This window comes from Diabrotica virgifera, chromosome 4 (genome assembly GCF_917563875.1).
Source record: "Diabrotica virgifera virgifera chromosome 4, PGI_DIABVI_V3a".
Lineage (NCBI taxonomy): Eukaryota > Metazoa > Arthropoda > Insecta > Coleoptera > Chrysomelidae > Diabrotica > Diabrotica virgifera.
In genome coordinates this window covers 108,473,210-108,761,567 of record NC_065446.1, presented here as the reverse complement: position 1 = coordinate 108,761,567, position 288,358 = coordinate 108,473,210, and the positions used below count along the sequence as shown (strand labels likewise).

The 288,358-nt window shown below is 33.5% G+C and overlaps 3 protein-coding genes across 6 annotated transcripts; 2 read left to right on the top strand and 1 right to left on the bottom strand.

Moving 5' to 3' along the window:
- Nucleotides 1-47,998: 47,998 nt before the first annotated feature.
- LOC114331847 (START domain-containing protein 10) lies at nucleotides 47,999-98,244 on the bottom strand. The gene is made up of 5 exons (XM_028281524.2): nucleotides 98,131-98,244; nucleotides 77,426-77,618; nucleotides 61,865-61,997; nucleotides 57,913-58,180; nucleotides 47,999-48,847 (listed from the first exon to the last, which is right to left on the bottom strand). Exons 1-5 carry the CDS (start codon nucleotides 98,242-98,244, stop codon nucleotides 48,791-48,793), a joined length of 765 nt encoding a protein of 254 aa, XP_028137325.1. The 3' UTR covers nucleotides 47,999-48,790.
- Nucleotides 98,245-98,262: 18 nt separating this feature from the next.
- Nucleotides 98,263-265,239, top strand: LOC126883097 (phosphopentomutase). Of its 4 annotated transcripts, none has more exons than XM_050648339.1 (9): nucleotides 98,263-98,545; nucleotides 197,517-197,862; nucleotides 200,767-200,935; nucleotides 212,122-212,474; nucleotides 225,711-225,842; nucleotides 243,033-243,241; nucleotides 251,226-251,524; nucleotides 258,225-258,451; nucleotides 265,059-265,239. In XM_050648339.1, exons 2-9 carry the CDS (start codon nucleotides 197,534-197,536, stop codon nucleotides 265,159-265,161), a joined length of 1,821 nt encoding a protein of 606 aa, XP_050504296.1. In that variant the 5' UTR covers nucleotides 98,263-98,545; nucleotides 197,517-197,533; the 3' UTR covers nucleotides 265,162-265,239. The 4 variants fall into 4 exon arrangements, with proteins under 4 accessions (XP_050504296.1, XP_050504295.1, XP_050504294.1 ...); XM_050648338.1 differs by lacking the exon at nucleotides 98,263-98,545 and adding an exon at nucleotides 158,117-158,409; XM_050648337.1 differs by lacking the exon at nucleotides 98,263-98,545 and adding an exon at nucleotides 178,784-179,004.
- Nucleotides 101,846-128,434, top strand: LOC126883634 (centrosomal protein of 290 kDa-like). Its single transcript, XM_050649288.1, has 2 exons — nucleotides 101,846-102,526; nucleotides 128,354-128,434. The coding sequence occupies exons 1-2, from the start codon at nucleotides 101,846-101,848 to the stop codon at nucleotides 128,432-128,434; spliced, it is 762 nt and encodes a 253-aa protein (XP_050505245.1).
- Nucleotides 265,240-288,358: the final 23,119 nt, after the last annotated feature.

Here is a 288,358-nt window from a genome sequence, read left to right as displayed (position 1 = left end):
TTTTCGTTTTTTGATTATAACTGTAAAAGTATTCATTTACGAGGAAAGTTTTACTGACATAAAAGTTGCGTAAATTTCCTACAATATAGAATTGGTAAAAAATTTTAAAAATAGTCACCCTTGTTGCAAACTAGCAATAATTGCGAAAAAACAATACAAAAACAAGTATACGCATTTTACGTTTTTCAACCATTTATGCTATACTTAGGACCTTCATATTTCATCCAGAAAAACTTTATGATACAGTAAAACAATACTGTAAATTCTATTAAGATCGGTTCAATAGATTTTGCAAAATAAATTTTGCAATTCAGCTTTCTCAAAAAAAATTAATTTTTTCAAAATGTTACAGGACTGAAAATAAAGCAGATAGCAAGTTGAAATTTTATTTGCTTATAGAAGTGTACTGTACCTTTCATTTGCAATTTGCAAAATTAAAATCGATTAATTACCACGGTGTCAGGAAATTTTTTAAATAAACATTAATTTTTGGTGCTACGCGCAGGACAGCGGTGTTCTATTCACACAAGTTGATTTCCACCAAAATTTCTTCTAATCTTTATCTAATATATTATTTTCTTACTCTATATTTTGTTGTATTTTAATATTTTAATTTCACAAAAATCAAACTAATTTTATTATTGTTTGTGAAATATTGTTTAAGGTGATACAGTAGCGATCAACAGGTAGCCAAAACGCGTTCCAAGATTGCGGCTGTAATTTTGAATATTTTTTCGAGATATTTGGCACACGTATTCGTAATATAATAAAGAATGGCGGTACAGAGCCCAATTTGAAAAATATATTAATATGTGGAAATTACTCTGTAATTAAATCAAATATTAAAAAAACGAGCCTGTACCGCCATTAAGAAGAACAAAAAAATACACTTTCTTCAAATAAACTTTTTTATCCGATGCCTAGATTTTGTGTCATTTTGGAACTACTAAAATTTTTTATTTCATTAGTAGTTCCAAAATGACACAAAATCTAGGCATCGGATAAAAAAGTTTATTTGAGGAAAGTGTATTTTTTTGTTCTTCTTAATGGCGGTACAGGCTCGTTTTTTTAATATTTGATTTAATTACAGAGTAATTTCCACATATTAATATATTTTTCAAATTGGCCTCTGTACCGCCATTCTTTATTATATTACGAATACGTGTGCCAAATATCTCGAAAAAATATTCAAAATTACAGCCGCAATCTTGGAACGCGTTTTCGCTAGCTGTTGATCGCTACTGTTTTCTCTTAAACAATTGCATATGTTTAAAAATAATAAACTTTTATTCTCTAAGTTAAAATATATAAACAATAAAGTTTTTGCTAATAAAAGTGTTATTTCAAAGGATAGAGTATGTGTTTTTATTTTGCAATAGACAAATTTATTTATTTATACCGAAATGTAATAAAAATTAAAATGTATCAATCATTATCAAAGGTCATTGGAATGCCCAATAAGAGCAAACTATCCGCTGTCCTGCGCGTAGCACCAATAATGAATGTTTATTTAAAAAAATTTCTGACGCCGTAGTAGTTAATCTATTTTATTTTTGCAAAATTGCAAATGAAAGGTACGGTATACTTCTATAAGCAAAAAAAAATTTCAACTTGCTATCTGCTTTATTTTCAGTCCTGTAACATTTTGAAAAAATGAATTTTTTGCGAAAGCTGGATTGCAAAATTTATTTTGCAAAATCTATTGAACCGATCTTAATGAAATTTACAGTATTATTTTAGTGTATCATAAAGTTTTTCTGGGTGAAATATGAAGGTCCTAAGTGTAGCATAAATGGTTGAAAAACGTAAAATGCGAATACTTGTTTTTTTTTTCGCAATTATTGCTATTTTGCAACAAGGGTGATATTTTTTAAATTCTTAACCAATTCTATATTGTAGAAAATTTAATTACGCAACGTTTATGTCATTACAACTTTTCTCGAAAATGAATAGTTTATAAGTTATAATAAAAAAACGAAGAAAAAAATCGAATTTATACTTTGTTTTTTGACATTTTGATTTAAACAATGTTCCGGACCTTTTTGAGAGGGAGGATATCTCAAATATTATTATTTGATTTATTTTCAAGCAATATCTTCAAAAAAATTTGAGTCACCTCTCAACGTCCAAACGTGCTAATATTTTTACAGATGAGCCCTGGTCTAATAATCCATTTGACCCTTAGCTCCGAAATAGTTTATGTAGTTGTAGTGGTTACGACGCTAAATTTGATAGGAAAATCCGAGTTCATTTACCGGCCATCGCAATATTTTTTTTTCAATCTATTTCGAATAAAAAAAATCTAGTGTACATTCGATGGGCACTAGATCATTTGAGAGATAATGCTAGAAAGACGACCATTTATAACGCTTAACGTGGAATCAAAAAACCTTAGATTCAATTTCATACATTTAATTTATAAATAACTTTATATACATATTCCAACTACAAAAGAGCTTATATGAATATTACTTGGCGCGAAAATGTATTTTTCTTCAAACGTCAAATAATGATGGCATTACTTATCTAACTTGATTCTGTCAAAGTTTGATGTCTCCGCCGGCAGCAGTTTTTTTCCCATTTCTTTACGGCGGAGGGAAAAATGTTGTCATGGCAACAATATGAAACATGTCACAAAGCAACAATACAAATGTCATTAACAACAATTAAACATCATTTTTATTTATAGTAATATTAAAAGTACAATTAGTTAATGAGGCATTTTCAAAATTGAAACCGTGCAAAAATGTTCCCGACTCTTGATACGCATTGGTAATTGTTGATGATACTGATGGTCGAGCACAACTTTCAGCAATCATTCCCGATGTTGGCGAATCATGAGGGTTTATCCCACCGACGACTTAATTATTTTAATTTCTAACATCTAGACGACTTTGATAGTTGTCACAGTTAATTTCGAGTAAAAATAGCGTATGAATTGTACTATTTATGGTTGAAAATTGCTACGTTTGAAGAAAAAATAGTATACTTTATTCGGCAAAGAAGCGACTGTCATGCTTCTCCGCCTCATAAAGTAATATACTATTTCATTTTGTTGGAAAATAAAATTCTAGTTTTATTTTAAAATATATTTCCATAATATTTGCTAAATTTGAAGTAAAACGCGCCACAAAAGGGCTTCAAAAGACAAACTGTATCAAAGTTATTCTTTTGTGGCGCGTTTTACTTCAAATCTAGATGGAAACATCTCTTAAAATAGAACTAGAATTTTATTTTCCAACAAAATGAAAATACATTATCGATCCACATAATATTCATATCAGCTCTTTTGTAGCTGGAATATTGTATGCGCCACTCATTTTTACGGCGTTTAGCGGTTTTTTATTCTTGTATATTTATATTATGCTCTTTCAGAGTTGACAGCTTGACAGGACACGTGTAGAATTCTTTTGTAGACCTCATTTCGAAGGCTTCGATATTACTTCTGTCGATTTTTTTTAGAGTCCATGTTTCAGCTGCTTATATAGTAATGGGAAAAATAAGGGCATTGACCAACCAGGGCTTAGTATTTCGTTATTGTTCGGTCTTTTCATATTTTTTCAACAAAATTCAATACTCTTTCAACATAGTTTCTTTAAATCTGTTTTGAAATCGATTTCCGGAGTGGAAATAGAAACGTCAATTTTTTTAGATAATACTTTAACTGCCATTACAATCAACTGTTGCTAATCCCATATAATCACAATATGTAACAAAATTTTCCTTTACTTTTGTTAATCATGACGTAAAACATTATTATGTAGCAAAATCAAATATTAATATTTTAGCTGCGTTCAAATAGTAATTTTTAAATAATTAAGTTATTTAATTTAATAAGCTAAAATTACAAAGTATGTGACGTAATAAATAAACTTGGAGAAATCTGAGAGAATGATACAATGTTTTGTTTTGGACCGTAATAGAATATTTTATAATACAGTGATGAGTGCACTAATGGTCAAACGAAGTACAAGGAAAAATAAAAGAGAAGAGAAAATTATATAAAAAGTGGCAAGAAACCAGATCCGACATAGATCTTCAAAACTATATGGTGTCGAAAAAGGAAGCGAAAGTAGCAGTAGCAAAAGCCAAAGCAGAAGCGTATTCAAACCTATACGGTCAACTTGATACCAGGGAAGGCGAAACGAAGATATATTATTATAAAATAGCCAAACAGAGAGCAAAGAAAGCAAAAGATTTTAATCAGATTAGATGCATCCGAGATGAAAATAATAAAATACTAGTTCACGAAAGGGAGCGTTCAAATATTACGTAACGCGATTTATGTGACCCCCCCCCCCCCCCCACGTAACGCACTCTAATGGGCGTTTAATTAATGTGCCCCCCCCCACCGATTTGCTTTACGTAATACTTAAACGGCCCCGAAGGGATGTCAAAAAAATATGGAGAAAGTACTTTGACATCTTATTAAATGAAGAATTTGACAGACAGCCTGTAGAGTCAACGGAGACAGTAGCAGCAATGGTCACCAAAATAACAAGGAAGTGACTCAAGCGCTTCAAAAAATAAAGAAAGGAAAAGCGGTAGGACCAGATGATATTCCTGGGGAAGTATGGAGAGCATTACTAGAGACAGGAACAAGGTGGCTAGCAGGTCTATTTAATAGAATTATGGAAGTTGGACAAATGCCAGACGAATGGAGAAGCAGTATACTGGTACCTGTTTACCAAAACAAGGGAGATATAGAGCAATGTACAAACTACAGGGCTATAAAACTGCTTAGCCACACCATGAAAATATGAGAAAGAGTAATTGATAGACGGATACGTGAAGAGACCGAAATATCCAAGAATCAATTTGGCTTTATGCAGGGCAGATCAACAACAGATGCAATTTACATTATAAGGCAGTTAATGAAAAAATACAAGAGTAAAGAAACAAATGCTCATATGGTATTCATTGATCTTGAGAAAGCATATGATAGAGTTCCACGAGAGATTCTGTGCTGGGCACTCAATAAGAAAGGAGTCCCTGGTGAATATGTAAAGATTGTGAGGGATATGTATGAGGGAGTAACGACTAGTGTTAGGACAGGTGTAGGAGAGACTAATAAATTTCATGTGAAAGTAGGATTGCACCAAGGCTCTGTGCTTAGTTCGTATTTATTTTCATTAGTTTTGGACCAGATAACAGCGAAACTACAGGGTAACATTCCATGGTGCTTAATGTATGCTGATGATGTCGTGTTAGTAGGAAATAGTGAAAGAGACTTAGAACAAAAACTGGAACAGTGGAGGCAAGCTCTGGAGGAAAAGGTTTAAAACTAAGTAGGACAAAAACAGAATATTTGGAATGTTCATTTAAAGATGGAATTACTACAAATAAAATGGTATCTTTGGATGGGGAACTGATTGTAAAAAGCAATAGTTTTAAGTACCTGGGATCGGTATTACAGAGTAATGGAGAAATAGATGGAGATGCATGCAGTAGAATTAGGGCTGGATGGATGAAGTGTAAAGAAGCGAGTGGTGTGTTGTGTGACAGAAAAATTCCAATGAAGCTGAAGGGAAAATTCTATAAAACAGCCATAAGACCGGCTATGATGTACGGAACTGAATGTTGGGCAGTGAAGAAGAAAGAGGAACAACGAATGCATGTGGCGGAAATGAGAATGCTTAGATGGATGAGTGGAGTGACAAAGAAGGATAAAACTAGAAATGAGTATATTAAGGGAAGTCTAGGTGTGGCACCAATTGATGCCAAAATGAGAGAGCATAGGTTAAGATGGTTTGGTCATGTTCAACGTCGAGACGTTAATCACCCAATACGAAGAATAGCTGAAGTGCAGATTCCTGGAAGGAGTAGGAGAGGAAGACCTAAGAAGACCTGGGGGGAGACGATAAGGCAGGACATGTTGGTAAAGGGGATTGACATTGATATGACCCAAGATAGAATTGTGTGGAGAAATGCAATTAGGGAAGCCGACCCCGCATAGGGATAAGGCAAAGAGAATGATGATGATGGCAGTCAGAAGTACTTTGCTCGCGTGGGATATCAATGCTACTGTAACTGCACTCTGTCGTTGAACCTATATATAGGGTGAAGCAGATAAAGGGCCTATTAGAAATATTTCGAGAACTAAAAGTAAGAGAATCATGAAAATTGGAATGCAAGGGTTTTGAGGTATGAACTATTTAATGAAAATATTTTGGTCTCTTTGCTACTTTCGGTTATACCGGAAGTTGACTGTAATTTCGTTTTTTTTAATAGAATACCCTGTATATTTTTACATTTTTGGATTCTGCTCGACGTCTTCTTTCTTAAAATATGAGGTTTTGTAACATTATACAGGGTAGTTTAAAAGATAATTACGGTTTTTCATAAATTTTGTACCAAACTTCACACCCTGTAGAATTGTACTGATTTGATATCAAAAACTCCATTTATGTTCAAGTGATTTTTAATATAGTCTATTATTATTAAAAATTAATAATATAGCGAAATGTTTAATTTTAGTATACAGGGTTGGTAAAAACTCGGAATGAGTATTATCTGAGTTTTCTTAAATGGAATACCCTGTATTTTAGTATTGTATTGAAATGATATTGTATAGTACTATTTTATTTCTTAAGCATTCCCTATATCTAACTGCTTTAATTTATAAGTTATTCGTAGTTCTTTAAGCCAAACATTAATTGCAACAAAAATTACGTGAAATTTTATTAGGTTTGCCGTGAAAATATTCAGTCATCAGTAAATAATTTTTTGAAAATAAATATATATGTTAATCTATAATCATCCTTAATTTATTAATATTGGATGAGATACCAAAATTCTTACGTTGTTAAGATTGTTGGTGCATAAAATATCAATAAAAACAAACCATATTATAGTTGGCTATGGCTTTGACACTAAACTTGATTAAACATTAGACATATTATTTTGCTTCAGTTGCTTTGTTACCAGGACTAATATAAATTTTTGTAATGGGGAACTGACTGGTAAAGTTTTTGTTCTCGGAGAGTATAACAAAAATGTACTTATGTACTAAAAGCAATAAGAAATTATCATCTGCAACTCCCTGATAGACGACAGCCAAGAAGAGAAACTTTTTAAAGTTTACTAGAATAGTCTCGACGTACTAGACACTTAGATTACAAGAACGTTCATACTAATATGCAGATTCTCAGTGACACTAACATTTAATTCATTTTAATCATTTACAATAGTTTTTGTTCGATCAGATTTCTCGTAATCTAAATGTCCAGTTCGTTGAAACCGCTTTAGTAAATTTTGAAAAGTTTTTTTATTTTGGTTGTCATCTATCATGGGATTGCTGATGATAAATTCTAATTGCTAGTAGCACATTTTTATTTGTTATACTCTCCTAGAAGACAAAAACATATGAATCAGTTCCTCATTAGAAAAATTCATATTAGTAATGGTAGCAAAGCAACTGGAACTTCAAAAAGAGTAGAATGTTTAAGCAAATCAATAATGTTTAAGCATATTTTTAGTGTCAAAGTCATAGCCAACTAGATAGAATATTGTATATTTTTATTAAAATTAAACACACCAACAATCTTAACTACATAGGTATTTTGATATATCAAGCAGTATTAATAAATTAAGGGTGAGTCGAGGTGAATATGTGTTTATTTTCTAAAAGTTATTTATGATTGAATATTTTCACGTCACACCTAATAAAAGTTCACGTAATTTTTGTTGCAATTAATGTTTGCCTTAAAGAACTACGAATAACTTACAAATTAAAGCAGTTAGGTATAGGGAATACTTAAGAAATAAGAAAGTTCTATAAAATATCATTTCACTACAATACAAACATACAGCGTGTTCCATTTAAGAAAACTCAGAAAATACTCATTCCGGATCTCGACCAACCCTGTATACTAAGATTGAACATTTCGCTATATTATTAATTTTTGATAATAATAGACTATATTAGAAATCACTTGAACATAAATGGAGTTTTTGATATCAAATCAGTACAATTCTACAGGGTGTGAAGTTTGCTACAAAATTTATAAAAAACCGTAATTATCTTTTAAACTACCCTGTATAATATTACAAAACCTCATATTTTAAGAAAGAAGACGTCGAACATAATCCAAGAATGTAAAAATATACAGGGTGTCCCATTTAAAAAAACGAAGTTACAATCAACTTCCGGTATAACCGGAAGTAGCAAAGAAACCAAAATATTTTCATTAAATAGTTCATACCTCAAAACCGCTGTATTCCAATTTTTATGATTCTCTTACCTTTAGTTCTCGAGATATTTCTAATAGGCCCTTTATCTGCCTCACCCTGTATACGAATAAACTTGAGTTTACCTGAGTAATTTGGTCACTTTCCGGTATTCCAGATTTCATTGCAAATTGTAAGCATTACTTCAGTCCCTTGTTCTCCCATTTCTAGTTTCTCAGCTGTTATTCGATATTGCCCTTCTGATTTTCTGAATTTTAGCTTTTTTATTGCAGCCTCAATTTCTGATTTCAATATTTGAGGTACTTTTTCATAACCTATTTTCTATTTTTTCAGAAGCTATAAAAAGAAAATAAAAAATATGTCTTTTGTATCGATTTATTTAAGAATTATTTTTTAATAACAATATATTATACTTATTGTAGCATTTAACATTTGTATCATACAGAGACGAGTAAGAAAATCCATAATGATTGTATTAAACAGCAACCAAGATAGGTTAAATGCAGATTATATTAAAATTTGCATTCAAATTTGCATCTAATATCCAATTAATGAATAGTTTTTCTTCAGATTAATAAGGTTTAAAAAATCTTAAAAAATTATTCAGTTTATGTAGAGCGTGTAGACGTAAAAAATGGAAGAGATCAAAATTCCATAACATGATCCATCTGAATTCTGTCAAATAAATCGTAAGCCTACCGATAGATATCATATCAAGTATATTGATAGATTTTTCGAATATTTGTCGAATAATAATAACTGTATCATATAAATCTGTATATGATTCTCCAAATCAAAACACTTATACTAAGCCTAGGAAATACATTCCTGAAAGTCTTAGTATATTGATAATTTGGTTTAGAAACAATATAAGCTCAAACTTTACCATTTAGGTTTTGGCGTGTCACTCAAATATGGCGTGTCTAAATAATGGTAGGGGAGTCCAGGCGGGGATTTTGCAGTTACTCGAACGCGTCAGATCATATGGGGAGAAACCTGGTACCCTGCAGATTGTGCAGATGTACCTCTACCACATATTGGCTTTTAACACAGGAGAGTCGGTTAAGGGGGTCCGAAAAAAAAATCTATCATTATAAAAACTCGAAATTGTCAGATTAAGACAAGGTAAGTTAAGTACATGCGAAAGAGTGTATATTTAAAAATCTGACAATAAATGAGCGAGTCAATAAATTTCACAAAAAAAAACGAATATTTCGAGAAATAACCGTCAGATCGAAAAACTAAAAAATATGGTTTCAATATTTTTCGAATGATACCAAACACTACCCCGACGAAGACGGGTGGGGTGTAAATTTTAAATTTTAAATACGAACCCCGCGATATTTCGCGAAATAAACATCAGACCGAAAAACTGCAAAATACACTGATTAAATATTTTTGAAAAATCTATCGAGTGATTCCAAACACGACCCCCCACGGAGTTGGGGTGGGGGTTACTTTAAAATATTAAATAGGAGCCCCAAATTTTTATTCCAGATTTGGATTCTTTACGTAAAAATAAGCAACTTTTATTCGAGACATTTTTTCGAATTATGGATAGATGGCGCTATAATCGGAAAAGTCTTCGTGAGTGTTGTGCATTATAGCCACAACAAATAACTGGGAATTTCATATCAAAAGCAGCTAGGATGGATCAGGTGACATCTAGGCTATAAACAATTTTAGGAAAAGTAAATTTAATGAGAAATTTTTCTAGGTAAAAATTATATTTAATAACCCTTAAAAGGGGCCACAAATATCACAACAAAACGTTTTCGCTCTCTAAAAAGAGCATCATCAGTGTTACAAGCCTAACATGCTGAACCACCGAAAAATTCAATGGCTAATACCCCTTTCACCTCTCTCAATGTGATAACCTAATTATTACCTAGCAACCCACATACCAGGTCTGCGAGTCATATGTTGCCCTAAGACCTTATCCATAGGAATTATATCCATCCTTTGGATTTCATAATGTATTTAATTATGTAAGACATTTAGTCAACTTTTAAAGGGTTTTGACCTTTTTACTTTTGGGTGGTTCAGCATGTTAGGCTTGTAACACTGATGATGCTCTTTTTAGAGAGGGAAAACATTTTGTTGTGATATTTGGGGCCACTTTAAGGGTTTTTAAATAAATATACTATTTACCAAGAAAAATTTTTCATTAAATTTATTTGTAATTAATGGTATACCTATTGGGACCGTGCAAGTTCGGCAAAGCGACCTCTATTTCTACGCTCTGTACTTTTATTCGCACTTTTAATTATATTGGCCAATTATATTAGTCCTGGTTGCTGGATAATTGTCAAGACCATAGTCCAAAAAAATAATAAGAAGAAAAAAATAAGATGCAGGTTATGTTTAGCAAACGTAAACAATTGTATGTAGTAAATAAAATCCGTTATTAAAATGCAGTATTGCAAGCAAAATACAATTAATTAAATTTACCTTTATATAATAATTGCATATCATATCAATATTGTGGAGCAATATATAATTTTTCTGAGTCAATGACAGAAGGTATGAAATATACGTCAATTTGACAATTTCAATTGACAATATGAATTATTTAAGATAGTTGCAATATTTCTCCGCGACTCGCGCACGGTCGTTTCTCGTTTCCCTACAGGAAAGGACCCCGCACAAACCTTATGGAAAATAGGTCCCAGTGGATTTCGTTCATACTTTGGGAAAATACTCTTTGAAGCATCCTGATAAAAAGTTCTCATGGGCACAACTCAATCGTATGAAGGATTTTCAAGATATAGAGGCCCAAACTCGGAAAATTATAATATTTACGGGGTATTCCAATTCCGTGAGTTACTGGTTATTTGGCAACAAGTAGAAGTTTGGATCAAGGAAAAGTACTAGTAGTCTAGGATTTGTTCCTGGCTATCCAATGGCGACCTTTACTTTGACCTTGACCTTCAACGGACGTCATCTTCTAGAGTTTCGATGGCTTTAGGCATTCAATTAATATAAACAGATTACTCATGGGTTTTTGGGATCGCTAAACACGAATATGCTATCAGAATTGCCCTCCGGATGACGTGGTGGCCAGGGCCTCTGCAAGGGACGTCATCTTCTAGAGTTTCGATGGTTTTCGGCATTTAATTGAGGCAAATGAGTTACTGGAGGGTTTTTTGAGGTCGCTATACACGAATATGCCACCAGAACCGACTCCCGGAGCACCTGATTTCCAAGGTCAATGAAAGGGGCTCATGGAGTTTCGAGGGTCTTTGGTACTACATTAATGCAAACGGATTAGTTATAGGTTTTAGGGGTTGCTGAACACGAATACGTAATCAGCACAGACACAGGAGCACCTGGTGCCTAAGACAGGTTATCTTCTGGAGTTTCGGAGGAATCAAATGGATTACTCTTAGGTTTTTGGGGTTGCCGAACATGCATACATGCATACTACCGAACATGCACTATGGCACGTCATCTTCTGGAGTTTATATAATTTTTTTTTTACTTTCTGCATCAATTTAGTACCTAAAACTCTCGAAACCCCAGAAGATGACGTGCCTTAGGCACCAGGTACCCCGATGTCTGTTTTGATGACGTATTCGTGTTCAGCAACTCCAAAAACCTATGAGTAATCCATTTGCATCAATGTATGTAGTACCAAAGGCCCTCGAAACTCTAGGAGCCCCTTTCATTGGCCTTGGAAACCAGGTGTTCCGGGAGTCGGTTCTGGTGGCATATTCGTGTTTAGCGACCTCAAAAAACCCTCCAGTAATTCATTTGCATCAATTAAACGCCGAAAATCATCGAAACTCTAGAAGGTGACGTCCCTTACAGTGACCCTGGCCACCACGTCATCCGGAGGTAAATTCTGATGGCATATTCGTGTTTTGCCATCCCAAAAACCCATGAGTAATCTGTTTAAATCAATTGAACGCCTAAAACCCTCGAAACTCTAGAAGATGACGTCCGTTGAAGGTCAAGGTCAAAGTAAAGGTCGCCATTGGATAGCCAGGAAAAAATCCTAGACTAATAGTACTTTTCCTTGATCCAAACTTCTACATGTTGCCAAATAACCAGTAACTCATGGAATTGGAATACCCGGTAAATCTTATAATTTTCCGAGTTTGGGCCTCTATATCTTGAAAACCCTTCATACGATTGAGTTGTGCCCATGAGAACTTTTTATCAGGATGCTTCAAAGAGTATTTTCCCAAAGTATGAACGAAATCCACTGGGACCTATTTTCCATAAGGTTTGTGCGGGATCCTTTCTCCTTGTGAAAACTTTAGGAAAATTAGGTTAAAGAAAAAATTCTGATATTCTTGTAGATTAGGTGTATTCGTATTGTTTAAAATAAGTCTCTCCTGGACTCGTCTAAGTGCATTCCTCTATAAAAATTAATATAATCTGCTCATTTTATTTATCACATTCTAAAGCACTTTTCTCGGCTCGCCATAACGGCCTTTTTTTAAACATTTAACGAGCAACAAATATTTCTAACGAACAGCAATCTCAAACAAGTGTAACGAATTTTTTGTGTAGCTTAAAAATATCTGTTACACTCTGTAACAGTGCTTAGTAATAAGTGTGTATTGTGTGCTAATACTGCTAATATATTTAAAAGGCCAGGGGGAAGAACGATGAATGTCTGTCTGCAAGCATTTTCGGTAAAATGAAAAACAAAGTTAGATATTCATCGTTTTTGACCCTTGCATCGAATCTTCCAACGTGTTTTAATGCGATTCTTATCGTTATTTTCCCTTCGCCATTCACAGATTGATAGTACTCTTTCTAAGCTAACAGATTCCTCAAGAATCACAAAATGACCAAAAAATTGACATTAATCGTTTTTCCCTCTGACCCTTCATTTATTGTTTCTACTTCCATATGTCAACTATAACTCAAGTATATTTCAGGAATTTGCGACTGATTTGGATTATCGCTAGACAATCAACAGTCAATCCAGTCAATGGTCCACTCTACTGTACAGCATAAGAAGTATGAGAGTAAATTGCTGTAGTAATGAAAATAGCAAAACTATTTTATAAATTGAATTAAAAAAATCCTTTTATAATATTTTTGTATGAAACTAGCAGTAGACAAGGAGATTCGCTGAGTCGTTCTTCTCCTTCTTCTTGTAATAGGAATATGTCCTGTTTCTTCTGTTACAGTCTCTGCTGCGATACGGAGCTCCAGCTCTCGTACCATCGTTTTTTGGGTCTTCCTATGGGTCGCTTGGTGTTGGGCTTCTGTGGTGTCTTCGCCCAATGCGCCATACGTTCAGGGTCCATCCGATCTACGTGGTCTCTCCACATAAGTCGTCGTACCCTTGTCCATCTCACCACGTCCTGAACGCCTAGCTCTCTTAATGTGTGTTCGTTTCGTATTCTCTCTCTTAGTGTGATATCTCTTATGGATCTTAGGGTTTTCATCTCTGTTGTTCTCATTATTTGTTTGGTCTTTGTTTTCTTGGCCCTTGTCTCAGCTGCGTATGCTAATACGGGTCTACACATGTCTTATAAATGCGGACTTTGCTTTCGGTGCTCATATATTTATTCCGCCAAATTATATCCCTCAGGAAACCAGATATTCTCGCTGCTTTTATTGCCTGCTGTTTTGATTCTTGCCACAGATGCCTGTCGCTAGATATTTCCACACCCAAGTATCTACAATCCATTACCTGTTCGATTACATGGTCGTCCACTACTAATTTACATCTAATTGGGTCCCTGGACATTACCATCGATTGGGTTTTCTCTGTGGATAGTGTCAGGTTATACTTTTCGACGGTTATTTTAAATTTTTGTAGTAGGCGTTGTAAGTCATCTTCGTTTTCGGCTATTAAGATTGCATCATCTGCGAGCAAAGTATTCTCATGGTTCGGTTACCCATTATTACCCAAATTAAATAGGTATGGACTGAGGCTGTCCCCTTGTCTAATGCCGACACTGATTTTGATTTCTTCCGTGAGCCCGTGTGTGGTTTTAATTCGTGTTTTGTTGGATCTAATGAGCTCTTTGATTATGTTTCTATACCTCTGACCTATATTTTTCTTTTCAGGGATAGTGAGCACGTCCTTCAATCGTACTCTGTCGAATGCCTGTTTCAGATCTACAAAGCATGTGAACATGGGCTTGTCGAGTTCTATTCATTTCTCAACTAATTGTCGTATGATGAAAATAGCATCTATTGTAGATCTGTACCGACTTTCTTGTATATTTTTTGAGATAGAATTTTTGTCAATAGTTTTGATGTAGAATTGAGTAGTTTAGTTCCTCGGTAGTTCGTAGGATCTGTCTTTAGGCCTTTCTTGTAGATGGGTATTGTTTTATACTCTCCATTCCTCTTGTACTGTTATGTTGTTTACAAGTTTTTGGAATAATGTTGTTATCTCTTCTATTATTTTTGTACCCACGTATTTAATTAATTCATTTGGTATATTTTCCGGACCTGGTGATTTTCTATTTTTTGATCTTTTGATTGGTGAATGTTTTGTAGGTCATTTCTTTGTACTTCATTATTATCGTTATCGTCTTTGTATAGATTCTCGAAATGAGTTACCCATTCTTCTGGTTTTATTGCGTTAATTTGTAATTCTAGGGTAACCGACTTCTTCCTGTTCCTTAACATGTTCCATACCTTCCTTTGACCTCCCCGTAAATCATGTTCCATGTCATTTGATAATTTTTCCCAATATATTTGTTTTAGATCTTTGATTCTGTTAGTTGTTCGCTGAGTCCATTAATATTTAATCTGATAGTGGATGAAATAAAAAAGAAAGTTAAAAAAGAAGAGGATATAGAATGGAAGAAATATAATATGCTACGCCGACGACGCCATAGTAACAGACGAAAATGGGGATTAGCTACAAAAATAATTACAGAATTCGAAAACACGGCGCTCATATACGACATGGTGATCGCAACAGAGAAAACTAAATCGATAGTGTTATCAGCGGAACCGAGACGATGTAAACTGGTCGTAAATAACAAAATAATAGAACAAGTGATGGAAACCGGAATACTTGGGAATAAAACTGTCAAGCTACGGAAAAGTGGAAGAAGAAGTACAAAATCAAGTGAATATGGCGAACAGAACAGCAAGATATCTCAACAGTACAATCTGGAGAAACAAATACCTCACAACGGAAACTAAAACCAGGATATATAAATCAACCATAAGACCGATAATGACGTACACAGCGGAAACAAGAGCAGATACAGCGAAAACACAAAGACTGCTGGAAACAGCAGAAATGAAAGTCTTACGAAAAATAACAAACCAAACTCTAAAAGACATAGTAAGAAATGAGGAAATACGAGCGGGATGTGGTAGGTATAGAAGAAATAAACACTTAGAAAGAATGACAGAAAATAGAGTGGTATGAATAGCAAGAGACAAATCGCCAAATGGAAGATCATTGAGACGACCGACGAAAAGATCGTCAAACAACGTCAACTGCATATAAAACAATAAAACCCCGTTAACGTTGTAGTTCCTTTTAGCTCTCTTATTTTGAACACAATCAATATGCCTAAAAATGAATATAAAATACATTATTAGTTTAAACCGTATTTTTCGGCAGTGTTTCAAATATGTATTGGGAGAATTTGGTATTAACTTTCTCAGCACAGCAGACCGCTTAAATAAAAGCTTTCATCTCTAGTCCAAAATATTTCCAAATTCGTGAAATATACCATACATATTCTTTTAATATAATTAAGTACAACAAATAATTAATTTTATTTTACAAATCTGTATTGGTTCCATACTGTTAATTGGGCAAATAAACGATTAATCATCATTGTCAATGATCGTGGAAAAAATAATGTATATTCCTCGTGTATAATTGCTCTTATGATGCTCGTATTATGTACTTATAGAACTCGCTCAACGGCTCGTATCGTAACTCTCATACTAGCATCTTAATGGCCATAATTTAACATTTGGTGTATCATATCCTATTAAAGTTATAATATGTTATTTACAATTACTCATTTATTTATTAATTATATAGGATTTCTAGTCATCTACCATGAAATTGGTGTCATTAGAGAAGACACAGATAGTAGAGATTATGCTAACGTGACGAATGCATTTACAAAAATAATATATCATCTATCTTTTAACCTTAAAATTAAATTAATTTTGATTTGATACAATGTGTTCTATATAATTCTATGATATTAATTTTTTAACATATTTTTGATTTTATGACCTTTATTATAAGCTCTTCCTTTCAAACGTTATTAAATTTGACCAAATCAGTAAGACCTTTTTTCTGAAACGCTATAAATACTGCGTGGCATCAGAAAAAAAATGAAAAATAATTTACAAATGACAGATATCTTATTGACTAAAGCGGCGTTTAGACACAGCGATAAATCAAACAACTTATTGAACTTATCAATATCAATCGAGTTGTTGCAACTTATCATTGTGTGTAAACGGTGCATCGCAGCGACTTATCCAAGTTGGAGTTGGGTTGAAGTTGGTATCGGGTTGAATCAACTTATTATCGATCGAGTTGTTTTTATCGTCGTGTCTAAACGGTACAGCGATTTATCATTGGACTTGGGTTGCATCAATCAACAATAATATATTACTTTTATACCCTATTCCACGAACATACGTCTGTTTTGGATTACTTCGACAACGAATATTTTACTGTGCAAAATAAGAAGAACGAAAGTAAATTGCAAATTACATTGTTGTTTATTGGAATAATTATTAGCGCCATTTATTTTCGTACTTCTTATGTTGCACAGTAAAATATTCGTTGTCGAAGTAATCCAAAACAGGCGTATGTTCGTGGAATGGCCTCTATCAACTATAAGAATTATATGTACAGGGTGATTGATTAGTGGGGTTAAGCTCCGTAGATCCGTTATAATAATAGATAGCAATAAAAGTTAATAACAAAAATTGTAGCCAACTGTGAGATTCTTCATTTCAAAATTAATTAGAATGTTACAGGATGTTCGATAACATAGTGGCAGACCAAACTTATGTTTTTTTAAATGGAGCACCCTGTATTTTATTTTATATTAAAAATCTTCTTAACTTCGCCATTATAAAGGATTGTTATGTTATACAGGGTATTTTACAAAGTTATAACCACTTTTATATGACAAATTGTAATAGGTTAACTCATTGTATAAATAAAAATAAGCACAAAAGCAATGGATTATTGATGCCATATTTTTTTATTTATTATCAAAATTTTCATAAATTATTCTTCTTCTTTTTGTATAGACATGACTGTCTGTTTTTTCAATGTGCCTCTAGTAAGTTGTCGTCCCATCGTTTTCGTGGTCTTACCACTAATCGTCTTCCACTGATCTATTAGTCCATGTGGTGAGACCGCTCCCGTCTGAAAAAAATTTCTGATTCGGTTTCTTTGTGGATTCCTATTCAAAAATGTCCACTTTAAACAAATCTGAAGGGTGCCGGGCGGAATTTTTGGGCAGAAATTGTTTAAATAATTTTTTTTAACAAATACAAAATATCATGTTATTTTGCTCTGGAATATATATTTTTAGCTTTTTTGGGCCAATCTAAACAAAAAAGATATCTTGTAATTTTTCTCAGAAATTAATAGTGTTCGAGTTATAGGCGATTTAAAATCTGAAAAATGCGAAAATACGCATTTTCGAGGCTTAAAAACTCGAAAGTCGGCTAAAAAACTCGGCTAAAAAATATTTAAATTAGTATTTTTGAGGTTGCCAGATACTTAGATTGAAGACTCAACATTCAGCTTCAAGATTCTGAAGAGTGATCGCGTCTAACTTTAATTTATACCGTTGTTTTTTAATTGTTAAATATGCGTGTTTATCCGATTTTTTTGCCGGTGCGGCGCGCTCCATTTCAAAAATCTCCTATTTTCCTCCGACAAATATTTTTCCTAGATTCTTTGGGACATTCTAAATAAAATAAGTTTTCTTAAAATTTAATGGTTTTTAAGTTATAAGCGATTTAAAATCCGAAAAATGACAAAAAACGCATTTTCGGATTTTAAATCGCTTATAACTTTAAAACTATTAACTTTTGAGAAAAATGTTAAGAAACTTATTTTATTTAGAATATCCCAAAGAATCTAGAAAAAATATTTTTCGGAGGAAAATAGAAGATTTTTGAAATGGAGCGCTTCACCGGCAAAAGAATCGGATAAACACGCATATTTAACAATTAAAAAACAACGGTATAAATTAAAGTTAGACGCGATCACTCTTCAGAATCTGGAAGCTGAATATTTATTCTTCAATTTAAGTATCTGGCAACCGCAAAAATACTAATTTCAATATGAGTTTTTAAGCCTCGAAAATGCGTATTTTCGCATTATTCAGATTTTAAATCGCCTATAACTCGAAAACTATCAATTTTTGAGAAAATTTACAAGATATCTTTCTTGTTCAGAATGATCGACAAAACTTAGAAATATATGTTCCGGAGCAAAACAACGTGATCTTTTGTATTTGTTTAAAAAAATTGTTTAAACAATTTCTGCCCAAAAATTCCGCCCGGCACCCTTCAGATTTGTTTAAAGGGGACATTTTTGAATAGGAATCCACAAAGAAACCGAATCAGAAATTTTTCCAGACGGGAGCGGTCTCACCACATGGACTATATTGGGAAACCGTCTCTCGCTGTCCTGACTACTCTGTTGTCATTCGGCTTATGTAATCATTCCATTCTATTCTTCTGTTTCTTACCCTGTCTTCTGTCGTATATCTGCTCTTCTAGCTCTGTCCCATAGAGTCTTACTATCGATTTTTCGAAGGGTTTTCATCTTCGCTCTTTCGAGCAAACTTTTTGTCCTCTCTGTGTCGGGTCGTGTTTCTGCCGCGTATGTCATTATTGTTCTGATGACTGTTCTGTAAATTCTGCCTTTCATATCTTTTCCGATATTTTTATTTCTCCATATTGTGTCATTCAGGCAACCTGTGGCTCTGTTTGCTCTATCAACTTGATATTCCACTTTTCTTTCGAGCCTTCCATAGCTAGATAGTGTGATGTCTAGGTATTTAAACTCCATCACTTGTTCTATTATCTGACCTTCCAGCTCCAATTTAAATCTTATTGGATCTGCTGTTAACCATGTTAAAATGCATAACCATGCATTTTGTCTTTTTTGGTGAAATTAACATGTTAAATTTTCTGGCGGTTATGTTAAATTGGTGCAAAATACGTTGTAAATCATCTTCATTTTGAGAGATTAGTATTGCCTCTTATGCATAGAAGATTATTTTGAGTTGTTTGTCTCCCATTTGGTATCCTTTTTTAGTTCTTACTTTTTTTTTGGTATTTCGTCCATGATCAGGTTGAACAATAAATCAGTTAGGTCAATTAGGTCAGTTAGTTCATCTTCCACTTTTACTTTTATTGTGTGGTTCTGGTAGATGTTTTCGATCGTTTTAATGATTCCTAGACTAGAGGTACCTCTCTCGAGTATAACAAATGGATAACGTCCTTTAATTTGACCATGTCAAATGCTTTCTTAAGGCCCACGAAACATAAATATACCGGTTTGTTGTATTCCAACGATTTCTCTTGAACTTACCTCATTATAAATACAGCGTCAGTGCATGACTTCCCGACCTAAAACCTTGTTGTTCTTCTGCTAATGGTATAATTTCAGTCAATTTGTTTGTGATCACTTTGGTTGTTAATTTTAATGTTGCGTTTAATAAGTTAATTCCTCTATAATTCTCCAGGTTCGATTTGTCTCCTTTTTTGAAGGGAGGTATTAGAATGCTTGATCTCCATTCTTGTGGATGCTTGATCTCCATTCTTCTGTTTTGTTCTATTATGTTTTGTATTAGTTTTAATAGTTGTTTAGTTAGATCTTGTTTTCCGTACTTTAGGAGTTTGTTCGTATATCAATATCATAAATTATTGATATTGCTAATTTTCTTTATATTGAATACAGGGTGAGTCAAAACGCAAGTACCTACATTATTTTCTCAGTAATTTTTAATGGAACACCCTGTATTTTATATCACTATAGAAAAGTATCATTAGAGTACTTTAATTTTTATAGAACATTCCCTATGTCTAAATTTATTAGTTTTCGAGATATTTTCATTTTTCAGAGCAAATTATTAATTACGGATCTAAAACTTTCCAAATTTTGAGTAAGCCATGACTGAATTGTCTAAAACTGACAATTTACGATTCAGTACTGATTATCAATCTGGTAATAAATGTAACAATGTAGCAAATAAAGAAAGAAAAATTATTTATTAGTAATAAATTTTACAAAAAGAACACAACCACAACATACTTACACAATTTTTGAAACAATTAAAAACTACTTTTGTGTGTAAGTGTAAGAAACAAGAAAGAAAAATAATTTATTAATTATAAATTTTGCAAAAAAAAAACAAACACGAAACAAACATTCTGTGAAAACAGATAAAAACTACTTTTGTATGTAAATGTACCAATGTAACAAATAAAGAACGAAAAATAATTTGAGTAAAAAATTTTACAAAAAAGACATAAACACAGAACACATTTTTGAAAAAATTTAAATATTTTAAATATTTATGTAATTTGATCAAAATGACCGCATCACACATTTTATGCATGTCTAAAAACGGTCATTGAATGAGTTACTTACACTACGGAGCATTTGTAAATTAACACTTCGAAATAGACTGTTTATTCCATTTTTCATCTCATCTCTTTTTGTTGGAGGCATTTTATAACCTTCATTCTATTCTAAAAGTAACCCCAAAAAATCAGTCCAGTTTATTAAATTCTGGTGATCTGGGTAGCCACGCTACTAGTCCCTTGAAAAATAAAAATATCTTGAAAACTAATAAATTTAGACATCGGAATGTTGTATACAATACGGTAATGGTACTTTTCAATAGCGATATAAAATACAGGGTATCCCATTTAAATTTTACTGAGAAAATAATGTACTTGAGTTGTAACTCACCCTGTATTAGATATAAAGTAAATTAGCAATATCAATCATTTTTAAAAACTTTGACAATAAATAAAAAAATATGGCACCAATAAACCATTGCCGTTGTGCTTATTTTTATTTATACAGTGATGTGTTGGGATACACAGCATCTCAGTAAACATCTTCTTAAGGCAAACTCTTTAATAATTAAATGCCCGTGGTAAAAACAAATATGTTTGTTTTTAATAAATACGATTAACCTAGATTACCACATCGATACATGCTAGTATTTGATACAAGGTCAAGTTGCAATAATAATCAATGTATGTTTGTTAGCAGTCAGCAGTTTTGAATCACCCTCACTTTTGCTTACCAAAACATAAAACAAAACAATCGACCTTTAATCATACTTTCACGGGGAACAGATAAATCAATTAGTAGTTGAGATTCCAGCGAGTAACATCACATTATGCAAATAATATACCACCAGCGACTTACCGTTAAATACTCCACGTATAAATAAATGTATTAACTGTGAGAGTTATTTACTACATCAACCCTTATGGTCGGGGGTAACCAACCCCTAATTATCTAAGGTGGCTCAGAAGCCAGGAGCCACCATATGGCGATCCAAGACCAGGGACGAACACAGGACTGGTAAACTGGAACGAGAAATGGAAAGAAAAACGTCTATGGCTGAGGATCTTGCACCTCGACCACCCTAGAACAGTGTGGTATGCAGAAAAGGATGGAGACATCAGGCCTGACATGGAGCTGAATGGAATGGTATGGAGATGGAACTTCGTGTGGACAATGGACAATGCTATGGAACGTGCAGCGAGGACTTTTTGGTGATACGAACAAAGACGTTTAAAGTGGTGAGTCCATATTAGCTATTCTTATGGTATTTCCACGATATTAGTCCTGATTCGTATAATATAATATATAATATAATCATATAATATAATTCGTATAATATAACCATATAATAACGTAATATAATCGTAATTTAAGATACATAATCTAAGTTTTACCTATTTTTATCTACCTAGTTTATTTTAATTACCTTATTGGTATTATAAGGAATTTTTTTTAACCCTGATATTAGTTATTATAGGACGCAATGATACAATTTTTATATGATTTTTATATATTTACCAACATATATTTTATCTTTATTGACTTTTATCCATTTATTATTTGACCTACTGATTTTTATTACATTTTTATTGGTCTACTGCTTTTTAATGGTGATTTATATTGATTGATATAATGATTTTTATGGCAATTTACTATATCTTTACTATTTTTGACATATTATTTTATATACATATATATTTACTATACCTCGTAAGACTGTCAAATTTATGCGTTCGTTACGGGTACAGGAATAAGTAAAATTATGAATAAATGAGTAGCAACAAAGTTACTTGGGAAGACTTCATCAAAATAGTTGAGGAGATTACGCAAGAAGTAACAAGACAAAGTAGAAGGGTCTTGAAGAAGAAAGTACCTAAATCTAAGGATATACAAGAAGAAGTAACGACACAGCTAATTAAATTATATAACAAATTCACACATTTAACGAAGACAAATTGGGAAGCGCTATCGGACAAACAAAGAGAAGCGTGCAACAAATATTTCGGAAAAATAAGAGACAAAGTTATACGCTCATTTCAAGCTGTAAACTTAAGAACAGTAGTTCCAAGTTCAATACACCAACCAATCGACAAGGAAATAGAGGAAGAACAAAGCGACGAAGAAGTAGAAGAGGAAAAAAGTGACGAGGAGATAGAGGAAAAAATTGACGAGGAAATAAGAGAGCGAAAAAGCGACATAAAACAAGAGATAAAAATATTAAACATGGCTCTGACAATCAATGAATTTTTGAATATTGCAAGCAAGGTATTGCCCAACGAGTTTGATGGAAGCGCAGGGAAATTACAACCATTTTTGGACGCATTAGAGTTACTTGGAAAAATAGCAGAAGGACATGAAGAAACAGCGATAACATTAATAAAAACAAGATTGACTAATAAGGCTAGAAACCTGATAACCACAGAGGATACGATCCCACTTATAGCAGCGGCACTGAAGAAGGAATTAAGAGGCGACAATCCGAAAACGATAATAGACAAGTTAGCAAAGAAAAGGCAAGGAAACAAAGATGCAGCAGTGTACGCATCCGAAGTAGAGGAATTAGCGGAACAGTTGAAGGTAGCATACATAGCGGAAGGAATGCCATTAGAGCTAGCGAAAAAATACACAACGGAAACAGTCGTAGCAACAATGAAACGAAATGTTAATACGGATAGAGCTAAGTTAATACTGGAGGCAGGTAATTTCACAACACCGCAGGAAGTAGTATCTAAATTTTTATCGATTGATACGACAGAGGAGAACACACAGGGAAGAGTGTTCAATTATAGGACGAATTATGAAAAATAGGAGAGGACAACAGCAATACCGAAGAGGATACCATAACAAATACGACAGAGGAAGAAGAAATAACTTCGGACAACGGAACGAAGGAGAAGAAACAGGAAACCAACGGAATTATTCCAACAGAGGATATAGACAATTCAACAACCAAACGTACAGAGGGAACCAGAGAGGAGGACGTAACAGAAACGTAAGGCTACTTGAGTTAGAAGACAGCCAAGAGGAACCAGAAAACCAGCAGTTGGGGTTTTGAATGAACGAAACAAGGAAAGTACACAGTCAGAAGTGGAATATAATATTTAGGAATCCTAGAAAACACAAATACCTTTATCATAGACACAGGAGCTGATAATTCAATACTGAAATGTTCACAAGATTTTATGAAGGAACATGTGAAACCAAACACAAAAGCGAAAATAAAAGGAGTAACTAAAGGAGAATTACAAACAATGGGAGAAGTTGAAACAACGCTAGAAGTAAAAGGATCTCGATTTGAGCATATCTTTCAGTTAGTGGAACCTAGCTTTCCTATTCCAACCGACGGAATCATTGGGGGAGACTTTATTTCAAACTTTCAATGCATACTAGACTACGCTAACCTTAAAATGCACATTAAAGAGGAAAACGATTGTTACATTAGTACAAACATTTTGGATAATATAGATAATGACACGATAGTAATACCGTCTAGATGTGAAATTTACAGAGTCGTAAAAATTTTTCAAACGCTGAAGAACGACAGGATAGTGGAACAACAGGAAATACAACCAGGAATATTCATAGCGAGAGCAATTATTTCAAGTAATAATCCGTACATCAAAATTTTGAACACAACCTACGAAACAGTAAAAGTAGAGACAAACCCAATCAAAACATTAGACATTAAATTATTCAACATATATAGACTGATCAACGACAGCAAGGATAGGAAAAAGGAATTACGGGAATCATTGAAGTTAGACATTCCAGAATACATACGCGATAAGTTAGTATCTTTATGTGAAGATTATTCAGATATATTCGCCCTAAGGCATGACATGCTAACATGTAACAACTTCTACGAGCAGAAACTGAGAGTTAAAGACCAAACTCCGGTATATATTAAAAACTATAGGACACCTCATGCACAAACAGAGGAATTAAACCGGCAAGTACAAAAACTGAGAGACCAAGGAATAATAGAACCGTCTACATCAGAATACAACAGCCCAGTAGTGCTGGTACCGAAAAAGGCTTCTTCTTCTTCTTCCTCTTTATAAGCAATTCTGCTTGTTCATTGGCGGATTGATACCTCTATGGAAGGTTGTCGCTCCATCTTTTGCGCGGTCGGCCGATACTTCTTCTGCCGATTGGTGATTTATCTCGTGCTATTTTGACCACACGTGTCTCCCCCATTCTGGTTATATGGTTGTTCCATTCTTTTTTTCTATTTAGTGTCCATTCGTTTATACACTGTACGTTACATTGTCTTCTAATATCTTCGTTTCTATTTCGATCTCTCAGTGTATTTCCTGTAATTCTTCTCAGTACTCTCATCTCTGCCGTTTCCAGTAGTCTTTGTGTTGTGGCTGTATCGGGTCTTGTTTCTGATGCATATGTCATTATTGGTCTTACACTGGCTTTATAAATTCTTGACTTCATCTCAGTGTTAATATGTCGGTTTCGCCATATAGTGTTATTAAGGCATCCTGCCAATCTATTTGCTTTTTGTACTTGATTTCTCACTTGTTTGTCTAGGTCTCCGTAACTTGACAATGTAATTCTAAGGTATTTTACTTCCATTACTTGTTCAATACTGATACCATCAATTTCTATTTTGCATCTGATTGGTTCTTTACTGATTACTAAAGTTTTAGTTTTTTGAGATGAAATTGTCATATTGAATTCTTTTGCTCTTATGTTAAATCTGTGGACTAATCTTTGCAGACTATCTTCATCTTGGGCTATCAATATTGCGTCGTCTGCGTAGCAGAGTATTTTTACTTCTTTGTTTCCCATTCTATATCCTCTTCCTTTGTTGACGTTTTTGATGATTTCATCCATGATTAAATTGAAAAGCAGAGGACTCAATGAGTCTCCCCGTCTTATTCCGCTGCCTATATCTACAGGTTCTGTAAGTTGTCCATCTATTCTGACTTCCATCTTGTTATTTTGGTAGATGTTCTCAATAGTTTTTATGATATCTAGAGGGATTCCTCTATTATACAGAAGGTGGATTACATCCCTGAGTCTTACTCTGTCAAATGCTTTCTTTAAGTCAATCAGACATAGAAATGCTGGTCTATTATACTCTAGTGATTTCTCAGTAATTTGCTTTATGACGAATATTGCATCTGTACACGATCTTCCAGTACGAAAACCCTGTTGTTCATCTGCTAAACTTATCCTCTGATTCATTACGTCTTGTAAGATTTTAGTTGTAAGTTTTAGGGTAGTATTTAACAAGTTGATACCTCTGTAGTTCTCTGGCTGCTTTTTATCTCCTTTTTTGAATAGTAGGATTAGTTTGCTCGTTCTCCATTCTTCCGGTATTTTACCGTGTTTTATGATTTTGTTAATTAATGTTGTCAATTGTTCTGTCATTGCTGCTCCACAATATTTCAGTAGTTCGTTTGGTATTCCATCCTTACCTGCAGCTTTTCTGTTCTTCAGCTTTTCGAGTGTTTTTCGTACTTCCTGTGCACTTATATTAACATCTTCATCTGTGGTAATTTCTGGTGTTTCCGGTTCTAGCATTATTTGTTCTTCCTCTGCATAAAGCTTTTTTAGATAGTCAATCCATGTATCCTTTTCTATGTGTTTTGGTTCTATTAGTTCCTTTACCTCCATTCTTTGACCTCTTATAAAGCGCCATATTTCCTTTTGGAGACCATAAAAATCATGTTCCATTTCTTTCGAAAAACGTTCCCAGTGATCGTTTTTTATTCTTCTTACTACTGAATGTGTTTCGGTTCTTATGGTCTTATAATTATCGTATGCCTCTTGTGTTTTAGTTGACATGTATTTTAGGTAGGCTTTTTTCTTCTCTTTACATTTTTCCTTCTCTTCTGTACAAAACCATGGAGTTCTTCGTCTTGGAAGCGATTTATTTTTATTAATGTTTCTTTCACCAAGAACTTCCTTGGCTGAGGCTAAGATATTAGATATTTATATGGGAAATAAGCCACAATTAAAATGAAAAAAATAATTTTATTAACGTTTCGACCAAATATAAAGTAAGACCAAATACTTACGATGTCGGGATAGTATCACAGGTTTTTCCTGGTTTTCCCTTGTGATTTACTATGAGGTCTCTAACGCGAGAATTTTACTGTCGTTGCATTTGGTTGTCTTTTTAAAGACATATCACATGCTATAATTTTTTATGACGGATATTCTTGAGTTGGGGTTAATTTCATGTAATCGAATGAACTATCTTTCAGTAAGTCGTCCCAGGAACGCAACTCATATATATTGGCAATATCATTTTAAAGTCTTCTACTTTAAAATGTATAATATATGTCTGAATTGCCAATATAAATGAGTGAGATTAAATAAATTATTAGAAGAATTTTTTTGCTTAGCAACAACACTTTAGTTTATTTTAGTAATATTTTGTATTTTGACAACGGCACCCGATTTGGGCGTCGAAACGTTAATAAAATTATTTTTTTCATTTTAATTGTGGCTTATTTCCCATATAAATAATTAATCATAAAAATGCCACAAGGAAATAGCTTCAGAACAACATTAAGATATTAGACTTAATTTTTGCCCAGCTTTCTTCGACTCCGTCACTTTCTGTGATATACATGTTGCTACTTTTTTCCGTTAGTCTTTTTTGGAATAGGTATCTGGTGGAGTCGTCCTGTAAGCTTTCGACTTTAATCTTGGTGGTGTATTCTGCTGTTTTGGTATCACATAGATGTGTTTTCATTCTGATTTTGCACAATACCAATTTATGATCGCTTCCTATTTTCTGCTGATGACCGAAAAAGGCGATAGATGGAAATAAAGCATGGAGATTATGCATAGATTTTAGACAACTGAACAAGAAAATAGTCACAGACAAATTTCCTTTACCAAGGATAGACTCGATACTAGATCAACTGGGAAGAGCAAAATGGTTTTCAGTTATAGACTTAATGTCAGGTTTTCATCAGATACCATTAGAAAAATCATCGAGAAAATACACATCGTTTAGCACAGAAAATGGAGCATTTCAATTTACCAGATTACCTTTTGGACTAAATGTAAGCCCAAATAGCTTTTCAAGGATGATGTCAATAGCATTTTCGGGATTAACACCAGACAAAGCATTTCTCTACATGGACGATATAGTAGTAATAGGAATATCCGAAAAACATCACCTAGACAACCTGAAAAAGACATTCGAGACATGTCGAAAATTCAATTTGAAACTTAACCTAGGAAAATGTCAATTTTTTAGAAGAGAAGTAACATATTTAGGACATGATCTTTCTCAGGAAGGAGTATCACCAGACAAAGCGAAATATGCAACGATTGAACAATACCCGACACCTAAGACAGCGGAAGAAACAAAAAGATTCGTACGATTTTGTAACTATTATAGACGTTTTGTTCAAAATTTTGCTGAAATATGCAGACCACTCAACAGATTATCAAGAAAAGGAGTAGAATTTTTTTGGTCAGAAGAATGCGAAAAAGCATTCAATAAGCTTAAATCATCTCTGATGAAGCCACCGATCCTATAATATCCGGATTTCAATAAACAATTCATACTAACAACAGACGCATCCAACGAGAGTTGTTCAGCAATTTTAAGTCAGGATTATAACGGAATAGACCTACCAATAGCATACGCATCAAGAAGTTTCAATAAAGGAGAATATAATAAAGCTATAATCGTTAAGGAATTACTAGCGATTCATTGGGGAATTAATCATTTCAAATGTTATTTATATGGAGCACCAACAAGTTTAGTCAAAACGGATCATAAACCACTAACACATTTATTCGCAATGAAAGAACCAACTTCTAAACTTACAAGGATCAGATTAGATTTAGAGGAATACGATTTCGAAATAGAGTATATAACAGGGAAAAATAACTATGCAGATAGTCTTTCAAGAATAACATTACATCAACTAAAGAACCTATACATAGACAATACCCATATATTAGCTATAACACGAGCTCAAGCAAGAGAAAAGAAGAAGGAAGCAAGACAAACGAAGGCAGAAAGTGAACTCACACTACAGCCAGAAGCCCACAAACAGACAGTAAGAAAGGTACTAAATAATTTAGAGGCGCATAGACTACCAATTTTGTCTTTTGGAGCAGAACTAATCTCACCAAGACTGAGCATTAGGGTCAAAAACAAAATAAAGTGCAGCAAGAGCATAGCCACAGGATTCAATCATTTTGATTTAAACCAAATGTTGGCACAGCTTGATAAGCTGGCGGTAGAGAATGCAGTACGTATAGTAAAAATATACGTAAACGATATTATTTTTAAAGTGTGTACAATTGAGGAATTTATTAAACAAGGAAACGAAATATTGAAGAATGTAGAAATATACATATGTGAAGTACCAGAAACAATAGAAGATGACAAAGAAAAACACAGGTTAATAGAAGAATATCATAATCATCCGATGTTTGGAGGACACGTAGGAAATAACAGACTCATAAAGAAGCTAAAAGCAAGATTTAGATTGAAAAATTTGGAAAAAGACGTAAGAAAATACGTTAAACAATGTCATAAATGTCAAATTAACAAACCAAAAAGAACACATGTCGAGGAATTCGTGATATCGGACACTTCTTCCAAACCATGGGACATAGTATACATAGATACGATAGGTCCATTCACTAAAAGTAACGAAGGTAATAGATACTGTATAACAATGTTATGTGAGCTTACGAAATACGCGGTCAGTATACCCGTGTGCAATAAAGAAGCAGAGACAATAGCCCGAGGAATTTTTGATCATTTCATACCAACATACGGACTCATGAAGCAAATAAGAACAGACCAAGGCACAGAATATAAAAAATTAAGTAATGCAGGAACTAACAAAGCTACTAAAAATAGAGCACAACTTCTCAACGGCATACCATCCACAGTCCATTGGAAGTTGCGAAAAACTGCACAGAACATTAAATGAGTACGTAAGAGCATTCATAGACGAAGACAGAGAAAATTGGGATGTGTGTTGCAGGATGTTCACATACTGCTACAATACAACCTCTAACGCGTATCATGGTTACACACCGTTTGAACTGTTATATGGCAGGAAGGTTAACCTACCAGAAGACCTTACACAGGAAATTCAACCATGTTACAATATAGATGCTTACTACAATGAGTTACGCTACAAACTACAAAGCGCACACGAGAGAGCTAGAACCTTCTTACTAAAACACAAAAAAGAGCGACAAGAAAATAACAAGCGCAAAGCAACACCACAACACTTTAAAATAGGAGACCTAGTCCTGGTAAAAAGGGAAGAGAATGGTAAGTTTGATAGTCTTTATGTAGGCCCCTTCACAATAACAGAGGTAAATAATGTTAATTGTAAGATCAGATTGGAAAACAATAAAATCAGGGAAATACATAAGAATAGATTATATGCTTACAATCCGAGAACACAGTGAGTGACAAGTGAAACGGGAACAATGTTGATAACGAACATTTTCACTTTTATTTTTTTTTGTATTTAATTATTATTTATAGGAATAAAAAATGTATATATTGTATTTATTAAAACGCAGTAAGCAGGTGGTGGTACTAATAGAAAAATTTTCTTCCTTTTCCGTAGTCAGAAAATTTTCGGAAGGAAAGGAAGATGTGTTGGGATACACAGCATCTCAGTAAACATCTTCTTAAGGCAAACTCTTTAATAATTAAATGCCCGTGGTAAAAACAAACATGTTTGTTTTTAATAAATACGATTAACCTAGATTACCACATCGATACATGCTAGTATTTGATACAAGGTCAAGTTGCAATAATAATCAATGTATGTTTGTTAGCAGTCAGCAGTTTTGAATCACCCTCACTTTTGCTTACCAAAACATAAAACAAAACAATCGACCTTTAATTATACTTTCACGGGGAACAGATTAGAACAATTAGTAGTTGAGATTCCAGCGAGTAACATCACATTAAGCAAATAATATACCACCAGCTACTTACCGTTAAATACTCCACGTATAAATAAATGTATTAACTGTGAGAGTTATTTACTACATCAACCCTTATGGTCGGGGGTAACCAACCCCTAATTATCTAAGGTGGCTCAGAAGCCAGGAGCCACCATAGTGAGTTGAACTTTACGATTTTCATATAAAATTGGTTATAACTTTGTAAATACCATGTATAACATACCCAACCTTTATATTTTTGTTATGAATAAGGTAAGAGGATCTATTTGTTAGCATGAAAACTCGTTATCTTTTATTGAAGGGTGTAAAGTGTCCACAATACTCCCCTCTTCAACTTGTTGTGGTCAATCACATCGCGATAAATCACATCAACTTATCGCAGCGTCTAAACAGCGTTTCAATCATCAACAAATCACAGCAACTTGTCATCACAACTAGTTGCTGTGACTTATCGCTGTGTCTGAACGACGCTTAAGATTTAACAAAAGGCTAAAATCAGAATAAAAAGCGAAAAATCTGGAAAAATCAATATTGAGAAGGGGAGTAAGACAGGAATGTGTCCTGTCATTTTTGCTGTTCAATGTTTACTCTGAGAAGATATGTATGAAAGCTTTGGAAGACACCTCGGATGGTATAATTATAAACGGGCAATGTATAAATAACCTGCGATACTCTGATGACACGGCCATTCTGGCAGATAATGCTAAAGCACTGCAATACCTAATGGACCGAGTAACGACAGCCTGTAGAGAATTTGCAATGAAACTGAATACAAAGAAGACAAAAACGATGGTCATCAGCAAGCACCAAAACAGAAGGGTGAAGGTCAATGTCGACGGAACAGATCTGGAAAGAGTAACAAGAATAACGTACCTTGGAAGTAAACTTGATGAAACTTGGGACCACTCACTAGAGATAAGGACAGGTCCTGAAAACGCAAGTACAGTGTTTTACAAAATGCAAAAAGTTCTATGCAACCACCAGCTGGGTATCTCATTGAGAACTAGAATACTTAAGTGCAATGCTTTGTCCACTTTGATCTATAATGTTGAAATCTGGACAATGACAGAAGCAACACAAAAATAATCCAAGCATTCGAACTCTGGTGTTACCGTAAAATGCTCAGAATATCGTACATGAGCCATACGACAAATTCGGAAGTAATGTGGAGGATGAATAAAGAAAGAGACCTTATGCTTGTAATAAAAGAACGGAAAACACAATATTTTGGTCACGTCTTAAGAAATGAAAAGTATGCACTGTTCCAACTTAAAATCGAAGGCAAAATCAATAGCAAAAGGGGACCAGGAAGAAGACGCAGCTCTTGGCTTAAAAACCTAGGACAATGGATGAATATGACCTCCATAGAACTATTCAGCGCGGCTGCAAATAAGACTAAATGGGCAAATGTAATGGCTAACGTCCTCGAGGATAAGGCACCGTAAGAAGAAGAACAAGATTTAATAACGGATGAGGAAGGTTGCTTGTGATAGACAAATCAAATCGAAATCAAAAAGCAAAGCAAAACCATATCGGAGAGGACTACAAAAAATCAAACATTGAATGCTACAAGATGAGAAAGAAGATCCATTTAGAACAAAAATCGTAGAAAAATATGCTAGAGCAGGAAAGGAAGTCATAGTACAATTTAAATCAATATGGCTAGAGTTGTTAAAGATACTGCTACTGAAATACGAGTACTTAGAAAAACCTCAAGAAAGAAGTTTGAATATAAAGAGACCTGGTGGTTGTCAGAGAATGTTTCGAAAAAAGATAAAATAAAACCTATATAGACAGAAGCAAGAAAATAAGTCGGAGACAGATCTTCAAAATGATTAAGTCGTCAAAAAGAAAACGAAAGTAGCAGTAGCAAAACTCGAGCAAACGTTGATTGAATACCCGAACGCTTCGGGTATTCAATCAACGCTTATACACATCTATATGATCAACTTGATACCGGGAAAGCGAAATAAAGATATAAAATAGCAAAGAGAGCAAAAGATTTAAATCAGATTAAGTGTATTAGATCTGATAAAGATTTTAGTCAGATCTGAAATATGGTATCAACATAAATGGAGAGAAGGTCAGTCATTTGAGATTCGCAGATGACATCGTCCTTATAGCCGATCGTATGGATGATGCAATAATAATGTTAAACAAATTATATCACGCTTCCTTAGAGGTTGAACTAAAGATTAACATCAACAAGACGCAAATACTGACTAACCTGGTGCTAAATTGTAATATTGTTGTTGATGGAATGGATATTGGGCAGACTGCATCTTATAAGTCTTTGCTACATGAATTTCGGTTGGGAAGAGATAATCAGACCTGCGAGCTCCCATGTATTCACGTCGCTCCCAAGGTAGTGAATAAGATTCGCGTAACTCAGAGAGCTATGGAGCGCCAGATGTTCTGTGTCTCCCTGAGCGACCGAATCCCAAATGAAGAAATATAGGCCAGGGTCATAAGAAAAAAATATACCCTGTTCGTGACACTTCAACAGCCAGGGTACTGAAGTACCCTTTTAGAACCATTCTACATGTGTCAAATGAAAGAGCATAAGCTAAACTTTCAAATTATTTTAAAAATAGTAAATGAAAAAATGCATTTATTATTAAGAAATAATTATGCAAAAGTATCGTAAATTTTTCCTTATAAACTTCTTGAACCATTTTTTTCAAAAAATTTATTTTTTTACCCTCGTTTAGGTGCACAACTACCAAGTAATGTTATTTATATAATAATTGATAAAAAACTGTAATACATATTTATACAGGGTGTCCCGAAAAGAATGGTCATAAATTATACCACACATTCTGGAGTCAAAAATAGTTCGATTGAACCTAACTTACCTTAGTACAAATGTGCTCATAAAAAAAGTTATAGCCCTTTGAAATAACAAAATTAAAATCGATTTTTTTCAATATATCGAAAACTATTAAATATTTTTTATTGAAAATGGACATGTATCATTCTTATGGCTGAATCATCTTTAAAAAAAATTCTAGTGAGATTTGTCCACCCCATAAAAATTTTATAGGGCTTTTGATCCCTTAAACCCCCCCAAACTTTTGTGTACGTTCCAATTAATTTATTATTGTGGTACCATTAGTTAAACACAACGTTTTTAAAACTTTTTTGCCTCTTATTATTTTTTCGATAAGCGAGTTTTTATCGAGATGCGGCTTCTTTTTTAATATATTTACATAAAATTTTTATGGGAGTTTTGTTCCTTTAAACCCCCTAAATGTTTGTGTACGTTCCAATTAAACTATTATTGTGGTACCATTAGTTAAACACAGTGTTTTAAAAACTTTTTTGCCTCTTAGTCTTTTTTGATAAGTCACCTTTTATCGAGATATGGCTTCTTTTTCAAAATATACCTAAAAATGTAAATTATAAATACATTTTCAGATTATTAACAGGTCTCTATAATCGTACTTAACCATATACAAATATGTGGTGGATTCGATAAATATTCAAAATATCTCGATAAACACTGGCTTATCGAAAAAGTCCTAAGAAGCAAAAATGTTTTAAAAACAGTGTGTTTAACTAATGGTGCCACAATAATAATTAAATTGGAACGTACACAAAAGTTTGGGGGAGTTTAAGGCAACAAAACCCCCATAAATTTTTTATGGGGTACACAAATTTTACTTTAATTTTTATTTAAGATGCTGCTGCCTTGAGAATGTCACACGTCTATTTTCAATGAAAAATCTCTAAGAGTTTTCGATATATGAAAAAAAAATTGATTTTCATTTTGTAATTTCAAAGGGCTGTAACTTTTTTTGTGTGCACTATTGTATATAGGTAAGTGAGGTTCAATCAACCTATTTTTGACCCCAGAATCTGTGCTATAATTTATGACCAATCTTTTCGGGACACCCTGTATATAATTTATTATATAAAAAAATATAAATTTTATAAGGACAGGTTGACGATACTTTTGCATAATTATTTATTACTAATAAATGCATTTTTCATTCATTTGTTTTTTAAACCAAGTTAAATATATAGCTCATGCTCTTTCATTTGACACCTGTGGAATGGTTCTAACATCATTTTTTCTGACTTATGTTATTGCAAAAAAATGCTCTCTAGGATAAACAATTTGAATAAAATTTAACCAATTGAATGAATCGCTTTGAAATTTTTACCACATATTAAGCACCAAACAACCCTCATTTGACAAAAATTTCAAAGCTGTACACTTATTTTTGAAATAGTTATTGCGAAATTAATTTTTTTTGCAATTTCGACCTTTTTTCGTATTTATATTAGCAATAAATGAGTGTATCAAACTTTGTAATACGTCATTTTAAAGCTTTTTCCACGCTCTCGAAGACGTTTTTACTAAAAAAGCCATAAGTTACACTATTTTATATTGATTTGAAAAAAAAGAAAAAAATGCCGTTTTTGACACTAAATTGTTTATAAATAAAAATGGTCGCCAGATTCTACGCAGGAAATAGTTACAATTTGTTCTTATAGGTATTACCTGTCGAAAATACGCTTCAGTACCCTGGCTGTTGAAGTGTCATAGAAAAAACCTTATTACCCTGGACTAATACGCCATAGAGTAAAAACAACAGACGCTGTACAAAAAATCGCGTCGCTAAAGTGGAATTGGGCAGGACAGGACACGTCACCAGATTGTCAGACAACCAATGGACAAAAAGTATTGTCGAGTGAAGTCCATGAGAAGAAGCACTACGGAGCAGAAGACGCCCATCAACCAGCTGGACTGACAATCTGAAGCATGTTATCGGTAACTCGGTGCAAGCCAAACAAAGCAGAGACAGATGAAAAAAGATGAGGGTGTCCCAGCAGTGGACGCGTACGGGTTGATGATGAAATGTATCTGTAACGAAAATAATCAAATACTAGTTCCCGAAAAGGATGTCAAAAACAGCTAGAGGGCCATAAATCTACTTAGTCGAAAAAATAATGAGATTTGACAAAAAGTGCAAATCTAAAGGTCAAAATAGACGTATTTTAAATTGAAATTGTGTTTAATAACCAATAAAAATAGTAATTAATATTAAAACGCTAAAATTAAAATAGCTTCAGAAAAAGCTTCTTAAACGTCCAAACAGAATGGAAGAAATGGACGAAACAAATCGAAAATATTGGTGTTTTGTGTTTATCGACATTGTCTATATTTCTTATCTAAATTAAATACTTTTATGAGCACATAAAATAATGTCTAAGGAGCACTGTTTTTTTTTCTCGTGTAGATAGATGATTTTGGCAATCGAAACAGATGACGAAAAGAGGAAAGACTGACATAGTTTTATTTTTACAGGCACTTTGCAGGCTCTTAATAATATATCGCTACGTTGAATATTGTTTGAAATTAATGATAACAACTCGCCCTCAAATTTTTTTCTGTTGCTGTTACTATCATTGCCATTCTCTCTGTATTCACAGGTATCCTCTGAGTTCAGCTGTTGCCTCCATTATTGAGTCTCCTTTTTCATTTACTTCGCTTATCCACATTCCCGCTCAAACCCACTTCTTTCTTTTTAGTTCTTTTTCCTTCACATAAATTATTTCTTTTAACAGAAATATTTGAACAGTTTAAAATAATTTCTAACCTTCTTTCTCGAAAGCATTGCCACTATAGTGTTCTTGACCTTACCGCTTTTGAATGACTGTAATAATTGGGACGATATGATCAAGTCCAGCATGTAACGATACGATGCCTGCAGCCCAGAGTTTGGGAGATCAACAGCAGAGGACCGAACGCGTTTCCATAACGGTGCAACCCCACTACGTGCCACCTCTCCGACGGAACCAGGAGTGATGGCTGTCGAGAGTATATTTAAGATGAGAAAGGAGAATCATAAAATTAGTTTCAATCAATGTACTGAATTGAATTGAAAGGAACTCAGCGGTTGCCATCAGGCGGCCGACCAGCGGCAGTTATGCGATGGAATGAATCGGAACCTGCCGAGGTGAAAGCGCTCTGTAGTGAAGAGGCGTTTCGCCGTAACTGTAAACGCAGTGAGCGGTAGCTGCTATTTCTTACCGGAGTTGGCGGATGGGTAACGTTGTGTCGATGTTTGATTGTGATCACGCTGGATTCAATTGTGATGGGCTACGAGTCTGACTGTGTAATTATGTAGATATATTGATTCCGTGAAGCGTCGTGTATTGTATTATTTTAATATTTTTATGATGTTTTTTATGACAGTAATAAATACAATTTTATTTTTCTTTTGCAGGCGTCCGCCTAGGGAGCTTTCTCCGGAACGGGGCTAAGATAGAATTATATTTTATTTTATTATTTTTCGTCTAAATATCCTTAATATATTTATTTTATTCGAACCTGTGTTTTACTGAGTCTGTTGTCATGAAAGAAGTACCCGTCACAAACGAACGCCCGAGCAAAATGAAAGTTACCAATTTGTAACTTCCCGTAGCAAAAGTAAGGAATTATACAAGTAAACGTCACAAATTGACGACAGGCAAAGACACAGTTTCAGTAACAGGTCCAAAGAGGATTAAGTTTCTTTTTTTTAGATTCCAAAGGAACCGAAAATGAACCAAACCGAGAATGATCCGAACCGAACCAGATTAGGAAAAGACCACACCGCTGTTGAGACCACGCCGTGTAAGAAAATGATGTTTGTCTAAGAAAATATCTTCAACCGTCGAAGATGAAGCCAACAGGAAGAATGTGACCATCTGCTGTAGAACAGCCTTTACACACTGTCCCAATGGATTTGAGGGGATCACGCCCAAGATCTACAGAGGGAAGCATCTTCTTGACAGTCATCCAAGATCAGTTTGCGAAGAGAAAACCGACAAACACTTTTTAAAGAATATGCCTTAAGGGGAAAGGCGCAAATCGTCGCCTGTCAAAATTTTTAATGTGTGTTAAATGTATTATTTTCTTTCGAATCCTAAAAAAACTAATAAGTAGTTTTGAAAAATTTAAACGCAGAATGAAAGATTGCGTTATTACCGAGGGCCGTACGCCCCTTAAAATAAATAAAAGGTCTCTTTTGAATGAAATATTTGCAATTAAACATCACACTAAATTTTCTCTTTTATTTTCACCCATGTAGCTTATTAAAATAAACATTATATAAGTTTTCAGGGACTTTCGGCCCTCAGTAATAATGTAATCTTTCATTATGCGTTTATATTTTTTAAAAATATTAGTTTTCTCAGGATTCGAAAAAAATGGATACATTTAAAACACATTGAACATTTTGACAGGCGACATTTTGCGCCTATACCCTTAAGGGTAAACCATCGCAGATGCAGCCAGCAGGAAGAATGTGAACATCTGCTGTAGAAAAGCCTTGGCACACTGTCCCAATGGATTTAAGGGGACCAGGCCCAAGATCTACAGAGGGTAGCATCTTCTTGACAGCCATCCAGGACCAGTTTACGAAGTAACGAAGAACCGACGAAGACCACACCGTTGATGAGTCCAAGCCGTGTAGCATACACGGCACAAAAGAAATGTATCCTAGGTTTTTGTTTATTTTCCAAAGAGAAGGGGGTGTAACGATATAATGCCTGCAGCCCGGCGTTCGGCAGATCAACAGTAGAGGACCGAACGCGTTTTCATAATGGCGCAACCCCACCACGTGCAAACTCTCCGATGGAACCAAGGAGTGATGGCTACCGAGAGTGTAGTTTAACATGAGAAAGGAGAATCATGAAATCAGTTCCAATCAATGTACTGAATTGAATTGAAAGGAACTCAGTGGCTACCAGCAGGCGGTCGACAAGCGGCAGTTATGCGATGAAATGAATCGGAACCGCAGGAAGCGGTAGCTGCTATTTCCGACCGGAGCTGACGGATTGGTAACGTTGTGTCGATATTTGATTGTGATCACACTGGATTCAATTGTGATGGGCTACGAGTCTGACTGTGTAGTTATGTAGATAAATTGATTCCATGTAGCGTGATTGCTATTGTATATACTGTGTCGTGTATGGTATTACTCTAATGTTGTTATTATGTTTTGGATGATAGTAATAAATACAATTTTATTTTTCTTTTGCAGACGTCCGCCTAAAGGGTGCTTTGTCCGGAACGGGACGAAGATAGAATTATATTTTCTTTTGTTATTTTTAATTGTGAACTGTATAAACTCAAAATATTTATTTTATTCTAACCTGTGTTTTACTGAGTCTGTTGTCATGAAAGAACTACCCCTTACAAGCACTCGACTGGATCATATCGACCCGTGGAAAAAATCTATTTTCAGATACGCTTACTAACTTAAAGTGCTTTCCACAAAAACACGAACCGTTTGATAGTCAGAAATAATTGCAGAGGACGTCATAACTTGTAAACGAACACATACATAAACGAGCAACCTGTGTATTACATACTGTCTTGCCAATCAGATCCTATCTACACTGTTTCTCTTTAATTAATCTAGAAACAGTGGGTGGAATGCATAAAACGTAGTAGATGCTATCGCTTCAGCAAATAGTATCTACTGAGTAGCATTTTCTTTCACAGAAAAGTATGTGCTTTTGTTGAGAAGAACATTCTAAACATTTATCCAAATGCTACGTCTGGTCGACTCTTCTCTATGCAGTTGAGACATGGACCCTTAAAACATCAACCGTAAATAAGTTGGAGGCCTTTGAAATGTGGATCTACATACCATTCGTGGATATCGCATACCTCAAACGAAGAAGTGCTGCATAGAATAGGCAAGGCAAGAGAACTTTTTAACACAGTGAAAGTTAAAAAAACATCATACCTAGGCCACATACTTAGAAACAATAAGTACCAATATGCTCAACTTATAGTGAAAGGAAAGATCGAGGGAAGGAGAGGACTATGAAGAAAAAGACTATCGTGGCTCAGAAACATCTGAAAATGGACAGGGCTAAATTTTGAACGGCTAATAAGAACAGCTGAAGACAGAGAAGAGTTTGCAATTATAGTAGCCAACCTCCATTGAGGAGACGGCACTTTAAAAGAAGAAGAAGAAAGAAAAAAAAAGATTAATACAAGAGCCTTTAGTAATCTTGTATATCCAGCAACTGCGAAGGTCTTCCTTTGTGCAACTAACAAGGAAACGTATTGTTCATATCTTCCGTTCCTCTTCTCTAAAAATAGGATAAAGGAAAGCAGCTATTCCTTGAAAAAACGATATCCTAAACGAGAATATCATAACTAGTTCTGATCCGAACTGACTTAAAAAAACATAACAGTACAATTAACTGAACATAATATTTATAATACTTGACTTCGATTTGTAGTGTAGGAAACAGAGGTTGAACCTCACAAAATGAACACAAGTCCGCTTTTATTTTTTTCTGGTATATAAACGGGTGTTTATTATAACACTAACTTTTTCTTAAAAAATTTCGCCCCGGAACCACCCTTTTCATCCCTTTAACCCTTAAACGCCCAACCTTTTTTAGGTTCCATGTACGCCCAAGGGTGGGTAAAAAATGTCCACCTCGAAAATAGCCAATATATTTATTGAGAGTTGTTCATCTTCACAGCATCTTCTAAAATATTAATATAAACAATTTACAAACCTTACAACAAAATTACAATGTACATCAAAATTAACATACCAGTAATTCAGATTTGTCGATTTTCTCCATATTCTTTCTTTCAGCCTCCTCATTGGCGGATAATTATGTAGATTATGTAATTATATATCGATAATTATATGGATTATCTTCATACCAACGAGAAATTATATAGAAACCTTTAGTAACAAGTTTTGCCAAGGGTGTAGTTTTTATGCCCATCCATATTTAACTCAAGATGCTGCTTTTATTTTCAAAAATATTGGTAGAACCAAATTAACATTCGATAATGGGCTGTCTTTCTAACAATAAATAATTTAAAAAAAAAATTAAACACGTAATAAATATGTTACACGGGAATACGCATTAGGTGGACATTTTTTACCCACCCTTGGGCGTTTAAGGGTTAAAGGGGGTAATTTGTGATTTTTGCAAAACGTAGCCCTTCCTGTTTTATTTAATAGTAAAATGAAGAGGACTATATTACCTACCATTTATTTGCCGACAGCATATTATGTCTATCACCTACCGTTTAGCGGGGGTGGCGCCCCAAAGTTGACAAATTTTTAAAAAAGATGTTTTAAAAAATTTTATTTTTCCCTAATTGTAATGAAAATTAAGAAGAAACCCTGCGGAAATTAATCACAAATAACTGGTTGATTTTTTGATATAGGTTTCATTTAAGGGCAATTACAAATTTTTTAATTACGGGGTGTTACATTTTAAAAAACCCCTTTTTATACCATCTGAACCGCCTATGCTAGAGTAAAAAAAACTTTCAGCGATTATCCATGTACTGGTGTTATTTACAAATTTGTATAATACACCGCCATATTTTCCCCGGAACCAGCCCAAAAAAAAGGGGAATTAATAAAGAAAATAATCAAAAGTTTATTTTGGGCCACCACTGTGGCTTTAGGGTGCAAAGAAAATAAAATATGCATAGGGCATAATGTGTAGCAGACAGTGTGTTCTTTGATTTTGCATAAGTACGTTATCCATAAAATGAATAGGCGACGAAAAAAAAAAACGAAAACTGGAGCCCGCCAAAACATTTCTGAGGTTTACGGCGCCACTGTGCCGTGACGGTTGCTTATATGAAAAAAATGCATAGAATGTATTTGTAGAGAAAATAGTGTTGTTTAATTCTGTATAAGTTTTGTTTTAAAAAAATGCATAGGTAATGAAAAAATCGTAAAAACATGCTCTCCAAGGGATAGGGGTAGTTTCTGCAGTTTATTTTCAAGGATAGGGGTAGTTTCCGCAGGGATGTTGCAATAATCATATATATTTATGAAAAACCCTATTGATGTCCATATGAGCCAAAAAGCAAATTTTTTTTTCAACCCCCCTTTATTTATTTTTTTTTTGCTACAGGGGTTGCATCAAGAAATCGCTTTCGATGTCCATGCATGGGTAATAAGAACGTGCACAAAATGATATATGAAGCATTTTAATAAAGGGCATGTTGTGTAAAGGATTCCAAGAAAATCACTTTCTGTATTCATTCTCCTTTTTTTTTGTGGTGGTTCTGGAAAAAAATGGGGCTGAATTATAAAAATTTGTAAATAACACCAGATAATCGCTGAAAGTTTTTTACTCTAGCATAGGCGGTTCAGATGGTAAAAAAGGGGTTTTTTAAAATGTAACACCCTGTAATTAAAAAATTTGCAATTGCCCTTAAATGAAACCTATAGCAAAAAATCAGCCACTTATTTTTGATTAATTGCCGTACGGTTTATTCATAATTTTCAATACAGTTAGGGAAAAATATTTTTTTTAAACCATATTTTTTTAAAATTTGTCAACTTTGGGGTGCCACCCCCGCTAAACGGAGTGTGACAGACATATGCTGTCGGTAAATAAATAGTAGGAAATATAGTCCTCTTCATTCTACTATTAAGTAAATTTTTTTCAAAACGAGCAGGAAGGCTACGTTTCGCAAAAATCACAAATTACCCCCTTTAAAGGGATGAAAAGCATAATGAGCACCCCTTGATATACCAGAAAAAAAATAAAACCGGACTTATGTCCATTTTGCGAAGTTCAACCTCTGTTTCCTACACTATTGTAGGGAGTAAATTTACGAATCATAAGGTATAAAAAGGTAGGTATGCTTAAAAAGCAAGTGTAGGTTTTTTTATTCATAACAGGAGCAAACGTGTTTCTTAGACATTATTTTGTTTTTATTGTATACCTATTTAACGATTTTCGTACACTAAATAAACTATACTACAGAATCTGTTATTTTTATAATAAATATTTTATCGAAAAAGTGCGGTGTAAATATAAAAAGAATACCTTAGAATCTTGAAGCTAGGTCCATTTTCGTATGGCAGCTTTAATTTGATTATCTGTTAGATAGTAGTTTTAAACTACTTTAGTCATTTGAAAGAGCCCAATACCGTTTGGACACCTTAACGAAAAATTATAGTTAAAGTCTTTTTTGTATCAAATGTCTCATCATGTTAACTCACTTGACTTTTTAGCTACTAAAAAGTAATTTTGAAAATAAAGTTTTTATTGAAAAAGATTATTTTTCTACGGCCGTATAATAACATGCTCATTATTCACTATTTTTGAATAGATAATAACATCCATTAATTTATCCGTGAGTAATAGTTCATTACTCACAGGTTATTCCTCACGGAATGAATTCCTCATGTAATGATGACGGCTAGTGTCGCAAACTTCATCATCGTGAGTAATAGCCATCATTACATGCTTGTTGAATAATATACTATTATAAAACAACATTTGCTACATTACTGTACACATCACCCTTTCCCCTATAAAACCACACCTCAAACGTACCTGTACGTTAAGCAGTTTAGGCGCCATCAGTCTAATGCATTTATGGCAAGCTACTATTATTTCTATAATACCAATCTACCTTTCGCCCACTACACTTACCACTCGCCTACAGGACTGTATGTTAAGCCGTGTATTCGCTGTGAAGCTAAGGTTCTTTTGGCACGTTACCTGAGGTTTGTTCCAACTCGATACAAAATCGTTCTTAAATCGTTACGCGCATGCTCAATAACGAATAATTATGCTCAGTAACACATTTTTCGTTACTGCGCATACTCGTAACCGTTCAAGAACGGTTTTGTATCGAGTTGGAACAAACCTCTGGTCTACTTTACGCACTGTATTCAATAAATCATATCACGTGACACCTCAGCCGTTACGATCGGACTACGTGTCATTTGTACATACCGCCATATTTAATTTTTGCTGAAACCAACCCCCTCCACTCTTCATACTTCCTCTCTACTTCACATTCCATAGAGATCTTATACGTATATCATCAGATGAGCCGTTGTGTCCACACAAAAAATAAATAAAAAGTGACCAGAATGAACCTTAGCCTTGTTTTATGCGATTTTGGATAGGTTATCTTCTTCTGCTTCTTATTGCGCTGGCTTCTTTCGAAGGTTGGCGATTGTAGCTTTGGAAATGGACCGTGATAGTCGTGGCGTCAAATCAATGTTGGCTACTCTGAAAAGGTTTCCAAACAAAGCAAAAATTCACACGTGGTGTTTGTTTTCGTTTTTATAATTGGAGTATATTGCTTGTAGGATGCTTAATTTTTACAAAATGGTAATGTGTTGGGTACCCATGATTGTAATCAATGCTCATAGTATATTTCCCACCATATTTCCAACTAGAACTGGTTAAAAACCTGAAGAAACGCAGTAAATACTATGTATTTTGTAAATCCTTGATTTTGTATAAGGATATTTATAAAATTAAAACCAATATGATTGTGTCTTTAGAAAAAAAGTGCAGATGATTGTTAAAACAAAATAAAATTAAAAATGATTACACAAATCACATGTAATATTATCAAATTGACAGACGTCAAACTTATGCTTTGTTTGGAAACCTTTTTGACGTTTTGACGTCACACTATCACGGTCCATTGCTGCACGAATGATTTCTGCTGATGTGCGGTCAAACCCTCTCCTGGGGTCTTTCAGCCAGGAGTTTGGACATTTTCCTACTGAGATTTTGCACTGTACTTGACCTTCCAATTTGATTTGGAGTAATTAATATATTTCACCTTTCAACATAATACAGAGCCCAATTTCAGAAATACACTTTCTTCAAATAAAATTTTTTTATCCCATGCCTAGATTTTGTGTCATATTGGAAATACTAAAAATCGATTTTCTATAACAAGAAATCGAACATGACTGACTCGGCAACATTTCGCGCCTATGAGTATAAAAATTATTGTTTTTGATAGTATAAATGTCACTGTCAGTGTCGAATTACCAACGCACTGTTGCCTCACTGTTGAAAGTTCGTAGAACTTTCGAAAAACAAAAATATTGATGACGCGCTACTGTTTACTCTTAACTTCTAATGTTGATTGTGCCCTTGCATCTATGTCAGGGGTGGGCAAAAGCCGGCCCGCGGGCCGGATGCGGCCCTTTTGCTTACTTTATCCGGCCCGTTGAGAAATCCCGCAAGCAATTTTTTTAAGAGCATAGACGCAATGCTTTTTAGATGCATTCATTTTTTTCGAATCCTGAGAAAACTAATAAGTATTTTTGAAAAATTTAAACGCGTGTGTTGTTTTTTAATTTCAAATATCTCATCCAAAAGAAACTGTTTGTTTATTCTAAGGGATTTTCAGCCCTCAGTAATAATGTAATCTTTCATTCTGCGTTTAAATTTTTCAAAAATATTTTTTAATTTTCTCAGGATTCGGAATTAAAAAGAAATTAAAAAAAGGAATGCAATTAAAAAGCATTGGTCAGAAATTTTGCGCCTGCGCTCTTCATCTCTTTTTTGCGATTTTGTTGAAATCAACAGTATTAGTGTTCGTAGTGTTCAATAAAATTAATCTCTATCTTCTGCTTTTCTTAAAATTGTCTGTGTGTTTAACCCGGTCCAGGCGCGAATATTTTTCGGCCAGGGTATTTGTCTACCGGGACCCTTTCCTTTCGATTTTACCCTTCATCATCAGCTTACAACAGCATGCAACAACTTACAACAACGTACTTGTCATTTCTAAGTATGTGCCCTTTCTCCTTGCTGTCTTTCTCCTTTTAATGATTTCTCACCATATCGTTCGTAATATCATCGGTCCATGGTATTTTCAAAATTCTCCTAAAAGGCCACAACTCAAAAGCTTCTAGCTTTCTCATTAAGTCAGCATTAACAATCCAATAAACGAGAATAGAATGGGCATACCATTTTTATTATTATCCCGGTTTTTATAGAGTTCTCTGCCTTCCGGTTCCCAGTTTCCAGCTTCGTTCGTCCGTCGTTGCGTTCGCCAGGGTGAAGGTTCCTTTTTGACATTACCTTCTGAATGCCACAGAGCTAGGATTGTTTCGGCCCTCCTGTCTTCTTTCCCTTGGCGTCAATTTTAAAATTTGTTTTGGCAGCCTGTCGTCGTTCATTCTTTCTACATGAACATACCAGATCAGTTGTCTCCTTTGAATTCCGTCGATGATGATTGATTTGATATAACGTTTTACCATTCGATATCAGATTTGCAGATTGAATCTTTGATTACTCAGAAATTTCCTTATCTTCATAAAGGCTGCTCTTGAATTTCTGAATTTCATTTTTTTATCTGGATTCTTGTTGTGGCTTAATATAATGGATCACATTAAAAATTTCGTAATTTTACTGGGAACAAATGGTTCGCATGTACACCCACACCCAACTATGACAATTTATTATTAGTATTATCTGTTATTAACAGTCAAATGCCTTTGTCCGAATTCTTTAAAATGATACTTATATTATTGTTGTCAAAAAAATTTCTTGGGCAGAGAAAAACATCCACCAAAAACATTAGCGTGTGCGCAACGTACATACTGGGTATGGTATATAGGTCTCCGGCCCGGGAGACATTTTGAAAATTTCATTTTGGCCCGCGTTTAAAAGTATTTGCCCACCCCTGATCTATGTCATCGGCAAAGGCGAGTACGATTTTTGCTCTCCGAGTAGCTAGCTGGTTTTATATTTATATAATTTTTTTCCACGACATATTCTGAGGCCAAATAAAACAATAATGGAGACAACGGATCTCCCAGTCCCAGTCCGGAATTTACGCAGAAAGCATTTGATATTTTTCTCCGTATTCTAACTTGTGCAAAGGAGTTACTTACACATTTGTATTATCGCTGTTAATAGTTTCTTGGGCACGCCCCGCTCGACCATTGCCTTCCGTAGTGTTGGACGATTAATTGAATCATAAGCCTGTTGGAAATCTATAAAGATATATATTAGTCCCTCCTCCTCTATCTGTTCTCCTTCGTAAGGGTGTAGTGGCGTCATGTAAGTCGTTTGACTATTTCTATCCAATCCTCTCTCTCCTGTGCGTGTTGTTTTGCTTCGGAGAACGAGTAACCAGTCATGTTCCTTATTTGGTCCGACCATCGTAATGGAGATCTTCCTCTGGATCTTCTGGCCTCTACGTTGCCTTCAACTATCATTCGTTCCATGCCTTCTCTTCTTCTAGTTATATGTCCAAAATATCTCAGTATATTTTGGTCGATAGTTGTGCTGAGTCTAGTTTTTATGTTAAGTTCGGCTAATATTCTCCGGTAGACCCACATTTCAAATGCCATTATACGTTTTGAATCTGCTTTTTTGATGGTCCAAGTCTCCGAAGCGTAGGTGGCGAGAGGAAATATTAACGCTCGAATAAGGCGTAATTTTGTGTTTTTTGTAATGTCAGTATTCTTCCATATTTTGTGAGTTTGGCTGTTGCCGATCTGGCCATTATGATGCACCTACGGATCTCGTCTTCGCATCCTCCACTGTTAGTAATAACGGAGCCTAAGTAATTAAATTGTCTGACCACTTCGTAACCTGCCAAGTCTCTTATCTTCGGATGGTTGTTTCTGATTCTATCGATGATCATTACTTTGGTTTTCTGTATATTTATTTTCAAACCACATTCTGTACTCACCGTTCCTAGCCTATTCATAATTTCTTCCGGTTCTTCTGGTGAAGACGCCAATATAACAGTGTTATCAGCATAACGCAGGTTTTTTATTTTTCTTCCTCCTGTTGCTCCACCTTGCCATTCCTCAAAAACTTGACGCATAATGTGTTCACTATATATATTGAATAGAATGGGGGATATTATACATCCCTGCCGCACTCCAGATTTTAATTTGAAGTTTTTCGAAACCATATTATTAACTCTTACATTAGCGGTGTTCTTTACATAAAGTGCTTGTAATAGATAGGTTAGATGTTCTGGCGTACCCATTTGTCTAAGTATATGCCACATTTTATCCCGTTTTACGTTATCGAAGGCGTCTATATTAGTACTTTCTACCAATTAGCGAAATTGGATTCTGGAAGATAGGCGATTTTTGTCTGTCTCTGGAGCGTATAGTTCTTCAAATTATTTTACCATATGGTATCTACTAAAGATATAATGTGTGTTACTATTGATAGCCTAGAAGTGGCTGACAAAGGCGATATCTACTACATGGTTCTACTTCTTCAAGAGCCATCTCCGCGACGGAGGTCGGCAATCATCATAGCTATTCTGACTTTAGAGACGGCTGTTCCGAAAAGTTCATTTAATATCCATCCATCCATACCATTCTTTCATAGACATTCTACGTCTTCATATGCTTCTTTTTCCTTGGATCTTTCCCTTCATAATCAGTTAGTGCCTTTTTGTTTTTTTCATCCTTCTCAGAAACTCTTTATTTGTGACGTAACTACATGATTAGAATGTCGCAAAGAACACAAAACAATAGACTAGAAGGACTTTTTATAGCAGATTATCAAAACAGAAGGAAAAATAATAACAAAAACATAAAAACTTAAAATATGTAATTTTGCTCACTCCAGACTAATGTTATTCGAAGTTTAGTCGAAAAATATGAAAATTGTATAAATGTTTAAAAAAATGTGCATAACATAAAATTTACTTTATATAATTTAAACTAAATTCGTCTTTTCACAAATTTTAAAATAGGCAAACAGTTTGGTTTATCTGAGTCCCACTGCATTTTCTCCCAACGTTGCTCAGTATACATAGCAGGGAAATATTAAAAACTTATCTATGTCACTGTGTTAGTAATTGGAGACAGTTATTCGTATTGGGCTCCTTCAATAGGCTACAATACTGTTTTAGTTTCCATGAATATACAATTAAAATGTTTGAAAACCCTGTACAAAAGGTCACCAACAATTTGTGCATATTTAAAATTCTACTATACGCAATCGTACTCTGAATACTTTCCAACCACATGGCATCAAGTTCATTCATCTTTCTCCAAGAATCTCTATTCAGTGTCCATTTTTGACACCAAATCAAATACCACAAACGTTTCTAATCTAGCAAAGTGTTAATGGCAGCAAATATCTTCTACAATGCAAACTTTTTCGCCTTATTAATAAAAGTGTACACGGTTTTCAAAACACAAAAAATTAAACTACAAAACGTAATTTTAAAATAAATAAATAATAATTTACAGCTTAAATTCTATATTCAAGATATTCTGGTATATATTATATTATAGAATTTGAAATGCTTATCACAAGAAATTGAATCGAAGTCTTAGAGCTGACTCCGTTCAAAATGCAAAATTCGTTGTCTTGGTACCCTTATTCGGTTTCGTCACATTCTCCTGGATTTTCGGGTAGAAGGTCATGTCCAACACACTAAAAAATAATAATTACTTAAGTGTTAATTCTTAAACATATGAGTTTTTATATCACATAATATGTACTAGAAAGGGAATATATGGAAATAGTATGGAAGCAACAAAAATAAAAGTCCAGATAAGACAAGGTGAAATCAGAATCATTTCAGCATATGTAAAACTAACAGATTCTTTAAACGTCGACCTGGATGCGTTTTTGAACATAGAAGAACCATCCATAGTAATAGTAACCCCTGCTGAGCTGCCCCCCCCCCCCCACTTGCAAAAATTAAAAAACAAATAGCGCTCATTTATGAGATATTTATGAGCTCTCATATTCCGCAAATTAAAAATTTTGAGCTCGTTACACTGAGCAGGAATTTAATATTTTAGTGGGGTGGGGCTGCCCCCCTCCACTTAAAAATAGGGATATTCAATCGATCTTTGCGGCAGAATTACGAGCTATTTATGAGCTCTTCAAATGATATAGTTTAGATTTTTGAACTCACCCCCTTCACCCCCCAACAACCCCTTTAATTGATTTTACTTAAAACAAACATGCTGAAAAAAATTAAAAAATATCGTATCGCGGATATAATTCCTATTGCTTATATATTCTAAGAATAAACTCTTAAATCATGCGCATTTCGATTATTGAGCTACAACCCCTTCGAAAGAAAACCACCACATCTTCCAGGCGTAAGAGAGAGTTGTACTTAAAATGCATTAAATTAATTATTTGGCGACTAAATATCGTTTAATAATTTATGAGCTCCCAAAATACGCGCCATTAGGTCATTAAATTGCAATTTCTTTTGTATAGTGCAGTCACTGAAGGTAAAAATCAACTATTTTACGTTCAATTTCGGTGAACCTTCATCGATTTTCACGAAAATTGGCGAGTGGTTAGAGGATACCCCATGAAAGAAAGGTGACATGGTACCAGCTTGCTCCTTTGCCCTGAGGGTGGATACCACCCCGTCTCGTGGGTGAAAATTATTTTAATTATTTTTTTTTTTAATTTTTTCTAATGGCTTTTGCTTAGTCAATTAGCCAGATTTTAAGAATTATAAAGTTATTAAAATAAATCAATACTTCTTGAGTTAATAAAGATCAAAGATTTTAATTTTTCGTGAAAAAATGCATGCTTTAAAGAGGTTTTTCGTAAATCACTTAAAAATTGTAAGTTTTTATATAAAAGTTATCATTACCAAAATTAAAGCTTTGAAAAACCTTTTATTATTAATTCAAAGAGAGTTATAGGTAATTAAATGTATTTTTTTTCGGCGAGTACCTATTCAAATCTAATTATTCTTATATTATTCAAATCTTATTATTTTACTGCGAGAACAATGTACCTGGAGCCCTTTAACCTATTATCCTAAAAATAAAGTATTTGAAAGATTAAAAATGTAATACAGTTTTATAGCTCTTGAAATTACCTTTCAAGTAGTTGGATGTGCCTGATGTCATAAAGATTCCAAAACAGCTATTCAAAAAAAACTTTGGTTTGATGCTATCAACTTCTTCTGGAACTCATTTGATAGGTACATCTAAATACTTTGACAAGTATTTAGTGTTATAAAATCCATCGTTTTCCCGTTATTTAAGCTTGGATCCTTAGATTTGAATACTCGCAGGAAAACAATATACATACATTCAATTACCTATAACTTACTTTAAATTAACATTAAATGGTTTTTCAAGTAAGAAATTTATTATACTTTTTATTAGCTTCAATTTTAGTGATGAAAACTTTTTTGTAAAAACTTACAGTTTTTGAGTTATTTACGAAAAATCGTTTTAAAGCATGCATTTTTTTCACAAAAATTAAAATATTTGATCTTTAATAACTCAAAAAGTATTGATTTATTTTAATAACATTATCTAACAAATTTTGCTTATAATTTGTCCCTCTATCGATTTGTGGGGTTATTTTTAATAAAGTAATTTTCACCCCCGAGAAGGGGTGGCATCTACCCCAGGCCATTGATTATAAACCCACCCATGGGTGGGTTTATAATCAATGCCCAGGCTAAAACCGCAAGTTGGTACCATGTTACGTTACTTTTGTTTGTTAAGGTATCCTCTATCCACCCACCAAGTTTCGTGAAAATTAATAGAGGTTCACCGAAATCGAAGGTCATAGTTGATTTTTTACCTACAGTGACTGCACTATAGACAGAAAATTGCAATTCAATAACTGAAATACGTGCATTTTGCGAGCTCATAAATTATTAAACGATATGTAGTCGCCAAATAATTAATTTAATTCATTTTAATTAAAATTCTTTCTTAAGCCGGGAAGATCAGGTGGTTTTCTTGCGAAGGGGTTGTAGCGCAATAATCAAATTGCACGTGATTTAAGAGTTTATTCTTAGAATATAAACTATACGAATTAAACTTCTATTAACTTTTTTGTAAAAACTTACAGTTTTTCATTGATTTGCGAAAAACCGCTTTAAAATATGCATTTTTTTCACGAATAATTAAAATCTTTGATCTTTAATAACTGAAAAAGAATTGATTTATTTTAATAACTTTATATAACAAATTCTGCTTAAAATTTGTCCTTCTATCTATTTGTGGAGTGATTTTTAATAAAATAATTTTCACCCCCGAGAAGGGGTGGTATCCACCCTTAGGGTAAAGACGCAAGGTGGCACCATATCACCTCTGTTCCTTGGGGTATCCTCTAACTACTCACCAATTTTCGTGAAAATCGATGAAGGTTCACCGAAATTGAAGGTAATAGTTGATTTTTACCTTCAGTGACTGCACTATACAAAAGAAATTGCAATTTAATCACCTAATGGCGCTTATTTTGGGAGCTCATAAAGTATTAAACGATATTTAGTAGCCAAATAATTAATTTAATGCATTTTAAGTACAATTCTCTCTTAAGCCTGGATGATGGGGTGGTTTTCTTGCGAAAGGGTTGTAGCTCAATAATCGAAATGCGCATGAATAAAGAGTTTATTCTTGGAATATATAAGCTATAGAAGTTATTTCAGCGATACGATATATTTTTATTTTTTTCAGCATGTTTCTCGTAAGTAAAATCAATTAAAGGGTTGTTTGAGGGTGAAAGGGATGAGCTCAAAAATCGAAACTATATCATTTCAAGAGCTCATAAATAGCTCGTAATTCTGCCTCAAAAATCGATTCACTATTCCTATTTTTATGTAGTGAGGGGGGGCTGAGTCGCCCCCCCTAAATTATTAAATTCCTGCTCAGTGTAACGAGCTCAAAATTTTTTATTTGCGGAATGTGAGAGCTCATACATAGCTCATAAATCAGGACTATTTGTTTTTTCATTTTTGCAAGTGGGGGAGGGGGCAGCTCAACACGGGTGTGATAGTAGACCTAAACTGGAACGGTAGAGCTACAAATAGAAATAGAAGAATATTAAAAAAATATTTAGTGCACAACGAAGACACCATGGTAATTCGGCGCATCAAACCAATCCACTTTCCAGGAAATGCTCTACCAACACATTTGGATATAGTAGTGGCTAAAAACCTAGGACTACAAACAGATATCCGAACATTAAACGAAGGATCAGGAGATCACAACTCCATACTCCTAGAGATAGGCACATGGGAAGATGATAACAAAATAACAAGGAAAAGAAAGAAAACAAAGTGGTCCAACTTCAAACGACTAGTGAGCATAGGAATTGAAAGCGGTGCTACAAACACCAATTCACAAGAAATAGAGGAAAAACATCGACAATCCATAAGAAAAAAAGAAATATAGTTAGTGGAGTTAACTCAAATGTGAGTGACAGACTCATATGTACAGATAAAAAAAGGAAGCACAACATCGATGTCATTTAGTATAACATCAGGACTTAGAAAAGGAGACCTCTGATTACCGTTGCTATTCAATTTGGCCTTAGAATATGCAAAAAGTAAAATATCATCTGAGCTGACAGAGGGATTTCCGAGTCGAGAATCAAAACTGTTGTTGGCATTGGCTGATGATCTAGATGCAGTCGCTCATTCTACAAGAGACGCGAGACAGGTGTTTTCTGAACTCGAGTAAGAAACAGGTAGTCTGGGCATTCGAATAAATGAAAAGACGAAATAGATGCTCGTAACCAAAAATTCAAGACCAAGAGTTAGGCAAAACATAACTATTAATGACCACAACTTTGAAGTAAAGAGTTTAAATATTTGGGGCCGATAATCAGAGATGACAATCACAAAGGAAAAGAGGTATCAGCTAGGATAGTTGCGGGGAATAGAGCATTATACTTCCTATCACTATTAGGACATGATCTGTAGGTCATGAAATTAATAAAAGGCCAACGCCGTAGTATAAAACTCAATAGAGTCTACGAATTGGTCTGGAATAAACTGGCGTCTGATCGGCCTATGAAGGAGCAGTACGGCAAGAGATAAGGGCTTGCTGCTTGTTGATACTCCTCCATAGATCCCTACCGAAAAGCTGCTAAAAAGAAAATATAAATTAAGACTGTATACTGGTGAGTTTCAGTTCTTACCCTTGAAACTCTCCAGTTGGTAAGAAAAACAAAAACAGATTACTGAGAAAGATTCACAAAAGGACTAGAGATGGATTTCTACGGACAACAGAAACAAGTATGGCGCTTCATAAGACAACAAAGAAGCGAAATGAAAGAACTAGTTGAAATAGAACACATAAATGAGGATACATGGGTGGCCTTCCTGACAGAAATGTTTAAAAAAGATAACGAAGAATCTTTACCAGATACGCCAAATATAGTAACTGATAAAAATACCGAAATCTCCCAAATAGATGTGAAACAAGGAATAAATAAATTAAAAAATAGAAAGTCCCCAGGGAAAGATCAAATACCAAATGAACTCTTAAAATATGGAGGTGATCACCTTTTACAACAAGTGCAACTTCTTATTCATAAAATAATCACCACGAACAGAATACCAGATGAATGGAGGAGAGCGATCATGCTGATTTTCTTCAAGAAAGGAGATAAAAAAGACCCAAATAATTATCGAGCAATAAATCTTTTAAATACAATACTCAAATTGACAACAAGAATTATAGCGACAAAAATAAACGAACGCATAACTCTGCAAGAGGAACAGCAAGGATTTCGGACAGGAAGATCATACACGGATGCAGTTTTGTAAGAAAAGTCCCTGGAATACAACAAACTAGCCTATGTATGCCTGATAGATTCGAAGAAAGCGCTTGATACAGTGAGAATTTGGGACGCGATACATTTATTATATGAAAAGGGAATATCACTAGATTTAATAAAAACCATTGAGAATATTATCAAGATAACATACATGTAGCTATGGTAAGATGTTAGGAAAAACTATCGCAACCTATCAAGTATGAAACTGGCATTAGACAAGGAGATTCGCTGAGCTCATTAATATTTAATCTGATAATGGATGAAATCATAAAGAAAGTTAAAAAAGAAAGAGGATATAGAATGGGAGAAAAGGAAATAAAGATTCAGGATGTAACCAGAAAGCAGTTTCTTTCAACGAAAAGTCTTGGATTTGAAATATTGTTTATTGTTTTATTTCAATTATTTTAATTGTTTTATTACAGTAAACTTTGCATCTGGGTCTTTTCGTCGTCTTCCTAGTTTTACTAGAGATGTCGCTGTTTTGCGCCTCAAAGGTGGAATTACTGCGTCGCGGTGATCTCCCTTAAAAAGGCAGGATTGTTGATTTTTGTTTCAGAGTTGGTACTGCATAGCTACACTGATGAAGCATAAGATGCAGAAATAGCTATTTGTAGATGGCGGTCCAACTCTGAATCAAATTAAAACAAAACTGCCTTTCCCCCTTGAAATAAAGATAATCTGCTACGCCGACGACGCCATAACAGCCGAAAATGAAGATGACCTACAAAGATTACAGTAAAACCTCCTTTAACCGAAATAATTGGGGGGGGGGGGGAAGTCGTTTCGGATAACAAGAATTTCGGTTAAAAATAACATGGGTTTTTGTATCCTTCTTGTATCAAATTGCATATTATTCTTGGTCAAAGATAGTATTAAAAAATACTATGAGGTGATTTCGTAATGTGTTGTATATTTAATTGCATTCTTTAGTTGTATGAAAGCAAAGTTGACAATGTTGACAAATTAATATCGAATTGTTTCCGCTTTTCGATAAAAATTTACTTTTTATTGACGAAATTATTGACAGTGTCAGCCGTTTCGGTTAAACGATGTTTCGGTTAAAAAGGTTTCGGTTAACGGAGGTTTTACTGTAATTACAGAATTCGAAGATACGGCTCTCATATACAACATGGTGATCTCAACGGAGAAAACTAAATCGATAGAAATATCAGCGGAACCGAGACGATGTAAATTGGTCGTAAATAACAAAATAATGGAACAAGTGATGGAAATGGAATACTTGGGAGTAAAACTGTCAAGCTACGGAAAAGTGGACAAGCTACGGTATAAGTCAACAATAAGACCGGTAATGACGTACACAGATACGGCGAAAACACAAAGAGTGCTGGAAACAGCAGAAATGAAAGTCTTACGAAAATAGCAAATTAAACTCTAAGAGATAGAGTAACAAGTGAGGAAATACGAGCGAGATGTGGAATAGAAGAAATAAACATGTGAACCAAAAGAAGAAAGATAGAATGGAATCAACACATAGAAAGAATGACAGAAAATAGAATAGTACGAATAGCAAGAGACAAATCGCCAAATGGAAGAAGATCATTGGGACGACCGAGGAAAAGATGGTCAGACAATGTCAATTGAGGCTAAAAACTGAAATTAAAACAGGCATTGAGCTTATTTATAAAGTAGGAAGAAGAAGAAGAAGAAGAAGAAGACTGTATACGTCAATTATTAGTCTAGTTGTTACATATGGAAGTGAAACATGGACTCTACATTAGCGAGAAATAAATAAGATGCTTCCCAGAATATTTGGCCCTCAAAAAGATGAAGTGAGAGTAGAGTGGAAATAGACCAGGACGCATCTGTAAAAATATTAGTACATTTGGACGTTGAGAGGTGACTCAAATTTTTTTGCAGAAATTGCTTGAAAATAACTCAATTAATAATATTTGAGTTATCCTCCCTCTCAGAAAGGTCCGGAACATTGTTTAAATAATCAAAATGTCAAAAAATTAAGGAAAAATTCGATTATTTTCTTCGTTTTTTGATTATAACTTTAAGAGTATTCATTTCCGAGAAAAGTTGCATTAACGAAAAAGTTGTGTAATTAAATTTCCAACAATATAGAGTTTTTTGAAGATTTAAAAAATAGTCACCCTTGTTGTAAAATAGCAATAATTGGGAAAAAACTATACGAAAACAAGTATTCGCATTTTACGTTTTTCAACTATTTATGCTAAATTTTCAAATTTCATCCAGAAAAACTATATGATACAGCTAAACAATACTGTAAGTTTCATTAAGATCGGTTCAATAGATTTTGCAAAATAAATTTTGCAATCCAGCTTTCGCAAAAAAAAATTCATTTTTTCAAACTGTTTACAGGACTGAAAATAAAGCAGATAGTAAGGTGAAATTTTTTTTGCTTATAGAAGTGTACTTTACCTTTCATCTGCAATTTGCAAAACTTAAATCGATTAACCACCACGGCGTCAGGAATTTTTTTAAATAAGCATTAATTATTATTGTTGCGCGCAGGACACCGGATAGTTTGTTCTGATTGGGCATTCGAATGACCTTTGACAATTATTGATACATTTTAATTTTTATTACATTTCGATGTAAATAAATAAATTTGTTTATTGCAAAATAAAAACACATACTCTATCCTTTGAAATAACACTTTTTTTAGCAAAAACTTTCTTTGTTCATATATTTTAACTTGAGAATAAAAGTTTATTATTTTTAAACATATGCAATTGTTTAAACAATATTTCACAAACAATAATAAAATTAGTTTGATTTTTGTGGAATTAAAATATTAAAATACAACAAAATATAGAGTAAGAATATAGAGTAAGAATATATATTAGATGAAGATTGGAAGAAATTTTGGTGGAAATCAAAATTATGTGAATCGAACACCGCTGTTCTGCGCGTAGCACCAATAATTAATGTTTATTTAAAAAAATTCCTGACGCCGTGGTACTTAATCGATTTTAATTTTGCAAATTGCAAATGAAAGGTACAGTACACTTTTATAAGCAAAAAAAATTTCAACTTGCTATCTGCTTTATTTTCAGTCCTGTAACATTTTGAAAAAATTAATTGTTTTTGCGAAAGCTGGATTGCAAAATTTATTTTGCAAAATCTACTGAACCGATCTTAATCAAATTTACAGTATTGTTTTACTTTATCATAAAGTTTTTTGGGTGAAATATGAAGGTCATAAGTGTAGCGTAAATGGTTGAAAAACGTAAAATGCGAATACTTGTTTTTGTATGATTTTTTTCGCAATTATTGCTATTTTGCAACAAGGGTGACTATTTCTTCAACTTTTAACCAATTCTATATTGTAGGAAATTTAATTATGCAACGTTTATGTCAGTACATCTTTTCTCGGAAATGAATACTTTTAAAGGAATAATCAAAAAACGAAGAAAAAAATCGAAATTTTCCTTCATACTTTGACATTTTAATTATTTAAACAATGTTCCGGACCTTTTTGAGAGGGAGGATAACTCAAATATTATTATTTGAGTTATTTTCAAGCAATTTCTGCAAAAAAATTTGAGTCACCTCTCAACGTCCATCTCAGAACAGATGGGCCCTGGACTAAAAAGGCGTAATGCTAAATTGGTGACTCTGTATGGTACTGAAAACATCGTCAGACATATAAAAACTAACCGGATAAGATGGGCAGGTCATGTGGTAAGATCAGAGAAAGACAGAGTGTTAAAACAGTATATTTTTTGAGAAACCAGATGACAGAAGGTCAGTAGACCATCTCAGAAAAAGATGGAAGAATGAAAAATGGATGAAAGTCTAGTATTGGAGTACAACAATGGGAAATTGAAGCGCAAGATCATAGAAGATTGAGGGCTATAGTGGATGCGGCGAAGACCCACCCCGAGTTGTAAAGCCAGTCAAGAAGAAGAAGAAGAAAAAATCTAACTGCAGCATCAAATACTTACATCTGAGATATTGATCCTGGGCGAACTCATCGTTTGTTCCGGATATATCCACGGTTTAAAATAGGGATTCTCTTGCGACGATTTCCACATTTCGTACCCTTCAGCGGCTTTCTTCAGTTGCTTTACTACTTTTGGTGCGAACTTTTGAGTGATTTTGTTTACCAACCACGGAGGAAGTTTTCCCCTGGGGTCTGTTTGTGATATATATCCCAGGAAACATCCTTTCGCAGATTCTCTAATGACGAATCCGGTCATGTGGGAAATCGCCCTATAAAATTAACAATGCAATATAGTCTAGTAAAATAAAATTACACTACATGTAAATCAAAATGTAAATTCGTACAGGTTGAAACAAATTTTATATCAAAGTTTAGGTGGGTACAAAAGATATTTTCAAGAAAGTATCCAAATTATACAAGGGGATCATTGTTTAAATAATTAAAAAGGGGTCATTTTTGCAAAAAAAAACTTACTTTTTTAACTGCTGAGGTCATTTAATAACTAATGAAGGTATATAGGATTATTTTCTGCAAAGTTGAAGGGTAAATTTTTCAAATAAGACTTACAAAATTAAATTTGACCCCCTATTTATTTAAATAATTATACATAAATCTTTAAAAACAAATTTGCAATAAATTATTTTTAGCGTTTTAAATAAGCACTATAAAATACCTTATTTTACAGGAGAAGTTGCGCTATGTTATCAGTATTAACAAAAAAAAATTGGTCCAAAAATATTTAATATTTTTTGAGATATTGAATTTGTATATTAAATGTTACTCTATTTTCAATTGCAAAAACGCGGTTGTTTTCAAAGAAGTATTCACCTGTATTAAATCTTATTATTTTTATTTTTTTGTATATTTTCGATCAATGTACCGATAAATTCAAATTTCAATTAAACTTCCCCCTAAAATGGAATTTGAAAATTATTCAAATTTGTTTATAATTTGTTTTTTTAATAACGTCGCGGGGATTAAGCATTTTGAAATACCGTTTCGATAATTGGATTACTGGGAATTTTTCACTAATTAACATATTTTTTTGTCTTTTTTTCTCTTCTTTTTTTTTTCTTGGAGTTATATTACTACGGGCCCTTTTAGGGTTAAGTTTCATTAATAATGTTGAATCTCTAAGATATAGATTCTAGACAGAAAAATATTAAGATTGGTCTAAAACACTTAAATAAAATGTGGCTACTTACTGAGTTACAGGGTGTTTTATTTAAAAATTTAAAAATTATTTTTACCAAGTACTTTCAAACTATTTGACGTATCCTTATCATACTTGGCAGAAAGTGTGGCTACTATATAGTCTACTAAATTGTGATAAACAAAAGTTTCTAGCTACTACCAGAGGCGTACGACGGGATAGTTAATGGTTGACCCTTCCCAAATTCTACGCCACTGAGGGAATTACTATTTTAGTGAAATTTTTCGATTCTCTAATACTTTCTATGTAAATAATATACTCTTTACTGGTAACGATTAAGTCATTAGTTTTCGAGATATTGGACGTTAAAAATGAAACGGCATAGTTATTTTGATTCATTCATTCATTCATTTTAAACTTCCAATATCTCTCAAACTGATGACTTTATCGATACCAATAAAGTTATTTACATACAAAGTATTGGAGAATCGAAAAATTCCGCTAAAATAGTAATTCCCTCAGTGGCGTAGAATTTGGGAAGGGTAAATCATCCCTTATCCCCTGTCGTACGCCTCTGGCACTAGCTAGAAACGTTTATTAATCACAATTTAGTAGGGTGTATAATAGCTACACTTTCTGCCAAGTATGATAAGGATACGTCAAATAGTTTTAAAGTACTTGATAAAAATAATTTTTAAATTTTTAAATAAAACACCCTGTAACTCAGTAAGTAGCCACATTTTATTTAAGAGATTTTAGTTAAATCTTGATATTTTTAGGTCTAGAATCTACAACTCAGAGATTCGACATTCTTAATAAAATTTAACCCTAAAAGGGCCCGAAATGATATAACTCCAAGAAAAAAAAAGAAGAAGAAAAGACGACAAAAAATTTTGTTAATTAGTAAAAAATTCCCAGGAACCCCATTATCGAAACGGCATTTCACAATACTTAATCCCCGCGACGTTATTAAAAAAACAAATTATAAACAAATTTGAATAATTTTCAAATGCCATTTTAGGGGGGAGTTTAATTGAAATTTGAATTTATCAATACATTTATCGAAAACATACATAAAAATAAAAATAATGAGATCTTAAGCAGGTGAATATTTCTTTGGCAACAACCGCGTTTTTGCAATTGAAAATATAGTAACATTTAATAAACAAATTGAATATCTCAAAAAATATTAAATATTTTTGGACCAATTTTTTTTTTGCTTAATACTGGTAACATATCGCAACTTAGTCTATAAAAAAAGATATTTTATAGTGCTTATTTAAAACGCTAAAAATATTTTTTTGCACATTTGTTTTTAAAGATTTATATACAATTATTTAAATAAATAGGGGGTCACATTTAATTTAGTAAGTCTTTTGTGAAAGATTTTCTCTTCAACTTTGCAGAAAAAAATCCCATAGACCATCATCGATAAGTGGATTACCTCAGCAGTTAAAAAAGTATTTTTTTTGCAAAAATGACCCCTTTTTAATTATTTAAACAATGATCCCCTTGTATGATTTGGATACTTTCTTGAAAATATCTTTTGTACCCACCTAAACTTTGATATAAAATTTGTTTTAACCTATACGAATTTACATTTTGACTTTTTTTATTTTATTAGGCTCATAAAGAAATATGAAAACGTAGGAAAAAATTATCGAGTATTAAGTAATTAATAAATTTAAGTAATTTAAGTAAAGTAAATAAACAAAACAGGGCCGGGGTAGCTCATGCGATAGGAAGGCTGACTTCCATGCGGGTAGACCGGGGTTCGAATCCCAGCGCCGCCGGTGAGAACAGTAAAAATGTCTATAGGCCCCAGGTCCACTCAGCCTGAATAAAATGAGTACCTTGGGTAAAACCAGGGGTAATAATAGGCGGTTGAAGCGTAGCACTGGCCCTGTTGCCTACCGTAGGCCCTAGATATAGCAGACTAACCTGCTATAATCGCACAGCTGCGTTAGCGATATAAAACGGCAGAATATTATTAAATGAACAAAACATACTGAGCGTCATAACTTAGTAATATTGTCAACTTATGTAATAAATTTAATTATTAGATATTTTTTAAATTAAACATACCTATTTCATAGTTATTTGCAAAAAATATTATTCTCTTCAAAACAATATACAAAATGTATTTATACAAAAAGTAAATATATAAAGAGTCGTCCTATATCGACCATTTGCATCAATATTGTTGCTCGACTTTTATGTGGTATAATATCCATTAAATTATCAAGAGATTCTTGAGCAATTTCTCCCCATAACCGTGGTAACAGTTCTCTAAGTTGCTGAAGGGTCTGCGGAGGGGGTAGGTGATCTGTAAGCCTTCTTTGTAGCATGTCCCAATGGGATTCAATTACATGCAAATCTCTATCTTTGCAGATCTATGTGGTTGAGCATTATCGTCGAAGAAAAAACTGGTCCCCAATGGCTGCATAAAAATTAAAACAATAATATGCTCAATAATCTTCCGTCTGTACACCTCACCATTCATAGTGTCCTGGCAAAGGTAGAGACCTGTTCTTCCACCGAAACAGATTCCAGTCCAAACAATAATTCCACCACCTCCAAATGGATGAACCATCTGACACGGTCTTTGATTTCTTGTATCCTTGATCTTGTTCATACACGTACTCAATGGCTATCTAAAAATCGGCAATCTCTAGACTCGGCTATGATCAATACTGAATGCCATTCATCTCTCCAATTTAGATGTGCTCTAGCCCAATCTGATCTCTGACGCCGATATCGTAAGCTTAGAAATGAATAAAAAACATATTTTAAATTTTACCTTATATATCCTTTCCTAATTGCATAATCCTTATGGTTGACTGAATGATTTAAAATTAGTTTTTCTGCACCCATATCCAGCCACGACCTTTGAAGGACAAAATCTCTATTTTTTACAGGTGTTGGACACGATACTAAAAAACACCAGTAGTGTATTAAACATTTGTACTATTTTAATTAAAAATCTTTAAAAACCACAACTAACAACCACATTAAATTTAATCATCGGTTAGGCGCGCCACCTTATGTAACATCCTTAGTCACGGTGGGACTACCAGTCTCATAATAATCAGTCGTGTGATGGATGACCGAAGTTATTTTTAACGTTTAAGTTAAAGTTAAGATAACTCTCAGGAATAACGATGCCCATAACTATTTAGGTAAAATTCGGTGTGATGTATCGGTCAGAGTTATGAGATAGTTATTTGATCAACGTTATATTAGAAATAAGGTTTGAGGAAAAAAGGATGAAGTAACAAAGAGAACCTTATGTAGAAATAGTACAAGTTGGAGTGAGCGCGAGAGATAGTTCGGAACATACTACAGGATGGGTAGATGACCGTAAAAGCAAGTAAAAGTAAATACCCATCGTCGGCCACCGTCGATGACCGGACAGTGCCGAACAGCAAACAGCTGTTCGGGTTCGGTGGTGTTTCAGGTGTTTCAAACGGTAGATCGAAACAGGGTTGCCAGATTGGTGTATTTTCCCACAATTTTGGGGTAATTTGAAAGCGTGGAAATTTTTGTAAGCAGAAATTTTAGTGGGATTTTTTGGGGGCGGAAAATTATGGCGGATTTTAAGGGGTCATGGTAAATTAAATTTGCGAATGTACATAGAACTGCGTATATTATACCGGTGATTATTCTCCCATAAAATGTGTGTGTGTGTGTGTGTGTGTTTAGATTTATGACCTTGGTTTGAACCAATTGGCCAGCTCAATTTTTTTTTTTTTTTATTTTCATAGACACAATTTCCTAATTTTAACTGATATACATTATATTTTAATAATCACAAACATATATTACATACATTACATTAAAAATACATACTAATAAAACACTATTACTAAATACTTCTACTAAACCACTAATTGATATTAACTTTTTTTTCTTTTTTTTTTCTTTCGCGCTAAGACCTAAACCCGATTCATCCTCGCGGAGGTTTAGGCCTTCTTTGTGATTTTTTTGTTTTTTTTTTGTTTTATTTTGTTTTTTTTTTGTTTTTTTTTTTTTGTTTTTTTTTTATTTTGTTTTTTTTTATTGTTTTTTAATATTTATTTTTTTTTTTATTATTTTTGATAAATGAAGACCATAGGAACTATTAATTATTTCCAGGGCCCTCGTTGATAAGTAGTATAATTTTGGTGTACTGTTCTCTTCATTTGACTACTAATTTATTAAAATGCGGCAAAAATTTAAATGTGGGGTATTTGAGCTTCAATTTGAGGGAATTTCAGTTTCTAAGTGGGGGATTTATAAAATATCATCTGGCAACTCTGGATAGAAAGCTCAGTAGATACTTAAAATAAAATTTCAACTTATATCTCTCGATTTGATTTTGTATCATTTTTAAAATTGTATTACCCTTCTATTCTTATTTATTAAATTATTAGCTTCTAAATTCACTTGATTTCTGTCTAAAAACAAGTCAAAAGATGAACCTAACCTTACATACCCTTACATAACTACAAAGACATCTCATAACTTGAGGTTTAACGTCGCGTTATAAAATGACAGTTGATATAATATCAGATAACTCAAGAACTGTCAAGAAATAACGCAAGTAGTTAAGTTAAGTATGATACATCACACCAATTCGAGGATTATAACGTAACTACAGGATAACTTTACGTTAACGATAACTTCGGTCATCCATCACACGACTGAATTGATATGTGATCTGTGTTACTTTTTGAATTGTTGTTTAATACATTTGTTGTAATTTAGTTTGTCATAGTCAATAAAATATTATCAATAGTACACGAGAGCTCTAAAATTATCGATTTGTATCCCGAGTAACACTTTAACAGTTTTAATTTAACGACCCGAAGGGGAGTGAAATTATGTCAAAGTGTCACGAGGGCAAAACAAATCGATAATTTTTAAGAGATCGAGAGTAATTCAGTAAGATTATTTCATGAGTAAAACTGTCTTTTTAAATCATTTTAATTAATATTTTATTGATATCTTCACCTAAATAATATTTGCTAAACCTGTTTCTTGATGTTCTCTGTGACATGTTGTATAAAATATTCATTGTCATTAAGGTGATACAGTAGCGATCAACAGGTAGCCAAAACGCGTTCCAAGATTTCGGCTGTAATTTTGAATATTTTTTCGAGATATTTGGCACACGTATTCGTAATATAATAAAGAATGGCGGTACAGAGCCGAATTTGAAAAATATATTAATATGTGGAAATTACTCTGTAATTAAATACAATATTAAAAAAACGAGCCTGTACCGCCATTAAGAAGAACAAAAAAATACACTTTCTTCAAATAAACTTTTTTATCCGATGCCTAGATTTTGTGTCATTTTGGAACTACTAAAATTTTTTATTTCATTAGTAGTTCCAAAATGACACAAAATCTAGGCATCGGATAAAAAAGTTTATTTGAAGAAAGTGTATTTTTTTGTTCTTCTTAATGGCGGTACAGGCTCGTTTTTTTAATATTGTATTTAATTACAGAGTAATTTCCACATATTAATATATTTTTCAAATTGGGCTCTGTAAGGCCATTCTTTATTATATTACGAATACGTGTGCCAAATATCTCGAAAAAATATTCAAAATTACAGCCGCAATCTTGGAACGCGTTTTCGCTATCTGCTGATCGCTACTGTTTCCTCTTAATGTTACCTACTGAATGTTTTTTTGCGTAGTAACGAAGGGCATCTGACGTAATGCTTGACGACGGGAAATTATCAGTAGTAATTGCACAAGAGCTCTGAAATTATTGAATTTTTCCCGAGTGACACTTTGACAGTTTTAATTTCACGAGCCGAAGGCGAGTGAAATTATGTTAAAGTGTCACGAGAGCAAAAATTCTATATTAATTTCAGAGGTCGAGTGCAATTTGTTGCGATTATTTCATGAATAAAACTGTTCAAAACCAAAATTTTATTGTAATTTATTTATGTAAGTACCATTAAACACACAGTTTTTATAAATATTTGACGATTGAAAGTCATCAATTTTATAATTTTTAAAACATCATTAATGTCACTGAATGTATTTTTTCGTAGCAACGAAGGGCATCTGACGGAATATACTTAACGATGGGAGATTATCAAAAATTATCGATTTAATTCAGATTTCTGTAGCTTTCTATTGGTCAGAATCTCCTATGAATGAAATAATCAAAAATAATTATCGGCATTAAGAGGCAACAGTAGCGATCAACAGGTAGCAACAAACGCGGTTCAAGATTGCGGCTGTAATTTTGAATATTTTGTCGAGATATTTGGCACACATATTCGTAATATAATAGAGAATGGCGGTACAGAGCCCAATTTGAGAAATATGTTAGTATGTGGAAATTACTCTATAACTAAATAAAATATTGCAAAAAGGAGCCTGTGCCGATATTAAGAAGAATAAAAAAAATAAACTTTCTTTAGTAAAATTTTTTATCTCTGACAAGACATCGGACATAATATTATAACTAAATAACTGATTAGTCAACATAGAGAAAGTGTCGCTGTCATTTTGACAAACTTGCGTCAGATTTCTGCTCTGTTAAAACATGGCGGTATACGATTCGTATCGAGTGTTCGTAATCCCTATGCAGATAACAGAACAGAAATCTCAAGCAGGTTTGTCAAAATGACAGTGACACTTTCTCTATGTTGACTAATCAGTTATTTGAAGACACAAATGCGTGAAGGGTCTATGTGACAATTTTTTCAAAATATGTTTTTTATGTTAAAAGTACGTTTTTAGAACCTAAAAATCTTTCAAACAAGTCAAACATGTTTTAACATTAATATTTTCTAAGTTACTAGAGCGTAAAGGATCTATGTACACAGTAAATTTTAAAATATAATTGCATAAAGAATCTATGTACACAATATGTTACTTATATCCCTTATCCACTGAGATTTCTATGGATTTGTTGTACATGGATCCTTTATGCCTGAATACACTGATTTTCTCCTTCCGTAATATAGGCTATTGATTATGTTCAAAATAAGAGAGCTAAAAGGAACTACAACGTTAACGGGATTTTATTGTCTCATATGGTCAACGGACATCTATGTTTGAAAAAACCGCGGAGTGCTACCATTTAAATGGGTGCGTTTTTAAGAAAGGGGTGAATTAGTCCCTAGGCTCAGGGTGAATTAGGGTGAGTTCCATTCACTTTTGGTACAAACACTTCTAAAGGAAAATTGTTCCAGGATAAATTTACTATCGAAATATCATATTTTTAAGTCAAAAGTATTTTTTTTTACAAAAATACATTCAAAAGAAAAGCAAGAAAAAAACACAAAAGAAAGTAATTTTGTTTTTAGCCCCATAATTTCTTTCCACATGGATATAGGTATAGGCATTGCTTCAGCAAAAAATAACTTCCATCCTTCCTTTTTAAAATGACGTTTGGTAGAAGACTCCAGGATTTATAGTTTCCAAAATAGAATTTTTCAAAATTTGTCGCTTACAGAATTTTTGAGAAATTTTCCCCATTATTTCGCAAACATTGTTCTGTAACTATTTTCTACGCATTTCTAGGTATATGCAATGGTACATTTAGTAAAAAGAGAAGTCAATTGCCTTTAAAATGGTCCACTGTGAAAGGTCGTACGACTATTTTTAAAGAAGTTATGCTTTTTCAAGCTTTTATACTTTTAATGATTTTTGATATATTTTATGATTATTTTTTTAAATTTCTCATTATGACTTTTTTTCTTGTACATTTAAGTATATACATTTTAGAATAAAAAAGCTTATTTTCTTTACTTTAAAATGTTGTATTGCAATCACCTCTAGCACTATTTTTAAACAAGATATCCGTGGGATATCCAAGGGGATCCGTAATTTGAGAAAAAATTTAAATTTTTTTTATTTTTTCAATTAGAAGAATATAATTGCATATTGTAACATAATTTTTAATTCTAAATAACTTTTCTTCATAACACTTTTCGATATTGTGGAATATAAAGGTACTTTACTCTTGAGCTAAATTCATATTTTTTAACATACCTCGTACACTATTGATAAAATTTTATATCTGATGATTACATCTTAGGTTTTAGACTATGCAGAGCATTTTATAAAGAATAATTTTTTTCATAAAGTTAATAATAAAAAGTTTTCCATATGGTTCCAACTTAGTGGGACCTATTGCATGTGTATATGTCAAACTATGAAAAAGCATATCTTGTTTAAAAATAGACCTAGAATTTTTTACAATACACCATTTTAAAGTAAAGAAAATAAGCTTTCCTTTTTATTGCACAATGTGTATACCTAAGTATACAATAAAAAGTTATAATGAGAAATTTAAAAATAATCGTAAAATATATCAAAAATCATTAAAAGTATAAAATTTTGAAAAACCATATCTTACTTAAAAATAGTCATACAGCCTTATACGATAGACCATTTTAAAGGTAATTGACTTTGCTTCCTACTAAATGTAACATTGCATATACCTAAAGCTGCGTAAAAAAAAGTTAAAGAACAATGTTTGCGAAGTAACAAGGAAAATCGCTCAAAATTGTTGTGAGTGGCGAAATTTGAAAAATCATATTTTGGAAACTGTAAATCATACAGACTTACACCAAACGGCATTTTAAAGAGGAAGGATGGAAGTTTTTTTTCTATGAAGTAATGCCTATACCTATATCCCCGTGAAAAAAAGTTGTAGGGCAAGAAACAAAAATGCTACCTTTCGTGTTTTTTTCTTGCTTTTCTTTTGAATATATTTTTGTAAAAAAAAATATTTTTGACTTTAGAATGTGATATTTCGATAGTAAATTTAACCTGAAACAATTTTTCTGTAGACGTGTTTGTACCAAAGGTGAATAGAACTCACTCTAATTTGCCCTGTGCCTAGGGACTAATTCACCCTTTTCTCAAAAACGCACCCCTTTAAATGGTAGCACTCCGCGGTTTTTTCATATATAGAGTTCCAGTGACTCTATGAAACAATAAAACCCCGTTAACGTTGTAGTTCCTTTCTAAAATACATAATCAATAGCCTAATATATCACTTAGATCCTAAAAGTATGGTTATGTAGTTATTATTTACATCTAGACGGTATACAGTGTTCATGTTTCTCTTGATAATTTTATTGAAAAAATGTCGTGTTCCCCAAGAAGTGATTGATGTAATCAAACAGCACATTTTATCTTTTCCTGCTGACACGTCTCACTATTCTAGAAACAAAAATGCCAACAAAATGTATTTATCTCCCTTACTAAATATGTCAAAAATGCATGAACTATATGAACAATATATCAAAGAAAATGAACTGGATAAAAGGTTTGCAGTAACAAAGAGTTTCTACTGTAACATTTTCGTTACAGAATTTAATCTGTCAGTTGGACAGCCCGAGAGTGACACTTGTTCTACCTGTGATGCAGGTTTGGGAAATGATGAGCATAAAGAAAATTTCCATTTTGCTTTTGACCAACAGAAAGCAGACAGGCAATATGCGCGTGACAATAAAAACATATGTTATATAACCATTGACTTGCAACAGACTATGCCACTACCAAGACTTACAACTTCAAAAGCTTTTTATCTAAGGCAGATGTGGTTCTACAATCTTGGAATTCACAGCATAACAGAGGAAGGTGATAAGGCCTACTTTTTTAATTGGACTGAAAATGTAGCCACAAAGGGTAGCTTAGAAGTAGGTAGTTCTCTGCACACATTTGTGCAACTTTTATCCAGTAGAAACAAGAAAATAGATCATCTTATCATGTGGTCTGATTCTTGTGCTAGTCAAAACAAAAACTTTAATCTGATATGTCTATATCAATACCTTATTTTAAAAAAATATGTTAAGGTTATAGAGCATAAGTTTCCGGAAGTGGGACATTCCTTCCTAGATTCTGATAGAGATTTTGGAATAAAAGAGAAAAAGTTAAGAAAAATTGAGAATTTGTTCAGTCCAGATCAGTATTAACATATATAACATATATAACGTTATTCGGGAATCGAGTAAGAAAGGATCGATTATTATCAACATGGAAAACCACTTTAAAAATATTAAAGAAATTGCAATCAATTTAAATTTATTTAACAGAAAAAAAGATACTAACAAAGAAAAAATAAATATGAGGGATGAGGTAAAATGGATTCGTGTTGAAAAATATGGTGAATATATGTACAAAAAAACACTAGCTCCATTCACACCTTTCCTAAAAGTAGATATCCGTAAGAATGCAAGAGTAGTTACAGAAACAGAATTTAATTTACCAGTAATGGCTAACAAAACAAACATTTTGACCGAAGAAAAAATTAACAATTTAAAACAACAGTTAATTTTTATTGATGAGCCTTATAGACATTTTTACACCAATATTTGTGAAAAGCAGCAAGATGCAGATATAGGCACAACACCAAGTACTAGGCGAAGAACATATTAAGGTTTCGTTTTAGTGAAAGTGTAGTTTTTTTTTTAATTTTATTTACTATCTTTGTACAAATTAAACCAACAATTAGTTATTGTATATGTTATTAATAAACAAGAACAGTATATTGTGTTATTTTTGTTATTACATATATCCTTTATGCATTTAAACAATTTGGTACTTCTGCTCAGGGCCGCCGAGAGGGATGAGCGGGCCCCGGTAAAAAGTGAAGGGCGGGCCCCCGGCAGAAAGTGAAGAGCGAAAAACTTGTTTAATTTTTATAGAAATAAAATTATAAATAATAAATAATAAGAAACGTTTCAAATACATACATATAAATTTTATTATATTTTGATTATACAAAATTTTATTCAATTTATAAGAGTGAAAATATTTATAATACAGGTGCTTTTCGAGTTTTCTGATTTGGCAAAAATCGCATGATTTTACCAAATCATTTTCAATTCACAAAGTTGAAAGGCAGCTAACCGATCCTGTTTCATTCATTACCTCATAGCATTTTTTTTGCGAAAAAGAAAACTAAAGGATCTTTCTGGTTCTGCGACTGTCACCAGTAATGTGCAAAATATTCTTAACACAATAACGATTCAAATTTGAGATGTTTAATTTTATTAAGCAAATCTATTGGAGAAAGTTGAGATTCACCAATATTATCCTTGTATATCGCTCTCAAATGAAAAATTTCATCTCTCATTTCTTCACTGATGTCTTATTTATAAAACTATCGCAATACATATATCAATTTTCTTCTTAATATTGTCGTCATCTTCATCTCGGAATATCCATAAAATGTTAAATAGCGAATGAATTAATTTTATTTTCCGCATTAAATCTTCTGGTTAAATTGATATAACAACATTAAATATTTCCCAGCGAAATAGTGCGTCGGACTCAAAATTATCAGTCGCATTACTACTAGGCCCAGGCAAATCATCAAAAAATCTCACAGGCTTTTTGAGCCGTTTTTCTTTAATTGATGTAAATTCTGGATTTATTTCATAATTGCTGGTAACTAATTTAGATTCTTCAACATAGATTCTTCTGATTTTTTTGTAAATTTTCTAGAAGCAATGATGTATTTTTAATCTCCATATCCATACCATAGTTTTATCTGACTGCACTGTAGTATTTGACTCATGTGGTCTATTGCTGTTAAAATTTTAAACCAAATCAAACGAATTATGGACATAAATTGAAGAGCAAAAAAAAAAACGGAAAAATTACGTCTTTGGTCTGGTCGACGCCGGGCCCCTTACATCGCCGGGCCCCGGTAAAATGTACCGGCTGTACCGCCCTCTCGGCGGCCTTGCTTCTGCTACTTACTCAGTGGATCAAGGATCTAAGTACGTTTAAAATCTAATATCTTTTTCTAATAATAAATGTTTTTTTTTAATTAATGTTACTAAATACATTAGCTTTAGGACTACTTATCCTATAAATTTAGTCAATTTAGCTTTTATAGTAAAAAAGTTCTAGTATAAAAACTTTAACTTTATTTTTCTCAATAACTTGAAAATGTCACATAGACCCTTGATGCACTTGTGTCTTCATTTAGTTATACTATGCTCGATTTCTTGTTAGAGATAAAAAATGTTACTAGGTCAAATATGACACAAAATCTAGGCATGGGATAAAAAAGTTTATTTGAAGAAAGTTTATTTTTTTGTTCTTCTTAATGGTGGTACAGGCTCCTTTTTGCAATATTTTATTTAGTTATAGAGTAATTTCCACATACTAACATATTTCTCAAAATGGGCTCTGTGACGCCATTCGACGCTCTGCCATATATTACGAATATGTGTGCCAAATATCTCGACAAAATTATGAAAATTATAGCCGCAATCTTGGACCGCGTTTGTTGCTACCTGTTGATCGCTACTATTGGCTCCTAATCATTATCACAAGAGAGTGAAAATAAATTGACAATACTGCGACCATTTTTCGAAAACTTGTTGTCTGGCAATAGACACGAGAGCCCGCAGGGCCTATTGCCAGACAACAAGAGCTGCAGGGATACTTTTCACAGTTTGAGAAAAAGTGGAGCATTATTTTCTTATTTATTCTTACTGTCGTGTGATATTCGTAAGGTTATTTTTTATCCCAATAAGGCTTTTCATCGATTGTCATTTGTTTCGAGCTTCTGTCATATGTTGTATAATCTGTGTACAATATTAATATACACGTATTATACGACATATGACAGAAGCTCGAAACAAATGACTGCGAATGAAAAGCCCTATTAATGTGTCACACATTTTTCAATTTGTCAAAGTGAACAGCACAGTTTAGCAAATTATCTTTAGACGAAGATATTAATAAAATAGTTAAAGTTATTTATAAATACAGTTTTATTCATGAAATAATCTTACCGTAAAAAACTCGAGTGCTTAAATTTGCCGATCTTAATAAGTTTATTATGGAGATTTTCTTAAACGTGACAGTTGTCCAAACTAGGAAACTGGTTGCAGTTAAACAGAAACAATCTAGTTAAAAAAATTCCTACTGTAATTTTGTACAGCAGAAAATTACCGATGTAATAATAATCTGATTGGACAGAATTAAACACGTGATGAAAAATCTTACTACACAATTGGAAGTTAAAATCATTTAAGAATAATCTCATGTAATATCACAAGAGAGTGAGAATAAATTGAAAATATTGCGATAGTTTTTCGAAAATTTGTTGTCTGGCAACAGACACGAGAGCCCGCAGGGCTCGAGTGGCTATTGCCCAATGACAATAAATTTGAGTAAAAATGAAGCATTATTTTCTTATTTAATCTTACTGTCGTGTGATATTCGTAAGATTATTTTTTAATACGTACATATATTATGGATATTTTCTTAAATGTGACAGTTGTCAAAACTAGGAAACTGGTTGCCATTAAAAAGAAACAATCTACTTAAAAAAATTCTATCGGTAATTTTCTACAGTAGATAATTCTCAGTATAATTTTAATCTGATTGGACAGAATTAAACACGTGATCAAATATCTTACTATACGATTGGAAGTTAAAATCATCAAAAAATAATCGGGTATAATATCACAAGAGAGTGAGAATAAATTGAAAATAATGCGACAGTTTTTCGAAAATTTGTTGTCTGGCAATAGACACGAGAGCCCGCAGGGCTCGAGTGGCTATTGCCCAATGACAAAAAATTTGAGTAAAAATGAAGCATTATTTTCTTATTTATTCTTACTGTCGTGTGATATTCGTAAGAATATTTTTTAATACGTATATTATGGATATTTTCTTAAATGTGACAGTTGTCAAAACTAGGAAACTGGTTGCCATTAAACAGAAACAATCTATTTAAAAAAATTCTATCGGTAATTTTCTACAGTAGATAATTCTCAGTATAATTTTAATCTGATTGGACAGAATTAAACACGTGATCAAATATCTTACTATACGATTGGAAATTGGAAGTTAAAATCATTAAAAAATAATCGCTGTAATTTTTGTTTCTGAACCTTTCTATTGGTCAGAATCTCTATGAATGAAATAATCAACACCACTCTGATTTAAAAACAAATTTAATCGAATTGATTCATAGTTTTGAATACATCATTAGTAGTAATCATACATTTTTGTAGTAATTTATGTTGTCATAGTAAATAAAATATTAATCAACAAAACTCTGATTTAAAAACGTATTTAGGTAATGGAATTGATTCATAGTTTTGAATACATCATTAATTTATGAACACATTTTTGTATTATTAACCAGGTACCTGACACATTCTTCGACGCAATGCATTAATAGAGAGAAAATTTACAAAGCAATAAAACCAGCTTTTTTGTGTAAAACTCACGTAAAGGGTTCCCAAAAGATCACTTAAAGTGTCCCAAATTTACAGTACCCTATCTATAATAGTTTGTATTTAAACAAAAAAATTGTAAGCAACGGGACTGCCAGTCCCATGCGTGACCAACGAAGGGATAATAACGATTTATTTGGATATTGTATAACATAACATGATGAAAGAAAATCAACAGGAAAGGACCCCGGCACTTTTCTTACATCTCAATTATTTAAAGATAAAAATGGTACGCCTCTGAGATATTTCGAGTACTAGGTACTCAAAAAAACATATTGAATGTTAGCACCTTCAATGTATTTACAATTCTTAAAAAACATGAACTGTATCCGTTTCCGTTTCATATCCAGCGTCAAGCGTCAGCAAGTTCTAACACCTAGAGACTTTTTCCGCGCCTATTTTTTTGCCAATAATTATTCAATTCTTCATCAAGTTACTTAAATTCCTAATTTTTTAACTGGTGTTAAAAGAGAAAAATCTAAGAAGCAGCTCTCATCCTACTCCATGAACAAAAATGTGTAGCAAACCCATGGTTGCCAATACTAAAATAAGTCTTCTTCTTCTTATTTTTCTTTTATATAGGCAGTACTGCCTGTTTTTCATCAACGGTGCCTTTCTATTCTTCCATCTTTTCGTGGGGCGTCCTACATACACTTCTTTTGCCTAACGGTGACTTGTCCCTGTCTATTTTTACTATTATTGATTCAGACATCCTGCTTATAGTCCAGAAAGCCACTGCGCATCCGCTAGGAAAAATATTCCGATTCGGATTTTTTGCACAATCTTACTCAAAAAGGACTCCTTGTAACTTTGCATGTTGCCAGGACAAAAAGGTGGTCAAAAATTTTTTAAACGTTTTTTTTTTGTTTTTTTTTTCTAAAATTATTTTTTTGCATGGAAAAAATGCATTTTTTTGCATGTTTTTTTTTAGGGTTTTTGGATCATTCCAAACAGAATAGGTCTTTAGTGACTTTTCTCTAAAAATGATAGTTTTTGACATATAAGCGATTAAAAATTGAAAAATTGCGAAATCGGCCATTTTTAACCCTCAAAAACTATGTGAAAAACTGAAAATTTGAATGTTGCCAAGGTAGGTAGATATTCTTTAAACATCGATTGATGAAATCCCGAAGAGTTTTTTGCAATACAATATTCAAAACTCCTATTTTTTTTTAATTGCTAATCAAGCGTGCTCGACACTATTTTCCACCGACAGTATGGTGCAAATGAAAGGAATAAATTCGTTATTTCGTAAACCGGCGACTGTAAGGAAAAATCCCGAAACAGGTCGATTTTTATTTTTAAGTTATGATATTGTGGAATATATGGTATACTAGTGACGTCATCCGTCTGGGCGTGATGACGTAATCGATGATTTTTTTAAATGAGAATAGGGATCGTGTGGTAGCTCATTTGAAAGGTTCTTCAATTCTCTATTCAGTAATGTAAACATTTACATAATTATTTATACAGGGTGTCCTTCTACTTCTTTTTTTGTCAAATAATTTAATTTAATAAAATTTTTTTGGACACCCTGTATAAATAATTATGTAAATGTTTATATTACTGAATAGAGAATTGAAGAATCTTTCAAATGAGCTAGCACACGACCCCTATTCTCATTAAAAAAAATCATCGATTACGTCATCACGTCCAGATGGATAACGTCACTAGTATATCATATATGCCACAATATCATAACTTAAAAATAAAAATCGACCTGTTTCGGGATTTTTCCTTAAAGTCGCCGATTTACGAAATAACGAATTTATTCCTTTCATTTGCACCATACTGACGGTGGAAAATAGTGTCGCGCACGCTTGATTAGCAATTAAAAAACAAAGAAGTTTTGAATATTGTATTGCAAAAAACTCTTAGGGATTTCATCAATCGATGTTTAAAGAATATCTACCTACCTTGGCAACATTCAAATTTTCAGTTTTTCACATAGTTTTTGAGGACTAAAAATGGCCGATTTCGCAATTTTTCAATTTTTATTCGCTTATATGTCAAAAACTATCATTTTTAGAGAAAAGTCGCTAAAGATCTTTTCTGTTTGGAATGATCCAAAAAACCTAAAAAAACTTTTTTCCATGCAAAAAAAATAATTTTAGGAAAAAAACAAAAAAAAAAAACGTTTAAAAAATTTTTGACCACCTTTTGGTCCTGGCAACATGCAAATTTGTTAAAAGGAGTCCTTTTTGAGTAAGATTGTGTAAAAAATACGAATTAGAATATTTTCCCTAGCGGATGCGCAGTGGCTTTCTGGACTATTATGTGTTGATTTCACTCTTCTTTTCTGTTCTTTACCCAGGTATTTACATTGTCTACCCTACATGCGTCTGATTTCCTCACTTCTTACCCTTCCCTGTAGTCCTTTTCCAGCAATCCTTCTTAAGATCTTCATTTCGTTGGTCTCTCTATGTCTTTGTGTTTTGCTTGTGTCTGGTCTTGTTTCGGCCGTGTAAGTCATAATTGGCCTAATAACTGATTTATATATTCAGGCCTTTGTTTTCACTCTAAGCCAAGCCGCACACCAAAGAAACATGAAACGAAAAACATGAAACATGAAACGAAAAACATGTTTCATGAAACTAAAACACTGCTAAACAAATCTCAAACTCCGCCTACCAATAAAACGAGTGTGATTCATGCTCATGACACATTTTAATTTTCGGAGAGTCTCATAAATGGCCGGACGTATATTTGTTTAGCAGTGGTTTATTTCCATGAAACGTAATTTACGTTTCATGTTTCTTTGATGTCCTTAGGTATTTGTTTTTCCAAATTGTGTCGTTTAGGCATCCGGCCGTTGTACTGTATTTAACTGTTTGGTCTTTTACCTCTTCTTTGATATTGTTGTCGGCTGATAGATTAATTCCCAGGTATTTGAAAGTCATTACTTGTTGTATAATTTTGATTGACTAACTTCAATTTGCATCTTGTTGGTTCTTTGGCTATTACTAATCTTTTTGTTTTTTGGGCTAATATTTTCATATTCATTTCTTTTGCGTTAATATTGAATTCGTTCAGTAATCTTTGTAGGTCGTTTTATTTTATCAATTAGTATTTTTGCTGTGAGTTTCAATATGGTGCTCAGTAAATTAATCACTCTATAGTTACTGGAATCTGTCCTATCACCTTTCTTGAATAACGCTATCATTTGAGTGGATCTCTATTCTTCTGAAATTCCTCCTGTATTTATTATTTTACTTATTAGGATACTCAATTCATTGTGAAGTCTGCCTCCTCCGTATTTTAAAAGTTCATTAGCTATTCCATCTTTCCCAGGTCTGGTGCTATTCGATTTTTCATCTTTTTTATTTTCAACAACAACAATTGAGTATAACATACTATTATTGGCTATTATTGATATTACCATTAGCTAATATTATTGGCTATTATTGATATTATCAATAATAGCCAATAAGAAAATCTGAGACACATCGTCCGCAATCATACATTACATATTATGAAACACATAATACACAAACATAGGTAATACGCGAATACTCACTTAGATGGCGGTTATACACTCTTTTTAACGGAATTTTTAAATAATCTTTTTTGAAAAGGATTTCCGAAGAAATCGAAACGTCAACTTTTTTATTAAAAATGGAATTGTCAATACAATCAATAGTGGCTTAAAACAATATTTAACTTGGATATTTCACAGGAAACCGCAGTTTAAGTAAGTAAGTTTCAGAACCTATTAAAGAAGATTTTAAATCAATACTACAAGATCAGCCTAGTAATCATCATAAACCTCAACATGAAGAACATGAAACTCTACTTAGCAATAACGAAACAGTGATGATAATGTTGACTACAGATCCAGCGATTTATACGTTGTTATACATTTTGAGATGATTGGACCTAGAAACAAAGTCCATTTTCAGTACAAAGATACTAACATTTAGTGCTTTAAGCCCCTCGTGTTTAAAAAAATTCCGGTATTATTATTTGACTTCACTCTTAAGAATACTTAAGCTTTTGTACTTAGGTATACTAAATCAAATATCTTGAAGGTTAATCCTAGACGTATTTAAAATCTTAGACTGATATGTTATCAACTGGTCTATAAATAAAATGTGAATTTCATATTATACAGTAAATTTCATTGGTACTTACGTGCATAATATCCTACATCATTATTTGGATTTAAATAACCTATTTCTATTGACGCTTGCATGTGCTCGTCCCATTCTTTCCGATATCCGGGGTCATGTAAAACGTCAAATAAAGTATTTGCAGCTACATCTTGGAAGACTGTTTGGACTTTTACCATTTTAAAGTTTGTGTTTGGAGTCGACTTTGTCCATACCTGTAACAATACCAAGCAGTTGGTTCATGCCATTGTAATAAATAATAGTCTCCTGTTTTATATTGCTAACGCGAATTTGGGACTATTAGTGCATTCTTTAAAGGAAAAATATTGCAAAACCTCTAAATTTTAAAGAACCGCTTGGATTGACATGAAATTTGGCAAACACATAGCTAACAAGTCAAAGAAAAAAAGTGATATTGTGCCGATGTGTGCTTTTGCCCTAGGGGTGAGTTTCACCCCACTTTTGGGGGTGAAAAATATATGTTCGAAATAAGTCCGGAAAAGGATAAAATAGCTAATTCTAAGCAACTTTTGTTCTATAAAGTTTTTTCACCAGGTTAATAGTTTTCGAGTTATTTGCGAGTGAATATGTTAATTTTTCTACAAAATAACCACGTTTTCAGACGGTTTTTCGCAAATAACTCAAAAAGTAAGTATCGGGTCGAAAAAAAAATTCTTATCAAAAATATAGCACGTAAAAAAGTGAAAAACATGGTGCATATATTAGGTCACTATACCTAGTAGAAGCAGAGTTATAGCTAATGAGAAATAGGTTCATATTCGTCAAATTCCAAATCGAATATTTTAACGTGCCATAACCAAAAAACGAAGCACTTTTTTAGGGAAAACTCATTTTAACTTTTTTAAAGTGTTTAAAAAATGCTTATTTTTGTTTTTTACAAAAAATTTTTTAGCATCAAAAGTAAACAAGTTACGCTCAAAATAAAGTTGGTCCCTCTTTTTGGTAAGAAATCGTGAAAATCACCCCCTAATTAGCATTTCAAATGAACTTAATTGTTACCACTTCACAAGTTTTTTACTCGCGTATGTATTGGTCATATGATCTGTAAGTTTCATCGGTTCAAAGTCCTTATTTTTGAAAGAGCTGTAGTTAAAATAGCTTGAACGAGTCACTTATCACGAGTGTATGCAAATTTAGAAACACCGAATCTTAACCAATTTTTGTCTTACAGAAAAACAAAATAATACAAAATATTCAGAAAAGTAAAGCCTACTTTTTTTATTGTTTAAGATTTTTGGTATCTCTAACAATTTTTAAGTTATTTTGGAAAAAAGCATTTTTTTCAAAATTAAAATTTTTAAAATTTTACTTTAAAACCAAACTTTTTCAAAAATAAGCACTTTGAATCGATGAAACTTACAGATCATATACATACGACATAACTAAAGTAACTTGTGAAGCGGTAACGATTAATTTCATTTAAGTTGCTAACTGGGGGGTGATCTTCCTGATTTTTTTGCCAAAACAAAAGGGACCAACTTTATTTTGAGCGTAACTTGCTTACATTTGGTACTAGAATTTTTTTTTAAACAGAAAAAAACTTTTTTTAAACACTTTAAAAAAGTTGTAATTTGTTTTCCCCAAGAATGCTTCATTATTTGGATATTTCACATTGAATTATTCTATTTGGAATTTTTCGAATATTAACTATTTTTCATTAGCTATAACTCTGCTTTTGCTAGGCACAGAGACCTAATATCGTCGGCTTACTGCCAAAACCAACCAACTCCATTTTTAAAAGTTTTGAGATACCCACCTTTAAACTTTAATTTGAAATGAAAAATCGTCTGAATTTAAATAATGATTTAATAATTGAAAAGTATGACAAAAATATTTTTCAGTTATTAAATAATTTTTTTAAATTCAGTCGATTTTCAATTTCAAATTAAAGTTTAAAAGGTAGATTTCCCAAAACTTTTAAAATGGAGTTGGTTGGTTTTGGCAGTAAGCCGACGATATATACACCCTTTTTTTCACTTTTTTATAGGCTGTAGTTTTGCTAAGAATATTTTTTTCTACAAAATGCTTACCTACTTTTTGAGTTATTTGCGATAAACCGTCTAAAAACGTGGTTATTTTGTTGAAAAATAAACATATTCACTTGCAAATAACTCGAAAAGTATTGATTTGGTGAAAAAACTGTATAGAACAAAAGTTGCTTAAAATTAGTCAGGTTATCCATTTCGGGAATTATCTTGGACATATATTTTTTCACCCCCGAGATGGGGTGAAACTCACTTCCAGGGCAAAAGCACACATCGGCACCATATCACTTTTTTTATTTGACATGTTAGCTATGCGTATGCCAAATTGCATGTCAATCCAAGCGGTTCTTTAAAATTTACAGCAAAAACCGTGAAAGAATGTACTATATAGCAGAATAGTCTGCTATCTCTAGCTGTCTAGCTAAAGCCTACGGTATAGAACGAAGGTAACAGGGCCAGTCAGACCGCCAGCTTCAACCGCCTATTATTACCCCTGGTTTTACCCAAGGTACTCATTTTATTCGGGCCGAGTCGACCTGGTGCCTATAGACATTTTTAAAAATGTCTAGATGTTCTCGCCGGCGCTGGGATTCAATCCCCGGCCTACTTGCGTGGAAGTCAGACATACTACCGACGGAGCTATCCGCCCCCTGCTGTTATTGTAAGAAGTAAAATAAATAATGCTCATATTAATTGGGTCAATACAACGGAGTATAGAAATACCCAACAGATATTTTTTTTACTTGCAGTATATGTACTAGCAATTTATACCTCTGCTACTATATCTGATGCAATTCCCGATATTGGACGATATTTTTACCAATACTGTACTTTTTGGCCTTAAATTTTACACTAAGTGTATTTATATCCTAAAGCAAAAGCAACAACTGTTGATCAAGCTTCAGTACTCATCTTTATACATAGTTCTCTTTAAATATAGTGACCTGACCTATCGACCCCAAGTTCAATAGAGGCTTATTATCTAGAGCAAAAGAAACATACGTATTTAGTAAAATTCGAGACTATTCAAAAGTTCTTATTGTTATAGTAGGTACATACAATCAGGCAAATCAGAATATTGATAAAAAATAAACAGGATCAGAATAAGACTAAGAAGGCGCAATCGACACATTAACTGTTAGAACCGTGAAATCAAGAATCTATAAGGCCAATTATAAGACCCACAATGATGTACGTACCCATCAGAAACAAAATCTACATCAGAACAGGCAGAAATGAGAACACTGAGAAGAATCACAGATAAACAAGCTGAGAGACAGAATAAGGACTGAAGAGGTTAAAAAAATGTAATTTATAGGGTTTAAATAGAAAAAAAGATTGGAACAACAAATAGCAATGGATAAATCACCAAGTGGTAGAAATATCGACCAGCAGGGGAAGAGGTGGAGTGATAATCTTCCATAAAAGAAACAACCCGCCTATGAACAAGCACAACATCTTATGTAAAGGAAGAAGTGTATAGATAAGTTAATAGTTAGTTATTCATTATTCATATTGCGGTACCTTTATACCTTTATAAAATTATACCCATTCGTGGTAATATTTTTGCCATACTCAACGGGGCGCCATCTACTCGCATTTTTATTGACTAATAAAACCCGGATCGATGTTCCCGGAGTCGGCGTCAATAGATGGCGCCATACTCATTAACTGTCTGGTGTAAATTGAACGATATGAATATAAAAGAAAAACTGTGTATGTACTTCACAACCTTATGAGCTGAATTGAAATTTTTCGATCGCTAAAATCAACGTATACATATAATTTTCCTGTACAAAATGAGGCTAACTGAAAAGATAGAAAATGAACCTACGGGATCATCAGAAGAAATGCACCCTAAATATCCTTATCTACATTAAACAAAAATTGGTGGAATGAAGAATTAGAGTAACTTAGAACTTAGAGATAATTGGAGGATACAAGAAAATAAAGAACTGTATGAACAAATATGTTTTGTACACATGTACAAAAGATACTGCTACCTATCATGAAATACTTATAGGTAACGAAAACAAAAAACGAATAAGTACACGGAAAGAACATGTGATGAGATCGATGGCTTATTAGGAAACTCCAATTCTAGAGAACACTGGAAAACTGTGGGAACTTTAAAAACAAATCGAAACGAAAATATAACGATATGCCCAACTGAACAAGAAACGTGGAGAAACAATTTTAGAGATTTACTAACAGAAATAAAGAAAACAATTATTTACCCATAGGTACATAAATCAAAAGGTGCAAGCCATTTTTGAAATAATTAAGACGTCCCATGGTCCCATACCTACATAAAACTCACTCTGTATAAATGATCTTTATAGGGTCAAATTAGTTGCCATATTAAGTTGAACCTAACAATTAATATCAATATTTGTGAATATAGTGCCCCACTTATAAAATCAATTCGGAATAATAACCTAAATTATTGTATCGTTATACACCAGGTCAAACTTCAGAATGTGAGTCATATAAGTCCACGAAAATTAAGGATATCATCAGATATTCCTCACCACAAAATGTGGATAGATAAGATAACGTACAGACGAAAACAAAAAATAATAAATGTTGAAGACTGCAAAAATAAACCAAAGGTAAAGAAAGAATGAAAAAGAATAGAAAAAGATTTTGGAAGCTCTGCAAAATATAGGTGTTTGTTTCGTCAATAATTATTATCTTCGAGCTGAATTTTTTATTTATGATGGTAGGGGAGCCCAAGCGGGTATTTTTGCAGTTACTCGAGCGAGTCAGATTATCACATGGGAAGAAACCTTGTGCCCTGTAAATGTACCTCTACCATATATTGGCTCTTAATACAGGGGAGTTCGTTAAGGGAGGTCCGAAAAAATCTATTCTTAGAAAAACTCGAAATCGTCAGAATAAGATAAGGTAAGTTAGACAAGGCGAAAACGGTGGGTTCGTTAGGAAAAATATTATATATAGCCCCAATATAACCGTTATTTTTCGAGATACTGACCATGTGTGGTGAATGGCTAATTTTGGTCTCAGATTATGTTTCTGACGGAGCTGAAAACGAAAATAAAATTTATTTGAGATTTTTTTGCGTAATCACATTCGTGAGACACCCCAGAATAAGGTTCAAGAAGTCGCCCACGCGAAAAGTGATCCAAATTTTTTTTAACAATTTTTTTTAACAATTTTTTTTATCAAATTGCAAAAATCAATATTTTTGGCCCAGACAAATTTTTTTTTAGGTTTTTTGGACCATTTTGGACAAAAAAGGTCTGTTATATTTTTTCTCTAAAGTTGATCGTTTTCGAGTTATAAGCAATTTAAAAAACGCGAAAATGGTCATTTTCAAGGCTTAATAACTCGGTTAAAAGTTATTATTATGAAAGTCAGAAAATGACTAAATCAAAGTTTAAAGCCCCCCCTACAAGATCCTGAAGAAATTTTTGTCATTATTTTATTACTAAGCTGTTATTTTTAAGTAGTAATAATGAGCGCCATGCACGTGTTAGGCGGCCGTAAATGCTGAGTGCAAGAGAGATGCCATTCCGGCAGTCCACTTGTGCATCTTATTCGCACTTACATTTACAGCCGCGTCAATACGATCTAACCGCGCATTGTTATTAATTAACAATAACAGCTAAGTAATAAATTAATGGCACAGATTTCTTCAGGATCATGTAGCGTGTTGATTAAGTCACTTTCTGACTTTCATAATAATAACTTTTAACAGAGTTATTAAGCCTTGAAAATGGCCATTTCCGCGTTTTTCTAATTTTAAATTGCTTATAACTCGAAAACGATCAACTTTAGAGAAAAAATATAACAGACCTTTTTTGTCCAGAATGGTCCAAAAAACCTAAAAAAAATTGTCCGGCCAAAAATATTGATTTTTGCAATTTGATTAAAAAAAATTGTTAAAAAAAACTTTGGTACCACTTTTCGCGTGGGCGGCTTCTTGAACCTTATTCTGGGGTGTCTCACGAATGTGATTATGCAAAAAAATCCCATGGGAATATTTTTCCGAACGAACCCTTGGTTTTCGCCTTGTCTAAGTTAAGTACATGAAAAACAGTGTATATTTCAAAAATCTGAACATATTTGAGCGGGGCAGGAAATGGGCAAGTCACAAAATTTCACAAAAAAAGCGAATATTTCCCGAAATGAACGTCAGATCGAAAAACTAAAAAATACGTGTTCAATATTTTTCAAAAATCTATCGAATGATACCTAACACGACCCCCATTTTTTCGAATTAAGGATAGATGGCGCTATAATCGGAAAAAACGGTTGTTGGAAATGGAAAATTAAATTAAAAATGGAGTCCCCCAGTTTATGGAAAACTTAACTTACTTTTTTTTGGTTTTAGGACCTACTCTTCACAACACAATAGGTCCCCATAACGCTCGATTAACTGAAAATTTAGCATAGTTTCCTCCCCTACTATGAGTCATCTTTTCAGATTTGGGAATACATACATAATAACCCGAGGAGGTCAAATCAGGAGAATAAGCCGGATAAAAAAGCAATTTGAGTCATGACTTTTTGCTATTGTCATAACACTCTTATGAGTCGGCGCATAGTCTTGAAGAAACAACATATTCTTCTGCATATGGAGCCGTTTCTTACCGAGTTCATGCTTCAGTTTGTCCAATAATGCACTAAAATATTAGTTAATGATAGTTTTACCTTTTTCAAGATAGTTAATTAAAATTATGCCTTGCACTCCGTAGCACTTTTGCGGACTTCAGTCCACTGTTGTGCGCTCATTCTCTTCTCTGGTATGTAGCAGTGGATTCAGGTTTTATCAGCGGTTACCAGACGAAGCCAAAAATCCGACGGATTGAGCTTTATAAGACAAACACTGCTGAGAAGTGGTCACACGATCATGTTTTTGGTCAATGGTCGTCAGACACGGCACCAGTCGACAGGATACTTTTTTCTTATTCAAAACTTCGCTAACAATATGACTAGTGCGCTCTTTACTAATTCTTGTGGACTTTGCCAATTCACGCACCTTCGTTTTACGATTAGTTAGAACCATCTCGTGGACTTTCTTCACATTATTTTACGATGAAACTGCATCAGTGGGCAGTCCAGTACGTGGCTCATACAATGTGGATATACGCTGTGAGCTCGTACGTAGAGGGGATATTTACAAATTCGCGAGCGCCAGTAGTGGCAAGTCTGTAAACGTTTACCGGAAATTTGACATAAATGTCAAAGTGATTAATTTAAAATTAAAATTAAAAACATTAATTATAAAAAATATTAGTTGGTCAAAGCTGTGGTATATATTTTTACCTTAAATATACTTACGTTTTAAATGCTGAATTTACGTTTTTTTAATGTTCCGTAATATGTAATTATAAATTAATCTGCGCCATCTACACGATAATTGTGAAAGTATGCGAAGTAAGAAATTCATATTTTATCAATAGAACGTCAAAATGATTAGCAAAATCTTAAAAAAATCGATTACAATTTAATTACTTTTTTGCGTTGTAAATATTAAGCGATAACAATTAAATAATAAATTTAAAAATTACCGGTGAAAGTTGAATTAGTAATCCGCCAGGAGCGACACCAGCGAAGCTCAGAGCGTATACGGCCATTACGAAATTTAGTTCAGTCATTTGGCCAAAAAAGAGGGGGTTACCTGGAAAGTTTTCCGGGAGTTTCGCAAATTGGCTATTTAATGGATTTCGGTATGCTCTTTTCGAATTTCGACTTTGCTACCTTGATCTCCGCCGCTCGCGCCGCGATATTGAAAAAATGACGCCTAATAACAGTTTTTTGGGAATGTCTCCTTTCCGACGCATTTTATGAAAAAAACAAAATTTCCTACAACTTATGTATTTATAATTTTTTCTGTAAAATCAATATTATTCGCGTACCAGCGTCACAAAGTATTATTCCTCTAACTCTACGCCACCACGTGTTTTTGGTATATTTTTCTAAAATATTCTACTATTGCGACCTTATTACACTCGAGTCATTTGGAATTGCAGTGAACCATTTTCATTTATTTGCAGCAACTAAGTATATCACGTACGTTCGATCGAAATATAAATCCAATGCCACAATCGTATTCGACGGATACCCTGAAGATGTCGCAAATCGTAGTACCAAATACGCGGAGAGATCCAGACGATCATGAATAGCTGCTTCAGTAGACATACTTTTTGACGAGACAATGATTCCAACTGTGTCACAAGGTAAATTTCTGGGAAATGATGCGAACAAGAACCACCTCATTAGAATAATGAAGACAAAATTTGAAGGGGAAAATTTCATGTTCTCTCAAGCCACGGAAGATGCGGATACGATACGCTAATCATCAATACCGACATAAATGTTTCACCAGCATTCCATACCGTAATAATAGTGGTCGGCGAAGATATAGTTCTTCGGATTCTTTTCACAGCTCTATGTATGCGATCAAATGTGTACTTTCTCGAATCAGGAAAAGGAAAAATTTCCCAAGAAATATATTCTAATGAAAGTATCAAAGATAAAACAGCTGCAGATTATATTTTATTTTTACATGCCTTCAGTGGCTATGATACAACATGTGCACTCTTTGACTAAGGCAAAATGAAATTCATTAATGTACTCCGAAAAAATCCTGATAGCTTCTTCTTCTTCTTTTTGTATAGACATGACTGTCTGTTTTTTCAATGTGCCTCTAGTAAGTTGTCGTTCCATATTTTTTGTGGTCTTCCCACTGATCGTCTTCCTATTGGGGAACCGTCTCTCGCTGTCCTGACTACCCTATTTGTTGTCATTCGGCTTATGTGGTCATTCCATTCTATTCTTCTGTTTCTTACCCAGTTATTAATGTTATACACCTTGCATCTCCGTCGTATATCTGTACTTCTAGCTCTGTCCCATAGACTCTTACCATCGATTTTTCGAAGGGTTTTCATCTGCGCTGTTTCGAGCAATCTTTTTGTCCTCTCTGTGTCGGGTCGTGTTTTTGCCGCGTATGTCATTATTGGTCTGATGACTGTTTTCTAAATTCTGTCTTTCATTTCTTTTCCGATATTTTTATTTCTCCATATTGTGTCATTCAGGCAACCTACGGCTCTGTTTGCTCTATTCACTTGATCCTCCACTTCTGTTTCGAGCCTTCCGTAGCTAGATAGTGTGATGCCTAGGTATTTAAACTCCATCACTTGTTCTATTATCTGACCTTACAGCTCCAATTTACATTTTACTGGATCTGCTGTTATAACCATGCATTTGGTCTTTTGTAAGGAAATTAACATGTTAAATTTTCTGGCGATTATGTTGAATTAGTGCAGCATACGTTGTTAATCATCTTCACTTTGAGAGATTAGTATTGCATCGTCCGCGTAGCAGATTATTTTAAGTTGAGTTTCTCCCATTTGGTATCCTTTTTTAGTTCTTACTTTTTTTATTATTTCGTCCATGATCAGGTTGAACAATAATGGACTCAAGGAAACCCCCTGTCTTATCCCATTGCCGGCTTCAATTGGGTCAGTTAATTCATCTTCCACTTTTACTTTTATTGTGTTGTTCTGGTAGATGTTTTCGATCGTTTTAATTATTCCTAGAGGTACCTCTCTCGAGTATAACAAATGGATAACGTCCTTTAATGTGACCCTGTCAAATTCTTTCTTAAGGTCCACGAAACATAAATATGCCGGTTTGTTGTATTCCAATGATTTCTCTTGAGCTTGCCTCATTATAAATATAACGTCAGTGCATGACCTTCCCGACCTAAAACCTTGTTGTTCTTCTGCTAGTGTTATAATTTGATTCAATTTGTTTGTTATCACTTTGGTTGTTAATTTTAATGTTGTGTTTAATAAGTTAATTCCTCTGTAATTATCCGTGTCCGATTTGTCTTCTTTTTTGAAGAGAGGTATTAGGATGCTTGATCTCCATTCTTGTGGTATTCTGTTTTGTTCTATTCCCTCTTTTATTCTATTCTCTCCTGGAGATTTTCTATTTTTTAATTTTCTTAATGCTTCCTTTATATCTCCCTCCTCGATGTTTATTTCTTCGTTTGTTGTAACTTCAGGTGTTGGTGGTTCATTATCGTCGCCTTTAGCAAATAGAGATCGGATGTAGTCTGCCCATGTTTCCTACTGAATGTGTTTCGCTTTTATTAATTCGTTCATCTCCTTACTTTGCCCTCTGATCATTCTCCATACTTCTTTTTGTGTTCCGTAGAAGTCGTGTTCCATCTGTTTTGAGAAACTCTGCTAGTGCTCCCTTTTTATTTGCCTCACTAAAGTATTCGTTTCGTTTCTGATTCGTTTGTACTGGTTGTATGCCTGTTGTGTTTGTTTCGTTCTGTATTGTAAAAAGGCTTTCTTCTTTTCTTTACATTTTATCTTAACTTCCTCTTTAAACCACGGGATTTTCTTCTTTAATATGTGAGTATTCGTTACTTTTCTCTCTCCAAGTGATTCTGTTGCAACGTTGATAATGTTATCTTTTAGTTTTTGCCAGCTTTCATCGATGTTATCGTTTTCTAATATTGTATTCTCAGCAATCTTCTCTGATATTCTTTTCCTGTGCAAGTATTACGTGTATTCCGTATGTAGTCCTTCTACTTTGATTTTTGTTTGTGTTGGTGCTGCCCTCTTGGGTGTGAAATATTTCATAATAATTCCTATTTTACATACTACTAGGCTATGGTCGCTACCTACATCTGCTGAGTTGAGGCATCTTACGTCGATTATTTTTGATGGATGTATATCTCTGTTGGTTACAACATAATCTATCATAGATCTTTGTCCTCGGGTGTTATTGAATGTATATTTGTGTTGGTCTTTGTGTTTGTTACTCGTGCAGAAGTTTATCATCAGTTCTCCATTTTCGTTTTTAACATTTTCATTGTGTTTTTGCTTAATTCCGGGTATTACTTGGTTACCAATTCGAGCGTTAAAATCCCCCAGTATTATCATCTACCCTCTAACTTGATCTACTACTTGTAATTCGTCATAAAAGATTTCTCTTGTTGTTTGAGGCTTGTTATTTTCTGGGCCGTATATGTTCCGATGATGTTCAGGTCTTCCTTTTCCATTCTAATTTTTGCTGTGACACTATTCCGTTATATATTGACACTATTTGATGTGATTTTGGTATTTTTTATGTATTAAAATCCTGATATGAACGAGGTTATTCAATAATGCGGTTACAGTGAAGTGAAAAGTAAGAAAACATGTCTTTAAACGAATATAGATATTATGTATGCTTTACAAAATCAGCATATTATAAAAGTAAATTTAATATTCCGTCGCTACCACCAACAGAAACAGCACGACAACATTCTTTCCGAACCTGGTTTAGCAGTGGTACTAGAATGAAAAAAAATGTAGAACAATGGAAATAGAAAAAAAAACAAAAATGGACTAATTCCTGTTACGATGTGTAAAAAAGGATGTCAGAAAGCCTGTGGATGCAGAAAAGCTGGATTAAAATGCTCCGTTATATGCATAAATTCTAGTGCTACTTGTAATAATTTGCAATTTCCGTCATATAATTACGATGAAGAGGAAGAATTGGCGACTATTTTTGAAAAAGCTTTCGATGAAATCGAAAACGAAGAGGCGTGTGATGAGTCTGATAGTCACATTGATGTCATGATAGGACGAAGTCGTATCACCTGGTTTATCAGGAATAGCAAAGCGAAGGAGATTGTGCTAAATTTCTAAATAAATGAATAACATCTGGATTAGGCCTATAGAGGATTAGGCCTATAGGGACTTTTTAAAACGTCTATTGAAATGAACTTTACGGTGCGCCAAAACCGATTGATTTGATTAAAAATATTAATAGACCAGTAAGGATCTGTTTTTAGGTGGATGTGAGAGGTGGCATTCAGATTTTTGCTGATAAAGTTAGGTGATAACTTCGTTAATAATAATTGATTTATGCTCCTTCTCAAATATGCCCGGAACATTAATAAAAAAAATTAAATATTTAAAAATTTCAAAAAATTTCGTTTTTTTTTCTACTTTTTTTGCTTATAACTTAAAAACTATTCATTTTAGAACAAAGTCCTATAGGAATAAAACAAAGATAATAAAATTTTCTATCAGATGCGATTGGTTAAAAATGTCTTAATTTATCACCCTTGCTTCAAAATAGCAATAAATATAAAATAAAGGGGCAAAACAAGCCTGTCCTTATTCAATGATTTTCCATCACTTAGGAACCTTCCTAATTCGCTTAGAAAATTTTTGTAATGTGCTAAAACCGTACATAAAATTTCATTAAAATTGACTTACTAGATTTTGCATAATAATTTTGCAATCTAAACTTTTTTAAAAAATTAAAATTTTTTAAAATCTTGCACAACAAAAACTAGAACATCCAAAGATTTGTCAATTTTTTTTTTACATATAAAGAAGTACTCCACCTATCTAATGCACTTTACAGAATTGAAATCGGATTATTTAAGCAGCCTCAGCAATGTTTTAAAGTTATAAACAATTTTTTGGCTTATAAACAAATTAGTGCTGTGGCCAGGAGGGGGTGCTACGGGCTCCTTTATTTAGATGGACTTACCCAAGTTTTTTTATGTATTTTGACCCGTAGAACACGAATTTTTTGGGTAACAGTTGATCCAGATGTCGATACGATTTTTATAAACAAAGAACTTGAGGAATTACATAAAATCGATTTTTCGCAAAATAAAACATTTTTTTGTATTTCTTGGGTAATTCTAAGCAAAAAATGTTCTTACAAGTTTTTTCTTAGGATGCATAGTTTTCGAGATAAACGCGGTGGAACTTTCAAAAAATCGAGAAATTGCAATTTTTGAACACGAATAACGTTTGATTAAAAAATAAAATAGCAATTCTGCTGACAGCACTTGAAAGTTTAAGTCAAATTATATCGGTATTAATTATTTGCATTGCTAAAAATTAATTTTTTTATTATTAAACAAAGCTATTTGTTTATAAGCCAAAAAATTGTTTATAAATTTAAAACATTGCTGGGACCCCTTAAATAATCCGATTTTAATTCTGAAAAGTGTATTTGATAGGTAGAGCACCTCTTTATATGTCAAAAAATTAGCCAACTTCTAAATGGTCTACTTTTTGTTCAGAAAGATTTAAAAAAATTTGAACTTTTTTAAAAACATTTAGATTGCAAAATTATGCAAAATTTATTCATTTATTTATTTATTATTTTGCAAAATTAAGCGAATTACTAAGGTTCTAAGTGCCACCAAAGTGGTTAAAAAATATTGAATAACAACAGACTTATTTTGCCCCCTTATTTTGTACTTATTGCTATATTGCAGAAAAGGTAATACCTTAAGACATTTTTCACCAGTCGTATATCATACAAAATTCAATTATCTTTATTTTATTTCTCTACGAACCGTTTTAAAGTTATAAGCAAAGAAAGCAGAAAAAAATCGATGTTTTTCGAAATTTTTAAATATTTTAATTTTTTTATTATGTTCCGGGCATATTTGAGAAGGAGCATAAGTCAATTATTATTACTGAAGGTGTCAACTAACTTTATCTGCAAAAATCCGAATGCCACCTCTCACATCCAAAAATAGACGTTTTTTTGCAGATCCTTACTGGTCTATAATAATACATAAATTGTAAGAAATTTTTTCTAGTTTAATTTTGTACATAAATGTTTTTTTCGCAAAATTCGTTTGAAAGGAGATTTTCCCAAAAAACTGTTATTAGGCGCCATTTTTTTAATATGGCGGCAAGAGCGGCGGAGATACGAGGTAGCAAAGTTGAAATTCGAAAAGAGCATACCGAAGTTAATAAAATTACCAATTTTCAAAATTCCCGGAAAACTTTCCGGGACTAATTTTTCATTGGACTAATTCACGGAACCAAAACTTAACAGTGTATTCTGAAGGAGCATTAGTCCCATAATATTTATCTAGCTTTTCTTTAGTTTTTTTCGCCTTTTATTTCTCAAATAATAATGTTTAATGCGAGATCGACAATCGTTTTCTCCGTATGCGTCTTTTTCCAAACACGTCAAGTTTATGCAGCTGTCAAAAATAGGTATACTAATGGCCACATCGCGCTCAAATTTGACATGTATGCCTAAAAAAGTTTAGACTTTTTAGAACTAATGTTTTTTTTAGAGATCGCATACTCTAATCGACGATGGAGGTTACTTATCTGACCACCAGATATCATGAAATTTGGTTTTTAATGCTCTTTTTCTTATGGTGCCCTGCACCTATAGTGCGTTTTCGAATTATGTTAAGGCCAGGCGTCTGTCTTTTGCAGCATGCAAAAGCTGGCCAGTGTTATTTATGCCCGTCCAGTTCTTTATATTTGCCTGGTCCCAAGACCAGGATGAGAAAGAGGGGGGGTTAAGCAAGGGACTAACTATTCCTTCTTGTAAAAAAACATAGTTATGAAAACGAAGCACATGCCTCGGATAAGGACGGATCTTTTAGACGACAAAAGCGACGACAAAGGACAATGAATATAGGAACCTGGAACGTACTGAGCCTATATCGGCCTGGAGCCCTAACTCAGGTGGTCAAAGAACTTGAATCCAGAAACATGGACATAACTGCCTTACAAGAGATTAGATGGACTGGAGAAGGCACACTAAAAACTAATAAATCAGTAGTATTTTTCAGCGGAAGCGAACGGGAACATCAATTCGGGACTGGCTTTATAGTCAGGGAAAGTCTTGTGGGATCAGTCTTAACTTTCAAACACGTTAATGAAAGACTCTGTTATATCAGACTCAAAGGACAACTACATAACTATTCCCTAGTTGCTGCCCATGCACCGACAGAGGAAAAGGAAGAGCATGTAAAAGATAGCTTCTATGAGAAACTAGAGGAACTGATAAATAATCTACCCAAACAGGACATGCATATTATCTTAGGAGATTTCAATGCAAAGATTGGGAAGGAAGCAGGGTACAAACCAACAATAGGTAACCATAGTCTTCACGATGTCAGCAACGATAATGGAACAATGTTAATAGACTTTGCAGCGTCCCACAACTTACTAATAAAATCGACAATGTTCGAACACAAGAAAATACACAAACAAACATGGGTCTCCAAAGACGGCGTCACAAGAAATCAGATCGATCATGTTCTAGTAGATGCCAGGAGGGGTAGTAACTGTCTAAACGTAAGAAGCCTAAAAGGAGCTGATGGAGACACGGATCATTTTCTGGTAAAAGCGAAGATAAGGACAAGAATAGCGTCCAAAAAAAACACACAAGAATATACCAACACAACTATGGAATAATGAAGTTCTACGTAATAAGCAGACAGAACAGAAATTTCAAAAGGCTATAAAAATCGCTCTAACACAGACAGACGACTATAACAACACAGACTCAGCTTGGAAAAATATCAAATTAGCTCTGACAAGCGTATCAGATGAAATACTAGGACACAAAAAGAAAACAACAAAAAAATGGTTCGATGATGATTGCCTGAACTCCATAACAGCAAGAAATGTGGCTAGAAGGAACATGCTACAAAACCCCTCGCACAAAAACCATGAAATGTACAGACAAAGAAGAACAGAAACAAGAAAACTGATAAAAAGGAAGAAGAAGGAGTATCAGGAACAAATAATCAGAGATATAGAAGAAAAAAGAAAGAACAAACAAGCGAGACAGTTCTTCCAAGGAGTTTCAGATATCAAGACCGGGTACCAAGCAAGAACAGGAAACTTCCTTCAAAACGACAGCGGGCAGCTTATCACTGATGACAAGGATATCCTAAAAACCTGGAAGGAATACTTCTATCAACTATTGAACGACCAATCTAGCAGAAATACATCAAACATAGAGGTACATACAGCTGAAATAGAAGACCAATACCCGACATACGAAGAAGTAATACAGGCAATTAAAAACCTTAAAAATAATAAGACACCAGGTAGCGATGGTGTACCCGCAGAGTGCTTAAAACATGGAGGAGAAGCGTTGTACAGTTCTATATACAAGCTAATTCAAGACATTTGGCGAGAAGAAACAATGCCAGATGAATGAAAAGAAGTGGTTATTGTACCAATACACAAAAAAAGGAAACAAAAAGCAATGTATTAACTACCGGGGAATAACACTCCCTAAACACCACCTACAAAATCATTGCAAACATCCTGCTAGAAAGAACCAAAACATACACCGAAGAAATCGTTGGAGATTATCAATGCGGATTTAGACCGGGCCGCTCTACTATTGACCAGATGTTCATTATTTCCAGGTGACCAGGTGTTCATAGATTTTAAACAAGCATTTGATAGAGTATGCAGGGCTAGACTGTGGACAGCGATGCAGGAACTTGGCTTTCCAAAAAAACTAGTCAGGTTGATGCGGATGTGTATGGAACGGTTACGATGTAAGGTGAGAGTTGGATAACAATACTCGGAGACATTTGAAATAAACAATGGACTAAAACAGGGAGATGCACTTTCACCACAACTCTTCAACTTAGCTCTGGAGCACATAATCAGAAGTGCAAGAATCGAAAAACCGAATACAGTATTTCATCGAGAAGGACCAAACTTACTACTGGCATTTGCAGACGATATCGATCTAATAGGAAACACACGATTAAGGATGAAGGAGACTTTCGTGAGATTCGAGAAGGAAGCAGAGAAGATGGGGCTCCAAATCAACGAAAACAAGACGAAATATATGTATATGAGCCGCAATAACCAAAGCAGAGACAGAATCGGTCAGAACATCACCATCGATGACTTTAACTTTGAGCGCGTTAGAGAATTCAAGTATATTGGAACAACAATAACTGAAGACAATAACGGATCACAAGAAATAAACAACAGGATTCAGGCCGGAAACAGATGTCTTTTTGCCCTCCAAAACCTTATAAAATCGAAACAACTAACAAGACGTACGAAGATACACGTCTATAAAACAATCATACGACCCGTTGTGATTTATGGAAGCGAAACGTGGACGATAACAAAGGCAAACGAAGAGAGCTATGTGTTTGGGAAAGAAAAATCCTAAGAAAGATCTTTGGTCCTGTGCTGGATGAAGCATCAGGACAATATAGGATAAGAACTAACAAAGAGCTCGAAGAACTTTACCCAGACGCCAACATCATAAAAGAAATAAAGTGTAGAAGACTTCAGTGGGCAGGACACCTCAGAAGACATTCTGACCAAAGAATAGTAAGACTGGTGTGGGAGGAAGTCCCAACTGGAAAGAGACCACGCGGATGCCCTCGACTCCGGTGGCGAGATAATATAGCAGGAGACCTAGGCACTATGGGCGTGGAGAATTGGATGGAGGTTGCTCAAGACAGAAAACAGTGGAGGCATGTTGTCGAGTCGGCTAAAACCCACGAAGGGTTGTAACGCCACGGAGTAAGTAAGTAAGTAAGTACTTTATATTTCGTAGCCACGACATTTGTTTCCTCCTCTCTTGCCCTCAATCTTTCCTTAGATGATTAGTTAAGTGATTGCGTATTTTCCCCTCTCACGATATGGTCTAGGTATCCAATTTTTCGTACCCTGATCAAGTTGAGCAATTCTCTCTCAGTATTTGCTCTTCTTAAAAGTTCCTCACCCTATCTGTCCATGGGATGCGGAACATTCTTCGCAAGGTCCACATTTCGAAGGCCTCCAACTTATTACGAAGGTTTTCAGTGCAAAAATCTATTATTATTCCAATTTCTATTTAAAGCGATAATTATTAGATATATTTATACATAATCAACCACATCAAATTTATCGCTTGTTCTGATAAAGAAAGAGTCATTATTGAAGGGCGTCAAGAAAAGTGTGTATATCGATTTTCCCAACACTAATTGAGTCTATTCGTTATGTATTTAGGTTGAAAATGTTCCACTTTCTTCTTTAATTATATAGTAGGTGATGATATAGGTATAGAGATTGCTCGCACGAAAGATTTTGGAATATAGTGGATCGTGCACTATATAAATTATATAAATTGTGTAGTTTTGGTTGTGTATGATAATACCATTATAAAAGAATCCGCTGTAAAACGAAATCAAGAGTCGTCCTATATTTCACAGAGCGTCATAAATGCCCATAGTAGTTTCACTCTCATTAGGTGTTCGAAATAATGAAATAACAAATTTTATATTATTTGTTATTTCACTATTTCGAATACTTTCTTTCTCATACACGGACTATAATACTGCGCATAGACGCCATCCCCGACCGGCACCCTTAGAATCTGTGCACTGTACCTCCAAGTATTTTAGATATTTTATTTTATTTCAGTTGGCTCGAAGTAAATGTACGGTTGCAGTGAATGTCTGTCATTGTCAATGTCAATATTGTCATATGTATTTGTGAAAACATTTTACATAATGTCCTAAAAAGGTTTGTTAATGTTGTTCTGAAGTTATTTAGAATAGTTAATTAAAAAGGTTTGGTCGGAGGTTACATGGAGGTTTTGGTCGGCCGTCCCAAGGACCCTTTGGTCGGCCGTCCCAAGGACCTTTTGGTCGGCCGTCCCAAGGACCTTTTGGTCGGCCCTCTCAAGGATAGTTTGGTCGGATGTCCTGGGTACGGATGGTTATGTAACATCGAACGTCCTCGGTTCGTCTCAAGGATGTCCCAGGACCTGAAACGTACGTCCTCAGGACATACGAATGTCCTAATGGTTCGTCCCGGGTACGTCTCAGGGATGTACTTGTGCTTGTTTGGGAAATATATATTAAGAACAAAGGACAACAAGCGCGAAAAGAAAAATCCCAGGGAGAGTGGTGTATTCATGTAATGACTGCTGAAAAACTTACATCGGTCAAACTGTTAGAACTTTTAACAAACATTTCAGATAGTACGGGACGTCCCGAGGACGTCTGTTTCAGGTCCCACTTAAGTCCGCATGTACTGGGACCTCAATCGGACGTCCCCAGGAATTACAAATCCAGACGTTCCCAGGAAGTACGATTACGGACCTCCCCAGAACGTCTGTTTCAGATCCCGCTTAAGTCAGAATGTACTGGGACCTTAATCGGACGTCCCCAGGAATTACAAATCCAGACGTACCCAGGAAGTACGATTACGGGCGTTCCTAGAAATTACGAATCCAGACCAGTTCAGGAAAAATATGAGGTTTATCCTCAGAGAATAAAATACACGATTTGTCCCTGATTTTCAACCCATATTAACCTATACCTAGGCGGTACCTAATACCGCAAACAAAATATTCCTCTCCTGAGATGAACATTTCAACAAGTCCAAATTTCCGAGCTACTATAATGAACTGCTCCGAATCGTGGTTTAAAGAGTTACCAACTTTTTTTCTGGTTTTTAGGACTCCGTTTAATGTTATTAATACTTTATTATACCTCTAAGTACCTCTAAGTATTTTAGATATTTTATTTTGTTTCGGTTGGCTCGAAGTAAATGTATGGTTGCAGTGAATGTATGTCATTGTCAATGTCAATATTGTACTGTACTTTCTGAAAACATTTTACATAATGTCCTAAAAAGGTTTGGTCGGAGGTTCCAAGGAGGTTTTGGTCGGCCGTCCCGGGGAGAGTTTGGTAGGATGTCCTGGGTTCAGATGGTTATGTAACATCGGACGTCCACGGTACGTCCCAAGAATGTCCCTGGACTTGAAACGTACGTCCTCGGGACATACGAATGCCCTAAGCGGTTCGTCCCAGGGATGTACTTGCGCTGTTTGGGGTATAGCACAATAAAAAAAGGCTTTCAATAATAGAAAAACAGATTCTAAGTTTCACCTTCTAGATCATAATCATTCTTTTAATGACCAATTTCTAAATCTTCATATTCAAAATAAAGGCCTTAAGAATTATTAGAATCTATAGAGATTAATAAATAAAAAAAGTGTGTGTACTTTGTACGCACGTAAGAAGTTATACTTCCATATCCTACTTTTTTTTATGATTTCAACGAAACAAATATATTTTAAACATTCTTTTTTTCTATATTTATAAGTCAAAAAATATATAAAAAAAAAACCTTTTAAAAAGTCAGTACAACTATAAACTCACTTTTTTCTCTGTTTTCGCCACTTTTAAAACATAACTTAACAACCACAACCATAATAATAAAAATGACAACAACACATTCTTTAACCACATCCGCCATCTTGGATAATTTTTGACATGTCATTGGAATACCCGATCAGAGCAAACGTATAACGTATCTGCGCGTAGCACCAACAATTTTTGATGAATTCGCGCACATTTACATTCACTCCCAATAGTCCTAATCGCGCCTGAAGAAGTATAACTTCATAAATACAGATATAATACTGAATGACCAACGTGAGACAAACTGATCTCCCCTCGACCCCTCCTCAACTTATTATTCAGTTAAAGACTAAGTTGAGAGGTATAATAACAATAAGGCATATTTACATCACTTGAGCGCATAATCACACCAGTTGAGGAAGACACTCTGCCGAAACAACTGCTGTAGTGAAAATAAATTGTACCTAACGAATTTTGTAAAAGTGTAGAAAACAAAAGTTTTCAATGTTTTATTCATAGATAAAATAAACTTTCATCACGTGGCGGTTGAATCCATCACTTATTCAAATTATAGTTCCTTTGCAGGGTAAACAGGTAAATTATAAATAAGGGTTGTCGATAAAGCGCTACCCAGTCTTTGCGTTCAGGTAGTAACGAAATGCAGAAACCAACCGCATGGTCTATAATCCCATGTTTGTGTAATGGGAAAACGGAAAGACCGCAGTCTATCAGACGCGAAATGCTCACATAAAAAATACAAAATAGAACAATACTAACCTTGGTTAGGTCTCCTTTATCGTATTCCAATTTCCATTCGGTGTGTTCGTCGACTAATCTCTTCAACATATCGAAATCACCATCATCCGCAATTTTCACTACACCAGGCTCCATTTAACTGAAAATGTTATCGGCCATTTTAGAAGTTTTAGGTTATAGTTTTCCCTAGAGTTTGAATCACAGAATGTTCATAGTGCGAAGATAAATATTAATATATCGATTTGGGGCATGGTGTTTTTGTAAGTGGAGGTTTCGGGACCGTTAACGCGCTGGTAGAGTCGTCGACATAGTAAATATATTTATAAAAAGGTTCCTACGCCTCGACGTCATTCCAGATTTGGTTTGTAGGTGGGTGTACGAGGAGTTGTTAATATATTTCGGATATTGACAGATTGTCACTGAAGGCGATCTGAAGGTGAGTGTTTTAATAAAACATTATATTTATTATATTATATTTATTTAACACTATATTTACTTTTACCTACATAAAGATTCATAATAGAACGTAGTTTTTGGTATGGTTGTTCTCAAAGGTTATAGGCATAGGCTATTGATTATGTTCAAAGTTCAAAATAGAGAGCTAGAGCTAGAAGGAACTACAACCAGTGGCGTAGCGTAGTGGGGGCGGTTCGCCCGGGCGGCAAAATGCACCAATAAATAATAAAAATGTTTTGTCAATATTTGAACCATTTTATATTTTTATCACAACTACAAATTTGGACCGATAATAGGGAGCACGGAATTGTTCATTACTTATTTTGTGACGAAGTCTTTCGTTGCTGCTACAGGTTCTTCTTCTTGATGTGCCTATCCGTGACGAATGTTGGCGATTATCATGGCAATCTTCACTTTATCTGCAGCAACGCGGAAAAGCTGCATAGACTTTGTGTTGAATCAAGTTCTGAGAATCGTATTTCTCAGTAGGTAGATTTGTATAGGTATTCCGATATAACAACAACCTTCGCCAATCTGTTTAAGGGATAAAAATGATTTGATTACTATGATTACTTTCGTTACTTTTGCATTTGAGTACCGATAATCATATCGAGGTTCGTATTTCTCAGTAGGTAGGTATTTTGTATAGGTATTCCGATATAATAACGACCTTCACGAAGTACGAAGTAATCAGAGTAATCAAAGTAGATACAATAGTCGTTACTCGCTCTGTTACGATTGGTACGAAGTAATCAGAGTAATCAAAGTAGATCAAGGTAGGTATTTTGTATATAGGTATTCCGATATAATAACGACCTTCACGAAGTACGAAGTAATCAAAGTAATCAAAGTAGATATAATAGTCGTTACTCGCTCTGATACGATTGGTACGAAGTAACGAACTAATCAGAGTAATCAAAGTAATCAAAGTAGATACAATAGTCGTTACTAGCTCTGATACGATTGGTACGAAGTAAAGAAGTAATCAGAGTAATCAAAGTAACGATTTGCATCTCTGTATAGTAATCGTTACTTTCGGTATTCGTAAGTAACGAGTACTTTGTAACGAATAGTTACTTTTTAAACATCACTGTACCATATTCGTTAAGATCTGCCTTCTTACAAGTGTATTCTAAAAGGGTCGTGAATAGCTTAGGAGATATGGTGTCTCCTTGTCGTACTCCTCGCTGTATACAGAATTTATTTGTTTATTGTTCAGTCTTACGCTAGCCATTGCATTTTGGTAGATATAAGTAATCATGTTAGTGTAGCGATGGTCTATTCGGCATTCTGTCAATGTTTTTAAAATTTTCTGCTTGAATATCAGTGCCAATGGTTTGTTGTATTCAGAAATTAGCAAGGATCAATACACTGCAAGCGCGCTTCTAACAGATAAACCGTTAAGCGCTCATGTCAAGCGGCGTTAAGCGCTCATGTTAGGTACGGACTCTTAGGAGGTTGTCTCCAATAGACACCTAGTCCAGAAAGCCACTGCGCATCCGCTAGGAAAAATATTCTGATTCGGATTTTTTGCACAATCTTACTCAAAAAGGACTCCTTTTAACAAATTTGCATGTTGCCAGGACCAAAAGTTGGTCAAAAATTTTTGAAACGTTTTTTTTTGTTTTTTTCCTAAAATTATTTTTTTTTGCATGGAAAAAAGTTTTTTTTAGGTTTTTTGGATCATTCCAAACAGAAAAGGTCTTTAGTGACTTTTCTCTAAAAATGATAGTTTTTGACATATAAGCGATTAAAAATTGAAAAATTGCGAAATCGGCCATTTTTAACCCTCAAAAACTATGTGAAAAACTGAAAATTTGAATGTTGCCAAGGTAGGTAGATATTCTTTAAACATCGATTGATGAAATCCCGAAGAGTTTTTTGCAATACAATATTAAAAACTCCTTTGTTTTTTAATTGCTAATCAAGCGTGCTCGACACTATTTTCCACCGACGCGACAGTATGGTGCAAATGAAAGGAATAAATTCCTTATTTCGTAAACCGGCGACTTTAGGGAAAAATCCCGAAACAGGTCGATTTTTATTTTTAATTTATGATATTGTGGCATATATGGTATACTAGTGACGTCATCCGACTGGGCGTGATAACCTAATCGATGATTTTTTTAAATGAGAATAGGGGTCGTGTGGTAGCTCATTTGAAAGGTTCTTTAATTCTCTATTCAGTAATGTAAACATAATGTAACCTAATTATTTATACAGGGTGTCCTTCTACTTCTTTTTTTGTCAAATAATTTAATTTATTAAAAATTTTTTGGACACCCTGTATAAATAATTATTATATAAATGTTTATATTACTGAATAGAGAATTGAAGAACCTTTCAAATGAGCTAGCACACGACCCCTATTCTCCTTTAAAAAAATCATCGATTACGTCATCACGTCCAGATGGATGACGTCACTAGTATATCATATATGCCACAATATCATAACTTACAAATAAAAATCGACCCGTTTCGGGATTTTTCCTTAAAGTCGCCGGTTTACGAAATAACGAATTTATTCCTTTCATTTGCACCATACTGTCGGTGGAAAATAGTGTCGCGCACGCTTGATTAGCAATCAAAAACAAAGGAGTTTTGAATATTTTATTGCAAAAAACTCTTCGGGATTTCATCAATCGATGTTTAAAGAATATCTACCTACCTTGGCAACATTCAAATTTTCAGTTTTCACATAGTTTTTGAGGGTTAAAAATGGCCGATTTCGCAATTTTTCAATTTTTAATCGCTTATATGTCAAAAACTGAGTCCGGTTCTGGCAGCAGATTGAAAGCCACGCTAAGGTTGTGCTCCAAATTAAATCTTCAAAATCAGACGAAAACAGAACAATTAAATTATTTTAGTGATTTGATAGTGAAAATAAGGGTGATAAAGTGTTATCTGAAACTATTTTAAGCAGTATTAAAGTAAGATTGAACCAATATTTAATTATTTTATATACAACATCATTATAAAATGTAAGCCATCAGTATATCCGATAAAAAACCTAGGTCCGCTGAGTTGAACCGCCGAAGTTTTTTTACGCGGTAATACTGATAATAAAACCAGTAACCTACTAATTACTTGGTCAATTACAATAGATATATTTTATTATTTTTCAAATAGACAAAGAAATATATTACAGGATTGGATTTTAATATTTAAGAATAACTATAGGTGATATCGATTTATTGTTATTGTTGTTATATACTGTTATACTAAAATATTATAGCTACAAACAATATTAAGGCTAGTAGAAGTTAACAAATAAAAAATAATGGACTCAGATACATCGGATGAAATCAATAAAAGAGGCAGAGAAGGAGACGATGGAACATTCAACGAAAGTAAAAAAACGGCTAGAACTGCAATTGATAGCCATAACCAAGGAAATAAGCTAGATCAAATAATTAGAATGATGCAAGATCTAACTGAAGAAACAAAAAATCTAGCAGCAGAAGTCAAAGATATAAAAGAAGACCAAAGGGAGTACTGGAAAGAATTAAGAGAACTCAGAGACGAAATAGAAAAGGTCAAACAGGCAAATCAAAAGTCGCAAATCGAGAAGGATGAAATGAAGAAAGAACTGAATGACACGAAGCTACGTCTAGAAAAATTAGAAAAAGAAAGGAAAGCCAACAACGTCGTAATACAAGGTTTGCAAATTGATACAAACGACAGGGACATACTCAGGCAGACCATAGGTAATTTCATGGAAGCAGAAATGAATATTAAGGTTAAAATTGATGAAGTAATAAAATTAGGAGAAAAAACATGTTTAGTTAAGCTACCAAACCATCATGAGAAAGAAACGGTTATGAAAAACAAAGCGAAACTACAACATGCAAAAGACAGGAGAGTGTTCATCAACAACGATATGACCAAAGAAGATTTGCAAGTACAGAAAAAAATAAGACAAGTTGGCCATGAAGAAGCAAATAAGGGTAAAAATGTAAAAGTAAAATTTAATAAGCTAATAATAAATGGGAAAACAATGAAATGGAATAAAAACAGTAACCAGCTAGAGGAAAGTCCAGAAGGGAATCCAAAAAACTAGCACCTGAAAAAAACCCACAAAACACTTCACAAACGATGACGGATATGGCAAAGAAAAAGGCAGTGAATAAAAATACAAGAAATAGACCGAACACAACTGACAAGACCGAAATTGACACAAGAGAAACCATAGCCATTGGAGCATGGAATGTAAGAACCTTATATGAAACCGGCAGATTAGAGCAAGTAGGCCAAGAAATGGATAATTACAAGTTGAAATTTATTGGTTTAAGCGAAACACACTGGAACGGCAGCGGATCAACTCGAGTAGAAGACCAAAAATTAATGATTTATTCTGGGAATACATCTGAAAATGCGAAACACGAAAAGGGTGTAGCAATACTTTTATCTCAAGAAGGAAAAAATGCTTTAATGGAATGGGAACCATCATCTGAGAGAATTATTTGGGCTAGACTCAAAGCAAAGTACTATAACCTAATAGTGATCAACGTTTACGCTCCTACAAATGAAAATAATGATGCAGAAAAGGAAGAGTTTTATGAAAAATTGCAAGCAACGTACAACAATATAAACAAAAAGTATAAAAGAGATATAAAAATGATAATTGGAGATTTCAATGCCAAGATTGGCAATGATAATATAGGATATGAACATGTGATGGAAAAAGAAGGTCTAGAAAGGAAAAATAACAACGGAAATCGATTAATTGAATTCTGTGAACAGAATGAGCTCATTATAGGTGGCAGTATTTTTAAACATAAGCAGATCCACAAAGAAACTTGGAAATTACCGGGTGGTAGATATAAGAACCAAATCGACCATATACTAATTGAATCAAAATGGAGAAGCTGGCTACAAGATGTCAGGGCCTTAAGGGGTGCAGATGTGGATTCGGACCACATGCTTATCAGGGCCCAATTAAAGATGAAACTAGACAGAGAAAATAATCGCAAGACTACCAGAAGAAAAAGATTCAATGTAGAAATCCTAAAGCAAGAAGAAACAAGGAAAATATTCACCGACAGACTTAAAGTAAACCGAAATATACACCACTGTAATGGAGACTCTGTGGAAGAAATATGGAAAAACTTCAAAGAGGTCATGATGAAGACAGCAGACGAAACAATCGGGTTGAAAAAAAGTGAAAATAAAAAATGGATAACTAAAGACACGTTACAGCTTATAGAAGAAATAAAGAAAATCAAGAAAGACATATTGCAAAAAGAAGGAACAAGGGAAGAAGAGATCCTTGAAAGAAAATACAAAGCAAAAAACATAGAAGTGAAAAAGGCATGCAGAAACGATAAAAGGAATTACATAAACGAAATGCTAAAATCAGCAGAGAAAGCAGCACAAGATAATGATCTACGAACACAATACACGATTATACGAAACCTAACAGGCAATCGAGCAAGAAGTGTAAGAGAAATAAAAGATAAAAAAGGAAAATTAATTAAATCTGAGAAAGAAGTAACTCAAAGATGGAGAGAATACTTTGAAGAAATATACGCCAAACATGACCGAACCCAAGAATTGGATGAGCAAATTGAAATACAAGAATTAGAGGTTAACACTGGGGTAATTACAAGAGAGGAAATTGCCAACGCACTTAAATTATTAAAGAATGGCAAATCCGCAGGAACAGATAATTTACCTATCGACCTGATAAAAGCAGACACCGAACAAGCCATAGATATGCTACATAAACTTTTAAATAAAATATGGGCCAACGAAGAACTGCCACAAGAATGGAAAGAGGGACTGATAATAAAAATACCAAAGAAGGGAGATCTGAGTAACTGTAAAAATTGGCGTGCAATAACTCTATTAAGCGCCTCATCCAAGGTGCTAACAAAAATTCTGCTCGAAAGAATGAAAGAAGAATTGGACAAGAAACTGAGAAGCACCAAGCAGGCTTTCGTGCTAAACGCTCTACTATAGATCACATATGCACCTTAAGAATCATCCTAGAACAAGCTAATGAATGGCAGAAAGACATAAATTTAAGTTTTATCGACTTTGAAAAGGCTTTCTACCGAGTCAATAGGGAACAAATGTGGAAAATTTTAAGACAGTATGGTCTACCAACAAAAATTATTAACCTGATCAAACTGTTTTATGATGGGTATAAAGCTAGACTAGAACACGAGGGAGCAATCACAGAAGAAATAGCTATTGAAAGCGGTGTTAAACAAGGTTGTATCTTATCTCCTACTTTGTTCCTTATCTTGGTAGACTGGATTATGAGGAAAGTAACGGATGATCGGACAGGCATTAGATGGAACCTCTTTAATCAGCTTGAAGATCTTGAATTTGCTGACGACGTCTGCCTGTTAACAGAACACAGAACTCACATGCAAACAAAAGTCGATAAGCTAACACAGTACTCTGATATGATTGGTCTCCGGATAAATACATAGAAGACAAAAATCTTAAAAAATGATAACCCGCAGATTAACAAAATAAAAATAAAAGACAAAGAAATTGAAGAAGTAGAGAAAGTCACTTATTTGGGATCAATCATGGAAAGAAAAGGAGGAGGATGCATGAAAGACATACAAGCAAGAATAACGAAGGCACAATTCGCCTTCAATGCGTTAAATAAAATCTGGCAAACAAATGAAATAACAGAGTCAAGAAAAATAAATATATTCAATACATGTGTAAAAAGCATATTACTCTACGGAACAGAAACTTGGAAGCACGACGAAAGCACAACAAAGAGGCTACAGACTTTTGTAAATAGGTCCTTAAGAAAGATCTTAAAAATTTACTGGCCTAATATAATAACAAATGAAGAACTATGGAAACGAACGAAACAAACCAGTATAATAGCAACAATCAGACAGAAGAAATGGAAATGGATCGGCCATACGTTAAAAAAAGATCCTAGTAACATCACAAGACAAGCACTCGAATATCAACCTGAGGGTACAAGGAAGAGGGGACGACCAGATAATACTTGGAAGAAAACAGTAACCAGAGAACACAACAGAATCGGCTTAAGTTGGGGGGAAGTGAAAAACCAAGCAAGAAACGGAGGAGAATGGAAGGAACTGGTACGCAGATTAACCAGAGAATAAACACAAGACGCGCTGAGCTGGCCACCAGCCGTCTTACACTATCGGCCAAGAAACGCAGATGCGCCCAATACTCCACTAGGAGTGATGGTACAAGAGAGAGAGAGAGAGAGAGAGAGAGAGAGAGAGAGAGAGAGAGAGAGAGAGAGAGAGAGAGAGAGAGAGAGAGAGAGAGAGAGAGAGAGAGAGAGAGAGAGAGATATGTCAAAAACTATCATTTTTAGAGAAAAGTCACTAAAGACCTTTTCTGTTTGGAATGATCCAAAAAACCTAAAAAAACTTTTTTCCATGCAAAAAAAAATAATTTTAGGAAAAAACAAAAAAAAACGTTTAAAAAATTTTTGACCACCTTTTCGTCCTGGCAACATGCAAATTTGTTAAAAGGAGTCCTTTTTGAGTAAGATTGCGCAAGAAATCCGAATCAGAATATTTTTCCTAGCGAATGCGCAGTGGCTTTCTGGACTAACCGTAGGCTGCGTACAGCGTGTATTGGAGACCATCGCCTAAGAATAGTGGCACTTTTTGTAGAGGAATTATTATCTGTTATGTGTCTACTAATAAATATTCGATTGGTGTAAATTAAAAATGAATCATCGGCGGTAAATATATTTTTTAACGGTTCAATGCCAGTTTCAGTTTCAGGGCCAATGTGAGACACTAATAAAATAATGAACAACATTAGTATTATAGATTTGAAAAATGATAATTGTGAATTTATTTTTAACAACTAAAATGTTCAATTGGATTTGTTTGATTAATCGTTTTTTCTTGGCATCAAATTTTTAAGTAAAATCGATAGTCATATTTTTTGTTTTGTGTCACAAAAACTCAAAGTATATAGATTAGATCTGTATACGCCTTAGCAAACTTTTTTACACCCGAAATTAAGTCGTTGACGAGAGGAATAGTCTAGGCGCCAGAGGGGTGACCGTGTCCTTTTCAATTCTGATGGACAAACTCAACGGTTTCTTATGGATTTTTGGCTGCTGATTACGAATTTTGAGGGTGGATTTCGATCCGAGTGGTCAAAAAATTATTATAAACAATTTAATTGTTTATAAATTGTTTATAAGGCTCTGGCTCATAAACTAAAAGAGATAAAAAAGAATGTTTTAAATAAAATTTGTTCGTTAATAAAAAACGAAGAAAACAACGTTTCCTAAACTTAAATCCAACAGTTAGAACTCAAGATATTGTAAAATTAGTGCACAATGCAAATTGTAAATTGCAAAATAAGTATTTTTTGAAGCTTTATCGATCGGAACTCAGCTTCTACGCATGCAAATGAGCCTTAGAGGGTCTCATTTGAAAGCTTTATTAATAGGCTTCCAAACAAAGTTTGTTAAATTACTTTATCTTCATTTGTTTTAAAGTTATACCCGTTTGAAGGTATAATTTTCTTAAAAAAATTGTACATTAATTTGTTTATAAGGGTTTCAGGTAAATTAAAGCTGTAAACATTTATACTTTAATTAACAATAATGATAGAAGAACTCAAAAGGAACATTTTGAGCTTTTTAAAATGTTCGAAGTTTATTTTTGGTCAAGATATCGATATTTTAATGGCGCGCTATGAGGCGCAAAATCGGCTCACAGTCAAATATGTAAGTATTTTTCGACGCTTTATCGATCGTAACTCGGCTTCTATGCATGCAAATAAGCCAGTATGTGATATCCGTATAAAAATGGATCGAGTTCTTTTACAGCATCATCATTGCATATAAAACGAGCATTTATGTTGTGGCGGCATATACACAATTGACGTGCCTTGATGATGTTGCAAAATAACTAGATCCACTTTATATGGATATCATATAGATAATTAGACTCTGAAGCCCCAGAAAGTTTTAGTTTTACTGCCTACAAGAACAGACTTAGTACCACCATGTAACTGTAAAAATTGCTTATGCAGATGTAAAAAAGCTGAGATTCTCTGTATATCTCGATGCAGATGCATGAAAGATAATGTTTGTAAAAATACTATTAATAAATAATACTATTTTTTAGTTATATTTCTGAAATATTAGTTTTTAATGTTTTTTTTTTTCTCATTTAGTACAAAAAATACAAGACAAAGTAAATGGAATGAAAGGTGATACGAGGTACAGTATGATGATTTGATTATAAGAATTATATGATAAAATTTTATTAGCATCTTCAAAAATGAAAAATGAAGATAACGTATACAGGGTGAGTCATGAGGAACTGTACATACTCCTACCTCGTATAGAGGCCCCAATGGGGAATAACAAATGACCATTAAAAAGTGTCTGCTCCCATTGTTTAATAATATACAGGGCGAGTTTCGCATTTTGACTGAAATTTGTATTCGTCATAATTTTTGAACGGTCAGATCGATGTGTCTCTTATTTTGGTCAATCGTTCCACTATTGCCACCTAATCAACTGATTTATTCAAACTAGAAAAAATCAGGTCCGGTTTTAAAAAAATTAGTTCGTTTGGGTCTTAGAAAAAATTTCACCCTGTATAAGCTTTTTGAAAACTCTAATATGAATTTTACAAATTAGACAAATTGGCAATTAAAATAACATATTTATTTTTTCCCGCACACAATTGCTAAATTTTTTATAAAAACAATCAAATTTGATTATGAATTAAAAGTTTGGTAAAGTGAACCATAGATTTAACAAAATTAACTTTTATTACCAAAATTAATTTTTTTAACAAATATTTAATGTATATCAAAAATGAATAACCATTTTCAATTTCGTTGCAAAACGAAAATACAGCCGAACCATATTCCAGTCCAATCAGAGAGTGCTGCAAGCACCTCTACCGGTTTCGAAACTTATTAGTCTCTCATCAGGAGGCACATATGCTGCTCTCCCCGATCCAACCAAAACAAACCCCAGCGTACAGTCCCGAATTGCAACGAACGAAATGACATAGATGCCCTAGCGGCAACTGCTAGCAAAAGACTAAGTTTTCACTCTAATGGCACATAACATATCCCACCAGAATGAAAACAATGGGAACCTTCTCTGGTTACACCTACGAGGCTTCTACAATTTGCAAGCCATACGGATGCTGAGACTAAGGAAGATGAGGGAATTCTACAATTTACAATTCACGTCACATCTGCTCAGCGCGGTAAAGTTCCAACGAGACTGGTTCCCTTCATACTCCACACAGAGTAAATGTAAATCAAAAATGAATAACCATTTTCAATTTCGTTGCAAAACGAAAATACAGCCGAACCATATTCCAGTCCAATCAGAGAGTGCTGCAAGCACCTCTACCGGTTTCGAAACTTATTAGTCTCTCATCAGGAGGCACATATGCTGCTCTCCCCGATCCAACCAAAACAAACCCCAGCGTGCAGTCCCGAATTGCAACGAACGAAATGGCATAGATGCCCTAGCGGCAACTGCTAGCAAAAGACTAAGTTTTCACTCTAATGGCACATAACATATCCCACCAGAATGAAAACAATGGGAACCTTCTCTGGTTACACCTCCGAGGCTTCTACAATTTGCAAGCCATACGGATGCTGAGACTAAGGAAGATGAGGGAATTCTACAATTTACAATTCACGTCACATCTGCTCAGCGCGTTAAAGTTCCAACGAGACTGGTTCCCTTCATACTCCACACAGAGTAAATGTAAATCAAAAATGAATAACCATTTTCAATTTCGTTGCAAAACGAAAATACAGCCGAACCATATCCCAGTCCAATCAGAGAGTGCTGCAAGCACCTCTACCGGTTTCGAAACTTATTAGTCTCTCATCAGGAGGCACATATGCTGCTCTCCCTGATCCAACCAAAACAAACCCCAGCGTGCAGTCCCGAATTGCAACGAACGAAATGGCATAGATGCCCTAGCGGCAACTGCTAGCAAAAGACTAAGTTTTCACTCTAATGGCACATAACATATCCCACCAGAATGAAAACAATGGGAACCTTCTCTGGTTACACCTCCGAGGCTTCTACAATTTGCAAGCCATACGGATGCTGAGACTAAGGAAGATGAGGGAATTCTACAATTTACAATTCACGTCACATCTGCTCAGCGCGGTAAAGTTCCAACGAGACTGGTTCCCTTCATACTCCACACAGAGTAAATGTAAATCAAAAATGAATAACCATTTTCAATTTCGTTGCAAAACGAAAATACAGCCGAACCATATTCCAGTCCAATCAGAGAGTGCTGCAAGCACCTCTACCGGTTTCGAAACTTATTAGTCTCTCATCAGGAGGCACATATGCTGCTCTCCCCGATCCAACCAAAACAAACCCCAGCGTGCAGTCCCGAATTGCAACGAACGAAATGGCATAGATGCCCTAGCGGCAACTGCTAGCAAAAGACTAAGTTTTCACTCTAATGGCACATAACATATCCCACCAGAATGAAACCGGTAGAGGTGCTTGCAGCACTCTCTGATTGGACTGGAATATGGTTCGGCTGTATTTTCGTTTTGCAACGAAATTGAAAATGGTTATTCATTTTTGATTTACATTTACTCTGTGTGGAGTATGAAGGGAACCAGTCTCGTTGGAACTTTACCGCGCTGAGCAGATGTGACGTGAATTGTAAATTGTAGAATTCCCTCATCTTCCTTAGTCTCAGCATCCGTATGGCTTGCAAATTGTAGAAGCCTCGGAGGTGTAACCAGAGAAGGTTCCCATTGTTTTCATTCTGGTGGGATATGTTATGTGCCATTAGAGTGAAAACTTAGTCTTTTGCTAGCAGTTGCCGCTAGGGCATCTATGCCATTTCGTTCGTTGCAATTCGGGACTGCACGCTGGGGTTTGTTTTGGTTGGATCAGGGAGAGCAGCATATGTGCCTCCTGATGAGAGACTAATAAGTTTCGAAACCGGTAGAGGTGCTTGCAGCACTCTCTGATTGGACTGGAATATGGTTCGGCTGTATTTTCGTTTTGCAACGAAATTGAAAATGGTTATTCATTTTTGATTTACATTTACTCTGTGTGGAGTATGAAGGGAACCAGTCTCGTTGGAACTTTACCGCGCTGAGCAGATGTGACGTGAATTGTAAATTGTAGAATTCCCTCATCTTCGTTAGTCTCAGCATCCGTATGGCTTGCAAATTGTAGAAGCCTCGGAGGTGTAACCAGAGAAGGTTCCCATTGTTTTCATTCTGGTGGGATATGTTATGTGCCATTAGAGTGAAAACTTAGTCTTTTGCTAGCAGTTGCCGCTAGGGCATCTATGCCATTTCGTTCGTTGCAATTCGGGACTGCACGCTGGGGTTTGTTTTGGTTGGATCGGGGAGAGCAGCATATGTGCCTCCTGATGAGAGACTAATAAGTTTCGAAACCGGTAGAGGTGCTTGCAGCACTCTCTGATTGGACTGGAATATGGTTCGGCTGTATTTTCGTTTTGCAACGAAATTGAAAATGGTTATTCATTTTTGATTTACATTTACTCTGTGTGGAGTATGAAGGGAACCAGTCTCGTTGGAACTTTACCGCGCTGAGCAGATGTGACGTGAATTGTAAATTGTAGAATTCCCTCATCTTCCTTAGTCTCAGCATCCGTATGGCTTGCAAATTGTAGAAGCCTCGTAGGTGTAACCAGAGAAGGTTCCCATTGTTTTCATTCTGGTGGGATATGTTATGTGCCATTAGAGTGAAAACTTAGTCTTTTTATTTAATGTATGTTAGCACCAATCAACTGATTTATTCAAACAAGAAAAAAATCAGGCCCGGATTTAAAAAATAAGTTCGTTTTGGTCTTAGAAAAAATGTCACCCTGTATACGCTTTTTGCAAACTCTAATATGATTTTTACAAATTAGACAAATAGGCAATTAAAATGGCATATTTATTTTTTCCCCACACGGTTACTTAATTTTTTATAAAAAAAAATCAAATTTGACTATGAATAATTAAAAGTTTGGTAAAGTGAACTATAGATTAAAAAAAAATAACTTTTATTACAAAAATGAATATTTTTTTGAACAAATAATTAACTTATGTTATCACCCAATCAACTGATTTATTCAAACTAGAAAAAATCAGGCCCGGATTTAAAAAATTAGTTTGTTTGGGCCTTGGAAAAAATTTCACCTTGTATACGTTTTTTGAAAACTCTAATATGAATTTTACAAATTAGACAAATAAGCAATTAAAATGGCTTATTTATTTTTCCCCACACGATTACTTATTTTTTTTATTAAAAAGTCAAATTTGACTATGCATAAAAAGTTTGGCAAAGTTTTTGCATAGATTTGAAAAAATTTACTTTTTTTACAAAAATTAATTTACAAAAACAACGTTTTTCTTAAAATTAAAAGTTTTACCATTTTTTTTATAACACGTCTAGATCTAAAACTTCCCATAACACTTCTTTTGGACTCTATAGTTTAACATAGACGTGATCAAATTGATAAATTTTAAATTTTTCCACCTAATTTTTGCGATTTACAAGTTTGCAACTTTTAAAAGAAGAAGACTGAAAGTCTACAACAATTTTCATAGTCTTCACAATGGTAAGAGGTATGTGCTGTAAAAATTTCAGAGAAAAAATATTAAAATGGAACAGAGCGAATTAAACCGTGAGTTCATTTTTTTTTTCATTTTTAGGTTAAAATTCCGATCTTGACAAATTTGATTTTTTAATAAAAAATTAAGTAATCGTGTGGGGAAAAAATAAATATGCCATTTTAATTGCCCATTCGTCTTATTTGTAAAATTCATATTAGAGTTTTCAAAAAGCCTATACAGGGTGAAATTTTTTCTAAGACCAAAACGAACTAATTTTTTAAATCCGGACCTGATTTTTCTCTAGTTTGAATAAATCAGTTGATTGGATGGTAACATAAATTACTTATTTGTGCAAAAAAAATTAATTTTTGTAATAAAAGTTATTTTTTTAATCTATGGTTCACTTTACCAAACTTTTAATTCAAAGTGAAATTTGATTTTTTTATTAAAAATTAAGTAATCGTGTGCGGAAAAAAATAAATATGCCATTTTAATTGCTTATTTGTCTAATTTGTACAATTCATATTAGAGTTTTCAAAAAGCGTATACAGGGTGAAATTTTTTCTAAGACACAAACGAACTAACTTTTTTAAAGCCGGACCTGATTTTTTTCTAGTTTGAATAAATTAGTTAATTAGGTGGTAATAGTGTAACGATTGGCCAAAATAAGAGACACATCGATCTGACCGTTCAAAAATTATGACGAATACAAATTTCTGTCAAAATGCGAAACTCGCCCTGTATATTATTAAACAATGGGAGCAGACACTTTTTAATGGTCATTTGTTATTCCCCATAGGAGCCTCTATACGAGGTAGGAGTATGTACAGTTCCTCATGACTCACCCTGTATATACATAGAAATTATAATTTGCATCGAGAAGTTAGCGCGTGAACCTTTACGCGGTAAGCCAATTTCGCGTCTCAGAGCGCGCTATAAAAATATCGATATCTTGGCCAAAAATAAACATACGAACATTTTATTAAGCTCAAAATATTCCGTTTGAGTTCTTCTATCATTATTTTTTTCGTTTTTAAGAAAATTATACCTTTAAACGGGTATAACTTTAAAACAAATGAAGAGAAAGTAATTTAGCAAACTTTGTTTGGAAGCCTATTAATGAAGCCTTCAAATGAGACCTTCTAAGGCTCATCTGCATGCGTAGAAGCTGAGTTCCGATCGATAAAGCTTCAAAAAATACTTATTTTGCAATTTTCATTGTGCACTAATTTTACAATATATTGAGTTCTAATTGTTGGATTTAAGTTTAGTAAACTCTTTTTTCTTTGTTTTTTATTAACGAACAAATTTTATTTGAAACATTCTTTTTTATCTCTTTTAGTTTATGAGCCAGAGCCTTATAAACAATTTATAAACAATTAAATTGTTTATAATAATTTTTTGACCACTCGGATCGAAATCCACCCTCGAAATTCGTAATCAGCAGCCAAAAATCCATAAAAAACCGTTGAGTTTGTCCATCAGAATTGAAAAGGACACGGTGACCTCTATTTGGCGCCTAGACTAAAAAGTTTGTTCTAATTTATTCAGCAACCCTACTACTACCATGGACTAATACAGTCGTCAGAGACGAATCTATGGGGGGCACGGCCCCCTGCCCATGGGTATGGGCGCCCATGGAAAATCATACGAACTAGATGAATTTTTCTAATAATGTTAATTTTAGCACCCCAAAAAAGATGCAAAAAGTTTGCCAGTCCTATCCCCGGGTTACCGGATAAGAATAATTCTGCACGTAATGTGAAAGTTTAGAAATGGTGTCCGAGTTTTATAGAAAGAAGCAATTTAACAGTGTATAGAGTTTACTTGTTTCTGTTTATTGTTGTTAGTAGAAGAAATTTATATTTTTTAACCTATCTTTGTGTAGTGGACCGTCGTAATATTAATTATTGCTTTAAATGTTTGGATTTATCGGTGTTCATCGTAGCAGTAGTCTACAGTCTACCGGTTACCGGCAGTACCGTGAGCAGTATCGTAAGTGGTTTTTAAGGTACGTGTATTTGAGCATTTGACTGTGCTAGTTACCTATTAGTCCAGATAGCCACTGCGCATCCGCTAGGAAAAATATTCTTATTCGGATTTTTTGCACAATCTTACTCAAAAAGGACTCCTTTTAACAAATTTGCATGTTGCCAGGACCAAAAGGTGGTCAAAAATTTTTTAAACGTTTTTCTTTTGTTTTTTCCAAAAATTATTTTTTTTGCATGGAAAAAGGTTTTTTTTTAGGTTTTTTGGATCATTCCAAACAGAAATGGTCTTTAGTAACTCTTCTCTAAAAATGATAGTTTTTGACATATAAGCGATTAAAAATTGAAAAATTGCGAAATCGGCCATTTTTAACCCTCAAAAACTATGTGAAAAACTGAAAATTTGAATGTTGCCAAGGTAGGTAGATATTCTTTAAACATCGATTGATGAAATCCCGAAGAGTTTTTTGCAATACATTATTCAAAACTCCTTTGTTTTTTAATTGCTAATCAAGCGTGCGCGACACTATTTTTCACCGATAGTATGGTGCAAATGAAAGGAATAATTTCGTTATTTCGTAAACAGGCGACTTTAAAGGAAAATCCCGATACAGGTCGATTTTATTTTTAAATTATGATATTGTGGCATATATGGTATACTAGTGACGTCATCCGTCTGGGCGTGATGACGTAATCTATGATTTTTTTAAATGAGAATAGGGGTAGTATGGTAGCTCATTTGAAAGGTTCTTCAATTCTCTATTCAGTAATGTAAAAATTTACATAATTATTTATACAGGGTGTCCTTCTACTTCTTTTTTTGTCAAATAATTTAATTTAATAAAAAAAATTTGGACACGCTGTATAAATAATTATGTAAATGTTTATATTATTGAATAGAGATTTGAAGAACCTTTCAAATAAGCTAGCACACGACCCCTATTCTCATTAAAAAAAATCATCGATTACGTCATCGCGTCCAGATGGATGACGTCACTAGTATACCTATATGCCACAATATCATAACTTAAAAATAAAAATCGACCCGTTTCGGGATTTTTCCTTAAAGTCGCCGGTTTACGAAATAACGAATTTATTCCTTTCATTTGCACCATACTGTCGGTGGAAAATAGTGTCTCGCACGCTTGATTAGCAAATAAAAAACAAAGGAGTTTTGAATATTGTATTGCAAAAAACTCTTCGGGATTTCATCAATCGATGTTTAAAGAATATCTACCTACCTTGGCAACATTCAAATTTTCAGTTTTTCACATAGTTTTTGAGGGTTAAAAATGGCCGATTTCGCAATTTTTCAATTTTTAATCGCTTATATGTCATAAACTATCATTTTTAGAGAAAAGTCACTAAAGACCTTGTCTGTTTGGAATGATCCAAAAAGGCTAAAAAAACTTTTTTCCATGCAAAAAAAATAATTTTAGGAAAAAAACAAAAAAAAACGTTTAAAAAATTTTTGACCACTTTTTGGTCCTGGCAACATGCAAATGTGTTAAAAGGAGTCCTTTTTGAGTAAGATTGTGCAAAAAATCCGAATTAGAATATTTTTCCTAGCGGATGCGCAGTGGCTTTCTGGACTATATATTTTTTAAACTTTCATCTATTATTATAAAGCTTTTTATTAAATTATTTTTTTATATCTTATTATTATTTATTTATATCGTTTATATTATCATCATCTAATTTTGATTTATAATCCATAACCAATCTTTAACAGATCAAAATAGTTATTTATGTACCAATAAGTAGATGTTTATGCCTGAGGGCGTAAACATCTACATCTAGAAGACTCTAGGCGCTTTAGCTAGCGTGTTTATAAGGTTGCCCAAGGGTATACATGTTACCGGCCAAACCCGATTTCAGGATAGGCCAAACTAGTTTACGCAAGATCAATTTTGAATACGTCTCTGAGTTTACCATATGCGGCCCATGGAGGATAATTCTTCCTTTCAATTCGCATGTTTGATTGTCTCTCGTGATTCGTATTTCATGGCCAAGATATGTGTACTTTTCGGCAAACTTTATTTCACAGTCGTTAATGACAATGTTTTCACTGGGGATCAGGTTTGTCATTAGCTTTGTCTTAGATATGTTAATTTTTAACCCAACCTGAGAGCACACTTCTTGAAGGTTTTGCTAATAGCCTTTAAATTGTCTGCCAGTAGAACTACATCGTCTGCGAAACCCAAGTTTGTTAGATTTTGTCCATCTACATTTAAACCTTTCTCCCTCCAATCAAAAATTTTAAAGGCGTATTCCAAAACGGTGATAAACAGCTTAGGTGACATAGTATCGCCCTGTCGTACTCCTCTGCCAATTCGTATGGGATTGGTATTCTCGTGCCTCTTCACTACCAGTGTGGAGTTTTTGCAGATGTTGTGTATTAGCTTAGTATATCGATATAATCGAGACGGTATACATGTAAAGCACTCAAGACTGCGCCCAGCTCAACGGTATCAAAGGCCTTATGGAAGTCCACAAAGACAAGGACAAGTAGTGGCCTATTATTGGACTCAATCGATTTTCCAATTACCGTCTTAACACTTTGAAGATGGTCATTTGTTCCGAATCCACTACGAAAACCGCCCTGTTCTATTGGTTGGTAAAAGTCCAATTTGTTTGCCAGTCTAGCGGTAATTATTCTTGTGAAAAGTTTATAGAGATGACTCAGTAAACTAATTTTTCGGTAGTTTTCTAAATCAGCTGTACCCCCTTTTTTGTGAATTAGTATTACTAAGGTGTTATACAATTTGTCTGGTATAGTGCTGTTAAAAAGACAGAGAAAAAAGATGTATAGAGGGTAGTATATCTAAAAAAATGAGGTTTCAGTGATGTTGACAGGTATACCCTTCTGTATGTATCTGGTTTTCTCTTATATAAAATTGATACGCAGACAATGAAATATGAATAAACATTTGTTGCTGGCTGACAATCTTTCTATCACTGGATCTTTCCAGAATTGCCAGTTTTATGTGAATTCTACTAAATAACGTTACAGTAGGAAAAATGAAAGAATACCCATGAACGAACATATAAAACACGCTGTATTTTCCTGTCACCGTGTCACACAAAAAATTGGCCAGCGCAAGTACATGTAATAATTATTATTACATGTAATTGCGCTTGACAATTTTCTTTGTGACACGTTGACAGGAAAATACAGCGTGTTTTATATGTTCGTTCATGGGTATTCTTTCATTTTTCCGACTGTATATAGTTATATATATATAGTTGTATATAGTATATAGTTATATTTGTATATAGTTATAATAATAATTTTATTCCATATTTTGTTACTTTAATAATAAATGTTATAAAGAAGATATCCAAAATTTATTTGGCTTCCATAAAAAATAAATAAAATAAATTTATTTGACCGTAAAAATGAAAAGACCTTCTCCAAACGCAATAAAAACTTATACTGAAATGATGGCATCTCCTGAGATAAAATGTTCCGGAAGTAAAATGAGCCTCCGTTCGGATCTCCGGGTGAGGACTATCTCAGGGGGAACACCATTACAGGTTAGACAAATCAGGATAGGGTCTTGGAATCTTGGTAGTCTTACAGGTAAGAGTCTGGAGTTAGTGGATGCGCTCAAACGAAGAAGAGTTCAAATTGCTTGCATTCAAGAAACTAGGTTGAAAGGACAAAAGGCGAAAGAACTAGGTGAAGGATACAAATTGTGGTATGTAGGGAGTAGTAACACTAGAAATGGAGTTGGTATAATTGCTGATAGTGAAATGAAAGATAACGTAGTAGAAGTTGTAAGAACGAGTGATAGAATGATGTCAGTGAAATTTGTAATTGATAAAGAGGTATTGAATGTTGTGTGTGTGTGTGTGTGTGTGTGTGTGTGTGTGTGTGTGTGTGTGTGTGTGTGTGTGTGTGTGTGTGTGTGTGTGTGTGTGTGTGTGTGTGTGTGTGTGTTTGTGTGTATGCTCCTCAAACAGGTCTGGGTGAGAATGAAAGAAGAGCTTTCTATGACCAATTAGGAGACGTACTGAGTGATATTCCAGCAGAGGAGAAAGTTATAATAGGAGGTGATTTCAATGCACATGTGGGCCAAGCCAAGACAGGATATGAAACAATACATGGGGGATTAGGCTTTGAACTAGAAATGAAGCTGGAGATGACATACTTGAATTAGCAACAGCATTGGATATGGCGATTGTTAACACATTCTTTAAAAAGAGAGAAACTCAACTTATTACCTACAAAAGTGGACAGCATCAATCCCAAATAGACTACTTCATGATAAGAAAAGAATACATACGTGAATGCAAGGACTGCAAGGTAATAGTTAGTGAAACAGTCAGCCAACAACATAAGCTGCTTTTATGGACATCGAAGTAAAAAGCGAAACTAAACAAAAATATCGGAGTGGACCACAAAAAATCAAGTGGTGGATGCTAAAAGATGAGAAAGAAGGTCTATTCAGGGAAAGAATATAGTATGATAGAATTGATCCAAAAGATGGCATAACCCAGACATCCAAAGTGAAAGTTATCCTCCAACACCAAATTGTTCTATATGGTCAATATAATGTTCAGAAAAAAGTCACACCATTTTGAGCGTCGGGTTTGGGGGGGGGGGAGAAATCGGTAAATTCGTAGTTTTTTACGTTTTTCGTCAGTATTTCTAAAACTGTGCGGTTTAGCATGAACATCCTTCCATACAAAAATATTCTACATTAAATTTGAAATAAAAAAGGTCCTATGCATAATCCTTCTAAAATGAACGGTTCCAAAGTGTTACGGAGGTAGTATAGTATAAATTGGTCCACAAAAAGGCCTAACCCAGACATTCAAAATAAAAGTTTTCCTCCTACACCAAATTGTTCTATATGGTTCAGATATGGTTCAGTAAAAAGTTACGCCATTTTGAGCGACCGGTTTGGGGGGGAGATGGGGGAGAAGTCGGTAAATTAGTAGTTTTTTACGTTTTTCGTCAATATTTCTAAAACTATACTTTAGCGTAAACAATGTTCTATACAGAAATGTTCTACATAAAATTTAAAACAAAAAAGGTCCGATACATAATTGTTATAAAATCAACGGTTCCAGAGTTACAGAGGGTGAAAAGTGGAGGTTTTCGATACTTTTTATATTTTTTGGGTAATTGATGATGATTTTGGGTGGTGAGGTTGACGTTTCTTCAAGAGCTTATCACTAACATACCATCGGCCACTAAAATAGCAAATTTGATTTAAAAACACAATCCTGTTAAAGAAAATCAGTAGAAAATTGCCCAAAAAATATAAAAAGTATCGAAAACCTCCACTTTTCACCCTCCGTAACTCTGGAACTGTTGATTTTATAACAATTATGTACACGACCTTTTCTGTTTTAAATTTTATGTAGAACATTTTTGTATAGAACATTGTTTACGCTAAAGCATAGTTTTAGAAATATTGACGAAAAACGTAAAAAAACTACTAATTTACCGATTTCTCCCCCATCTCCCCCCCCCCCCCCCAAACCGGACGCTCAAAATGGTGTAACTTTTTACTGAACAATATGTTGGCCATATAGAACAATTTGGTGTTGGAGGAAAACGTCTACTTTGGATGTTTAGGTTAGGCCTTTTTTTGGACCAATTATATTATACTACCTCAGTAACTTTGAAACCGTTCATTTTAAAAGGATTATGCATAGGGATTTTTTAATTTCAAATTTAATGCAGTACATTTTTGTATAGAAGGTTGTTTATGCTAAATCGTATAGTTTTAGAAATATTTACGAAAAACGTAAAAAACTACGAATTTACCGATTTCTCCCCCTCTCCCCCCCCAAACCCGACGCTCAAAATGGTGTGACTTTTTTCTGAACATTATGTGGACCATATAGAACAATTTGGTGTTGGAGGATAACTTTCGCTTTGGATGTCTGGGTTTGGGTCTAGTTACACCATACTAATAGTAGAAAAAATATGTTGGAACATGAAAGGAAGCCCTAACACAATTTGGAGAAAAATGGCAAATATTATTAGAGAGACTGCTATTGAAATACTTGGGAAAACGTCAGGAAAAAATATTTGAGGATAAAGAGACTTGGTGGTGGTCAAACACCAAGTACAAGGAAAAATAAAAGAGAAGCTAACATTATATAAAAAGTGGCAAGAAACCAGATCCGACACAGATCTTCAAAACTATATGGTGGCAAAAAAGGAAGCGAAAGTAGCAGTAGCAAAAGCCAAAGCAGAAGCGTATTCAAGCCTGTACGATCAACTTGATACCAGGGAAGGTGAAACGAAGATATATAAAATAGCCAAACAGAGAGCAAAGAAAGCAAAAGATTTTAATCAGATTAGATGTATCCGAGATGAAAATAATAAAATACTAGTTCACGAAAGGGATGTCAAAAAGAGATGGAGAAAGTACTTTGACAGCTTATTAAATGAAGAATTTGACAGACAGCCTGTGGAGTCAACGGAGACAGTAGCAGCAATGGTCACCAGAATAACAAACGAGGAAGTGGCTCAAGCGCTTCAAAAAATAAAGAAAGGAAAAGCGGTAGGACCAGATGGTATTCCTGGAGAAGTATGGAGAGCATTGGGAGAGACAGGAACAAGGTGGCTATCAGGTTTATTTAATAGAATTATGGAAGTTGGACAAATGCCAGACGAATGGAGAAGCAGTATACTAGTACCTGTCTACAAAAACAAGGGAGATATACAACAATGTACAAACTACAGGGCTATAAAACTGCTTAGCCACACCATGAAAATATGGGAAAGAGTAATTGATAGACGGATACGTGAAGAGACCGAAATATCCTAGAATCAGTTTGGCTTTATGCAGGGCAGATCAACAACAGATGCAATTTTCATTATAAGGCAGTTGATGCAAAAATACAGGAGTAAAAAAACAAACGCTCATATGGTATTCATTGATCTTGAGAAAGCATATAATAGAGTTCCTCGAGAGATTCTGTGGTGGGCACTCAATAAGAAAGGAGTCCCTGGTGAATATGTAAAGATTGCGAGGGATATGTATGAGGGAGTAACGACTAGTGTTAGGACAGGTGTGGGAGAGACTGATAAATTTCATGTGAAAGTAGGATTGCACCAGGGCTCGGTGCTTAGTCCGTATTTATTCTCATTAGTTTTGGACCAGATAACAGCGAAACTACAGGGTAACATTCCATGGTGCCTAATGTATGCTGATGATGTCGTCTTAGTAGGAAATAGTGAAAGAGACTTAGAACAAAACCTGGAACAGTGGAGACAAGCTCTGGAGGAAAAGGTTTAAAACTTAGTAGGACAAAGACAGAGTATTTGCAATGTACATTTAAAGATGGAGTTACTAAAAATAATATGCTATCTTTGGATGGTGAACTGATTGTAAAAAACAATAGTTTTAAGTACCTGGGATCGGTATTACAGAGTAATGAAGAAATAGATGGAGATGCATGCAGCAGAATTAGGGCTGGATGGATGAAGTGGAAGGAAGCGAGTGGTGTGCTGTGTGATAGGAAAATTCCAATGAAGTTGAAGAGAAAATTCTAGAAAACAGCCATAAGACCGGCTATGATGTACGGAACTGAATGTTGGGCAGTGAAAAAGAAAGAGGAACAACGAAAGCATGTGGCGGAAATGAGAATGCTTAGATTGATGAGTGGAGTGACAAAAAAGGATAAAATTAAAAATGAGTATATTAGGGGAAGTCTAGTTGTGGCACCAATTGATGCCAAAATGAGAGAGCATAGGTTGAGATGGTTTGGTCATGTTCAACGTCGAGACGCTAATCACTCAATACCAAGAATTGCTGTAGTGCAGATTCCTGGAAGGAGTAGGAGAGGAAGACCAAAGAAGACGTGGGGGAGACGATAAGGCAGGACATGTTGGTAAAGGGGATTAATATTGATATGACTCAAGATAGAATTGTGTGGAGAAATGCAATTAGGGAAGCCGACCCCGCACAGGGATAAGGCAAAGAGAGAGAGATATCCAAAATTTATTTGACTGTATGCTTATGCCATAAATTGCACTGTATAAAATACCTATACTATTATGTAAATGGTAGGTAACTAAGCAATAAAAACCCAATAATTAATTAGTATGACATAAAAATAATACGAATCCACGAGGAAAAAGGTTTTCCTGTATCTGGTTGTATACCATTGTATACCATATATTACAAAAAACAAGTAAAATCCTGTATAAAAGGTATATTTATTAAAATTCCCTAACAAGGGCTACATCACAGTTACAGGGCTACATAGTTCTGCTTCTGGTGTGGCCCTTTTTAGAGAATTTTAATAAATATACCTTTTATAAAGGATTTTACTTGTTTTTTTTGTTCATAAAAATAATACTTTTTACAAACTGCATTGAAATTTATTATAGTTACCTACATTACGCTATTTTCAAAATGGTCCTGTTGCTTTTAACGTCAGGAATATTGTCCATTAAAACTATTTTCCATGTATCTACGATCGCCCTTGAAATAAACTTAGGATATGAAGGGCCTTGCTCTACATTCGTGCTCGTATTTCCGAACAGTAGTTGTTGGTTTCAATTGGTATCAATACTATCTACGTCCAAAAACTCGTCTATGGCCCACTCTTTCGTTTAAGTTTAAGTTATCTACTATATTTTACACTATAAGTTTGTATTCAGTTCGATTATTTTTATAAATGATTACTTTTAAAAATAAAATCACTTATCAAGTTAAATGTTTTATGATATTGTATGTGGTGTACAAGGTGTAATGGGGAACAAATTTGATGTAAAGTGGATTTTCGTGTTGTAAACAAAGATTCGTGTTATTATTTCCATAATAATGTTAAAACATATCGATTCGATTATTCTTGTTACTGGTTTATCAAATTATTGTTGTAAGGAAGTTGCAACAAATTAAATAAATTACATAGCCATAGAATATGTTTTTTCATCGATATCAAACAGAATAATACTTTTATAACTCTAAGAACTGAACATATAGGAACATGAACATTAATAAATTTATATAAGTATTGTACCAGTATGGATCGTAAATTTTTACCCGCGACTCATTAATACCCAGTGCCGGATTAAGAATCCTGAGGCCCCTAGGCAACCCAAGCTATGAGGCCCCCTAAGAAACCTAGGTTTCTCCGTTTTTAATAATTTTTGTTTTTGAAAATGTCCGTTCGCCTGTTGCGAAATAACCCAAAATGACTATGAAGCAGGAATAAATTGTTTTCCCTGCAAGTTTGAAGCTAGGCTATAAAATATTTGAACTAGTTCATTTTCAAGTTCAGATTCAATATCATCAGGATAGTTTTCATGTAGTTTTGAAGCACACTTCTTTATTTGAGTATCACTCAATTTTGGAAAAACATAAAAGCCCAAATAATAAGTTCATTGACCCGTACACTGTCAACCGACGACTCAGCTCAGTAATTACAGTATCAGTGGCGTAGCTAGCCCCACAGGGGCCCCCTATCAAGTTTGTCGCGGGGCCCTTTTCCACGACTGATATGGGATAGTGCCAAAAAAATCTGCAACAAAAGCAGCAAAAACGCTTGTATAGAATAGAATAGAAATATACTTTATTGTCACTCAAAATTTTACAATTTTATGGACAAAGCGTAGGTACAAAGAGTAGGAAAAAAACAACAACAAATACAGTTTACTGAAATTATACAAATCGTCAATGTTATTGCAAAATAAAAGGTAATGAAATAAAGCAAAACAATACAGGGTGTTTCATTAATAATTGGAAATATTTTAACTGTAGATTCCTGGGCTCAAAATATTACGGTTTAACCCAAATCACCTACTCCGAAAAGGCTTCTTAAGGGAGCTGGAGCTATTTTAAGATGGTGCCTTTTAATTAGTTTTTTTGAAATACCTCTAGAACACGTCTATTTAGAAAAACTAAAACTGGTACGGCTATTTATCTTCCAGAGATAAATCTATTTCATAAATTGTGAATTTCTAGTACCGGTCATATGCGTCCTCTTTGGGTAGGGCAACTGTTATTTTATCGCATAACTTTTTTGTCTTTAACTTTTAATCATTTTTGACACTGGATTATTAAATTGTGTGGTATTCTAGTACTTAAAGTTACTCTTTTAGTATTTTTATTTATTTATTTAGTAAATATCCAACCTATTTCAAATTGAATAAGAAATTATAAAATACAAAAATTTAAATTATATATAAAAATATGGATTAAAATAAATATTTAACCTAACTAAATAAATATTTACATAATAAAAAATAAAAAATTAATATTAAATATAAAATAAAATAAAATAAATAAAAAATAAAAAATTCAATGGATATTTTCGGCTAAGGGTCTGGGGCTCACCGAAATACCATCGGGAATATTATACAAGTCAAGTAGATCTACACTTACAATTATTTCTGACTATTTTTAGATTAATAGTCATAGATTAATCATCTGAGAATGAGAACTGGAAGCACTATAAAAATTATTTTCACAAAAAAATAAATAAAATTTAAAATAAGAAAAAAAAAATAAATTAAAAATTATATTTTTATTATTAAAATTGTTTAGAATTGTTTATTAAAATTGTTTATTAGAATTATTTATAATTTATAATTTTCAGAGTTAGTAATAGATTAGGGCCATTATTAATTAGTTAAATTAAATTAAAAAATTGTTCAAATAAAAATTATATGTGTCAACTATTGTAATCCCATCAGGAAACGACCTGGATTAGTCTCAAGAGGCCAGGTCATTTGTATTTACTATAAATAAATAAATAAATAAATAAATAAACTAAAAGTTACTCTTACTTTAAGTCGGTAGGATACACCGTTTTCTAGAAAAATCGATTTGAAATTTTTTCGTTTTTTGAATAAGACCAAATTAAAAAAAAAAAAAAAAAAAACGGAGTATTTTAGCGACCTAAAGCAAGAGTAAATTTAGTACTAGAATACCTCATAATTTAATATTCTAGTGTCAAAATTGTTTCAAATTCACAAAAATTAATGCGATAAAATAACCGTTGACCTACTCAAAATGGACGCATATGACTGGTACTAGAAATTCGCAATTGATGAAATCGATTCATCTCTGGAATAAACGTCACAGTTTTCGTTTTTTGTTTTCATAGTTTTTTTTTGAAAAATTTTCTCACATTAAAAAAATACAAAATTTTCTAATCGACATTTCTAGAAAACGGTGTATCGTACCGACTTAAAGCAAGAGTACCTTTTATTACTAGAATGCCTCACCATTTAATAATCCAGTGTCAAAAAGGGTTAAAAGTTAAAGATAAAAAAGGAAGATAAATAGGCGTACCAGTTTTGGTTTCTCTAAATAGAAGCGTTCTGGAGGTGTTTAAAAAAAAAAACTAATTACAAGACGCCTTTTTCAAAGATCTCTAGCTTCTGTAAGAATCATTTTCAGGCTAGGTGATTTGGGTTAAATCTTAATACATATTTTGAGCCTAGTAAACTACAGGTAAATTATTTCCAATTATTACTGAAACCCTGTACATTGCAAAATTTAAATAAATTGCAAATTGCATAATACAACTTAGGAACTAACAAATTCAGCGTATAACGCTCAAATATAGATAATAATAAATCTAATAAATTCTAATAATCCAAAGTCGAAAAACAGATTTGAATTGAGACTCATTGTTTTAAAACAAATTCAGTTTTTTCAAGCCAAGGGTGAATAGACATTGAAAAGTAGAGTAAACAAAGAAGCTCTGTTCTTTAACGGCGAGCGACCGGCAAATATATATACCTAAATACAATTTATAGATAAAGAACAGATTACACGAAAATATACGCAAACAATACACAGTGTTTCAATGTTTCAAATTATCAAAGGTAAAGCGATTACAAGTATTGTAATTTCGCATGATACATTATACAATGTCTCACACAGCCAACGGTGAATAAACAATAAGAAGTAGCTTGAAAACAAAAAACCTCTGTTGTTATAGAACGGCGAGAGGCAGAAAATAGATAGGTACCTGTACAGTACATAAGTATACTTTATAATAAAGAATAAAAGAATCCATTACACGAAAATGTCGGTATCCCAACAATATATGTACACTGTTTCAAAGCGTTTTAATAGTGAAATAATTGCAGAATATTTTCCTTAATTTTTTGAAAGGAATTTAGTTTCGACATGCCGCGTTGGGGCCCCTGAATGTCGGGGGCCCCATATAATTGATACGGCTGATATGGCGGTAGCTACGCCTCTGTACAGTATAGTAGATAATATTCAGAGTATTGTCGGTCGCAGGCCTTTGCTCGTAATAAGCAAAATTATCTTTTTGGAATTTTAAGAACTCCAAAAGTGAATTTAGAAGCTGAACTGCAGTTTGAAGTTCAATCTCTTCTCTCTGCAATGATTTACTGAAAGCGCTGATGCGTTCTAAAATTGTTACCCAAAACTCATTCATTATGAATGCTTCTTTTTTTTGACATTTCTTTCAACAAATACTTAGCCTCATGAACTGTTTCAGCTTGCTGATTAGTGTCTTCAGCAAGAGTATGAAGAGCAGATTTGAAAGCGTTTTAACCTTTAGGCAAGGGTGTTATGGCATGTGCTGCTTGTTCTCATAAGGACTAGATCGTGGCGAATGAGATCGCTTAGTGGAGTTTCGTTTAAGCATTTGATCATAACTTCCCAACGGTGGGTAGAGGATGAAAAAAAGTTGTACACAGACTGAACAAACCCAAAATAGATATTCTGTTTGAGGGAAAATATGTCAGCCAATCTCTTTTAATTTTTGTTCCACTGACTTATTTTCAAAAACCATAGATTGTATAATTTTAACTTATTGTTTCTGTTTCGGTTTCTGGTTCTTTAACTTCTTGAACTGGAATAGAACTGTCGTTACATGTTTTTTCATCTTCTTCAGTTAGGAAAGCTATGTTTCCCTCAGATATTTCTATTCCATCACGTACATTTTCATTGGTTGCTGCTTCACTAGCTATGGATTTCCGTGTGAAACTGAATTTAAATAAGTTTTGCTTCTGTTTTGGATTTTGATTAAGGATCTTTTCTTTCTCCTGATTTTTCTTGTGTTTTTTTGGTCAGTTTCGATTCTTGTTTCCATCTGTAGTACTGGTCCTTCTACCAAAGAGCATTCATTAGCGATGTATTCCCACAGCATATACTTTCTATGTGAACAAAAGTATGCATTGTAATGTAGCTTTATATGTCCACCAAAACTTTTATGGTATTGCGCGATATTTGAATCTTTCAACATTTTTTCGTTTTGGTCCCCGCGAGGCCCCTAGGCAACTGCCTACTTTGCCTAATGGTTAATCCGGCACTGTTAATACCTGACGAAAGGCAGTACGAAGGTACTGAATCTACTAATCTAGCATCGTTGTCTCCTACTCCTACGTGGGAAGGTACCTATAAAATATCATTGTGGACTTTTAACCCATTCACTGCTACACTATTTGTTATTTACGTTCCCCAGGAGCGGAGCCATTTTTTCAAATAAAACTATTGTTTTTATATTAAATAATAAATATTTATCGCCCATAAACTATGTTTTTTAACCTTTTTGTTGTCACGTCTCATATGAGTGCCATTAGTATCGTGTCAGCCAAAAATGTATCATGCAGTGCGCACTGTCACTCATGTGTGATGGCTGTAACGTTATATTTTTATTAGATAAAGTTTACACATATTGTAATATATGTACAGTCGGAAAAATGAAAGAATACCCATGAACGAACATATAAAACACGCTGTATTTTCCAATCACCGTGTCACAAAGAAAATTGCCCAGCGCAACTACATGTAATAATAATTATTACATGTACTTGCGCTGGCCAATTTTTTGTATGACACGGTGACAGGAAAATACAGCTTGTTTTATATGTTCGTTCATGGGTATTCTTTCATTTTTCCTACTGTATATTATTTTTTCATACAATAAAATCTAAAAAGAATATATACCTTCATAAAAAGACTATCGGATCTCGGTTAACCAAAGAAATACCTTGTTGTGATAAATAATTGCAGAGTAAACTGGCTACATCGAGTGTCTATCTATCTGAGATTAATCTCTTTGCTTTTATTCCTATGCCGAATCAGCTTCCCTAATTACCTCCATAAATTTTTATATAGGGTCATCCGAATATTAATCCTTTTACTTGTATGTCTTCACGTACTGTTTGGACAAATATCGGGCCACTGTCATGCAGCATCCGCCTTATTCGCAAGATTTAGCACTCTGTAACTTATACTTGCTAAAAAATCAAATCATGCTTTAAGGGAATCAACGAATCATTAGACGACATAAAACATAAATTGACGCAGCTACTCAACAACCTGAAACTGAAACTAGACGAGTAAAAGATGACATAAAAACTTACAAATTACAATAAAACTTGAGATTTAATATAGAGTATCGTTGAAGATCCACATACATCCTTACGCAGTGTTGCACCAATAGATGATGTAGGTCATTTTCAGTCTTGCATGTGTTACATATAAATCCAGTTGCAAGAATCAAATGAAGATGACTACAACCGTAGATTGCAGTTAAGTGAACAATACAATTGGAGTAAGGTAAATGCAAGTGCAAGCTGGACAATATTAATAACTGGGTAAGAAACAGAATAGAACAATGTAACGACCACATAAACCAAATGACAACAAATAGAGTAGTAAGGACGGCGAGAGACAGTTCCCCAATTGGAAGATGATCAGTGGGAAGACCACCAAAACGATTTGGCTACAACTTACTGGAGGCACATTGAAAAAACAGACAGACTCATATATACACAAAAAGAAGAAGAATAAGAGTGAGGTAAATCCAAAACTGGTTAATTATCCACCAGCGATAATGATTATGAAATGCTACTAAATTTAGAAATGAAATTGTAGCTGCCCTGAAAAACAAGTTTGGAGTCAATTTTAATGATATTGTTTCAGCAAGACGAAGCTCCAGCTCATTTTGGTGTAAATGTTCGGGCGATATTTAGATCAGACATTTCCCGGACGATGAACTGGTAGATTAGGTAGTATTGAATGGCCTCCTAGTTCACCAGATTTGAATCCTAAGTTTATTCTTATTAGGGATACTTGAAAAGTATAAAACAGACCAGCAAGTGTTGCAGAGCTAAGGCAAAGAATTATTCGATGAATCCATAATAATTTCTATAGAAACGTGGACAAATGTAATAGACGTATTATCGTTTAGGATAATGTCAAATTAACAACGAAGGATATTTTGGATACTTGATTAGGTAAACCTTAATTTAGCAATGCAGTAAACTTTTAACTCTTAAATATTTTCAAATTTAGTTGTACATGGTTTGAATAAAAAAATTTATTGAGACGATTAGGCGGTTCTACGCTTTTGTTTTATCTTTTTAAGGTGTTCCAAACACCTAAGACATACAAAAAATCGAAAGTATTGTATACGGTTGAACGAACAGGTATTGAAGAGTACATAGATTTTAATAAAGATACAGTTAGACCAGGGTAATAAGCCAAAAATATACCCTATTCGTGACACTCGAACAGCCAGGGTACTGAAGCCTTTTTTCGACAGGTAATACCTATGAGAACAAATTTCCTGCATAGGATCTGGCGGCCATTTTTATTTATAAACAATTTAATGTCAAAAACCGGCATTTTTTTCTTTTTTTTTTCAAATCAATGGAAAACAGTGGAGCTTGTGGTTACTTTAGTAACAAACATCTTCGAGATGTTTTACAAACATCTTCGAGAGCATGGAAAAAGCTTTAAAATGACGTGTTACAAAGGTTGATATACTTATTTATTGTTAATATAATTGAGAAAAAAAGGTCTATATTGCCAAAAAATTAATTTCGCAAAAGCTATTGTAAAAATTAGTGCACAGCTTTGAAAGTTTTGTCAAATGAGGGTTCTTTGGATTCATTCAATTGTTTACATTTTATTCAAATTGTTTATCCAAGGAGCTTTTTTTTGCAATAACATAAGTCAGAAAAACAGAATGGTAGAACCATTCTGCAGGTGTCCAATGAAATATCATGAGCTAAACTTTCAAACCTGTTTAAAAAAAGATAATAAAAAAATGCATTTATTAGTAATAAATAATTATGCATAAGTCTCGTAAATTTTTCCTTATAAACAATTTGAATAACTTTCTTGTTATGGCCGGTACAAAATATTTTTTACACATTCTAAAAGATGGCCTTTTTACACGAACCAAAAAAATAAGTTAGCCTAGGTCAATTAGGGCCAAAGTTAGCAACATTTTTTTTTAAATTCATATCTAATTTGTTTATAATAAATAAGGATCGAAAATAGCGATCTTTCGCTTTCAAAGAGACGAAGTATTAAAAAAAAATTTGGTTTTATTTTCTTCATATATTTTTAATTTAGGGCATGTTTTTTTATTTAGCTAATGCCTCGACAACTAACGGCCGTTGGCATGGTAGGTACGGTGAATTTTTGAAGTTAGGTACCCAGTGTCATGTGTAGGTGTGTGTTGACTAAGTGTCTTGTTACTTTGCAAAGTCGACATAATTATCTTTGCAAACAGACGCTAATTGTATCCGAACGTCTGCGGTCCCTCCGGTGAGTACCGATTCCACAAGGACAGAAACTATTTTCATTTATTAATTTATAATAAACAAAAAATTTCTGACCCTGGTGAGATTCGAGCTCCCGACCATTCGGACCTTTCGATCCAAAGGTAGGCGCTCTTACCACTGAGCCACAGAGGGGGTTTTAAGGCATGTTAATGATTTGTTAAATAGCCAATTAAAAGATTCAAATTGCTGCAACTCTAAACAACTTTATAGAGTAAAAGTCGAACTTTTATTAAAAATTTTCATTTTTATATAGTAATTTATACAGAGTGAGTCTGTAATTTGGAATAAATTCAATAGCTCTAATACTAATTGTTTTTTTGAAAAATTCTCAGATCTGTCGATTAGTATTTCAAATCGCAATTTTTTACATACAATAATAATGTATAGAGGGTGTCCCAATTTAGAGATATGACGTCATCGTTGATTTTCTTAAATGGCAACAGTGTCATTTTGATAGCTACTTTAATAGGGTGTTTAAAGTTATACATAACTGCAAAATATCAAATTTTTATTTCCTACCATTTACAAGATAATAAAACATAATTTTAAATCTCTAAATTGGGACACCCTGTATACATTATTATTGTATGTAAAAAAATTCGATTTCAAATACTAATGGACAGGTCTGAGCATTTTTCAAAAAAAAAACCAATTACAGTAAAACCTGTGTTACCGGCCACCTGTCAAAATCGGCCACCTGTACTAACGGCCAAGTTCAAAATTCACCAAACAAATTATATGTAGATTCCCTTATTTATTATCTGGTATTTACGGCCACCTGTATAATACGGACGCGGCCAAATAATCACATATTTTTAAAGCACATTTTATAGAAATTTACCTGTTAATGTCGGCCAAATATTTTTGTCAACTCGTTGATAGAAATTCAATACCTATTGTACCTACCTAAAAAGGGATTAAATAATTAGGGTCGGTGTGGTGGTCATAAAATGTCATAAAAGAGGAAATCTTTGTCACTATTTATAAGTACGGTTTAAGATTACAAAAGTTGACCGAAAAATATGGTGTTGTAAAAACTCAAATTATCAAAGGACATTATAAAAAAATAACAGTGAATTGAAAAATTCTTCAACAAAGCTTAACATCCCCTTTTTTTCGTAGTATTAGTAGAGTCCGTTCATATATAGAATTATATTTGCTTCTAATAATAAAATAAACAAAGTTCCAATTATCTTTTATGTATTTGTGGACTACACAAACTGGCAATACCGGCCACCTTACTATATCGGCCAATAGTTCGTTCATTTTTAGTGGCCGTTACTGACAGGTTTTACTGTAGTATTTTAACTATTAAATTAAATCCAAATTACAGGCATAACTGTATTTTTGATTATCTTGTAAATGACAGTAAATAAAATTTGATATTTTGCAGTTATGTATAACTTTACACGCCCTATCTAAATACATAGCTATCAAAATAACAGTGTTGCTATTTAAGAAAATCAACGATGACGTCATATTTCTAAATTGGGACACCCTGTGTATATTATTATTGTATGTAAAAAATTTAGATTTGAAATACTATTGATATAAATACCTGAAATTTGACAGGTCTGAGTATTTTTCAAAAAAGCAATCAGTATTTGAACTATTGAATTTATTCCAAATTACAGACTCACTCTGTATATATATTTATTACAATTTTTTATCAATTATTACATACAACATACATACATAACATTATAGTTGGGCACCTAAAACACGGTAAAAATTTTTTTTATTATATAATTTTTTTTAAACAAATTAAATTGTTTATTACATAAGTTATGAATCAACTGACTCCATATTGGTAAAGTACCCTAAAAGTACATGCAAATTAAAAAAAAATCATTAAAATCCATTAGTTGGTTCCCAATATACAAAAAATTGTAGGGTTTTGAAGTTGATATTTCAATTTTAGGTCGCACGGATTTTATGCTTCTACTTCGTCGGTTGCAAGCGGGTCGCGTTTGTACTTCATTTTTGAAGCTTTATTGGCGACTCCCTTGAAGATAAATAAAACCAATTTTTTTTTTAATACTTCGTGTCTTTGAAAGCGAAAGAGCGCTATTTTCGATCCTTATTTATTATAAACAAATTAGATATGAATTTAAAAAAAATGTTGCTGACTTTGGCCCTAATTGACCTAGGCTAACTTATTTTTTTTAAAGTTTGTGTAAAAATGCCACCTTTTAGAACGTGTAAAAACAATTTTGTACCGACCATAACAAGAAAGTTATTCAAATTGTTTATAAGGAAAAATTGACCAGACTTTTGCATAATTATTTATTACTAATAAGTGCATTTTTTATTACCTTTTTTTAAACAAGTTTGAAAATTTAGCTTATGCTCTTTCATTTGACACCTGAAGAATGATTATAACATTATGTTTTTCTGACTTATGTTATTGCAAAAAAAAGCTTTCTGGGATAAACAATTTGAATAAAATATAAACAATTAAATGAATCGCTTCGAAATTTTTGTCCCATATTACGCACGAAAGAACCCTCATTTGCCAAAAATTTCAAAGCTGTACACAAATATTTACAATAGTTATTGCAAAATTAATTTTTTTGGAATTTAGACCTTTTTTCTCAATTATATTAACAATAAATAAGTATATCAACCTTTGTAATACGTCATTTTAAAGCTTTTTCCATGCTCTCTAAGATGTTTGTTCTAAAGTAACCACTCTTTCCCTTGATTTGAAAAAAAAGGAAAAAAGGCCGTTTTTGACACTAAATTGTTTATAAATAAAAATGGCCGCCAGATCCTACGCAGGAAATAGTTACAATTTGTTCTCATAGGTATTACCTGTCGAAAAAACGCTTCAGTACCCTGGCTGCTCGAGTGTCATGGAAAAAACCTTATTACCCTGGACTAAGTATGCAGGGAGTTGTATTTAAAAAACCAAGGTGACTTTAATGAAATTTCAAATCTTTCCAGACTTTTGGCCCACTTTGTATATATTTATATTGAAATTTATTGAGCGCTGCCAGTCATTAAAAAATGCGGTATAGCAAAAATTCAGCTTTTGTAAATTCGCTGTACCATCTTTATTAAAGATATACAACTACTATCCATTTATTTAAAATTGTTTTCGATTAATTTTGAAAAATAAAAATACTTACAATACTACACAAAAAACTTCCACCTTTACTTATATTCAACTTTCAATACAACTACTTGTTTTCATATTGGAAATTTTAGAAGTGATTGTGAATGACTAATATGTGTAAAACATAGAGAATTTTGTTAAAATATGTCATGTCATTATTATCAGCAATTACTTCCATTTCTAAGTATAGGGAATTCGATTAGAAATACATTTTATTATTGTTTTGTGTTAGATACATTTGTCTGTTCTTCTATGACTCATAGATTGTTGTTATCATAATAATTACTTTTATGTTGTATTATTAGTAAATTAGAAGAAAGCAGGTTGACTAAAGGTGCTTCTAAACGAGCAATATTTAAAGCAATGTGTAGATGCAATATAGTAGCTGACAATATTGCCAACAATAATGGCCAGATTATGCAATATAGAGGATGTTCTTAGTATGTCTCGGCCATATAGTCAACGATAGCCACAACAATAGACACAATTTGCACATGGACCAAATACATACAATAAACTCTTTGATAATACTAGATCCGAACAGCCTCCATCCTACATATAGGGTGGAAGGCACTTATGGAATAAAATTATTTCTGTCCTTGTTTTAAAATTTTTTAGAAAACGCTGAGACCCGTCGACATTTAAATAAAAATGTGCACTTTTTAACCCTTATCCGGGCAACACATTTTACTTACGTAACCGGGCAACTCGGGTCCGTTGGGCCCTCCACTGTTCGGTGAATGTACTGTTCATATTTACCCCTATATTTCTAATATTATTTTTTCATTTTTTACTAAAGTTAAATTTAAATTGTCTAGATTAATAAAAGGTGCTACTATTGTATGCGGTCTACCTTGAGGGTGCGATCTACCTGAAGGATTTGCCATGTTTTCATGCCATACTTATCTGGCTTTAAAGGCATATACTGCTTGAAACGACACCTACCTCGATACGTAACAAGTTGCTCATCTACCGTTATGTTTTTTCCTGGTAAATAGTATTTCTGAAAGATTTGTTTGACTTGATTCCACACATCACGTATTGCTGCTAATTTGTCGTTCCTTCTTCGTTCAGACCTCGTGTCCTTATCGTCAAATCGAACAAATCTTAGCAAATTTTTGAATCGTTTTAACCCCATGGTAGCTTTAAATGTAGTAGGTCCATAAGACTTACTCCAAAGTATATCTACATTATGGATGTTGGCACTCAGGTGCCCTGCAGTTAGTAGTAGTCCAATAAAGGCATATAGCTCTGTAGGGTCGCAATATTTCCAGTTCTCTATCCCTTCACACAAATTTCGTTCACAAACAAACAAAAGGAATCAACAGAATCATCTACACTTTGACATTAGTTGTCGACACTAACATCGATATCAAACGATTGATAGCAGATGCATTATTTATTTTAAAATATGTATAGGTACCTACCTAACAATATTATTGCATTCCAACAATGATTTATCAGTTTTTAAAATTCATTTAGAATAGATATAACACCTATTGTAAGCATCTCTTTGATGTTCACATCAAAGAGATGTTTACATTGTTTGTTACAGGTTTAGACTTTATTGTTGGATTTCCGGAATCATAAAAGTCGTTTAGATAATCCCCGAAAACATTACCTGACTGCTAGATTAACTTCTGTAACAAAGATTTAGACTTTAGGTATAAATACAAATAGATTCCGACGGGCCCGTGTTGCCCCTTTACGTGACAAAATTCTTTGGACGCAATAATTTCAAAAATGATAATGAATATTTTGAATAGCTCGTGACTACGTTGAAGGAAACATACTTCTAAACAAATTCAGTGATGCATAAAACTAAATAATTTTTTTTATCTGTTTATGATAAAAGAATTGGCGTCTCGGACCTTTTGGACCCACCTTGCCCGGATAAGGGTTAAACAACAATTTAAATGTACAGGGTGATTCATGCAAGACTAGCATACTCCATAAGCTTTATTTTTAATGGAACACCCTATATATTTTCATACTTTCAAAAGTTGTTTCACAACCTGATTTCAACGAACCATATCATGAACGGTGTATTATGAATAATATAGGGTGAAATTTTGAAATTATGGTGTATGGAAACCACTTATGGAATAAAATTGTTTGTGTAGTTATTTTAGAAAATTATAAAAAACGATAGGATACGTCAACTTTTAAATTCAAATATTAACTGTTTAAACATAAATTTAAATATACAGGATGATTAACACAAGTCTAGTATCGTCCATGATCTTTTATTTTAATTAAACACCCTGTATATTTTTATGTTTTTAGAATCTGCTAAACAACCTTATATCAAAAAAGTGTATTATGTAGGGCCTATTATAAATAGGACAAGGTGAAATTTTAAAATTATGTATAATTTTCGTCAAGATGTTAAATACCTACATAAAATTCTGAAATTAATAATTTATCATACTTTAAACAGTCGTATTGGTATTATTTTTAAATTAGCTCAATAAAGACATACTTACACTTTCTAAACTAAGTATAAATATTTTGGGTTTTGTATTTAATGTCTTAACGAAATTTATAAATAATTTCAGAATTTCACCTTGTATTATTCATAATGCAGCCTACATAATACACTTTTTGAGATGGGGTTGTGAAGTAGCTTCTAAGAACATAAAAATATGCAGAGTGATCCATTAAAACTAAAGATCATGGACTATGCTGTACTTGTGTACATCACCCTGTATATTTAAATTTATGTTTGTAAAGCGCCCATTTGAATTTAAAAGTTAACGTGTCCCAGTATTTTGTATAATTTTTTAAAATAAGTACACAAACAATTTTATTCCATAAGTGATTTCCATACTATATAATTTCAAAATTTCACCCTGTATTATTCATAATACACCCTAGATGATATAGTTCGTTGAAATCAGGTGGTTAAGCAGATTTTAAAAATATAAAAATATACAGGGTGCTCCATTAAAAATAAAGCCTATGGACTAGGTTAGGCTTGCATGAATCACCCTGTACATTTAAATTTATGTTTAAAAAGTGCACATTTTTTTTTTTAAATCGACTTGTTTCAGCGTTTTTATAGGTTTCTTGAAACAAGGACAAAAATAATTTTATTCCATAATAGTGTGGTATAACTAGACCCAAACCCAGACATCCAAAGTGAAAGTTATCCTCCAACACCAAATTGTTCTATATGGTCCACATAATGTTCAGAAAAAAGTCACACCATTTTGAGTGTCGGGTTTGGGGTGAGAGGGGGGGAAATCGGTAAATTCGTAGTTTTTTACGTTTTTCGTCAATATTTCTAAATAGGTCTGGATCCCGCGTATGAAAAAAAAGTTGATTAATAGCAAGCTGAAAATTTGTTAATAGCTTAAGGGTGTCTAGTCGGACAAACTTTGATATATGGGAACACTGGAACAGGGGAAGTTTTAATTGTGGAACAGGTTAAAAATTTGGAACGGTCAGACCACAAAAACGGCACATGTATTTTGTCCGACAGAACAGACTTAAACTCTCCGAACAGAGATTAAACTCTCATGCAAAAATCAGACTGCTATTTATCACCAAATGGGCGTTTTAATGAGTGGAACATGTAGAATATGTCAAATGACAGGAATTATGACAAGTGATAAATAGCAGTCTGATTTTTGCATGAGAGTTTAATCTCTGTTCGGAGAGTTTCAGTCTGTTCTGTCGGACAAAATAAGTGTGCCGTTTTCGTGGTCTAACCGTTCTAAATTTTTAACCTGTTCCACAATTAAAACTGCCCTTGTTACAGTGTTCCCATATATCAAAGTTTATCCGACTAGACACCCTTAAGCTATTAACAAATTTTCAGCTTGCTATTAATCAACTTTTTTTTTATACGCGGGATCCAGACCTAAAAACTATGCGGTTTAGCATGAACAACCTTCTATACAAAAATGTTCTACATTAAATTTGAAATAAAAAAGGTCCTATACATAATCCTTCTAAAATGAACGGTTCAAAAGTTACGGAGGTAGTATAGTATAATTGGTCAAAAAAAAGGACTAACCCAGACATCTAAAGTAAAAGTTTTCCTCCAACGCCAAATTATTCTATATGGTCCACCTATTGTTCAGTAAAACGTTACACCATTTTGAGCGTCCGGTTTGGGGGGGGGGGAGATGGGGGAAAAGTCGGTAAATTAGTAGTTTTTTTAAGTTTTTCGTCAATATTTCTAAAACTATGCTTTAGCGTAAACAATGCTCTATACAAAAATGTTTTACGTGAAATTTAAAACAAAAAAGGTCCGATACATAATTGTTATATAATCAACGGTTCCAGAGTTACGGAGGGTAAAAGTGGATGTTTTCGATACTTTTTATATTCTTTGGGCAATTTATAGAAATTTTCTTTAACAAGATTGTGTTTTGTCAATAAAATTTACTATTTCAGTGGCCGATAATATGTTAGTGATACGCCCTTGAAGAAACGTCAACCGCACCACCCAAAATCATCACCAATTGCCCAGATAATATAAAAAGTATCGAAAACCTCCACTTTTCACCCTCCGTAACTCTGGAACCGTTTATTTTATAACAATTATGTATACGACCTTTTTTGTTTTAAATTTTATGTAGAACATTTTTATATAGACCATTGTTTACGCTAAAGCACAGTTTTAGAAATATTGACGAAAAACGTAAAAAAAACTACTAATTTACCGACTTCTCCCCCATCTCCCCCCCCCCCAAACCACACTCTCAAAATGGTGTAACTTTTTACTAAACAATAGGTGGACCATATACAACAATTTGGCGTCGGAGGAAAACTTTTACTTTAGATGTCTGGGTTAGGCCTTTTTTGGACCAATTATAATATACTACCTCCGTAACTTTGGAACCGTTCATTTTAGAAGGATTATGAATAGGATCTTTTTTATTGCAAATTTAATGTAGAACATTTTTGTGTAAAAGGTTGTTTATGCTAAACCGCATAGTTTTAGAAATATTGACGAAAAACCTAAAAAAATTTCGAATTTACCGATTTCTTCCCCTCTACCCCCCAAACCCAACGCTCAAAATGGTGTGACTTTTTTCTGGACATTATGTGGACCATATAGAACAATTTGGTGTTGGAGGATAACTTTCACTTTGGATGTCTGGGCTATGGCATTATTTGGATAAATTATATCATACTATAAGTGCCTTCCACACTGTATATGTAATGACCACTTACCAATCACCTCAGACCTCAGATGAAGTGGAAAAAGGAATATCACAAAATAAAAGATGGCAAAGATCCTGTACCTGGCAATGCATAATATGCTGAACGCATACAACTATTTAACACCGACGGACTCAACACTCAACGCCTAACAAAAATATTAATGACATTATTTATATTTAAGCGGAGTAATACCAAGAACATGGCTGAAGTCGACGTTCATTGCTTTACGAAAGAAAACAATTAGTCCAGGGTAATAAGGTTTTTTCCATGACACTCGAGCAGCCAGGGTACTGAAGCGTTTTTTCGACAGGTAATACCTATAAGAGCAAATTGTAACTATTTCCTGCGTAGATTCTGGCGGCCATTTTTATTTATAAACAATTAAGTGTCAAAATATGGCATTTTTCTTTTTTTTTTTCAAATCAATGGAAAACAGTGAAACTTATGGTTTTTTTAGTACAAATATCTTTGAGATTATGGAAAAAGCTTTAAAATGACGTATTACAAAGTTTAATATACTCATTTATTGTTAATATAATTGCGAAAAAAGTTCGGAATTGGAAAAAAAATTAATTTCGCAATATCAATTGTAAAAATTAGTGTACAGCTTTGAAATTTTTGTCATATAAGAGTACTTTGGTGCTCAATATGTGATAAAAATTTCAAAGCGATTCATTCAATTGTTTAAATTTTATTCAAATTGTTTATCCCAGAGAGCATATTTTTTGCAATAACATAAGTCAGAAAAAAATTACGTTAGAACCATTCCACATGTGTCAAATGAAAGAGCATGAGTTATATTTTCAACTTGGTTTAAAAAAAGTGAATAAAAAATGCATTTATTAGTAATAAATAATTATGCAAAAGTGTCATAAATCTTTTCTTATAAACTTTTTATTTTGTTATACAGGGTGTTTCATTGGGAAAGTAACATACGTTAACTACAGAAAGAGGACACTTAGGCGGTCTTAAAAATACCATACTTAATGAGTCTTACTCTATTAATAACAAAGATACTGAGTGTTTTATCTATTTTGCCATTTTCTTAATTGGTTCATAACTTTTTAACCACACTGTACATTTATTTTATATTTGTCACGCAAATATTGTTTAAGGTGTACAATAAATTAATTTATTTACAATTGTAAAAAATCCAGGTCCGGATTAAAAAAAATTGGAAAAATATTCCAACCCAAAAACAACACCCTGTAGGTACATTAATTTTTTTTAAAATGGATTTTTCAGTTGAAAAGAGGATGAAAAACTAAATTTAGTGGTATACTCTGAATTTTTGGCAAAATGATTTTTCTGGTCAAATTTTGAATTTAAATTCTCAATTTATGTGAATTTCGAGAGCTCTAAGTAGAAAAAATTGAAATACAGCTTACAACTTGTCAACCGCACTGTATATTCATTTTATATTTAACACGCGAATATTCTTTTAGGTGTCCAATCAATTAATTTATTTACAAATAAAAAAATCCAGGTCCGGATTAAAAAATATTGTATAAATATTCCGACCCCAAAAAACACCCTGTATATTAAATTTTTTTAAAATGGATTTTGCATTTGAAAAGAGGATGAAAAACTACATTTAATGGTATACTTTGAATTTTCGGCAAAATAATTTTTCTGGTAAAATTTTGAATTTGAATTCTGAAATTATGTGAATTGCGAAGCTCAAAGTAAAAAAAATTAAAATATGATTTAATTTTAATTAATACCATTATTTAATCTAAATTGGTAAAATATTAACATTTTGACACATAACAGTAATTTTTGATGGTGGTAATTTTGAATAAGTACTTTAGTTTTGAATAGTTATGCTGCACATTTTCTCTGTTTTGTTATAATTTTTATATACTTTGTTGATTAAAGTGATGTTTTCTTTATTGACTCTTTATTATTTATTCATTATTTAAAGATGAATATTCGCCATAAACTATTTGTCACAGATAATAAGAAAACACTGAAATGTTTTTCCATTTTACCAATTTAGATTAAATGATGGTATTAATTAAAATTAAGTCGCATTTTAATTTTTTCTACTTAGAGCTCTCGCAATTGACATAATTTCAGAATTCAAATTCAAAATTTTATCAGAAAAATCATTTTGCCGAAAATTCAAAGTATACAACTAAATTTAGTTTTTCATCATCTTCTCAAATGCAAAATCCATTTTAAAAAAAATTAATATACAGGGTGTTTTTTGGGTCGGAACACTTTTACAATATTTTTTAATCCAGACCTGGATTTTTTACAATTTTAAATAAAATAATTGATTGGACACCTAAAAGAATATTCGCGTGTTAAATATAAAATAAATATACAGTGCGGTTAACAAGTTGTAAGTTGTATTTAATTTTTTTTCCACTTAGTGCTCTCGCAATTCACATACATAATTTCAGAATTCAAATTCAAAATTTATTTTGCCGAAAATTCAAAGTATACCACTAAATTTAGTTTTTCATCCTCTTTTCAACTAAAAAATCCATTTAAAAAATTTAATATACAGGGTGTTTTTTGGGGTCGGAACATTTTTACAATATTTTTTAATCCAGACCTGGATTTTTTATAATTGTAAATAAAATAATTGATTGGACACCTACAAGAATATTCGCGTGTTAAATATAAAATAAATATACAGTGCGGTTAACAAGTTGTAAGTTGTATTTAATTTTTTTCTACTTAGAGCTCTCGCAATTCACATAATTTCAGAATTCAAATTCAAAATTTGACCAGAAAAATCATTTTGCCGAAAATTCAAAGTATACCACTAAATTTAGTTTTTCATCCTCTTTTCAACTAAAAAATCCATTTAAAAAAAAATGAATGTACAGGGTGTTGTTTTTGGGTCGGAATATTTTTCTAATATTTTTTAATCCGGGCCTGAATTTTTTACATTTGTAAATAAATTAATTTATTGTACACCTGAAAGGATATTTGCGTGCTAAATATAAAATAAATATACGGTGTGGTTAAAAACTTATGAACCAAATAAGAAAATGGCAAAATAGATAGAACACCCAGTATCTCTGTTATTAATGGTGTAAGACCCATTAAGTATGGTATTTTTAAGACCGCCTAAGTGTCCTATTTCTACAGTCAACGTATGTTACTTTCCCAATGAAACACCCTGGATAAGAAGTTATATATATATTTATTAAATTTTTTTGTCAATTATGATATAAATAACATTACTTGGTAGTTGTGCACTTCAAACAGGGTAAAAAAGTTAATTTTTTTGGAAAAAGTTATTCAAAAAGTTTATAAGGAAAGATTTACGATACTTGTGCATAATTATTTATTACTAATAAATGCATTTTTTATTCGCTTTTTTTAAACCAAGTTGAAAACATAGCTCATGCTCTTCCATTTGACACCTGTGGAATGGCTCTAACGTCATTTTTTTCTGACTTATGTTATTGCAAAAAAATGCTCTCTGAGATAAACAATTCGAATAAAATTTAAACAATTCAGTGAATCGCTTTGAAATTTTTATCACATATTAAGCACCAAAGAACCCTTATTTGACAAAAATTTCAAACCTGTACACTAATTTTTACAACAGTTATTGCGAAAATATTTTTTTTGCAATTCCGACCTTTTTTCGCAATTATATTAACAATAAATGAGTATATCAAACTTTGTAGTATGTCGTTTTAAAGCTTTTTCCATAATCTCAAAGATATTTTTACTAAAAAAATCATAAGTTTCACTGTTTTCCATTGATTTGAAAAAAAAAGTGAAAAATGCCATTTTTTGACAGTTAATTGTTTATAAATAAAAATGGCCGCCAGATCCTACGCAGGAAATAAATACAATTTGTTCCTATAGGTATTACCTACTTGTCGAAAAAACGCTTCAACACTCTAGCTGCTGAAGTGTCACGAACAGGGTATATTTTTGTCTTATTACCCTGGCCTAAATATCCGTATCCTGCATTGATATCCGAACCATCAGCTTAATGAGCCATATTTTAAAGTTGTTGTACGAGAGAGACTCTCTTTGGACTACAAGTAGTGTTATTTCAACGATGTAGAGATGAATTGCGATGTTTATGCATGCTTCAGAAAGAGCAAAGATGATAAACGGTTGCAAACGCATAGTTTGGAATTCACCAAATCAGCCGGAAGCATACATCCAAAATATTAGGCTATTGATTATGTATTTTAGAAAGGAACTGCAACGTTAATGGGATTTTATTGTTTCATATAGTCAATGGACCTCTAAATATGAAAAAACCGCGGAGTGCTACTATTTAAAGGGGTGCGTTTTTGAGAAAGGGGTGAATTAGTCCCTAGGCACAGGGCGAATTAGGACGAGTTCTATGCATTTTTGGTACAAACACGTCTACAGTAAAATTGTTCCAGATTAAATTAACTATCTAGATATTACATTTTAAAGTCAAAAATATTTTTTTACAGAAATATATTTAAAAGAAAATCAAGAAAAAACACGAAAGATAGCAATTTTGTTTTTTGCCCCATAACTTTTTTCCACGGGGATATAGGTATAGACAATGCTTCACAGAAAAAACTTTCATCCTTTCTCTTTAAAATGGCGTTTGGTAGAAGGCTATATGATTTACAGTTTTCAAAATATTATTTTACAAAGTTTGCCACTCACAGCGATTGTGGGCCATTTTCCTTGTTACTTCGCAAACATTGTTCTGTAACTTTTTTCTTCGCAGCTTTATGTATATTATGCAATGTTACATTTGATAGGAAAAAAAATTAATTATCATTAAAATGATCTATTGTAGAAGGCTGTATGCCGATTTTTAAGCAAGATATGGTTTTTCAAATTTTATACTTTTAATGATTTTTGATATATTTTACGATTATTTTTAAATTTCTCATTATAACATTTTTATTGTATATTTAGGTATATACTGTTATGATCTGATTTCTATTACTTTTATATTAATTATTATTTACTTGATCAATCATTTAATTAACGCAAATCATACATAAAAATTAAGAAAGAAGCTCAGGGTGCCTTTTATAATATAAAAAAATGTCTAAATTATCTTATGATTTACTTATCTTCTCTCGTGGTTTCAGTATCTCTTAGTTGATCCTTATCGGGATAAAATAGGAAAAGGAAATAAATAGAAAAATCATAAATAAAAACATACAATTACCTTTATTATCAAAAGCAATGTTCTGTAATTTTATCAATTCAATTCTGTGGGCATAACTGTCCAAAAGAAACTTTTACCATATAAATTAATCTAATTCAAACAAATATTTATCGCTTTGTTCTTGATACCATTAATAAACCCAGCTAAACAAACAAATTTGGTATTCGCAAAATTACTTATACTTCCTATTAAATTTTTGAAATGTTGGAATCTTAAATTCATATGCTTTTACGTAAAAAAATTAACTTCTGATTATAAAAAAAATCTATCACATAGGTTATTGACTGACCTTTTTGATTCACACACAATGATGTCTCCTCTTGACACAAACAGCTCCTCCTTGTTGATTATGTTAGGCTACCAATCAAAGCCCTCTCCGTTCTCAGCAAACAATCCAGCAGGATACCAGCAACCATTTCTCCAAAACACAAGCCAGGCTTCCTTTGACCAGGACTCGTTCAATAAACTCCAAATCTCTCTCCTCTCTTTCTCTCAACAATAATCTCCTGAGACCCAAGTATCTTTTTTACTTGGTGTCACAAATAATTTTAATAACGATAATTCTTGTAACTTACTCTCTTGGACTTTACAGAATCAAAGAGGTATTTCTTCTCGATTTGATTTGTCTCTCGTTCCACTTTTCAGCTACTCTCACTTATCAAACACAACCACTAGTACTTGCTTCTGAACTACTCACGAAAACTTTTGACTGCTCCTCTCGGCTGCCGGTAACACAATAAAATCCTGCGACCCAAACTGTCTGAAAATTCAACCTTCTCTCCTTCCCATTCCAAATTGCCAAACCAATCAGAGACATTTCTTCTTCCCCACTCTTTTTTTCATTCGAAAAAACCACTCATACTTTCAAAAATATTCCTACCATCAGAATAATTACTTTCGGGAAATTCTACAAATTTTACTCGGGGTTAAACAAAAAGAGATTAAAATTCCAATCTTTCTTTTCCTTAATTTTCTAAGAACTAATTACCTATGGCTTCTATCTTTCCCGTAATAAACAATCGGTTTAAAATAATAATCCTAAATAACTTTCACTTCACTTTTATTTACAAAAATGTTTTTAATATTCTTCATGGAAAAATTCATTAAGGAGAAACCACCTTGCGTTGAAAGCTAACTTCTAATAAATATTTACAAATCAATATACAGGGTGTATCAAATTTATGTCCCCGCGTTATATTTAAAAAATTAAAATTTTTATTCTATCTTTGATTGATAAATTTTAACACAGTAACCACCCCGCCTTGTTTTGAGATAAAATCGTTATTAATAAGTGCAACAAAAAATGATTTTCTCTCGACAACAACACATTTCTACTTTGTCAAAATATTGAATCCCACCTGAAAAACAATTGCTTTCTTTTTCCCAGTGTCTGTACTTAGGTGGGATAGGGTAAGATTTCGATCGAAAATTTCCTAAGTCTTTAACCTCAAATGAATGTTCATACTTTTTAGCTACTCTGTTTTCTTTATTTATTAAATTTTCATACTCCCTCAATATTACACGCAGTTCCTTCTCCTTTTCTTCTCCCCATATCAATTTTCTTTCGTTTTCTTCCGATTCTTTACACATGTTTATTGTGTATTCTGCCTCCTCCATTTTGCATACTTCTTCTTCAAATACCACAGTTTCAATGGTATCTCTTTCGCCTTCTTTTTCTATTCTGATCTCTTCTTCTTCTGGGCTCATCTCTTCTTTTGAGGAATCCCAAGCTTCATTTTCTTGTGTCAATCTTTTTTCTTCTTTTTCTTCTTCTGGGCTCATCTCTTCTTTTGGGGAATCCCAAGCTTCATTTTCTTTTGTCAATCTTTTTTCTTCTTCTTCTTTTTTTCTTCTTCTGGGCTCATCTCTTCTTTTGAGGAATCCCAAGCTTCATTTTCTTTTGTCACTCTTTTTTTTCTTTTTCTTCTTTTGGGCTCATCTCTTTTTTCGAGGAATCCCAGGCTTCATTATCTTTACTTATCTTCTGCTGCTTTCTCCTCTTTCTTCTCTGTCCTTGCTTCATTGCCAAATTCATTTCCACCGTTTGTTTTTTGTCTACATTATCCTTTTTCCGTTTCTCATGTTCCTTGTCCATTTCCAGAATGTCCTGTTCTTCTTCTTTTTCCTCTGTGATTTTCATCGTATTATTTTGGAAATCTATCACCACATGTTTTTCTGACAATTCATCCACTCCTACGATCATATCATGTATCATGTTCGGCATTATAACACATTGTAGTGCATAAAATTTCTTCCCCAATCGAACCTTTATTCGTATTCCTTCATTTATTGCTGCCAAATTTCGTTTATTTGCGCCCACTAAATTTACCCTGGGAATTTTTGTAAATTAAATTCGTTAAATCAACCTCTTCTATTAATTTCCTCTTAATCAATGTAATTTCCGACCCAGTATCAATCATAATTTTAATCGGTTTTTCATTGATAAAACCATCTACAAATTTTAAATTTACTCCACTTCTTTTATCATTATTTCCTGCTAATTTAAAAAATTCCTTCGGGTGACAAAAAATTCCTGTTTGTTCTTTTGTGTTTAGTGAGCGCCTTCGTGAAAAAACGCTTGCTGTTCTTCTTCGCTTCTTCTTTCGTCGCTTTGTCTCTCATCCTCATATTCGCCTATTTGCGTATTGTTTACCGCGTTTCTATTTTCTCTTGGTCTGTTGGACCCGTATCGGTTTCCACGATTTTCCTGTTCATTCCTTCTATTATCATTTCTGTGTTCTTGATATGTGCGGGTGTTATTTCTATTCTGGTTTTCTCGATATCTGTCTTCGTTCCATTGCCGATTTCTTTGTTCATAGTTTCCTCTTCCGTTGTCTCTATTTTCGTTTTCCCTCCTCGGAATAAATTCTCTTCTTGTATAATCTCTCCTAGAGTTTTGTCCTCTATCTCTATAGTCTTTATTTTCGCGTTGTCTATAATTTTCTTGCGATCTTCTTATTTGTCTTTCTCTCATTTTTGCTTTTCGTATTTGTAAGAATTGGCACAAACTGTCGATATCTTTGTAGTTTTGTAAAGTTATGTGATCTTCTAAGGTATCTTCAAAATGTCTAGCTATCAGTTCTACTATCTGTTCGGACGAATAATTGTAGTGTAGGTGTTTTGCATTGTTGTATAATTGTAGCGCGTATGTTTGTTCTGAAATACCCATTCTATCATGGTACCTCCCATTTTGCAAATCCTTGTTTATTTCCATCTGTTGTATTTTTCCCCAGAAATAACTCAGGAACTTTTGTTCGAATTTATGCCAATTGTCCAATTCTTCTTCTTTGCTATCAAACCATAAACTCGCCTCATCTTTAAGATGGTTTCTTATCGTTTCTTTGGCTGTTTCGAAGTTACCGATGTATTGTACTTTCTTTTTTAAATTATTTATGAAAATTACTGGGTGTAATTTTTTTACATCCCCGCCAAATTTTATTTTCGCATCCTCTGTACTATGGATAATCGTTTCCTTTCTTTCTCCGGAATTTTGTTGATTCCTGATTTCCTCCATTTTTCTTTCTATTTCTCGCCTGTCCTCTTGTAATGCGTTTTCCAACTTATTTTCCAAATTTTCTAGTTCCTTTTTCTGGCAATTTGTTAACTCCTCCATTTTATTTTGAATTTTCATTTCTTGTTCTTTCATGTGATCCTTCATTCTCATTTCTTGTTCTTGCATGTGATCTTTAATTTTCATTTCTTGTTGTTCTATCTCGTTTTTAATTGTTGTCAAACATCCTTTTATTTCCTTTTCATACTTTTCTATGCGTTCCTCTATTTTCTTATTGTTCTCTTCTATTGCTTGTTTTGTTTCCTCCTGATTTTCTTTCATTACTCGTTTTGTTTCTTCCTGATTTTCTTGCATTTTATCCATTTTCTTTGATGTTTCATCCATTTTTTGATCCAATTTTTGTTGTGTTTCATCCATTTTTTGTTGTGTTTCATCCATTTTTTGATCCACTTTATCCATTTTCTTTTATGTTTCTTCCTGATTTTCTTGCATTGTATCCATTTTCTGTGACTGGAGTTGCATCAGTTGTAATAATTTATCTATTCCTGATAATTCCGGTTGTTCTGATGTCATGATTGTTGTTTCGAAAATGCCTTCTTGTTCTATATGTTCTTCTTGTTCCAAATGTTCTTCTTGTTTTTTGTTTTCTTTGCTTTTGCTTCTGGTTGTTATCGACATGTAGTTAAAATTTATCCCCGCCTGATACGAAATTCGAAAATACCTTGTATGCTGTAGAGACGAAAATTTTTCTCTCCCCAAATATAATCAATTTATAACACAAATTTTCAAATTTATCAAAATTCAAATCAATCAAAAATAAAATAAATATGTAAAATTGTACCTAGATAAAAAAAATAACTCAAACAAAATATTTCATAAATTTTAAATATATCAACTTTTTCCGACGGGCAAATCAATTTTCCTTCACCTGTTTTTCCGTTTCCTATCCTTTCAAATTCACAACCAGAGATACTTTAACGCCCCACGTTGGGCGCCATGTTGTTATGATCTGCTTTCTATTACTTTTATATTAATTATTATTTACTTGATCAATCATTTAATTAACGCAAATCATACATAAAAATTAAGAAAGAATCTCAGGGTGCCTTTTATAATATAAAAAAATGTCTAAATTATCTTATGTTATACTTATCTTCTCTCGTGGTTTCAGTATATCTTAGTTGATCCTTATCGGGATAAAATAGGAAAAGGAAATAAATAGAAAAATCATAAATAAAAACATACAATTACCTTTATTATCAAAAGCAATGTTCTGTAAATTTATCAATTAAATTCTGTGGGCATAACTGTCCAAAAGAAACTTTTACCATATAAATTAATCTAATTCAAACAAATATTTATCGCTTTGTTCTTGATACCATTAATAAACCCAGCTAAACAAACAAATTTGGTATTCGCAAAATTACTTATACTTCCTATTAAATTTTTGAAATGTTGGAATCTTAAATTCATAGGCTTTTACGTAAAAAAATTAACTTCTGATTATAAAAAAATCTATCACATAGGTTATTGACTGACCTTTTTGATTCACACACAATGATGTCTCCTCTTGACCCAAACAGCTCCTCCTTGTTGATTATGTTAGGCTACCAATCAAAGCCCTCTCCATTCTCAGCAAACAATCCAGCAGGATACCAGCAACTATTTCTCCAAAACACAAGCCAGGCTTCCTTTGACCAGGACTCGTTCAATAAACTCCAAATCTCTCTCCTCTCTTTCTCTCAACAATAATCTCCTGAGACCCAAGTATCTTTTTTACTTGGTGTCACAAATAATTTTAATAACGATAATTCTTGTAACTTACTCTCTTGGACTTTACAGAATCAAAGAGGTATTTCTTCTCGATTTGATTTGTCTCTTGTTCCACTTTTCAGCTACTCTCACTTATCAAACACAACCACTAGTACTTGCTTCTGAACTACTCACGAAAACTTTTGACTGCTCCTCTCGGCTGCCGGTAACACAATAAAATCCTGCGACCCAAACTGTCTGAAAATTCAACCTTCTCTCCTTCCCATTCCAAATTGCCAAACCAATCAGAGACATTTCTTCTTCCCCACTCTTTTTTTCATTCGAAAAAACCACTCATACTTTCAAAAATATTCCTACCATCAGAATAATTACTTTCGGGAAATTCTACAAATTTTACTCGGGGTTAAACAAAAAGAGATTAAAATTCCAATCTTTCTTTACCTTAATTTTCTAAGAAATAATTACCTATGGCTTCTATCTTTCCCGTAATTAACAATCGGTTTAAAATAATAATCCTAAATAACTTTCACTTCACTTTTATTTACAAAAATGTTTTTAATATTCTTCATGGAAAAATTCATTACCTTGCGTTGAAAGCTAACTTCTAATAAATATTTACAAATCAATATACAGGGTTTATCAAATTTATGTCCCCGCGTTATATTAAAAAAATTAAAATTTTTAGTCTATCTTTGATTGATAAATTGAAACACAATAATACATTGTATAATAAAAAAGAAAGCTTATTTTCCTTACTTTAAAATGGTGTATTGCAAAAAATTCTAGGACTATTTCTAAACAAGATATGCTTTTTCAAAATGTGACACATGAAATAGGTCCCACTAAGTTGGAACCATATGGAAAACTTTTTATTATTAACTTTATGAAAAAAAAATATTCTTTATAGTCTAAAACCTAAGATGCAATTATCAGATATAAAATTTTATCAATAGTGTACGAGGTATGTTAAAAAATATGAATTTCGGTCAAGAGTAAAGTAGGTACCTTTATATTTCACAATATCGAAAAGTGAAAAATTATGTTATAATGTGCAATTATATTCTTCTAATTGAAAAAAGTAAATAAATTAAAATTTTTCTTAAATTTCAGATACCCTTGGATATCTTACGGATATCTTACGGATATCTTGTTTAAAAATAGTCCTAGAATTTTTTGCAATGCGTCATTTTAAAATAAAGAGAATAAGCTTCTTTTATTCCACAATGTATATACCTAAATGTACAAGAAAAAAAGTCATAATGAGTAATTTAAAAAATAATGATAAATATAAAAAATCATTAAAAGTATAAAACCTTGAAAAAGCATAACTTGCTTAAAAATAGTCGCACAACTTTATACGATAGACTATTTTAAAGGTAATTGACTTCTCTTTCTACTAAATGCACCGTTGCGTATACCTAGAAATGCGTAGAAAAAAGTTACAGAACAATGTTTGCGAACTAATGGGGAAATGGCCCAAAAATGCTGTGAACGGCGAACTTTGAAAAATCCTCTTTCGGAAACTGTAAATCCTAGAGGCTTCTACCAGACGTTATTTTAAAGAGGAGGGATGGGAGTTATTTTTCGCTTAAGTAATGCCTATACCCTATACCTATATCATTGTGGAAAAATGTTATGGGGCAAAAACAAAATTGCTTTCTTTCGTGTTTTTTTCTTGCTTTTCTTTTGAATATATTTTTGTAAAAAAAATATTTTTGACTTTAAAAAGTGATATTTTGATAGTAAATTTAACCTGAAATAATTTTCCTGTAGACGTGTTTGTACCAAAAGTGCATAGAACTCACCCTAATTCACCCTGTGCCTAAGGACTAATTCACCCCTTTCTCAAAAACGCACTCATTTAAATGGTAGCACTCCGCGGTTTTTTCAAATCTAGAGGTTCATTGACCATATGAGAGAATAAAACCCGTTAACGTTGTAGTTCCTTTTAGCTCTCTTATTTTGAACATAATCAATAGCCTATATTATAGCCGAAACTTTACAGAGTAATAATCCTAAAACCTCCAAGTATCGACGATCACAATAAATTAATAACAGGCTTGGTTAGAAAGGCACAACACAAAAAGTGTCATTAGTAAAGATATGAAAGTGACAAGATTAGTAAAGATACAAAAGCCCTCATGGAAATACGACAAAACCTAAGCGAGAAAGAAAAAGGAAACAAAGAAGAATCTAGAAAACTAAATAAAATAATTTCAGCGGAAATTAGAAAAGCTTTAAGAAGATATACCTAATACTAATGTACGGCAAAGACGGAAAGGCAACAACAGATAAACAAAATATTCTGAAAATAACTAGAGAGTTTTATAAAGACCTTTATACCAGCCAAAGACCACAAGACAATTTACTGACACGAGTAAGGACTCTCATAAATCAGGGATCTGAAGTACTTTTACCCATGAGGAGAAATTCTATTAAAATCAGTAAGCGAACTGTTTAATAAATGCTTACATGTGGGTACTATTCCAAAAGACTGGAACAATGCAAATTAGAAAATTATAGACCCATCAGCCTCTAGACAAATATGTGCAAACTCTTTATGAAAATCTTAACGAAGAGACTAACACCTAAACTTGATTTCTATCGGCCCAAAGAACAGGCAACAGAAAGAATTGGCTTCAGGGCAGGATATGGCACCAATGACCATATGCATACCATAAAGATATTAATTGAAAAATGCATCGAGTACAACATACCACTGCATGGTTCTTAGATTTGTGGATTACGAGAAGGCTTTTGATTCTGTAGAGTTTGAACCAGTACTGGAAGCCCTAAACCAAAGCCGAATAGACTACAGGTACACGTTACTAATCAAAAGCATCTATGAAAATGCTACATAAAGTATACGACTACACGAAGACAGAAAAAATTTAGCTTAGGTCGAGGAGTAAGACAAGGAGACAATATTTCACCTAAATTGTTCACGGCAGCTCTAGAGTCAATATTTAAGAACACTCAATGGCAATATATAAGCATTACAGTGGGTGATCATATTATTAGAGCCACCTAGTAAAATTCAATGTTTTAGATTTAGAGGAAGGGTATACAGGAAGATTAGAAGATTGGAAGACTAACGCGACGGAAGATTACAGCAAAATGGTAAAAGATTTGAAAAAAATTAAAATTGAATAGTTTGTAAGTTGATAAAAGCTACATTTTAAAATTATTTTGAAATATACAGGGTGTCCCAATAAATGGCGGCGTATCAGTTATATTTTTTCTTTTGGAACACCCTGTATTTTATTGATTTTTTTAATTGTCCGCAAAACATAAGGTATAGTTTCATAAGACTTCCCTATACCTATGTACAGAGTGTTCTGAGTTATGTTGACTTTTCTTAAAATGTAAAGTTTTAAAAGAAGGCTTATTCTCAAGTTATTTACGAAATTATAAAAACGTTACTTTTATATGTAAATAGTTGGATATTAGTTGAATGTATTCCATGATTAATTATTACACATTTGTCTACAGGGTGTTCAAAATTTACAGTTTCATTAGTGGAGTATTCAATGTCTCATATGATGCTTATTTTAAATGGAACACCATGTATATTAATAAATAATTATACTAAACAAATTTACCTCTTTCGAATGGTATATGGATGTCCTATACCTAGGTGTCATAGTTTTTGCGTAATTTACAATTACTTAAATTCTTAATCTGTAAATCGATTTTAAAACAAAAGATGTACTTAGTTAATTAATGTCATTGTATGACATTGTCAGTTTATGGCAGTACGGTCTGGTAATTATCAAAACTATAAACATCGGTGTATGATATTCAAATTTTTTTTTACTTAACAATGGCTTTGGCAGAGCCAATTACATTCAAATTTAATTGTTCGTAAAAATGAATAATCACGATATCTATGAAAGAGTAGACATGCTACTTTTCATTGGGGAATATTTTTAAAATTGTCTCTTAGCTTCTAAAGTTTACGCTTAAAGGTATCCTGATAGAAAACACCCAAAAAAGGACGTTTTTGAGAGATTTCTCGATAGATTCCGTGCTACTGGTAATGTTGCATAGGTACGAAAAGTTAAATAAAAATAAACCATTTATTTTTAATGACGTCAACGAACTTGATGTCCTGCTTTCTGTTACGGAAAACCCAATTACTAGTACGTGAAAAATTTCGAGTCAATTGGAAATCAGTCAAACGAGTGTATGTAGAATACATAAGAAAAACCACTATCGTCCGTATAAAACTCAATCAACTACACCAGTATTAGACAGAACAGGAACGTTTAACTTTTCGTTTATAGACTTAAGAATTTGGAGAAGATCCTGATTTTTTTTAAGAATGTATTATGTACAGACGAATCTACCTACTTTTCATAATAATCTTCTAGTTAATAGACATAGCTTTCATTTTATTATGATACAGTAAACAAACATTTTACTGTTGATCACCAACACCGATGAAGTGTACCAACACTCTGTACATAGGTATAGGGAAGCCTTATGAAACTATACCTTATTTTTTGCGGACAATTAAAAAATTCAATAAAATACAGGGTGTTCCATAAGAAGAAATATAACTTTGATACGCTCCATTTATTGGGACACCCTGTATATTTCAAAATAATTTTAAAATTTCGCTGTAATCTTCCGTCGCGTTAGTAGTGACTCACCCTGTACAATTGAGCTGCATCATATATCAATGCATTTGTTTCCATTTGACTGTCTTGTTACACTTTATGAAAGTGCAATAAATAGTCTGACAATAGTGGCAACACGCATGTGTGGCAATGCGTGACTCAGATGCCATAGTTTGTCAGTGCTGTCCAGCCTAGCTTGCAACTCGTGTACCTATTATTTTGTATTCTTGATATTTAGAGTTATAATAAACTTTGTGAGTTTCTATTGCTCACTAGTGACATTCTGACAGTCCTATACTATATTTTGCGAATTTAGTAAAAAATGCGCGATCGTTACAGTAGTTGTACCAGAACATCATGGGAAATCCAAAGACATCTCACCAAGGAAAATAGCAGAAATAGAAACTTTAATATTCAATACTAATCACTCCAACAGAAACATAGCATCCATTTCTAAAGTTTCAAAGGCAACGTGGACCGTATAAAGAAAAAACTCACATACCATTATTAAACAAAAGTAAAATTTTCTGAGGTGGCTCTAATAATATGATCATCCACTGTATTTGTATTATAGATGGAGAGAGATTAAATCATCTGAAGTTTGCGGATGATGTTGTATTAATCGCAGATAACTTACAGGATATAGTTTCCATAATATATTCGCTTAAAACTCTGTCTGAGAGAGTAGGATTAAAAATAAACTTTGAGAAAACTAAACTTATGGCAAATCTCGTAATGTGTGGAAATATAACTATTGACAATAATACCATACAACAAAAAGACACTTACAAATATCTGGGACACGAGATCAAAATAAGCAGAGACAACCAAACACATGAAATACAGAGGCGAATAGGCCTTACATGGGCAGCATTTGGCAAACTAAGACATATTCTAAAAAGTTCAATTCCCATGTGTCTCAAGCGAAAGGATTATAACCATAGTAGGTAAGTTATTTAAAGGTGAAATATGGCAAAACCTCTAAATTTTAAAGAACCGCTTGGATTGACATGAAATTTGGCATACACATAGCTAACAAGTCAAAGAAAAAAAGTGATGTTGCGCCAATGTGTGCTTTTGCCCTAGAGGTGAGTTTCACCCCCTTTAGAGGTACAAATACTCAACGAAGCAGGAATTAACAACCAAGATCTGAAAATAATTAGAAACCTTTACTGGAATCAGACTGCAAACCTCAGAATTGACGGTGAACACACCGAATATGTGAAAATCGTGCTTGGAGTGAGGCAAGGCTGCATTTTGTCCCCCCTAATTTTCAATATTTACTCTAAAAGAATGTTTACCGAAGCTTTGCACGAAACTGAAAAAGGTATTCTACTAAACGGGTACCGGCTAAATAACATTAGGTATGCAGATGACACCAGAGTATTTGCGGACAACCTAGAAGACGTACAAGTCCTCATGAACTAAATCACGTATTACATTCAACAATATGAACTCAATATAAACGTAAAGAAGACAAAGCTTATGATCATTAGCAAGAAAAAGATAACAGGTCAACTCTACATCAACCAAACCTCTGTAGAAAGAGAGGTACTGCAACTACCTCGGCACCATAAGACATGAAGAATGGACCAACAACCAAGAGGTAAGAGCGCGCATCGGAAAAGCTAGAGATAAACTTTCAACCGTATGGGGGCCTTTTTTAAAAGCCATAACCTTTCTCTTGGTATAAAAGTAAGAATGCTGAGATGCTACGTCTTCTCTGCCCTTTTTTATGGTGTTGAATCATGGACCTTGAACGAACATATGTGCCAAAAATTGGAAGCATTTGAGATGTGGCTATATCGGAGAATTCTTAAAATCCCATGGACTGATCGGGTCACAAATGAGGAGGTCCTTAGAAAAATGGGGAAGAACCGAGAGGTACTAACCACCATCAAATCTCTAAAGTTGGAATATTTTGGACACATTATGCGAAATGAATCCAGATATTCCCTCCTACAACTCATCCTGCAAGGAAAAATATTTGGAAAGCGAGGTCCAGGGAGAAGAAGAACATCCTGGTTAAAGAACTTCAGAAGCTGGTTCAACACAACATAACACGGATTGTAGCACGACAAATTAAATAAACATAAAAATATACTTAGACTTTATTATTAGGTCATATTCCATAGTCTTGTTTAATTTTTTAAAAAATAATTGCTTAATTTGATTATTAATGAAGCATTTCATAAATTTAATGATTAAAAAAATTTTGTTTAAACAATTGATCTTTAGTTAAAAGGTCGGGAACCACGTCCCGCGAAGCTTGAATTAAGTTATTCTTGAAAAAGGCATACTCTACGCCACTACTAGATACACTGTTCCATTTATTTTACTGGAACAACAACACAAGAATATACCGGTATGGTATTTACGACAAATACATCGCTCTTGCTACTTTCACTACAGAATCTACTCAAGATTCCATCTGAGCCTAACTTTGACACAGACCAAAAAAACTGGACTTCACTGCATGTCTGATCAAACTTAACTGTCTTTCCTCAGAACTTTGACTTTCTGTCCTAAACTCTATTCGCTCTCCTTTCTGTCAGCTAATTCTCTTTTTTTGACCAATAAAAAAATATCTAAGCTTCCTACACTTATTACTAATCAATTGGGAAAATAAAAACACCTTCAAACCTCTTTGGTAGGAAATTATACTCTTTAACCAATAGGGTCATTTAGCCATGTCAGCGAACCTCACTTAGTTCTAATATTTTCAAGAAAGATATTGCTGAGTCCACAATTAACACCCACGCTCTCTGATACCCAAAGTAGCACGTATTGTGTATATAACTGCCTAAATTCGTGGCTCCAAAGACCATTATAATACTTCGTAACTCTTTTTTACATTACAAACTGAACGGGCGAGGAATTAAACACAGGAAACCGAATGTAGATACCTATGACTGTAAAATATAATAACGTCTTTTTTAACAAGAAGGATAAACTACAATTGAATTATTCTCACGTTTTTTCGGGACAGAAATAAATTCCTTGAATTTATTCCTATGTCTACAGGGTGAGACAAAAATATGTAACAATGACATTTACGATTTTTGGCTTCTGGCTAAGGCAAAATGATTGCGTTCTTTCGCACCGTTTCAAGATAAACTGAAGATTGCCATGATGATCGCCAACATTCGTCACGGATAGGTACATCAAGAAGAAGAAGATGGAAATCTTTCAAGAAGCAGTAGATGATGTTGAAGCCGGAATTCGAATTAACGGAGAATGTATCGAATAACATAAGATAGGTAGCCCTTTACAGGGCGTACAGTTCTGTAGCCCTCTATTAGTTAATGAATAGTATCACAGAAGTAAGTCAGAGAAATGGACTTTCAATTAACATTTAGAAAACAAAACGTATGATGATATCTAAGAAAGAACAGCAATCTGGACGAATCAGTGTTAACAGTCAACAAACAGAAAGAGAAAAAGCGTACACCTAGATTGGTACGAACGGCAATGAAAATTAGGATTATTTCCTAGAAATCAAATGTAGGATAGAGATATGAAGATCTGCATTTCAAAAAATAGCTAAGCTGACTAAGCATTACAAAAAAAGAAAAAGAGCTGTTAACCACAATAAAAACAGCCAAAATCGAATACCTCGGTCACATCATGAGGAACAGTGAAATATATGGACTGCTGCAACTAATCTTGCAAGGAAAAGTGGAAGAAAAGCGAGGACCAGGAAGGTGAAAGATTTCCTGGCTGAAAAATCTACGTACGTGGTTCAACACAACAACCACAAATCTTTTCAGAGCAACAGTATGCAAAGTACATATTGCCATGATGGTCACCAACATCCGAAACGGATAGGCACTACAAGAAGAAGAAGAAACAAATTAATTAATAATTAAACAATTTGTGTAGCCATAAAATAATAAATATCAATTACTTACCTGTAGTTATATATTTCCTTAGGTTAGAGCTATGAACAAAATTATTTACACCGTCCAAACACACACATACACACATACACTTTTATTTTGTATACCTTGCAGCAAGCAATAAGTCTACTAACAATTCAGCTACCCGTGCGGTTATCAAAGGTAGATAAGACTGTTTTAATAGGGTTCCTACTGTCAAGTGTACAATCGAATCTATAAGTACGACCGGTATAATTTTAACCTTTTTATCAATTTTCCCGAAATTACAAAAAAATTCTGTGAACTGATGACGTTAGACGACAGGTTGACGTTTCTACATGTGGCACTTTCAAAATTTCAGGTGTAAAGTCAGTTAGTTGTGGGCAATTCATTGAAACTGCCTTTTATTAGCATACGTTATCGCTGCGACCTACACAAAATGAATTAGACTATATACATAATTAAATATTTGTGATTCGAAAGGAGAATATACACAGAACTGATTGCTCTGCCAGGTGCGTATAATGTAGTTTATTAATTTATCAATAATGCAGATAAAACTGAAGGCCTCAGGCAGCGGTTGGGTTAATCTTTCAAAGATACGTCAATCAATAATAGTTAAAGTTATAGCAACATACTGTTATAGGTATAAGTGTGGAGCAGTAGTTGAAATGTCAGTCTATCAATTTTTCAAGCAGTATTTTATTCTCTTCTCGTGGTGACTCCACTAATGAAGGTTGCCATTGCAGATTCGTCTGTATCTTCTGCTTTTCTGAAAAGGGTCTGTATGTTTAACCCGGTCCAGTCGCGAATGTTTTTTATTTCAATTGTACCGTTCTGAATCAGTTGTAATAACTCGTACTTATTATTTCTAAATATATGTGCCCCAAGTATGCTGTTTTTCTCTTTTTAATGGTGTCTTCTTTTTCTTTTTGTTTATTGTTAAATATGTTTCCCAGTATCACAAATTGTGGTTAGTAGCGTCTGCAGGTCTTTCTCACTTCCAGCGATAATAACTGTATCGTCGGCATAAGGAATGTTGTTTATATTTTCACCATTTATCTTGATCTCCTCTGTGCTATTTTCAAGTGCTTGTAAATAACTCTTCGGAGTTTAATATATTAAATAGTAATGGTGAGAGTACACAGCCCTGTCTCACACCTCTAATTATCTGTTGCGCATCCGTTTGTCTCCAGCTAAAGTTACAACAGCCTGTTGGGTCCAATAGATATTTCTCACTAGGTTAATATCATTTTTGTCGAGTCTTTTTCGTTTTAAACATTCCACGAGTGTTTAACTTTGTCGAAAGGTTTCTCATAGGCTATAAATGCGACGAAAAGGTCTTTTTGTTGGTCTCGACATTTTTGAGCAAGAGTTGTGAAACTATACAGAGCTTCTACTATGCCAAAGCCATTACGAAAGCCAATCTATTTGACCCGTGTTGAGCTGCCCCCCCCCCCACTTGCAAAAATTAAAAAACAAATAGCCCTGATTTATGAGCTATTTATGAGCTCTCATATTCCGCAAACTAAAAATTTTGAGCTCGTTCCACTGAGCAGGAATTTAATACCCTAGTGGGGGGGGGGGCTGAGTCAGCCCCCCCCCCACTACTTAAAAATAGGAATATTGAATCGGTTTTTGCGGCAGAATTACGAGCTATTTATGAGCTCTTGAAATTATATAGTTTCGATTTTTGAGCTCATCCCCTTCACTCCCAAACAACCCTTTAATTGAGTTAACTTAAGAGAAAGATGCTGAGAAAACTTAAAATATATCGTATTGCGGATATAATTCCTATAGCTTATATACTCTAAGAATAAACTATTAAATCAAGGGCATTTCGATTATTGAGCTACAACCCCTTCGCAAGAAAACCACCCTATCTTCCCGGCTTAAGAGAAAGTTGTACTTAAAATGCGTTAATCTAATTATTTGGCGACTACATATCATTTAATAATTTATAAGCTTCCAAATTACGCGCATTTAGATCAGTAAATTGCAATTTATTTTGTATAGTGCAGTCACTGAAGGTAAAAATCAACGATTACCTTCAAGTTCGGTGAACCTTCATCGATTTTCACGAAAATTGGTCAGTGGTTAGAGGATACGTCAAGAAACAAAGGTGACATGGTACCACCTTGCGCCTTTACCCTGAGGGTGGATACCGCCCCTTCTCGGGGGTGAAAATTATTTTATAAAAAATAACTGCACAAATCAATAAAAGAACAAATTAAAAGCAAAATTTATTATATAAAGTTAATAAAATAAGTCAATACTTTTTAAGTTATTAAAGATCAAAGATTTTAATTATTTGTGAAAAAATGCATGTTTTGAAGAGGTTTTTTGTAAATCACTGAAAAACTGTAAGTTTTTACAAAAAAGTTAATAGTAGTTTAATTCGTATAGCTTATATTCTAAGAATAAACTCTTAAATCACGCACCTTTCGATTATATAGCTACAACCCCTTCGCAAGAAAACGACCCCATTTTCCCGGCTTAAGAGAGAGTTGTTCTTAAAATAATTTAAATTGATTATTTGGCGACTACATATCGTTTAATAATTTATTAGCTTGCAAAATATACGCATCTCAATTATTGAATTGCCATTTTCTTTCTATAGTGCCGTCACTGAAGGTAAAAATCAACTATTACCTTCGATTTCGGTAAATCTCCATTTATTTTCACGAATTGGCAATAACAACTTGGGGTTTTAGCCTGGGGTATATGTCACCCCTTCTCGGGAGTGAAAATTACTTTATCAAAAATAACCCCAGAAATCGAGAGAGGGACAAATTGTAAGCAAAATTTGTTATATAATGTGATTAAAATAAATCAATACTTTTTGAGTTATTAAAGATCAAATATTTTAATTTTTGGAAAGAAAATGCATGCTTTAGAGCGATTTTTCATAAATGGCTCAAAAACTGTAAGTTTTTACAAAAAAGTTTTCATCACTGAAATTGAAGCTAATAAAAAATATAATAAATTGCTTACTTGAAAAACCTTTAATGTTAATTTAAAGTAAGTTATTGGTAATTAAATGTATATTTTTTTCCGCGACAGTTCAAATCTAAGGGTTCAAGCTTAAATAACGGGAAAAAGATGCATTTTATAACACTTAGTTACTAAATACTTGTCAAAGTACTTAGAAATACCCATCAAAAATAAGATCCAGAAAAAGTTGATAGTATCAAAATCCGCTCACCAATTTTCGTGAAAATGAATGGAGATTTACCGAAATCGAAGGTCATAGTTGATTTTTACCTTCAGTGACTGCACTATAGCAAGAAAATGGCAATTCAATAATTGAGATGCGTATATTTTGCGAGCTCATAAATTATTAAACAATATATAGTCGACAAATAATTAATTTAAATTATTTTAAGTACAACCCTCTCTTAAGCCGGGAATATGGGATGGTTTTCTTGCGAAGGGGTTGTAGTTCAATAATCAAAAGGCGCGTGATTTTAGAGTTTATTCTTAGAATATAAGCTATAGGAATTAAACTACTATTACCTTACTATTACCTTTTTTGTAAAAACTTACAGTTTTTCAGTGATTTACAAAAAACCTCTTCAAAATATGCATTTTTTCACAAATAATTAACATCTTTGATCTTTAATAACTTAAAAATTATTGACTTATTTTATTAACTTTATATAATAAATTTGGCTTTTAATTTGTTCTTTTATTGATTTGTGCAGTTATTTTTTATAAAATAATTTTCACCCCCGAGAAGGGGCGGTATCCACCCTCAGGGCAAAGGCGCAAGGTGGTACCATGTCACCTTTGTTTCTTGACGTATCCTCTAACCACTGACCAATTTTCGTGAAAATCGATGAAGGTTCACCGAACTTGAAGGTAATCGTTGATTTTTACCTTCAGTGACTGCACTATATAAAATAAATTGCAATTTACTGATCTAAATGCGCGTAATTTGGAAGCTTATAAATTATTAAATGATATGTAGTCGCCAAATAATTAGATTAACGCATTTTAAGTACAACTTTCTCTTAAGCCGGGAAGATAGGGTGGTTTTCTTGCGAAGGGGTTGTAGCTCAATAATCGAAATGCCCTTGATTTAATAGTTTATTCTTAGAGTATATAAGCTATAGGAATTATATCCGCAATACGATATATTTTAAGTTTTCTCAGCATCTTTCTCTTAAGTTAAATCAATTAAAGGGTTGTTTGGGGGTGAAGGGGATGAGCTCAAAAATCGAAACTATATAATTTCAAGAGCTCATAAATAGCTCGTAATTCTGTCGCAAAAACCGATTCAATATTCCTATTTTTAAGTAGTGGGGGGGGGCTGACTCAGCCTCAGGGTATTAAATTCCTGCTCAGTGGAACGAGCTCAAAATTTTTAGTTTGCGGAATATGAGAGCTCATAAATAGCTCATAAATCAGGGCTATTTGTTTTTTTATCTTTTGCAAGGGGGGGGGCAGCTCAACACGGGTATCTATTTGTTACTTATATCCGCTTCACACTTTCTGAAAGTTATTGCATGTGTAACCTTTAAATGTTTTCAATAATTGTGACATTAAGCTGATCAATCCATAGTCACTACAGTGTTTGGGGCTCTTGGTTTTTGACTGCGGAACAAAGGTCGATAGTAGCCAATCTCTAGGCTAGGTATCTCACCAGATTTGTGTTTGGCAGTATTTTAAGTTCGAAAAATGCCATGAAATCAGACATTTCTAGATTGTGTCTTCCTCGTACTATATTGTGTTTTAGCAATCGTCATAATCATTCGGTGTGCTTTTATTCCGATATGCTACCTATTTAAGTATATTTATTAATAAGTTTCTATCCTTGACCATAGTATCCTTGAACAGAAATCCCTTTGCCTAACCATATTTTCCCACACTGGCTCATTTTTGTATCAATTGGTGTTGGCGCTAATGGCGCGAGTCACTATACGAGTCATCACTATACGAGTCATACAAATCAGTAACCTGCGATACGCAGATGATACACTTATACCTACTAGCAGTGAATGAAGTTGAAATGACTATCATCATCGAACGGCTAAGCTGGAGAAGCAAACAATTCGCACTTCATATTAACACCTTCTTCTTCTTCTTCTTCTTCTTCTTCTTCTTCTTCTTCTTCTTCTTCTTCTTCTTCTTCTTCTATTTCTTCTTCTTCTTCTTCTTCTTCTTCTTCCTCTTCTTCTTCTTCTTCTTCTTCTTCTTCTTCTTCTTCTTCTTCTTCTTCTTCTTCTTTTTCCTGCTTCCTTAATATGCTCACGTTTGTTCCATCTTCGGATGCCTCCTCATCAGATATCCAGGTTGCCACTCCATCTCTTCCTTGGCCTTCCTATATTCCTTCGGCCGTTTGGTGATCTGTCTCGTGCTATCTTTACCAGTCTTCCTTCTTCCATTCTGCTTATATGGCTATATCATTCTTTTTTTTATTTTCAGTGTCCAGTCATTTATACTCTCAATATTACAGCTTTGCCTGAGGTCTGTGCTACGTTGCACATATTAACACGAAAACAAAAATAATTTTCATAGACAGGGCAGATAATATCTATCGCACATTAGTCCATGTGGTGAGACCGCTCCCGTCTGAAAAACATTTCTAATTCGGTTTCTCTGCGGATTCATATTCAAAAAGGTCCCCTTTAAAAAAATCTGACGGCTGCCGGACGGAATTTTTGGGCAGAAATTGTCTAAACAATTTTTTTAAACAAAAATATATTTTTAGGTTTTTTGGGTCATTCTAAACAAGAAATGTATCTTGTGATTTTTCTCAAAAATTGACAGTTTTCGAGTTATAGGCGATTTAAAATCTAAAAAATTCGAAAATACGCATTTTTAAGGTTTAAAAACTCATATTTAAATTAGTATTTTTAAGGGTGCCAATAACTTGGATTAAATTTTAAACATTCCTTTTCAAGATTCCGAAGAGTGATCGGTTCTAACTTCAATTTAGACCGTAGTTTTTTAATTATTGTTAATTATACGTGTCCATCCGGTTTTTTGCCGGTGCGGCGCGCACTATTTTCAAAAATCTCCTATTTTCCTCCGAAAAATATTTTTTTCTAGATTCTTTGGGACATTCTAAATAAAATAAGTTTCTTGACATTTTTATCAAAAGTTAATAGGTCTTAGGCCCACATATAAAATTATTATTTATAACCACACCATTGAAGCTTTTTGTACTTGTTATTTGGGTGGAAACGGACAAATTTGGAGCTTAGCGCATTATGGCAGTGGGGCGTTTGTCTGTCAAGCGGTCACGAAGTTGTCAATTTTATGTAAGAAAAAAATGTATAACCACATTGGTCATTTTATTTTAATCAATGGTTTTTATCATATAAACAGCGAAAACAATTTTGTCGAACAAAAATATTGGGGCATATGACGCGTCGGACACGCTAAATATGTCAATTTTATGAAAATAATAAATTTATTACCACATGGATAATTTTAACGGTATCTACCATAAAACCTTTTTACAATAATGTGGTAACCTTGTCGGACAATTTTCACGGGGCATATGCGCAGTCGGATGCCCCGAAGATGTCAATTTCCTGTAATTTTTTTATTTATTACCACAGATGTTATTTTTATTTTTTACTGTTTTTTTACATGTGTAATGCATATTGGATCACTTGTCGGACAAAAATAATGGGGCATTTTGGTACAATTTAAAAAAAAAAGTAATTTTTATACATTTTTGACTTCATATTATATTAGGTACGTATTTTTCGGCTCATATTACCCGTATGCGCGCCAATGGTGAAAATTTTGGGTACAGCTCTACGTCATGCCCTTTTAAATGTTGTACTTAGAGTGTGTACCAATTTTCAGCTAAATCGATTCAAAAATAACCGAGAAAAACTGTTTTAAATTTTTTTTTGATAATACCTTCTCGTCGATAGCCTAAAAGAATTAAGTTTTCTGTTCGTTTGCCCCAACATTTTTGTCAGACAATTACATTTTTTGTTTAAGAATATAATTACTTGTACCTTACTACTTTTGTCGGATAAATGGTTGTAAAGATAAGGAATGCATGAACCCTACATAGTTTAAAAGTATAGTTTATTAATAAAAATTAAATTTTTTGTCCGACTGTCCATTTACCCCAATATTTTTGTCGGACATTTAGATTTTTTTATTTAGAATCTAATTACTTATAACCTCCTACTTTTGTCGGATTTTTTTTTAATTCGAGAAAAAAAACTACAGAACGATGTTTGTCGTTTGGTCAAGGAGCAATCACACACATTTCCAGATCACAATTTTTCCAAAATTTTCCCCGTTCTTGGAAAATTTTGGGTACAGCTCTACGTCTTGCCCTTTTAAATGTTGTACTTCGTATTAATACCTAAATAGATTCAAAAGTAACCTAGAAAAACTGTTTTAAAATTTTTTTTGACAATACCTCTTCGTCGACAGCCTAAAAGAATTAAGTTTTCTGTTCGTTTGCCCCAACATTTTTGTCAGACAATTACATTTTTTGTTTAAGAATATAATTACTTGTAACCTACTACTTTTGTCGGAAAGATGGATGTGAAGATAAGGGATGCACGAACCCAGCATAGTTTAAAAGTATAGTTTACTAATAAAAATAAAAATTTTTGTCCGACTGTCCATTTGTCCCAATATTTTTGTCGGACACTTAGATTTTTTTATTTAGAATATAATTACTTATAACCTCCTACTTTTGTCGGATTTTTTTTTAATTCGAGAAAAAAACTACAGAACGATGTTTGTCATTGTTCAAGGAGCATGTACACACATTTCCAGATCACAATTTTTCCAAAATTTTCCCCCTTGTCGGCAAAATGTTTTGGAAAATTTTGGGTACAGCTCTACGTCATGCCATTTTAAATGTTGTACTTCGTGTGTGTACCAATTTTCAGCTAAATAGATTCAAAAGTAACCGAGAAAAACTGTTTTAAAATTTTTTTTGACAATACCTCTTCGTCGATAGCCTAAAAGAATTAAGTTTTCTGTTCGTTTGCTCCAACATTTTTGTCAGACAATTACATTTTTTGTTTAAGAATATAATTACTTGTAACCTACTACTTTTGTCGGAAAAAATGCTTGTGAAGATAAGGGATGCACGAACCTAGCATAGTTTAAAAGTATAGTTTACTAATAAAAATTAAATTTTTCGTCCGACTTTCGATTTGCCCCAATATTTTGTCAGACACTTAGATTTTTTGATTTACAAGATACATAACTGTCCTCCTACTTGTGTCGAATTTTTTTTTTAAATTAAAAAAAAACTGCAGAACGATGTTTGTCATTGTTCAAGGAGTATGTACACAAATTATTAGATCACAATTTTTCCAAAATTTTCCCTCTTCTCGGAAAATTTTTTTGGAAAATTTTGGGTACAGCTTTACGTCATGCCCTTTTAAATATTGTACTTAGTGTGTGTACCAATTTTCAGCTAAATCGATACAAAAGTAACCGAGAAAATCTGCTTTAAAAATTTTTTTACAATAGCTCCTCGTCGATAGCCTAAAGAATTAAGTTTTCTGTTGGTTTGCCCCAAGATTTTTGTCAGACAATTACTTTTTTTGTTTAAAAATATAATTACATACTTATAACCTACTACTTTTGTCGGAAAAATGGTTGTGAAGGTAAGGGCTGCACGAACAAAGCATAGTTTAAACTTATAGTTTACTAATAAAAATTAAATTTTTTATCTGACTGTTGATTTGCCCCAATATTTCTGTCGGGCACTTAGACTTTTTTATTTAGAATATAATTACTTATAACCTCCTACTTTCGTCGTAATTTTTTTTTAAATACGACGATAAATTTTTTAAATAACAAAAAACTACATAACGATGTTTGCCCCAACATTTTTGTCAGACAATTACATTTTTTGTTTAAGAATATAATTACTTGTAACCTACTACTTTTGTCGGAAAAATGGTTGTGAAGATAAAGGATGCATGAACCCAGCATAGTTTAAAAGTATAGTTTACTAATAAAAATTAAATTTTTTGTCCGACTGTCGAATTGCCCCAATATTTTTGTCCGACCTTTAGATTTTTTAATGTAGAATATAATTACTTATAACCTACTATGTTTGTCGGAAAAATGGTTGTAAATAAAAAAAATTCAGGAAATTGACATCTTCGGGGCATCCGACTGCGCATATGCCCCGTGAAAATTGTCCGCCAAGGTTACCACATTATTGTAAAAAGGTTTTATGGTAGATACCGTTAAAATTATCCATGTGGTAATAAATTTATTATTTTCATAAAATTGACATATTTAGCGTGTCCGACGCGTCATATGCCCCAATATTTTTGTCCGACAAAATTGTTTTCGCTGTTTATATGATAAAAACCATTGATTAAAATAAAATGACCAATGTGGTTATAAATTTTTTTCTTGCATAAAATTGACAACTTCGTGACCGCTTGACAGACAAATGCCCCACTGCCATAATGCGCTAAGCTCCAAATTTGTCCGACTCCACCCAAATAACAAGTACAAAAGTTTCAACGGTGTGGTCATAAATAATAATTTTATATGTGGGCCTAAGACCTATAAGAGTTTTAAAGTTATAAGACATTTAAAATCCGAAAAATGACAAAAAACACATTTTCGCATTTTAAATCGCTTATAACTTTAAAACTAGTAACTTTTGCGGAAAATATCAAAAAACTTATTTTATTTAGAATGTCCCAAAGAATCTAAAAAAAATATTTTTCGGAGAAAAATAGGAGATTTTTAAAAATAGTGCGCGCCGCACCGCAAAAAACCGGATGGACACGCATAATTAACAATTCAAAGACTACGGTCTAAATTGAAGTTAGACCCGATCATCACTCTTCGGAATCTTGAAAAGGAATGTTTAAACTTTAATCCAAGTTATTGGCACCCTTAAACATACTAATTTAAATATGAGTTTTTAAGCCTCGAAAATGCGTATTTTCGCATTTTTTAGATTTTAAATCGCCTATAACTCGAAAACTGTCAATTTTTGAGAACAATCACAAGATACCTTTCTTGTTTAGAATGACCCAAAAAACCTAAAAATATATTTTTTGGAGCAATAAAAGGTGATCTTATGTATTTGTTTAAAAAAACAATTTCTGCCCAAAAATTCCGTCCGGCACCCTTCAGATTTGTTTAAAGGGGACATTTTTGAATATGAATCCGCAGAAAAACCGAATTAGAAATGTTTTTCAGACGGGAGCGGTCTCACCACATGGACTACATACGCAGTGGTGAATGTCGAAGTAGTGACATATTTGTACATTTGGGCTTTCCGATAACCAACAAAGACGCCAGCGAATAATAAAACACTGAAAACTTTGGTTTTCAATACTTCCACAAAATGTATTATAAATTAATGTCACTACAGCTGTTTTAGCATAGTGCTTCTCTCAAGTGATGTGTTTTTAGGACTATTTTCTCTAACTGAGTAGGTTGAGGAGTGGGGAGCTGTTTGTCTTAAGAGCATACAGTAGCACGTCATCAATATAACTTCGGGAGATTGTATCATACTTTTTTCGTAAGGTCTGCGAAACTTGGGCAACAGTGATAATCTTTGACATTATCTATGATCAATATTTTGACAATTATACTCATAGGCGCGCTAAATGGAAGTAATAGAAAACAGTTTTGTTATTAGTAAATAAATATTTCTAAAAATAAACCAAAATGGGTGAAAATTTTATGTTAACATAGATATTTGCACGAAATAATAATCATAAATAATCATTTCGTTGTGAAGCGAAACAAGAGCCGTTTTATTTTATTTAGCTCATAGAGCGCCAAAAGCACTCTAACTAGTTTCAACCCTTTTTTTTTAAATAGAACTTTAAATGAACTTTTGCCATTTTTTAAAACTATTGATATAATAATATTTTTAGAATAAAAGATCCTCCTAAAACTTTATATACTCGCATTAGAATTCGAAATATTTTTACGTAAAATATACTTACCTACCTACATATAACTAAACTCACAATTAACAATAATCTATTTTTCAAATAGGCCAACAACTTAGTTCTATTACACAAAAACATAATAAATTAACTATAAATAAACATTACTTTCCTATGAAACAACAATACCGATTTTTTAAAATAATACACTACTGCACTGAACAGATATCGATATAAATAACCAGAACAGATAAGAGAAAATCTGACGCAGGTTTGTCAAAATGACAGTGACAATTTCTTTATGTTGCCTAATTAGTTATTAGTTATAATATGTTCGATTTCTTGTTAGAAGTAAAAAATTTTACTAGGTCCAAAATGACACAAAATCTAGGCATGGGACAAAAAAGTTTATTTGAAGAAAGTGTATTTTTTTGTTCTTCTTAATGACGGTACAGGCTCGTTTTTTTAATATTGTATTTAATTACAGAGTAATTTCCACATACTAATATATCTATCAAATTGGGCTCTGTACCGCCATTCTTTATTATATTACGAATATGTGTGCCAAATATCTCGACAAAATATTCAAAATTACAGCCGCAATCTTGGACCGCGTTTGTTGCTACCTGTTGATCGCTACTGTTGCCTCTTAAGTTGATCATTCAGAATTAGAATTATAACTATCACAGCTAAATTAATTGAAACATGGAAAGACCGAACAATAACATGGATTGCTAAGCTCAGGTATGTCAGTGCCCTTTTTACCATTACTACATAAGCAGCTGAAACATGAACTGTCAAAAAAATCAATAGCTATAAAACTGAAGCCTTCTAAATGTAGATCTACAGAAGAATTGTACGAGAACAGAACTCAGACCTACTTAGAACTAACCTGTCAATTCTGAAGAAAATAATATAAAAGACAGACTATTGAAAAAAGTAAACCGAGCATACCTAAACCACTTCAGCCACACAGCCAGAAAAACCGGGACTATGGAACTATTGGTAGTAGAAGGAAAGGTAGAAAGCCGAAGACCAAGAGATCTTCAACACGATGGGCAGACTAAATAGGAAAATCCCTACATGAAGCCATCCCTCTGCCACAAAATCGCAGCGAGTGGAGACAGCAAGCTTACAATATTGCAGCAGGAGTATCACCAGGCTCTTGAAAGGCTTAAAGAATGAGGAGGAGAAAATTATTCTTCTTAATCAAGTGCCATCTTTGCGACGGAGGTCGCCAATCATCATAGCTATTCGGACTTTAAAGACGGCTGCTCTCAAAAGTTCATTTGATGTACATCCGTACCATTCTCTCAGGTTGCACAGCTACGATATTCTGCATCTCCTTATTCTTCCTTTTTCTTGAAGCTTTCTCTGCATAATGAGTTGGAGCAAGTTGTCTCTCTCGATGTATAATACGTCTGATGTATTCTAGTTTCCTTGTTTTGATGGTATTTAAGATTTCCATTATTTATTCATCTTTCTCAAAACCTCTCTGTTTGTGACGTGTTCTGTCCACGATATTTTCAGAATTCTTCTATACCCCCACAGCTCGAACGATTCCAGTTTTTTCATTAATACCGCATTCAAGGTCCAAGCTTTCATTCCGTAAAACAAAGTCGAAAAAACGTAGCACCTAGCCAACCTTACTCCTAGCTCTAACTTCAGATGTCAAAGCACTTCTATCATTCTGTTAAAATTCGCTCTAGCCTTTTGTATTTTAATTTTAATTTCCTGGAAGTAATCATTTCTAGAGTTGATCATTGCAGATATGCATATTGGTTTACTTGTTCGACATTGGTTCCGTTTATGAGGATATTCTCGTTATTTCTTTGCGTTTTAGATATTCTCATAACTTTTATCTTCTTCCACGAGGAAAATAAACTTCCTGTAGCTGGCTGTATACCATAAATCACAAAAATACCAAGTTTCTTGTAAAAGGTATATATTAAAATACCCTAAAGAAGGGTCACAATACAAAACGTTTTCGGATTAAGGAATCCGTCATCAGTGTTTAAAAGCCCTAAAATTAAGTATAACCTAATTAAATGAGATAAAAGTTAAAATTGACAGAGGTTTTCAAGAACAAGAGGCCATACTTACAAAATTTGCATGCCTGAGCCACCAAAATGTATAGGGTAAAAACCCTTTAAATGTAAATAATAAAGTTATTTTACATATTCTTCACTTAGAACTTCTCTTCACTTACTCTTCACTTTAAAAATAGCACTAGAAAAAAGAATACAAAGAAATCAGGAAACCCACATCGCTCTTATCGACCTAGAAAAAGCCTATGATAGTGTCCCCATTATAGAACTATGGAATTCAATGAAAGACATCGGTATCGATGGAAAACTCATACAAGCAACTAGAATGTTGTATGAGACCACTAACACCAGAATCAAAAACGGCAAAAATTTCACTGAGGTATTTAATACTTCAAAAGGCCTCCGACAAGGATGTTGTCTATCTCCCACTCTCTTTAAAATATACCTTGACCAATCCTTACAGAGGTGGACAGAAGCAGTAAAACCGATGGGACTGAAAGTGGGAGATGACTCCCTATTTACATTATACTTTGCGGACGACCAAGTTGTAATAGCCCAAGATCAAGATGACTTAAGCTATATGATACGGAAGCTAAATGAGCATTACCAACAGGCAGGATTAGTAATAAATATGGATAAGTCAGAATACTTCATAGTGGGAAACGAAGACATTGAAAACCTACCATTGGAACAAGGACATATTGTTGGTGTGAAACAATGCAAATATTTGGGAACTATATTTAACAAACAAGGAAATAGTGAAGATGAAATACAACACAGGATCAATAAAGGTAGAAGCATCACTAGATCCCTCAATTCAATTTTATGGGACAAAGATATCAGGAAGGAAACAAAGAAAAGAATATATGAAAGTATAATGAAGAGCGCTACAATTTACGGTGCAGAAGTTTGGGACATAAGTGCAAGAAATAAAAAGAAGCTACTTAGTACAGAAATGGACTTCTTGAGGAGAAGTTGTCAGGTTTCCAGATTAGAACATGTAAGAAATGAAACAATTAGAGAACGTATGAAGGTGGAAAAAACTATAATGGACGATATTGAAAAGAGACAGCTGACATGGTTCGGGCACGTTAAAAGAATGAATGAGACTCGCTGGCCGAGAAAAATATTAGAGTGGGTCCCACCGGAGAGAAGAAGGGGACGACCACGGAGAAGCTGGAGGGACAATATTCAGGACGCAATGGATTCGAGGCAATTAGATGAAGATACTTGTTACGATAGAAAAAATTGGAAGCTGGGTATGGGGAGGCGGCGACAGCCGTAGAAAATCCATTATATATATATTTTACATATTTATATAAAATTCATCGGATGTTATAGATAAACCTGGATGTTACCCAGGGCAACACAGGACTCTCCCCACGTGGTTTTCTCCAAAAAAAGTTCCATCCACGTGGGGAGAGTCCTGTGTCGCCCTGGGTAACATCCAGGTTTATCTATAACATCCGATGAATTTTATATAAATATGTAAAATAACTTTATTATTTACATTTAAAGGGTTTTTACCCTATACATTTTGGTGGCTCAGGCATGCAAATTTTGTAAGTATGGCCTCTAGTTCTTGAAAACCCCTGTCAATTTTAACTTTTATCTCATTTAATTAGGTTATACTTAATTTTAGGGCTTTTAAACACTGATGATGGATTCCTTAATCCGAAAACGTTTTGTATTGTGACCCTTATTTAGGGTATTTTAATATATACCTTTTACAAGAAACTTGGTATTTTTTTTGTCTTCTTGATGTTCATTGCTATACCGTATTCTTGGGTATACATCGTTATTCTGTTCACCAGTCTCTGAAGATCTTCAATATTTTCGGCTAAGATGACAGTGTCATCCGCATATCTAATGTTGTTAATGGGAACTCCGCTTACTTTTATTCCAGTAAACTTTCCAAACCCCGTTCCAAACTCCGTTTAATTTTATTACAAAAAAGGTTGATCTGTTTCTAACCGTTGAGATGAGGGACAGCTCTTTTCTCGTGTCTTTAATAAAATTTAAAAGTAATAAAATAGCAGTTGAGAACTGATACTGCCAGCATTTTAGGTAAGAAATAAAAATTCTATTGTAAATAATATAAAACAAAAATAATGGTCATTTTTATTGTGTATATAATTAATAAGCCATAAAACGCAAGGAACCAGTGGTGGCGGTTACCAAGCAAATTATATTATTCCAAATGTTACTACAAACCAAAATCAACCCTACTTGCACAATGGATATCCCCAGCAGTTTCAAATACATCCTAGTAACGTGTTTCAAAATTTGAATGATCCAAACCAACATTTACAATACGGATTGCAACAACAAATGCCACCTTCGTTTCTTATGCAGTACCAACCACCAATATGGCAACAACCGATGGAAATACAAAATGGACAAATCCCCGATCAGACGGCATCCCAGAGTACATCATCGTCTCAAACTGGAAATATACGGAACATAGGAAACAATCAACACAATACTTCTAGTCACTATAAAATATACGAACCAAATAAATTCCAAACAGTAGAGTCGTATAAAGGAAAACGGAAAAGAATAAACAACAGTCCAACGAACCAAGTAAAGGCAAAACCACGCATCGAAGAAAATAATACTGTCAAAATAAATAATCATTTTGAAGTATTAAATGAAATCCACGATGAACAAGAAGAAAAAGAAAAAGACGTTCCTGTCAAAAAGGAAAAAATTCCACCATTTATTTTATACGGAGTTACCAAAGAAGTCCAAAAACTTTTAGGCTTAATATAATCAGCAACAGTGGATTTTACTTACAAATTAGTAGCAGACAGTAATATGAAAATTCAACCAAACACAGTTGAGAGTTATAAAATAATTAAAGAAACCCTGGATGCTAACAAAATAGTACGGCACACCTACAAATTACCGGAGGAAAAACTATACAGAGTTGTGCTAAGAAATCTTCATCATAGTACTCCGCAAGAGGATATAATAGATGTCTTAAAAAAACAAGGACATAACGTTAAACACCTAATGAATGTAAAAAATCGGGCAACAAATGAACCACGTGATCTCTTCTTCATAGATTTAGAAAAAAAGCAAAACAACAATGATATATATAAAATAGGAACTCTGTTAAATGCAGTAATCTGATTTGAAGCCCCAAGGAAGAAACAAACCATAATCCAATGTAAAAGATGCCAAAATTATGGTCATACACGAAATCAATGTACACTATAATACAGATGTGTCAAGTGTGCTGGACAACACGACTACCGTAAATGTGAAAAGAAGAAAGAAGACGGAAAACCAGCAAAATGTATTGTATGTGGGGTTGCTCATCCTGCGAATTATAAAGGCTGTCAAGTCTACGTTGAATTATTAAATAAGAGATTTCCAAAAAACACGAACAACAATAATAAAAATTAATTCCAAAAAACCGAATCAATTTATCCATCTACATCGCAACAATATATTGGCCCTAGACCTACATACGTCAAGCCCGCACCAACCAAAAACTGGATTAATATATGCACAAGCTACATCAAAAATATAGCTACAAATGATATCTATTCATATCTCAATCAACAAAACATGTACCTGCAACAACAAAATTTATTTCTTCAACAAACTTTGGAAAAACAGCAAAAACCTATAAACGAACTTACACAAGAAATGGGAGAACTAAGAGAATAACTCAAACATGCACTCTCTCTTAAAACAAATGGGTGAGTTACTTCAGGTAGGACTCTGGAATGCAAATGGACTAGCAAATCATAAAAACGAATTGCAATATTTCCTGTTAGAAAACAATGTTGACGTAATGCTAATATCAGAGACACATTTAACAAGCAACCACAACCTTAAATTTTATGGATATATAATTTATAATGCACCGCACCCTGATGCTGAAAGGCATGCTCGAGCAGGTGCAGCCGTTATTATCCGAAAAGGGAATAAACACTATCACCTTGGTAACATAAAAGAGCCACACCTGCAGGCAGCAAGTATTATCATAGAAGATTGGCCTGGACAAGTAGCAATATCTGCAGCATATCTTCCACCAAACTATCCACCGAATAAAGAATCATTTACTAATTATTTTAATTCACTAGGTAATAGATTTCTTGCCGGTGCTGACTATAATGCAAAACATTGTGAGTTGGGGCTCTCGACTTTCTCCACCAGGTAGAGGTAGAATCCTCTTTCAAGTGATGCAGGAACTACATCTCAAACACTTATCTACATAGTTACACACCTACTTACTGGCCCACTGACCCTAGTAGACTTCCGGACTGTCTTGACTTCTTTGTAAGTAAAGGTTTTGGAGAAGGCTATTTAAATATTGTACCAAAGTATGACCAAATTGATGATGTACCAAATGAAATTGCTTCAGACCATACCCCCGTAATAGCGACGCTAAATTCAAGATTTGTTGAGAAGGAACGTCCAGCAAAACTGCACAATCATAAAACCGACTGGAATCAGTTCAGGGAAGTACATCAAAAATAAACCTTAATATTTCTCTAAAAACAAAAGATAAACTTGAATTGGCAGTATACGAATTTACTACACTTCTCCAAGAAGCTGCCTGGAATGCCACTCCAGAATGTAAAGATACACAGAATAAAAGAAACAATCCTATTAATATAAGAAACCAAATTAAAGAGAAGAGAAGACTAAGAAAGATATGGTAAAACACAAGGCAGCATCAAGACAAAATAAACTACAATAGAGCCGCAAGACAGCTGAAAAATACAATACTACAGCACAAAAACTCCTACGTCGAAAATTATCTTCAAAATTTAACACCAACAGCAGATACCGATTATTCACTTTGGAAGGCCACCAGGGAAATTAAAACAACCCAGTAAACACATACCAGCATTAATAAATCCAGATGGCTCATGGTCGAGAACAGATCAAGGAAAAGCAGAGGCATTTGGAAAATATCTTGAAGAAGTTTTTCAACCTCTACCCTCTGTCAGTGCTGAAGAAGATGAAGTCTATGAAAGTCTAGCAACAATCCAACAGCCAAGTGAGCAAATTAAACCAGTAACAAAAAGAGAGGTAAAAAATACTATTCAATATAGATTAAAAACCAAAAAAGCTCCAGGCTACGACCTTATAACAGAAACTATCTTAAAAGAGTTACCAGATAAAGGGTTAGGTATGATAACACAACTTTTCATCTAGCACTAAGGCTCAAAATTGTACCAACGCAATGGAAAATTGCTGATATAATAATGATCCATAAACCTGGTAAACCACCCCACGAACATCCTCCTATCGTCCTATTAGTCTTTTACCGGTACTAGCTAAACTATTTGAGAAGCTATTAGCGACAAGACGTATGAAAATAATAACTGATAATAACTTTTTCCGGATCACCAGTTTGGTTTCAGAGAGAAGCATTCAACAATAGAACAAGTTCATAGAGTCGTTGATATAGTAAATAAAACTTTTGAAGAAAAAAAATACTGTTCTGCACTTTTTCTAGACCTCAGTCAGGCTTTTAATAAAGTCTGGCATGAAGGGCTGCTCTTCAAAATAAAAATGAACGTTCCTGAGTCAATGTTTACTATACTGAAAACATATTTAGAAGAAAGATACTACCGTGTCAAGCTACTACCGTGGGACCATGGAGGCTGGTGTGCCACAGGGGGCAGTGTTGTGGCCATATCTATATACTATATATACGGCAGACACCCCAACTGAACTCAGATCGTTGCTAAGTCTATACGCAGATGATACAGAGATAGCTTTTAGCAGTACCCACCCAGATGTTGCAACAAGACATCTACAAAGAGCTCTTGACCAACTACAAGAATGGTGTGTGCAGTGAAAAATAGCTGTCAATCCTGACAAAACACAGGCCGTCATGTACCAAAAAAGAAGAGGCAGGCCAAATGACGTACTATCCCTATTTGATACCCAAATTGAATGGTCAAATCAAGCCAAATACCTAGGCGTAATGTTGGACAAAAGGCTGACCTTTACAGAACACGTAAAACAAACGATCAACAAAGCTAAAGCCCTTAGGAGTCAACTCTCATCGCTAATAGGTCGAAAGAGTAAACTGAGATTTAATACAAAGATTAGGATGGCAAATTGTATAATTTTGCCAACACTAACATACGCCTCAGCCGCATGGGGACACACGTGTAAAACCAACAAGAAAAAAATACAAACCATCCAAAACCACAAGATCAGGGAAGCTCTGAATGTACCTAGATATGTCCCATTAAGATACGTATTTGGACATACGCAACAAAAGAAAGTCCTGAGAATGATAGACGAAAGAGCACATGAAATATTTAACAATATCAGGAACCATCCTAGCAGATTATTAAGAGAATTGACTAACTACGACGAAAACCAAAGAACGGTACATAGACGGCCTAGACAGCAGTTAGCTGGATATAGAGGAAACCCTTAAGAATGAAGTGAGATAGCCACAGGATATCGAAACACAAATGTCGTCCTTCAGGCACTAAGTACCCTTCATATAGGTCAAATGGACTATAGCCGCGGAATGTAAGCATCGAGGTCACGTACCGACAGACGTGGGCTTGATGGCCACACCTTTCGGGCGCTCAGCCGTCGAGGAGAACAAAATTTATTTTGCCAATTCGCCGGCTGAGTGACCGAGCACACACGGTATGGACAGCGAGACACCGATTTAGATCGGTGCCTTGATATGCAGAACACATTTTTTAGGATCTCTTCCGAGTAGGCATTAAAAGAACTGGCGACAATACGCATCCCTGTCTTACGCCACGTCTAATTTCAATTTCCTCTGACAGTTGTTCGTTAACATGTACTTTTGCTCGCCGCTTATAGTATAAATTAGATATTATAAATTAGATATAATCCTGAGGTCATTGTAGTCTAAATCTAGTTTTCTTGTACGAAAAAATTAGGTAGGTGTAGGTAGGTACTAAAATTAAGAGGAAACAGTAGCGATCAACAGGTAGCGAAAACGCGTTCCAAGATTGCGGCTGTAATTTTGAATATTTTTTCGAGATATTTGGCACACGTATTCGTAATATAATAAAGAATGGCGGTACAGAGCCCAATTTTAAAAATATATTAATATGTGGAAAGTACTCTGTAATTAAATACAATATTAAAAAAACGAGCCTGTACCGCCATTAAGAAGAACAAAAAAATACACTTTCTTCAGATAAACTTTTTTATCCGATGCCTAGATTTTGTGTCATTTTGGAACTACTAAAATTTTTTATTTCATTAGTAGTTCCAAAATGACACAAAATCTAGACATCGGATAAAAAAGTTTATTTGAAGAAAGCGTATTTTTTTGTTCTTCTTAATGGCGGTACAGGCTCGTTTTTTTAATATTGTATTTAATTACAAAGTAATGTCCACATATTAATATATTTTTCAAATTGGGCTCTGTACCGCCATTCTTTATTATATTACGAATACGTGTGCCAAATATCTCGAAAAAAATATTCAAAATTATAGCCGCAATCTTGGAACGCGTTTTGGCTACCTGTTGATCGCTACTGTATCACCTTAAGTGCTGGGCTAATTTTGTTGAAGTTTTCGGATTGTTAAACAAATAATTAGGTATGTAAACTTGGTTTTATTTTCATGATTAGGGTACCTTTACTTATCTGTTATTGTTATGGTCTTCTATATCTCACCACTATAACTCTCTCAGATATTATTGTTAACAATTTGTTACCTATTACCTTATGTGTATGTAACTCATATCTCTTTGACAACTGATAAAAAAAGATATTTCAGTGGTGAATGTAATGAATAAATACCTATCTACCGCCACCTAAACCACTACTTCGTAGACCGTGACGGTTTATGACTCAGCAATTTTTAGTACCTATTCTAAATTCTAAAGGAAAAAATGTATGAACACAGATAATAATTAATCGATATAGTATTTTTCTGTGCGTCCCGAATATTGTATATAAAATTAAAATTATTTTTAAACCTTGTCAGTTTACTATTAAGAGTATGACGATAATGTAACATCATACTCATTCATATTATTATTATGATATAGTATAACATTGCATTTGCGAAATACCATCTAATCTTAACAAGGCTGGTAGTGCGTGGTTTAATAAACAAAAATCATTTTATCGCATTTAGATAGAGATATATAAATTGGAAACAGTTTAATACTTAGGTGATTAATAATCAGTTAGCAACTGCTTGGTAGGTAAGTACCTTCATTTAACACAGTAATTTTTAAATATTTATAATCTGGATAATTTGATAGCTTAAAATATTACAATTATTGAGATCAAACACCAATAAAATTTCACTAATCTCTTGTGCCTAATAAGTAATAACCATATATAAAAATAGGTATCATTCATATTACTTTCGGTCTACTTGAAAATAAATTCATTTATTTTATTATATAAAATAAGAATATAATACAATACAACTTATGTGCTAATTTTTGACCTTCCACAATACTTGATAAAAGTTTAAGGTTATGGCCTTGTATTTTGTATTGTAGGTTAAGATTATTAACGTTTTGTCAAATGTTGTTTTTTATTGTTCTTGTATTTCACTTTCGTATGGTACTTTCAATAACACACAATGTTTTTTCTATACTTATGTATAAACACATTTTTCTAAATTTTTTCTTCTTTCTGATCATATTTTTTTTAATAATTACACACCTAAGCTCATCGGCGTAGATACTCTTGTTTTCAGGGGGCGCTGGGCCCCAATGTACGGTGCATTACAAAAATAATTTTTTTTTATTTGCCTTGCAATGAAAAAATAAACTAGAATAAATGCGTTATATTAGCATACTGGTTTTATTTTTTCCACCTACCTCTACCGAAAGTATACTTTTCCGGACCTGATTGTAGGGAGCAAAGTTGTACTTTTCCTCCCTAGGGAGGAAAAGTAAAAGTGACGTCATGGTATTTCATTCATGAAATACAACTTCTTGACCCCCTGTACAATATCTATTTTCTATTACGTAAGTATCTGTACATTTTAACGTTTATTTATAAAACACCCTGTATTTTGCAGAATGGTAAAAAACAGTAAATTGTTATTTTGATTTAACAATGTTTACATTAATAATTTGACTTATATTTGACAGTTGACAGTTATATTGTACCTACTTGTTAGTTTTAGTTGTAATAAATTTTGTTGGTTAGTTACATAAATAAATTAAATAAAAATGAAAAATGACTTGTTATAATTTGAGGAAGGTGGAAAAACCATATTATGTATAACATGGGAGTAAAGTGCCTTTTCCTCCCTTGAGGAAACTTCATTCTCTAGAGGAAAAGTAGCACTTTCGTCCCTTGTTATACAAATAGCTATTTTTTATATACCTATAGTAGGGAAAATGAAAGATTACCCATGAGCGATCATATTAAACACATCTTTTCCATGTTCCAGAAAGTAATTAACCAGTACCAGTATTATAAGAACAGTTTATATAGGGCGTCCCAATTTCGCGAACTAAACATCGGATCGAAAAACTGAAAAATACGTGTTCAATAATTTTCAAAAATCTATCCAATGACACTAAACACCCACCAACCCCCACTACACCCCTGGAGTTGGGTGGGGAGTAACTTTAAAATCTCAAATGGAAACCCCTAGTTTTTCTTGTAGATTCGGATTCGTTACGTAAAAGTTAGCAACTTTTATATAAGACATGTTTTCAAACTGTGGATAGATGGCGCTACATTGGGAAAAACGATTTATCCTGATACCATAGGTAAATTATAGAAACGGTCTAATATCTCGAGAAATACACTTCCAAATGAGAAACCAAAAAAAAAGGTTTGTAATACTTTTCGAAAACCTATCGAATAAAACTAAACATGACCCTCCAACCCACCCCCTGGAGGTGGGGTGGGGGGTAACTTTAAAATCTTAAATAGCAACCCCCACTTTTTATTGCAAATTCGAATTCGTCCTGAAAAATTAAGCAACATTTATTTGAAACATTTTTCAAAATTGCTGATAGATGGCGCTAATAAATCGTATTTTTCCAATTAAAGCGCCATCTATCAACAATTCTAAAAAATGTTTCGGATAAATGTTGCTTAATTTTTCATGACTAATCCGAATCTGTAATAAAAACATGGGGTTGCTATTTAAGATTTTAAAGTTAGCCCCCACCCCACCTCCAGGGGGTGGGTTGGAGGTCATGTTTAGTGTTATTCGATAGGTTTTCGAAAAGTATTAAAAACCTTTTTTTTTGGTTTCTCATTTGGAAGTGGAAGTGTATTTCTCGAGATATTAGACCGTTTCTATAATTTACCTATGGTATCAGGATAAATCGTTTTCCCAATTATAGCGCCATCTGTCCACAGTTCGAAAAAATGTCTTAAATAAAAGTTGCTTACTTTTACGTAACGAATCCAAATCTGCAAGAAAAACTAGGGGTTTCCATTTGAGATTTTAAAGTTAACCCCCACCCTACCTAAAGGGGGTTTAGTGGGGGTTGGTGTTTGGTGTCATTGGATAGATTTTTGAAAATGATTGAACACGTATTTTTCAGTTTTTCGATCCGATGTTTAGTTCGCGAAATATTCGACCGTTCCACTACTTTTGGGACACCTTGTATAATTATTACATGTAATTGCGCTGGCCATTTTTTTTTGTGGGACGGTGACAGGAAAATACAGCGTGTTTTATATGTTCGTTTATGGGTAAATAATCTTTCATTTTTCCTACTATACCTATTACATATACTTATAATAATATGTTACCGTAAAAACCCGATTTCAGTTAAAACCCGAATTTACTAGGAACAACTCGTTTTAACTAAGTATGCGTTTTAGACAATTCTAGTTTTAACTAATAGTGCAAACTAGAACTATCAAATATGATCAGTTAATCTAGTTGAGAATAAGCATAATTCAGTCAAAACTAGTTTTTGCTAAACTTTTCAGTAATTTCCAGATACAACTAAAACTCGGAAAATAATTTGCTACCCTGGTTGTTTGTAAATAATTTCTGTAAAACGTACAATACTCGACAAGGTAAAAACACGTTTAAATGATGAATTTACTTGAGCGCAAAAGAAACTTTAAACTTTGAAGAATAAAAAAAGTTGTATGAAATTATGCGTTTCTGCAGAGCTAGCTATCGTGGCATTTAGAGTTGCATAACTTGTCCTTCGTCTGTCGTACATAAGCATCTATTAGTGTTGCAAGCAGTGATATGATATCACTGGTTGCAAGTCTTCTTATATAGGTACGCAACGTGTAAATCCTTGAACTTTGCCTATGGCAGCACATCTAGCAGCAGTTCTAAGGAAATATTTTCTTCGGGCCCTTCATTAATCCGGATCCACATCAATAAAAATTTGTGTGTGTGTGTTGTATTTTAAAATACACAAAATATTTGCTGCACAAATTTAAATCTAGTCAAGTATTTTTACGATGGAGTCCAGAAAGCCACTGCGCATTCGCTAGGAAAAATATTCCGATTGGGATTTTTTGCACAAGCTTACTCAAAAAGGACCCCTTTTAACAAATTTGCATGTTGCCAGGACCAAAAGTGGGTCAAAAATTTTTTAAACGTCTTTTTTTTTGTTTTTTTTTTCTAAAATTATTTTTTTTTGCATGGAATAAAGTTTTTTTTAGGTTTTTTGGATCATTCCAAACAAAAAAGGTCTTTAGTGACTTTTCTCTAAAGTTGATAGTTTTTGACATATAAGCGATTAAAAATTGAAAAATTGCGAGATCGGCCATTTTTAACCTTCAAAAACTATGTGAAAAACTTAAAATTTGAATGTTGCCAAGGTAGGTAGATATTCTAAATCCCGAAGAGTTTTTTGCAATACAGTATTCAAAACTCCTTTGATTTTTAATTTCTAATCACTGCGCGACACTATTTTCCACCGTTGCATGTGTATACAGTATGGTGCAAATGAAAGAAATAAATTCGTTATTTCATAAACCGGCAACTTTAAGGAAAAAACCGGAAACAGGTCGATTTTTATTTTTAAGTTATGATATTGTGGCATATATGGTATACTAATGACGTCATCCGTCTGGGCGTGATGACGTAATCGATGATTTTTATAAATGAGAATAGGGGTCGTGTGGTAACTCATTTGAAAGGTTCTTCACTTCTCTATTCAGGAACATTTACATAATTATTTATACAGGGTGTCCAACAAATTTTTATTAAATTAAATTATTTGACAAAAAAGGAGTAGAAGAACACCCTGTATAAATAATTATATAAATGTTTATATTACTGAATAGAGAATTGAAGAGCCTTTCAAATGAGCTAGCACACGACCCCTATTCTCATTTAAAAAAATCATCGATTACGTCATCACGCCCAGATGGATTATGTCACTAGTATACCATATATGCCATAATATCATAACTTAAAAATAAAAATCGACCTGTTTCGGGATTTTTCCCTAAAATCGCCGGTTTACGAAATAACGAATTTATTCCTTTCATTTTTGCACCATACTGTCGGTGGAAAATAGTGTCGCGCACGCTTGATTTAGCAATTAAAAAACAAAGGAGTTTTGAATGCTGTATTGCAAGAAACTATTCGGGATTTCATCAACCGATGTTTAAAGAATATCTACCTACCTTGGCAACATTCAAATTTTCAATTTTTCACATAGTTTTTGAGGGTTAAAAATGGCCAATTTCGCAATTTTTCAATTTTTAACCGCTTATATGTCAAAAACTATCAACTTAGAGAAATGTCACTAAAGACCCTATGTATTTGGAATGATCCAAAAAACCTAAAAAAACTTTGTTCCATGCAAAAACAAATAATTTTAGAAAAAAAAACAAAAAAAAACGTTTAAAAAATTTTTGACCCACTTTTGGTCCTGGCAACATGCAAATTTGTTAAAAGGGGTCCTTTTTGAGTAAGATTGTGCAAAAAATCCGAATCGGAATATTTTTCCTAGCGGATGCGCAGTGGCTTTCTGGACTAATATAAATATTTATTTTGTGTATTGTACCGCCGAATCCACTTAGCGGATAAGCGGAAGTGGATAAGCAAGTCCATATTAACACTGTTGTGCGACGAAAATTGCTTTGAAGTCGACTGAAAAACCGCCAGTGTGACGGATACCGTGCGTTGTTCGTCACGAAAATATTTTTGCATAAATCCCTGCGGCGCACAGTCCACATCAATAAAAAGTTCAACGCAGACGAGCAAATTTGTGTCAAATACAACGTATCTACAACATAAATTTTTATTGATGTGGATCCGGCTTTAGATGTCAAAAACCTTTCAAATGTTGAATGGGTTGAATATGTGAGTTTATTTTGAGTGAAGTAAAAAACAGTCGTACTCCCAATCATTTACTGCATTGTTTAACTTCCGACGAAGGATTCGCTCTCTACAATATGCATCATCAAGTCAACGGTTACAAGTGAAATAAATGCTACAAATAAAAACCAGAGTTATGACATTGTTTGGTTGGAAAAAGATGCTATAAGATCAAGCCAATATTTAAAAAAATATATAAATTAAAACCACAGACAAATACATATGTATGCAATGCATACATATTATGCATACATACTGGTAAAAAACAAACAGTCATATGCCCGCAAACACATCCAACTGTATGCGGTCTGTCATTGTACAATGTAAACGTGTTGTACTTACATACCGTTACAAGGAGTTATATTAAAATTATGCTAATAGGAATTTGATTGGATAGACGGACAATGCTGCATAGGTTAACAAGTATATGGGCAAGTTCTTGAGGGTAGTGTTGCCCAAAATCGGTCTTGGTCTTGCAGTCTTGGTCTTGTTCTTGCGTTTTCGCAAGACCAAGACCAAGACCGCCTAATTTTAGCAAGACCAAGACCAAAACTTACCGTGCAAGACTTGAGCAAGAACAAGACTAAGCCTGCGAGACTCTTGCGTCTTGCAGTTAGAACTGAGGGTCGTTTTAGGGAGTATATAAGTTCGGCTATATTCTTAGATACTCTATGAGAAACAAAAAAAAATTGTAACAAAAATTTTGAAAATTGGACTTTGCGCATTATACGAACAATACCATAAACATACAAAGCGAATCAAAATATCCATTAAAAGAACACTCGACACATTTGACATGTACTGAGAGGTCATTATTATAATGTAACAATAAAATTTTTTAACAATGTATCAAAGATTTTCGCGGGGCCCTTTTCAAGAACTGATATAAGGTAGTGCTAGAAAATGTTCAATGGAACACCGTACTTATGTGAATGTGTACTCTTTTGTATGGTGTCGAAGGTTAGACTTTAACGGATACCCTTCTCAAAAAGCTGGAAGCCTTTGAAACCTTGGTGTATCGGAGGATCCTACGAATAAGTTGGGTGGATAGAGTTCGTAACGAAGTTGTTATACATCGGAGGGGAAAAATTACGGGAAGTCATCAGAGCAGTAAAAACTCGCAAACTTGAATATTTTTTTGGCCATGTTATCAGGTGCTTCCCGCTATCCGTATTATACTACGGGATGGAAGCGTGGACACTGAAGAGAATTGACGTGAGAAGACCGGAGACATTCGAGATATGGATGTACCGAAGAGTGCTGAAGATCTCATGGGTAAATAGAATAACCAACGTAGAGGTAATCAGACAGACGTATGCATAAGGAAAGAGAAGTAATTCTAACAATTAAGAGAAGAAAACTGAGATATATGGGATATGTGATGGGAGGAGATAAATATCTAATACTCCAGTTCATTATGTAAGGAAAATCCAGGAAAAAGATTTATAGGAAGCTGATAGCTGATTTAACTCATGACTGAAGAATCTTAGGGCATGTTTTGGATGTAGTAACAACGAATTATTTAGAGCCGCACTCTCAAAAGTAAAAATCGCTTTGATGATTGCCAACCTTCGAAGCGGAGACGCCACCTAGAGAAGAATGCGCCACCCAGAGAGTTATAATATACTCCATTTAATAATAAAAGGCAAAGGAGACGGAAGAAAAGGGCTTAGAAACCTAAGAGAGTGGTTTGAGAAACTCCAGCTTCCATTTTCCGAGCTGCCGCCAACAAAATTACTATAGCCAATTTTGATAGCCAACACTCGATAATCGAGCACGGCACATGAAGAAGAAGACATGTGTGAATAATTTTATTCCAAGGAAAACAACGAAAAGCCCCAGATACAAAGTTTACTACTTTTTAAACAATTAGAATAATTGAAATAAAAATATAATAAACAATATTTTAAATCTAAGACTTTTCGTTAATAAACTGCTTTCTGGCTGCATCCCATATCTCCGGATTTTACAATATATAATCACGTAGAGACGACGAAAATAGGAGAAAGCAAATAGAGGACACTTAGGCCACGCATTTACCTTCTCTTCGTCTAGGAAAAGGACCACCGAAAGACAGTTTCTAAATACTCAAAAACTGAGTAAAATGAAAAAGATTAAAAAGGGTTCAAGGCAGGTTTTGTTTATATTCGATTCAGAGTTGGACTACCATCTCCATATAGCAACTATTTCAGCATCCTTATGCATAAGGATGCTGAAATAGTTGCTATATGGAGATGGTAGTCCAACTCTGAATCGAATATAAACAAAACCTGCCTTGAACCTTATGCATAAGGATGCTGAAATAGTTGCTATATGGAGATGGTAGTCCAACTCTGAATCGAATATAAACAAAACCTGCCTTGAACCCTTTTTAATCTTAATAATTTTATTCCACTTTAAAATTCCTGAAATTCAAATACTCATCAGTACGAACTAACCAGCATCTGAAAGAATTACTAAGAAGTGCTGTCACCATTTATTCATTAAGATTTAAAGAATTATCAAAAGAAGTAAAAAAGCTGTGTAAAAAATTTTTCAACACCTCTTTTTGCATAACTTTTTAATACGCATTTAATGACGGCTTCTAAAAAAATTCAAATTTCTATCAAAGAATATCAAGGACCTTGGCCACCCCTGTTACACATAGGCGTAACCAGGGGGGGGTTTTGGGGGTTATAACCCCCCCCCATTGGGATGTACTTTGAGCTCTATACGCTTAACACCATGGTCTTCCAGTAGTTGTAACCCCCCCCCCCTTTCAGGTAGTTGTAACCCCCCCCCCTTAGGATCATCCTGGTTACGCCTATGCTGTTACAGACGACAATTAGATAAGAATTATTGTTTCATTAGTAGATAGAGATCTAGTACCTACTTACCATTGCAATCTAAATCACTTTGAGAATCTGGTTGATGGAAAAATGAAGAAATTTTGGGTATCTTCTTCAGAACTTCTTCCTTTTTTTTTCATTTTTCTTTTCATCGCTCCACTCAGCTACTCTCTTTTTATTTCACTCATTTTTTTCACTTCACAATATTTTCAGAATTTAAAATTTAAACTTTCTGAATCGACTGCACAAATTGAACCTAATAAACCTAATAAACTCTAATAAACCAAACTAAAAAAATAGATTTGAAAACAGATTCAGTTTTTTCAACAACATTTGTTCTTGTTATATTATACAGGGTGTTTCATTAATAATTGTCCATATAGTAACTGGAGAAACCTTAGCATAAAATACGAAGATTTAACCTAAAACGCTTAAATAAAATGTGGTTCCTTACTGAGTTACAGGGTGTTTTGTCTAAAAATTTAAAAGCTATTTTTGCTCAGCATTTTAAAACTATTCGACTTATCTTTTTCATACTTGGCAGAAAGTGCGACTACTGTACACCCTACTGAATTATGATAAACAAACGTTTATAGCTACTACCAGAGGCGCACGACAGGGGATAGTGAATGGTTGACCCTTCTCAAATTCTACGCCACTGGAGGAATTACTACTTTAGTGCCATTTTTAGATTCTCCAATACTTTCTACGAACATAATATACTCTTCATGGGTAACGATAAAGTCATTAGTTTTCGAGATATTTGAAGTTAAATATGAAACGGCACAGTTATTTTGATTAATTTGCGATATGATTCATATGATTAAAATTTAAAAATTATTTGTACTTAGTACTTTAAAACTATTTGGCGTATCCTTATCATACTTGGCAGAAAGTGTAGGTACTGAACACCCTACTAAATTAAGATAAATAAACGTTTCTAGCTACTACCAGAGGCGTACGACAGGGGATATTGGCTGGTTGACCCTTCCCAAATTCTACGCCATTGACGAAATTGCTATTTTAGTGTAATTTTTTGATTTTCCAGTACTTTTTATGTAAATAGTATACTTTTAACTCGTAACGATAAAATGATTAGTTTTCGAGATATTTGAAATTAAAAATAAAGCGACACAATACATTAATCAAAATAACCGTGTCGTTTCAGTTTTAACTTCAAATATCTCGAAAATTAATGACTTTATCGTTACGAATGAAGGGTATATTATTTTTATAGAAAGTATTGGAGAATCCAAAAATGGAACTAAAATAGCAATTCCGCCAGTGGCGTAGAATTTGAAAAGGGTCAATCATTCACTTTCCCCCGTCGTACGCCTCTGGTAATAGCCAGAAACGTTTGTTTAACATAATTTAGTAGTTTGTGCAGTACCTATACTTCCTGCCAAGTATGAAAAGGATACGTCGAATAGTTTTAAAATTCTGAGCAAAAATAGTTTTTAAATTTTTAGATAAAACACCCTGTAACTCAGTAAGGAACCACATTTTATTTAAGTGTTTTAGGTTAAATCTACATATTTTTTGCTAAGGTTTCTCCAGTTACTATATGGACAATTATTAATGAAACACCCTGTATAAGCCAAGGGTGACTGGACAATGAAAAAATGGCCTAAACAATAAATAGATTAAGTACATGAAAATATACCCAAAACAATATACACACTTTTTCAAATCGTCAAAGACTAAGCGATAACAAAAATTGCAATTTGGCCATTTTACAGTGTGTCACCGCCAACAGTGAATGAACAATGAAAAGTAACTTGAAACCAAAAACAAAGCTACTTTGTTGTTATGGAATACGGCGGCAAATATTATAGATAAAGAATCCATTATACGAAAAGGTCGACATCCAAACAATACACTGTTTCAAAGCGTTTTATTGGGGAAATTGTAGAATATTTTGTTCAATTTTTTAAATGGAAGTTTTTTTTCGACATGCAGCGCCGGGGCCCCGTATAATTGATACGGCGCGGCGGTAGCTACGCCTTTGCTCAGCAGCCGACTTCTTTGCTCTGAAATTATTAATTGTCCTGGTTTTGAGAATAGTCGTCTTCTAATCATATTCATATAACACATCATTCCTGCGTTGCGACGCCTACAGTAATATCGAAAATCGTATCCAAACTTTTTAAAAATATGTCACCTTAGCACTTATATTTCTCCAAGAAATTAACGCACCACCCATCTTTATTTATACGTCCATGGCACCATACCACCTTAAAAACGGGGCATTTTTAATGTCTCAAATTTCCTAAACCTGTTGTTATTTAAATTTAAGTGATTTTTTTAATATTTGGTCTTATTCTATTCTTTATAAATATCGCAGTAATAATATATATTGTTGGTAGACAGGTCAATTATTGTCAGTGTATACCGGGTGTACCAATCAAACTGTGTTTTTTCTTACTTTATAAATGCTTTGTTTACCAAATAGGGAGGGGTTGAAATTTTTCTTACAAACTGACGATTTATTTATTGCTCTAAAATCGGTTGAGATATGCAAATGAAATTTTGTGGGTTTTAAGAGGTAGTTTTAACTTTAGTTAGTTAGAACATAGACAGCGATCGTGGGTTCAAACCCCACCCGGTGTCAGTTGTTTAGATATTTATTAATTTGGCTAGTCTTTACCATGGCTATGATATTTTGGCTAGTCTTTACTATGGCTATGATATTCAAGCTTAAAATGTGCCTCTCTGTTACGTTGTTCTAAGATATGCAATAGGCTAATGGGCAACTGCGAGACTTGCAAGACTCTTGCTGCAAGACCAAGACCAAGACCGGGAGCGCAATACCAAGACCAAGACCAAGACCAGGTGTACTGGCGCAAGACCAAGACCAATACTGTCTAAGTCTCGTCTTGGTCTTGCATTTGGGCAACACTACTTGAGGGTAGAGAGAAAAGTGGCGAAAGACAGCCAACAACTCTGTTTGCTATTTTGTTTGTAAAGTGGAATAAAAAGTGTTGTCATCTATTTAATGTTTAATATGTAACTGTTTTAATTTTTTATTTATATTTACTAAAATATTTCTATTTAGTTATGTGTTAATAATTGTAAGACTGACAACGTTTGGATAAAAAAAACAACGTTTTGATCCTTTGCTGTTGTCTTCCTTTATCTCTTTTAGTTGTTTTCTTATTATTACTGTTATCTATTCATCATCCATCACACAGTCAAATTTGTCCACTGTCGGACATAGGCCTCCTCAAGATGTCGCCACCCTTCTCTGTCCTGCGCAGCTGCAATCCAGTTTGTCGCTATTCTTTTAATATCGTCGGTCCATCTAGTAGGTGGTCTTCCACGACTTCGCTGGTCTGCCCTTGGCCGCAACTCTAAAATCTTTTTGTCCATCTGTTGTCTCTCTGTCTTGCGACGTGTTCTGATCATTTCCACTTCAACTTCGTAATGCGTTTTATGATGTCTTCCACACTAGTTCTTCGCCGTAACGCATCATTTTGTATTCTGTCACTCAAAGTTAGGCAAAGCATGGATCTTTCCATTTTTCGTTAGTCATTCTCAGTGTTTCAGCTCCATAAGTGAGCTCCGAAAGTACGCACTAGTTAAATGCTTTTCTTTTAGCTTTATTGGGATGTTATCTATTACTTTTCTTTTATTCTTTCCTTTTTTGTTTTATTTATCATTCTTCTTTTTTTCTATTAATGTTTCCATTATTTTAATCATGCCATCCTCTTTCTTCTTCTTTCTCTCTCTGTCACTTTTAGAAGGTATCCGTGTTGTCATTTTACTTCTTCTGAAATATTCATTTCTGGTTTCTTCTCTTGCGTTTCGTTTCTTCATCTGTATCTGTTTCACTTCAAAAATAAAACTAAGTTTTCAATCTAATAGCACATAAAACAACATCCAAAAATGTTATTCTACATCCTACCAGGCTGAAAATAATGGGAACCTTCTCTGGTAACACCTCCGAGGCTTCTACAATTTGCAAGCCATAACGGATGCTGAGACTAAGGAAGATGAGGGAATTTTACAATTTATAATTCACGTCCTATCTTCTCAGCGCGGTAAAGTTCCAACGAGAATGGTTCCCTTCGTACTCCAATCGGAGTAAACATGTAAATAAAAAATGAATAACCATTTTCAATTTCGTTGTAACACGAAACTACAGCCACATCATTATTCCAGTTCAATCAGAGAGTGCAGCAAGCACCCCTACCGGATTCGAAACTTATTAGTATCTCATCAGGAGGCACATATGCTGCTCTCTCTGACCCGACTAGGACAAACCCCGGCGTGCAGTCACGGATTGCAACGAACGAAATCGCAAGGATGCCCTAGCTGCAACTGCTATCAAAAAACTAAGTTTTCAATCTAATAGCACATACCCTAATAACACAAAACATTCCAGGAATGTTCCTGGAAGGTACACACAGGATATTGAAAACATTCCTGGAATGTCCCCAAAAGCACACGAACGTCCCTGGAAAGTCCCAGGAAAGTGCTGTGTCAGCATTTTAAACATTCCGTGAATGTCTTGTTGGAACATTCCATGAATGTCTACGAATGTTCTTTGAACATTCACAGTATATTGTTTAGACTGAATGTCTTGTTGAAACATTCCATGAATGTTCTTAGGACATTCAAAGTATATTTTTTAGACATTCTCTGAAATATATCGTCAGTGATGTGACAATACCTCCTATATGTTTTTTCATGAGTTTTGCAGGAGACGAAAAACATTTTTTACGGTCACCTCCTGTTTTCATACGTAAGTTTTGACTTGTTTTGTAGTAAATAGATAGTTGAATTTACTACAAAACAAATCAAAAAATATATGAAAACACGAGGTGGCCCAAACAAGTTTTTCATCTCCTACAAAATTCATGAAAAAGCAGATAGGAGGTATTGTCACATCACCGACGATATACCAGAAGTACAGTAGGGAAAATGAAAGAATACCCATGAACGAACATATAAAACACGCTGTATTTTCCTGTCACCGTGGCACACAAAAAACTGGTCAGCACAAGTACATGTAATAATTATTGTTACTTGCACTGGACAATTTTCTTTGTGACACGGTGGCAGGAAAATACAGCGTGTTTTATATGTTCATTCATGAGTATTCTTTCATTTTTCCGACTGTATACATATGTAGCCATACCAAATAATACATCCTTGATAAATATAAACATTTTTATTGCACAAAATCTTGTCATATATTTTTTTCCATAATCATCACTACGATGACGATTCATTGTATTGAATTGTTCATTAGAATTACAATCTGGTGATAACTCTTACCTAAATTTTTAGGTCAGAGCCATTTAAATTTAACCTAAATTACTACTGTTCCTTAAATTGAAGAGCTTACCCATAGCGTCTCTTATCTAATCTAACAGGCACACAAGCACTATGCTCTGCTTTTCTAACCGCACTATTCTAACATACACATGCACACAAGCATTATGCTCTGCTATTCACTATCACTCAGACTAGTTCAAAAGGCTTTGTCCTCTTCAATCTTCTAGTTTGCCCAGTAGTATCCAGGAGCTGGATTTCCTCAATATTCTTGTAGGTACTTACGAAGTTGTTGCTTGTGACTTCCAACTTTACTCCAACTTTAAAAACAAATCCAGCTGTAAAATATTTATGTGCCTGAAGGCTTTTGTATGCTTTCATCTATAATATCTATAATAGTAATTTGGTGGAATGCACTTTATGGTAAAATCCAATTCTGACTGAATTGTATATGGATCTAAATCCCCAATTATTTTCAGCTTCAATAAATATCTAAAACAATAAAAGAAATAATGTTATTGCTTGCAAAATTCATCAATATTGATAAATATCAGAGAAAAATGAACATTGATAAAAATTGTTTGCCCTACCTTTCTCCAAACATCTGGTGTCTCCAATAATAATTTCCTTAAATAATCACTTTGCAGTGTGGTAAAGTTTATAAAGTTCACAAAATACAGCAAACGAAATCCAAATGAATCCAAAATATGACGATAAACAGTGAAATGATGAAATGAAATGATATTACAAACATAACCTCTGTAACCTGTATGCCATGCCAACCAGAACCAGAAGTCACGTGGTTTGGATTGCCTAAATACATATACACGCGCAGCAAATTTGAAAATGAATGCAAATTGAATAGTAAATGGCCTCTCTTAAAATATAGGACATTGGTAGTATGTTCATAGAATGTCTTGTGGTAACATTCCACGAATAACTTAATCAGATATTCACCGAATGTTCCTTGAATGTCCAGTACATTCAAACATTAATAGAACTTTGATAGTACATTCCTGGAATGTTTTGTGTTGTTAGGGTAAAACAACATCCAAAAATGTTATTCTACATCCTACCTGACTAGCGTCATCTGGCAACTGAAAGGTAAAGTTTTCAATCCTAATAGCAACATTAATAATATTGAAAAATATTAAAAATATTACTAAAAGATTTTTAAATTGAAAACTTATTGGTCCATTTCCCTGGTAACACCGCCATGGCTTCTAAAATTTGCAAGTCGATGGATGCTGCAGTGAAGACAAGAGGGAATTCTAAAAAGTTTCAATTCAATAAATTAAAATTATGTCTTTGCAATCCCAAAATACAGTGGGCATGGCTTTTTCGAGCCATGGATCGACTCTTAGCCATTTCGTAGCACTTTTGCCGGCTTCAGTCCATTTCCTTGCGTTCGTTCCCTGGTGTGTGGTATTGGATCCAGGTTTCATCAACGGTTACCAATCGACATCAAAAGTCTAACGGGGTACTTGCGCTTCGTTAGGTCCAAAACTGCACACCATAATATGTAGACCAGGGCGTATCTGTGAAAAAACGTCTATTTTTGGATGTGCTAGGTGGCATTCGGATTTTTGCAGATAAAGTTAGGTGACAACTTTAACAATAATAATTGAAAATCCACAAGCAAAAATTTCCTGTAGCTGGTTGTATACCATTAATTACAAGTAAATTTTAATAAAAATTTTTGTCTTGGTAAAAGGTATATTAGTTTAAAAAGCCCCTATAGGGCTACAAACATGGAAACAAAACGTTTTCGCTCTGTAACAAGAGCATCATCAGTGTTACCTAAAATAAGTATAACCATATTAATTAAAGCAAAATGTTAAAGTTAAAATGATGACCAAGGTAAAAGCAAAGTTTGGTTATACTTACAAGAACATGGCGAGCCAACCAAAAAATACAAAGGTCAAAGCCTTTCAAAAACACGTGGTAAGTGGGAGTCATATGTTGCCCTAGGGCCATAGCCATTGGAATTTTATCCATCCTTTGGATTTTGCAATGTTTGCATCTATATAAGACTTTTAGTCTGTTTTTGAAAGGCTTTGACCTTTGTATTTTTTGGTTGGCTCACCATGTTCTTATAAGTATAACCAAACTTTGCTTTTACCTTGGTCATCATTTTAACTTTAACATTTTGCTTTTATTAATATGGTTATACTTATTTTAGGTAACACTGATGATGCTCTTGTTACAGAGCGAAAACGTTTTGTTTCCATGTTTGTAGCCCTATAGGGTTTTTTTTTAAATTAATATACCTTTTACTTTTTACCAAGAGAAAATTTTTTTATTAAATTTTACTAATAATAATTGACTTTATGCTCCTTCTCAAATATACCCGGAACATTAATAAAAAATAAAAATATTTAAAAATTTCGAAAAGCATCAATTTTTTTTCTATTTTCTTTGCTTATAACTTTAAAACGATTCACTTTGGAAGCAAGTCTTAGGGAAATAAAATAAAGATAATTTAATTTTGTACGATATACGACTGGTTAAAAATGTCCCTTTCTGCAAAATAGCAATAAATAGAAAATAAGGGGGCAAAATAAGCCTGTTTTTATTAAATGTTTTTGACCACTTTGGTTGCAGTTAGAACCTTCGTAATTATCTTAGAAAATTGTTATAACATACTTCAATTTTTTTAAAAACTTTCTGAACAAAAAGTAGACCATTTAGAAGTTGGGCAATTTTTTTACATATAAAGATACTCTCTACGTATCTAATACACTTTGCAGAATTAAAATCGTAGTATGTAAACAATTTTACTAAGGGGGGGGGAGGGGGGGATACAACGGCGTCGTCTATTCGGATGGACTTACCCAAGTTTATTTTTACTTACCCAAGTTACTTTTTACCTTCCTGTTTTAGGACAACAGTAAAATGTATTTCGAATTAAATAAATTATATACATTCTTCTTTTTGTCTCAATTAATTTGATTAAAAAATGTTTTTGCGCACCCTGTATAAATAATTATGTTAATGTTTATATTAGTGAATAGAGAATTGAATAACCTTTTGAATGAGCTATCACACGACCCCTATTATCATTTAAAAAATCATCGATTACGTCATCACACCCAGATGGATGACGTCATTAGTATGACGTATATGCCAAAAATTATAATTTAAAAATAAAAATCGACCTGTTTCGGGATTTATCTCCAAAGTCGTCCATTCTCGAGAAAATGAATTTATTCCAACTCAAACGTCCTCACTGCATTTGTTTATAAGCTAAAGAACTGCTTATAACTTGAAAACAGTGCGGAGGCCGCTTAAATAGTCCGATTTTAATTCTTAGGTCTGGATCCCGCGTATGAAAAAAAAGTTGATTAATAGCAAGCTGAAAATTTGTTAATAGCTTAAGGGTGTGTATAACAAACTTTGATATACGGGAACACTGGAACAGGGGCAGTTTTAATTGTGGAACTGGTTAAAAATTTGGAACGGTCACACCACGAAAACGGCACATTTATTTTGTCCGACAGAACAGACTTACACTCTCCGAACAGAGATTAAACTCTCATGCAAAAATCAGACTGCTATTTATCACCAAATGGGCGTTTTAATAAGTGGAACATGTAGAATATGTCAAATGACAGGATTTATGACAGGTGATAAATAGCAGTCTGATTTTTGCATGAGAGTTTTAGCTCTGTTCAGAGAGTTTAAGTCTGTTCTGTCGGACACATTAAATGTGCCGTTTTGGTGGTGTGACCGTTCCAAATTTTTAACCTGTTCCACAATTAAAACTGCCCCTGTTCCAGTGTTCCCGTATATCAAAGTTTAAACGACTAGACACCTTTAAGCTATTAACAAATTTTCAGCTTGCTATTAATCAACTTTTTTTTTCATACGCGGGATCCAGACCTATCTGTAAAGTGTATTAGATCGGTAGAGCGCCTCTTTATAAGCTAAAAAATTAGCAAACTTCTAAAGGGTCTACTTTTTGTTCAGAAAGTTTTTAAAAAATTTGAACTTTTTTAAAAAAATTTGGATTGCAAAATTATTATTCAAAATTTATTAGGTCGATTTTAATGAAATTTCGTAAACGGTTTAAGTATTCATACTTCATGAAGTAAGAATTTTCTAAACGAAAAACAAAGGTTCTAAGTGCAACCAAAGTGGTTGAAAAACATTGACTAAAAACAGGCTTTTTTGCGCCCTTATTTTGTATTTATTGCTATTTTGCAGAAAAGGTAATAGGTTTGTTCTAGCATCAGTTTCAAACGGTTTGAAACCATCAGCGAATAGTGGACCAGCGCGAGTAGAGGGGATAGCACTGGTGACTGCATTATGTTCTGTCACTGACCAACTGTTTGCTGACGGTTTCTGACTAGTTTGACTGTTTGCTAGAACAAACCTATTAATTTAAGACATTTTAAACCAGTCGTGTATCATACAACATTCAATTATCTTTATTTTATTTCCCTACGACTTTGTTCCAAAATAAATACTTTTAAAGTTATAAGCAATGAAAGTAGAAAAAACTCGATGTTTTCGAAATTGTTAAATATTTTAATTTTTTTATTAATGTTCCGGGCATATTTGAGAAGGAGCATAAATCAGTTATAATTATTGAAGTTGTCAGTAGTAATTGCACAAGAGCTCTAAAATTATTGAATTTTTCCCGAGTCTCACTTTGGCAGTTTTAATTTCACGAGCCGAAGGCGAGTGAAATTATGTAAAAGTGTCACGAGGGCAAAAATTCTATATTAATTTTAGAGTTCGAGTGCAATTTCTTGCGATTATTTCATGAATAAAACTGTTCAAAACCAAAATTTTATTGTAATTTATATATGTAAGTACCAATTAATGAAATTAAACACACAGTTGTTATAAATATGTATTTGACGGTTGAAAGTCATCACTTTTATAATTTTTAAAACATTTGTCATTAATGTCACTGAGTGTATTTTTTCGTAGCAACGAAGGGCATCTGACGTAATATGCTTAACGACGGGAGATTATCAAAAATTATCACCTTAATTTACATGTCTGTAGCTTTCTATTGGTCAGAATCTCCTATGAATGAAATAATCACCTAACTTTATCTGCAAAAATCCGAATGCCCCCTCTCACATCCACCTCAAAACAGATTCGTCCTGGTCTAATGCGTAAGTTTTGTCTGTTGTAAATTTACTTAAAATTATGTTTACATGCTATAGAATCTAACAACTTACATCTGTTTTTTATATTCTTTTTGAACATATTCGTAATATTTTCTTTTTTAATTGCATAATCTGTCATTACAACTTCTTATTATTCTAAATATTTTGATTAGTATATTGATTGTTGTTTTCTGTTTCAGCTGTTAAGTAGCCAAAAATGTGTGACATCGACACAGGTTGTGCTGCCTTGGACCAAAAGGTAGCTGAATGGTTGGCCCTGGACAAAAATGAAACAACTTCTAACGCTATGCGAACTCTGCTACATGAAAAGAAATTCCAGGAAATAAATAAAATTCTCACCAAAAGACTTGGTTTTGGTACCGCTGGTTTAAGAGGAAAAATGGGTGTAGGATACGCTTGCATGAACGATCTAGTCATCATCCAAACTGCGCAGGGATTTTTTAATTATTTAGTGAAGCTTGATGAGAAGTTATTAAAGTCAAATGGGATTGTTATTGGTTATGACGGAAGACATAATAGCAGAAGGTAAAATCATTATTATTTATCAGATTTTATGTGTTTTCTATACTCATATTCATATTATGTTATCAGGAAAATCGTATATATGATCGATACTCCAAACTGATAGCGAACATATACCATAATGAAACCATGACTATTCAAACATACCAAATCTATAAAAATCAAAAGAGGAATTAGACAGGGAGACACGTTATCTCCGAATCTCTTTACGGCAGTACTGGAACATACTTTTAAACAATTGGAGTGGGACGTCAAAGGAATAAATATCGACGGCGAAAGGCTCTCCCACGTACGATTCGCAGACGACGTAGTTCTTATAACAGACAACTTAAAAGAGATTAGAACAACTACGCTTACGACCGGTTTCACAAAGTAAAGTTAACTTGTGGTTAAGAGATAACCTCAAAATTACCCCAAAATATGCGTTTCACTTTCATAATTTTTACCCTTTTGGGTATACCCATATAGGTAACCCACTCCAACCTCTGGTTAAAAATTCTGTGAGTTAACCATACTTCGCCGTTGACCTGAAACTAAAACGCATATTTTGGGGTAACCTCTGGTTATCTCTTAACCACAAGTTAACTTTACTTTGTGAAGCCGGCCGTTACCGAGTTAGATGCCGCCTGTAAGACAGTTGGTTTAAACATAAATTTTTGATAGACGCACTACATGACACACCTGGTATGAAGCGAAAATCAAAAAGTCGACTTCAACGAAATAGCATTTGTCCATAAATATGAATACTTAATTCATGAAATCCAAATTGCCAAGTAGGATCAAACTGCCGAACTACAAAGAAGAATCACCCAGGTATGGGGCGCATATGGAGCTATCAGACATCTTCAAGAGCAACATGCCAAATTATTTGAAAAAGGAGACGTTCGACCAATATGTGCTTCCAGTCATGACTTACGGCGCTGAAACACTATCGTTAATCCAGGCCAAAGCAACCAAACTTAGAGTGGTGCAAAGAAGAATTGAACGGTCACTGCTTGGACTGACTCTCAGAGACAGGGTTCTTCTTCTTCTTCTTTTGCCCTTTAATTCGTCCAATTCTGAACATAGGCTTCCCCCAGTTTCCTCCATTCGCTTCTGTTTAGTGCTTTCTGTTTCCAGTGCGTTCCTCCTATCTTTTTAATGTCGTCTCCCCATCTCATCTGGGGTCGTCCTCTTGCTCTCTTTCCTGTCCATGGTCTCCATTGTTGTATCGTGCTATTCCACCTATTGTCCGTTTGTCTAGCGTTATGACCTGCGAAGCTCCATTTTAGCCTGGTTATATGTTGGCCTGCGTCTTTGACTTTTGTTCTATTTCTGACCCAGTTGTTTTGCTTTTTGTCTGTCAATTTTACTCCTAACATTGCTCTCTCCAGGGCTCTTTGTGTCTTTATTATTTTATCCATGTTTGCCTTGGTCAAGGTCCATGTTTGGCATGCGTATGTGAGAATTGGGAGTATGCACTGGTCAAACACTCTTGTTTTTAAGTATTGTTGTATTTTTTTATTCTTTAGGACCCATTTTAATTTTCCAAATCCTGCCCAGGCTAATCTGACCCTTCTTTTTACCTCCGCTGTTTGGTTTTCCTTATTTATTTTTATAATCTGTCCCAAATATATATAATCATTAACCGCTTCTATTGTGGTGTCGTTTAGTATTACGTTTCTATTGTCTTGTGTGTTTGTCATTGTTTTTGTTTTGGCAAAATTCATTTTTAGACCTATTTGTTCGGATTCATTTGCTAGTTCGGTTAGCATGGTTTGTAGTTCTTCAAAACTTGATGCTATGACTACTACATCGTCTGCATATCTTAGGTGGTTTAGTTTCTTTCCATTTATGTTTAAACATAAATGGAGAGACAGGGTTAGAAACGAGGAAATCAGAAGGACAGGCGTCACAAATGTCATAAAGCGAATAGAATGGCTGAAGTGGAATTGGGCGGGCCATGTAGCAACAATGAAGGACAAGAGGTGGACCCAAAAAATTACAGTGTGGAAACCACGAGCAGACAGAAGAAGTAGAGGTAGATCACTTACAAGATGGACAGACGACATCAAAAGAGTTGCTGGAAATTCACCTTTGGATGCAGAAGGCTGGTGATTCAATATTTATGGTGAACATGTAATAAGGATGGCTTTAAAAGGATGGGTAGGTGGAGTAACGGTGATCACGTGCGAAGAGCTGATTTGGAAAGCATTAAAGTTGAACTTAAGATTAATAAACACAAGAGGAAAGTAATGGTGATAGACAGATTCAACCCTATTCGGATGAATAACCCTGGCAGGAATGACTATCTCGGAGCTAGTTTAACTGAGGATGGCAACTGAATAGCATAGATATGGCAAAAAATTCGGTGAGCCACCTTGGATAGATATATCGCTAAAAAATAAATATGTGATTGGTGTGGTGAATGCACTCGTATTCTCAATATTCCTATACGGGGTAGAAACCTGGACTCTTTACTTACAAGACTGCTAGAAATAAATGCCTTTCAGATGTGATGTTGGAGAAAAATGCTGCGCATACCTTGGACAACTGATGGGACAAACGTTTCTATTTCATCCACGTAGATCAAGGACGAATCATCCGAACCCCAATGCTCTCCAGGCACTCGTATATAACCCCCGCCAGAGCACGCTGATTCGCTATGAGGGGCTACTACCATAATTATGCTTGTCATGAGAGTCTTGGGAAATCAGACTCCCACCGGAGTCTTCTTTGAGCAAAGTCCAGGACAGCATGAGACGCTCTAGTCCCTTCTTCTAGTGGTCTTCTGTTTCTTGACATCTTTATGTGCTTTGTGTGTCCGAGCATCGAGCTTCCATAAATCTGCCAGAGTTTTTCGGCTAAGTAGACTCTAGAGTCTGAACACTCGGATGGGATTTGTATAAACAGTATTTGTTGTTTTAGATGGGCGGAGCTAACAGCCTCAGTATTTCTTCACGCTGGATATCCAGTGAAATTGTTCAGCACGATATGTCCTACTCCATTCATTCCATATGCTATTAGACAATTTGGTTGCGCTAGCGGCGTGATGGTGACAGCATCTCACAATCCAAAGGAAGATAACGGTTACAAAGTAAGTTACTCAACTTTTTTTTATCTTTGTAGCATTTTTCTTTTACCCTGTATAAGATTTTAATCTTCTGATTAGATTTTAATCGGCGTTTTATATTTTTTACATATTCGAACGAGAGTTGTTCATAATTAGACTTAGGCAAATATGCAAATAAAAACATATGGAATATGCGCATAAATATGCAGTATTTTATACAAAAATATGCATGTTTATCTAAAAAATATGCATATAAAAATAAAAAAATATAATTGCATATATTTAAACAACTCAGAAAGTATTATCCGTTTTATTTACAAACATAAAAGTAAGCAAAAGAACTATGAATAGTAAAATTAAATTCATCATTTCATTCACGTATGTTTCGTATTTCAAACTACTAAAGAAATGAATTTAAAATATCTTCATAACTTATAGTATTTAACTATTTAAGTATTTTTACAAATAAATGATATTACTTCGAATTGTGCTAACACTAAATGATTAAATGCTGTTTAAATTTTTTTAACAAAAACTTATGGCTTCTGAGTAGGTACATATTACAATATATTTTTTAAATGAAAAAACTTATTTCTACATCAACCGATGTACTGGGGCATTTTTCAAATTTACGGTAATCTTTGCTTTCACATTAAATTGTTCCTAAGAGTGTCCATCCTAGTACCTACTTGAACTAAGTACTTCAGAAAGGACCTGGTAACTATTTTCATAACAATTAAAATCAGGAATCTTGAAAATATCAAGATAATATGACTGTGAGAGCAGGAAGGTCCCCCAAATATGTTCAGGAGATTCTTTGTTTTTGTTTGTTTATCTAACAAAAAATACTACGAGCCTAAATCTAAGCACACAACTAAATGTTATTGTACGAGAAAACAATATTAAGCGAATTTTCAGTACATTATTGAATGATTTGAATTTTTTAGATCCTATTATTTCATCACAAGAAATTTAAAGAATGCCTGAGAAAATAAAAAATATATCGATTTATTGCAAACTTCTCTTGTGTCAGCACATATTAGAAAACATTCTCGTATAAAATAATGTAACACACAAATTATGTAGTACTTCCAGTTTTACCATAAATTGAGCAGTAAACTTTATCCTTATCCGTAGATGTAGGTTTTATCCAAGTTTGAAGCAGTGTTTATTTTCGGTAGTTTCAAATTGCACTTCACAATATTATTACAAAGACAGGTGTTACCGGTTCCAATTTTACAACATAATTGATTTCTAAAACTGACCATCCCAATAAAAGATTTTACCTAGAGGTATAAACTAGCAGATTTTGGAACCCTTATTCAAGGACAAAACTACAATAAATATCTAGAGATATTGAAACAAAATTAAATATTCGGATTTCCAAGCTCTTGATTTCTTTGATGAACATCTATACAACTAAAATTTCAAGTTATATGCACTTTATGCATACTTTTAAAGAAATATGCAAAATTTGACATTTTTGCATATTTTATGCATAATATGCAAAATATGCAATTTGCATATTTGCCTAAGTCTATTCATAATCATTCGAATAACATCTCAAAACCTTCGAAGAAAAACACTTTAGTGTCTCTTCGAATGTAATACACATCCAGTTATTTATTTACACAACCAATTTGTCTTAGGTAACTGTGTCTTTATTAAATCGATTTCTCTGTAAATCTCATCTTTCTTCTTCTTGCAGTGTTGCAACGAGATGAAAGTGGTTATTCGTTTTTATTTCTATTAATACTACTCCTATCTGAGTATGTCGGGTTCCATTTTCGTTGGATTTTTTCCACGTTGGGCAGATGGGATGTGAATTGCCAATTATAAAATTCCCTCTACCTCTTTCGTTCCAGCATCCGATTGGCTTGCATTTTTAGAAGCCACGGAGGTGTAACCAGAAAATGGTCCCAATAAGGTTTTTAATTTTTTTATTATTATTTTAGATTTTATTGAGTTGAAAACTTTGACTTGTATCTAGCAGATGTCGCTATGACACCCAGGCCATTTCGTTAGTTGCTATTCGAGGCTAGTCGTCTGGATTATTTCAGTTTGGTTTAGAGATAGCAACATTATGCATTCTCTGATGAAAAACTAATGAGTTTTAAAACCGTTCCGTCACAGTGCTTGTTGCGCTCTCTAAACGAACTGAAGTATAGGACGGCTTTGGCTTCGTGTTGCAACGAGATGAAAATGGTTATTCATTTTTATTTCTATTAGTATTACTCCTATCTGAGTATGTAGGGTTCCATTTTCGTTAAAATTTTTCCGCGATGGACAGATGGAATGTGAATTGAAAATTATAGAATTCCCTCATCTTCTTTTGCTCCAGCATCCGATTGGCTTGCATTTTTAGAAGCCTGGGAGGTGTCACCAGAATGGTCCCAATAAAGTTTTTAATTTATTGTTATTTTATATTTTATTAAGTTGAAAACTTGACTTGAATTGTTGTTTATTTTGCGAAATCAGGAGAGCAGGGATAGTGAGAAATAAATATTATTCCCGGTTGAGATCTTAAAGAGGTCGGCGGTCTAGCGTTTCGCCAGGTGCTGGGATTGTCGAAGTATGGTTTGTTCAACAGTAAATGGTTGAGTTCAATTAGTGCGGTCGTAAATATTATTAAATTTATCTGACCTGGCTCATTGTTAAGACCCACCCGGGGCGATAAGCAACCGAGGTAGACAGAGTTAGATTAACACTGACTAGACGGTACTCCCATAATAAAGCAAAGAAATTTTACCAGAAAACATATTTAAATTTTACCTGAAACCGGGCCTTTTATACTATTATCGGGTAATCCAGGATTTTTATAGTGGTAACTAATTGAATTCAACCATTTACTGTTAAACATACATACCCTCAATTCTCACTCAGTTCAAACGAGGTTAAGATTAATAAACAGCATAGTATTACCGGTATTAACATACGCATCTCTCGCATGGGGGCATGTATGCAAAACACACAAAAAGAAGATTCAAGCGGCACACAACAGCAGCCTAAGAGAAGCAGCCAAAGTCCCGAGGTACGTCGCAGAACGATTCCTGTTCAGAGAACTACAACAGGTGAGAGTCACCGAAATGATGACAGACAAGGCAAGGATCAAATTCGCGGAGCTGGAACACCACCCAAGCCCCATACTGCGAGAGATGCTAGGGTATGACGCTTTCCACCGATGGAAGCACAAACGTCCTAAACAGCAAATAGTGGAATAAAGTAAAGAAAATAAAGAGAAACATAAAGTGAAAGTAAAGTGATAAAGAAGTAAAACAAAAAAAATAGTAGATAGTTCGTAGCTCGAAACACCAACTGCCGAAGAAACACGAAATCACAAGCGTAGGTCTAACATCACGATCAGGTAAATTCAGCCCTTAAGAAAATAGAAGAAAAGGCGCAAGCCACCAAAAAAATATAAAAAACAAAAAAAAGGCGCAAGCCACCAAAAAAAAAAACAAAAAAAACATAAAAAACAAAAAATACTTGAGCACCAAGCCATTGGACTGAGCTCAGTGGGGCTTGGTACAATGACTTGGGGCCCAAGCAAGCAATTTTAGTTCCGCGGATAAGTAATTAGAAGATTAAGGCATAGAGCGCTTCAGGCTGGAATAGTTTTGAATTCGATTATGGCACCACATTGGAATCTTAATACCCAGGAGTCCATTGTGAAGAGCATTTGGCTGATAGTTGTGCCCCCATCGCGCTTCAGCGTGCTATGGGGGGGGGGGATGACCTGGGGCATTGGAGCGAGGTGGGGTGATCCCTGTTTTTACTCGGGTCAAAACACCTCGCCCCAATGAATTGTTACACCCGAATGTACTTTTTAGATAGGGTGGACATCTCCCACAGGTCGGGTTGAATCAAATTGCTTGCTTGCTTGCCCACTTAGTTCATCTGAGCGTCAGGTTAAAGGCTTTTGTCAGAAATGCGAGGAGTTTCTTTCAAGAAGAAAAAACTTCTATAGTAATAAATAGTAAATATATAAATAAATACATATAATAATAAATACTAAAAATACTTCTTCAGTAGTATTTTGTATTTTGACAACGACACCCGATTTGGGCGTCGAAACGTTAATAAAATTATTTTTTCAATTTAATTGTGGCTTATTTCCTATCTAAATAGTTAATCAAAAAACTTCTAGGAGAACAACTTTTTGGAGATATGCAAAAAACTCATTTTTTGGTAATTTTGACAATCTGAAACCCTATACAAAATGCTTTATATCGATGAAAATTATATTTGACTGGTCTATTTTGGTAGGGGAGCAAAGTATGCTAAATATGCAGTCACTCGAGCGTTTTGGGGACCTATTGGGTTGTGACGCGTAGGTCCTAAAACCAAAAAAAGTTAAGTAAAGTTTTCCATTTTAGTGGGGACTTTCCATTTTTAATTTAATTTTCCATTTCCAACAATCGTTTTTTAGATTATAGCGCCATCTATCCATAATTAGAGAAAATGTCTCGAATAAAAGTTACTTATTTTTACGTAAGCAATCCAAATCTGCAATAAAAATGGGGGCTCCCATTTAAGATTTTAAAGTAGTGTTGTGTTTGGTGCCATTCGATAGATTTTTCAAAAATACTGAATAAGTTTATTTTTCAGTTTTTCGATCTGTCATTTATTTCGCTTTTTTCTTCTGAAACTTTGAGACTCACCCATTTCCTTACGCCTCGCTCAAATCGTCAGATTTTTTAAGTATACTAGTATACACTGTTTTTAGTCGAGGAAATGAAGCATTTTGGCTCGCAATTTTTTCGTCCAGCATGGATTTACTTGAAATTTTCAAAGAAGGTAGGGAATAGTCCAAGGATCATTTTCTATATCATGCTGCTGTACGCTAAAACCTTGGGGGTAGTTGCCACCCCATCTCGGGGGTGGAAATTTTCTATTACATTTTAACGAATTTTCTATTACATGTAAATCGATGTAAAAAGTAATTTTAAGAAAAAAATGTGTTTTACATTTTCGTCGTAAAACTAATATTTTTCGAGTTATTCGTGGTTGAAAGTAACAGTTTTTCGACGGAAAAATCGACTTTTTTAGAGGGTTTTTTTGAGAATAACTCGAAAAATATGCATTTAATCAAAAAAACTGTAGATATCAAAATTGTATCTTTTAGTAACGCAAACGAAACTGTTTTTCTATAATATTTTTACGACCAATACAAACCGAGATACGGCATGTTAAAGGTTAGCTTTTTTCGTCAAATGCATAATTTCAAATAATCAAAGCCAAATACCGGGGAAACTTTGCATTTCTCCAGGAAAACTTACATGATGTCTTTTCAACCATACAATAAGATCTTAAAAAAAATAATAAAAAGTTTCTAGCATAAAAATTGAGCAACTTATGATCAAAAAAAAAGTCGGTACCTATTTTTCTCTACGAAAAAAACAGTGAAAACAACCCCCTACCCACCCTTGTAACTAAAAATTGGTCTTCACCTTTCTATAATTCCTTTTATATTAATATTATCAATACACCCAAGAAGCTTGACCTATTTAAAAGGCCTAATTTTAGAAAAATTGGAGTTTAAAGAAAAATTGATTTTTTACAATTTTGCATTTTTTATCATTTTCTTCAAAATATCTCCGAAAATACTGGAGATACGAAAAAAATGATAGACTACTAAATTGTATCTTTTTTAATATCTAAAATTTCCTTATGCATAGATTTTCATTACAGTGAACAGTTAGCGAGATATAGCTGTTTAAAACATCTATTTACGAGCAAACATCCCCTTATTCGAGCCCTTTAAACCCACCTCAATTAAAAATTAAGGTATCTTACGGAATTTAATTTACACAGTCTTATTACTCCTTAAAAATCCTACAAAACCATTATTGAAAAAACTTTTTGTCGCCAAAAATGAAGGAGCTATGTTTATAAAACTAATTTTTTTTTTTCGAAAAATTCGAATAGTCCCCTTATAGAGCATTTTCAATGTACCTATATAATACCACCGAGCCGGTTCGTATACTGGATGACTAAAAAACTATTTGTATGTGTATTTTTATATATTTGTAAATTCGTATTTTTATGTAAATAAATGTTTTTGTAATTCTTTAATTCTACTTTTTTTTCTGTATAGATCTATTAAATTGTCTACTTATAAAAATTGCAGTGTTATTAAGGGTGGTTTTTAAGGGTTGAAATATTATGATATTATATCCTAAAGCATAAAAACAATCATTATTTAACCAGTCAAATTTTACTTATATTAAATTTTACAATGTTTTTATATAATTTTTGACAATAAGGGTAGTTTACACCCCTAAAAATAATCAACGCCCTTGAGCATGATATAGAATATGAAGTACAGGGTAAGATGATCCTAACCCCAAATTTTTATGTAAATTGGTGCAAACCGAAATTATTCTTTTAGGATAAGTAAACTTTTCATATATAGCTCCAACAAGGGTGGTTTTAAGGGTTGAAATATTGTGATATTATATCTTAAAGCACAAAACAATCATTATGTAATTAATAAGAAGCAAATGTTGACAATATTAAAGTTTAAAATGTTATTTTATAATTTTTTACAATTAGGGGTGGTTTTCACCCTCAAAAAACCAAAAGCGTACAACGGCTCAATATAGAAAATGAACTAGAGGGTGAAATGAGCCTGATCCCAAATTTTTGTACAAATCGATGCTGGACGAAAAAATTGCGAGGTTTTGCCATTTTTCCAGCTTCATTTCCTTGACTATTTGCATGTACGTAACTTGCCTTATCTAATCTAGTCCATTGAAATGTTACATTTAGGGTTGCATTTCTTAGAGGAGTCAATTTTATTTTTTTAGTGTGTAGGGGGGTTCAGTAGAAGCCTAAGTTCAAGTTTTTGGGGTCGCCACCCTTGTCCCCCGGCCGCCATATTGGAAAAAGGGGTGCAAAGGGCTTTCGCGCTGTATCTCCTAAACTAGCAATCCTACAGAAAATTTAATTACACATAAAATGTAGAAAATAAAGTTTTCTACAATTTTATATCTGTTACTTTTTATCGTAAAGTGACTAACAAAAAAGTTATAAAAAAAAATAAGAGAAAATTTTGTAAGAAGTTTCCTTTTGGAAGTTGTAACTTTTTTTCCGTTCATTTCACAATAAAATAACATCATAGCGATTCTGTAAAGGATTTTTCAATGAACAATTTTCACTATAAAGTTGTTTAATTTTATTTATTATCTAGGTTTTACAGCTCTCCAAACTTGACCAGATTCTCGAATTCTCATAGGAATACAATGAAAACAATATTATTTTATCTAAATATTAGGCGAGCGGCATCAACTGTTATGCCGACCACGAAAATCAAATTTAAGGTGAATGACCAATTTTGGTCTATTTTTATGTTTTCGAGGTCGCTGAATCCGAATATGAAGTTTATTTTTATCTAGAGTTGGTGGAACATGTTCAAAAATCAAATTTTATACAAAAATGCCAAAAATCAATTTTGATGGTTTTTCAAATTTACCTCGCTGTATCTTTGGTCGCTGTAAATATTTCCTGTTGAAAATTTTACTGTGTCATCTCTGAAGTATGTAGATAACAATGAAATTTGTCCAAAATGGTTAAACACATTAAAAAAAGAGTTGTTAGTTTTTAAACATTTTGTCATCATATTTCGTTAGTTTCATGTTTACTTAAAAAAGTTGAGTGACAAACTTATTAGTTTATAATGTTAACCAACACAACAATAAAATATAATTCATGAAGAAGTTTTTTGGAAAATTTTAAGTCAAAATATACAATAGGAAAAAATGTTACTTCATAGACAAGCGGCACACCCCAAAAAACGCTTATATCTCGAGATCCTGACCACGGTGTGGTGAATGGCTAATTTTTATCATACTTTATAATTTTGATATCAAAAATCGTTTTTTGCTCTTCTTAAGAATTTTTCATTTTGCGGTTGTCATTCTTCTTCTGAACCGGCGAATTTGTCCTCAAACAACTTCTTGAGCCTTTTCTATATATGCTTAGGGTTATAAGTTTTATAGTGGGGAGGAAGGTCAAAAACAGAATAATAATAGCATAGGAATGTTAAAATCATAATAAATTGTACAAATAAAAAATATATATAGATAGAAAAGTAAGCCTAACTTTTGTTTTTATTGTATCCCTATGAGCATTCGAGAATCTTGACCAGTTTGGAGCGCTGTAAAACTTATATAAATACATAGAATTAAACAACTTTATATTGGAAATTGTTCGCTGAAAAACCATCTACAAAATTGCTATAATGTTATTTCATTTTAAAATGAACTGAAAAAAAGTTATAACCTCCAAAAGGAAACTTGTTAAAAAAATTTACATATTTTTGTTTATATCTTTTTTGTTGGTCACTTGACGATAAAAAGTAATACAAACAAAATTGTAGAAAATTTAATTTGCCACATTTTATGTTTGTATTAGATTTTCCGTAGGGTTGGTAGTTTACGAGATATAGCGCGAAACCCCTTTGCACCCCATTTCCAAGATGGCGGCCGGATGACAAGGGTGGCGACCCCCAAAAACTTGAACTTAAGCTTCTACTGATCCCTCCTACACATTAAAGAAATAAAATTGACTCCTCTAACAATTACAAGATATGGCTTAAAAAATGTAACATTTTAATGTACTAATCTTAATCTGACAATTTCGAGTTTTTCTAAGGATAGATTTTTTCACCCCCCCCCCCTTAATGAACTCCCCTGCATTAAGAGCCAATATATGGTAGAGGTACATTTTCAGGGTACAAGGTTTCTCCCCATGTAATAATCTGACGCGCTCGAGTAACTGCAAAAATCCCCGCTTGGGCTCCGCTATTATTATATGGTAGTTGAAACATGAAGAAAAAGTAGTAGTTGAGTGTTGACTATATAGCCCAGTAAATGACCGTTTTGGAGTATAATTTTCAGGACAATTCCGAATTGCATGAACATTTCTTACCCTTCACTTTAAAGTTTTTGTGCCGTTGGCTTTTACTTGGTGGGTGACAGTCACCCCTCCTCGGGGGTTAAAAAAGGCGTGTTTGAAATAAGTCCGGAAATGGATAAATTGACTGATTATAAGAAACTTTCGTTCTATAGAGTTGTTTATGTAAGTTAATACTTTTCGGGTTATTTGCGATTGAAAATGTTTACTTTTCGACAAAAACTACGTTTTCAGACGGTTTTTCGCAAATAACTCAAAAAGTAAATATTTTAACGAAAAAAATATCCTTAGCAAAAATGTAGCTTATAAAAGTAAAAAAACATGGTGTATTAGTAAAGTCTATAAACCGAGTAAAAGCAAAGTTGTAGTTCGTTTAAAATACGTTCTTATTCGTCTAATTCCAAATAGAATATTTCAACGTGAAATCATCGAAAAATTAAGCAATTTTTGGGAAAACTTTTTTTTTAAGGGGTTTAAAGAGTGTTTAAAAAAAGGTTTATTTTTATTTTTTTTTACACAAGTTTTTAGCACTAAAAATAAACGCGTTATGCTGAAAAATTTGGCCCCTTTTTTTATTAAAAAAAAAATCGTGAAAATCTCCCTCTATTTAGCACCCTAAATAAAATTTATCGTTACCGCTTTACCATTTACTTTAAATATATTTATATTGTTTATATAATCTGAAAGTTTGACCGTTTTAAAGTGCTTATTTTTGAAAAAAAAAATTGTTTTTATTATAAAAAATTTTTCTAGTAATTTTGAAATAATTCACTTTTTTCAAAATAACTTAAAAAGTATTAGTGATACGAAAAAACATAAGCAGTAAAAAATGTACTTAGTCTTTGCTGTTATAAATATGATAGTTTCATTGCGTTTTTCTGTAAGACAAAAATTGGTTGAGACATGGCTGTTCAAAGTTTGCATGCACTCGTCATTAGTGACTGGTTCAGGCCCTTTCAAAAATAACCCTTTCAAAAATGACCACTTTAAACCGATGAAACTTACAGTTCATATAAAAATAGATAAGTAAAGTAAATTATTTGTCAATCGGTAACGATTAATTTCATTCACTAAACACCGGGAGAGTTGCATGATTTTTTTACCAAAAAAGGGCCAACTTTATTTTGAGCTTGACTCACTTATTTTTAATTCTAGAAACTTTTATGAACAATTAAAATAAAGCTTTTTCTAAACACTCCAAAAAAGTTCAAATGGGGTTCTCCCGAAAAGTGCATCTTTTTTTTTATTTATTTCACGTTGAAATAATCGATTTGGAATTTGACGAATAAAACAGTATTTTTCATGAGCTACAACTCTTTTCGTTTTTCCCTAGGATACATTTTTGTTAAAGATATTTTTTTCGATAAAATATTTACTTTTTGAGTTACTTCCGAAAAACCGCCTGAAAACGTGATTTTTTTGTCGAAAAATAAACATTTTCAATCGCAAATAACTCCAAAAGTATTTACTTACAAAACAAACTTTATAGAACAAAAGTTGCTTAGAATTAGTCAATTTATCTATTTTCGGACTTATTTTAAACGCTCGTTTTTTCACCCCCGAGAAGGTGTGACTGTCACCCCCAAGTAAAAGCAACGAACGGCACAAATTCAACTTTGAAGTAAGAGGGGTAAGTAGATACCAAATTAAAATTTTCATGCAATTCTGAGTTGACACTGAAAATTACACGGTATAGCCGTATTTCCCGTTCATTTACTGGGCTAATATTAATTTTTTAAATGAAGTTTTTATTGCTTTTAAAATACTTTTTTTTCCATATTTACTCCGAAAACGTACAGCTTGTTCCTAAAAAAACTGATACGACTCTTAAAGCGCATTTTGTAGAAAATTGAGCAGTGTATTTTGAAGGATAAATACTTATTATTTACGTACTGTCACTTTCATTGCCCAATCTTAAAATTTGTCAGATAACTTATTCTGTTCAACCTCAAAAAATAATAACAACAACTCTATTTTATATAAAAACCATCATTTATAGGTAGGTATACTCTTTATAAAGTGCAGGAATTCAAAATAATATCAAAATTTAGACCTTAATAATTATTACAATTTATGAACTAACTTATGTAATCAGTTGTTTGTTTATTTTAGTATTTGTCTGTCGTAATAAATATAATATAATGTCAGACCAATCAAATACCCTGCTCAAAATGATGAAATCTTACTAATAGTCGTATCAGTTTTTTAGGAAACAGCTGTACGTTTTATTTTCTAAAATATCAACAACTGAATTGGTCGTAAAATTCTTATGTGACCTACATTTTGTGCCGTAGGTGTATGGTTCAAACGGCGCGCAAATAGTCTCCCCCGTGGACGAACACATCCAAAATTCAATTTTACAGAATCTACAACCCTTGGAAAGCTCTTGGGACACCTCGATAATAAGCAGCAGTCCTCTAATATCGGACCCCAGAAGCGACGTATTTTGCCGTTACATGAACGTAATCGACAGGGACAATTCGGAAGAATGTAAGGAGTTGAATAGAAAAATGAATTTGACGTTTACGTACACACCGATGCATGGGGTGGCGTACGAGTATATTAAAAAAGTGTTTGAAATTGTAAATGCCAAGTTTGTGGTGGTTCCCGAACAGAGAGATCCTCATCCGGATTTTCCTACCGTTAAGTAAGTATTAATGGAACCTTTGATACTAGGGGTCATTCGCAAAATAAGGTTCCCTATATCGCTGGGAAAGAGTACCACTTGCTAAGAGAAATATGGCAATACTGCCTTACACATCAACTCTACCTCTCTCTTTCCCCAGCACTTTCGCCGCGCTGCATTGTTCAGTGTCGGCCTAGTAGCCTTTGAAGATGGAGATCACTGTCGCTGTTACTGCCAATGTGAAATTATGCTTTTACACGTTTTTTAAATCCAACATTGGTTTCACCTTTTAACATTCATCGTCCACGAAACATAAGTTTTAATAAACATAAACTTATGTTTCGTGGACCTTAAGAAGGCATTTGACAGGGTCAAATTAAAGGACGTTATCCATTTATTATACGCAAGACAGGTACCTCTAGGAATAATTAAAACGATCGAAAATATCTACCAGAACAACACAATAAAAGTAAAAGTATATGAAGAACTAACTGACCCAATTGAAGCTAGCAATGGAATAAGACAGGGAGGTTTCCTGAGTCCTCTATTGTTCATCCTGATCATGGATGAAATAATAAAAAAAAGAACAAAACATGGATACCAAATGGGAGAAAAACAACTTAAAATAATCTGCTATGCAAACGACGCAATACTAATCTCTCAAAGTGAAGATGATTTACAACGTATGCTGCACCAATTTAATATAACCGCTAGAAAATTTAACATGTTAATTTCCTCAAAAAAGACTAAATGCATGGTTATAACAGCAGATCTAATAAGGTGTAAAGTAGAGCTGGAGGATCAAATAATAGCACAAGTCATGGAGTTTAAATATCTAGGCATCACACTATCTAGCAACGGAAAGCTCGAAACAGAAGTGGAAGATCAGGTGAATAAAGCAAAAACAGCCGCAGGTTGCCTGAATGAAACAATATGGAGAAATAAAAACATCGGAAACGAAGTGAAAGGCAGAATTTACAAAACAGTCATCAGACCAATAATGTCATACTCGGCAGAAACACGACCTGATACAGAAAGAACAAAAATAATGCTAGAAACAGCAGAGATGAAAGCACTGCGCAAAATCGATGGTAAGACACTGTGTGATAGAGCTAGAAGTGCACATATACGACGGAGATGCAAGGTGGACAACACTAATAACTGATTGAAAAACAGAAGAGTAGAATGGAACGACCACATAAGCCGAATGACAATTTACTGGAGGCACATTGAAAAACAGACAGAGTCATGTCTTCATAAATAGAAGTAGAAGAAGAAGAACATTCATCAAAACTCCGCCTGCAGTTTTCTTTGGTGGATCGAGTAGCTCGACAGAATTGTTGCCGGTCCAAAGCCCGGATAAAGGAGGAGGTGGTCTACAGCCAGGTTAGCACCCTACTGATAGACTTTAAAACCATACAGTTCATAGAAACCGGACTATGCCTCGGAACAGGAACGATTTCATTGCGACAACCAACGTGAGAAAGAGCACAACAAATTTATGGAAAACGAGAAATATACTTCGCATCGGTACTTGGAATGTGAAGTTTCTAAACACAAGATAGCAGGAAATCACAGTGGTGTTGCAAAAGAAACGAGAGCCAAAGAAGGAGTCGCACTGCTAGCCCACATAAAATTTTTACACCAAGTACAAGAATACCGATATATCTCCGAAAAAATGGGTGTTTTCGGACCACCAAGCGGCTGGACAGCTGAGTAAGCGGTAGCGTTTAGATGACACCGCTGGAAGTCAGCCGCTGAGACATTTACTAAGCTTTCCCTATCAGCGCTGGATACAACCACTCAGCCGATTTCTGCTGACAGTCAGCCGCTGTGGTAGTCCGAACGCAACCAATATTTGCCGTAAAAGTCAAACTGGATGTCAAACCTCTGAATGTGATAGCGATCTATGCGCCTGAGAACAACAGAAATGCCACCATAAGATAAAACTTCTGTGAACACCTTCGGACTGTAATAAACGAGATTATGGGTGATTTTAATGCCCGTGTGGGCAATGACACAGTTCCGGGAATAAAACAGCGATCTAATGAAAATATCAGAAATGAAAACGGAGACCTTCTAGAGGTGCGGCACCTCTGCAGCATAAATGAAATACGTATTAACAATAAAGTTTTCCAATCAACTATTCTAAATGGGAAATAAGCTACAATTTAACTAAAAACATAATTTTATTAACGTTTCGACGTCCAAATCGGATGTCGTTGTCAAAATACAAACTATTAATAAATTAAACAAAAATGTTGTTGCTTAGTAAACATTTATTCTAATAATTTATTTATTCTGACTCATTTATATCGGCAATTCAGACATAATTATACATTTTAAAGTAGACGACTTTAAGGTGATATTGCCTAAATAAAGTCTTCTACTTTAAAATGTATACTATATGTCTGAATTGCCGATATAAATGAGTCAGACTAAATAAATTATTAGAAGAATTTTTTACTAAGCAACAACATTTTTGTTTAATTTATTAATATTTTGTATTTTGATAACGACATCCGATTTGGAACTCGAAACGTTAATAAAATAAGTTTTTAGTTAAATTGTGGCTTATTTCCAATTTAGAATAGTTGATTACAAAAATGCCATATAGACCAGGGCGCATCTGTAAAAATATTAGTACATTTGGACGTTGAGAGGTGACTCAAATTTTTTTGCAGAAATTGCTTGAAAATAACTCAAATAATAATATTTGAGTTATCTTCCCTCTCAAAAAGGTCCGGAACATTGTTTAAATAATCAAAATGTCAAAAAATGAAGGAAAAATTCGGTTTTTTTCTTCGTTTTTTGATTATAACTTTAAAAGTATTCATTTCCGAGAAAAGCTGTACTGACATAAAAGTTGCATAATTAAATTTTCTACAATATGGAATTGGTTAAAAATTTAAAAAATAGTCACCCTTGTTGCAAAATAGCAATAATTTCGAAAAAACCACACAAAAACAAGTATTCGCATTTTACGCTTTTCTACCATTTATGCTACACTTAGGACCTTCATATTTCACCCAGAAAAACTTTATGATACAGTAAAACAATACTGTAAATTTCATTAAGATCGGTTCAATAGATTTTGCAAAATGAATTTTGAAATCCAGCTTTCGCAAAAAAATTCAGTTTTCAAAATGTTACAGGACTGAAAATAAAGCAGATAAGTTTTTTTTGCTTATAGAAGTGTACTGTACCTTTCATTTGCAATTTGCAATACTAAAATCGATTAACTACCACGGCGGCAGGAATTTTTTTAAATAAACATTAATTATTGGTGCTACGCGCAGGACAGCGGATAGTTTGATCTGATTGGTCATTCCAATGACCTTTGATAATGATTGATACATTTTAGTTTTTATTACATTTCGATATAAATAAATAAATTTGTTTAATGCAAAATAAAGACACATACTCTATCCTTTTAAATAACACTTTTTTTAGCAAAAACTTTCTTTATTCATATATTTTAACTTAGAGAATAAAAGTTTATTATTTTTAAACATATGCAATTGTTTAAACAATATTTCACAAACAATAATAAAATTAGTTTGATTTTTGTGGAATTAAAATATTAAAATACAACAAAATATAGAGTAAGAAAATAATATATTAGATAAAGATTGGAAGAAATTTTGGTGGAAATCAACTTGTGTGAATCGACCACCGCTGTCCTGCGCGTAGCACCAAAAATTAATGTTTATTTAAAAAATTTCCTGACGCCGTGGTGATTAATCGATTTTAATTGTGCAAATTGCAAATGAAAGGTACAGTACATTTCTATAAGCAAAAAAAAATTCAACTTCCTATCTGCTTTATTTTCAGTCCTGCAACATTTAAAAAAAATGAATTTTTTTTGCGAAAGCTGGATTGCAAAATTTATTTTGCAAAATCTATTAAACCGATCTTAATGAAATTTACAGTGTTGTTTTACTATATCATAAAGTTTTTCTGGGTAAAATATAAAGTTCCTAAGTTTAGCATAAATGGTTGAAAAACGTAAAATGCGAATACTTGTTTTTGTATGTTTTTTTCGCAATTATTGCTATTTTGCAACAAGGGTGACTATTTTTTAAACTTTTAACCAATTGTATATTGTAGGAAATTTAATTACGCAACTTTTATGTCAGTACAACTTTTCTCAGAAATGAATAGTTTTAAAGTTATAATCAAAAAACCAATAAAAAAATCGAATTTTTCCTTCATATTTTGACATTTTGATTATTTAAACAATGTTCCGGACCTTTTTGAGAGGGAGGATAACTCAAATATTATTATTTGAGTTATTTTCAAGCAATTTCTGCAAAAAAATTTGAGTCACCTCTCAACGTCCATCTCAAAACAGATGGACTAACAAGGAAATAGCTTCAATACATTTTCTCTCTCAAAGAACAATACAAATAGAATAGAATAGAATAGAAATATGCTTTATTGTCACTGAAAATTATACAATTTTATGGACAAAGCTTAACAAAGAGTCACGAAAAAGATATACATAACAATAACAAATACAATTTTATAAAATTAGATAAATCGTCAATAAAAAAAATATAAACAAGTTAAAAAAGTGAAGTAAAAAAACAAAAACCAATATATTGCAAAATTACTATAAATTGCAAAATTGAACATACAACATAATATAATAAAACACAAACAAAGGAACTAATAAGTTTAAGCTGCTGTATGTGACACCCAAATATAGATAAATACACTTTAGTTACTTGTACATTACTGTGATTTCTTAGTTAGTCATTAAGAAACTCTTCTACTGAATAATATGGTCTTTTAGATAAATGAGCTTTTGTCATTTTAAGGAACTTGAGAAAGGATGTTGCAGATTTGAGTTGTAAAGGGAGATGGTTGTATAGTTTTTTTGCGGAATATAATATAGATTTCTTTACTAACTCAGAAGACGGGATCGGTAAATAGACATCAAAAGTTGAATTTCTGGTGGAGTAGTCATGATGAGGCCTTGCTGGAAAGACATGCATGTGTTTACGAATTAAGCAAACAGTTTCTAAAATATACAAAGATGGAAGGGTTAAAATTTCGTGATCTTTAAAGTAACTTCTGCAATAGGTTGTTCTTCTGAGGCCAAACAGATATCTTATTGCTCTTTTTTGTAATTTAAAAATAACATCAAATTGGGCAGCTGTACTAGACCCCAAAAAGGAAGACCATATCGAAGGTGAGACTCGAATAAAGAAAAATATGTTATTTTAGAAGATGCTAAATTGAGTTCCTTCGAAACAGATCTTATGGCATAGCAGGCTGAGGCGAGTTTCTTACTTAACAAATCGATATGAAGGGACCATTTGAGGTTGCTGTCTAAAAGAATACCAAGAAATTTTACAGAATCAACGGTAGAGATCTGGCTGCTATTCACAAGCAGGGGTTGAAGAGCACCTTTATATGATAATGCTACCGTTTTATCCACGTTAAAGGAGAGTAAATTAGAGTCAGACCAGGTTTTTATCGTAAGAAGATCAGAAGTTATAGTTACACGAAGAGTTGCAATAGTTGAGTTGCTCCAAGTGATACTGGTATCATCAGCAAAAAGAAAAAATTTTCCATCGATTTTTAAATTAGTGATGTCATTTATAAATATAAGGAAAAGTAGAGGACCCAATACTGAACCTTGTGTTACTCCACATACAATGTTTTTGAGACTAGAGTCAGTATCATTTGCTCTAACCAGTTGTTTGCTATTATCTAAGTAAGATTTGAACCAATTCAAAGAAATACTTCGAATTCCATATAAATTAAGTTTTTTAATCAAAATGTTGTGATTTACACAATCAAAAGCTTTGGAATAGTCACAGAAAACTGTGGCAGTATAAAGATTATTGTTTAGTGCTTGGTAAACCTCGTGAAGTACAGAAAACATGGCATCAGTTGTACATTTATTAGTTAAGAAGCCGAACTGATTTTGTGATAAAATATTGTTATCAAAGAGAAAGGACATAAGTCGGGTTTTTATGAGCCTCTCAATAATTTTGGAGAGTACCGGTAGTAGGGCAATAGGTCTATAGTTGCAGGCATTAGATTTTTCGCCGCCTTTATGAAGAGGAATAATAATGGCTGTCTTTAGGCACTCTGGAAATTTACCGTTTTTAAAGGAATCATTAATTAGTGACACGAGGAGTTCTAATACATTATCTGTGAGATTTGAGAAGATTTTTATGGATAGTCCATCAGTACTACAAGATGATTTGCTTTTGATACTATTGATCGTTTGGATCAATTCAGATTTATATATTGGTCTTATAAAGAATGAATTCGAGACAATTTCTGAATTAGGGAGATAGGAAATGGGATCTTGTTGAGACTGAATAGTTGATGTTATATTTTTACTCACGTTAATGAAGTATTCGTTTAGATTTTCAGGGTTTGGAAGGGCAAATGTTTGAGCTGCGTGGGTTTTATTTCGAAGATCGTTTATTGTGGACCAAGTTTCTTTTGCAACACTTTTGGAGCTTCCCAGACGATTTTGATAGTAGGCTATTTTAGCTGATTTGATGAGTTTTAGGTATGTGACTCTGTAATTGGTGATATATTGAGTGACAGAGACGTTGGTAGTAAATTTCTTGATATAAAGTAGTGAACGCATATTTTTTGCTGATATGCGGATACCTTTGGTAGTTCAGGGTTTGCGACGTTTTGGCTTAATCGTAATTAAAGGAAATGCCTTATTGAAGATACAGACAAGCTTCTCCAAAAAATAACTGAAATTATAGTCCACGTCCGTAGAAGGAAAATGCCAGTCAGAAGTTAAACATAAATTTTGGAATTTATGAAAATTCCGAGCGGAAAAAATCCTACCTAAACGTCGGGTTTTCGAGGAGGGTTTGCTGAAAATGTTAAATTTCGTATATACTGCTTCATGATCCGATAGTTCCGCATTAATAACTGTAGAGCAGACATCAAGGGGTGAGAAATCGGAGACAATATAATCAATTATGGTAGATGTAGTTTTTGTAATCCTGTAAATAAATACAGGATAAAGACCTATGATAGGCTATAGTCTGTCGAATAGATAATCTTATATATAAGAGCACTAACATCAGCAGAAATAGGAAGTGATCATAAATTGGTATTGTGCAAAATCAGAATGAAAACACATAATATGTGATATCAAAACAGCAGAATACACCACCAAGATTAAAGTCGAAAGCTTACAGGACGACTCCACAAAATACCTATACCAAAAAAGAATAACGGAAAGAAGCAGAAACATGTATATAACAGAAAATGATGGAGTCGAAGAAAGCTGGGCAAAAATTAAGTCTAATATCTTAACATCAGACAAGGAAGTTCTTGGTGAAAGAAACAGTAACAAAAATAAATCGCTTCCAAGGCGAAGAACTCCACGGTTTTGTACAGAAGTGAAGGAAAAATGTTAAGAGAAGAAAAAAGCTTACCTAAAATACATGTCAACTAAGACACAAGAGGCATACGATAATTATAAGGCAATAAGAAACGAAACACATTCACTCTTAAGAAGAATAAAAAATTATCACTGGGAACGTTTTTCGAAAGAAATGGAACATGATTTTTATAGTCTCCAAAAGAAAATATGGCGTTTTATAAGAGGTCAAAGAACGGAGGTAAAGGAACTAATAGAACCAAAACACATAGAAAAGGATACATGGATTGACTATCTAAAAAAGCTCTATGCAGAGGAAGAACAAATGATGCTAGAACCGGAAACACCACAAATTACCACAAATGAAGATGTTAATATATGTACACAGGAAGTTCGAAAACACTACAAAAGCTGAAGAACAGAAAATCTGCAGATAATGATGGAATACCAAACGAATTACTGAAATATTGTGGAGCAGCAATGACAGAACAATTAACAACATTAATTAACAAAATCATAAAACACAATAAAATGCCGGAAAAAGGAGAAAGCCAGAAAACTAGAGAGGTATCAACTTGGGATACTGCCCTAAAACTTACAACTGCTAAAATTCTACAAGGACTAATGATGAACAACAGGTTTTTCCTACTGAAAGATCATGTAGGTATAGATGCAATGTTCATTATAAAGCAAAATTACTAAGAAATCACTAGAGTATAAGACACCAGCATTTCTATGTCTGATTGAATTAAAGAAAGCATTTAACAGAGTAAGACTCAAAGATATGACCCCATGACAAAGATGTAACCCATCTTCTGTATAATAGATATACCAAAACAACAAAATGGAAGTCAGAATAGATGAATAACTTATAGAACCTATAGATATAGGCATAAGACAGGAAGACTTAATCATGGATGAAATCATCAAAAACGTCAACAAAAGAAGAGGATATAGAATGGGAAACAAAGAAATAAAAATACTCTGCTACGAAGACGACGCAATATTGATAGCACAGGATGAAGATAGTCCAAGCAAAGATTAGGCCACAAATTTAACATAACAGCAAAAGAATTCAATATGACAATTTCATCTCAGAAAACTAAAGCAATAGTAATCAGTAAAATACCAATAGCCAATAATGAAGATAGTCCAAGCAAAGATTAGTCCACAGATTTAACATAACAGCAAAATAATTCAATATGACAATTTCATCTCAGAAAACTAAAGCAATAGTAATCAGTAAAGAACCAATCAGATGTAAAATAGAAATTGGTGGTATCAGTATTGAACAAGCAACGGAAGAAAAATACCTTGGAATTACATTGTCAAGTTACGGAGACCTGGACAAAGAAGTGAGAAATCAAGTACAAAAAGCAAATATACTGGCAGAATGCCTTAATAACACTATATGGCGAAACCGACATATTAACACTGAGATGAAGTCAGAATTGATAAAGCTAGTGTAACGCCAATAATGACATATGCATCAGAAACAAGACCCGATACAGCCACAACACAAAGACAAAAATACTACTGGAAACGGCAGAGATGAGAGTACTGAGAAGAATTACACGAAATACGCTGAGAGATCTAAAGAAGCGTAAAGACAGAGGACAATGTAACGAACAGTGTATAGATAAATGGACACTAAATAGAAAAAAGAATGGAATAACCACATAACAAGAATGGGCGAGATACGTGTGGTTAAAATAGTAAGAGACAAATCACCAGTCGGTAGAAGAAATATCGACCGACCGCGCAAAAGGTGGAGTGACAACCTTCCATATGAGGTATCAATCCGCCAATGAACAAGCAGTATTTCTTATGAAGAGGAAAAAGAAGAAGAAGAACATTCATCGTCAGTTAATCGAAGTTTATGGGTAAAAAGTGCATATATGTTCAGCATATCCGCAAATGGTGTAAAAGTGAAGGCCGAACGGAAATTCATGATAAATCTGAAAGCCTTCAGCTTCCATCTTCATCGCGAATTTTCGTTCGTTGCGAACATATTGAACAGATTTGCACTTTTACATACTCATAAACTTCAATTAACTGACGATGAATGCCAATAGGTGAAATCCATCTTCAAAGGCTGCTAGACCGACACATCACCCTTCACGAATAAAATCAAAAGCACTAGCACTAGCTCTAGCCTAATGATTTCAACTAGTACTGTTACCAAATACGAAAAGATTAAGAGTGGTAGGATAAAGAGTATTCCAAGTCAGCGATAGTGCCGGATTAACCAATAGGCAAAGTAGGCAGTTGCCTAGGGGCCTCAGCCTCAAAGGGGGCCTCGCAGGGCCCATAATGAAAAAATAATAATTAGATTTAAATAAAAATTATAAATCATATAATGTTAAAAAATTTAAATATCGCGCTATACCATAAAAGTGATGGTTGGCGTATAAAACTACACTACAATGCATAATTTTGTTCACATAGAAATCCTATGTTGTGTGGATAAGTCGCTAATGAATGCCGTTTGGTAGAAGGAACAGTACTGCCTATCAGTCTACACAGTTTCTTAGAAAAGTAGTAAAAGCAAGAGAAACAAATAAGTCAGCGCCCCCTCGCTACCCTCTCTTTCATTACCCATGCCTTTCGCTACATGTCAGGCAAATACAATAGTCTCCAGAGTCATTTATCTAAGATTAACAAACTTACAATTTATATTTTTGTGCCGCACACTCGCTTTAGTTGGAGTAAGTGCTGCTAAAAATTGCGTTGGACCCGTTTGAGCAATATCGTATTATGGATTTGTTTAGCCAGTGTACAACTTTTTTTCCACATTTGGGAAGCTACGATCAAATGCTTTAATGAAACTCAATTAAGCGATCCCATTTGGCTCGATTTAAACCTTGTCTTTAAAAGAACAAGCAGCACTAAATTGACTGCAAGGCTGATGCAACAAGTGCTTTGTCTAAAGGTTACAACGCCTTCAAATCTGCTCTTCATACTCTTGCTGAAGACCCCAATCAGAAAGCTGAAACAATTCATGAGTCATGAGGCTAAGTGTTTGTTGAAAGAAATGTCAAAACAGAAACATTCATAATAAATGATTTTTGGGCAACAATTTTAGAACTCATCAACGCTGTCAGGAACTCATTACAGAGAGAAGAGATTGAACTTGAAACTGCAGTTCAGCTTCTAAAATGACTTTTGGAGTTCTTAAAATCCCAAAGAGATCATTTTGCTTACTACGAGCAGCAGGTCTGCGATCTACGATACTCTGAATATACCGATGAGAGTAAACAAACGCGAGCAAGAAAACTACATTTTGAGGATGATATTTCCAATGAAGTTTTTTTACAGGGTGGAGAAAAGTTAACGGTTGAAATGAGTCTACCAATTTTGGATAAGCTAATTATTGAGCTGAGTCGTCAGTTGACAGCGTACGAGTCAGTAACTCAGTATTTGGTGTTTTGTGTGTTTTTCCAAAACTGAGTGATACCTACTCAAATAAAGGAGTGTGCTTCAAAACTACATGAAAACTTTAATAACCTGAAATTTAAGATGAACTAATGCAGTTTAAATATTTTGTAGTCCATCTTCAGGACTTGTCGCGAAAACAGTTTATTCCTGCTTCATAGTCTTTTTGGGCTATTTATGAGAACAAATTCGAATCTAAGTTTCGAAATTTGTCAGTAGCTTGTAAGATTTATCTTACGCTAATGATTACAAATGCAACAGACGAACGGTCATTTTCAAGATTGAAAATTATTAAAAACTGTCACCGTTCGACAGTAGGACACAATAGACTAGCATTTCCCTAAATTATGGCTATTGAGAATGATGTGCTCGAAAATTTGAAAGTTGAAGATATTTTAAGTAGTTTTGTTTCTATCATCATCATCATCATCATGGTGCTACAGCCCTTAGAGGGCCTCGACCTTCCCAAGCGTTCTACGCCATTCTGTTCTGTCTCTTGCCTGCACTTTACAGTTGCCGACTCCGATCTTCTTGGCATCTTGTGTTACCCCGTCCATCCATCTCAACTTTGGTCTACCCCGTCTTCTCATTCCCACGGGTTGAGCTGTTAGAATCCTTTTTATCATGTTCGATTCAGGGGCTCGGGCTACATGTCCTGCCCACTGCAGGCGATTTCGCTTAACTATAGTGATAATATCTTTTCCACCAAACGTTTGCTTGTAGATATTCTGCAGTTCAAAGTTATATCTACGCCTCCATATTCCGTTCTCACAAACCGCTCCGAATATCTTGCGTAGTACCTTTCTTTCAAAAATTGATAGAGCGGATTCATCTGTTTTAGTTAGCGTCCATGCCTCTGAACCATATGTGAGAACGGGGACTATCAATGTTCTATACAGCCTTATACGAGTTTTTTGAGACAGACGTTTGTTAGATAAGTACTTTGATAGACCATGATAACACCTGTTTGCAATTATTATTCGCCTTTTTATTTCCTCAGATGTGTCATTATTGGGGTTAACAGATGTCCCTAGATATATGAACTCTTTGACCGCTTCGAAGTTTTGGTCATCGATGATTAGATCTGCATCAACATTTCCAGCTCTCGTGTTTGTGTTGGTCGCCATGAATTTTGTTTTATTTTGATTTATTTGTAACCCCATTAGTTCTGCTGCTGCTCCTAGATCGGTTAGGATTTCCGCAGTTCTCGCCCTGGTTCTTGTTATAATGTCCACGTCATCTGCATATGCAAGAATTTGGACTGATCTATTAAATATTGTTCCTCTGCTATCTAAATTAGCGTCTCGTACAACTTTTTCTAAGGCTACATTAAAAAGCTGACACGCCAGCGCATCTCCCTGACTTAACCCCTTATGTATTTCGAATGGGGTTGACGAGTAGTTTTGAATTTTTACTGCTGATAGCATCTTCGCCATTGTCACTTTTATCATAGATATGAGTTTTTTTGGAATTCCCAACTCATTCATAGCATTGTAAAGACTTGGTCTTAAGACACTGTCATATGCCGCTTTAAAATCGACAAAAATATGGTACATATCTATGTTAAACTCTTGCGCTTTTTCGAGGATCTGTCGTAGTGTAAAGATCTGGTTAATGGTTGAACGTCCGCGCCTGAATCCTGCCTGATATTCTCCTAGAAACGTATCGGTATAGGGCTTCAATCTCTCGTGTAAAATGTTTGACAATATCTTGTAGTTTTGTTTCTATGAGACTCAAAAAAGTTGCTTTACACTAATTATAAGGCTTTGAAAACTCAAACTAAATTTAATCCATAATTATTTATTATTACATAATTATATAATAAGTAATAAGTATATTATTTAACGAGCATAATAATGATAAGTATTACTCACGATGGTGTAGCTTGCGACACCAGCCGAAGGCGAGTGTCGTTATTCACCAGAGTGAGTAATAGCCATTACCTACATGTGAGTAGAATACTATACTTTTTCTACGACCTTCTTTTTTTTCATTATTAGAAAAATTATTATATTTTAAAATGAATCGTTCGTTTATTGATAACTATAACAAAAGAAACTAAAATAATTTTTTATTGCAAAATTATATACATAAACACTTTCTTAAAATTTAAGTCTAAATCTACAAAATGTCCACTAATATATCAAAGGAATACTGCTCGGAGATGGAGGGGTTATCCGAGGTTTTGGAGGGAAAAGACAAAAGTTTCTTAAGGAGCCTCCTAGCTTGGGTTGCCTAGGGGCCTCAAGATTCTTAATCCGGGACTGGTAAGCGACTAGTTTTTTGGAATCACAAGTTCGATTTCATATTGTTTGCTTACATTGTAGATGAAACGTCTAGAAGAAATAATTCCAGACGAGTAACAATAAAACCAATGTATTTTTATGAAAAAGAATGATGCCGCAACTTTCTTTCGACTCGATCATTTTTTTTTTGTTCATTTATAGGTTTCCAAATCCTGAGGAAGGGAAAAGTAGTTTGGATTTATCGTTCAAATGTGCTGATGAAAACAATAGTTCAATAATTCTAGCAAATGATCCAGATGCTGATAGACTAGCTATGGCAGAAAAAAGTCCCAAGTAGGTAAAATAATCTAAAATTTATAATATTTAATATAACTACTTGTTTCCACAGTATTTATACTCTATTTACTATATAGGGTGTTTGGTAAGTGGTGCTGGTACTGTCCACCCTACTAAATTATGTTAAACGTTTCTGGCTACTACCAGAGGCGTACGACGGGGGAACGTGAATGGTTGACCCTTCCCAAATTCTACGCCATTGGCGGAATTGTTATTTTAGTGCAATTTTTTGATTCTCCAATTTATTTATTTAGCGTATGGCTAGATCACAGTTTTTGTACATAAATAAAAAGGACAATACATTGTAAATAATAATAATTAATTTTTACATACAAAAATTTAGTTGACTTATTCAATCGACTGCCATTGTAGGATCTGATCGGACACTCCTCCACTAAATATTTGCTCTTGTTATACCTTCGATATTAAATTGGCATCGTACAGTCACAGTCCATTTATTTGTAGTTGTCTCATCTTTAATTACTTAAAAAAACTGTGATATTTTTCTGCCAGGAGATCTTGTGAAAGATTGTTTGGTGCCTCTTGTGCTAGTCCATTTAGATTATCCAGGGTGCACGTGCAGTATTATCCTCCGGACGCGAACTAGCTTTACACCCCCTTTAGATTAGGTATACGAATTAGATATAAATATAAAATACATTTTAAACTATTAATTAAGGCTAAGAATAAAATAAACATTTTATTTTTAAGAATTTTATTTTTAATTCAGTTGCAATGCGAAGGCAAAACAATCTTACTTTTCAATTAGAATACGGAGCGCAGTCCAGTCCCTTGAATCGCGATTTTCGGCTCTTATTGGAGCCTCATCGGAAAGAACGTAGGCTTGTTCTCCATATCCCAATTGATCCGTACTGAGAGGTTTTCCCACCCATTGCAACTGAAGTGAAAATATTAGGTGACTAGCGTCATCTGGCAATTAAAAGATGAAGTTTTCGATCCTAATAGCATTATTAATAATATTTAGAAAATATTAAAATATTACTAAAAGATTTTTAAATCGAAAACTTATTGGTCCATTTCCTTGGTAACACCTCCAAGGCTTCTAAAATTTACAAGCCAAATGGATGCTGAAGCGAAGAAGACAAGAGGGAATTCAAAAAGCTTACAATTCACGACCCCGTCTGTTCAGCTGGTAAATTCCAACAGAAAATGGACCTAGTTACTCGAAGGAGTAAAGACCAATATAAAAATAAAATAAAAATTTTATTTTTATTTTTAATTCAGTTGCAATGCGAAGGCAAAACAATCTTACTTTTCAATTAGAATACGGAGCGCAGTCCAATCCATTGAATCGCGATTTTCGGCTCTTATTGGAGCCTCATCGGAAAGAACGTAGGCTTGTTCTCCATATCCCAATTGATCCGTACTGAGAGGTTTTCCCACCCATTGCAACTGAAGTGAAAATATTAGGTGACTAGCGTCATCTGGCAATTAAAAGATGAAGTTTTCGATCCTAATAGCATTATTAATAATATTTAGAAAATATTAAAATATTACTAAAAGATTTTTAAATCGAAAACTTATTGGTCCATTTCGTTGGTAACACCTCCAAGGATTCTAAAATTTGCAAGCCAAATGGATGCTAATATTAATTAAATCGTTTAGAAGCCAATGGATACAAATGCATTTTTGGTACTTTTGAGAAAATCAAGTTTGAAGTTTAACATCTTTTCTAAATTCTACCGCTTGTCTTTCAAAATAGTTAGTGATTGGCTGGTCTTTTTTACTTTAAAAACTTTTTTGTAATAGTACAATTATATCAGATTAAAAAAAAACTTGGCATTTTACAAGCTGTTTTAAAATAAGAAACATCACTTAACCCATTGTCTTCCAATTGTAATACTTGGACTGTACTTGTATCTTTATTATTTTAAATACAATTCAATTAGAATATCCAACAAATTGAATCAAAATCAAATAGAGAAACTAAAGTAACAGAATTTAGTGTATTAAAATAACTATTGATTGGCATAAGCCTTTTGTTATTTATGTTTGTTTACTCTTATAGGGAACTTGCATACAATTTTAAATTCGAAAAAAATGTTATAAATCACAACAGAACATAATTTAAAACATGCATCAAATATTAAAAAGTTTTGTTTGGCTTTCGTTTGGCCCCTAAAGATGATTAAAAATTCAAATTAAAACAGGTGACCCAAAACGCGTCGTGACGTCATTCGTTTAAATTATGTTTACATTCTTCCAAAAAAGTAAACAGAATTTAAAATTAGACATTATAAAAGTCAGTAAAAAATACATTTATGTAACCTCACAAGTGTTTTTGATCGTTTGAACTATTTTAAATGTCATTTAATAGTGTCAGTGTCAAAACGAATGCCAAACGAGCAAAACGAATGCCGAGATAATCGATTCCATCTATTAGGGATTCCAATGAACTGTCAGTGGTGGCCGGTGGATGGCTAAACTGACATGGCCATAGACATAGTTAAGGGGGGTGGTCATGGCGTATCTAATGTTTACATTGAATATTGACAAATTTGTAAAGAATATCCTGTTTGGTTTTGTTCTTTTGTTAATTGTGTAGCGAAATTTGTGAAATTGTGATAGCAAATTAAATATGAAGTGGTTTAAACATTGGATACGCCTATGGATGACAGTTTCGCCATCCAGCAGCCATATTATATCACGTGATTTGGAATGCCTAATTGCGAATGTATAGTAGTGGTCATAGGCGTCGGTTTTGGGCATGGCAACGGTTATTTTATCGCATAACTTTTTTTGTTTATCTTTTAAGCAATTTTGACCCTGGATTATTAAATTATGAGTATTCTTTTACTAAAAGTTACTCTTACTTTAAGTCGGTAAAATACACTGTATTCTATAAAAATCGATTTGAAAATATTTCGTTTTTTTGAATTTGAAAAAAATGTTCATAAAAAAAACTATTTAGAATAACTAAAACTGGTACGTTTATTTATTTTCCAGATATGAATCGATTTCATCAATTCCGAATATCTAGTACCCATCATAGGCGTCCGTTTTGTGTAGGTCAACGGTTAGGGTATCGCACAACTTTTTTGTTTTGAATTTTTAAGCAATTTTGACACTAGATTATTAAATTATGAGGAATTCTAGTACTAAAAGTTATTCTTGCTTTAAATCGGTAAAATACACCGTTTTATTTTGAAAATATTTTTCAAATTTTTCTCAAATTGAAAAAACGAAAAGTTTTCAAATTGATTTTTCTAGACAACGGTTTATCTTAGCGACTTTCATCAAGAGTACCTTTTAGTACTAGAACACCTCACAATTTGCTAATATAGTATCAGAAATGCTTAAATGTTAACGACAAAAAAGTTATGCGGTAAAATAACCCTTGTCCTACCCAAAACGGACGCCTATGACCGGTACTAGAAATTCGCAACTGATGCAATCGATTTATCTCTAGAAGATAAATAAATTTCCCAGTTTTCGTTTTTCTGAATAGAAGCGTTCTATAGGTATTTTAAAAAAACTAATTACAAGACTCCATCTTTAAAGAGCTCTAGCTCCCTTAGGACGCATTTTCGAACTAGATGAATTGAGTTCAATTGTCTTAAAATTATCTGAGGAAGTCTTCGTTTGTCGGGATATTTTCTGAACGGGTTATTTACTAACACTTATTTGGAGGCCAAGGGATATAAGCGTACTTATATCCAATGGCTGCCAAATGATAAACAATTTTCAGGATATAAGTGAAATATCCATATATGTCACTACTGGTTTTAAATTCACTTGTATCCTTTGTCCACAACATTAAAATGATTATTGACTATCTATTTCTGTACTTATCTCCAACTTGACCAAAATTGCACTTATACCCCTTGGCTTCTAGACGCCTCAATTTACTTTGACATTATTGATTCTCCAATACTTTCTATGTATTGGAGAAGGGTCAACCATTCACTTTCCCCTGTCGTACGCCTCTGGTAGTAGCCAGAAACGATTATTTAACATAATTTAGTAGGGTCTACAGTGCCTACACTTTCTGCCAAGTATGACATGGATATGTCAAATTATTTTAAAGTATTCTTTTTTTTAAATAATTTATTCTTTATACAGAGTGAGTTTTATGTATGGAAACACTCAATTATCTCGAAAACGGCTTGCACGATTTTTATAGATTTTGGTAAGTAGGGATTTTCTAATGCGTTTGATATTATAGTGATAATTACATTGTTGTCAGATCTTCTGTTTTTCTGCAAATCTAATGAACTTTCTTATTTCAAATGGAACACCCTATATATTTTTTGCGTTTTGAAGTCCTTAAGAAATGCTGATTATTTTTCATGTTATATTCCCTATACCTAAATGCCATAATTTCGAAGTTATTGCTACATATATTTTTAAATTTTTTTTTTTTATTTAAACAAATTATAAAAATTTATTTTCTCGGCCCAGGTGCATATTATTTTAGGTTCTTTGGATCATTGGGAACAAAAAAGGTCTTTTGTAATTTTTCTCAAAGTTAATCGTTTTCGAGTAATCAACAATTTAAAACTGAAAAAAATCGAATAATGACGATTTTTAAGGTTCTAAAACAAAAGTAAAAAATATAATTTTTGAAATTATAAAGTACCTAAATTCAAGCCCAACTCTTCTTCTGATAGCTTGCCATAAGATTTTTTGTCTCTTTTTATTCTAAAACATTTATTTTTAATTTTTAATCAAGTGCATATGAGAGGACGGGCGATCGGGCTGCATTAACATTTAAAATTACAATGTTTTAAAATGAAACAATCTTAAATTACTTATCGGTATCTGATAAAATAAGGCTTGAGGTTGAATTTGGGTACTTCGCAGTTTCAAAAATAAAATTGTTTATTTGTGTTCTTGAACCTTGAAAATCGTCATTATTCGATTTTTTTTTTAGTTTTAAATTGTTTATAACTCGGAAACGATTAATGTTAGAGAAAAATTATAAAAGATTTTTTTTGTTCCCCATGATCCAAACAACCTAAAATAGTGTTTACCCGGGTCAAAAAAAATTGATTTTTATAATTTGTTTAATTTTTTTTTAAATAAATGTAGCAATAACTCCGAAATTATGGTATTTAGGTATAGAGAATATAACATGAAAAATTATCAGTCTTTTTTAGGGACTTCAAAACACAAAAAATATACAGGGTGTTCCATTTGAAATAAGAAAGTTCATTAGATTTCCAGAAAAACGGAAAATATGACAACAATGTAATTAGCACTATAATATCGGCCGCATTAGAAAACCCATACCTACCAAAATCTCTAAAAATCGTGTAAGCCGTTTTTGAGATAATTGAGTGTTTCCATACATAAAACTCACTCTGTATAAAACTTTAAGCACTATCGTGCCCGGTACTATAAAACTATTTGACATATCCTTGTGATACTTGGAAGAAAGTGTAGGTGCTGTACATCCTACTAAATTATGTTACATAATCGTTTCTGGCTGCTACCAGAGGCGTACGACAAGGGAAAGTGAATGGTTGACCCTTCCCAAATTCTACGCCACTGATGAAACTGCTATTTTAGCACAAATTTTAGATTCTCCAATACTTTCTATGCAAATAATATACTCTTCATTTGTAACGATAAAGTCATTAGTTTTCGAGATATTTGAAGTTAAAAATGAAAAGGCATACTTATTTTGATTAATGTATTATGCTCCTTCATTTTTAGCTTCAAATATCTCGAAAACTAATGGCTTTATCGTTACGAATGAAGAGTATGTTATTTACATAGAAGGTATTGGAGAATCAAAAAATTGCATTAAAATAGCAATTCCGCCAGTGACGTAGAATTTGGGAAGGGTCAACCATTCACGTTCCCCCATCGTACGCCTCTGGTAGTAGCCAGAAACGTTTGTTTAACATAGTTTACTAGGATGGACAGTACCAGCACCACTTACCAAATTTCGTGTTGTTGTCCCATGCCTGTCAGGAAATATTCAAAAATGACTAAAATACAAGTTTAACTTTGAAGTTTGAGTATTTGGGTTATTATCAACTTTTGTACTAAGGTAAGTTAGCTTAAATCGACCTATTTTAACCTCAGGAATCTAAGGTTAAGCTATGGTCCATTCTTTACCAAACACCCCTGAATATTATTATCTTCTGAATGTGCCTATCCGTGACGAATATTGGTGATCATCATGTCAACCTTTATCTTATCTGGAGTAGTGCGTAAAAGTTAAGGTTCTTTTCTTCTTGGACCTCGTTTTCCAAATATTTTTCCTTGAAGGGTAGCTTATAGGGGGTCGTATCTGGATCCATTTCACATAATGTATCCGAAGTATTGTAACTCTCAAGTTTCGATGGTGGTCAGTACCTCTCGGTTCTTCTTCATTCTTCTGAGCCCCTCCTCATTTGCGTCTTGGTAAGTTCACGGGATTTGGAGTATTTCCCGATAAAGCCACATCTCGAAGGCTTCCAATTTTTTGTACATAATTATCCTCGTTTAAGGTCCACGATTCAATACTATAAAAAAGGACAGAGCTGACGTAGCACCGCAGCATTCTTATGAAGTTGTGGCTTTTGTAGCATACCAAGAGAGGTGCTTTTGAATAAGGCTCCCATCCAGTTAAGGGTGGATCTAGATTTTCCGATACGCATTTTTATCTCTGGATTGTTGCTCCATTCTTCATTTATTATGGTGCCGAGGTAGGTAGTTGTAGTGCGCACTCTTTTTACAGAGATTTGGTTGACGTAGAGGTGACCTTCTGTTATCTTTTTCTTGTTAATGATAATAAGATATGTCTTCTTTCCGTTTATGTAGAGTCCATTTGTTGACTGTAATACATTTTAAGTAACTTTTGTTCTATAGAGTTTTTTCACTAAGTCAATACTTTTCGAGATATTTGGCAGTGAATATGTTCATTTTTCAACAAAATAACCACGCTTTTAGACAGTTTTTCGCAAATAACTCAAATAGTAAGTATTTTCTCAAAAAAACATTCGTAGCAAAATTATAGCCTGTAACATTTTTTAAAAAATGGTGTATATATTACGTCTCTACACCTAGTAGAAGCAGGGTTATAGCTAATGAAAAATAGGTTCATATTCGTCAAATTCCAAATGGAATACTTTAACGTGAAATATCCAAAAATGAAGCATATTTCGGGGAAAACTCGTTACAACTTATTTAAAGTGTTTAAAAAAGCTTCATTTTTGTTTTATAAAAAAAATTTCTAGCATCAAAATTAAACAAGTTACGCTCAAAATAAAGTTAGTCCCTTTTGGTATTGGTAAAAAAATCGAGAAAATCACCCCCTAATTAGTATCTTAAATGAACTTAATCGTTACGACTTCACAAGTTTCTTGACTCGTGTATATATTGTTTATATGATCTGTAAGTTTCATCGGGTCAAAGTCCTTATTATTGAAAGGGCTGTAGTTAAAAGGGGTTGAACGAGTCAATGTATGCAAATTTAGTGTTAGAATATACAATATTGAAAGTGGATATTGCTCTATGGTTGCCACTTTATGTATTTGACAGTATTGACAATTGAAGTAATGTAATGTCAATGTCAAGAAAATATAATGTCAGTTATACAAGTTATGTTCAAGTAAAATGTTTTCCTATTGTCCTGTAATTAAGAATAAATTCTTAATCGTTGATGGTCATTTAGTTAGCTCACCTAACTCATTTTATAACAGGTTACGGGCCCAATTCACGTGAACTGTGACCAGGTGAAAAAATATGGCGACCAGCAATAACGATTATAAAATTCAAGTCGATAAACTTGAGGGTCCTGAAGACTGGGCAAAATGGAAATGGCACGTTTCGATGTTATTACGAGCGTATGCACTTGAAGACATTGTGAACGGTACGTGTAAGTGTCCCGAGGTTGCTGGAAATTCAACTTCATTGGAAGTAGAGAAGCATCAACAATGGTTAAAAGACGATGCAAAAGCGGAAAGTTTGTTAACAGGTACGCTAGGAAAAACTGTTTCCGAGCTGGTGTTGGCATGTACTCATGCTAGTGAAATATGGGACAAATTACGTGCGCGATTTGAACGTAGCAGTACGCAACGGTTAAACATGTTAATTTAAGCCTTTTTTAGAGTCCAGCGTGATGAAAAAGAAGATATTAGCACACATGTTGCGAAGTTGCAGAAACTGTTTGTAGATTTGAATGATGAATTGCTGAAGCATGATGAAAATGTTTTAGCCGAAAGAATGTTAAATGGTCGGATCTTATCAACTTTGGGTAAGGACTTTGATAATTTCAAAGATTTGTGGGACACGATACCATCGAAGAATCAAACTTGGAATTTATTGATTGAGAAATTGTGTGCCATTGAATTACGTGACCAAAGTACCACAGAATCTTTTGCGTTTGTTGCACGCAATAGCCCGACAGAAAAATACAAACAGAGCCAAAGTACAGCTACTACAAAGTCAAAGAAAAATGTACATCGTGCAAAAGAAAAATTTTCTTGTCACAGATGCAAGAAATTAGGCCATTGGGCGAGAGAGTGTCCATTAAAAAAATCTGCTGAGAATTTAGACAAGAATAAAAGTAATGATACTGCCTTTTTGTCTGTTGTTTTAAGTGCCTCATCTAACAATTATTGTGTTGAAGCTGGGAAATGGTATTGTGACAGTGGAGCCACAAATCATATCACTACAGATAAGCAATATTTCTCATCTTATACAGAGTTTGCTGAACCCGAAAAGATATCACTTGGTAAGAAGGATGTACGTATGCTAGCCTGTGGACAAGGAACGGTGAAAATTCAAACGCGTCTGAATAATAAATGGAAATATGCTGAACTGAAGAATGTTTTTTATGTTCCTGAAGCAAGCGCTCATTTGTTTTCTGTGAAAGCTGCTGCACAAAGAGGGTTCGTTACAGTACTCGACGATAAAGGTGTAAATATACATGATAAAAATACTCTTGAATCTGTAATGAGTGGGTACTTCAGTAATGGCCTGTATGCACTTGATATACGTGTTATGAAACCGACCAATCCCATTCAAGCAAACTTAGTAGAGTCAACAGATATGTTACAAGTGTATCATGAAAGATTTGTTCATCAGCATAAGCAACACGTAAAGAAAGTCTTGAAGAAAATGAATATAGACATTGATGGGTGCAAAGAAAGCTTTTGCGATGGATGTGCAATTGGAAAAATGCATAGATTGCCATTTAAAACTAGAATCAATCGGCTACAAGTCACTGGTGAGCAGATCCATGCAGATGTGAATGGACCCATGTCTATAGAATCACTGGGAAAAGCACGTTATTACGTATGTTTTAAAGATGACTTTAGTAAGTTTCGAAAAGTTTTCTTTATGAAACACAAAAGTGAGGTATGTATCTTCTTAGAAAAATTTTTAAATGAAGCAAAAACAAATGGCCATGTAGTAAAGCAACTGAGATGTGCTGGAGGGAGAGAGTTTGACAATAGAAAGGTATCTGAACTTCTTGCGAGTAGAGGTATAGAGCATTTTATCACTCCACCCTATACACCTCAGCAGAATGGTGTTGCTGAAAGAGAAAACCGTACCATTGTAGAGTGTGCTCGTTCCATGTTAAACCCGTGCAAGTTACCCAAAGCATTGTGGGCAGAAGCATGTAATACTGCAGTGTATCTTCTGAATCGCACAGGAAAGTCATCAATTGAGAATAAAAGTCCCTATGAATTGTGGTATGGAAAGCCAGTTGGGAGTTTGAAACATTTAAGAATATTTGGCACTGAATGTTATGTTCACGTAAACAAAAATTTTCGCAGTAAATTTGATGACAAGGCGATACATGGTTATTTAGTTGGTTACGTGAATGACAGGGATGGTTTTAGAATATGGATTCCATCTGAAAGAAGAATCGTATCGAGCCATGACGTACGATTTAAATCTGAGGTTACATGTAATTTGCGAATTTTTGAAGTTAAAGCCGAATCAGTGAACCAGAATCAGTCGGAATGTTTTGGTGTACATGAAAACTCCGAAGAAGTGAAAACTGCTATGAATGAAATTGTGCAAGCTGAGAATACTGAAAGTGTAGAAAGTGCGAGTGAAAATCGAGAAGTGAATAGAGAAGAAAGAAATAGTGATACTGTTGAAGAATTTAGGCGTTACCCTACGCGTGTTAGAAACATACCAAAATTGTTTAATGATTTTTTGTTAAATAAAGACCTGGAAAATGTACCTGATCTTGCCATGCTTACTATGTCAAATGAATTTGAGCCTGCAAGCTTTTCTGAGGCACTGTCAAGTAGTTACAGCAATGAATGGAAATTAGCCATTCATAATGAATTGACAGCTCTCAGAATGAATAATGCTTGGGAATTGGTTGATAAACCTGCAAATACAAATATTGTTCAGAATAAATGGGTGTTTAAAATAAAGAAAAATGAAAAGGGTGACGTAGTAAGGTACAGGGCAAGGTTAGTGGCAAAGGGTTTTACCCAAAAATATGGGGTTGACTATTCAGAAACGTATTCTCCAGTCATTCGTTTTAGTAATTTTAGGCTTTTGTTAGCGATGGCTGTTGAATTAAATCTAGATACAGTTCATTTAGATGTGGAGACTGCGTTCCTGAATGGTGAAATTGATGAAACCATATATATGGCTCAACCTGAAGGTTTTAATGAACCAGACTCGGAAAATAAAGTCTGCCTGCTCAGGAGAGCTATATATGGTCTCAAACAGTCTTCGAGACTGTGGTATAAAAAGGCATACCAAATTTTGTTAAAGCTGAATTTTAAGCAATGTGAAATTGAACCATGTATTTTTGTTAAAAATAGTGAGAATTCAATTCTTATTGTAGCACTTTATGTAGATGATTTCTTTGTTTTTTACAATAATCATGATGAGGTTAAAGTTTTGACAAATGAATTAAATAGAAACTTTCGTATTAAGGATTTGGGTCCAATTACACATTGTTTGGGTATGAAGATGGAGAGAAGTAGGTCAGAGTTTGAATTGAAATTAAGTCAAGAACAGTATATTGATAAAATACTCAAACGATTTGAAATGACTGATTGTAGCATTGTAAATACTCCTTTAGAACCTAATGTTAAGCTTTCGAGTGAAGGAATTTTTTATAAATGTCCTTATCAGGAGTTGATTGGTTCGTTAATGTATTTAGCAGTTTGTTCAAGGCCTGACATAGCTTTCTCTGTTACTTATCTTAGCGAGTTTAGTAAGAATCATACGAAAGAACATTGGTTAGCAGCCAAGCGTGTTTTAAGATACCTGAAAGGTACAAGAACTGTAGGAATTAATTACAGAAAGTCGAATGTTTCTTTAAGTGGCTTTGTTGACTCAGATTGGGCCAATAACAGTTAAGATAGAAAGTCGTTTTATGGATTTATTTTTTCATTGGCTGGTGGTCCTATTTCATGGGAATGTCAAAAGCAAAGAACCGTGGCTTTAAGTTCAACTGAAGCTGAATATATTGGCATAACTGAGGCAGCAAAAGAATCGTTATATTTAACGTGTTTATGTAGAGAAATATTTGAAAACAATGTGAATTGTAAGTTTTTGTTTGAAGGTTTTCCGATGGTTATATTTAATGATAATCAAAGTGCCATAAAGTTATCGGAAAATCAAGTATACCATAAAAGAACTAAACATATTCATGTCAAGTATCATTTTATTCGTGAAAAAGTAGCTAACAATGATATTAAATTAAAATATATGTCGACGAATGAAATGGTGGCTGATATGTTGACCAAGTCGTTGAATTCAAAGAAATTGCAGTTAATTTGCCAGCATTTGAATTTAGAATAATGTTTGTTTTGTTACGGTCTAATGTTTAGCTTAGGTATATACTTTTCATATTGAGGGAGAGTGTTAGAATATACAATATTGAAAGTGTATATTGCTCTATGGTTGCCACTTTATGTATTTGACAGTACTGACAATTGAAGTAATGTAATGTCAATGTCAAGAAAATATAATGTCAGTTATACAAGTTACCCACATAACAATTTCATGTTCTTAGTAGATTCATAGAACATACTTTTCAGAAAAAGTATATACTTAGAATATGCGTAATTACTATTGCGAATGTGCAGAGCATATACTGAGTATATACTACATTACAGTACTTAAACCTTCTATGTATATACTTAGAATGTACTACCGCACTTCTTTTCAGCATATACCAAGAACATACTTTTTAGAAGATTCTAAGGAGGTGCTATAAACCTTCTATTTATATAATTAGAATGTACTATCGCACATATTTTAGTATATGGGAAGAATATTCCAAGGAAGTGCTATATACCTTCTAGTTATATACTTAGAATGTAGTATCGCACATATTTTTAGTATATGGGAAGAATATTCCAAGAAAGTGCTATATACCTTCTATGTATATACTTAGAATGTACTATCGCACATATTTTTAGTATATGGGAAGAATATTCCAAGGATGTGCTGTATTTCTCAGAAGTATGTTTTCAACATCACCCAATCTCATCCTATAGGTTCTACCAAAGAATAGTAACACACCCACAGGGTGTGTTAGTATTCTTTGGTTCTACTAATATATTATGTTTACATATTCTAATTGCATATGAGAATGTAGTTATTACATTCTACAATATTACGTGAAAAGTAAGTATAAAATATATAAACTTTAGTTAGTTATATAGGTTCCTATGTATAATAAATATTATATGGGTAAGTAACCTATATATAAAATATAAGTAATATATTTAGTTATTATGTGCACATCAAAATAAAAATGCTGCTTATATAATTATATAATAGCCAAATATATTATAATATGTATGTAAATTACTAAAATTTATAGGTATCTATATACATTATACATACTTTTACTTACTAGGTATTTAGGAAATATTGAAGTACCAATATGAATTTATTATTTTCAAACTGCTTTTTATGTTCTTAAAAATGTTTTAGTCCTTGTAGCTCCCCTAATCTATGTTGTAGCTAGAAATACTTAGTCCTTCCTAACAGCGTAGACATAAATGCACTGGAAACTATTTTCATATTTTGCTCTTTTGCAGTGTTGCCGATGTCACGATATGAAATAATAGTAGTGTTCGCGCAGTACAAATCGAGCATACCCAAAGTAAGTTCGGGATTAGTTTCCAATGCGCAGGCGTCAACGTAAACTTATCCTGGACATGCTCAGGATTTTTCGCTCCGCGAACAATTTTCGGATTCGCAATGTAATGACGGGTTGCATACATTAAGGTTAGAGAAAGAAGCTTTTTGTTGTCTCTTTCTTATTTCGAAATAAATGTCAAAAAAATGCAAATGCAACAAATTTGTATGTCAACAAAGAGAAAAAGAAAAGAGAATAAAGGCAACAGGCAAAGGATTAACTTTCTCTTCAATAATTCAATGCCTTTCTTAGAAGGTAGAAATTTGATTAGAGTCTTTCTTTATTATTTCCACAATATAATGTGGTTATTTCCACTCTGAAATCCAGCTTACATTTTTGTAGAGAGTAAAAGATTGTTGATATGTAGATCTAAAAATTACCTTTAACTTCATGAGGGTTGAACATTATCTGATGGAAGGAATAATTTAGTAAAACAATCATTTCCAATTTTGATATCTATGTATTGAATTTAATGGGTTGTGGCATTGTGTTGTGGTTTATTACACCACAAAAATAATGAAATATAACAAGACACAAGAAATAGTTTCAGAATAAGTTTGATGTATTGTTTATGTTTCATTATATTCAATAAGAGACTAATTTAACTTATAAATTAAACTGAAAAATAAACCACAAGAATATGTAGGTACTTATAAGCTCATTTAGATAGAAGAAATTAAGTAAAAACAGAGTACAATTTATTGTAATACATACTACCGTAATAGATAATTATCGAATATCGAATGAAAATAATACTTGAAAAGGTACCTACTTATTTATAAACATACGAAATGGAAAACATTGACAAAAACAACTAAAAAAGCTTTAATATAAAAAATATTAAAATTTGTTTAAAGAATATTTAAATGACACAACACTTTACATAATTTCAAAACTTTAAAAACCAGAATCTACATCTACAAGTTGTTTAACAAAACAATATTTTAGGTTAAGAATTGGAAGGAGTAAGAACAGAATGTCAAGAAATTCTTCCCAAATATTTTGTGCGCCTGTGCGAACTTAAAATCCGAAACAAAATCCTCGAACGTCGAGAGCGTACCCCGGGCATGTTCAGGATCTTTTTTCTGTACTGCGCGAACCCCGAATTAAAAATCCGGAGGGTGTTCAGAGGGAAAGATTTGGACTCCGCGAACGCCCAATTTTGTAATGCGCAGGCGTTCTCCCTCTGGGTATACCCAGGACGTACTGCGCGATCAAAGCTTATGTTAAGCGGTTGCTAAAATTATCAGATTTTGCCAAAAATTATGTTAAAATTTTTTTGGACAGAACTTGGACAAAATTTCAGTAGAATTGCTCCTAATTTTTCGGTAGAAATCGTCAAATTTCGGTTGATTTTATTTTTTACTTCTTTTGCTATCACATTTCAAAAAAATGATACTTTATTTCATCATAAAAATCACTCAAAGTTCAAAATCGGTTTACGTTAAAAAATGTATTTTCTCGACTTTTTATAAAGCAATTGTCTTCATTTTTTTTAATCCATAAGTTACTTAGTTTGATATTAATGATATTTTTTATATGAAAACCACAATCCTCAGTCCTCAATAGTATTCACTATTCAGGTAGGTACATTAGTCCCAAAATCAAATATAAAAGGTAAAAGGACAAAGGTGGTCATAAAATTGATATCTGTATCTGCTGAACATGTGTCGCAAGTAGCAAGCTAGTAAATGCAAATGCAAACAAATTGAAGAATTCTTGAAATTTTACTAAACTCTATTGCCAAATCTATCTGTATAAACATATGTTAAAATTATCAATTATGTTAAAAAAATATTTATTATCAGAATGCCATAAAAATTATGTTAAAATCTGATAATTATGTACAAATCGGCAACCCTGCTCTTTTGTTACCTACCCCCTTCCCTTGTGCAGGTATAAAATGCAATGCAAGGGTCAGAATGACAATGAATGGCCGTTTCCGGATTCCCGAAAATTATTTTACTTATGGTATAAACTCAAATCAAAATGGTATATTCATTTCAACTGAAAACGAAACGAGAATTTCTCATTTTTCTTCACAATAGAATTAAGTTTTAAACTTTTTACCATACAATTAAAACGGTTTAAAAAAAATGAATTAGATAGTTCAGTAGTACCTACTAAAATACATAAATTTTATTAATTATTCTTAACGCGAAGTTGATAATCTATAGGCTCACATATTATTCTTCTTCCTATAGGTACGTACATACAGTATATTATTTTTAGATATTTTAAAAGTATATACAAGTAGGTATGTGTTAAGTATATACTTTTGCATATACTTACGCATATACTAAGAATATTCGATTAAGGTATATTCTAAGAATAAACTTTTACGAACATTCCGAGGTACTACGTACCCGAATGTGCTCAGTATATTCGGTGCAGGAATATTCTTTGAGGCACATGCAAAGAACATGAAATTTAGAATGTTTTTTATGGTACATGCTATGCTTGTACTACGCATATACTAAAAAGGATATACTTCGACGAATGTTGGTAGGATATGCTTAGAACATGATGCGAACATCATTGTTATGTGGGTATGTTCAAGTAAAATGTTTTCCTATTGTCCTGTAATTAAGAATAAATTCTTAATCGTTGATGGTCATTTAGTTAGCTCACCTAACTCATTTTATAACATTTAGAAACACCAAATCTTAATCAATTTTTGTCTAACAGAAAAACAAAAAAATACATGATATTCAGAAAAGCAAATCTGACTTTTTTGTTTTTCGAGATTTTTGGTATATCTAACAATTTTTAAGTTATTTTGAAAAAAACCATATTTTTCAAAATTAAAATTTTTAAAAATTTTACTTTGAAACCAAATTTTTTCAAAAATAAGCACTTTGAATCGATGAAACTTACAGATCATATAAACACAACATAAGTAAAATAATTTGTGGAGCGGTAACGATTAATTTCATTTAAGTTGCTAATTAGGGGGTGGTCTTCCCGATTTTTTTTGCAAAAACAAAAGGGACCAACTTTATTTTGAGCGTAACTTGCTTAAATTTAATGCTAGAAACTTTTTGTAAAAACAGAAATAAATCTTTTTTTATACACTTTAAAAAAGTTATAATGGGTTTTCCCCAAAAAGTGCTTAATTTTTTTGGATATTTCACGTCGAAATATTATATTTGAAATTTGGTGAATATGAATCTATTTTTCATTGACTATAACTCTGGTTCTACGAGATCCAGAGACCTAACGCGTACACCATTTTGTTTACTTTTTTATAAGCTATATTTTTGCTGAGAACGTTTTTTCGACAAAGTACTTACGTTTTGAGATATTTGCGAAAAACCGTCTAAAAATGTGGTTATTTTGTTGAAAAATGAACATATTCACTCGCAAATAACTCGAAAAGTGTAGACTTGGCGAAAAAGCTCTATAGAACAAAAGTTAATTAAAATTAGCCAGTTTACCCATTTCCGGACTTATTTTGGACATATATTTTTTCACCCCCCAAGAGGGGGTGAAAGTCACCTCCAGGGCAAAAACACACATCGGCACAATATCACTTTTTTTCTTTGACATGTAAGCTATACGTATGCCAAATTTCATGTTAATCCAAGCGGTTCTTTAAAATTTAGAGCAAAAACCGTGAAAGAATGGACTAATAAGGACTTGTAGGTCTTCTAGACTGTCCGCTAATATTATGATGTCATCTGCATATCTGACTGCGTTTAGCCGGTACCCATTTAGTAGTATATCTTTTTCAGTTTCCTGCAAAGCTTCGATAAATATTCTTTTAGAGTAGAGATTGAAGATCGGAGAAGACAAAATAGAACCTTGCCTCACACCACGCATTCGGTGTGTTCATCCCCAACTCTGAGATTTCTAACTAAGTCAGTAAAGGTTTCTAATTATTTTCAGATCTTAGTTGTTAATTCCTGATTCTTTTAGTATTGGCATATCTTGCCGTGCTGTACTCGATCAAACGCTTTGTTGTTAACAACCAGACATGCATGTGGATCGCAATTGACCTCTCTTCATCTCTAGAATAAGACTTGTAAGAATTATATTGAGAACAAAATTATGATGAAATAATTATTATGATAAAAATAGGTTATTATTGTTATTAGAACAGGCGAATGGAGAATATTTAACGGCAACGAGACGGGAGCCCTCATTGGCTGGTGGATGTTAACTACGTTTAAAAAAAGAAACCCTTCATTTCCCCTCAGTAAGGTGTACATGCTTTCAAGCACCGTCAGTTCGATGATTCTCAACACAATGAGCAAAAAAGAAGGCTTTAAATTTGTAGACACTCTCACTGGATTTAAGTGGTTAGGTAAGCTCTATATTTTTTTAATTTGAAGCCTTTATAGTAGAAGAACCTTTAGCTATACCTCAATTATTGGTAATGTCAGTAATTGGTAATGTCTCAATTGACAGTATTATTTGAGACAAAGGACAGCATGTTCTTTATTTTATATTCTCTGTTCTTATCTCCTACACGATTCTATGGTCTGTTTTTAAACCAGGAGGAGTAATTCAAATTTACCGCGCCATAATGTTTGTTTGTAATTGGTCCAACCGCAGGCAAGTTTACTCCACTGTTACGAAATTTTGACACTAATGACATTTATGAAATTTTGACACTACTGGCATTTCATAGGTTAATTAAGTTATATCGTCGATTTTTTGTGTTTTCTACGTTATTGCTTTAATTTTTTGATTTTAGTCTACTTTTATACAGGGTGTTTCATTAATAATTGTCTATATAGTAACTCGAGAAACCTTAGCACAAAATACGAAGATTTAACCTAAAACACTTGAATAAAATGTGCTTCCTTAAAGTAGAATTCCGCACCAAGCGACCGAGACAGGAGACCCCGACAGGCGACAGATAGGCGAGGTCTCCCCACGACTGCTCTCAATGCAATTATATCAGGGTAGTTCTGCAGCCCGCGACCGAGACCTGCGACCAACTATAGCCTATCGCGACCTATCTATCGCCTGTCGCGGTCTCCTGTCTCAGTCGCTTGGTGCGGAATTCTACCTTTACTGAGTTAAAGGGTGTTTTATCTAAAAATTAAAAAACTATTTTTGCTCAGCATTTTAAAACTGTTCGACGTTCCTTTTCATACTTGGCAAAAAGTGCGACTACTAGACACCCTACTAAATTATGATAAACAAACGGCAGCTACTACCAGAGGCGTACGACAGGGGATGGTGAATGGTTGACCCTTCTCAAATTCTACGCCACTGAAGAAATTACTATTTTATTGCCATTTTTAGATTAAATAATAGGTCTATAATAATAGGTAAATAATAGGTCTTAGGCCCACATATAAAATTATTATTTATAACCACACCGTTGAAACTTTTTGTACTTGTTATTTGGGTGGAGTCGGACAAATTTGGAGCTTAGCGCATTATGGCAGTGGGGCGTTTGTCTGTCAAGCGGTCACGAAGTTGTCAATTTTATGCAAGAAAAAAATTTATAACCACATTTGTCATTTTATTTTAATTAATGGTTTTTATCATATAAACAGCGAAAACAATTTTGTCGGATAAAAATATTGGGGCATATGACGCGTCGGACACGCTAAATATGTCAAATTTATGAAAATAATAAATTTATTACCACATGGATAATTTTAACGGTATCTACCATAAAACCGTTTTACAATAATGTGGTAACCTTGTCGGACAATTTTCACGGGGCATAATAATATGTGCAGTCGGATGCACCGAAGATGTCAATTTCCTGGAATTTTTTTATTTATTACCACAGATGTTATTTTTATTTTGTACTGTTTTTTTACATGTGTAATGCATATTGGATCACTTGTCGGACAAAAATAATGGGGCGTTTTGGTAAAATTTAAAAAAAGAGTAATTTTTATACATTTTTGACTTCATATTATATTACGTATTTTTCGGCTCATATTACCCGTATGTGCGCCAATGGTGAATATTAAATTCTTAACTGTAGTTAACCCTCGTAAGGCGGTGCTTAGATTCTTACGTAAACAACGGTGCGGGGTGCATTTTCACCCCATCCGTATATCCATTTTTTTTATATGTGAACGTCGGGAAAATTGATTTGAAAGATAATTAGGACTTGTTTATTATACTATGAAACATAATTTTACAAACAAAGTACTTACTCATTTCTTCTTAAAAAAAATATTATTGTTGCAAGACAAACACATGAAATTTTTCACAGAGTGAGCAACAAAAATATTTTACACATAATACAGTTATGCCGGGACTTTCGTTCGTTTTCTCTGACATAAGTAACACCGACCTTGCCCCCTGCTCTGTTAGCTCCAGGTGAAACATCAGAAACGTCAAATTCAGGATATAAATATTTCATCATTTTTTGCACATTACAGTAATTTTTCCAAAAAAGCACGTAAACGCAAAGAGTTTTAAATGACGTAAGGGGTGGAATGCGTTTAGAATTGAATTTAATGCGAATAAAAAAATGGACAAAAATCAAAAAAAAAATTATTGAAAAAGATAGGTGAGAAGAACGAGATCTGGGGTGCAGCTGCACCCCGTACCGCCTTAGGAAGGTTTAAAATGTGCAATAACTACCTCTTAAAACCCACCAAATTTCATTTGCATATCTGAACCAGTTTTAAAGCAATAAATAAATCGTCAGTTTGTCAGAAAAACTTCAACACGCCCTATCTCGGAAACAAAGCATTTGTGGGCATGCGTTTTTCTCGTAAAGCAAACTGACTTTATTTTGTCATGCAAAATTACTCCTTAAAGTTTGCCATACTTATTTAAAAACACCCTGTGTTAAAGTCCTTATCTTTTTTATTATCCAACTTAAACGAATGAATGAAAAAACAGACCCTAAATGGGAAGGGCCGTAAAATCCACACCCTTGGACCAAAATGGATGGTTGACGTATGGATGGGCCAGTCTTTTCCTATACTTTAAGATTGGATTTGGCCCAATTTTTTCAATCCAGTCACATTTAGAAAATCGAAAATTTCTTGTATATATAGTGTCGCATGTACGGGAACAGCCGTTCTCTGGGATATAAAAAAAATAATAAGCATCAAGGAGGCCAAAGCGAACTATAAACAATTTTTCTCGGTTAGCTCTACATAGATCAAACTGAAAATTTGTAGAAATACTCCTTATAATATTTAGAAGGGCGTAACGTAGAGAACTTTCCAAAATTTTAGAAAAATTTTCCGAAGTTTTCCCTCTTGTCGGAAATTTTTTTAAAAATTCGAAAAATAAAACTACAGAACGATGTTTGTCATTCTCCGAGGAGTATGTGCACAAATTTTCAGATCACAATTTTTCCTAAATTTCCCCTTTTGTCGGAAATTTTTTTTGGAAAATTTTGAGTACAACTCTACGTCATGCCCTTTTAAGTGTTGTACTTAGTGTGTGTACCAATTTTCAGCTAAATCGATTCAAAAGTAACCGAGAAAAACTGTTTTAAAAAATTATTTGACAATACCTCCTCGTCGATAGCCTAAAAGAATTAGCCTTCACGTAAGCACTGATGATGACAGGTAAACCAGTCGAAAACTAGTTATGTGATTGTGATGTAGCTCTTTTTAGGGATTTTAAATATATACCTTTTATAAAGGATTTACTGCTTTTTGTATTACATGGTATACAGCCAACTACAGGAAAACTTTTTCCTTGTGGATTTTTTAAAAGAATTAAGTTTTCTGTTCGTTTGCCCCTACATTTTCGTCAGACAATTACATTTTTTGTTTAAGAATATAATTACTTATAACCTACTACTTTTGTCGGAAAAATGGTTGTGATGATAAGGGATGCACGAACTCAGCATAGTTTAAAACTATAGTTTGCTAATAAAAATTAAATTTTTTGTCCGACTATCGATTTGCCCCAATATTTTTGTAGGACACTTAGATTTTTTGATTTAGAATATAACTACTTATAACCTCCTACTTGTGTCGGAATTTTTTTCTTAATTCGAGAAAAAAAACTACAGAACGATTTTTTGTCGTTGTTCAAGGAGTATGTAAACAAATTATCAGATCACAATTTTTCTAAAATTTTCCGTCTTATCGGAAAATTTTTTTTGGAAAATTTTGGGTACAGCTCTACGTCATACTCTTTTAAATGTTTTGCTTAGTGTGTGTACCAATTTTCAGCTAAATCGATTCAAAAATAACCGAGAAAAACTGCATTAAAATTTTTTTTGATAATACCTCCTCGTTTATAGCCTAAAAGAATTAAGTTTTCTGTTCCTTTGCCCCAAAATTTTTGTCAGACAATTACATTTTTTATTTAAGAATATAATTACTTGTAACTTACTACTTTTGTCGGAAAAATGGTTGTAAAGATAAGGGATGCACGAACCCAGCATAGTTTAAAAGTATAGTTTATTAATAAAAATTAAATTTTTTGTCCGATTTTCGATTTGCCCCAATATTTTTGTCAGTAACTTAGATTTATTTATTTAGAATATAACTACTTATAACCTCCTACTTGTGTCGGAATTTTTGTTTAAATTCGAGAAAAATACTACAGAACGATTAGTCCAGGGTAATAAGGTTTTTCCCATGACACTCGAGCAGCCAGGGTACTGAAGCGTTTTTTCGACAGGTAATACCTATAAGAGCAAATTGTAACTATTTCCTGCGTAGGATCTGGCGGCCATTTTTATTTATAAACAATTAAGTGTCAAAAAATGGCATTTTTCCCTTTTTTCTTTCAAATCAATGGAAAACAGTAAAACTTATGGTTTTTTTAGTACAAATATCTTTGAGATTATGGAAAAAGCTTTAAAATGACATATTACAAAGTTTGATATACTCATTTATTGTTAATATAATTGCGAAAAAAGGTCGGAATTGCAGAAAAAATTAATTTCTCAATATCTATTGTAAAAATTAGGATACAGCTTTGAAATTTTTGTCATATAAGGGTTCTTTGGTGCTCAATATGTGATAAAAATTTCAAAGCGATTCATTCAATTGTTTAAATTTTATTCAAATTGTTTATCCCAGAGAGCAGTTTTTTTGCAATAACATAAGTCAGAAAAACATGACGTTAGAACCATTCCACAGGTGTCAAATGAAAGAACATGAGCTATATTTTCAACTTGGTTTAAAAAAAGCGAATAAGAAATACCTTTATTAGCAATAAATAATTATGCAAAAGTATCGTAAATCTTTCCTTATAAACTTTTTATTTTGTTATATAAGAAATTATATATATTTATTACAATTTTTTATCAATTATGATATAAATAACATTACTTGGTAGTTGTGCACTTAAAACAGGGTAAAAAAGTTAATTTTTTTGGAAAAAGTTATCCAAAAAGTTTATAAGGAAAGATTTACGATACTTTTGCATAATTATTTATTACTAATAAATGCATTTTTTACTCGCTTTTTTTAAACCAAGTTGAAAATATAGATCATGCTCTTTCATTTAACACCTGTGGAATGGTTCTAACATCATGTTTTTCTGACTTATGTTATTGCAAAAAAAATGCTCTCTGGGATAAACAATTTGAATAAAATTTAAAAAATTATATGAATCGCTTTGAAATTTTTATCACATATTAAGCACCAAAGAACCCTTATATGACAAAAATTTCAAAGCTGTACACTAATTTTTACAAGAGATATCGCGAAATTAATTTTTTTTGCAATTCCGACCTTTTTTCGCAATTATATTACCAATAAATGAGTATATCAAACTTTGTAATATGTCATTTTAAAGCTTTTTCCATAATCTCAAAGATATTTGTCCTAAAAAAATCATAAGTTTCACTGTTTTCCATTGATTTGAAAAAAAAAAGGGAAAAATGCCATTTTTTGACAGTTAATTGTTTATAAATAAAAATGGCCGCCAGATCCTACGCAGGAAATAGTTACAATTTGCTCCTATAGGTATTACTTGTCGAAAAAACGCTTCAGTACCCTGGCTGCTGAAGTGTCACGAACAGGGTATATTTTTGTCTTATTACCCTGGCCTAGATGTTTGTCATTGTTCAAGGAGTATGTACACAAATTATCAGATCATAATTTTTCCAAAATTTTCCCTCTTGACGGAAATTTTTTTTGGAAAATTTTGGGTACAGCTCTACGTCATACCCTTTTAAATGTTGTACTTAGTGTGTGTACCAATTTTCAGTTAAATCGATTCAAAAATAACCGAGAAAAACTGTTTAAAATTTTTTTTGGCAAAACCACCTCGTCGATAGCCTAAAAGAATTAAGTTTTCTGTTCGTTTGCCCCAACATTTTTGTCAGACAATTACATTTTTTGTTTAAGAATATAATTACTTGTAACCTACTACTTTTGTCGGAAAAATGGTTGTAAAGATAAGGGATGCACGAACCCAGCATAGTATAAAAGTATAGTTTAGTAATAAAAATTAAATTTTTTGTCCGACTGTCGATTTGCCCCAATATTTTTGTCGGACACTTAGATTTTTTTATTTAGAATATAATTACTTATAACCTACTACTTTTGTCAGATTTTTTTTAATTCGAGAAAAAAAACTACAGAACGATGTTTGTCATTGTTCAAGGAGCATGTACACACATTTCCAGATCACAATTTTTCCAAAATTTTCCCCGTTGTCGGAAATTTTTTTGGAAAATTTTGGGTACAGCTCTACGTCATGCCCTTTTAAATGTTGTACTTCGTGTGTGTACCAATTTTCAGCTAAATCGAGTCAAAAATAACCGGGAAAAACTGTTTTAAATTTTTTTTTGACAATTCCTCTTCGTCGATAGCCTAAAAGAATTAAGTTTTCTGTTCGTTTGCCCCATAAGGGATGCACAAACCCAGCATAGTTTAAAAGTATAGTTTAGTAACAAAAATTAAATTTTTTGTCCGACTGTCGATTTGCCCCAATATTTTTGTCCGACACTTAGATTTTTTGATTTAGAATATAATTACTTACAACCTCCTATTTTTGTCGGAAAAATGGTTGTAAATAAAAAAATTTCAGAAAATTGACATTTTCTGCGCATCCGACTGCGCATATGCCCCGTGAAAATTGTCCGACAAGGTTACCACATTATTGTAAAAAGGTTTTATGGTAGATTCAGTTAAAATTATCCATGTGGTAATAAATTTATTTTTTTCGTAAATTTGACATATTTAGCGTGTCCGACGCGTCATATGGCTCAATATGTCCGACAAAATTGTTTTCGCTGTTTATATGATAAAAACCATTGATTAAAATAAAATGACCAATGTGGTTATAAATTTTTTTCTTGCATAAAATTGACAACTTCGTCACCGCTTGACAGACAAACGCCCCACTACCATAATGCGCCCAGCTCCAAATTTGTCCGACTCCACCCAAATAACAAGTACAAAAAGTTTCAACGGTGTGGTCATAAATAATAATTTTATATGTTGGCCCAAGACCTATAATATACTCTTTATTGGTAACGATAGAATCATTAGTTTTCGAGATATTTGAAGTTAAATATGAAACGGCACAGTTATTTTGATTAATTTATGATATGATTCATAATATGAATCATATTATGATTAAAATTTAAAAATTATTTGTACCCAGTACCTACTTTAAAACTATTTGGCATATCCTTATCATACTTGGCAGAAAGTGTAGGTACTATACACCCTACTAAATTAAGGTAAATAAACGTTTCTAGCTACTACCAGAGGCGTACGACAGGGGAAAGTGAATGGTTGACCCTTCCCAAATTCTACCCTACTGACGAAATTGCTATCTTAGTGAAATTTTTTGATTTTGCAATACTTTTTATGTAAATAATATACTGTTCATTCGTAACGATACAATACATTAATCAAAATAACCGTGTCGTTTCATTTTTAACGAAGTGTATATAGTTTTAGTGTAGAAGTTTTCAATGAAGTGTATATATAATTTTCATAGAAAGTATTGGAGAATCCAAAAATTGAACTGAAATAGCAATTTCGCCAGTGGCTTAGAATTTGGAAAGGGTCAACCATTCACTTTCCCCCGTCGTACGCCTCTGGTAATAGCCAGAAACCTTTGTTTAATATAATTTAGTAGTTTGTACAGTACCTATACTTCCTGCCAAGTATGAAAAGGATACGTCGAATAGTTTTAAAATACTGAGCAAAAATAGTATTTAAATCTTTAGATAAAACTCAGAGGTAAAAATAAAGAGGTAACTCAGTAAGGAACCACATTTTATTTAAGTGTTTTAGGTTAAATCTTCGTATTTTGTGCTAAGGGCACATATGAGCACATATGGGTAATTATTACTACAATTGAATCTGCTAGTAGGTACAGAATAGTAGATTTTTATGTACGTATTAAAATGTTTAATATTTTAGGAAATAAAGCTCTAGAATTAGAAAAAGAAGGTAATAAGGTAATTTTCGCTTTCGAAGAAGCCATTGGTTTTATGTGTAGCACCGAAGTACTCGACAAAGATGGAGTATCTGCAGCTGCCCAACTTGCTTCGATGGTTTCGTATGTATATAGTCAAAAGAAAACAGTAGCTGATCAACTAAATGAGATTTATGACACTTATGGACTGCATATTTCTTTGAATTCATATTATATTTGCACTGAACCGCCAATTATTAAAGAGATATTCACACAGATAAGAACTAAAAGAGGAGTAAATACCGTAAGTAATTTTTATTATTATCATCATCATCAATGGCGTTACAACTCTTCGTGAGTGTTTGCCACGTTTACAATTGCATTCCATGTTTGTCGGTCCTGTGCCACTATTTCCCATTGTCTCACCCCAATTTTCTTTAGATCATCTCTGACATCATTTTTCTACCTCTTTCTAGGCAGTCCTACAGACCTCCCATCTGACCTTTACAAAAATACATTGCTTATAAGGCGATTGTCGCTACTGCGTATCACATGCCATGCCCATCTGAGTCTATCGGCCTTTATACAGAGCGAGTTTTATATATGGAAACGGTCAATTATCTCGGAAACGACATGCACCATTTTTATAGATTTTGGTCGTTAAGGGTTTTAAAATGCGGCCGATATTATAGTGGTAATTACATTGTTGTCAGATCTTCCGTTTTTCTCGAAATCTAATGAACTTTCTTATTTAAAATGGAATACCCTATAATTTTTTGCGTTTTGACGTCCCTAAGAAATTGTGATTATTTTTCGTGTTATATTCCCTATACCTAAATGCTTTAATTTCGGAGTTATTACTACATTTATTTGAAAAAAAAAATTAAACAAATTATAAAAATCAATTTTTTCGGCCCGAATAGACATTATTTTAGATTTTTTGGATCATTGGGAACAAAAAAGTTCTCTTGTAATTTTTCTCTTAAGTTAATCGTTTTGGAGTTACAAACAATTTAAAACTGAAAAATAGACGAAAAATGTCGATTCTCATGGTTCAAAAACACACGTAATTTTTTTTTTTTTTTTTTTTAATTACGAAGCACCTAAATTCTAGCTCAAACTTTCTTCTATCAGCTTCCCATAAGAATTTTGAGCACTTTTATTCTAAAACATCGTTTTTTAATAATTGTTAATCAAGCGAATATGAAAAGACAGGCGATGGGCTACACTAACAAGTAAAAATCAATGTTTTAAAATTAAGCAGGCCCAAATTACTTATCGGCAGCTGATAAAATAAGGTTAGAGCTTGAATTTAGGCACTTCGTAGTTTCAAAAATAAAATATTTTATTTGTGTTTTTGAACCTTGAAAATCGTCATTTTTCTTTTTTTCAGTTTTAAGTAAATTGTTTATAACTCGGAAGCGATTAACTTAAAAAAAAATACAAGAGACCTTTTTTGTTCCCAGTGATACAAAAAACCTAAAAAATGTCTACCCGGTCCGAAAAAATTGATTTTTATAATATTTATTTAATTTTTTTTTTCAAATAAGCAAATGTAGCAATTACTCCGAAATTATGGCATTTATATACATGATATAGAGAATATAACATGAAAAATAATCAGTATTTCTTAAGGGCGCCAAAACGCAAAAAAATTATAGGGTGTTCTATTTGAAATAAGAAAGTTCATTAGATTTCCAGAAAAACGGAAGAACTGACAACAATACAATTACCACTATAATATCGGTCGCATTAGAAAACCCTTACCCACCAAAATCTATAAAAATCGTGCAAGCCGTTTCCGAAATAATTGAGGGTTTCCATACATAATACTCACTCTGTAATCTAACTAGATTTTCCTGTCCTAAGAGAGACTCTAACTCCTTATTGTATCTGTGCCTCTATTTGTTTGTCACGCTGTCTCTGTAAAACCCATATTTAAGAATTGTTTCCTAATGTTAATCCTCTAATCCTCCATTAAAGTTTCTTAAAAATGCCTTTCTTATTTGATTGAACAGTTTCGACGAAATCTTATCTTCTTATCCAGCATCCTTTTTTAAAGATATATACCTAAGTAATTAAACTAATTAGGGACAGCTGATAACAGCGATAGGTGAAGACGGGTCACGACAAAATAAATTGCGACGTTGCCGGATTTCAAATAAAGTGTATCCAATTAGGAAATCGAAATAGAAATAAAGTAGACATAAAGTGGTAATTGTAGTCCTGATAGTAACTGGAGATCTGACGGGTCGACCGGTCAATAGTCACTTGCGCGGTTCTACAAGTACTACAAGACCAATAGATCCGCAGCATTCTGTCCTGAAGCTTTAGCACGAGGAAAAAAAATGAGTAGTGACAATGAATATGAGACGGAGAACAATCAAAACAAAAGGCAGAGGGGCGAAGGGGAAGAAAAATTGGAGGAAGATAAAATGGATCAAGTATTAGAAATGTTAGCAAAAGTAACCACTGACATTCAGGAAATGAAAGAGGAACAGAAGCCATATAGACAGGAGATTAAGGAACTGAGGGAAAAAAAGGTTTATATAAAAAAGGAAAATAAGGATCTGAAGCAAAAAATGGACAAAATGGAGGAGAGGATGGATAAAATGGAAAAAGAAACGAGAAGAAACAGTGTAATCATACAAGGAATGGACATAAATACATACGATCAGAATATATTAAAGAAAATGATAGACGATTTCTGCGCTAAAACACTGCAGGTGGAAATAAATATTAAGGGGGCAACAAAGTTAGGAAATAAAACCTGTCCGGTGGAACTGAAGAACGCAACTGATAAAGAAAAGATAATGGTAAATAAAAACAAATTACAAAAGGTTGGCCAGGACAAGATATACATTAATGAGGATATGAATAAAATAGAAAGGGAAATACAAGGAATAATAAGAAAACGAGCAAAGAAAAAGAAAGAACAAGGAAATAATATAAAAATTGGTTTCCAGAAACTGACAGTAAACGACGAAGTCTGGAAGTGGAACGCCAAGGTGAACCGCTTTGAGGTGCAGCAAAGTTCAAAAAACTAAAAACGGTATGTAACAGTAAAACGACCGAGGCAACGATTAAGGCAAATGAGAAATATATACGAAAAATATACTTTGGAACTTGGAATGTGAGAGGGACGTAAGGTGCAGGCAATCTGAATGAACTAGTAAGAGAAGTCAAGAAATATAAATTGGACTTGCTTGCAGTACAAGAAACCAAACAATTAGGAACTGAAATAGTGGATGTAGAGGGCACAACCTTTTTTAAAAGTGGTGGAAAAGACAGAACCAGAGGAACAGGTTTCATACTACAGGAAAACTTAAAATCAAGGGTAATAGCTTTCAAGCCTATATCTGACAGACTGTGCTCTTTAAGAATGAAAGGAGAAAGAAGAAATATAAGCATTATAAATGTGCATGCTCCCATAGAAGATGCGGATGAAGATGAGAAAGACATGTTCTATGAGCAGCTAGAGGAGGAATACGAAAAAACACCGAAATACGATATGAAAATAATAATGGGCGATTTCAACTCAAAGATTGGAAAAGAAGATATATATGAGAACATAATAGGGAAACATAGCAAACATGATATAACAAATAATAACGGGCACCGAGCAGTATGTTTTGCAATGGAGAGAAATATGGTAATAAGAACTACACAACTTCGCCGGAAGGAAATCCACAAAGGGACATGGAAGTCGCCCGACGGAAAAACAATTAACGAAATAGATCATGTAGTAATCGAAAACATGGACATGAATTTTATATCAAAAATAAAAAGCATGGGAGGAGAAGAGTGCAATTCAGACCACTACCTGGTAAGAGTGACATGAATGAGAAACTAGGGTGCGACCGGGAAGGGAAAAAGGAAAAGAACGGAAGGTAAGAGAAAATACAATTCGACCCTATTGAAAAGTAAAGAAGTAAAAGATAAATATAAAGAGAAAATAGAAATAGAACTGGCAACATGCGCACAAGAAATGGAAATCGAAGAAAGATGGGAGAAAGTAAAAACATCAGTAATGAAGGCAAATGAGGCAGTTCTAAACAGTACAGGAAACGGAAAAGGAAAAGTAAATGACTGGTATGATGAAGAATGTGAAAAAGCAGCTGAAGCAGTTAGGAGAGCTAGACAAATAATGCTATTAAAAATGAGAAAATGAGAATAACAGAAATGTGTATAGGGACGCAAGAAGGGAAATGAAAAGACAATGTAGGAGAAAGAAGAGAATATCCAAAGAAGATAAGTTAAAGGAAATTGAAGAAAAATTTAAAACTAAAGAAATAAGGTCATTTTACCAAGATGTTAAAAGAATGGACAAAGGATATCAGAGCTGAAGCATCTATATTAAAAATGAAGAAGGATTACTAATAAGTGAAACAGCGCAGGTGCTAGAAAGATGGAAAAATTATTTCGAAGAGCTATTAAATAATGTTGAAGAGGACGAGATGGACATAATACAGAACATGGAAGAAAACGATACGATAGTGGGGACGCCAACAAAACAAGAGGTAGTGAATATGAATATCATCATCCAACTTAAAAACAACAAAAGTCCAGGAGCGGCAGAAATAACAGCTGAAATGTTAAAGGCAGGAGGAGAACAACTGTATGAGCAACTATATTGGCTGGTGAAAAAGATATGAGAAGAGGAAAAAATGCCAAATGACTGGATGCTGGATAGAATCTGCCCCATACATAAAAAAGGAGATAAACAAACATGTGAAAATTATAGGGGAATAGCACTCCTAGAGACAGGGTATAAGATAATAGCACAATGCATACGTGGAAGACTGAACGAATACATGGAGGATACTGTGGGAGAGTACCAGGCAGGCTTTCGATCCAACCGTTCGGTAACAGACCAGATTTTCACGCTAAAAGAATTACAAGCAAATTGCTATGAGTACAAAACGACCCTGTATGCGCTGTTCGTAGATTTCAAGCAGGCATATGATCGTATAAATAGAAAAGAAATGTACCGTACTCTGAAACAATTACAAATCCCCAAAAAATTGATTAGCTTGATTGAAATGACGTTGGCAAGAACGAAAAGCGAAGTAGTGTGGAAAGATATCTCAGAGGACTTCGAAATCAAACAAGGACTCAGGCAGGGTGACCCGATGTCAACCACGTTGTTCAATCTTGTTCTTGAAGTAATAATGAGGAATTGCAGCATAAAAATGGAAGAAACCATATTTAAAAATGAACATCAATGCATTGATTTTGCGGATGATCTAACAATATTAGCAAAATCAAAGAAAGAATTGAAAAGAATTGTGAAAAAGATAGAAAAAGAAGCAAATAGGTTTGGTCTAAAGATAAATGAAAAGAAAACTAAATACATGATAATGGGTGATACACAGCAAGACAATGAAGAGTTTATAAAAATACAAGGGGAGAAAGATTACATATACAGTCTTGACAGAGTGGAAGAGTTTACTTACCTTGGTGTGAAAGTAAAGGAAAATGGACATAAAGATAAAGAAATAGAATTCATAATTACAAAACGCAACCAGAAATACGGAATGCTGAGATTCTTAATGAAGTCTAAGTTTGTTTCAAGAAAAACAAAAGAAAGAATTTACAAGACAGTGATTAGAGCTACGGTTGTATATGGAGCTGAATTATGGGTTTTAAGAAAGGCAGATGGAGAAAGATTAGAAAGATGGGAGAGGAAAATTCTCCGATCAATTTACGGAGGCATAAATACAAAAATGGGATGGAGAAGAAGGACAAATAAGGAGTTGGAAGAGCTGTATACGGAACCAAAAATCACCGCAATAATAAAGTCGCATAGAATAAGATGGCTGGGACATGTGCAAAGATTGGAAAACCATAGAATGACCAGGATTATATTGAACAGGAAACCAGTAGGGAAAAAAAAGGAAAGGAAGACCCCGTAAAAGATGGTTTGACAGCGTCCAAGCAGATTTACGAGAATTAAAAATAGAAATCCACTAGGAAGAATTTCCTGTAGCTGGCTGTATACCATTAATTACAAGTAAAATTTAATAAAAAATTTTGGTCTTGGTAAAAGGTATATTATTTTAAAAAGCCCTATAGGGCTACAAACATCGAACAGAACGTTTTCGCTCTAAAAAGAGCATCATCAGTGTTGCAAGAACATGGTGAGCCAACCAAAAAATACGAAGGTCAAAGCCTTTCAAAAATGGACTAAAAGTCACATCAAAATGCTAACATAGCAAATTCCAAAGGATGGATATAATCCCTAAGGATATGGCCCTAGGATAACATATGACTCCCACACGTTGTAAGTGGGTCAAAGGTAACAAATTAGGTCATTATGTTACAAGAGCTGACAGGCAACTGAAGTATTGAACTGAAGAGCTGACAGGCTGAGTTGCCTGTCAGCTCTTGTAACATAATGACCTAATTTGTTACCTTTGACCCACTTACAACGTGTGGGAGTCATATGTTATCCTAGGGCCATATCCTTAGGGATTATATCCATCCTTTGGAATTTGCTATGTTAGCATTTTGATGTGACTTTTAGTCCATTTTTGAAAGGCTTTGACGTTCGTATTTTTTGGTTGGCTCACCATGTTCTTGCAACACTGATGATGCTCTTTTTAGAGCGAAAACGTTCTGTTCGATGTTTGTAGCCCTATAGGGCTTTTTAAAATAATATACCTTTTACCAAGACCAAAATTTTTTATTAAATTTTACTTGTAATTAAAAATAGATAACTGGAGAAACAAGGTATTAGACAGAAGAGAATGGAGAGGAGTGGTAAGAAAAGCGCAAGAGAAATTGTAACAGAAGAATGTGCCATGAATTGTAAAATGGGAGCTATATATATGAATATATTTATATGATGTATTTTTTAATGGACAAATTAATATTGTATATTGTAGATATGTATAGTAAAAAAAATGTAATTGTGTTTTTCACGCCCGAGGCTTACATGGTCTGTTGAGCAAAATAAATAATAACGTTGGAAACATGTAATTACTAATTTCTTGATTTTTTAGTACCCAGAATCTATTTTAAATGGAAAATACAAGATCACATCCGTCAGAGACTTAACAACCGGATATGATAATAATCAGCCAGATAATAAAGCAGTTTTACCAGTTTCTGCAGATACCGAGATGATCACATTCTATTTTGAAAACGGCTTAGTATGCACTTTAAGAACCAGTGGCACCGAACCTAAGATTAAGTACTATACAGAGCTATGTGCAAGTCCTGAAATTAGGTGAGTAATTAAATTTTTTTTGTTACGGCACACTCTTTAGCAATCAAAACACAAATAAGGTTCTATATTATGCTAATTTGCTGGCTGCGGAGCAAAGGACTTCTATTGGCTTGGCTAGGTCTTTTCCAGTGACAAGACCACTTTAACCGTTTCTCAGGGAAGCTAACCAGTTTCCTTTGGGTTTCCTATCCCAGAGTTGGATTCAATACGTCCAGATAGGTTGTATGATGGCTTTGTAGACAAGGATTATATTTTCTAGGATCAGTTTTCTACTCCTCTAAAGAAATACCAACAGAATGGCTGAAATCTGAGTTTATTGCACTTCCAAAAAAACCAGGAGCCAAAAAATGCGAAGAATACCGTACTATAAGCCTGATGAGTCATATCCTAAAATTGTTCCTAAAGGTAATCCATACGAGAATTTACAAGCTATGTGAAAGTCAAATTTCGCCCAACCAATTCGGGTTCATAAATGCTGTTGGTACGAGAGAGGCTTTGTTTTCAATAGAAGTCTTATTCCAGAGATGCAAAGACGTCAGTTGCGACGTATACGCATGTCTGGTTGATTACGAGAAAGCGTTTGATCGAGTACAGCACGCCAAGATGATGCAAACACTAAAAGAAGCAGGAATTAACAACCAAGATCTGAAAATAATTAGAAACCTTTAATGGAATCAGACTGCAAACCTCAGAGTTGACAGTAAACACACCGAATTTGTGAAAATCATGCGTGGAGTAAGGCAAGGCTGCATTTTGTCCCCCCGAATTTTCAATCTTTACTCTGAAAGAATATTTATCGAAGCTTTGCACGAAACTGAAAAAGGTATTCTACTAAACGGGTACGGGCTAAATACCATCAGGTATGCAGATGACACCATACTATTTGCGGATAACCTAGAAGACCTACAAGTCCTCATGAACAAAATCACGTATTGCAGTCAACAATATAGACTCAATATAAACGTAAAGAAGACAGCTTATGATCATAAGCAAGAAAAAGATAACAGAAGGTCAACGCTACATCAACCAAACTCCTGTAGATAGAGTGAGGCACTACAACTACCTCGGCACCATAATACATGAAGAATGAACCAACAACCAAGAGATAAGAGCGCGCATCGGAAAAGCTAGATCAACCTTCAACCGTATGGGGGCCTTTTTCAAGAGCCACAACCTTTCTCTTGGTATAAAAATAAGAATGCTGAGATGCTACGTCTTCTCTGTCCTTTTTTATGGTGTTGAATCCTGAACCTTGAACGAAGATATATGCCGAAAATTGGAAGCATTTGAGATGTAACTATATCTATCGGTCACTGCTCGGGCGCCATTTTGTAACGTGGTAGTTCTTCTAAGGACGACAGACTCAGTAAAACACAAGTTAAAAATAAAGTAAATATATTAACGATAATTATATACAGTTTAAAACAAATAAAATAAAATATAATTCCATCTTCCGCAAAGGAAAAACAATATTAAATTTTATTACAGTCATCCAGTCATAAAAGCAACATTAACATAATACGATAAAATATATATTCAATAACAACCTCGCTACGTTAAATCAACATAGCCCTATATTCCGATACGGAGATCATTCCTCGCTACTACCGCCTACTGCGATAACGATCGTGGCAAGACCCCACGTCACTACGGTGGCGTCTACCTAGGCATAGTTCCACCTCACAAACGGTGCATCTTTGCCAAGCCAGCTAAAGCTCGTTCAATACGCGAGCATCAGCTGTTGAGCCATGGTTAGTTCATCTTCTCATTCTCCTAGTTCGCCTTAAATATGCTCTCGCTGCCACTACTCCTTCGATTTCTCCCAGCGGTGCTATGAAGAAGGAATGCACAAACACTGACACTCCTTCGGTCGTCTATGGTATTGCAGCTCATCGCTTGCCGAGGTATCATATCGTTACAAATTCTTAAAATCCCATGGACTGATCGGGTCAGAAATGAGGAGGTCCTTAGAAGAATGGAGAAGAACCGGGAGGTACTAACCACCATCAAATCTCGAAAGTTGGAATACTTTGGACACATTATGCGAAATGAATCCAGATATGCCCTCCTACAAGCCATGCTGCAAGGAAAAATATTTGCAAAGCGTGGTCCAGGAAGAAGAAGAACATCCTGGTTAAAGAACCTCAGAACCTGGTTCAACACAATATTTGTGCAGCTTTCTATGTGTTCTTTCCAATTGAGTTTTGAGTCAAAATGTATTCCTCGGTATTTGGTGCTAGAGTATTGGGGAAGTTGGATATTATTAAATAAAACTGGGGGACACTGGTTTCTGCTCAAGCTAAGAGTCACTTGGACTGATTTTACTTCATTCATATTAATTTTCCATTTGTTTGACCACGTCTCGATTTCATTCAGTTGTACCTCTAGAATGTTAGATGCTATAATTTTATTTTCGTTGGCTGCAAAGATGACAGCATCATCTGAAAATATACCGATGATGGTTTCATTATTGGAAGGTACATCTGATGTGTGAGTTTGAAGGAACTGCTCCAAACATGCAAGAATATTTCAACAATTTACTAAACATACATCAAGAGGAAGAACATGGAGAAGATATATATCTTCTGGTGGACCTATCGGTAGAGGACCCAAACATAGACGAAACACTGCAAGCAATTAACAAATTGAACAACGCAAAAGCTCCAGGCTCCGACAACATACCAGCTCAGTTCCTTAAGTACGGAGGAAAAACTTCACATAGACAAATAACACTTATATGGAAAGAAGAGAAAATACCAACAAAGTGGCACGAAAGTGTTATAATTCCCATCCATATAAAGGGAGACAAAACCAAGTGCTCTAATTATAGAGGCATCTCCTTACTTAATACGGCATATAAAATCTTATCGAACATCCTATGAAGTAGGCTAACACCGCTTGTAGAAGATTTCATAGGGGAATACCAAGCCAGCTTCAGAAAAAATAGATCGACCATAGATCAGATTTTTACTCTCAGCCAGCTGCTTGAAAAATGATGGGAATTCAATAGAACTATCCATAATCTCTTTATAGATTTCTGACAAGCGTACGATAGCATTAAAAGGGATCAAATGTGGAATGCAATGACAGTTTGGAACTTTCAGTTCCAAAAAAACTAATCCAGCTTATTACGATATGCGTAAATGGCTGTAGATCCAGAGTACGGATAGGCAACAAACTCTTAGACTCGTTCAAAATAAGCAGTGGCTTGAAACAAGGAGATGCGCTGTCACCTCTCCTTTTTAATATAATCCTGGAGAAAGTAGTAAGGATAGCAAAAATTAGAACAGAATTACTGACAGTAAATGGACCAAAATTACTACTATCATACGCGGATGACATTGACATTGTGGGAAACACAGTCACCAATGTGAAGGAGACTTTCAATAAATTGGAGGTAGAGGCAAAGAAAACTGGTTTAAGGGTAAATGAAGAGAAAACCAAATACATGTGCATCAACCGACAAAAGGGACGAGATAGAATAAGGCAAAATGTTACGATAGACCCATATAACTTTGAAAGAGTGGAGAGTTTTAAATACCTTGGAGCAACAATCACTGCAGATACCGATATCACGGAAGAGATTAAAGGGAGAATTCAGGCAGCAAACAAATGTATTTATAGCCTCCACAATACTATTAAATCTAAGAGCCTAACACGAGCATCAAAGATCAGAATATACAAAACAGTGATTAGACTGGTGCTCATGTATGGGTGTGAGACGTGGACTCTGACCAAACCAATTGAAAGAAAACTTAGATGTTTTGAGAGAAAAATCCTCAGAAGAATCTTTGGACCTTATCACGACCCTAATAACAACCAATACTGAATGAGAACAAATGCTGAGGTCAAGCAGATGTGTAGGGCAAGCGACGTAGTCCAAGAAATTAAATCTCAGCGTCTAAGATGGGCTGGTCATGTCCATAGATTCCTAATAACCGACTTACCAAACTGATCTGGGAGGAAGCCTCCACAGGAAGAAGGCCCTTAGGACGCCCACGAATGTGATGGAGAGACAATATATGGTCAGATTAAAGAACAATGGGGCTACCCACTGACCCAACTATCATGGAAACCCGTTCGAGATATAAGCGAAGATTCAGACAAGACCCACTCCGGGCTGTAGTGATACCAGAAGAAGAAGAAGAAGAAGATTGATGTGTATAGCATGTATACAATTGGTCTAAGAAGGCCTACCTGGAACACCAGATTTTATAAGAAAATTATTGGAACTACTTTCATTCACTCACACACAGACATAGTTTTTCATTATTGGACTTATTTAGCGATGTCTTTTAGTGCAGGATTTTTAATTACTCAATATACAGGGTGTTTGGTAAAGAATGGACCATAGCTTAACCTTAGATTGATGAGGTTAAAATAGGTCGATTTGGTACCCCGTCGAAAAAGCTCCGACAAAATAGCCCCGACATAATATCCCACACACAAAATAGCTCCGAAAAAATAGCCTGCAGACAAAATAGTCGCGGAATAATAGCCCGCCCACAAAATAGCCCCGACAAAATAGTCCCGACAAAAAAGCTTCCTTGAGAATTCGTCATGAAATAATCCCTTAAAAATACATTTTTTCGGAAATGGTAATTATCCTCTATTCAGATGTTTATCTTAACCACATTAAATAAAAATGGTCTTTTCAGAGAACTCGATGGTCTTCTGTTTCGATGAAATGTGTTCTGCATTTCGATTAAATCCAATGTTCAAGCCAGCTTCCGCCAGCCATCTGCCTCTTGGAATTTTGAACATTTAATTTAAGTGTAAAGCATTGTTTCTTTATGAAATAAATTTTTTTTATGATTTATGACAGCAGTAAAATGTATTTTGAATTAAATAAATTACATACATTCTTCTTTTTTTTGTCAAATAATTTAAATTAAAAAAAAGTTTTTGGACACCTTGTATAAATAATTAAGTAAATGTTTATATTACTGAATTGAGAATTAAATAACCTTTCAAATGAGCTAGCACACGACCAATATTCTCCATCTCAAAATCGACCTGTTTTAGGATTTTTCCTTAACATCGCGGGTTTACGAAATAACGAATTTATTCCTTTCATTTTTGCACCATTATGTATGTCTGAATTGCCGATATGAATGAGTCAGATTAAATTAAATTATTAGAAGATTTTTTTTACTAAGCAACAACATTTTTGTTTAATTTATTAATATTTTGTATTTTGACAACGACGTCCAAAGTGAAAGTCGAAACGTTAATAGAATAATTTTTTTAAGTTAAATTGTGGCTTATTTCTTAATCAGAATAGTGATTTAAAATAAATGGTACTCGGTTAAAAGGTAAAACTTTTTATTGGGGGTGTTGTCGCCAGGGCTGTTTTAGCCGGGGTTGTCTTGACCGGGGCTATTTTGTGTGCGATCTATTTTGTCGGGGCTATTTTGTTTACGGGCTATTTTGTCGAGGCTATTTTGTAACCGGGCTAATTTGACGGGGCTTTTTTGACGGTTCTGTTTTGACCGGGCCATTTTGACGGGTCACGGGTCGATTTAAGCTAACTTACCTTAGTACGAAAGTTGATAATAACCTAAATACAATCGTCAAAGTTAAAATTTTATTTTATTTATTCTTGAATATTTCCTAACAGGCACGGGATAATAACACGAAATTTGGTAAGCAGGGGTTTTTTGGGATGAGATATCTAAATGCGCCACCAAAAAATATGTTTTACCTAGAGGGCGCTACGTACGCCTTTAAGCGCTTATTTAATAGGTTGAATTTTTTTTATTACCCACTCTACATACTTTTTGAATCAAAACTTTTATTCTCTTAACATGTTTACTTAAAAAAGGTATAGGTACTACATCCATCTCGCTAAAGTCAACCGTTTTCGAGATAAACGCATTTTAAATCTGCGAGGCAACATAAATTTTTGAATAATATCATTGTAGTTACAACCGAAAAATAATTTAAACCCCTAAAAATTTCCAAAAATATATCGCAAATTTCTTCAAATGGAATTTGCGATGCAATGACATAAATATGAGAACTGGCACAATTATTATGGTTTCAAGTTTATTTTTCGGATCTAACTATAATATATAATATTATGCAAAAATTATGTTGTATCGCAGATTTAAAACGCGTTTATTTCGAAAACAGTTGAGTTTAGCGAGATGAATGTAGTATTATACCCTTTTTAAGTAAAAATGTTAAGAGAATAAAAGTTTTGATTCAAAAAGTATGTAGAGTGGGGGATAAAAAAATTGAACGTATTAAATGAGCGATGAAAGGCGTATGTGGCGCCTTCTGGGTAATACATCATTTTTGGTGGAGAATTTAGATTTCTCATCCCAAAAAACCCCGCTTATCAAATTTCGTGTTGTTATCCATTACCTGCCAGGAAATATTCAAAAATAAATAAAATAAAATAAAAGTTTAACTTTGACACCATGTATTTAGGTTATTATAATTTTTCGTACTAAGGTAAGTTAGCTTAAATCGACCTATTTTAAGCTCAGGAATCTAAGGTTAAGCTACGGCTCATTCTTTACCAAACACCCTGTATTGACCTTTATAACACAAAAATCTTAGTGCTGTATAGTATAATAATTTTTTGTACTTTATTTTATAGAGACAGAAGTCAGCTTACGAGTCTTTTAAAGGAAATGGTTGATGCTATATGCGAAGAAATGTTCCAGCCTACGAAGTATAATCTTAAACCTCAAGGGGCTTAATAAGTACAAATTGGGCTCTCCCTTGAATATGATATGTGTACACAAGATAGGATGCAATAAACAATTCACCAAGCTGTAGTAGTGTTATGCGTTATGTTATGTTTTTGACCGTATATCGTATATCTAATACACTTGCGAGTTATTGGGTATATTAAAAGGTATTATTACATTATATTCTAGCAAATTACGAAGTTTGGACCAAAAACACTACCTTCGCTCCTTCAGATGATGAACTTCTTCTTTAACTGCTATTTCCGCAACGGAGGTCGGCAATCATCATAGCTATCCGGACTTTAGAACTCCGAACTGCTCTAAAAAGTTCATTTTATGTACATCCGTGCCACGATATTCTGCGTCTACATATGCTTCTTTTTCCTTAAATATTTCGCTGCATAATCAATTGGAGCAAGGTGTATCTCTCTCTACGTGTAATGGTTCTGGTTGTGATTGTATTTAAGACTTCCATTTCTTTATTTATCTTTCTCAGAACCTCTTTGTGACGTATTATGTTCATGATATTTTCAGAATTCTTCTATACACCCACAACTTGAACGATTCCAGTTTTTTCATTGATGCCACATTCAAGGTCCAAGCTTCCATTCTGTAAAACAAGAGTTGATCATTGTTACAAGATATCCATATTGGTCTACTCGTTCCACATTGGTTCCGTCTATGAGGAGATTCTCGTTATTTCTTTGCGTTTTAGATATTCTCATAAACTGATGAACAGCTGTGCTCAAATTATGCAAATACCCCAGACAAGTCAAATTTGTTACCGTACTTAAACCTAGCAAATATTCCAACGATTCCAAAAACTATCTGCCAATATATCTGCTCTGTCACATATTCAAAATACTTAAGCCGTGGTCCTTAAGGGGATAGGCGCAAATTTTCGGCTACAATGCTATTTAAATTCATTCATTTTTTTTAATCCTGAGAAAACTAATAAGTATTTTTGAATAATTTAAAGGCAGGATGAAAGGTGACATCATTACCGAGGGTAGAAAGTCCCTGAAAACTTCTATAATGTTTAATTTAGTAAGTTGCAGGGGTGAAAAAGGAGAGAAAATTGAGTGTGATATTTAATTTTAAATATCTCGTTTCAAAGAAACTTTTTATTTATTTTAAGGAATTTCTTCTCTAGGTAATGATGTAATCTTTCATTCTGTGTTTAAATTTTTCAAAAATATATATTAGTTTTTCCAGGATTCGAAAAAAATGAACACCATATCCGCGATGATTTTTTACCAAATCGAACATTCGCTACCTTTGTCATACAACACACTCAGTCGAACAGAATAACAGTGACAAACAAGGCTAATAAATATTTGACACGGCTTCAGGAATATATTGAGTTGTTTATTAAAAATAATATTAATAGTGTATTTGATAAATAATTGATTTAAGATGTGAAATTAATAAAAAGTTATTTATTGTTTATTATTTATGGAAGATCCAAACAGAGAATACACGAGGATATATTCTGTGATCCAAGTATTTCGTTGTTAAAGATGTTAAAAATGTTTTTAAGCGTTCCGTTTGAACAATATATTATTAAAAACAATCACTTTATCACTTTTCCTCTTTTCTAGATTCAGTATTAGTTTTTATTGTATAGTATATAAATTATTGTAATCAATGAATACATAGTTAGTGAAAAAATAATCAAATTAATTAACTGAATTAATACTTTAAGCGATTATACAGGTAAAGGTTACCCAAGAATATTCAAAAACCATCTCTAAGTTAATGCTGACAATGTCATTGTCAAATATTGTTTACTTCTCCATACCACGGAGAATTTTACTACACGTAATTTGCCGTGTAAAGGTAGAAAAAGTAATAAGGATAGCCGTAAAATATTTTCGTCTACGCTATTAATATTTAAAAAAAAAAGCTCTATGCAGAGGAAGAACAAATGATGCTAGAACCAGAAACACCAGAAATTACCACAAATGAAGATGTTAATGTACACACGAAGTTCGAAAAACACTAGAAAAGCTGAAGAACAGAAAATCTGCAGATAATGATGGAATACCAAACGAATTACTGAAATATTGTGGAGCAGCAATGACAGAACAATTAACAACATTAATTAACAAAATCATAAAACACAATAAAATACCGGAAGAATGGAGAACGAGCGAACTAATTCTACTATTCAAAAAAGGAAATAAAAGCGGCCAGAAGACTGCAGAAGTATCAACTCCTTAAATACTACCCTAAAACTTACAACTAAAATTTTACAAAACCTATTGAATCAGAGGATAAGTTTAGCAGTTGAACAACAGGGTTTTCGTACTGGAAGATCGTGTACAGATGCAACATTCGTCATAAAGCAAATTACTGAGAGATCACTAGAGTATAATAGACCAGCCTTTTTATGTCTGATTGACTTGAAGAAAGCATTTGATAGACTAAGACTCAAAGATGTAATCCATTTTCTGTATAATAGAGAAGTCCCCCTAGATATCATAAAAACTATTTAAAACATCTACCACAATAACAAAATGGAAGTCAGAATAGATGGACAACTGACAGAACCTATAGAAATAGGCAGCGGAATAAGGCAGGGAGGCTCATTGAGTCCTATGCTCTTCAATTTAATCATGGATGAAATCATCAAAAACGTCAAAAAAAGAAGAGGATATAGAATGGGAAACAAAGAAGTAAAAATACTCTGTTACGCAGACGACGCAATATTGATAGCCCAAGATGAAGATAGTGTGCAAAGATTAGTCTACAGATTTAACATAACAGCAAAAGAATTCAATATGACAATTTAATCTCAGAAAACTAAAACAATAGTAATCAGTAAAGAACCAATCAGATGTAATACATAAATTGATGGTATCAGTATTGAACAAGTAATGGAAGTAAAATACTTTGGAATTACATTATCAAGTTACGGAGACCTGGACAAAGAAGTGAGAAATCAAGTACAAAAAGCAAATAGATTGGCAGGACGCCTTAATAACACTATATGGCGAAACCGACATATTAACACTGAGATGAGATCAAGAATTTATAAAGCCAGTGTAATACCAATAATGACATATGCATCAGAAACAAGACCCGATATTCGCGGTGTGCAAGTACTTGGAAAGGGAAACGAGAAACGACCGTGCGCGAGTCGCGGAGAAATATTGCAACTATCTTAATAGTGTAGGAAACAGAGGCTGAACCTTGCAAAATGGACACAAGTCCGGTTTTATTTTTTTTCTGGCATATCAAGGGGTGCTTATTATAAGACTAACTTTTTCTGAAAAAATTTCGCCCCGGAACCCCCCTTTTCACCCCTTTAAAGGGGGTAATTTATGGTTTTTGCAGAACGTAGCCCTTCCTGTACCTTTAACAAAAATTTCTTTTATAGAAATATGAAGAGGACTATATTTTCTACGATTTATTTCCGACAGCATCTCTCTATCATCCGACGTTTAGCAAGGGTGGCGCCCCAAAGTTGACAAGTTTTTAAAAAAGATGTTTTTAAAAAATATATATTTTTCCCTAACTGTAACGGAAATTAAAAAGAAATGCTGCGGAGATTATTCACAAATAGATGATTGATTTTTTGGTATAGGTTTCACTTAAGGGTAATTGCCCTTTTTTTAATTACAGGGTGTTACATTTTAAAAAACCCCTTTTTATACCATCTGAACCGTTTATGCTAGAGTAAAAAGACTTTCAGCGATTACCCGTGTACTGGTGTTATTTACAAATTTGTATAATGCACCCCCATTTTTCCCCGGAACCACCCAAACAAAAAGAAGAATTAATAAATAAAGTGATTTTCTTGGAATCCTTCACACACAATGCCCTTCATTAATATGCTTCATATATCATTTTGTGCAAGTTATTATTACCCATGCATGGACACTAAAAGCGATTTCCTAGTGCAACCCCTGTAGCCAAAAACAATAAATAAAATGGGGGGTTGAAAATTTTTTTTTGTTTTTTGCTTTTTGATTCATATGGGCATATGCTTCATCAATAGTGCTTTTCAAAAATATATATGGTTATTGCAACATCCCTGCGCAAACCACCCCTATCCTTGAAAATATACTGCAGAAACTACCCCTATACCTTATCCAGCATGTTTTTACGATTTTCTCATTACCTATTCATTTTTTTTAAACAAAACTTATACAAGGTTAAAGACCACTATTTACTCTAAAAATTAGGTCCTATTCATTTTTTTCGTTTAAGCAACCGTTACGGCACAGTGGCGCCGTAAACCTCATATATGCTTTGACGGGCTCCAGTTTTTGTTTATTTTTTCGTCATCTGTTTGTTTTATTGATAAAGTACTTATGGAAAATAAAACAACACAGTGTAACCTACAAATCATGACCTATGCACATTTTACATTCTTTGCTCCCCAAAGTGGTGGCCCAAAATAAATTTTTTCATATTTTCGCCACCTACACGCATTTTATTGCGTTAATGCTATCTTAATAGCACAATATTCACCCCTAAGTGGTCGCTAAGCAGTGGCGGATCCAGGGAGGGGTGATGGGGGCGATCACCCCCACCGCTCTCAAACCAAGTGATATTATATTTGAAGATTATAAAAATATTCATTTATTTTTATAGAAATACTTATATTATATTAATATTATTTTTATAAGAATGACTTTTTATGCTTTAGCGACAGTGGCGGATCCAGCATCGTTAAGAGGGGGGTGCCAATTAGTTAAATTTCTATAAAAATAAATGAATATTTTTATAATCTTTGAATATAATATCACTTGGTTTGAGAGGGGGGGAGGTGATCACCCCCATCACCCCTCCCTGGATCCGCCACTGCGTAGCGACCACCTAAGGGTAAATATTGTGCTGTTAAGGTAGCATTAATGCAATAAAATGCATGTAGGTGGCGAAAATATGCAAAAATTTATTTTGGGCCACCACTGTGGCCTTGGGAAGCAAAGAATGTAAAATGTGCATAAGTCATAATTTGTAGGTTACACTGTGTTGTTTTATTTTGCATAAGTACTTTATCAATAAAACGAACAGATGACGAAAAGAAAAACAAAAACTGGAGCCCGCCAAAGCATATATGAGGTTTACGGCGCCACTGTGCCGTAACGGTTGCTTATACGAAAAAATGAATAGGACATAATTTTTAGAGTAAATAGTGGTCTCTAACCTTGTATGAGTTTTGTTTAAAAAGAACACATAGGTAATGAGAAAATCGTAAAAACATGCTCGCCAAGGGATAGGGGTAGTTTCTGCAGTATATTTTCAAGGATATGAGTGGTTTTCGCAGAGATGTTGCAATAACCATATATATTTTTGAAAAGCACTATTGATGAAGCATGTGCCCATATGGATCAAAAAGCAAAAAACAAAAAAAAAATTTCAACCCCCCATTTTATTTATTTTTTTTTGCTACAGGGGTTGCACTAGGAAATTGCTTTTGGTGTCCATGCATGGGTAATAATAACATCCACAAAATGATATATGAAGCATATTAATAAAGGGCATTGTGTGTGAAGGATTCCAAGAAAATCAATTTATTTATTAATTCTTCTTTTTTTTGGGGTGGTTCCAGGGAAAAAATGGGGGTGCATTATACAAATTTGTAAATAGCACCAGTACATGGGTAATCGCTGAAAGTCTTTTTACTCTAGCATAAACGGTTCAGATGGTATAAAAAGAGGTTTTTTAAAATGTAACACCCTGTAATTAAAAAAAAGGGCAATTATCCTTAAGGTTGATATGAACCCTCAATTAATTTGTTTCTGATCCTAGAGATGGCTCTACTGTAGCATGCCATTGTGGTAACATTTTCAACTTAATTGTAGATTTCTACATGATGACTCAGTAATATGTAGAAACCTGAACACTTTTTTATCGTTACACCCATCGGCTCAATTGGCTATGATGCCAAATTGTTTAAACAGTAATTTTATCAACGCCTAATAACAATGTTAATAGCAAAAAACATTTAGTCCATATTATGAGGCCGCTCCCGTCTGAAAGAAAATTATGTTTCGGTTTCTTTGCGGAAGGAAATCTGAGGGCGAAATTTTTGGCCAGAAATTGGAAAGAAAGGTATCTTGTCATTTTTCTCAAAAGTTGATAGTTTTCGAGTTAGGGGCGATTTAAAATCTGAAAAATGCGATAATACGCATTTTCGAAGCTTAAAAGATCATTTATCTTAATATATCGCACATCCCATTCAATACCGATACAACTGCGGGTTTCTTCTTCTACAACACAACATAGATATTTTAAGACAAGTAATTGAATATTAGAATATTAGTAATTCAATAGCACACGAATGGATATCTTTTTTCAAAAACAAGTAATATTTAACCGTTATAAATATTTGTAAGATATGGCGGTATTCGTATTGCATTATCTTTTTAAATAACTCATTAACCATAACTGCTACTGTTATGGTTATACAGTTTAACAATGAAAAAACAGACAAAGTTATAAATGGTAGTTTACTAGATAAATCTAATAATTATAATTGTATATTATTAAAAATCACTAACAAGAAATTAACTCAACAAATTGAAATAAAATGATTGGTGTACATTTGCAATAAGATTTTTTTGCATAGTTCCAGTAAATGCTCTTTTGTTTTCTCTTCTACAGTAGGAGGCTTTTCGTAGGCTGGTTTTAAGTTATATTGCTCTAAAATATTATTATTATCAGAAAAACGTCGAGTAGAAAGGTCAATAGTTTTATAGGTTGTATAGTCAAAGTTAGTTTTGTTAAAAACTTTTGTAGGAAAACACGTTTCTACTTTAAGAATTTGTATATTATTCCATATTACTTTCTCGTTATCCGAATTTTTGGTGAATTTTTGTCCAAAAATTTTTGAAAGGTACTTGAAGTCAAAAAAGTCTTCAGCGTCCATTTCATTCCAATAGCTAGAGAGGCATGTTGCAATTTAATTTGCTCCTCGCATAGCAGTGGCTTCGTCCCAAAAAAGCAGGAACCGTTTGCGATGCTACTTCGAAAATCGTAAAATTAAAGCAATTGAGGCAGGACTTATAAAAAAAATGGAGAGAAATATCTCCGCAATGCGTAGGTAATACTGCTTGCAAATCGAAGCAAGCTACTATGAGTTTATTATTTTTTATGTAGGCTTTGTAATATCTTTTGCTTTTTCTTCTCGGCTTCTTTCTTTACTACGAATGTGACGTGTGTATTGTTCTTGGCCTTTGTATTTTTCTTCTTGATTGCGTTGTTTATACACCTCATAAGTTGCGCACTGATATTTCGTCGGTTTAAAAAAAGAGATATTACATTCTGTGTTAGAAAATGTTTCATATGTACATGTTTTGACAGATGGCAACTGCTTTTCTTCTCGTTACTCTTTGTAGTATCTATACATCTGAGCTAAGGTTAATGATCCATCAAGGAATTCTCTACGAGTTTGAGCTCTTAAATAGTGAGACTCTACGCGCTCAAAGCTATTTATGTGTTTTCTTACGACGGTTTCCTTAAGTTTCTCGTCTATCGTGCGTTTTTGATGATTTCCTCTATTATCTTTCTGAACGATGTTATAATCTTTTGACTCAGCCCAACTTGTTCGAAGAAATCGATTTCCAATATTAAGGGTATTCATAAAAATATTTTGCATGCTCTTCTCCTTAATTTGTTTATAGTTAAATAGAAACATAAATTCTTTGTCCTATTACTTCCTTCTACAACTCTCCCATACTTCGGAATATTGTGCAAACGTTTCTGTAAAATACCCCTAGAACTCGCAACATGTGGCGGTATTACATTAAAACATAATATTATATTCTCCGTGCAATATCCATACATGATACAGTTACGGCGCTACAAACTACGTTTTTGAAGTTACGTCACTAATGTTCTCAGCAAACGATGTGTATTCTCGCAATTTTCAGATTTTAAATCCCTTGTAACTCGAAAACTGTTAACTTCTCAGAAAAATGAGAAGATATCTTTTTTGTTTAGAAGGAGACAAAAAACCTAAAAAATTACAGGGCAAAATAGGAGATGGTTGAAATAGAGCCTGCCGCATTGCCATTAAAATCGGATGGACGCGCATAATTAACAACTAAAAAACAACCGTCTAAATTGAAGTTAGACCCGATTACTACTCAGAATTTCAAAAATGAATGTTTAAACTTTACTTTAAGGACTTGCCAACCTTAAATATAATAATTTAAATATGAGTTTTTACGCCTCGAAAATGTGTATTTTCGCATTTTTCAGATTTTAATTCACCTCTAACTCGAAAACTATCAACTTTTGAGAAAAATGGCATATATTTCTTGCTTAGAATGACCCAAAAAACAAGAAAAAATATTTTCCTGGACAAAAAATGGTAATATTGTGAATTTGTTTAGAAACATTTTTTAAACAATTTCTGCCCAAAAATTTCGCCGGCACCCTTCTGATTTATTTAAAGGGGACATTTTTGAATAGGAATCCGCAAAGAAACCAAATCAGATTCTTTTTCAGACGGAAGCGGTCTCACAACATAGACTAATTACATATTATGTTTCTCCGTAACTAAATATTCCAGTTACTAAAGCATTCATCTTATCTCACACAGATGGTAATAAAATTTTACGACCTCTTCCATTCACTGTCGACAAAGTAAAAATGTATTGCATTGCACAAATTTTGTTTATACACATAAAAATTTTAACACGTTGACGAACAGTGCGTCAAATGTATAATCAAGTGTGACACTATATGAATTTTGCAAAGTAGAATAGGGAAATTGCTAAATTTGTTTTAGCGCTTATAGTTTGTGGAAACAATATGTTTTTTGTAAACATGTGGACGACGACCATGGATGTAGATGCATATTTCACATGCATCTGTAGATGTAATAATAGGATTTTGATTTTAAATTCAGCAAAATATGTTTAAGCAAGGCGAAAACCTCGCGTTTCTTGGGAAAAATATTCCCATGAGATCTTTTTGCGTAATCAGTTTCATGAGATACCGCAGAATAAGACCCAAAAGGTTATAATAAAGATATTAAAAATGACTGTTAACAGAAAAAAATACTGAAAACTATTTCACACCAAAACTAGTTCGTCTCTGTCTTGCTAAGAGAGCCGTCGATTTATTGCATTTCGATTTAATGTCCATGATTCAGCTCCATAGCAAAGCACACTGTGTACATAACATTTAATTAGCCTTATTCTGAGGGCCAGTATCAGATCTTTGTTGCATAAAATCTTTTTTATTTTCACGAAGTTGGCACGTGCTTTTTCAATTCTCTCTCTTATTTCTGCAGTCTAATCGTTATTTTCTGTGATTATCGTTCACAAGTAAGTATATTTTTTTACTCTCTCAGACTGCTGGCCGTCTATAGTTAATATTTCATTTGTATTGTTGTTCTTGTTATTTTTCATAAATTTGGGTTTTTTGATGTTAAGAGAGAGTCCGTATTCTCCACTACATATATCTTAATATTTTGTTCATTATTATTTCTAAGTCTTCCAAGTTGTCTAATATTATGACTGTATCGTCGGCATGCCTAATGTTATTAATTAAATTTCCATTCACTTTTATGCCGACTGTCTCGTTTACCAAAGCTTCTTGTGTGATTTCTTCAGAATAAGCACTAAACAATAACGGCGACAGTATGTAACCTTGCCTGGCCCCTCTCCTTATCTCCATTTCTTCTGACACTTCTGTTCCAAATTACACATTTGATCGTTGGCTGTAGTATAAATGGTATAGTTTATTACTAACGTTATTATTATGGTATCGTTTATTACTAACGAGGAAGTTATAAATGCTAAATCAAATGAAAAATGGAAAATATAGAGACGACGGAATAACAAAAGAGATGATTAGAGATGGAGGTCAAACTACCTTGGAGGCAGTTAAAATCCTTGGCAAAATTGTTTTGTTGCGAAGATTGAACACATTGTTTGAAAAACGTTAATATGTATCTATACACTTGACAAAACGTATGTTTGGTCGTACGTTTTGCATGGGTTTGCAAGGGTCGTAAACGACCCTTTTTAGACATACATTTTTCCATAAACCTCTCGAAAGTAGAATTGGTATTTACTGCATCATCATTGATTTGTATCGGGCACACTGAAAAATCGCATGACTTGTTTTGAATTCTCTCAGAACTTAAATTTGATCCAAGATCAGTAGGTCTCATAGTATGATCTATCTGATAAGATGTACCTTGTACATATTTATTATCATCATTACTATTAATATTATCACCCAAATTACGTTGATTTAAAAAAAATAATCAATTATATTGCGACATTTCAATTTTTTACTTTTTAAGTTCTCGGTAGAAGCTTCTGATTCCTTTCGTTTATCGTTTCTTTGACATCTTATAACTCTTCGTAAATCACAAACTATATTAATATAAAAAAAGAAGAAGAAACTCAAAATACTATTAATCACGCTAACAATGTACATACAAACTAAGATCTGCACGAATCAGTATTAGAGATGTTATTTGCATCGATAACCAAAATACACTGCAATCAGTTATCTGCAAACAATTTTATAATTATACTTGGAGATGCTTAGTATGTGTTCACAGAATATAGGATTACATATATTTTTTTAAATATGCTTATTGTGATTATTTTTATTTCTTAATTTATAAGGATTATAAATTACTCATTTCAAAATACATTGGCGTCACTGGCCCGTTTTGGCCAAGTCCCATACTAATAAAATATATTTATATGTAATTCATAATTCATATGATTTGTTACGGTCAAAATTACTAATTAACTTTAAATCATCTCAGGTACACGATTTAAGTATTTATAAGCTAGAACATTCGTTGTAATAAAAACAATTTCATCAATTTGATTAAATATAAATAGCGTAAATTCATTAATTCGATTTGTAGGTATTTTATGTTTTTTTATTGCCATTGAAATTGGTCATTTACTCTATAGCTGACGTTTGTTTGATTCTAGTTGAATACATAGCGTTGACAATTCTTCCTTTTCGTATCCAATATGGTACCGCTTCTGGTTATCGTATTTTTGTTCGTGTTTTATGTTTTGACAGACTTTTAAATCTGTCAAATCAAAGTTCTATTTTTAAAAGAAGAATGTGACGTAGTTGGTCACTTAGCAGCTTGTAAAATGGGAATTGTTGATTTGAACGTCACCGCCGAATTTTTTTAAACGTCTGATTTTTTTTGAAAATAAGGATTTATCTGATCCATCCATTAATTTGGGATCTATAAATCAGACTTTCGCATAAACTAGTAATTATTGGAGTTAGCAAAATTGATTTTGAAGATATATTACTAGTTTAGTCCAATTTTTGGGATAACATACGGCTGTGGTGTCATTTCTTCGATTTGGTAAGTGATATTTGCGTATTGGGTGATCGATTATGTGTGACAACGAGTAAATTGTTCTAGATACGAATGAATGTTTGGTTTGAGGCCAGAAAACGGGTTTCTGTATCGAAGTTGTACTGAAGACACGTGAGCCTCTGAAAGCTGGAAGACCCCATCGATTTTGGGTAAGTTATGCTATATTACATCCCACCTCGGGGGGGTTTAAGGGGTACTTGTGAATTTTAATAGTGGGATTAATGCTTGTTTTGTTTTAGGGTTTTTTCCACGTGGTTTTTATTTTGGGGTTTGGATCTCAATAACTGGATTTCAGATGAGTTACTTTAATTATTTTGATTTGTAACCATTTAATTTGCTGATCTTCTTTTTTTTTTAATCTGTAGAATTTGATAATTTAGGTTGCGGTAATTTATTTGTATATTTTATTTGTTGAATTCAGGTATCTATATTAGGTTGGTTTTTTTAATTTATTAGTATTTCCTTTTATAATTTCTTATGTACACGGCTCTTGATCGGATAGTCAATTGTTTATTTTCCGCTACGCGTACTCGACCTTACCATACGCAGAGCTCTACGATTGCGTCTCGAGATTTATAAATTGCATTTTTTTTATATACATTTATATATATTTTTTTTGTTGCTACCCATATTTAGGTAATATACCCAGTGATCAGGGGTCGTTGTTTGGTTCAGTTTGGTTAGTTTTAGTAGTTAGTTTAGTGTAATTTTTAAAAAAGTGTTCAATATATTATGCGTTCAATTAAAGTGTCAAAAGTGTAGTATTATTCCGATTCTTTTGGCAAATTCGGGAATTTAGGTACACTGGATTGGTGTTTGGGGCATGAATTTGTCTGGCGCCCCCTTTAACAACAAAGTAGTAAAATTGGGAATCCACCCCATCTCCACTGTATAAAAGCTAGCCCGCAACACCTGTGCTCTCACCTCCAACGAATGTTGTGTTGCGTTGTGAGGTGGTGGCAAATATTGTAATTTTAAAACATGTATAATTATCCATTTGAAAAAATAAATGAATGTTTTTGTAATCTTTATATTATAATAAAAAAAATGTGTGTGTACTTTGTACGCACGTAAGAAGTTATACTTCTAAATATGATTTCAATGAAATAAATATACTTTCGGACAGTTTATTTGTATTTTATTTAAAGATTAAATTAATTTTTACTTACTACTTTCCAAACAGTTTTATTAAAACAATACCAAAAATTAAAAAAAGATTAGAAAACACGAAGATTCGAACCGGGGTCCTCTTGATCTGCAGTCGAACGCTCTACCGCTGAGCTATACCCTTTTAATCATCCAGGTTAATCATCCAGGCTACAAGATTTCTCAGACATAGTGACAAACAGACATATTACTTATTATCTTATTCCCGAGGTAGACAAGTCCAAATACACAAAAATTGTAATAATAGTTATTTATGATATAAATGTTAAAAGTACAATTTTAAGGCACGTATGTGAAAGTTTCGTGTGAAAGATTCGCTTCGCTCATTCTGCAATTCACATGAGTGCCTTAAAAATGTACTTTTTAACACGTACCTCTATCATACAATATTTTTTCTACAAACGTCTTATATGTGAACAATTATAATTTATTCATTCTCAATTACGGGACAATACCTACAAAAACTTTTACTTGAACTTGACTGACATTCCATTTTTATATTTTTCTTGACATTACATCAAAACTGCCTATACTGTCAATACGTAAATCAGAATAACATCTACTTTTATTTTTGTATATTCTAACAAATTTTAATAGTTTTTTTCTACAAACGTGTTAAAAATGCAATACAGTTTAAATTAAATTTTAAAAAGCCTTTTAAACCACCCACCTTTTTCAAATTGCGCAAGTTGTATTATTAATATCTATTAATGTTAATAATGAAATATAAATATTTTGACGTTTCACAATTTGACAATTCACTTTTAACTGCAGTGCCTTAAAATTTTTAAAGCACCGGTGCTTTAAAGTAGCATTTTTAACGCTCCTATGGAGTGCTATAAATTGTATTTTTAACACGTTTGTAGAAAGATATATTTAAAAACACTAATATATTCTTTCCACACCTTTTCTGGACTGATAAATACATAAATTAAAACATTTAGTAACGAACTCCATACTGCCTGTGTGCGCATACGCGCAGATTAATAAAATTTCACCCTCAATGAAATCGCGCCTAAAGAAGTATAACTTCAAAAATAAATCACTTGGGTTGAGAGTTGGGGCCGATCGCCCCCATCGCCCCCCTGGATCCGCCACTGATAGGACACGTGCCACGACAAAACAACTAAAGGTGGACGAGAAACATTTTAGATTGGAGACCACGCGAGCATAGTCGTAGCAGAGGAAGACCACAAAAACGATGGCTAGATGACTCCAAAGCAAAAGTGGGGAGAAACTGGTACCAAATAGCACAAAACAGAGAAGAGTGAAGAACTCATGGGAGGCCTTTGTCCAGGAGTGGATGCAAACAGGCTAAAGAAGAAGTTATTGTTTTCTTTAGGGACATTTACTTAACAAGCTACATGTTTTTATGGATTCGGCTGCCTCTAGAGATGAATATTCTCGGGATGAATACAGTCACTTAACTTCCACAATATTATTGTCACCTACTGACCCGTCCGGAGAAGCTCATAAAAACCCATAACCTTTTTCAAACACAGAAACAATCCACACTGCTTTATTTACTATAATTTTTATTTTGATAGCAATTTCTGCTCTTCTTCGTTTCTTATCAGATAAAACAATTGTTCCAGATATCGTTATCGCGTTTCCTCTTTTTACTTTTTTATCGATGATTATTCTGCCGCGCCGTTTTCATTTTCTAATATTCCATACTCTTTCTCTTCCTGCTCTTAAAGAAACTGTTTATTAGATTTTTTTCTTTCTCATTTAATTTATACCGATCCAGATTAGCTCCATATATAAGTTCTAAGTTCTACTTCCATCAGACTAATCAATACGTTTATTTAACATACCTAATTATTAAGTGACAACACATTTTTTCTTTTGTCTTCGCTAATATTTATTTATTTCTGTTGTTTTTGTACAGAGAATAAATCAATATAGATGTAAGATTTTTAAAATTGATTGTTACCTATTATTCCTTGTATATTGATCCTTTTTTTATTTTTAATGTGAAGGTGAAAATATTTTTAACCTCTCCTCAATTAATTTTAGAAGTGGTTATTTACGCTTACTTCATATCTATTTACATATCGTCCAATTGTTTTCTCCTAAATTTAGCTCACCACAAATGCAAAAAGTAATGAACAATGAAAATTTTAAAAATAAAGTAATAATTTCAATTAAAATCTTTAATAAACATAAAAGTGCGACAAAAGAGAAATACCATGGATGGTAGTTATTAGAAACACTATTTGACAAATGAAGACTATGCTCCAATTCCAATTTAAAATATAGTCAAATACAAAGCTTCAGAGATACATGAAGAAATACAAAGAAAAAAGACAACTTTATGGTACTTAAAAACATTAAAATGCCAATTGCCAACTCGGGTTTAATCGAAACAGAAAGTACCGGCCCTAAATATATCAAAATCTAATACGGCCAAGGGGACTGAAAATATTTCAACAAAAGTAGTTAAATTAATTTCAGAAGGTCACGTTGATGCGTTATAAATAGACGTTATAGTAGTAGGCTTATATTACCTACTAACATTAAAACATTTTGTTGTACAAAGTAATTGATATGGCAACGCTGTTAGTGTGTGACGCGATTGAAGCAGAAGGCACTGCTATCTATCGAACATAAATATTACCGATGGTGTAGATGGCGCAATGTCATGGCGGCACAAATTCTTAGCGGCAATTCAAGATATAATTCTTGTTTAACGAGATTTTTCATATGTTTAGGAAAAAATATTCAACATTTTATTGGAAATATTTTCCATTGTTACAGTTTTATATATGTTGTTATTGAAATGTTATCCAATTTCTTACCGGTAGCTTTATTATAAGCCGAAACATATTATTTTTTCCTACTGTGGCAAAACTGTATATTCAAAAATTTTAAAAAAATTCATAAGTATTTCCTAGGATTATATCTTTATGATGTAAGAAAATTAACAAAATTGTATGTTTAGTTTTCCCGCTTTATACTTGAAAAAAAGGAGTTTTTTTGAGTTTTTTCGAAAACGAAAACATGAAGTTTGCTCAAAATTTGTCAAAATACTTCTAGTGATCACATATACCTTCTCAATTTTTTTCAAATTTTTTGAATGTGTAGTTTATTTTTGGGGGGGTTCAGATCAACCTTAAGTAAAACCTATACCAAAAAATCAGTCAATTATTTGTGAATAATTGCCGCAGGATTTCTTCTTAATTTCCGTTACAGTTAGGGAAAAATGTATTTTTTTTTAAAACATCTTTTTTAAAAACTTGTCAACTTTAGGGCGCCACCCCTGCTAAACGGTGGATGATAGAGAGATGGTGTTGGAAATAAATCGTAGAAAATATAGTCCTCTTCATATTTCTATAAAAGAAATTTTTTGTAAAAGTTACAGGAAGGGCTACGTTCCGCAAAAACCACAAATTACCCCCTTTAAAGGGGTGAAAAGGGAGGTTCCGGGGCGAAATTTTTTCAGAAAAAGTTAGTCTTATAATAAGCACCCCTTGATATACCAGAAAAAAAATAAAACCGGACTTGTGTCCATTTTGCAAGGTTCAACCTTTGTTTCCTACACTATAAATAATTCATATTGTCAATTGAAATTGTCAAATTGACGTATATTTCATACCTTCTGTCATTGACGCAGAAAAATTATATATTGCTCCACAATATTGATATGATATGCAATTATTATATAAAGGTAAATTTAATTAATTGTATTTTGCTTGCAGTACTGCATTTTAATAACTGATTTTATTTACTAAATACACTTGTTTACGTTTGCTAAACATAACCTGCATCTTATTTTTTCTTTTTATTATTTTTTTGGACTATGGCCTTGACAATTATCCAGCAACCAGGACTAATATAATTGGCCAATATAATTAAAAGTGCGAATAAAAGTACAGAGCGTAGAAATAGAGGTCGCTTTGCCGAACTTGCACGGTCCCAATAGCCACAACACAAAGACTACTGGAAACGGCAGAGATGAGAGTACTGAGAAGAATTACAGGAAATACGCTGAGAGATCGAAACAAGAGTGAAGATATTAGAAGACAATGTAACGTACAGTGTATAAACGAATGGACACTAAATAAAAAAAAAAGAATGGAATAACCACATTACCAGAATGGGTGAGACACGTGTGGTCAAAATAGCAAGAGGAAAATCACCAATCGGTAGAAGGAGTATCGGCCGTCCGCGCAATAGATGGAGTGACAACCTTCCATAGAGGTATCAATCCGCCAACGAACAAGCATATTTGCTTATAAAGACTAATAAGAAACTCTTAATATAAACTTCTCCAAGAACTATATGACATCACGTTAGATAGTAAACTCACTTATCCGCGTTTTCCTGGAGAATAGAAGATCTATCAATCGTAAGAAACACAAGAGAACGGTCTTACTCAGGGCAGTGTAATGGTACATACACTATATATTGTAAAATATTTAAACAAATAATCCATACCAGTAGATATTAGTACTTTCATATATGCAGACGCTGCAGCTATTGTTGCATATGCAAAAACTTTTACCGAATTTGAGACAACACTTACTGAAGCTTTAAACACAATGACAACATACTACTAATCAAAACTGTTTGAAACCAAACCTCGGGACAACTCAGGTATGCTCCTTCTATTTTCGTAATTGACACGCTTCCAGAAAACATTCAATGCTCATGAAATTCCTTGAAGACTATACTTCTCCTAAAGACGTATGATGTGCATGGAAGAACTTTCATGTTAAAAAAATATTTTTACTCCGTCTAATAGGAAGAAACGTGGAACAAGACCAACTACTTCGATTAACGGAATTATGATAACAAAGAGATACCAGACAATCAATGAAGATTGGAGAGAATCAAAGAGGTGACAATCAAAATTCAGAATGAGGCAGAAGCTGTAAAAATCCAGTCTATATATAGCTTTCTCTTGTATTGACATCTCAGTTGTTCTCATATGCTTAAATTGGTATCAAATTTAAAAGTTCGGTATCTATTTATTTAGGTAATTATTTTAGTCCTTAATAAAGTTCTGTAACTGGTTTTTATGCCATGTTAAATATTGTATTATATTAAATTAGGCACAGTTGATTGTAATGATTATTTCATTCATAGGAGATTCTGACCAATAGAAAGCTACAGAAATCTAAATTAGACTGATAATTTTTGATAATTTCCCGTCGTCAAGTATATTACGTCAGATGCCCTTCGTTGCTATGAAAAAATGCATTCAGTGACATTATAATGACAATTAATGTTTTAAAAATTATAAAAGTGATGACTTTCAACCGTAAAATATTTACAACTATGTGTTTAATTGTACTAATTTGTATTTACATAAATAAGTTACAATAAAATTTTGGTTTTGAACAGTTTTATTCATGAAATAATCGCAACAAATTGCACTCGATCTCTAAAATTAATATAGAATTTTTGCCCTCGTGACACTTTGACATACTTTCACTCGCCTTTGGTTCGTGAAATCAAAACTGTCAGTGTCACTCGGGAAAAATTCAATAATTTTAGAGCTCTTGTGCAATTACTACTGACAATTACAGTTTTACCTAAAAAGATTTGACATTTTAATTTTCACTCCGGAAATTCTTCTTCTTCTTCTTCTTCTTCCTACTTTATAAATAGGCTCAATGCCTGTTATACTTCGGTTTTTAGCCTCAATTGACATTTTCTGACCATCTTTTCCTCGGTCGTCCCAATGATCTTCCATTTGGCGATTTGTCTCTTGCTATTCGTACTACTGTATTTTCTGTCATTCTTTCTATGTGTTGATTCCATTCTATTTTTCTTCTTTTGATCCACATGTTTATTTCTTCTATACCACATCTCGCTCGTGGTTTGTTATTTTTCGTAAGACTTTCCGCAGTCTTTGTGTTTTCGCCGTATCCGCTCTTGTTTCCGCTGTGTACGTCATTATCGGTCTTATTGTTGATTTATATATCCTGGTTTTCGTTTCCATTGTGATGTATTTGTTTCTCCAGATGGTGTTGTTGAGACATCCTGCTGCTCTGTTCGCAATGTTCACTTGTTTTTGTACTTCTTCTTCCACTTTTCAGTTTTGTTCCCAAGTATTCCGTTTCCATTAGGTAGGGGAGAGTTGGACAAAACCGGGTACCACTTCAAAAACCGTCTGTATCTTTTGCTATGTGAGAGTATCAAATGTTTGCTGTAGATTGAAATATTCTCAAATGGCTTAAGTTTGATATCATCATCCAGCCTCAAAAGTCCACTGCTGAACATAGGCCTCCTCCCCTCGTTTCCAACCCCATCTATCCTGCGCCGCCCTCATCCAGTTTTTATTTACCTTTCTTAAGTCGTCAGTCCATCTTGTAGGCGGTCGACCGACGCTTCTCTTGTCTTCTCTTGGCCTCCATTCCAATAACCTCTTCGTCCATCGCCCATCTGTCATTCTGGCTACGTGTCCTGCCCATCTCCACTTCAACCTGGCTATCCTCTCGATGACGTCAGTCACCTTTGTTCTTCTCCTGATTTCTTCGTTTCTGATTTTGTCTTGCAGAGTTATTCCTAACATTGACCGCTCCATTCTTCTCTGCGTGACTCTTAGTTTGGTAGCCGAGGCTTTAGTTAAGGTAAGTGTTTCTGATCCGTACGTCAAGACTGGGAGGACGCACTGATCGAATACCTTTCTCTTTAGACATGTGGGTAACTCACTTTTAAAAGTTTCTCTCAGTTTTCCAAATGCTGCCCACCCAAGACCGATTCTTCTCTTCAGCTCATGAGTCTGGTTATCCCTGCCAATCGTAATTTCATGTCCCAGGTATTTATATCTATCTACGAGTTCTATTTCCTTCCCACCAATACTGATGTTCTGGTTGGGTACCAAATTTGTCATTATTTTTGTTTTTGAGATGTTTATATTTAAACCAACATTTTCTGTAGCTACAACGAGTTCTTGTACCATCTCTCTTGCCATACCTAGATCCTCAGCTACTATGACTATATCATCGGCGAAACGTAAGTTGTTTAGGTATTCTCCATCTATTTTTATTCCCTTTGTCATCCAATCCAAACTCTTGAAAGCATGTTCTAAGACCGTATAAAAAGTTTAGGTGACATTGGGTCTCCTTGTCTAACCCCCCGTTCTATTTTTATGCGATTACTGTTAGTATGTAATTTGACAGTGGTTGTTGCCTGTAAGTATATTTTGTGTAATAATTTTGTATACCTATAATCTAGCCTGCATTCTTTAAGCGCCTGTAATATTTTGCTAAGTTCAACTGTATCAAAGGCTTTATGAAAATCGATAAAAACTAGAACTAGGGGTTTATTGTATTCCACTACTTTCTCTATCAGGGTTTTTATACTTTGTAGATGGTCATTTGTTCCGTAATTTTTTCGGAATCCTGCCTGTTCTCTTGGTTGATAAGTCTCTAACTTTCTTTCCATTCTCTTAACTATTATTCGCGTAAATAACTTATATAAATGGCTGAGGAGGCTAATCGGTCTGTAATTCTCTAAATTGGCTTTGTCTCCTGCTTTGTGTAATAGAATCATAGTAGCGTTGTTCCAGTCTGTTGGAATATTGGCGTTGTGAAGGCAGATATTGAAAAGTTGTTTAATTTTTTCAAGTAGTATATTTCCTCCAATTTTTAGTGCTTCTGATACTATTCCATCTTCACCTGGGGTTCGATTATTTTTCATTTTCTTCAGAGCCTCTTTGATTTCTGATTTTGTTATATCGGGCATTAAATCCGATCCTTGATTTAATACTCCAGTTTTTACTGTAATTGGAGGTTGCGCATTGTCATCTTTTTTTCTTGATTTGTATAACTCTGTGTAGAACTCTTCGACTATTGTTAATATTTCATCTCTGTTTGTAGTTTCTTTTCCAGTTCTGTTTCTTAGTTTGTTGATTTCTATTTTTCCTTTTTGTACGCTTACGTTCTTCAAAACTTTCATGTTCTTATTTTGCTCTATTGCTTGTTTTGTTTTTTCTACATTGTAGTTTCTTATGTCTTTTCTTATTGACTTTGTGATAGTCTTATTTATTTGATTTAGCGCTTCTTTGCTGGAACTTGTATCTCCTTTCATCTGTCGTCTTAGTTCTATAAGGGTTTTAGTAGGTTGACTTAGTTTTTCATCTTTTGATATGCCAATGTCAATTTTTAAAAATATTTTTAGATTTTGATTTTTTTTATTTTTATGAAAATATTACAAAATACCCGGTTTTGTCCAACCGGTATGATAAAACTGGGTAGTAACTTAATTACCATGTAAAAAGACTAGTGGGCAGAAAATAAAATATTTATTAAAAGTATGTGAACAAAAATCGAAATTCTATGTACAGAAGTCACAAATAAAAACTTCATCTACATCATCATAGGCACTACAGACGTCATAAGCCCATTTGGTGCAAGACACACATTTTATCCAGCCTTCCTTAGCATTATAATTTGAAAATATGTAGTTAATTGTAATATAGACACGTCGTCATTATTATCTTCTTCCTCCAAACTCTCCAAAATTTTGTTTTTGGTACAGCCCTTTTTACCACGTTTTTTCTTTTTTTTTCTGTCCAGTTCATTTTGTTTAATTTTTTTACGACTGGAGATTTTTTTAATTTTTCCTACTAGCTTTTTAATAGAAGAAGCCACATGTTATAGTTACCTAAAAGCAAAAAAACCACTGCAGAAACTGGAAGTAACAACAGGTCTGATAAAATCGGGTACGCGGTTTTGTCGATTTTCGGACTACCCGGTTTTGTCAAACTCGTAAACAAGACATTAAATGTTATTTAAATGTTTATGTTATGAAATAATATTCAAAATTTTTGACCAAATTAAATGTAATATACTAGGTTACATGTATTAAATTTTGAAATGGCCATTAGTTATTCATTAGAGGAGAAAACAGCTATAAACTTACCTTAAAAATCGAGTTTCCTGCATCAAAAAACAGGTGAGGTGTTACTGCTCCGGTACAGATTACTCAAATGAGGTAGAAATGAATACACACGACTGTTAGTGGTAAAGGGACACTAATTTTAACATTGTCTAATAGATAGCAGCAGACAGTTAGAAGAATTAAGGGGTACCCGGTTTTATCAACCTACACGGTTTTGTCCAACTCTCCCCTACTTGTTCTATTATGTTGTTATTTACGACCAACTTACATCGTCTCGGTTCCGCTGATAGTACTATCAATTTAGTTTCCTCTGTTGAGAGCACCATGTTGTATATGAGAGCCGTGTCTTCGAATTCTTTAATTAATCTTTGTAGGTCATCCTCATTTTCGGCTGTTATTATGGCGTCGTCGGCGTAGCATATTATCTTTACTTCCTTACTCCGGAAATTGTTAAAAAAAGATTATTAAGAAAAAGAAAGGAGTGTACAACCGCCAAGAAACCTCTTCAACAACTTGGCGGTTATATAGGCTTTATTGTCACTGAAAATTTCACAGTTTTATGGACAAAGCTTACATACAGTCAAAAAATATCAGTAAACAAAAATAACAAATACAATTTACTAGACTTATATCAATTGTCAAATATCAGTATATAAGAGTATTAAAGTAAAGCAAAAACAAAACCAATATATTGCAAAATTTAAATAAATTGCAAATTGAACATCAACAAATAAAATCGATGTTAGGAACTAATAAGTTTAAGCTGCCGAATATGAAACCCGATTTTCTTATTTATTCATTAAGAAATTCTTCTTTTGAATAATATGGTCTTTTAGATAGATAGGCTTTTGTCATTTTACGGAACTTTGGGAAAGATATTGCAGATTTAAGTTGTAATGGGAGATGGTTGTATTTTTTTGCTGAATATACTATAGATTTCTTTACTAACTCAGTGGACGAGATCGGTAAATAAATGTCAAAGGTTGAATTTCTGGTGTAGTAGAGATACTTAGGCCTTGCTGGAAAGACATGAAGGTGTTTACGAATTAAACAAACCGTTTCTAGAATATATTATAAAAGTGTTCAAATTCCGTGATCTCTGAAGTAACTTCTGCAATATGTAGTTCTTCTGAGGCCAAACAGATATCTTATTGCTCTTTTTTGCAAATTAAAAATAACATCCGATTGAGCAGCTGTACTAGAACCCCAAAAAGTAAGACCATATCGAGGATGAGACTCGAACAACGAAAAATATGTTATTTTAGAAGATGCTAAATTGATTTCCCTTGAAACAGATCTGATTGCATAGCAAGCTGAGGCGAGTTTCTTACTTAACGAATCGATATTAAGGGACCATTTGAGGTTGCTGTCTAAAAAAATACCAAGAAATTTTACAGAATCAACGGTACTGATCTGGCTATTATTAAGAGGCAAAGGTTAAAGAGCCCCTTTATAGGATATTGTTACTGTGTTATCCACGTTAAAAGAGTAAATTCGAGTCAGACCAGGTCTTTATCGTCAGTAGATCCGAAGTTATAGTTGCATGAAGAGTTGCAATACTTGAGTTGCTCCAAGTGATACTGGTATCATCAGCAAAAAGAAAAAAAATTCCATCGATTTTTAAATTATTGATGTCATTTATAAAGATAAGGAAAAGTAGAGGACCCAATACTGAACCTTGTGGTACACCACATATAATATTTTTGAGACTTGAGTCAGTATCATTGGCTCTAACCAGTTGTTTCCTATTATCCAAGTAGGATTGGAACCAATTCAAAGAAATACCTCGAATTCTATAGAAATTGAGTTTTTTTATCAAAATATCGTGATTTACGCAATCAAAAG

Coding starts and splice junctions, on each gene's coding strand:
- LOC114331847 (XM_028281524.2), bottom strand. CDS start 98,244: ATGGAGCCTGGTGTAGTGAAAATTGCGGATGATGGTGATTTCGATATG. Junction 77,619..98,130: donor ATAAAGGAGACCTAACCAAG/GTTAGTATTGTT, acceptor GTATTGTTACAG/GTATGGACAAAGTCGACTCC. Junction 58,181..61,864: donor ATTAGGAAAGGATATATAAG/GTAAAATTTAAA, acceptor TTAATTTTATAG/GGCGATTTCCCACATGACCG.
- LOC126883634 (XM_050649288.1), top strand. CDS start 101,846: ATGGACTCAGATACATCGGATGAAATCAATAAAAGAGGCAGAGAAGGA. Junction 102,527..128,353: donor ATAAGGGTAAAAATGTAAAA/GTAAAATTTAAT, acceptor TCATGCTTTAAG/GGAATCAACGAATCATTAGA.
- LOC126883097 (XM_050648339.1), top strand. CDS start 197,534: ATGTGTGACATCGACACAGGTTGTGCTGCCTTGGACCAAAAGGTAGCT. Junction 200,936..212,121: donor AGGAAGATAACGGTTACAAA/GTAAGTTACTCA, acceptor TTTGTGCCGTAG/GTGTATGGTTCAAACGGCGC. Junction 243,242..251,225: donor CACTGGATTTAAGTGGTTAG/GTAAGCTCTATA, acceptor TTAATATTTTAG/GAAATAAAGCTCTAGAATTA.